Raw genomic sequence first — 258,634 nt, forward strand, 5'->3', positions numbered from 1 at the left:
TGCACTTAGTATTACCTGTTTTATGTGGTACACTTATGTGGAATTAGTGTTTCTTTTATTTGCATTTAAACTGTCCTAAAACGCAGTCAACGCTATTTTTTTTTAGTGTTTCATAGATAGGTTAATTCTGCCAGATCGTTATAGAGGACTCTTTGTAATGCTGCGGCGAATTTGGAAGGACTGCTTTTTATGGTTCATCTCAGAACTAATGTTTGTATTACTTTTTTGACAACTGAAATAATTACTATTGGCCATATTACAACTTCAGTAAGCTGAGAAGAGGAAACGGGTAACAAAATAAAATGTAAACAGAAGAACACAAGGAAAAAAGAGGAACAACAGATGATACAGTATCGATCTCAGTGAGGTGGCCAATGAGAAGCGATGGGAGATTTTAAAATATCAATAGAGAGAGCAGATGTGTTGAGATAAACTGTTCCATATTATTATATAGCGACTACAGACCCAAAATGACTTAGACTTAAATCATAGAATTGTTTTTCACTGCAGTCTCGCATTAATATTTCAACGGTGCACTATGGTTTCAGGAAAATACAGTAAAGGTTTGCAAATACTCGAGAGCTCATTTCATTAAAATTATATGAAAGTTACTTAAATGTTTTACTCAAAAGCATTCATTTGACAGTTATTGCATGCCTGTCTGTTCCAGAGAAGGAACTCTTTCTTTTGCTCTTTGTCAGAGTTTTCTATCTTTCTCCTAATCAATGTAATCTTATTTTGCATATCTGAAACGCGGACCCAAATTCTCTGCTTTTCCCACACCAACACTGGCCAATTCATCTCCAGTTATATGTACTTCAATGCAGCTAACATAAAGCATATTCTACATAAACTACTCAGGCACTGTTACGGTGATATATAGAGGTGGTAATGTAATGACTTGTAATGAAAACAAAATGTTTGAAACCACAAATTATCCATTTGTCTGCTCTGTAATCCTTTTATCACAAACACTTTTTAAAATCAGCGTTGGAAAGAAAAAAAAAAGATGATTTCCTTTTAATGAGTATTTGTTTGAAAACAATTATATAATGAGTTCTGTAGCTCTGGAGGAGGTATGTCAAGCCTGAGAGAATTAACCTGATGATGTCATAATGGCGTAAAGTATGATTTATAATAGAAAGCTTGCACTGGAAACTGACAGCAGGAATAAATGGGGGCTTTTATGATGCTTAGAGACCAATCAAAAGCTGCCTTAGCTCAATACGGCATCCAGTGTTGGTGGATCTGAAGGATTCCAGGCCTAATCTTTACTCACCTGTGCTGCATTGTGTTATATTATTATCTCACTGACTCGTGTAAAGATGGGAGCTAAATAAATGTCACATAAATCTTAAGAAAAGCTATAATAGCTAGTTCATTTATAAAGTGAGAAATGCTGGAGCCATCTGAAAATATGCTGTGATAATTTAATTATTTCTAACCAGCCAGTTCAGCATTTATAGATCTCACCTCTACTTCATTTATTTTTTCTTTGACTTCATCCAAGTGCTTGGATGCCTTTAACGTTTTATCCTCTTTATAAATTGCTAATCTGCCATAGAAATACAATCTTCATTTAAAACGAAGTTCTCAGAGGCCTCAGTAACTCTACAGTCATTATTAAATAGGCTACGTGTCTGACTTGCCTTATAGATTTTGTTCTGGTGAGAAACGTTAGTCCGGGGAAAAAGGGTTGTGTTTGATGAGCTGTCAGAGAAGGTAGAGAATAGTTGGAAGGCATAAACCGTCTGCTCCTTTTCATGTATGATGCGTGTGCCCTTGGTTACCTAGTAACTCTCTTCTCCATCTCAAATCGGCGCTCCCGAATATTCATACGGGATAGCGCCGCGCGTCCCCGCGAAGCTCGTGTTGAGCTCAAGAGTCAAGGCAAAAGCAGCAAAACGCACCAGGACTAGGAGGAGACTTCCCGCAGGAAAAAAAGGAAAGAAAGAAAGAAAGAAAGAAAGAAAATTAATCACTAAAATAAAACGTGGGAGAAATCCATTAAAATGACAGCGGGGTGAGGATAATGAGAGTCGTTATCGCTTCACAGGAAGGTCATTCCCGAAAAACATATAAGCGGTGCGCAGACTATACGGATATTTGGAGTACAGAGACTCGACTGCGAGTGAAGACCCCGAAACAGTGAAACATTATCCCGGCTTTTTATTTCCAGAAAGGCATGGGGGGATTTAGATCTCGACAAGGCAGGTGAGTCATTTCATGAGACTTGATGAGCAACTAGAGAAGGGGCAGAAAATCTAAGGCTGTCTGCGTTCTGAGTGACTTGGGGAGATGTGCAGGGGGGAAAGAGGGTATATCAGGATACTTGGATTTATTTTATACGACTTAAGCTTCTATTTTATTTGTGTGCGTGTGTGGAAAAGATTAAGAGTGGGAGCTATTTTGTAACGCAACATCGACGCAGCGCTGTACCCCGGCACGGAGGCACGTATACTTCCAAAACGCATTCGGATTTTGTGAGTTGGACGGACTACCCGGAGTCTTATTAGACGCAGGGGTTTTGGATGCTGCTAACTGTCTGCATCTTTTCCTCGCACTGTCATATGTAGCGTGTTGCGATACCAGCGCACGGCAAACGTCAATGCAGAAAATAAATGCTTGCGATAGACGTCCAGAGCACTTGTTACTTGGGCATAAAGACATCTTGTGCGCGTGATGGGCGCAAGCTCTGTGTCATTGTTCATCCTGTAGCAAGGAAAAACCCCGAAAACGCCAAATGAGTTGCGTTTATTGCAAAAACAAGAAATAAAAGGGCGGAAACTGCGAGCTCTGAACTTTAAGGTACATTTAACAAAGAATTGATGGCTTAAATAGATCAGGTTAGAAGCAGATCTAAGGTCCCTTTTTTTTTCTTTTTCTTTTTTTTTTTTTTTATAAAATATGATTGGGACCAGTTTGCACCAGGCTACCGACCTCCATCAGGATGAGCAGGATAATCTGCCACGGGGATACATGGGTATCCCCCGATTCCTATTCCCTTTTTTAATAACATTTTCTCCTAATTGGTTTGTGGATGATTAGATGAGTGGCTCAGTATAGAAGCTTCAGTGTGAGCTTAACTGGTTATTAAAGGGCATTTTTCATCTTAGAGTGACAGAGTGTGTGTGTGTGTATGTGTATATATATATATATATATATATATATACATATATAGGTTATTCTACTTGCTGCTTGACACTTATTCATTCTTTTTAACCTTTTGGCTTAATCACATTAAAAGAGATTTTTAAAGAAGCAGGAAAAAGTTATGTTTTTTCCATCTTTAATACCTATAAAAGCTGCAGAACTGAACATATTGCTTGCAAAGCAAAGAGTTTATTGTGCATAAAACAGTGTAATGATCTTGTAGGCCACACACGTCTACTTTCCCATACAGTCTGAAATTCCTGGACACATGGCTTCAGAAATATACTATAAATAAATAGTCTGGTTGTTATCAGTGGCAGTAAGAATAATTAAGAGAGAGAGAGTTGAATTCCAAAGAGAGAGGAGGAAGTGGAAATGTCAAGCAGGAGTTGTCATGGTGATTAGTTGAATAACCAATGTGTCCCTGAAACCTAAACATTTAGGAAGTGATTCAGCCTGTTATTTGGCATGCAAACCACACTGCTGATAAAAGAAGACCCTAATAGATGATAATCACACAGACACGTAGAATTTCTAGTTTTTGTTGCGTACATATTTTTTCAAAAAAAAAAGGGGGAAAAAAGGCCTTGTGAAATTCTGAGAAGGGCTCCTCGAATTCAGTTTTGATTTGCAGGAGAATGGTGTGTGTCTGTATTGTAAGTGGCGCTTCAATATCATGTGAAGAATTATGCATGCTGGTGCTGGTGCTGCTGTTTGTGAATTCTCTTTCTGACCCTTCAGTGTTTGCATTCCAGTCGAGCAAAGTGCTATTTTTTCAAGCTCCCTGCTGTTTTAATATCCATTCTTCACCCCTTTCTCAGATTTTTTTCTTTTCTTTCTGGGATGTACTTGAGCTGTGTAACAATCGTGGCAGCTTAATTTACGACAAAAACTGAGCTTTCGGGTTTCAGCCGTTGGAGAGTAATTACAGAGAACGGCGCTCTCCCAGTGTGTTCATTTGCTAGACAGATTACACTGGAAGGGGTTGGGCCATCGAGAAGCGGTCAACATGTGATCACTGATAGGCACACATGCTGACACACTCCCGTAGACACACACGTGCACACATATGCGCGTGCACACACACAAACACACAAGTGCAGCATTGAGTCCGTTGTTTACCCTGTGAGTCTCAGGGCTGCTCAAGAAAAGCTCCATGAGACTCTCTGTCTACTGCAAAGGTCAGCGAGGCTTCGTGCTGACCTAACGTGAATACACCTGAGTGTGTCTTGGCCTGACTTAACATGGATGAGCCGCTCATTGGTCTCTGGCCCGAGAGTCCTCTTGTTCCTTAGCCTTCAGTTTCTCTTTAAGCATCGCGCTCCTTATTGCTTTCTCATCCAGACACATGGGCAGAGGTGTGCAAGCACATGTGCTCTTCTGTGTATACACGGCGGTGTGTCGTCGCACATATAAGGAAGGCTGTGGAAGGTTATTTGTGTTTTCTAATATTCTTCATTGCGTTTGACGTGTTGTCTCGAAGCAGGCAGGAGCTGAATAATTTCCCAAATGGATACCTCTGACCTTCTGAAAATATGTCCTATCACTATTTATCCTGCAGCCAAGGAAAGGCCTGTCATTGTTCTAGCGCTGTTCTCACAACGTTGCAACATCGCTCAAACAAAAGGAAGAGGGGAGGTGTGATGTTTGTGAATCTAAAACAGATTAGCTTATTACCACGTTACCAAGCAAGCGGGATAATTGCCTTGGCTTGACTGCTGCTCTTGAAAATCCACAGGTAACAAATGCCTGCCCAAACAGACATAAAGTTTACAGACTTATTTTACTTCTTGAGACTCATCTAGAGAGCAGATTTAGCTTTTAGGTTATTGCTGCTTAAAATGTAAATGATTCTGAGTCGTGTGAGGTCTTAATGGTCTCTCACAATGGCTGTTTCGCAGAGACCTCTGAGAAAGAGCCCAAATCTTCAAAAACCAAGTAAAAATGTGCCTCATGATGTGTCACCCGAGCCCTTTCCCCCTGCCTTTCGCAGACATGGATGTACAGTGACTAATGCAGGAGGATCAACTTGTCTCTTCGTGTTTGCTCAGGAGGATGCGCCTTCATCATCATTAAATCACACTCGATATGACTGAATCGCTGCAAAACACCCTGATAGTTTCTCTATTAAACATTAGTCGAAACAAGCGGCGGTGCTCCGTACACTTGTGTCACACTTGTTTCAATAATGAATAAGACGTATTTGTTAAATCAGTAAAAAGATGAAAGAGTGTTTGTTAGACTAACAAAGCGGTTTTGGCCCGAGGCACAAAGATATGCCTCAAGTCTTTTGCACATAACATATTTAACTGAGATATTACATTGTTCATGGCCCAAAAAACATCTCCCCTGACTAACAGGTTTCCCTGCCAAAGACCAATGTCTGCTTAGTAAACAAGATTCTTTTGGACATCGCCATTCTAACTACAAAGCAGATGTCACACAGTATGTCTCCACTTACTGTCTGCCAGAAGTTATCTACTTATTAATTATTTATTAATTAGTCAATTTACTCTCAATAACACACAGACCAAGGACGAAGCCGACTGAGCTATAATCAGGGACAGCCGAACGTGCAGTAGAAGCAGCAGCAGCGGCAGCAGCAGCAAGGAGCTGTTTTTGATTGTATCCCCCTTTTAACTGAGACTTTTTAAAAATGCATCACATGGAGGGAGAGACAGCAGGAGCGGGGTGCGGGAGACCATCATGATATGGAAAAGCAAAGTTGTACTTTAAGCTTACGTAAGCTTATGTAAAGTTCACTTCTTTTCATTCATGTGTAACATGCAAACATAAATGACCTTTTTTTTTTTTTTTTTTGCTATGGCATACAAGAATCAATCCACTGAAGCAGTGCGTGTTTCACATTCCACTGACTTTATTTTGCAAATCCGTTGCATTTATTTGTTGACTCTGACTGCGATTTGCATGCTTGCCGCATGTGCGGTACATATAGATTTCTGGACCTTTGACTACTGAGTCATGCACGGCTTTTAAAGACTTGCCAGCTCACTTGAAATGTAAAAAATCCGTCAGCCATCGTAATATGTAAGGCCGGCCGGAAACAAACAAAGAAGTTAATCGTTCTTTCTGTGTGTCGTGAGCGACAGGGGTGAAACCCTGCCTGTTTGTTTTCGAAAAGTCACCTTAATCCTTATGATTTAAATCGCATTTTATTTTACCTAATCCGCCCTGCAAATACAGAGACAAGTGACAGGGAGTCAACACGTTTTAATCCCAGGGGATGAACGTTACTGTCCAGGTAAAGTTTAAGTGGCAGAGTGTGCCTTTCCTCTGTCAATTCCTCAGCTTCTTATCCAACTAAGCAATCACTAAGCCCCTTTCTCTCCTCATTTTCTTAACATAGAGTGAGTATTGTGTGGGTCTGGCAGTACACAGAAAGACGGGGCTGTCTAATTCATGGGGTAAATTAGTGGAGATAAGGCCTGAGTCAGTACCTCCAGCCTACCATAGATCCCCCGGGGCAGGCTCTTAAGGAGCTTAGTAAAAGCCTGTCGTATGAAGACATGACATGGAGCTGGCTAAATGGGCTACGTTGGAGTGTCTTCCATCAACCTAATATTCATATATGGGTCACTGTCGTTCAGGCTTAATCCCATTCAATTTATTCACTCTTGGTTATTAATTCAGAGTTTTTAGGAAAATATAGCAATGTGCGCAAGCTAGGTGGGGAACAAGGTGTATTAGCATTTCTTTAATGTAGTTGTGCACCAGAGTGACAGAACACTTAAGCCCACTCATAAGACCGCGTTGTGTGAGACTATGAGTTTGTGCCACCAAATCAATAATGAATGCTGGGTTGCCCGTAGTAAAAGAACAAGAAAGAGCTCCTCCAGAGTCACTGGGTCACATACACTGGGGAAACAATTAGAGGCTTCTTTGCACTTCACAGTGCTGCAGCTTGTTTTTCTCTCTCTCTCTGTCTCTCTTTTTTTTTCATCTGCACACGTTTCCCGTAATTTTTCTCTAGGGTCCGGCAGCATGTCTGTTCCGCTGTTGAGAAATTACAGACATCGGGTGCAAAGTCTTTTCCAGCCAGAACTACAAAAGGCCATGTCAGGTCCTTGTGATATATGTGGGGGCCATGTGAGGTGGAAAGCATAGTGACGGATAGGACACCAGTCTCGCGGGCGTGCGTTAACCTCATAATGCTGACAGATTACAGATTTAAATATTTTAAATCTCAAAGAGCACATGCTCTGGTGATGAAGAGAGTGGAAATGACTGCAGTAATGCAAGAGATTAATAGAGATCCGTCCTCCCTCTCCTCCCACGCACACACTCCAACACGCACAAACTTTCCGTCGCAACTGTTCAGCCGTCATAAAATTGCAGATCTCTGCTCTACAAGTTGGTTTTCAATTACAGTTGCTGTATGTTCTTTAGGATAATCTTTCCTTTATTATCTCCCTTCCTTTTGCCTTTCACCTGGACAAAAACACATACATCTGCTACTCTGGAGAACAAATATTGAAGTTTTACTTTTTTGAAATTATATTTGAGATTTAGTGAAATGTTGACATTGAGTTCAGCACCAGTGTCATGCTAATTCATCTCCTGTTAGTCCTTCCTCTCTGAAGACAATGTGGAAATCATGTAAACACATTTATTTGTGTGTGTTTTTATCTAGACACCAGACCTTTCACCTGTATTAGGATTTATTTGTATTTGTTTTGTTTTTTTGGATATTTGTTTTTTTGTTGGTTTTTAGTATTTTGGATGGCATGTACATTAGGTTAGCCACAGCTCCGAGTTGTTTGAAGCTGCTGCTGACTGAGGCGCTATCTATTTCACTTTTATTATCCATTTCACTATGCTAGCCACTGAGGAGTCTTGAGGCCAGTAGAATATTATGTGTGGGCTTTTGTTTTGTCCCTGTGCAGTTTGTAAAATACAGCAACTGATTTTTATCAAGGAAAACCCCTAAAAGTAAATACTGAACTACATTGTCTTCATTAATATGTTTCAGTAAACATTGAAATTCAAATTTAGCGCTTCTTTAACTTTAGTGTTTTCGCCCTAATCGTTTATTTTACAGACCAGAAGATCAGAGCAGGCTATAAAATTTCACGTGTAAAGTGTGTGTAATTGCAGAATGTAAACTCTTCCTCAGGTTATTAAAACCCCTCAAATCCCCCCAAAACAGTACTGAGCGCGGGTCCTTTGTGTCTTCGGTGGTGGTGGTGTCTCTGCCTGTGCTTGTGCTCGCATTTCCTCCCCATCAAGCTGACTGGAGACTGAATTGCCTGTAGGTGTGAATGTGAGTAAGTGAGTGGTTGTTTCTGTACTATCTTTTTGATGGAGGGAGTCCACTGTGTTTTGGCCTAGTTGTTGTGCAATGCAGTGTAACAGTTCAGCGAATAAATGAATAAATAACATTTATATGTAAATGAAATATCATATAAATGTAATATATAAGCATAGCTTTGAGTAAAGCCATAAAAATGCATTATAAATGCTATTGTAGTGGTACAAGCACAAGCCATTATATAAAACAGTAAGTAGTAATAAGCAAATCTAATCAGATTCTCTTAATAATGCAGTGTTATGCAGCTTTGGATAATGTTTTGTAAATTTACCTTAACGACATTGTAAACCCTCTGCCTTAATAGGATGCTACCTACTTTGGGACTGGTTTATTTTGGTGCTTACATGTAGACCTGCTCCTCGCTGTCGTCTATTTATATCTCTTGCCAGCTTGGCAATGCTTTCCGATAGCCTTTCCCTTTCAGAGAAATTCCTCTATCAAGCTCAGGGCCCATCTGTGCCCATATTTCTCCCAAAAGGAGCCATCCTCCACAATTATAGCTTTCTTCCAATGATACCATCAACATGCCATCACTCTGTGTAAGAACAGGCTCCAGGAAATTGACTTGATATTAATCTGACAAAATTACCAAGAAAGGAAATTAGACTGGGGAATTTTCTCTGGCATCGATTGTGTTTTCAATACAGGATGCACACTTTTCATGAGTCTTAAAGTTTAAATAACACAACGTTTAGCCATAAAGTAAATGAGCATAAATAAGAAAATCGTTTCTTTGACCTAATATGCTCTCCTTTGATTTGCCGCTGCTCATTACAATGATATGGATCCAGATTTACCTGAGAATCTGGGTCATTACAGAAATAGCCTCGCGACTTACTCCCCTAAGATGGCAGCTGTGATGAATTGGTGGCTGTAGGTCACTATGACAATAGTTTGAGTGAAAAAGTGAGGCTGAGGGGAGGAGCCTCATTTTGATGAGCTTCTTGGTTTGAGGTTTTTAATCTAGAAAAAAAAGACAATTTTTGTTTCTGGGGAGTATGGTGATGTGGGCGAGCACATAAGACCAGGGAGGAATCCTCGAGGCGCTCTTCTGAGCCTTTAAGTAGCACAGATTTGAGGGTTTTGCTAAAACGCCCCAAATTATGTGCTCCAAAAGCCCATAATCGCATATTATTTGCAGAAAGCTGTAAATATGTAGGTTGCTGTTTGAACCTTGACTATTAACATACTGTACTTTTCATAAGCTAAAAGTAAATAGAGCCTCATGGGCTTGTTGTCCAGTGCGAACCTGAAGAGTCGCACTTGCATTTTGTCTTTACGAGTCATTACAGCAGAGGAAGGTAGATTTGGGACAAGAGACTCCAGAGCTGTAGTTTCTCTCGTAGTTCCATTGCCCTGGGCTCACCGTGAATTTCAACCCGGTTTAAGTACAGGTGTTGAATGACATAATAGTGGTGGGCAGTTCAGTCCTGAAGCTGAAGAGTGAAATGATACCGTTGGATAGAAATGGTTCTCTGAGAGTAGCAGGAATGGAGAGGGGATCAGAGAGGATAAGAACGAGGACAGAAGGAAGAGGTGAGATTGAAAAGAAACAAGAGGAAAATAGCTAGGGTGGAGAAAAATAAGCCTGGATAAGCCTTTTGACAAGTGAGCTCTGGGCTGGAGAAAGCCAGTCAAACAAAAATCCACGTTTGTTTTATTCATGCTGCGGACAACTACAGCTTTACTATCTTTTTTTTTTTAAAAACAAAACGAAAACCCCACACTAGTACACAAACAAGCAGAATACAAATCCTAGTCAACTGTATCCTGAAGTTTTTCTTCATTACGTCTTTTTATTTGAAGATTTTTTTTTTGATTGAGGCAGATCTCCATACCATATTATTAAATCATTCAGTGTTTTCTGACACCCCAGAATTTACTGGCATTCTCATCTCATATGCTCTTTAATCACATCCTCTTTGAATCCAAACCTGCTTCACTCAAATTTTTTGCACATTTAAAATTCTACAGAAGCCTTAACTCCAAAGCAAATGATGACAATACGGATTTATTGTTGAAGTTTTTTGTTTTTTTGGGAGGGGGGGGGGGAGCCTGGCACCCACTAATATGTTAAATATTGCGATGTCCAATAGAGTTAGGGTTAAGGTTAGCTTATGCTAAAGGATAACAATCGGGCAGGGTAACGAGTTTGCATTCTCTGAGCCTCCTCTTGATTTGTATGACCGAGCTGTCTCCTAAGTCTGCTTCTGAAATAAATTATTTAAATGAAGAAGTGTGTGTGTTTTACAGTGCAAAAAGGCATCAGAGCTCTGCAAGAGTACAGATGCATTTCAGTAGGACTGCTACACATCGCTTTACTTGATTGGATGTTGAAAAAACACCAGAAAGTCATGAGCCATCCTAAACACACACGAACACGCTGCAGCTGGAGACTCCTCGGGGTTGATTCTAATGATACCCATGTGATTTATCCAGCAGATCCAAGATCAGTTTGTATATATATTTACAAAAAAAATAATAATAAACTGACCTAATAAGCCATATCTTTGCCTTTGTTTCCCCACTGTGCTTTTTGAAAGAAGAATGAATAAAGGAACCTTATCACAAAGGACGTTGGAAAAGTGACATATTTCCTCAGGGATAATTGTGCTTTGTGTCTCCGTGGCCCACTTTTCTTTTATATTGATGCTTAGCTGCACACAAATGACAAACAGCTGCATCACATGTAAAGGTCTTTCAAAATGTTCGACGCAGTGTGAGAGGAATCGTCAAATTGGGTTAAATGAGGATCCTCTGCTTCCTCTGCTTTTTAATCTGAAACTTGCACCCCGTACTCGTGCAAAAACAACAAAATGCTGCCGGAGATAAAAAAAGCAACCAAAACAGTAGCGCGCGGATATAGTAGTGAATGGCTTATAGAGGATATTTATGTAATCTGGGGGCACCAGGGCTGACTCAAACCCGACTCAGAGCTGCTGTTGCAGAGAGAGGCCCAAGGACAGTAGCACATTTTCTAAATCCCTGGTAGACACAGAAAGTTAAGACAAGCAGCGCTGCAATAAAACAAAGCCCAACCCATTTATCTGAGCATCCCACACAACCCCTGGCCCAGATTTACAGCCCTGGGCATCGAGTGCTACCAAATCTTCTGGCAGCCACCGCCTCAGATATTGATAGGAAGCGCGAGAATCCCACCAAGGAATTCTGAGCTGGAACTTCCCAAAACATGAGCAGTCCCTTAATGGTCTGGGATCACAGAGCAAAAGAGTATGATATAAAACCTTTTGCACTATAATGACATTGTAAATTGGTATAACTTGTCATTGATTTTTTTTTCTCCCTTGCTCTGAACCTGTCTAGCAACTATCTATTGCCGTGTGGCATTAAGAGTTTATGGATTGTTTGACAAAGCCAGGTCTTTGATGAGCATTCGTATCCTCCGGAGACGGAAAGCAGACGCTATTCCATTAAGAGCAAAATGCCTTTTGAAAACAAATAAAAACAGGGCCTCTCTCATCATTACATCTAAAGCGCTTAATCCTACACAGAGGAGACTCTCCCCTCTTCTGAAAACCTTTTCTTTGTATCCATCACACGTGGATTTCTTTCTTGGAGCTTGTCTGCATACCAAGTTGGCGATGCTAACCTCTGGATGTAAAAGGCAATCATGCAGCTCTTAGGTTCTGCAAGAGGTGCATCGTTTCTCTCTTTTTTTTTTAGTTCTAGAAAAGTATAGTATTGAGTTTGAAAGGTGCATTAATTGCAACAACGGGCGCTTTTGTTCCTGCAAAATTAAAGCGTTCCCTTTTTGTGCTGACAATACAAAGAAACTCTGAATAAAAGCTAGAGTAAAAGTTTCCTTATTATTTTTCACACAATTTTTGCAAAACATATATTTAAAAAAAACAACAACCCCAAAAACAAATCACCTGGCACACAAACCCACACTGAGATTTACCTACATAGAGTTTCCATTCACCAAAAGGGTAGCAGTTGTATTGGTAACAGTTGACATGCCATTTTTGGTCCTAAGGGCTCTGCTTTTAGTGTCTGTGAAAATTGCGGGAAGGCCTTGTAGTCACATGAAATTTTACAGCAGGCATGGAGGCACTCTCATTGTTGTGTTTGCTCCTCGCAGAAGCTCCAAGGCTCTTAAGCTAGAAAACAACAATGGCCCCGTTGTTCTGTCTCCTCTACATTCATCCCTGGTAAAAGGAACATAAAACTCCCTTCCCTCTGCGAGCCCCCGCTAGTTGCACTCGTATCAGCGCAGTTCAGGCACAGAGGAATAGTTTTCAAAGTGTCACCGTTTAGGGCATGGTTTGGATGTCAGCAGTGAAATGAATAAATAATGTACCCTCCAGTTTCATTTGATGTAGCGGGATCTGATCTGATATGACTTTTCATTCGAGCTAGCTAACATCCAGATGTTAGTGGATGTTAGTTTTTACCCCCCCTTAGGTTGCTAATGAAACACGGAACAGGAAAGGATGTTTAGAAAAACAGGCGAAAAATAATAATAAGAAAAAGGGTAAAAGAGAGGCAGATCAAGGCGAGTTTATTTTAGAAGAATTTGGAAATCAGTGTAGATGTGTGATCAAAGTTATGCATGGGTTCCCATACAGTATCTACAGTATGTGCTGTCATTGCTCTGGGCTTCGTTGGTGCAGAGTAGGCACAGAATAGGAAGGGAGATTCAGCATCCAGTGTGTGTTTGGTGCAGTTTTTGAGGAAGTGCAGACAACCCGAGGCCAAATTTGCCTGCAGTGTTTGGACATGGCCTACTTCTAAGCGTGCAGTCATTAATGTGGTCTTCTACTCTGCTTAAAGTGCACAAATGGGATTTTAATTCATGCCATATGCATAGTGTCTATGCTGTAGCTTCCCGTTCTGTTGAATTCAAAGATTTTATCTTAGAGTACATATGGTGAGGTCAAAATATCACTGGTTTCACTTCCTATCTTATAATACAACCTTGAGTACCCTCAGCGAGCTGCCGCATCTGAGGACGTATGTGTTCAGCCTACTCTTGTCTTATGGACTTTGTAGCACCTGTGTGTGTGTTTGAATAATGTCCTGCAGGAGACACTCTAAGTACAATGTCTAGGACTTAGGCGTCAGCAGTAACATCAGGGCAACCTCTCCTCTCCTCTGTGTGCAATGGCATGGGGATATTACAGCATTAGAAAGCATGAATTATAGCCGTGTTGTTTAGCTCAGTGTCAGGGGACAGAGACGTGTTTCCGCTATCACCATGGCATCAGTCAAAAGTTAGAAAAAAAGGAATGGAAAGATTATGAAATGCCTTTTAGGTATATCCCTCAGCATGCTGGTTTTGGAAACTCCTGATAAATTTAGGCCAATTTCACTGAATAATGGTATATTGAATTAGGATGCCACATTTGTCAGAAACTATTTTGAGCTTAAGGCAGTTCTCCTGTTTGATCTGAAGGCTGCTGTACAACCATAGAGCCAGGTACGACTGGGTATTCTGCATCACAGTGAATGGATCTGAGCATTTCCCAAAGACGGGAAGGCGGTGAGACCAACAAGTAAAATAACAAAGGATGCATTACCTAATAGAGTTGGCAGAAATGCAGAGTTCAGGGTAGTCTGATAAAGCTGGGTTACAGTACTTTTAATCAATCACTAAGAACACGAGCCAATTTAGGAAGGAGCCTGACATTCAAGCTAGGCTTTCAGACAGGATTAGAAATAGTGAATAGAGAGTAAACATATCTGCCAGGGCTAGCTGAAAGGACTGCTGTCAGGGGACAGTGTTCCCTCCTCCACGTGTGATATTGAGGCATGTCTCCTTCATCCGCACCCACCCCCAACTCCTCCAGCCAACCCTAACCTCCCTGTTTCTAAATAATAGTAACAGTAACAGTCTCATTTACCAGCTTTGCTCCAGAGATATTTTTTTCCAGTGAATTCAGATCAGTGTTAGCAACAAGACAAAGATGGTTGCCTCCGTTGTTTATGCTATCCCTTCAAGAAAAGGCACTGTCATTTAAAATGTCCCTCTGAGCTCATCATCACGTGGAGTCTCCAGACAGACTAATAATATCAAGAATATCAGGGTGAGCATGCAATGAACAGAGAAATACAGCTGCTTTTCTAAAAGACAACTGGGAGAGACACTGGTGGGAAAACAATAATAATCCAGAGCGCCTTTTAAATGTTTACCATACATTTTTGGATGCTGGAGGTTTCTGTTGACTTTTAAGTTTTATAAATTAAAATTTGATATAAAATGATTTTGATGTTGAGTTTTATGGAAGAGAAATTAGAACACTTACTGTACCTTAAAGTCCAGCATTGGCCTGTGGGCGTCAATGGGAGAAGCAGCCAGCGGCTGTGACGGTGCTGGATAAAGGGGATGCTTTAGCTATGGCAGCTGTCTGTCCACATCTCCTCTAAACTCACCCGGCTTTAGCTATAATTAAACCTATAATGCGAGGAATGACGATGTAAATGCCCAAACCATATTTACATGTAAAAATGCAGATTATTACTGGATTTAAGATAATGCCATCAGGAATTTTTGTTTCTGATGTTTTGTGGGTTTTCGTCTTCATTCATCTGTATTCAGGCTGTCTCGACGCTAAGTACATCACACCTTCTTTTGATCTTTTTTAGATTGGAAAGCATTGAAGGGAATACCAGCTTCTGAAATGTCAAAGATTTTATGTTAAATAGTTCTTCTTAATATTAAAGTACTATTAATTTCTTAAACGCCTCCTATTAATGGCTGATAGAGGCCATGTAGAGCAGTATTAGTCAGTTTGGTCTTTGTTTATGCTGAAGATGAAGGTCACCCCCTCATTAGAGCAGCAGCATCTTTTTTGATGTTGTGATATACATAGTAATCAAGTGTGGCTCACCTTGCTGTTTACTGTTGACCTTTAGTTAAAAGCACATCACTGTCGGGTTGTTTCAAAACTTAATTATGCTCCCATAAAACTCCTGGCATCATGTGCAGACCTCATTTAATCTTCTGTCATTAGGCTAAAGTAACCCTGCGGTCCCTCTGTAAATAGGACCCCCCCTCCACCACCATGTTCTCAGATCCATTATTTTTTTAGTAGTGTGGGTATATGTGCTTTGGGTTTTGCCATATCAAACACACTTGTGTACATCTCTGCTTCCAGCTTTGTATTCAGAAATTCTGCTTGTCACACAACAATACACTCTGGCGCCTCTCACTTCTCTGCAACTACCAGACATTTGCATGTCAATAACATCATTCTACCACTGTGCTTTTGGCATCTGCGAAATACTCTGCAAGGAAGCCAAGTAGTCGCAGTGTTTGAAAGGAAACATCACAATAATGTGTCGTGTGTTGCCGCTTTCATTAACATGTTATTTTCTCAAAATTCACCTTGGTTTAATTGTTCATCAATCACAATTAAGGACTCTCAGGCGTATGATTTAGGGCCGCTTAAGAAGAACAGCTAACATTTAAGTACATGTCTCCAGGGAGAAGGTGAAGCTATTTCTAAGCTGCTCTATATGCTGCAGTGGAGTCCCGTTACAGAAACAGCACGCTTGTAGAGACTCTGATGCTTTCAGATCAAAACATTTAAATTGCCGTAATTTATGTTCTCGAAGTAAGTCTTGAGTCGGACATCATATTTTACCTGAATGTGGAATATTGCTGTTTCCAAATTACCGCTGCAAATGTTAAGGTACTTAAGGCATTATTAGCTCATTAATTTAACAAGTAGCATCTGGGTCATGTCTCTGCTTCCTATATGTATAATTCTGTAAGTCGTTCGCACCGAATGATAAAGCTGATCTTTGGATTCTCAGTCAGAGCCGCGGCCTACTTACCTTAAATTACTGCTCTTATTTAGCTCATTAGGCCACGGAGAGATTCATTTTCCCAGCATACTTACAGTATATGTTCATGCAGATGCACAAAGCCACAGTGGTGCCCCAGAGGCCTTCTTCATCTTCGTCTTTTTTTGCAAAAAAAATTAATGAATTTCACATTCTTTTGGACAAGATGATCTGAATTTTTAATCTCCGTCTTGAGAAAACATAATTCAAAATGCAGTGGATGAAAGTGGTGAATTACATGCACTCAGCACAGGACTCCACTGCTTTTCTGAAAGCACTGTGGCATTATATGGTTTGCAATGTTCCTGTGTTCTTTTGTTTTTTACTTGTTATTATTTTTTATTGGAAGATGGTGGGTGTTTGGGGCATTTGGAAGAATTTCTTTTGTCTGCTCCTACTGGGAGATATCTACTAATGATTCCTATGTCAAATGTGTATTTTATGCAGTTTGTTACTTTGTTATTAAAACTGTTCTTCTTCTTTAGCCAGTCTTTTGTTGTTTTTTTTAAAGCACTCCTCAGTCTGAGTTCATTTTAATGCGTATTAGTATTTGATACTGGCACTGCAAATGGTTTTTTGTAGGGCAACGAATGAATGGTTGCTTTAACCCAGAGTAGAAGAGTCAATACTGGCCATAGGAGCTGATCCATCTAAGATTTTATAATGTGGTGCCAATGAACTAGGAACCTTGATTGCGAGAGATCAACTCTCTGTTGTAATTACCAGCCAGACCTCAATTAACTCAAAGCAAACCCTCAGTTCAAGTCTATATGTTTGTTAAGTGTTAATAGCTGCTTTAAGAAAAATGTTTCCCCACTCCCATCCACTTAGGCCAGTCTGATAAATGTGCAGAGTACTGCATATTGTTAGATGCATTACTTAAAATGACATACTTTAAGTATTCAATACAGAGTTTAAATTGGAAATAAGCCATTTATCCCCACCAATATCCCCATTAATCTCTATAACTATAATCAATCAGTGCAAATTTAAGCGTTTTCTTCTCAGGCACTAACTGCCAGGGAACTCCAGGACAAGCAGCATTTAGCCAAAAGAGTGCAGCAAAAGTAATACACAGCAGTTCACATTTGAAGCAATGGTCATAAACTTACACTTGCTTTATATACGTAGTGCCATGCCGGTACTGTTCAGGTTCCTTGCTCTTGCCTGAATTTTATTAGGAAAGAATCCCAGAAGGCTAAAAATCCATCCTCTTTTCCACTGTAAGCCAGAAATTGATGTTTGTGCTGCCATGTTATACGTGCTGTCCTCACAGTGGAGGAGATGAAGGAAGCTGTTTGAAATATCTGCTGAATTCTCCTTGGTATGCTCGAGTGGTTCCTCATGCGTTAAAGCAAGCCCAATCACATGAGTTTTCCACTTCACAGATGTAAGATGATTTGACCAACTACAGAAAACAAAACATTCAGAAAAATGTTCGTTGTAGTAAATTGGACATCCCATGGTTGCATTTCTAATGCACTGATTTACTTAGTCAAGTAGCTAAATGACTACCCACCAACCACCTAAATGAGTGATTACATTGTTTTCTACACCAAAATTATAAACACTCAACAGGAATTTTGCGATGTTCCCCTTTTCAGGTGCTCAGTGAAACAAAATCAGCCAATCAGAGGCAACTCAGTGCATTTAGGCGTATAGATATGATCAAGACAAAATCCTAAAGTTCAAACTGAGCATCAGAGTCAGGAAGAAAGGTGATTAAAGTTACTTTGAATGTGACTGTTCGTGCCAGCAGTAGATCAGCAGCTGCTAATGAGAATATGTTATGTTGTGTGATCAGCAGATCTACTGGGATTTTCCCACACAACTATCTCTAGGATTTACAGAGATTAGTAAAAAAAAGAAAGAAAAGAATATCCTGTTTTCAGAGCGAAAATGTCTTCTTGATGCCAGAGGTCAGAGGAGAATGGCCAGAGTGCATCAAGCTAGGAAGCTTGGTCTCAAAGCAGTTGGACTACAGCAGCAGAAGAGCACATTAGGTACTACACCAGTAAGCTAAGAACAGGAAACCGAGGCTACCATTGCCACAGGCCTCATAAAAGTTGGGCAAAAGAAAACTGGAAAGCATCCCCCAATAAGTCACGATTTCTGCTGCAACATTTGGATGGTAGTGTGAGAATTTGACATCCATCCTTGTATCAACAGCTTAGGCTGTGATATGATGGTATGGTGGTGGTGGTATAACGGTATTGGGATATTTTCTTGGTAACACTTTTGACCAATTAATACCAAGTGAATATCATTTAAACACCACAGCATACCTGAGTATTTTTGCTAATGATGTCCATCCCTTCATGTCCCCTGTGATCACATCTTCTAATGACTGCTTTTGGAAGCATAAAGCTCCATGTCACAAACCCCCAAACAACCGCAGACTGGCTTCCTGAAGATGACAATGAATTCGTTGTACTCAGCTGTTATCAGATCTTAACACCTTTGCGAGGTGGTGGAATGGGAGACTGGTATCATGAATGTGCACCCAGCAAATCTGCAGCAAGTCTGTGACTCGTTCATATCAATAGGGTCTAAAAATTCTGAGAAATGTTTCCAGAACTTAGGTTAAATCTATGTTATAATGAATTAAGGTTGTTCTGAAGGCAAAAGGAGATCTGAATGAGTGAGATGTGCCTTGCTAGTAAAAGGGATAGTGACGAGTATAATATGTGTTTTTAGAATAATGATAAGCATTTAAGTGTATGTTGCATATTGCTAATGAGAATATGTTATGGTGTGTGACTTTGCCTGCAACAAAGGCATCTTCAACTTATAAGATCAACCTTAATACGTAATTACACAGTTATGCAGTGAAGAGTGAAAAGCATTATATAAACAAAATCACAGGATTTTAATTATTATTGTTACGGTCAAAGACTTAACTGAGGCCACCTTCATCTTCTGCTCTTTGGTAAGCAATGCTATGAAACTGTGTTGGCAGGGTGATGGAAACTGCACACAAAAGACTTTGTCAAGAGAACAGATCTCTCCCTGCAATCGGCATCTGTGGGAGCTTGGATAATGAGTATGCCATGTGTAAAGTCTTAATGTGTTTACATACAGCTAGATTAGAGACGGACCCAATACTTGCCCCTGCGGTTTCTCAACGAATCCCTGTGGGCTTCTTGAGTGATTAGCTACTTTAAGATTTTTCAGTAGGAGTGTCTTGTGGGACTCTGTAGGGGATCAATAGGAGTTGGGATGATGAACTGTTTGGGAAAGTTACGTATATATCATTTTTTTTAAATGTAAACTCCTCCGTCCTTTCCCATCTAATTGAGATGGTTAGCTCTGATTAATATTCCTGTACCCCCACATATTGTTTCCCACATCATATTACTTACTAAACTGTATCTGACACTCAGAGGCATACACACACACACACACACACATTCAAGTGAAAGAGAGAGAGGGAATATAGATGTAAGAATGGGCTCTCTGCCTCGACTCGCAGCTTTAAAACTTCTAGATCAAATCTGTCCCTATCATTTAAGTCTCGAAGAGCAAACAGTTGTTTCAAGCACCGTCAGCAGTTAACAGAATGGCCATTATTTATTTGCTGTGCAGCCGCAGAATTCATCTCAACACATGCTCACCTGGAATCTGTCTTTATTTGGCTTGCCAAGCCGATCTTCCTGCGTTACTTTGGCTGCTCGGCTGGTAATGATAGTCATGGACACCTTTATCCAGCACTTAGGAGAAGGGGTGGAGACGCACAGCTTAGCAGGTGGCCACAGCCGCACCATTGTCGTCTCCCATTTGCTTCTTTAAAAATATGTCAGCATCACCGCGGTGATTAGCAGTCAGTATGTGCCGCATTTTTGTCCTTGATTTAGTGCCAAATCTCCTAAGTAATAATGACTGCACAACTCTGTGTCTGACGAAAAAAGGAAGAGAAGGGAAGAGTGGCCCCTTATTGCTCACTACACTGGTTCCCAGCAGGAGCCTTATGATGCCGCAGTTTGGTTTTGACATTTTGTGAATGTTGTTTCTGAAACATGCCAATCTCATTGATTTAATATGGCATGCTATTTTTGTCGAGCCCAGGAGCTTATGTAAAGAGTGTGTCTGTGAGCTAACACATGCACAGTGCATACATTCATCACTGATTTTGGTGTGTAAAGATCCCTTGCATATTTGAAACAAACATGTGTAAGCAGACCATTTAGAGAGATATGTATTTTCCACAGTATTGAAAACAAAGAGACCAGAGAGTAATCCTGTCATAAAAAGAGCTTGTCTGAAAAAGTGGCCTTAGCATCTTTTGGTAGCACAAATCAAAGGTGAAGACAATTTTAACAAGTTCAAGCTAAAGTTACCACCTGGATACTTTGGTCTGCTTTCCATTATATTGACTGTTCCTTAAAAGAACAAGAGTTTTGTCTATAAAATAGGATTAGCTCATTCAGTATAATGATTTAAATGTCCGCTCATTATTTATTTACTTATTTTGCCCATCCTTTCGTGACAATGCCAAGGTATTACAATGATTTACATAATTATCCAGGTAGCACACAACATTGCTGTTCGTTGATAGACAAGCTCTGCCTGAGTTTTTGAAAGTTTTTCAAATGGCATAGGCTCCAGCCCCCGTGCAACCCTGAATTTGATAAGTGGCAGAGGATGGATGGATGGATGGATGGATGAATGGATGGATGGATGGAAAATAGTAGCACTCTGTCTTAGATTTTTGCTCCTCCCTCTGGTTGACCATGAGCATGTTATGTCACACGGGTAATCAAATGTGCAACTCAGAGAATCTGAGTTGAATTGGCTATCTTCGATTGATGCTTTAAAACACTGACCTTCAGTGGGCTGCCCTAATCATTTTTTTGCATCGCATTACATTGTCCCTCGGTTTCCATGTAACAGCGCTGCATTTGTAATCACTGATTACACCCTCTGAGGTCGGGATGGCTCACTTCATTTGAAGTTAGATGTTCCAGAAGACTAATGCAGCTTTTGTTAATGCTTTTGTTGCAGACTAGTTACTATAATAACAGAGTGTGGCGAGTCAGATGCCCCATCTACTCAGAACTCTTATTGGTTCCTTTTTTATCAGAGTCCATTCAGCCTCTCTCTAAGGGATGTCGGAGCGTAGGAGTACATTTGGCTCAGACTTTTATTGCGATGCAGAAATCTCTCTGCTGTAGGAGAACAAAGGGTCTTCTACAGTAAGTGTGCACGGCTCTGGACTCAGACCAATATAAAGAGAAATAAAATGTGGTTTTTTTTCTCTTCTATACATGAGATCTGTACTCACATGATGCACCAGTGTGGCCATTTTGAATAATGCTAAATATGATTTGGACTGCCAGAAATTTCGCATGTCCCATTAATCAGTCACTGGAGAATTGGGGAGGAGGGTGTTTAATGGCATGTACTTGGTGGAGTGCCGTCTTGCATTAAGGGCTAATAACCTGACTTAGAGTCAGCACAGCACCCACCTACCCATCCTCCCCCCCTCCTTCCGCCTCCATCACTCCAGCTGTATTTATTACGGACTGCAAGGCCACAGTGATGAGACGATCAATATTTCTGGGATGATGAGGGAGAACTCATGCAATCGCTCTCTCTCTCTGTTTCTCCCTTGGCAGTGCTTCAGCAGGTAGAGAGATCAAAGCGGAGGACCTCTGAGATGCTGTTGGAGAAGAGACTGATGAAGTCCTCTGTGCTGTGTGTCCTCTAAACACACACACTCCATCACAGTGTCCTATGTCCTTGCTATGTCCTGATTAAAAAGTTTGACCTGATGTATTTTATCTTGACTAGAATTAGTCCCATCACTCCTATTCTCAGACGGTGTGAGAAAATCCAAACAGAAAATACTTCATTTAAAATTGCGATGGAAAATTGACTATCTGTGTCTGCAAATGTGTGAATGGATGGCCTTTATGAAGCCTCCTTTGTCAAGCATTTCTGTTTTTTCAGGGAATCAATATGTGGAGCTTTTTTGTGGCATAACTTGAAATCAAACACAAATCATGTGCAATTGAAGAAGAAACTGTTTTTGAAAAACAGCCTGACATATAGGCCTGGTCATTAGCTTTCTGTCATTAGAATTTAATAGTACTTAAATACTTAGCTTTAATGCAATGTATCCTGCCGTTATGAAGATTAGAATACTAGGAAAAATCTGTTTTAGAAGTAGTTTCATTGGTATTTATTTGACCTTGTGGTAATTTAAGAGTATAGTTTGTGGTGCTTTTGTTTTTTTTAAAGGATGTCGACATTTTATTGGTATTAATAGGCTGAATATGAATAAGGTGGAGTGATTGTTAGACATACAGCAAATTTATTTTAGTGTATCTCTAAAATATATATCTATATAGTAGGATTTTGCACAAGGCTGTTGTGTTAAATAGACAACAAATCACTTTTAAAAACAGGAAAAAATATCATCAGCAAGCTGCTGTGCATATTTACGGTATAATGCACTATTTTTTCTTCGGCGAACACAAGAGCAAACGTTAAGCTTAAATAATTTATTTAAGTGCTGTTATTTTGAGTTTAGTTGTGTTTAAGCTTTAATTACTGGAGATGCAGAGCATGGTTTCTTGGTCAAGAAAATAAGCCACAATGACCAAAACACTTAGCAGTTGGTTAGTTCTCGTCTTGAATATGGCAGCATTCCCATAACGGTGCGGTGTAAAGAGCGGAGGGAGTGTAGCGAAGGTGATTTCTTGTCTTAGTTCAAGTACATGTTATTAGATTTTACAGTAATAAACTTTTCTGTATGGTTGCAAGCAAGCTATCAAAACTATAATGTTAGACTTGTATTGTACTGTGATTTTTCTATTCTTTTACAGTTATAAGCTGTTGATATAGAAAACAATAACTGCAAAATAGCAGTTCAAATTTGATCGCTGTAGCTGCTGGTGCTTTGCTGTTAGTTAATGGGGAAATTTGTAGTTTTTATTTATCATGCTTTTGCAGGTTAGTTCTTATAGTGCTGTGTTTTAACAGTATCTGATTATGTTCAAGTGTTTCACATTAGCTCGGCCTTTGAATGCTGTGGAATTGGTTTATTGCAGGTCCATGTCTTGTGTAAAATTTACATAATAAACAAAATGTTTTATATAAAACACAAACACAAACACACACATATACATATATATACATGAGTGAAGTGAGATAGGTTTTCTGCTTCTGGTACAGGGATCCTACTGAGCAGTGACCCGACTTTGCCAGATTGGCTTTTTTTAAATTTTGAAGCCTTTTCCACCATCCCCCCCCCCCCCCCCCCCCCCCCCCCCAGCAATGAATACCTTTTAGTCCCCACACTGGATATGGATGGGTTTTTTTCGTGTATTATCATTTAACAGGGACTCTGTGTGCCACAATCTCTGAGCAGAATTGTCCAGCACACATGTTCCATTTATCCAAGTGTTATTGAAAGTGGCCTGATTTTGAGTATTTACTAAATATGTGCATGCACGTATGCATTATGTTTTTGATCTGAAGTGAGGTTTTGCATATACAACTAAGCATATAGATTTCACCGGCAGACTGTCTGCTGATCCACAGCTGCGGCGGATGGTAATAGCTGCCTAGCGATAACAGCACCTCCAGAAACGTCAGGATTGGTTTCTCTCAGCGGTTAGGTGCCCTCCAACGGCTGCTGATACATTATAAATCATTTACACAGTCATTTTGGAATGCAATATCCTCCTCTAAATGCTGGCTTTTCTTTTCTTCTCCATTGTTATTAGAGCAAACTCTGCAGTAGGCACACAAGGTTGAGAGGGACCCTAAGCCACAGAAATTGAAAATTGATCAAGCAGCGTGGGAAGGTGTTGTTACTGGTTCACCCTGGGACTGTTGATTAGCATTTGCAGCGCTGTCACTGGAGGGACCTGCTGCCTGTAGCGAACATCCTCCCCTCCCCCCTTTTGTGTTCATCCCAAAAAGTGATCTCTTGAATAAGCAAACAATGAGAATGACATTTAATTTATACCTTGTGCATAACTACTCCAAAGGGCTACGCAGTGAAAAGGCTGCCAACATTAAAAATGACATGAAATTTTTAGCGTGTTATTATGCGTGTGTGACTCCCACTGCTAGTTTTACCACTGCCTTTTGTCTAAATATTAACCGTTAATATAAACGTCAGACTGTAAAGTAGAGAATAATTACCTAATGACAGCTGATGGCTTTCACACTTCAATTGTCCTGTTAGCATTATTTGGTACATCTTGACAAGTTACCCAACACTTAATTGCAATATCCAAGTCAAAGACAGGTTCTTGATTATATGGATTGATGATTGCACTAAGAGCTCTGTCATGTTTATGTGAGCTTTTTTTTATGTCATGACTAAAAAATAAAAAAGGACTCAAAAAGTGGATAAAAATGACTGATTGAAAATGGGAGCAAACAGGTGGATTTTCAAGTAACTGTCATTAATTTTTCTGTCCTTTTTTTGTAGCACTGGTTAGAAGATCCGACGAGCAGAGGAAGGACAGTGAATAAGGACCTCGCCACAGACAGGAACTGCGCAACTTTTGACTGTCTCATCTGTAAGCTGGTGGGCTCCAGTATCCCAGCTGATGACTGTCCCTCAGGTGCCTGCACTACTGGGCTGAGTGGGAAGCCTGTGCATTTGCTGAGGGCGGTGCCCTGGCTTGTATGTTGGTCACTTGCACTTGTACTCGCTCACAAGGACCATGTGGTTTTCTCCCGGGAGAAATCGTTTCCCCTCGCAGAACTGGCACGGTGCCTATAATTGCACCAATTTCAGCGTGTCCTTGTGGGTGTTAAGTTTTTGTTGGTGCTTTGCGGCTGTGAGTGGTCAGAACTACCACCCCACTGTGAACACACAGTATGGGAAACTCAGAGGGGTGAGGGTCCCCCTGCCTAGCGAGATTCTCGGGCCGGTCGACCAGTATCTGGGGGTTCCTTACGCTGCCTCCCCCGTGGGAGAAAAACGCTTCATGCCCCCGGAGCCTCCATCTTCCTGGTCAGGAATCAAGAACGCCACCCATTTTGCTCCTGTCTGCCCTCAAAATATACACAATGCCGTGCCAGAGATAATGATGCCGATATGGTTCACTTTCAACCTGGATATAGTTACCACATACATACAAGATCAACATGAGGATTGTCTTTACCTAAACATCTATGTTCCAACAGAGGATGGTGAGTGTGTCGAGTACACAGGAAGAAACCAAACCTCTCCTCCTCTTCTTTCCTGTCTCTGCTTCCCACTTCCTTCTGTCTTCTTCTCTAAGATTTTGTGCCACCTTTGTTTTTTGCGCGAAGCATGAACCGTTGTTTAGCGCATGCTGTGTCCGTGTCCATCATACGACATCCCATCTTGACTAGATCTCTCATTTAGTCTTTTCATCAACTCTCCCCTTCCATGCCACTGTTAGAGGTTCCTCTTTTGATGACTAAATGACTTCTTAAATATGACTTATTGAGAAAAATAAATAAAGAAAAACGAAATCTAATCAGACATGAAACAGATTGGAAATACTCGGTGCACCTTCCTACCCTCACCGTCTTGATTGTTCTGGGGATATTAGCAATTAGTAGCCTGCCTCATAAGTGAATGATCTTCTGTAGGGTTGGTGAAATATTCTGTCTGGTACATGAGAGGCCTGTGGCATCAGCCTGACCTATGTAAGACCCTTTACTCTCCTTTCTACTTCCAGTTTGTCTTTCCACAAAGAGAAATGCAAAAGGAGACTTTGTGCAAAAAGGCAAACACAGATTGGGAATTTGTGAAGACTGACATTGCTAAAAGTGTTTGATTTCTATATATCTCTTTTAAACAGACCCTATTCTTTATCACTTGAAGGAGAGCCACACAGGAAAATGGGCTTGAAATGTTAAGTGCTCTGAGCGTCGCACATACAACGTCAAATATCACTTAACAGATTCGGATGTGAGCTCCAATATCTTCCAAAACCTAGCCTCTCTGCCTTCCGTGTGGTCGTAATGGGTCTTAAATAGAAGTGCATGTGAATATGGGCTTCTTGTGTCCCAGGGTGCAGCAAATTCATTCCACCATTTTGGAATATTTCTGCAGCAACACCCCAGTTACTTTTTCAAAAGGTCCTCTGTTGTTCTTGTTGTTGATGAAGACCGGGAGGGTGGGAGGAGGAGGGAAAGAGGGAGAAGACGGGTTCTAACTCAGTCTGAGTTGTTGCATGTCACATGCGATCTTTTCCAGAGCTCTCTGTTATTTTGTAGTTTTTCCATTCATTTTACAGTCAAAAGAATATCCAAGGAATGTGCCAGGAAACCCAACAAGAAAATGTGTAGAAAAGGAGGTATGTAAAAAAAAAAAAAAAAGAAAAGAAAAAGAAAGAAAAAAGAAAAACATGGAACGAAAGGGAGGAATTGAAAGAGTGAAAGAGAGAGGAGAGTGATGGGTGCATCCTTCCAAATCACCACCTATCAACTCCCAAATCAAAGTGCTAATTGGGATGAACATGGGACTTGTGACTCAGATCAACCTTGACATGAGTGTGAAAGATGAGTGAGTGGCTGTGCTGTGCTGCATGCCTGTGTGAGTAAGTGTGTGTGTGTTTAGGTTGTTGTGTTGTTTAAATGTGCGAGCTAAAGTCAAGGAGTAAAACTGCAGGTCTTCAAATAAGCGGCAGAATTTTTGTTCAGCGATAGATTGTGATGTCTACTGATAACCTGTGTTTTTTTTTTCACAACACTGTGTGGATTGTTCATGTCTAAAGTGCATTTGTTTAAAGGTAAATACAACTGTTGATTAAATCAGAAGCATAAATGCCTTTTTAAATGAATATTATTATTATTTTAAACTATCCCTGAAATGTTAATTTGCTACTACAAGGAACTTGAGTCCCGTTTCAGACAGCACTTAAGCGGCTTATTGAAAGTATTCGTCAAGCACGACACCTGAAAGCACCCCAGCATCAGCGGTTGATTTAATTTTCTACAAAAAAAGTGTAACGCCACCTCTATCTCAAATTGATTATTCCCATTGTTCAAATAAGGGGCGGTGGGGTGTTTTACTGGCACGACAGCTTTGATCTATCCGTGTAGCAAATGGCCTCACGCACAGCCACGGAAAAGCACATCACAATTTTATTAGCAGCGGCTAAAGCACAACCACTCTTGACAAAAGAGTGTTAATTTTCCCAGCTTTCCCTTAAGGCACCGGGGGCCCTTCCAGGTAGCCTTAAAGTTGTGATCCTGAGCATATCTCGCTGCACAGTAAAGATTCCGTTTCAGCTGGGAGACCTCTGCTGCTGATTTCCACGGAGACAGGAGACAGCTCTTGGCCTCACTCTGTGCCTCGTACATTCAGCTTTGGTAAACCAATTTTGTTCGAGACAGACTAGCCCTTCAGGCAGTTCTGCTTCTGAATTAGTCCCAGTTGTGGAATATACACAGAAATATCTATTTAATATTCCCCTTCCAGTTGGAATTTTTCAATTATCTTCCCCGTGTTTGGTAATGAGAAAATGGTTTATCATAAGTTTTATATGTTGGTTGTTCTGACATATTATTGTGCAGAGAGCTGACTGTTGTATAGTTCCTCTGTTGTTATAAACACAAAGTTCATCATTTTCAGTCTCCATGGAAACGCTTTATATGAGATTCACCTTTTTTTTAAACTGCTTCCACTAATCATAGCTTTTGCTGACTCACCCAAGAAAATGGAGCATAATTCATTCTTACCAGGCACACTTTGGTTTCGGTCATAATAAAATAAATAAATAAATAAATACTTCCAACAAGGACGTTTTTTTTTAAAATTGGAATTCGAAGAGGAAACAGTTCATGAGTCATGTGAATGATAATATATATTTTTAATTATTGTTTTTTAGTTCCTACTTTTGGTTAAATCCTCTCTGTAAAATTATAAGTAAATACACTATAACCAAGTGTATCTCTGTGTGTGTACACAGATATACACACACAGGGTTTTATGTTTTTGCAGTACAGACCGGTATAATGCAGTAGAGTCATACACACTGTTCATATTCAGTACCAATAACGTCTCCACTACCAATTTTCCAATCTGTAACCGTAACTGATTTTCAGAAAGAAAAATGGTGATTCTGGATGAAATGGTTGTGTGATTGTTGCCAAGCAACAGTATGCAGTTGTGACAGGAGCTGAGTAAAAGGCATGAAGCACCTTTGCTGTAGTGGTGATGCTGCCCATATGGAAAAGATATATATAAATCTTATAAAGTTTGTATCTGTCTTGTGTGAAACTTGTATGAAAAGCATACAAGAGTGAAAACACATATAAGATCCCTTGAAAAATTATATAATGAAAGTTGTATGTTTTGGATACTTACTAAAACAATGTATGAAAGTAATGAGAAAGTGGCCACTTTCAGGAGTAAATCATGTAATCCTTATATGATTTACTCCTGAAAGTGGCCACTTTCATGAGTAATCACATATAAGTTTTTACTATTTCTTTTCCATATGGGTGATCAAGTGAGAAAAGTACAAATCCCTAATCGGATGTGATCATAATAAGATTCCTGCGTGCATGAGGTAAAGTCTTCCCATACGATGACTCAGAGAGTGTTTTGCATAGTAAAACCACAGTGAAAAAAAATAATGGTTAAATAAGAGGTTATACAATTCAGTTATAAGGGATTCATTTCCAGCAAACAATAGAGAAAGCCTATCATATGGATTCTGCGCCGTTAGCGTCCTGCAGAGCATTGTGCAAGTAAAACATCTGATGCACTGATATCAAAGCTGCGGCTCATTTTCCTCCATTAAACAGAGGGAAAGCCTTTAAACCTCTCTAGCAGTGCCCTGAACAAAGATCAAAGAAAGACTCCTTAAATAAAAAAATAACATAAAGCTCAATACAGATTGCACTAGCTGTTTATTTTTTCAATACCAGCATGGTTGATTGTTAGAGAGAGCGCAGGTTTTGCAGCTAATTTTGACAGGGCTAATTCACCAGAGCGTTTCTCTTTGTTCATAAACACTCTTATGTTTGCACTGACCACAGTGTTGCTCTAGAAGAGCAAGCGAGAAAGACAGAGATGGTCTCTGCCCTCTACCACAGCACCGCACATCCAAGATGTCCGAGCAGGTAGCGTTTGAGGTCATGTGTAGGTGATCTAATGTGCAACATCAGCACCGTAGCCCACTGCTCACTCGCTCTCTCTGATGTGGCCTTACAGCACGTACCGAGAGCATGGAGCAGCGACGGTGCTGGAGACACTGGAGCCTTGGTTATATCACGCAGTCATTTTCCTGCTCTGAGTCAGAGTGAATGGAGTGAAGAGGGGGGTAATGATGTGCGGGGACACAGCTAAGCAGTATTCAGCCCCAGAGTGCTAGATTGGCTGCAGATGGGTCAATTTTGTGAGGACAAACCCGACGAGGTCAATGTTTATCTGTAAAAGAGCTTTGCATTGAGAAATTGATCGACAAACATGAAAAAAAAGACCTGTAAATTCACATGCTTTCAACGAGGTGGAGTTCTGGTTATAATACGCTCCTGCTGCGCCGTGCGCTTCTTGTTTGTATAATGCTCACATTATTTTGTACCAGGTTTTACAGCGTGTCGCTTTCATTGCTTGCAGCCTGCCTGTAAAACTCGTCCTCAGAGTCCTTCATGCTCACGTCTCTGTATAACGCTGATTCTGAGAGACACTCTGAGATCAACCTTTCCGACTCCTAAATTCATCCCTCATCATGAGTCCATTTGAGATAAGTGCAGCAAAATCTGTTGTACGTTTTGGCTTGATTTGGACCACTCAACTATCATTCCTATGTAGCCCTCACAGGCAGCAGGCTGCCATGTGTTACTCAGCTCAGCGCCAGTACTGAACAGTCCGATCGGTTGCCAAACCTGTAGATTAACTACCCCAGAAGAAACATGGTACAGTTTTTTTTCCATCTTACCAGATGACCTCCAGATGCTAGAAAGATGTGAAAACTGTATAAGAGCCCCAGTCCTGGTTAGACTGCAGCAGGGCCGCAGCAAACAGTAACACACCATGGTAATCCTGTTGGTTGGCCGACTGTGCTTGCCTCGAGGAAGGAGGGGCTGCTCCCTGAGTGCTGCCGAGAAGATCTGCACGCCAAGCAGACAGGGCGAAAACTTTCCAAGAAAACAAGAACAAATATTGGCTTGTGTGATTCGAAAACAGAGCAGATGCCCCATGTTTTTGTTTTAGAGAAAATTGCTCCTATGATCTTTTACAATTATCTATCTGGGATGTTTGATGACCCCAGTGAGGGAAGGCTGTTGCCGGCCAGCAGATGCAATCGCGCTGACTTGAGATGCAAAGCATGACCTAAGCAGGAAGTTCCTATTCAGTGGCCTCCTGCTGCTGTGCTGTCCAGCTTCCCCAGTCAATCCAAGGCTCAATATCTCTGTTCTGTTCTTTGTTTATCCCAAATTAAAAAGAAATGGTGGACACAGCCTGTGGAGTCTTAAAGCCCATTTAAAGAGGAAAAAACAATTTGTTGCATCTCCTATCTCTTGTTAAGATAGACCGAGCTTCCACAGCCCCTCGGATTTCCTCTTAAGTGTGATAAATTATTCACACGCATGTCCCTGGCCACACTGTGACATATAATGTTACACGTAAAGAATTCAGTCTTCCAAATTTGGTATCTTAAAAAATTGAGCAATACTTTCACACATATCATGCATTTGTAATTGCGCACCTGTCTGTGTGTTTGGGAGGGATAAAGAGATTAATGGTGCCTTGCGGACTTTACTTGTAAGCAAGCACCACAATGCGTTGCTATTTGTCTCCTTGAGGTGTAAGATAAATATTAAGGGGAATTTATGATTTTTAAACATTTAAAATGATCCATTGTTCACATTTACACTTGCTTGTTAGCTTGCGGTCTTCATCTTTACTGCCTTCGCAGGGCTGGAATTGCAGTGCACACGTACTCGTGTGTAGGGACGTATAGTGATATGAATATATCCAGCGATACCAGTGCCGTTATTGATTTTGCTTACGGGTGTGTTTATTAATTTCCATATTGTGTTAGGTTGCATTTATACTCAGAAACCCGCGGCCTCTGTGAAACTTGTCCCTTTCTATTATGTAGCTGTCGTCGGGCAGAAAGACAGCTTGCTGGCCTTTATTTGTTTTGGGAGTTTTTTATTTATTTATTTATTTATTTTTGTCAAATTTTTTGGAGCAGCTGAATCACAGTGTGAGTTTTGGCTGTCCTTTACAGCAGGATTACAGCCTCCTTAACCTTTTAGCTGCATTCTCCATCATTCTCTCTTATGTGTCCCTCCCAAGCTGTGCCTTCACCTCTATGTAGGAAGACAGATTGAGGGAGATGAAGACAGACAGACAGACAGACAGACAGAGAGGGAAAGAAAAAAACAACAGAAAGAGAAAAAGAGAGAAGAACAAGGGAAAACGGCCACCTGAGGATTACAGACTGAATATAACTGCTCTAAATTGTCAAGGCTGCAACATTTCACATTTCACTAAGTCCCTTTCCACATTCTGACCTTTCTGATATTTAACTCCAAGGCCCATCTATTGTCAGCGAACCTTTTTCCAGCAAAGGAAAGGCAGTTAACATTCAGCCCTTCCACGATGTATTGAGTGAATTGTGGATTCAGTCAAGAAGCCTCCAGAGTGTGAGAGCACTCTGTATCTTAATGTCTGCGTGCAAGTGCGTGGGTGTATGTGTACATACGTACGCATGCTTGGGTTTATTCATGTAAAACTATATAGCAAACTAGGCTGTCTTTATGAAATGTTTCATTTTGATTTCCTCCATGTAACGAGTAAGCCCAATCGAGTGCGATTTCGTTTGAACCCGATTTGATAAATGCGACCGGTTTCTATTTTACCTGTCAAGGAACATGAATAATAGCTGTTATTCTACATGCCTGCCTGTTTTGAAGCAATGCAGGTTTAGACACCTGAAGGCCAGCTATTCAAAAGGAAACTCGGCACTTCATTGTAGTTTTATTTTAATGGCGCACACTTTTCACTGTGGCATTGCTTCAAACATTCAAGGTCAAGTATAGGATCGCCGGCTGAGTCACTGCAGATGTCACGTATTTGCAGTCCCTGGTAAAGATCCAGCGATTGACACACACACGGGCTCACAGACAACAATTCAAAATGACGGAGCTCACTTGTCGACACCTGTGCCCGTCTTGAGGATTATTACTCAGTAACCTAATTGTTTCAGCATGTCGATAGCAAAGGCGTTCTATAATCACTGTGTTTCTATCATTTATAATTCATAGCAAGGCCTGAAGCTTTTTATTTATTATTTATTTTGTAATTAAATCTGTATTTGTTTAAAGACAAGTAGCCCAAACCAAGTGTCCCTAGAGAGGCCTTTAGGTTACATAAACCCTACAGCAAATACAGAACCCACTGCACAGACTCAACAATAAATAAGTATATATATATATGCACGTTAAAAAAAACGCAAAGCCTGAGCAGATTGAAGGGACAATACAAAACACAAAGCATGATGCAATATGAAATGAGAATTTCCATCTTTAGAAGCTACAACAAAACCTATTTGTACAAAAGAGGATTTACGGGGCACCTTACAATTACAGCCAGATGCTCCACACACTACTTAGCCCAGAACTCATTATTTATGGGGCTGATATTAGCAAATGTAATAAAATGATGGAAGCGAAACTTATTTCATTTCTTGAGAAGTCGGCGGCGATGATCTTCAGACTAATTTCAAAGAGAAAAAGCAAGCAGCCTCTGATGAGTCTAAATGTTTTTGTTCGTTTGCAAGTATTCTTGCTATTTTTGGATGCGTCTAAAATCTAACGTTTGAATAATGCAAGGTTGAGATATTTTATGTCTCAAATCTGTTCAATACAGTGCCTATTAATCTTTAGTTTAAACCCATTTATTTTTATTGAGGCCCAAGCCCCGGAAGAATTGTTTTTCATGCTGAGTATAAAACACCAGTTTCCGAACCATGCTGCTGTTAAATGACCGGATTTATGAGCGGATCACCGCCATACATTTAAAAACTTGTTTCAAGACAAGTTTTTGGTAAGTGGGTCATACTGTATATATAAAGGTGACATAATCATCGTCTACTGTTCTAAAGATAAGATTTAAAGATACCAAAAATAAGTTTATATCAGATAAATAAAAACTGGGAGGGTTATGATTAACAATACCACGATTTAATGTGTGAAACGCCTTTTTAAGATCCAGAGAAAACTGCACAGAGTTCTTCACTTTTATCAAATGATGACTTAAGTTGTTCTATAAAAAAAGCAATTAGCAGTCTCTGTGGAATAATTCAGGTGGAATCTAATGGCTGTAGATAATGGTTTGACTCTACTTTCTTCGTGGTGAGCTACAACTTTTACTGAAGATTAGAAAATACAGGTACGATACTAATTGACTATAATTGTATGTCTGATGAGCTGCTCCTGATTTATAAATTAGCATCACTCTGCCTTATTTAAAAAAAAAAAGGTCCTGATGATAATGGAATGGTTGACAAAATCCATAATAGTTTGTTTGTTTTTTTTACTTTTGTAAAGGTAGTGCACTGGTTTTAAAATAAATGAATTGATTAGAAAAGCACTTATAGTTACCAACCAACTGACCCCCAGTTTTATGTTTACTCATTGTTGGCTGTAGCTGTGTAGTATTTATTTCCTTTTATTGCTGGGTTAGGGCTATGATACTGACAATGAGTTACAGTATAAGCAGCATGTGCCTTAAATCTTGTATAACACGGGTCTCTTACACTGTAGACTTTATTAATAGAGCTATGTTCATGAATTCATTGAACTTCGCTGGACCAGGTTAAACATTTTTTATTTGATTGATTGCTATTCATTTTTAGTAATCAGTTTATTTATATAGAACTTAAAGAAAATCTGCCAAAAAATCTGATTAAAAAAATACAATAAGAACATCACCCTTAACAAGTTCCTGCCTAAAATTGTCCCATTTTACAACAATTAATATATTGTGTATAGCTTTAGGTTAACAGTTAACTTCAGTTAATTTGATGTTGTAGACAACACTTCATAAGAATTAATTTGTGCCCTGACAGATTTTGTGATTTGCATGTCATCTTTAATAATTTGATAGGGGTCAAATGTTGTAATTGACATTTGAAGTGTTGACCGATCGTTGTTATAATCACCAAAAAGAGAAAGATTTCAGATTTAAGGTTGATTGATTTGTGTAATCATTAACAACACTGTCAAAAGCAGGAGGATTTTATAAAATCATAATCCAAAAGACCACTTAAGACAAAAAAGTAATAGCTATTAAAAATTAATAGCAAGAATCAGACACTATTACAATTGTTGAATATTTATTGAGTTTCCAGTGGAGATTATTGCTCCCTCTCCTTTCCTAGTTTTCCTGTGCTTCCAGTTTGTACCCAGGGACATACATTAATAACAGCTTTGAATCAATTAGCAATGTCTTATTTAATCATGTTTAGGAAATAAACTGCAAACTCTAAAATGTCTACCAAATATTCCCTTTGGTTTATTATATATAGGTCTCATATGACTTTTACATAATTGATGAAGTTTATGTTCACTCAGTAATCTTCTCCTGCAAATACTCATTTGAGACTTTGTCCAGATCTCCTATCATGCAGGTCCCTCTTTGCGCCTTATTCTTTAGCATTTTGAGACAGCGAGTGTTCTCCATGTGGCTTCCTTTTCCCTGTTCGACAAAGCCGTTGTCACTCTCACTGTTATGTCCCCCTCATGTGACTGCATCTCCACAGTTGCACCAGCCACTGCCACCTGCCTTCAACCAGAACCAAGCCAGACCAAATTCTGTCATTGTTTTCCAAGGTCTTCAACCGTGTATATGGCTGCTGCCAACCGGGTTGACAGTTGAAAAATCCTGTGCAGCTATTACAGTCACCAGTTCTACAACAGTGAGCCATGCCAGTAATAGCACCCACTGCCTAAAGGCCCCAGCAATGCCAGCCTGCTTACTGGCATCATTACTGTAGCTTGTGTTGTCTGAATTCTTGCAAAACTACTATTTAAATAAACAGTAGCCAGAACAGTATATGAAAAAAGAACTGGAAACAGTTAGCGTTAGCTAGTATTGTCTATGTGTCCCAAGAATCCATAAAACATAGTTGGAGTTGGCTTGTTGTTCCTTCTTTGTCAAGATGGTGTCATTATGTATCTTATTTCTTTGTACGAGTAGCCAGCTAATGTCACTACAGGTTGTGAAAATGCATTTAAAAAGGCAAAAAGAGAATAAAACAACATGATGCATGCCCAACAGGTCATGCTGATTTGTAGCTGCCTGACCTGCCGGTCTCCACCAAAGCTCTATATTCTGTTCAGGCTGTTAATCTTCTTGTAGGTTTCTAGAAAGCCAACATGATAAATGTGACATTTGATAACTTAATGGTAGCTGATTTCTACAAAGGGAAGTTGACATTAGCGCTACTTGAAGCAACACATTTGCTTCAGTAAGATCACTGTGCTGGCATAACTGGGCTGCTGACACAGAGGGCTCCAAAAATATATCCTGGCGCAGAAGTTACAACATATTCAGCAACATATTCACCAAGTAGCTGACTGGAACACCAGATTAATTATTTTGTTATACGAGTCCCACATTTCTGTTATTATTTGGCTGTAGATACAGGGTAGATGGGATTTGAGAACCAATGCATTGGAATACCGTGCCTCCAAGTTTAGAAATTCCCTTTATTAATACTGATATGTTTTTTTTCTGACTGTTGTGCATTGCAAAACAATGACTTCAAACGCATGGCAGCGGCCCCCATGCTGCTCTGTTTCTACTAAGCAAGTTGATGCTCAGTAAGGAAAATGATAAAGAACATACTAGTAGATTGGATATTGGCATTATTATTAATCAAAATCTCATCAATAACAAATCGGTGTTGTTCACCAACAGTCCACTTACCTTCTGCTGTCAACGAGATGACACAAATGTTGGCATTTAAGCTTAAAGTTGGTATATTCATATCATTATCTTTGTTTATCTAAAAGTAATATAGCATGATATACAGTCTGCATTATTCATTCACCCTATAATTGAAAAATGATGGGCAGATTAAACAAAGTCGCTGTACCAACCATGGCTCCAGTTCAGAGCATAAATTTGCTCAGTAAATACCATCACGCTCAGCCTTTTACATTATGCATAACACTGTATTGCATCTATCAATTAACAATGCATGAGGTATTCAAAGAGGACAACGCATTTATTCAAATAGAGCCTGTTTAACCAGTATCGATGAGGTCCACATTGCTTCTGACTTCTGTGAGTTATAGCGTTCAAGTCCGAGTCCACCAGACTGACTGCGTTTTCGGCATGAACGTTAGAAAAAGTTTCCTAATACTGTAAACTCTCCGTTACAGCAAATAGAGGATTGAGAGGTTCACGCTTTAACATTCGCTGAGTCTCGTGGTCTGAGTGCATCCACTTTTGTCTGCTGTGCCATTACTGTTTGCAACCTCTGTGCTTACTGGGATCTTCCCTACTGATCGGGAATCTACAGCACATTTCATGGTCCCCACCTCAATTTCCTCCAAGGTCATGAGAATAAAAAAAAGGATTACATGGGCAGAGACCAAAAATTCCCCGTGAAATCATGTTCATTGCCTGCAAATTGATGTTAGAAGATGTGGCATTTGTTTCACGCAAGGCTCAAGCTTATCACTCCTGCAAAAGCATTATTCAAATAAGTCATCTTCTTCGAATAATGAATGGTTCTGTTAATTCAATGTCAATCAGCCTATTATATTTTGTTATCAATTTGTATTCATTCTGGTCTTTCACTGGAGGAAATGCCCAAGGTCAATAAAAGCATTAGGAGTTGCTGTAGTGAGTACAGAAGAGGAGCGGACCTGAACAGGCATCAAGATAACGGATCAGGGCATCACCAAAGATCTGCAAGGTTTATAAAAGAAATAGAAAAGATTAGAAAACATTTTTCTATTTTATTTATATTCCCAATATGTTTAAAAGCTTGTGAGAGGATGATTGACTACTAAATGGATGGTTTTGATGGATTGCCCTGTTGACTAATCACTGCTGATATCCTTAGACTGTGCTGCTGGTGAGCCACAAAAATGACAAGGATGTCAAATGCTTATGGGAAATGGTAGGTGAAGATATAGCTTGCAGACCCAGGGGAGTACATTTATGTACTACTGCAAAACACTGCATAAGGACAAGATATTAGCGACTCTTTTGGGCAAAGAGACAGACAGACCAATTGCATGCATTGTTAGGATTTATTCAGATCTCAGCAGCTCTGGAGAAATTGCATTTGTAGTTTAAAACGTTTCCTTTCAAAAAGCTTCCTGATTTTCCTGTGCTCAAGTATCATTTTTCTGTTATCAAGTTACAAATTAATACCAAGGAGACTTCCTAGAGTCTCCTACAGTGTTTAAATGCACAAAATCCTCCAAAAATCAACATAAAAAGAAAACAAAAACTGAATGAGTTGGTGTATCTGTTCGCTTCTCCAACAGACTAGAAAAAAGTAACTCACATAAATAGGCTTGGGTTGTTTTTCCTGATAAATTTTAAATGGATTTTCTGAAAATGTCAGTGGTGTATGACTCTGCTACAGATACACGTTATAGTAGCAGTGAAGTTGTGTTCATATATAATTCTGTAAGATAGAAATGTTTGTTTTTTTCCTCATTGTAAGGTTGTTTTTTTTTATGTTTGTAGTCCTGCAATTGTATATGCTCTCTGTGCAAAATGAAAATTGTGTGGGAATGTATTTAAATCAGCACTGTTGTAATTCGTGTGTACTTTTTGAAATGCCTCTCTTCCCATCTCTATTTTTCCAAACATGCTATTTTGAATTTCCCTGTGCCTCTCTATGTCTCTCCCTGCTTCAATAACAGGGACCCATGCAAAAAAACAGGGCGAGGATTTATCGGATAACGACGGTGATGAAGATGAAGGTATTTTCCATGGTGATCAAAGATGGTGCATGATTTTCTTACAAAAATGACACAGTTTTCTGATCATTTATGGATTTTTTGTTTTGTTTTCTTTTTTTTGTTCCAATTCCAAATGCAATCATCAAGCACCCCTGTCACATTTCAATCTGTAGAGCAATGTAGTGAAAAAGAGTGCATGTGTGTGAATGTGAGTGTACGCGAAGGCTCTTGTTCCTAAGCATCTGAATTCAGTCAGTGAAAGGAGTGTTTAGCTTTAGAGGCAGATGGGATCTAGTAACTGTCTAGATAACCAGGCTCGGGTTGAATAATTTTAATATCTCACACAGGGACTGGAGCAACTGTTATTACAAGGGGAGAGTCGGTAGTTAGAGCCCCCTTTTAAGGTGTGGCCAGTAGCTGAATTGGTGGCGATAATGACAGAGGGAAAGTGAAGCAGCAGTGTAATATCAGACTGTTCACCCGGAGTGCCGGCAGATTTAGATGAGGAGCGGCAGTTCAGGAGTGCTGCTGGAGAGGATTAGAGGCGAGAGGTGTAAAAAATGGGAAGTTGCTGCTCAGCAATCGCATTGTTCGCTTTCCATATTTATCTTGGGATATTCCTGGCTCAGGGTGGATCTCTGCTGAGATTAGAATGAGAGACGATTCTTGTGCTGCAACAGAAACGGCTTAAGTGTCTGAATCTAAATCAAACCCTTGATATCGCCCCGCCCTTGTTCTCCTTTGCCATAGTAGGGCAGGTGATGCGAGCATGATGTCGGGTATCAAGGTAAACCCCTTGTTTTATGCTCCATTTGTTTGTTCTGGACAGATTGGATCTTTGCGCATGATGTGTATATTTGATGAAAACGATTCAACTGAATCTGGAGGGAAGCTTTTTGGGACTTTAGCACATGTTAAGGACTGAACGTCACACCAAAGCGCCATGTCTTATCACTCATTTCTCTTAGATACTGAAAAAATGAGCACTGGATTGATCCTGCTTTGGGTTCTTTCCAGATATAGGGTCTCTTCTCACTCCTTGCTCAGTGGGCTGTTCTCTCAAAAAGGAGCCTCATGCTGGCCTTGATCACAGAACAGGAAGAGTTGCCATAGCACCACTCTGACACACAGGTGTTTCCTCATTCAAGCCCAGGGCGAGCTGTTGCAACCGAAGCCAAATTGCCTTCAGTCTTCAGCTCGACTGAGTGCGTATGTGCGTGCGTGTGGAAGGTTCTTCTTCCTTCAAGCAAACCCACATGTATGCAGCCCTGAGTCCGTTTAAAATTGCTGACAAGTGCCGATCCCTTTGTCTGGCAAGTCTATGCATGCGTACACAGTGGCTTGGTCTCCAAGCTGTTGTGCTAGACTAGCCTCACTGAAAATGTGACAAGTCTATTCTTTACTGAGCGCAACTAATGCTATTTACAGAGCATCACCGTAGAAGTACAAAACAGTCCCAGCAGAGCCTCTGAAACACTACTGTAACTAATGCCTGTGTGACAGAGTTGGCCATCAATCCCTAAACATGATCCAGAAGATTTTTATTGTTCCGCTGAATGTGTGGAACTGTCATGGCCCAACATATGAACACCGCTGTTCAGGGACTCCTCTTTGTTCCTCTGTAATTCCCCCCGCAGAGAGCTGATGCCTCAGGAGGAAAAGACTTTACTCCCTGAAGGAGTAAAGTGCACAAACCACAAAGTCCTTGTAAGTCCAACGCACATTTGCTCTCACAGGTAGCACTGCTATTATTACCAAAAACTGTGCCTACAGTCAAGGGATCACCAGTGAAATTTAAACATTTGCACTCAAGTTAAAGGGCAAGTAGAATCACAACACGAGCATGACTCGCACTCTCACCCGAGCTGAGCTGGTGCACATCTTATCCACACATTCTCATTCAGTTGCGAGAGCTACTGTCTTGCCTGCTTTCCCTGTCTAACCCCCTCCATCTCTCAGTCTGTTCCTCCCAGCATTACCATGTGGTCTCAGTTGGCTGTCTGTCTATCCTGGCCTAATTTGCTTCCTCCCTACAATATATCTGAACTGCCCTCCTCCCTGTTATAGCCCCTCCAGACATGTTCTCAAAGTCAAATCAAAATAAATATTGGAACAATAAAGAATTTATTTTATTGCCAAAGAAATATAACGTATGGAATCGTAATATATAAATTTACAATAAAGAGGGTGGCTAACAGCCAGTAAAAGTATTCAAATGAGACGAAGAGATAAGAGCAATGAAATATGTAGTCTGGAATATATTATACTGCACTACTATTATATTGATGTATTTCTTTCTAAGGCTCCATGTTTTTAACATATCTGCCTGTTTATCCCTTCCTGTGTCTTGCTGTCTGTCCCTTTGTGTGTCCATCTGTCTGTCTGAGTAACATTCAACCCACTGGCACCCCCAAAGTGCATTCAAATTCTGCACAACACTCCCGCCTGCAAAACAAGCATGGAGGCCAAGTTGCTGTGATTTACACCAGCCCACAATCAAGACTCAATTTTACAGACGGTGTTATTGCACTGTAAAGGGGAGTGCAAGCTTTCAATCACGTACCTGCTGTTGTTAGATAAAGGTGGGCATGTAAATAGAGTAAGCGAGTCCATGTAGGGGCTAAATCTTCCAGGTGGAACATAGCAATGGTGCTGAGGTAGAGCGCCTAGTGATAGCCTGTGAGAAGCAGCAGTCTGCTCTCCACCTATGGACTGTCTTGCGCCACTGCCGCCTCAGCCCTATCCCAATGATGAAAAATAGAACTGTGTGTTTCTGTCTTTTGGCGCTTTGAGACTTAGCTCTAATCAGAAGGAATACCTCCACCGAGAGTGTGCTCGCACACACTCAGACATGTACGCTCGCATCCATTAAATCAGTGCACACACAAACTTGCTTGCTGCCCAGCTCTAGAAGCAAACACTTATGAAGACAGCGAGCACATGCAGATACACGCAGACTTACCCCCACCCTTAGAGATGCTCGGGCTGTGCCAGAGAGCAGAGCTGAGCTCCACCTGCCTGGGTATTACCATTAATTCCATCGCACAGGCCTGACTGGATCCCTATCCAGCAAAGCCCTCAGCTCAGCTCAGGCAGCCTGGAGAGTGGCAAATCGACAGTGGGGGCAATTCACACACCATTTTCTCTATTCTGCCACTATCCTATTCTCTCTGATGTGGCAGAGAAGAGGAATCATGCCCCTTGAAGCCCATTTATGCAGAGATCTTTGGAATGCTACTGCTCAGCTTCTTTCCAAGATAAGCATTGCTGCTAATGGCTGATCCACACGGGCATCATTTGAGCCATTTCAAAGGGTAGGAGAGCCAGACTGGTACTGTCATCTTTATTTTTTTCTTTGTCCTTTCCTCTTGAGTGGCACAAAATAATTGGGAAGGCAAAACATGTAAAAACAGACTTCTTTTGAAAAAATTGTCAGGAATGGAGTGGAGAAAGGCTTTGAATTAGTTCACAGAGGCACTTTGACTCTTTCCTCATACAATGCCAGAGCAGGTCTGAAGGGTTTGTGCGCTGCAGTGTGTTTGTTCGTGGGCTGTCATCGAGCTTGCAGTGTGTTTGTACAGTTACCAGCTCTTAAACTCATGTCAAGGACAGCAGGCTTTATTGAAAGACTAAAGGGTTACGTCTCTTTCATTCTGGCAGCAAACAGCTGTCTGTGAGTCTTAGGGATGACAGCACCTCTACTGCTTTCCTCCTCTAAACTAGATCCTGGCCAGCTGTAGGGGGATTTGGCTAATAGCCTTTGTAGGTTTTTCACACTGTCTTTCTTTTCATTTAACTCAACCACTGGCTATCCCTGTGTTTCATTTCTCTATCCTCATGTATTTACACACTCTATCTACCCTGTTTCCAACATCATATTTAACACACATGCACAGCAGCCAGGAAGCAAGATGTCATCTTCACACAAAGGTCATTCCTCCCATTAAGTTTACTGTAGTCAATGTTCCTAATAGAGGCGCACACACTCACAAGCTTCTCCCTTTTACTCTATCCTATTTTCAGTTTTTTAATTTTATTTTATTTTAGTTACTTAGACATATCAGGTATGGAGAGCAATCACATAGTCTAGCGCAGAGGTGTTTTAATACATATATGACAATATCATAAATATTTTAATAATTGGAATAATTTGGTTACAGACTGTCTCACTACTGTTCACTCACTGTTAGGTCCATAAATATTTGGACAATGATTCAAAGTTGGCAATTGTTCAATCCACAATGCGATTGAAGGGCAGACTTTCATCTTTAATTCAAGGGGTTTAACAAAAATATTCAATTAATTGTTCGCATTAACTGTGATCTTTCAGGCAAAAAGGTCAAGTGGGATTGTAAGATTGTAGAAATATTTCTACGTTAAGAAATTACACCACATCTAGCCAAGTCAGGAATCCTCTCTAGGAGGTAGGTGTATCATTGTATACAACCAAGAGATGCCTTCCAGAATAAAATACAGAATAAGAGGACCAGATTAGACTTTGCCAGAAAATATCTAAAAAAAAAAAAGGAAAAAAGATAAGGTTAACTTGAGAAAGTGCAGAGAAGAAGAGAAACAGCTCATGATCTAAAGCAAAGCACATCATCTTCAAAGACAATATTATGGCAATGACATGTTTGGCTGCCACTGGAACCGGGTCACTAGTGTTTATGATGATGTGACTGCTGATGGAAGTAGCAGGATGAAGTATGCAGTTCTGCCCTCTCTGCTCAGATTCAGCCTGAGAAATGCTGCAGAAATGATCAGACAGCCCTTCACAGTGCAAATACATAATGACCCAAAGCACACTGCAAAACCCAAGAGTTTCTCAAGACAACGAAATGTGAAATTCTTCAGTGGCTAAGTCAGTAACTGGATCTCGACCCAGTACAGAGCAGCTTTTAAGTCATTGAATACAAAACTGAATGCAGAGGAACCGACAAACAAGCAGCAGCCGAAGGAGGCTGCAGTAAAGGCCTGGCAGAGCATCTTAAAAGAGGGAACGCAGCACTTGGGAGTCACTGACTACAAAGGCTCTTGATCCAAATATTAAAAACAATCCTCATATTTAAAATTATATTAGTTCATCCAATTAATTTTGAGCCTTTGAAAACAGGCGACTCTGTATAAAAACTGCTGTAATTCCTAAACAGTTAATGCAATACATTTGTTAAATCCCTTAAATTAAAGCTGATAGTCTGCACTTCAGTCACAATCTTGACTGTTTGCTTTAAAACCACAGCGGTGGTGCACAGGGTCAAAAAAGGGAAAAAAGTATCAGTAAAGGACCTGACTGTATATTGTCAGTTTCATTATTCTGCAAAAAAAGACAACAGACAATAAACAAAGTTATTGATGAAGTTGACTGATGACATTATTGATGTGGTGCTGTGATGATATTTAGGTTGCCATGTGTTTTCTTTTTCTTTTTTTTCTCAACCACAATAGTCATGAAGGGAAAAATATGACACCGTGACAGCTCGACTTCAGCCCTTCCCATCCTTGTCTTATAGCAGATTATAAAAGCCCTACTGGCTCAACATTTATTAAATTTTTCAAATTTTATAAATGTTCCTCATTTAGCTGTCTTTTCTTAGCACAAAATAGAAAATTTGTAATTTGTCTCTGTGTGTTCACTCTTTTGAGCCTCTTATCTTTCCCATTGCCTAGCCACCCGCACTAGTTCATTAACTTCGGTGTAAAGTGAATATTAGGAAACATTCAGTGACTTTCAGAATACCACCAGTGACACTGGCAATGAAACAATCCACTGTATAGTTTCTTGTAGTTGCTTTCCCTGTTTTAAAGATCCTCCCGAAATGTATCCGCGATATCCTGTTCTTAAATGCAAACATGCCAGTAATGGGCCTATCACGGGTGGACCGTGAAGCTTGACCTGACAAGAGCACTACAGTAGGCTGCGTGTCATGTCCTGCCACATCAGGACATTGTCACCTGTTCCCCCAAACCTCAGCCCTCACTTATAGCCGCTGACAGCCACCATGTTTCACCAAGTGTTGACACAGTGAATGCCACCGACACTTATCTCCACTTGCCTTTGTCCTGTCCTAGTCCGGAGTGTCAAGGCCAGTTCCGGGGCGCTTAACGTCAGATATATGACTGACTGCTTTCATTGGAGTGAGAAGCAAAAGGACAAAAAGGTGGAGGTACAGGTAGTGAGAGAAAATTAAGATTGCAGAAAAAAGGAAGGAGTGCTCCAAACCCTCCTGGTGGGTTTCGCTTGCAGCAGCAATACTAAGGGGCTCAGCTCAGGCCTGAGTTATGCCTCCCACTGACACTCCAATCAGACCAGAGCCACTGTGAGGCAACCTATGAAAGGTTGTGCCCCTCAGTTGCTTTTTAAAGCTCATGCTATATATTTTTAACTCCGGCTGCACCTACCATCCAAACGGAAAACATTTGATTTATTCATTCATTAGGCAATTTTTTTCCCCACAGTGAGGCATTTATTTGCTGTTTGTGTAATACGTGCTGGGAGTGTATGAGTGTCACTGTGTAGTAGCTGCTGCATGACACCACATCGTATTAAAATAAATGTGACAAAAGTGTACATACATTAAGTTTTTTTCTCCCCCCGCTGAGTTCATTCTTCATTGCACATCAGCTTTCATATACATTGCCATCAATCACGTTTTTTTGCCCATCTCCAAAACACAAGTTTGTTTTTGTCTTTCTGTAATATTCTGAGCTTGTTGTGCATGGAGTTCATATTGCAAATATACCAGCCTGTGCATTAATGAATAAATCTCTGTTTCTTTTCCGCCACAGCGCTGTGCTAAATTTTGATTCTAAGAATATGTGTGTTGATGTAATGATGTGTTTGCCCCCGGAGAAGCAGTGAATCAGGAAGCAGCTTTTTATTTTGAGGTAGCCACTTAGTCACCTGCTTCACTAGATTAGGCAATTAACCGTGACCAAGTAAACTCCGATCTGATTGGTTAAGAAGACTTAGTCATCGGCCCAGATGTATCCGTAAAGGATTATCATTTCTCACTGTAAACCAGAATCCGATTGGGATCTGTTGCGTACATATCTTCCTCTGACAACAGATGAGTGAGAGCTGTATATCACATCTATGTGACACCTCCCACATCAGATCAACTCAATGAATAGATTAGAACAAATGGAGCTCGAATGTTTTGTATCGCTCTCCCAAAGGGATTTAACTGTTGTCATGGAGACACGATGTGAATCAACAAAAGAGGTGACTGATAACATTGACATGACTAATCTCTTTTTTTTCTTATTTCTGCCCCCTGTTCCTTCTTCCTTTCTGCCATTCTCTTTGTATCTGTGGCCCATTTGTTTTGAATAGCTTGTGTAGGATATCGTTTTGCCTCTCTGAACCCCTCCTCCTCCTCCTCCTCCCTTCTCTGACTGTACTTTTCATGCCTTCTCACCCCATGCATCCCCTCCTCCTCTTGTCTAAGATAAGTGTGTGTACAGAGAAGTGTCAGCTATAAATCATATTTCACTGTGCAGCCTTCTCAGATACCAGCAAGATAAAGGAATCCATAAATAAGGCCACATCATATATAGTACAACTTATTGCTTTGCTTTAAAATGTAACAGGGCCATGAATAACCAAGGGAATAATGTAAAAAAAAAAAAAAAGAAACAGGCTAAGTTCTCTTATAGAGGTTTACAAAAAAAGGGTGTCTGGACAAAATGCATCTAAGTAGTTGTCTTCTGTGTTGAGCATGCTAATGTGTTGGGGTGCATAACGATGAGGAGCGCCTGCAGATCGATGCAGATTAGCCTGTTCAGGATGTGGTCTGCGATTAGCTGTTCTTGAGGATTTTGAATTTTGGCTCTCAGTCACCATAGCAACCAGAATACAATACCATCCTTTTAAATCCGAGCCCATTGCTTTCTTTCCTTTTTTTATTTCTCCTGCTCTCTTCTTAATATCCTTTCCATTTCTATCTGTATTCCTTTCCTTTCTTTTTTCCTTCCTTCCTTATAGTCTCTGTGTTTTTCTTTCTCCCTCTCTGTTCCGATGTCATCCACACTTTTTGCACTCCTGCTCCTTCTCATTCTCACCATTCTCAGGGCTTGTGGGGGGGACAAAAAGAAAGGCAGGGAGTTGGACAGAGACGGGGAGAAGGCGGGAGAAAAAACAGGGAGAGAGACAGGGGAGAGTCTGTGAGTGAAAGTGATACAAAGCAAGGGAGGGGGAAGGCAAGAAGCTGCACCGAATGCAGGGGGGAGCACGAGTGAAAATGAGAGTTTCTTGTCTTGTCTCCCAGCTCTAGCTAGCCAGTCAGTAATTCAGTCTATTCCTCAGACAGAGGCTTTTTTCATCCCTCTACCTCTGGATGTGCTTTATCTGGCTGGAGTGTCGCTCCAGCTGGGTATCAAAAACTGCTCCAGGAATAAAATAAACAGCATTTTGCCAAAAGTGAAGCAGAAATTTTAACTGCCTGCAATCCCAAGCAGGACTGTGCAAATAAATTGCGGCGGCATGATAGGCCTGTGTAAAAAGGAGGCGTGAGGTAGCATTGTGTAATTAGCCAGTGTGTTTTCCCTATCACTGTCAGGCCAGATTAGGCTTCTCTCTGCTTAGGAGATGTGTCAGAGTACCTCTCTCTTTATTCTCCCTAATGGCTTCCTGCATGTCTATATTAGGAAGTGGGTCTGCCTCCTGGTAGGCAATGCAAAACCAAATACAAGCCTAATAGTTTGGTTTATAGGAAGTAAATGACTCACCACGTTTTTAGATGAGATAGCTGATTGCTATAATAGAGCTGGACAGCAAAAAAAAAGCGTGGACAGTCATTTGTTTCTCGTACAGCTGATATGAAAAGAATAATGCTTCCAGTTCCATTATTAGGCCAGAAGACTGAATGAATACAGCTGGTATCTGGGAGGTGATCGTCAGCTTGTCTGTTTGTGACCACTATGTGCTATAACTTCTTTATCTGAATCTGCGCTGACCCTTGATCAGAGAGGATGGACGGCTTTGTGAATATGTTAATGATGGCCGCTCTTGCAGACATACGAGACACTGGGGCCAAGCCCGTGATGGTCTACATCCATGGAGGGTCCTACATGGAGGGGACAGGCAACATGATCGATGGGAGCGTGCTGGCCAGCTACGGAAATGTCATCGTTATCACTCTCAACTACCGCGTTGGAGTCCTCGGTAAGCATCCTTTCCTCTCTCTGTTTTTTTTTTATTTCCTTCACCTTATTCTTCAAGGACATTTTCTGGGGCAGCTTTGCAGGCCACCTAGCTTAGAAGTAATGAGCTCTGCTGATTGCCACATACACTCTAAATAAGGCTGAAAGAGAGAGAGAGAGAGAGAGAGAGAGAGAAAAGCAGGACTGTAAATACATGGACTGGCTTGTTGATGTAGTGCTCATGTATCAAAATCACAGTAATTGAGTGTGCTGCATAATGTGGGTTTGTTGTTGTGACGGGTTTAGAATAAATTAAGAAATTATTGAAATGAAGTAGAAAAAATGATAAGATGGGCGTGATGCTGGAAGGATAGAGGAGTGCGGAAGAGTGTGCTGGAGAGAAAGAGAGGTTCTCTCTGAGTTGCGGTTGGTTGCATTGACTCATGCAGCTGAATCCCCTTTCAGACACTTGTGCATGTGTGTGTATGTGTAAGCCTGTGTGTGTGTGAGAGAGAGAGAGTGAGAGAGGGAAGGGAGAAGCTGAGAAAGAAAGAGTGAGAGAGCAAAAAGGAGAGACAGAGAGCTCCATGGAAACAGCTGCAGCAACACAAAATGGAGTTTGTTAGTGCACTACCCGAGCTTTGTACCTTTTCCATCCATCTCTCTGACACAGTTGATTTCCCTCCTCACTTATTTTTTTTTTTTTTTACATTTAGAGTGGCCTGACTACAAACAATTTGAATATAAAATGAAATTTCCATGTTGCTGAATTTCTTTAGAATATTGCTTCCGATTTTATCGAACTTGTTGGCAGCTGTTAGCATAAAGGATATAGCTGCTTTATTCTGTGTTTCCTATTGTCAGTAAATCCCATGAAAAGACAAAAACCCATACTTCCTCAGTGCTTTCAGACTTCACTGCCCTATCAGCCCAAACCCAGTTGCTTCCAACGTACTCTGAATATTTAAAAACATTTTATTTTCAGGCACAATTTAAAACAAGCCCGAGAAACTTAGTCACCACCAGTAAAAGGGGCAAAAATGGGGTGCTGGAATGAAGTGATTGAGCAATGCAGATAAACACCAAAAGCACAGTAAAACAGCAAAATCTAAAGATCACTAACATTATACAACATTAGCAACCGTTGCCATTACACACTGAGCTGGCCTGTAGCAGAGCACGTGATTGCATTTAGCTGAGCATTTTGTGTATTAGCTTTCGGAGCTGCTGTAGCGTGTGCAGGATTAACTCACAAAAAAACAAAAACTGTCCAATGAATTATCATAATAAATGCATGCAACTCAGGAGGAAATGGCTTGGTGAATGTATTTATAGTTAGAGAATAACAATGTGCAATTATGGATTTATTTATATAAGATGTGGATATAGGCATTATTCTGCTTTATTAGCTTTTTGGCTCCAGAAGAGACTGTTTTCAGATGGTTGGGATGCTAGCCAATGCTAGCAGGCTTGGTTAGTGTTGGGTGTAACACATTCCAAATATTTTTCAGTAAGGCAATAATGTAACATTACTGTACTAAAATAAGTAATTACATTACAGTTACAATTAGGTATTACTTTCAGAAATACTCTATATTTATCTGTACACTGTGAATAGAAGGAAAAAACAAACAAATAAATATCTTTTTCTTTGTCTGCATGTTTGCGCTACAGTCAGCTGATTTCATCTCGTATACTGGGAGGAAGAAAACGGTTTAGCGATCTACAGCCTTTGAAAAATGGAAATATAGACATTACTTTTATTTTTATTACACAAAAGGACAAAAGTGCTGTTGTGAAATGCAAACTGTGTCCGGGACGGAGCCAACTGCTACACTGCTAACACAACTGTGGCTCTCGGCAAGCATCTGCACAGACAGCATGCTAACACAAAGCTAGCAAAGAGCCCATAGTAAATGGTGAATAGACTGGGTTTTGTACAGCACTTTTCTACTCTACTCAACCACTCTAAGGACTTTGTACAACCTCTCATTCACTCAGTCACACAAACATTCATACATTGAATATGTGTGTGACTTTTTCCTTCATCTAAGTGCTTTCTATCTAAAATTCACATTTAAACTGAGTGTAGCTTTAGCAACACCTGAGCTCATCGGCCAGACCCTGAATTTGAACCAATACCAAAGCCAGTGATGAGCAGTGAGGCTTGCAGCTTTTTCACCTCCATTTCCACCTGTATGTGTTTCTACAGTAGCATCACAGTGCCTTAAAAGCCTTTTTTTTTTTTACTTTGTAAGTGTTGTGTTCATATGTAAAAACTAAAAGTGAGATCATCTGTGTCCTCATTAGGATAGACATTTGCAGGATAGACTTTTAATTATGTGACAGTGCCTTTCAGGTTAGTTTATGGAGTAACACCAAAGTACAGTAACAATAACATAAAGTAACAAAGTTGAGTGCAGTATTACTTTTATGAAAAGTAATAAGTAATGTGTAATAAATTACTTTTTTGAGTAACAACCCCAATTGCACAATGTAAAAAGTCATCCTTCATACATATTTGATATATAAATTGCTGGGTGGTCCAGATAGAGGCTAATCATGTAGATTAATGTATTTCTACTTTGGTAAACAATTTGCATCACACTGGTCTCTCCAATCCACTGTGATTCTCTCCTAAAGTGATGGACAACTGGAAATGAAGGGAGATACTACTGAGTCTGTTTGAGGGCAGCTGGAGCTGTACAATTCAACTAGTGTTGACTTTTTTCTCTTGTTTAAACAACTAGCAAATAAATCATCGTCCCTAGTTCATGGTAAGTTGTGAGAATATGTTACTGTAACTTGTTTATTGGTTGCACTAGTCCTTATACCCATGACTGCTAGGGCTGAATATTCACAGGTTGACACTGAATTAATGTGGTAAGGTGAGGTGAAATGAAACTTTGCTTCACTTTTGGTGTGAACGTACATTAAACTGTATGAGTGCATATGTACATATATGGTTACAGCCATAGATACCTTTGATTAGTGCTAAGAAACATTGTCTTTCATTCTCCAAACTGAAGCACAGATCTCTTGAACACACTGTTAACATTTAAAAAGTCACATCAAGACATGCTATCAGTCAGTATATTAAAATTTTAAAAATTCCATAGCCACCTGTGTAATGGTCAGAGAATCTGATCAAGTCTCTAATAGTGATACTTTCATTCAGACTGCATAATTTAAACTGTGGAAAGAAAAAACATCTCCATCAGCAGCTCATGAGGTTGTAGCTTGGGAATGCCTATAACAGTTAACAGTCGTTGAAAAATAAACTCCTCCCAGCTCTACAACCTGTGATGAGCTGTCACATGTGATTTATTTTTCAAAAGGGCAACAGACATGTGGGATGAAAACGACTGAGCTACAGTACATCATGATTTGGGTTGTCAGGCAAATAAATTGTTAGCAGGATCAATTCATGATTGCTCGTAGTAGCCTTCATGACACTTGTTTTCAACAGTAAAAATATAGGATGTCACCGGTTTTATATATTAAAAAAAACTGTCTGCCTCACCTTGGTGCTCAAAGAATCCAACACATTAAGAGCAGGAGGGTGACTGCTTTATCCTCCAGGACATTCGGATGCTGAATCACAGAAACTGCATTCATCTTAGACTCTCTTTTTGATGGAGATCACAGAGCCACGGCCTATCGATTTTATCATCAGGATTGCTCACCTTGAATACTGTGTGTTTTCTTCTGTCATTTTTTTCCCCAAGTATCATTTTGAGCATTGTAATCAGCCTTCGGGGTGGTAAGATAGTCAGAGGACTGGCTTAGCATGCTGCCTCATGCTCCTGCCCCTGGTTAAACCTGAGCACGTAAGCCCAATACAGATTCTTGTTCATATTTCTTTCATGGCACTTCAATTATGAGTCAGATGTTTCTTCTCTCACTGCCACATTTCAGTAAATGTCATTCTACATGCGTGCACACACACCCTTATACACCACATACAAATACTCGTGAGAACCCATGAGCACATTCACACGCATACTACCGGCCACATTAAAACACACACGCATGCACACACTATGAGTGCAGGCATTGGGACAAAGCAACAGCAACCCCCACACACATATACTGATGTTGTTTGGCAGCTTGCACAAACGCACACACTCCAAAATGCAGTTCACAAAGCAGCTCTCTTGGTGAGCTCCCCAACAGCCATTCTGAGCAATGAGCGGAGAAGAAGCGATGCATGTAGTTGAGCGATAATGTCCATCACTGTAGCATGGCCTGATAATCTCCCTACGGTACGGCTTTAAACTGTTATTACCGACACACTCATATAAACCAAATAAAACCAGGGCCAGAGAGAAATCGCACCATGACAGACCAATTAACACTATGCTGTCTGCATATATTCAGCCATAAAGTACAAATTGTAATACTCAGAGTGTGAGAATTCATAATTACATGATTTTATTTCTATTTGTTTGCATTTTTATATAGAAAATGAGTGTCGTTAACAGTGTCAGCCCTAATCTACCCTAAACTGTATTAAATGGAGGGGATTAACTGCTTGTTTTGAATACAGTGAACTGCAAGCTTTAACAGCTAGATAATATATGGTCATATATGGTCATCTGACATGGGTGGGTGGGGGGAGTCTGTTCGAGCTGTGATAGGGCGAAAAGGCAGGGTACAGGTGGCCAGTGCATTGCAAGGCCAATACGTAGAGACAGGAGACCATCCTACGCCTACAGCCGTGGATTGGAGGTCTCTGAGCTGTGGGAGGAAGCCAGAGTACTCTGATAGAAAACGTGCAAACTCCACACAGAAAGGCTCCAGCCGGGCCTGTGTCTCCTCGTTGTGAGACGACTAAACCACCGCAACACCTATAAATGAAGAATAAATAAATCATTAAAACGGTAAATATTTGCTTTGTTAAAATTAAATAAAAAAAGAAAGCTGTTTTAATTAGGCTGCTTAAAGGGATGAGCGAATTAGACGAGATGATTTTTAAAGTGAAAACAGACAAGGCAACTCAAAGTACAATTTCTGACACTAATACAGCTCTCCCTCCGTCCCTAGGCAGCCTGAATAGTACATTAATAATGCAGTAAACACCTTTGAAATACACACAACAATCTGAATATTTAAATCGTTTTAGAGAGGAAAAAAATACACTTAAACTATTAGGCAACAACAGACACCACTAATGCGTCTGCTCAGAGGATTTCATTTAGACGCGGAAAAACATTTTAATAGCAAGATTTCAATAAACTGAACAGCACCAAGCAATGTTAAATGTCAGTGATGAATGTTTTATTTATCCGTTCATCGATCCATCCATTTTCTGCTGCTTATCCGGGTCCGGGTGACAGGGGCAGGCGTCTAAGCAGAGATGTCCAGATACCACATCCTGTTCCTCCGCTTGTATACGTGAGGCATTACCAAGCCAGCCAACAGACATAATCTTTCTGGCATGTCATGTGTCTCCCTCCCTCAGGGGTCTCCACCCAGGAGGGCATGCCCGAAACACCTCAACCGGGAGCTCAGAGGAGCATTGGCTCTATTCTGCTTTGAATCACTGAGCGTCTAAGACTGAGCATAGACACCTGGCTGTAAATGTGATCTTGTTGTTTTAATCATTACCGACTGTATAGCTTGTGACCATAGGAGTGACTCGGATTGCCTGGTGTCATTTTCATCTCCACAGTGGGTTCTGTCTTCCACTCAACCTGTCTGACAGTTTCCCCCTCTGCTCTGCCCCCACTTGTGAACAAGACCCGAGATAATTAATACTTTTGTTATGTTTTTTTTTCTTTAATTTCATTTTCTTTAGACCGTTTTTACTCAAATGGAGAAAAATTATTGAGAGATGCTCAGTGTGTATGAAATTTAGATTAATGCATTTGGTGTTTTCCACAAGAGCGACCACAGTGGATTAAATGTGGTTTTATGATATGCAAATAGCTGCTGAAGTGAAACAGAAAAAAAAGAGAGAGAGAAAAAGAAACTGAGACTCAGGTGAAGTACTGGAAGAAGGAAGAGATGAACATGATGGAGGAGAGATGTACAGATTCATTTCAGATACCATGATGTGCTGAATTGCCACCAAGCCCGGTCCAATTAAAGAGGAATCTTCTGAGCTTCCAGTGCTGTTCTCTCATCCCCCTGTAGCTATTAGCCCTACGCTGCTGTAATGGTAATTATTGCTTCAAAGGGTGGACCACAATACTTCTGAGGCCCCATTTTTAAACTTTTACGATTCAACCTTTTGCTGTTAAGATGAACGAGAAATAATTTCAGATTTAATCTTTAATTACACATTGACCCACGCGGTGCGATTATCGCCGGATGAGATAACGAGCGTGGAGTTTTACACCGTCTGTGCTGTCCTGTTAGGGTTCGCTTGGGTCAGAGGCTCAAGGAGCTGTGTTTGTTTACTAAAGAGGACCAGTGTTTGGATTTCTTCTCATTGATCTGTATTTGTGTGTGACAAAGAGAGAGACGTGCGCGCGTGTGCCTCAAAATGCCCACATGTATGTGTAGGTTGGTTTTCGGAGAGGGGGTGGCGCACGTGCACGTGCCTAGTTGCTGCTCCTCTCTAATGATGTGTAATGAGTCCCAGTCAGAGGGGAGTATCTTGTATCACTGCTCTTTACAAATATAATTACTCACTGGCTCTCCAGAGCATGTCAATTTCCCAGTCTGTTGGGGGTGGTGGTGGTGGGTTTGGTGTGGGGGGGCTTAATTACTAGTTTCCAAATGCATTAAAAATTAACAAAGGCCGCCTCTCTTGCCAAAACCCAAGGTGAGATTCATCCTCTCGGCCGTATGCTCTGAAAAGGAGAACGGTCAAGTACGGCGCGTACTTGCAGACGCCTTTCACCTCTGATGGGGTTTATATGCGACCTTTGATTTCTATCTTCCATATCTCTGCCATCACAGTCATTTTACTTCACAATCATCTCTGCTTTGGACTGTCACCTCTAGTGAAGTTATTTAGGCCTTCAAAAGTATAGTTTTAGATCCAATCACAATAACCTCAGCCTACAGCATGAGAGTATGTGAAAGCGCTCTCAGCACTGAGGCGGCAGTGTGGTGATTTAGCATTGATTTGCTGAATTGCCAGGGTTATTCTGTGTTTGGTAAGTGACTCTGTCTTTCTCTGTTATGTCCCTCTCCTAAACTAAAGATAGTGACTGTTGGTAATTCAGCCAGGGATTTGGGGAGCAGAGGATATTTGTGTCTGTGTGTGAACGATATTGCAGAGCAAAATATAGTCCATTGCACGAGTTTGTGTAGTCGTTTTTCATTACAGAATAACTGCTGAGCTCCACTGAGAGTTGTGAAGCACCCAGTGTGCTCATGGCCTTCTGACCCAAACACTGTACTCCGCTGGATGTTGATTCAGTAGTAATACTACACGATGTCATCTGAGCACTTCTTGTCTGTGCTATAAAAGCAGTTGCCCTTTTTTATACTCGCTGAAAGTACTTTGCAGCCACAAATGCTTCTCCAAGTGTTACATCATTTATACATTTATTATTATACTGTATAATATCCATTTGCATATAAGATACATTGCAGCAACAGGCTTTGCTGTGGTTAGCACTGTGTGCTCAGAAAAAAGAGGTCCTTGGTTGGCTGGAGCCTTTCTGCATGGAGTTTTCATGCACCAGGCTTAATCTCAAAGTCCAAAAACAGGCTTGTTAGGTTAAATGGTGATTCTAAATTGGCTGTAGATGTGGATGGCTCTCGCCGTTTGACATCCACACCTGCGCCACCAACTCAACACAGCTAAGAAAATTAATAATTGCAGGATAAGATGCATTTTATAGTTTTATTGTATTGGAAAAGAGCTCTGTTTAAAACGTTTATACAATGCCGAGCTGCTGACATTGTCGTGGGGTTTTAACAAGCGCAACGTATAATTAGTAACTGCAACTCCCTAATAAAATGTTGTGAAGTGAAAGTAAAACATACAGACAGATAGACAGCTATATTAAAGACATAAGCATAAAGACTACATTTGCATCTTGCAGAGGCTAAGATTGCATATTAGACCAATGCTGCTTCTGTGCTTCTTGGATGACTTTCCACTCAGTGTGCGGACGTGTAAAGTGATTAAGTGTAAGCAAAATAATCTGTATTTGCTTCAACAATTTTATTTTAGCTCTTTATGATTAAACAGAACCCTTATCATTATTTTTTAAACCTACTAGTTCACGTCGATTATATAATCCGTGTAGCTGCGTCTCATTTGTTACATCCCTCGTCTGGGACCCCGCCCCCTGGAAAAAAAAATCTTTCTGAGTTACTACGGAGTAAAACTCAACATGACAACCTCCTGTGTGGTTTATTGACTTAAAACAAACCCTTCCCATAACACGGGGCTCCCTCAGTACATGTTCCTAGTCTCAGTCATTTTGGTTAGCATCTGATATATGAGCTCAGCACAGAGGAGAGGAATTCTCCAACAGTAGGTGGAAGAAAAAGAGAAGGCAGAGTGAGTTCTCTTTGTCTTTTGTTATCGGGAGGAGAGCTGAGATGGATATTTACTTGTTTTCATAGCCATTTGGATGAATCCATCCAAATTAAGCAGAGAACAAAAACATTTATTCATCCTATTAATGTCAGGGAGTGAGGGATTGAAGTAATGGTTTTCATGCTCCAGTATGCAGCAGCTTGTTGATGCTGCTCTCCTACAAATCACTGCCAGGAAATTAACTCTTAAGCCGCTCTTACTAGACACACTGCTACAAACGTCTGGCTTTTGCAAGAAAGGGCCACGACGGGAGCCTATTGTTTCTCAATGTTTTTCCAGAAGTTGTTTCCTCTGTAGCTTCAAACTTGAAAAATATTGATTAAAACTAAAAGGGGATCATGCTGAGCAGGACTGAAATAATAATAAGCCCATAGAAATAATGGTGCATTTATGTAAAACGGCATTTTCACAGCAGGACCGAGATACTTCTTTGTGTGTGATGAGTTTGGAAGATACCGCAGCTCTTTTAAATGTATGATGTTATTAACCTTTTTTTTTTTAATAAATTGGTTTTTGGTTGTGAGAAGGAAAAAAATGTAATTGATTTCATTTGAAATATACATCCTAGGTTGAAGCACAGAATTGGGCTTTAATTGGTACATATTGCATGCAGGGTGTGTCATTTCCAAATGCTGCAGGCTTCCCTGATAAAAAAGATTTAGTCCACTGTTGAGGGAGGCAAACCAATCAAGGCTAATTTTGTTTTCACACACTGATGGCAGAGACGAAAAGCCAAAACCTGCAAATGAATTTCCTCACACTTTTGCCTTTGTGAGGTATTTTTTGCAGGAATGTAAAACCAGACAAACATGAAACAGCTTCAACCAGTCAAAATGTCTTTTTTTAATACACAGCAGACCGTTTTGCTCTTCAGCAGGAAAAGTGCGTGTGCAGTAGGTAGAACACAAATGAATTTATTTCATTTGGGATTTTTTTACAGGGCTGCTTTGAAAATGTTTGCATTGGAAGTCTGGCTTCCTATCGTGGCTTCCTGGGAACTATTTACAATACAGCCTTTATTTTGTAGTAGCCATTGAAATGGAAATTAAATCTATTTTCTCTCTGTCTACATTACTGATATCAGCTTCACTGTTAGCTCACCACCTTCCTGTTGTCCTGTTAAGGTGTAATAAGTTTGTAAAAATACAAATCTAAACATATTTGATTTCCTTAAAATCAACTTATTAGCAAAAGCAAAAGATGGCTTTTTTGTCTAGAAGATGTTAAGGTTGACAACAGTCATTTATCAAAAGCATTTTGGGGGAATGGCGACCTCCTGGTGAAGTTGTCAGATTACATTTAGTCATTTTTTTTGCCAAATACAAAAACTACAAAAAAAACGTTGCAAGAAGAACAGAATAATTGTTCAGCGTTACTTTGTATTGTTTTATTTTATTGTTGCTATCGACTGCACCCAGTTGGACAACCCCCATTCCTTTATTTTGTAATGATCCCAAAGGCTGTAAGCACATTCATCAAGCAGCCACTAACACCCACTGGTGCAGGGCTTGTGGAGATGATTGGCCTTTACTCTCTGTCACCTAACCTTTTAAAAACAAAAGCGTTAATTATGGCTGCTTATTAACAAATATTCACATTGTTACATGCTAGTATAGAAAGTTACCTGGCTAATGTGGTATTTTTCAGGTTCTGAAAAGCAGGTCGAGTGCTGCATAATGAATAAAAAACCAAACCTGACATTCCTACCCTTTCCGATTGATAGTATTAGAATTATTTTGTCGTGTTATTTCTGCATTGAAGTGTGAATAAGGTGGCACTTTGTTTTTTATTTTTTAGCAAAAAACTCTTTGAGTGCTAGTTTTGCAAACATGCGACTTACTCTTTTTTGTCGTACACGTGCACTCAAAAAATTAAAGGAACACTTTTTAATCAGAGTATATCATCAAGTCAATTCAACTTCTGTGATATTGATCTGGTGAGTTAAGTAGCAGAAGGGGTTGTTAATCAGTTTTAGCTGCTTTGGTGTTAATGGAATTAACAAAAACTATGACACAATCCCGAGAACAGCAATGCTTTTACAGGTGGAGTCCACTGACTTTCTCCCCTCCTCATTTTTTTCTGACTGTTTTGCATTTGGCAGGGGTCAGTGCCACTACTGGTAGCATGAGGCAAATCCTGAAGCCTACACAGGTTGTATAGGTAGTCGAACTCCTCTAGGACGGCACATCAATACGTGTCTTTGCTAGAAGGTTTGCTGTGTCTCCCAGTACAGTCTCAAAAGCATGGAGGAGATTCCAGGAGATAGCCATTTATTTTAAAAGAGCTGGACATGGCCTTGACTCATCAGCAGGACAAGTGTAAGATGATGTGGCATCGTTTTGTTTCTAACACATCATCCATCCTTTCTCAGTATCGATATCCAGCAGGATTTTTTTTTCTCCATTGATATCCAATATGTTTCAAGTTGTTCAAGGTGTTCCAATATGCATTATCATTTTCACCTCTTGCATTTTTCTTGTTATGTACTTTATTTAAGTACCAATAGTTAACTACTCATTAACTAGATTTCTAACTTTGGTAGTTCATCCTATTCAGAGATGAAAGAGGTGGTAGTATCAACAACACACATCAAAGGTTCTTCTACACAGTACGGCGTTCGTGTCTAGCATTTCTGACAAGACATCAGTTTTACATGGAGGCACAAAACATGACAGTTTCCATGTTTCACATTGTAAGACTTCTTTTCTTTCACATACAGCTGCTATCTGATAAATCTGACCACAGAAATAGTTTCTTTCTCCTTCTTCTTTTCACCTTTGGTCAGCAAGTGTTTGCCAGAGTTTTATGGGATATGACTCACTTTGAACTTTGATTCAGAACCTTCGATTTTTGTCATTTTCAAATCAGCACTCTTGTGTAAAAGGGCATTTATTATTATTAGCCCTTTATTTATCCAGGTAAAAAATCTCATTGAGATTAAAAATCTCATTTTCAAGAGAGACCTGGCATCATGGCAGGTCTCTCTGCCATGATGCCAGAGAGACCTTCATCCCAGCACAAATCGAAACAGGAACAACGCTCATTAAAGAGCTGGTGCATGATTAGCCTGCTTTCCAGAGCCTTTTATTTAAGTTGAACCAACAGGTCTGAGTCATTATAGTAGATTTGTATAAAGATGTACTACACTAGATTAACAAATACTGTGCAAACAAATGTTCTCTTACTGTTGTAACTTGAAATCAGATTCCTGATGTATTCTTAATGAGAGTTTGTCCTTTTTCTTCATCCCAGCACAAATCGAAGCAGGAACAAAGCTCATTATGTTTCATAAGCATGACATTTCGGAAAACTGTGACATTAAGAAATCAATTTCTATGGTACAGTAATGCGTTTCACTATGCAAAACAACCTTTGCTGTAGCACTTTCCAGAGATGAAAACATGTTTAGATGATTGCAGCACTCTCGCCAAAACAGTAAATATGCATTACAAAGACATCAAAGAGCTAACCCGACAATTGCTTTCATCTGGTCAAGGGGTCCTCTGTAGCATCTCATGTAAAAATGGAGCACTTCACCCAAAGATGGCAATATGAAGTGCACAGATGGAACAACAGTTCACTGGGAGAAAATGTCAACCTTGTGTCAGTCTTTGTGGTTGAGATGCTTTATTGCTGGAGGTTTGACCTTTTCTATTAGTGATGGAGCATGTTCTTCTTGAAGCTTTTATTTGCATCCTGAACACGGGTAAACATTATCCCCATTCTGTCTAGCAGCATTCAAAAATTAGAGTTTCTGCAGGCAGAGATTTGAGTGGTTTCTCAAAGACAGAAGACTAATATTTACTCACCCATTCTGACGTGACATGGTAGAGCAACAAGAGATGACATTTCCATTTCCACTTCAGCACAATCTGGCCCAACACAGAATCAGGGCCAGGGCTCCAATTTCCAGGTATCTGGATCTATCACTGCCAATTTTTTTGTTTTAAAATGATCTTTACATTTAGTGCATGTGAGTGTGAGACTCAAATAAAGAGGCAATTTATAATACATTGCACACACAATAGCAGGGGCTGTCCCTGCTTTTTCTTTCATTCTTTTTTGTTTTGTTTTTGTTTTATTTTTGTGGCAAAAGGTCATTAAATCACAAAAAATATGCATTTCAGAATTCCGTGTGAATCCCTAACCTTTCAGCTTTTCTTTCAGAACCACATGACCTTTTAATCGCCATACCTGTGAATCCCAAAATATATCCACACCATCCTGTAGTGCTTGGGGTGGCTGTCAACAAATCAGAAGATTGGTGATTCCATCCCTGGCTGCTCTAGTCTACATGTCAAATACCCTTGGGCAAGATACTAACCAAGTTGCTCTCCAGTGCGTCTACTGGAGTGTGAATGTTACACAGAAAGCACTTAAACATAGAAAAAACATGCTTGTATGAATTGGTGTGAATGACAGAAGTGTATAAAGTGCTTTGTCCTCAGGTACAGTAGAAAGGTCCTTTATAAGAACCAGTCCATTTACAAGCCTTTGACTTTGTGGGAACTGCTGGCATGTAGACTGATATATTGCTCAACAGCTGCAAAATGACCTTGGTTTCTCAAGGATATAAATTAAAGTTTGTCTCACTGAATACCATATCACCTTATATCATCATATCATGAACCATATAGTTTTAACTGATGTGTTACCGTGCTCATTCTGTCAAACTAAACCCCATAAACTCAAAAAAACAGAAGTTTCAAAGCATGTGTAAAAAAAATGTCTAGAAGCTAATAACCAGTATGTGGATTAGCGTGTACTTCTAAATAATGCAAACCACTTTGCATTTCCACAGCTGGGGTGAATTCAGTGGCAGAAAATAGCACAGTAAAAACAATGCATTCTGTATGGGATCTGCAAATTACTGCTGTGTTTCTCCGCTGAGATATTGACACAGGGTCTAAAAATCAATTAAATGAAAACAGCATATATCGTGGTATGAATTCTTTGAACAAATCTCATTCCATCACAAGATGACACCGCCACCATATATTCAATACCTGAAGGTGAATATTTGTATTTCTCAGACTTTTATAACTTTAGTCTATTCCCAACTTGTATTGGGCTCCTTGTTTATGCTTCCTGAAAGATCTATCTGTGGTGATTCATTGCTTGAATGCTTTGTTTTCCTTTATGCTCTACTCTAGGAGGGAGTATGGGGGCTCCTAATGGCAGCACAGCTTTTCTTCTTAGTGCATTTGTCCTTGAGGGATTTTTAACATCACAACCTAAAACACACAGGCACTTCTTCTTCCTCAGGGCAAAATACGCACAGGTAACTGCCTTATCGAACACAAGCCGGCATGTACACCTTCCAGATGAGCCCAGTGCAGCATGTTTGATCATTCAGAGAAGAAATAAAGTATGTGTGAAGCTAAACCTCCCTTCTCTTTCATTTGTTTCCTCCCTCTTTAGCAGTATTGTGCAATGAGGATTACAGGAATCGAAACGGGTTAACATCTGTCCATCATCTGGTTTGCCCATTGACAGAAATGATGTGTGTAAAAAGATATATATTGGTCGGGCAGGTAGAAGTACTTGCTTCTTGTCTTGTAGACACATTAATCATAGCAGCGGCCAAGTCTAACCACCAAGGTCAGCAGTCCTAGCTCATGTGGGAAATACTCCCCACAGCTTTCATCACAAAGGGCTGCTGCAGAGGGCCTAACAGAGGCAGGAGTTTGAAAAGAGTGAGGAGCAGGATGTTGAACTGACAAGGTTAAAGTAGTTGGTGAAGAACAGGGAGAATACGGCTGAATTAGTGATGACCTTGTGGGTGTGTTAAGCAAAGTGTGGCATTTGATGCTGTAGTGAAAGAGATTGCTAAGCAAAGGTAGGTGGACATTTTGGAATAATGGATTAAAGTGGGCAGTATAGCTGTTGGGAGGGTAGCAAATTAACACTGTGCCACTGGTACAGTGGGTGGAACCACCAATCAGGGGGAGGAAGGTTGAGAGGGACAGCATGTGAGCAAGGTCTAGCAACAATGCTTTTAATCACACCCCTCAAGTTGGAGTTTTCTATGATTAGAATCTGACGGAGGTGAGAATTACATCTCTTTGGGAAAAATCATGGCTGCTTGGACCTTTGAGAGAGATTACAACTGATAAAGCTGCTGTTAATTTAGAGCCAGGTATCCAGTGTAACCCACACACTTAAAAAATCCAGGGAAGGATTATAATAAGTAAATAGGTGACAATATATCCATGACAGGGTTTATTACATCAGTTAAGTTCATTCCTCCTATGAGGCCTGATTTTATAGGGTCTTATCAGGTTTTGAATGTGTGGTAACCCAGAGAGGGTTTATCAAATGTGTGGGAGGGTATTTCTGCAAACTGAAGAGAATACAGTCGTTTTCTCCTGCCATGTGAAACAGAGGTGCAGTATATTCTTAAATTCTGTAGTCAAAGCAGTGCTGGCAACAGTCCACTTCAGTCCAGTTTCTACTCCCTCACTATTTAGGAAACCTGGTTGTTATAAATTTGATCCATGAGGGATTTTCCTATATAACCTTTGCCCATCCATTCTTTTCAAACCCCGTAAAGGTGGAGATACTCTGGAAGTGCTTTCTTATTGTAATCCAGCCTACAATGATTTCTCTATGCCTTACCTGTATGAAGGCCCATTGCTTATGTAATTTGTGCCATGTTTTTATGTAGGGAGTGAGGATATACACTATACACTATTTCTGTGTCTAACAATTACATATTACACATAATAAATATCTTTTGCTTTCTGTCTTCTCTATTTAGTTTTCTCTTTCTCTCTTGTTTTTTTTTTAATAGGTAGAAAAACAGCATTGTGCTTCTATGTATGGCCTGAATGACCAATGTATGTTTAGGATGTTTTGAAATATGAGCTAATTGTGAATGTGAAAGGGATGATATCTAGTGGAGAAGACTTACTTACAGTATGCAGATCAATACAGTAGCATTAGAAGTCCTCATGTAGGCTATGCAACTAAAATCATTCAAAACACAGACCTCCATGTGCACTCCTACACTCAGTACCTGCAAAATATTACTTAGAATAAAAAGACTAGTGTAGACTTCAATTACGTATTTGCTTTAAATTCATTACATAATTATCATCAATGAAAACATGTACAAGAAGTACGCCGTTTGACTTGTTCTTTATATTTTTTTTTAATGACATCAGTACTCAAAAATGGAAAAGGCTTCATAAGTTTGCAACAACCCAGGTAACACCTGATATCCCAGCGTGACTTCACAGTGTTTCAAAGAGATGCCAGAAATGCTGGGCTTTGAAAGTCTTCAAGGGCCACCATAAATGTCCTGTGTGACCGTACAGGAACGTCCACGATAGTCAGCTCTCTGAGGTCGTCTTTGGTCTTAGCTTTGCAAAGCTTTGATGTGTAGTTGGGCTCAATGAACTTCAGCGGCAGAATTCTTTCCCAGTATGCAAAAAAGAAGTTAAATCAAGTCTCTGAAAAATGAAAAGGCACTTTTGCTTTTTCAGGTTAGATTATAGAATTTAGTAGTGATTATGGAGCCACATCCTCTCATATATTCAGCCATATACACAATTATTATAGACAATTTATTAATTACACTTTACTTTTTTTGGTTGGATCCCATTTTGCTTTGAGAACTGTCTAAATTCTTTACGGCATTGATTCAACAAGGTGCTGGAAATATTCCTTAGAGATTTTGATCTGTGTTGACTTGATAGCATCACACAGTTACTGCAGATTTGTTGACTGCACATCCATCATGTCAATGTCCTGTTCCACCACATCCCAAAGGTGCTCTACTGGATTGAGGTCTGGTGACTGCGGAGGCCATTTAAGTACAGAGAGAGTTCAAGAAACCAGTTTGACATGAACTGAACTTTGTGACATGGTGTGTTATCATGCTGAAAGCAGCCATCACTGGATATTTTCTCTTTTTCAGACCATTCTCTGTAAAACCTACAGATGGTTGTACGTAACTCTCTACTTGTAATTCAAGTAGAGAAGTCGTTTCTGAAATGCTCATACCAGCCTGCCTGGTCAACAACAAAAGCACAGTAAAAGTCACTTAAATTGCCCCCATTTTGATGTTCAATTTGAACCCCTGCAGTTTGTCTTGAGCAATGTCTACATACTTACATTTATTGAGTTGCTGCAACACGACTGGTTGAGTAAATATTTGCTCTAACGAACAGTTGAACAGCTGTACCTAACAAAGTGGCCTGTGATTCTTTTTGAGCCTAGTTATTCCCATTATCTACAGAATAAAGCTATATTTCATATTTCTGCTATACCCTCACACTACACTACATTCTGAAGACTAACAGTGGAGAAAAAAGGAGAGGACTAACTAAAGGTTCACATAACACTGAAATAACATATGTAGTGCCAGACATGGAGGAGGAGAGAGTTGATCAGTGCATGAGCTGGTTTCCAGAGCTGGTTGTTCATGTGTCAACCGTTGGCTAAAATGTAGTCTTACATCCCCTTCCCTTTTCCATTTCCTTTTTTTGTTAATGCACAGCTCCTAAAACGATATTTTGCTCATGCAAACGTGGCCACAGTCTTTCTCATGTAAAAAATGTATGTTAGTTAAGCATGTCAGATAGGAATGACTCTTCGGATAGCCAAGGTCATTATAATTTTTTGTCTAGCAGTCAGGTTGCTAATGACTCAAGTTATGAGCTGTATTTCAGTTAAGAAACTAAATATCGACAATAGTTATTTATTCTGTATGCAGCAAGCAAAACGAGTAGAGTAGGCTGGAAACAGGTTCATGTTTGGGGTTTAAGGTTAGGTGCAGCAGATTTACCAGCTCTTACACTTTGGCATATTGCACTATTACACTTTCACACTGACCATATAATCTCATGCCAAATACGAGAAGCCTTGCTGACCCTGTGAAAAAAATGTAGGTCAAATACTCTTTCTGTCTTCACAGAACAAAAGGCATTTCCAGGCATTCCACATTTCAGCACCAACACTAGTCAATAAGAGAAGACATACTTTAAATTCCTCGAAGGAGGTTCTTATGCATATGTTTTGAGTTTTGCACCATTTACATGGCTTTACAACTCTATTACTATGTTATCTGTTACATTGAAATGGGTGTAAAATATTGTAACAGGCATAGACTCAACCATAAAATAAATGTAATGTGATTCTGACTAAACTTTAACAAGACCTGCTGCAACACTCCCCAACACTCTCTGTGAATGGTATTTATGGCCAATGATCAGTGATCAATAGTCATTGATCAGTGGTTGCTGATCAATGGTCATGACAATTTGCATATTAATGATCAAGAAAACTGACCTCACAGCCCATTGTTCGGCAGTGGTGCTAGTTTGAGTTATTATTACTGTTTAAAAGGCTGGGGTAACCTGCAGTCAGCCGAGACTGAAAAAGTCACTTGGATGAGTGACAAAACATTTCTTCCACTGAAAACGCTACGTCCACATGAACACAATCAACTTTGTGGGTTCTGAAGTTTAGTTTGTTGTTTCCTAAGTTCATTAATTACCTGCAGCGCTGTATCCAAAGGCAAAGACCTGTGTGCATGTACACATGTGGCACAGCAGCGATATCTTGAGTAAATATGTATAGGTCCCATTATAAATCGTCAAATAGGATTGATTCTGATCTCAAGGAAAGTGACATTTTGTACTTTTACACCCTTCAGCTGTGGACACACACAGGGTCTTTCTCATTTACACTTAAGCTCATTTGTTACAGTAGCCATCCTCAGGTGGAGTCTTGAACTCCGTCATAGCTGTCGGGACATTATTTTACTGTAAAGGGCAAAACACAAAGATGTCACGTCAAATCAGCACTCTTCATTCATTTCCATGTAAAGCCTGTCAGTCAGGGCTTGTGATTGCATCATCACATAGCACTTCATGCCACTGTCCTATTGACAGCCTCAGTACCCCTGTTTTTTTTATGATTCAGACTTTGCTTGTACATCCAAACCCCTTTTGCAACTCTTCTCTGATCCTGTGACAGCTCCCTTCTCCTCACTTGCTGTCACTGTCTTTCATGTATGCAGAATAATGGATGAGTAGGGCCTAGCTGCTGAAGTCAAGAAATATCCTAACCAAAGCTATAGTGCTAAAAAAAATATTGTCATTATCATAACAGTAGCAAAAATGATTACCTAAAGGGGAAACTCTGCATATTTGATCTTTAGGTGAGAAATCAATTTTAAGTAGGGTGTGACCATACACACAATAACAATAACAGTGTTGAGCAATAATTCTTGAGGCTTTCTGGAGGTTTTTTTCTTTGGACATTAGCTGCTTTATCATCCATCTTCAGTCAAATTTTTGTTCCTGAAAAAATATTTTTTTTGCTAACACACTCTGACAAGCATAAAATATCTATTTTGGACCAACAAGGTGGTTCCCAAAGAGCAACTAAACAAAAAATTGGCATATCGCAGCATACTACAGTGTGTGTGTGAAAGAAATTGAAGAAACTGGACAAGTGGTGGACAAAAAAAGAAGTGGCAGCCCAGAAAAAAATATATCTACAGCAGATGAACAGTATCTGAAAGTTGTGTTCTTAAGAAATAGTAAAAAACCTAAATATACCTAATATATCTAACACACGACCTGAGAGGTGCATTTGGCCCCATCAGAGTGATGTCAGTAGAAGGATGGCTGTCAAGATGCTATGGGAAACGTAGAGAAAAGGCTGAGGTATGCCAAATTACACAAGAGCTAGACTAAAAATTAGTTTGGGTACAACAGTGAGTCTCCACAGCCATCTGTAAAACATGGTGGAAGCTCTGTCATGGTTTGGAGCAGCATTTCAGCCAGCCGGGTTTTGGAGTTCTGTCAACATTGATAGAATTAGTATCATCAGATTTAGTTCCACAATGCAGAACCATCTCAAAAGCATTTGATAGGCAGTGGTGTAAAGGCATATCTGGACAGAAGAACACACAATAGAACACATTAGTCCTGGATTGGCCTCCGCAGACCTCAACATTATTGAAGCAGTGTGGGATCATCTTGACAGATAACAGAACAAAAGGCAGCCAAGAGAAGAAAAGCTCTAAATGTCCCTCAAGAAGCCTGGAGAACTATTCCTAAAGACTACTTAAAGAAATTACAAGAAAGCTGCCTAAGAGTTTCGAGCTGTATTGAAAATAGTAGTCATACCAATTCTTGACGTTCAAGCTCATTAAATTTGTCCGAATTCAGTTTTTCCATATATTTGCACAATATAACAACATACAACTTACATATAAGTTATAATAAATTTTCCTAGCAAAATATAAAGGAATAAGGGGTTGGTTTTAAACCAGCCATTTTTTTATTGTAGATATTTTTTATTGTGTCTTATTGATTGCTGACATACTGTAGAATGGTGCTAGGGACTAAACTTGACTTCTCTCACATCTACCAGAATTCAATTGGCTTTATGTACCTTCATATTGAATGTCAAATAGCACCAGGTAACTTTGTAACAGTGAAAACACATTTTATGGTACAATCATTTGGTATTATCAGATATCAGATTATCATTGCAATAGAGTTTTTAACAGTTCGGAAAGGACCTGAGTTACACAGTTTACAGTTTCAGAGTGATTATTTAGATGAAATTATGGGACTTTATGTATATCCCCCCCACCCCCCATCCGCGCGCACACTCTCCTCCTCCCTGTTTTCCTGTTCATATACACTACAGCAGTGATCCTCAAAGTAGGCTGCCACAGAGTGCTGGCCTGCCAACTATGTCATTAATTTACTGGATAAAGTTGATTGAAGAGGTTCCAGCTATGCTTAATGTTGTATAAACGCTTTCAAATATAACTGAAGCATTTTCAAATGAAGCAGGTATTGAGTGCAGTAAGATGTATGATATCTCTGTCATATAGCCTTGGCATCAATCCTCATACCAGGATAGTGTGGTTAAGTCAGGTAATTTGAAAATAAATTGTTTCAAAGGACGATGAATTATGAGCATTTTAATGTGAATCAATTTTATCTTTACTTATTATTGTTTATTAAATGGCCCATGGCCTTATTCATTTTTAAATAGTGGCCCCTGGACAAAGCAGGTTGAGTATGCACAGTAGCCTCTGCTGGTCTGTTTGAAAGGAGTTTTTACCCAAATTACTGTCAAATTAAATTCCTTTTAAAGCCTAAACTTTGTTGTCAAAACAGCATAATTTTATATCTTGGCAATTAATTGGCTTTATTATCAGGTTTTGCTAATAATACAACAATTGTTGGCAATTTAGCAGTACTTCCAATAAAGAGATGGACTAAGAACATATCGTTATACAGAATATATAGAACATATATAGAATAAGAATATATCTATAGGTCACAGTTTGTAAAGAAAAAACAAACAGTTTATACATCACTGTGGTGACAAGAATTCTTCATTATTATAATTATAATAATTATTATTAATATTATTTGTTTTATTATTATTATTATGTCAGTAAACAGCAAGTAAAGAAAGTTGCGTATCAAGAGCGTTTTAAATGGGGGAAATGAAATTCCAGCATGACAAAGCAGCTTACAGAGGAAGGGAAGCAGCACAGATGGTTGATATCCAACAGTTCAGTTGAATTTTAGAATAAATCTGACATGGTTTGCGTGTAACTAACCAGAAAATAAAGGGAAACAAATGAAAATCACAACATGCAAAGACTCAGGTTAAACTACCAGGAACCTTTTCAGCATGCAGTATTTGTGTGTTTCATTACAGTAGAGTTTACCTGAGTAACCAGTATACAACCCCTTCATTCCCCCCATGCAAAATATTGTCATTGTAATACAGTGCAGATGCTGAACAGTTCTACCTTTTCAGTCTTTATTGTTTAATTTGATTTGTTATGTTTATCAGAGGATTAAATATGTTTTTTCAAGAGTTTGGGTTTCCAGCAAAAGCCCTTACAGGGTAATCACAGCAAACACAGCCAGTGTGATGTAATGATAAAAACTCAGATATTCAACTTTTTTTAAAAAGAAAAGAAAAGGGAAAAGAGAGTAAATCTATTAAAACTGGTGACTTGCAGGAGGATAATTCAATTGAACATTGTACAGAACTAAAAATAAATACATTAGTGCTATTAGACTTGCCTTTTCTTTTTATAGTGTCCAACCTTTACTGACTTTCAAAGACTGCGCAATCAACAGCAGGGCCTAATTGAGATTATTTTGTGGAACAGAAGGCAGCTTTGTTCCTCACAGGCGAAAGAAGTTCAAGGGATTCTTGTAAATATCATGCAGGACTGATGTGAGTGTCAGGTGCTGCCGAATGCCAGTTTTCTCATGAATAATAGCGGTGAAATGTGTTGATAAATCCTGAATGTCTTGTTGAAGTTGCATGGCTTCAGGTGTTGGCTGACATTCTCTCTGTGGAGCTGCCTGTCAAATCAATGCAGGGCTTCTGGAGAGCTGTCTCTGTCTCTTTCCATGAGGTTTTTTCAATAGCACAGCCACTGCACTTCTATATCTTGCTTTCCTTCCACAATGTGAGCGCAATACTGAAAATCCACAACCTCACCATACTGTAGAGACCCCACCCTCCATATTCTAAGATCTCATCTGTTTCTGTTTTGTTTACACAGAAATGGGCCTTGCTGTGTTTTCCCATATCAAACTGTATTAGTTTCTGTCATCGCTAACCTAACGTAGCAGGCTAATAAAAGCATCAGTGAAGTGTGCAGCACATGGCAGCCGCTCTGGGAACGGTTGCTGCAGAGAAGCAGCTCTCATGTGGATGTGGAGAATTGTGGGTCCTACCATATATTGGCCAGGAGCCCATGTGAGTTGTGACCCCATGCCACTTGTCCTTTACACTCGCTGGCTGCATGCTGGCAAGTTGACCTTTATCATTAACCCAGCCTGTCATTTGAAGTCTTTATTATTCTTGCTTCCCTTTTGGTATATTGTATATCAAGGAGCATAAAGGAGGGATGCAGAGCTAGTTAGCACATTTGCACTTGGCAGTTAGAACACTTAGTTTCTGCTGAGTACAAAAAGCACAAACAGTAAACAAGTTACGTTTCTGCTCCGTTAAAGCCATCTTCCAAGCATACTCTTGTTAATTTATGTTACTAATACACATAAGCCTGTTTATCACTGCACACACACAAACACAAATGTATTTGCTTCAGCTGAGATTGTACCAATGTACTTTCAATGCTTTGAAAAGAACAGAAAAGTGCAAATCACTTACACATTTTTTATATATTATTGAATCGTCTAACCTCTTTATACTGTTTCTTTTCAGCATCTTTTTCATTTTTCCCCCCCACTTTGAACTTTAGAGCTCAGCCAGACGAGCACATGCTGTGGCTGAGGCACTGTTGATATTCTTTGGAGGCTCATCTTCATCCACAGCAGTTTTAATCAGCTGCAATTCTAATTAAACTCAGTTTGCACTTGTAATGCTTTAAAACATGTTCAAACACTTCTGAACGGCAACTTTTTGATTGGACACATTTCTGGCACCGTCCTGTTCGCAGGTGATAAGAGCACAGTCTGCAAAGGGAGTCGGTGGGGATGTATTTTTAAAGTGCAGATTGTCTGTGTGTAATCACACCGAGTCAATCCACATCATACACCTTTCTTGTGATGCTATTCAGGAATGTTTTTACCCAGATCCCACATCCATTACATCTTTATCAACTATTTTCATTATCATCCAGCTCTGCCACTTGCCTTCACTCAACCTCATTCTGCCGCGTGCCAAGTCAGCAGTCTCCCACAAAAAGTAATCCACTGCCTTCACTGATGGCCTGTGATATCGCTCTCATCGTTTTCAGCGCTGCCGCGTCGGCTGCAGAATGTGGCAAACAGGCAGTTGACACCTCACTTCTCCTATTCCATTTGAACCGAACACTTTCACAATGAATCCTATCAAATTACCTGATTACATTATACACTCAATTACAGCATTTCGGTGCAGCTATCACCAAGGCATTTCCATTTGTGAGGCAGGTGAAATATCAACCCATGTACTTGAAGTCAAACGGTACAGCTCAGTTCTGCATACTCTTTGCATGTGTACTGGTTTGCAGTCCGGTCAAAGCCTGAACAGACCCTGCATACTGCATTACATAAAAGTTAGCCAGAGGACAAATTGCAAAATGCTTTCGCCTCAGAAAATGTTCCATCATTAAAAACAGAGCAGAGGCATGCCATTTGGATTACAAATGAAAAAATTGCAAATGCCTATTTTTTCCTCCCTCCTTTAGCCTGTCTGAATCAATTGAACAAACTGGCATGATATTTGATGGCCTGTGAGCTCCAATTATTAGAACAATATTATGGCTAGGGTAAGTCAGGGGCACTCCAGTGGAATTCCAATAGTGTTTGGGAGCTGTTTGTATTGGTGCTAGTCCTTCAGGGACTGAAGAAGGGCATACAGCTCAATAACTCAATTCTGAACAATTAGCTCCTGACATGTCTTCCAGAAAACAGATAGAGAGGACTTTAGTGGATAATATTTTCCAAACTATGGGGATTATTATTTCAAAGTCCCAAATAGCATCACAACAAAGTTGCAGCTATGATTTCAAAACATGCTTGCCTGCTGATAAGATTGGGCTTGATAAGTACGTAATTCTCCATCTCTCGACTGTTTAGGTGGCTTTTATTTTGCCGGCATCAGCAAGGATCTCATCACAAGCCCCACCGGCTTCTCGCTGTGCTGTGAAGAAAAGAAGACTGCCTGTTCTCCTGGGTCACTGATTATCAACAGCACACTTGCAACATTTTAAATGGCACCGCTCCTTATCGCTCTCAATTATAAAGTATTATAGTGTAATCGAAAGGGGCTCGTGGATCTGGAATCAGATCTCATCTAACTGGCCGCATGTGCGCCACTCCCCTCCCCTCCTCTGAGCACACCTCCTCAGCTGTGGACCCAGCAGAGTGACCTTGGACCAGGGCAAATCTTGCTGCATCGCTGCGATCTGATGTTATTAGATTGTTCGGGAGGGAGAAAGGTTGAAAAAGCATACGCAGTCCATTTTGTCTTAGTTTGGTCTATAGTGCACTTTCAAGGGGATTGGAAGAACAAATAGAGCTGTCTGTGGGTGTTTGACTTTAGTGTGCGAGAGTGCAAATGTGTGTTTGATGTTTGCACGTGTGCAAGCACTTGTGTCTGTTCAGGCACATAAAACATGACTTGCCGACAGACATCGAGGTGGCATTTCGAGTTGTCTGCTCAGGGGAGAGCTCCCATGCCTGAGGGGATCATACTCACTCAGGCTCTCCTTTGGGTCTTGATGGGCCATGCGCTGTGGTCTGATTGTGAAGAGGTTATAGCTTTGTAAAAGAAGCCCTAGAGGCCAGCTAGAACAATTAGAAATATGTGTTTCTGGGTCACTGGAACACAGTTACAAGTCTAGTAATACTATTTTATTTCAACAGCAGCAGAGGGAGAGTAAGTGGCTTTACTCGGGCTTTTGTCTGATTTCTGATGCGAAATCTCTGTGCTCAAAACACCACGCACGCTGCCACGTTTCAACGGGTTTGCACTTGCAACAATGCCATAGATTTTCAGGCTTTTACTTTATACTGTATACTCTAATCTTGCTCTCCCAAACTCAGTAGTCCTTAAATCAACAGCAAGCTGTGCTGCAAACACGGCACTGACAATACAAATGCATGAGCAGTAACCTAGCTACAAGTAATCTAAGCCTGAGGCACACATGGCCATCATCTCACATATGCTCAGTATTCAATGCACTGAACCAATGCAGGTAATATATCCTGGAAAATAGGGCTCATTATTTGATAAATATTTGATGAAATCAAAATATAGGCTCAACGAACTTCACTATACAAGAGCACGTATGTAATTTAATTCAGGGCTCCGGTAACACTACTGTGAGCTTAATACTTTCATTGGAGGTAAATTGCCACAGGCTATACCTCTCTCTCTCTCTCAGACAGCAAATCCGGTGCTTAATACAGCAGTAAACAAGTTAACAATGCTTGACAGGCATTAAAATTCATATGGATTTCTGAGAGTCAGAAATCCAATGACACAGATCATATTAGTTTTACTGTAAAAAGTGTCAGACCATGTAAGTTGCATTCAGATTTTGGGTTGCATGTCACGGATGTTCCTGACTCACGCGGGATCTGTGTAATTCTTTGACTTGAAATGTCAAGATAAACAGAAATGGGTTTACGAGACTCAGCTGACAGCAACAAACAGGAGCATGTTTACCTGTACATTTTTTCATTATTAAATATGAAAAGGAAGAGGCATTGAGTTGCTCCTGCGATCAGTCATTCAAGGCGTTATGTATGAATGAGAAAATTGGACGGTATGAATTATCTTAAGGGCTGCATCAAACAGTTTCTCTCCTGGCTCAATAAATTTGATGGGTTGCATCATACCAGTCTAACATGATCATTCACCCCCATCATTTTAGACTTGAATTATGTATCAATTATCCCCGGTATCTAGCAGGCCGGGTTATGAGTTCAGCCCTGTTTAGATTTGGTGTATCCTGGTTCAGGCATAGGAGGCAATATACGCACCTCCTGAGGTTGCTCCCGTTTTCATGCAGGATTATAAAACGCTGACTGCATGCTTTTGCAGCCTGCATTTGCAGCTTCGCATAAATTCCCATTTACATTTACTAACAATACCACTGTTTCCTAAATTATAATGGTAATACTAGCAATTGGTTGAGAATAAATAGTTTTGAGGGAAGGGTGGGGGAGCCCTTAAGCCTTTAAAGGAAAAAGGAAGGCCCTGTGTTTTTAAGATATAAAGCTAACACATTTTTCTGTGCAAACAAGTCAAGGTCCAATGCCATTTGCTGGTGGCACTAGTGCTCTAATGCCCATTTCCCCCCATGTTTTAGGAGGCTAAATTAGCCTCCTCTGGAGCCAATTTACTTGAATTAAGGCACTTAGAAAGGTCATACTTACATTTCATTTGAAGTTAATAGACATTGCAATAAGAGTGCTTTTCTGTATTTGCCTACATCACCAGCAGACATTTTCAGATTTAATAAGACCGATATTCTGTCATTATTCTTGATCCCTCATCATGCAGGAGTTTTACAGGTGACTAGTGCCAAAACCTCAGGTATCCGATATCTTAATGGCATTTTCCCCAATTAAACCAGCAATCCACAGTATGTTTGGCCACTGAACTACCTTGTTAAGTTAAATAATGATTGAATTTCATGGGTAATTATGAAAACTGCTCACAAGCGGGACTAATGCTTCTGCTGGTTTAATTAGAACAGGAGCCTGCCACTCAAGGATGTTCCCCGTGCCAGTCCCAAGGACAGTGGCTCAGGCTGGGGGAGATAAGGCTCAGTATGCTACAGACTTACCGCTACAGCACATGCTGCTACAGGTAGCAAGGCCGCAGAATTTCCATCCACAGGTAGGGATGTTACCAGCAGTGAGCAACAACACAAAGCGTGTTCCAGTTTTCCAAGGAAAGAGATAGGAGAAGCCGTTAATCACCTGTTTCCCAACGTGGGAGTAGCTCTCCTGTCAGAGACAAGAGGAGAGTGTTGCCATCAGCATATGTCTTCATAGTACAACACAGAGCATTACCAAATATTACAGTGCATTATCAATGGAATAGCCAGTTTGTCGACCAAAGTAAATGTGGGCTTGTAGAAACAGGATGATTAGATCAACAGAATTGGCTTCATTTCTGTGCAGCTGCTAGCTGTCAAAGAGCCAGAGGGCTACAGGGGCATTGACTGAAACAAGATGTCTTGCTAATAAGATTCAGAATCCTTTCTTCCAGGTGTCTGTTTTCCCTTGCATTAATGGCATTGTTTTTGAGCCTATAATCCACCCTTGTAACCTCTTGGCAAACTGCCCCTCGAGAACGCAAAGTTAACAAGTAAATTAAAGTAAAATTTTATTTATATAGCACCTTTCAAGATAAAATCACAAAGTGCTTTACAAAGGCAGAAAACAGACATTAAAAACTAAAACAAAACAAAAGCAACCAAAAGCAAGTTTAAACAGATACGTTTTTAACTGCTTTTTACAAAACAACAAAGTGTATTAACTCAAAGATAGAGAGTGGGAGCTCCACGACATGCAGCAATGCCCACTCAGGCTAAGGCCAGACTGAGGAGAGGTGTCATTGGTCTTGATGACCCAGAAACACCACAATGCAATCTGTATAATGAGTGGTTTCCCTCCTGAGATGGCTTGTCATTCCATTCATACGTCGTAGCTCGATACATCCTCGCCAGCTCCACTAAGCGCTCTCAAGCGTGAGGAGACAGTGGGGGTGACATAAACACAGAAAGGCATAACTAAAGTGTTCACCAGGGAGAAGGGATATATGCAGTGTATATTGAATTAAATGCACAGTGGCATTTATTCCATTTACTTAATAATAATATTACAAATACGTGGTAAAATACAAGATTGTGGCATTTAGTTATATAAAGTGTTTTTTTATGTTAATACAATTTCATCAGCACATTGTCAGAAAGTGGTTAGACTCATTTATGCCCCTGGTGCACAGCAAATGTCTGAGCTGTTGTTTACATATGTCTGTTTTGAGAAGTATGAGCATGTGCCCTAGATAAGCCCATAGGCTTAGGCAGCATGCAGCCACCACTCAAACATATGAACTCATAAACGTCTGCTATCAAATAACAAAAGAAACTCAATTAAGAGAAGCGATCTGGCAGGGATTTCATCAAATTAGGTGACTGACGAGCTTGGTCATCTGGAGTATATAGCATTTTTCATCTAATATCACTTGCAGACGTCTTGGAATACGGAGTAAGTTTAGCTGATAGAGGGGACGAGAAGAGCAGAGCCGCCACGGAGGAGGTCGTGTTCGAGCACAGTGACAATTTCTTCCGACAACGTCCCATCTGATTTTTGCTTCGTCAGCATCCTCTTTAGAGCAGGGATGTCGTATTTAATCAAATTACCTGCAGGAGCTGCTCCTCCTTTTATTAATTTATTGGCAGGGTGGGTAAAGGAGCTCCTTCTGGATGAGTGTGTTTTTGCTCTTTGAAACGTGAACCAGAGGAGGCTGAGCTAACAGGACCTGACAGTGGCAACCGCCCTAGCACTCGGCTGTGAGAGGACCAGTCGGCTCTTTCACTCAAGCCTCATTAGGGATACAGTGAGAATAGTCATCTGAGGCTCAGAGACAGGAGCTGGGTCTGGTGCTGCTGCCCTTCAGAGAAAAAAAAATGGATCAGGCTCAACTGTAGATGTCAAGAGTTTGAGGCTCAGGAGCTGTTATGTTAAACGATGGTGAGGATAGTGGGCTCTTATCCAATCACATCTCCTTGGAACACAAGATGCTGATTTAGCGCCGTCGATGAACGATCTGTGATATATTTGTAGTTTAATCACATAACTGTAAGGTTAAAAACCCTAATCTAATTCTCCATCAAAGCCGATTCTGCCAATGAAGATAAAAAGCAGACGGTTAACAAAACGCAGCGAAGGCACAGACAGCGAAATTAACAAGACTGGAAGCTGCTCTTGTCTCCATCCTTCCCCCTCTTCCACACCGCTTTTGCTCTGCGCTTTGGCCTTCGGGCTCTCAGGTGTACAGTGCATCTGGCCAGCCTATAGGGTGTATGGAACAAAGCCACAGTGACATTTTATCTGACGGTAGCTCCTGTGGGGCCTGAGCCATGCTGCCAAACTGTCAGGCAGATTTCAGCACGATGAGGAGGGGGAAGAAAGCCAAACAAACAGAGCACTGGCACAATCTCCCATCGCCAAGCAGCGCAGACGAGCACAGAGAGACGTCCCTGGGGATCGCAGGAGGCCGAGATGAAAGCGAAAGCGAGATCTAACCTTTTTGTTGTTGATGGAACCTAGTTCTTTAGTGCTGCTAGATTAAAAGCAAGAACTGCGAAGTGAAATGAAAAAGGAATCACTTCAGCTGTTCGAACACGGAGACCCTTAGTGGAGACAGGACTTCCATATCAATTGAAACGAAGAAAATAGAGTAAATATTGTCGTCCTTTGTGGGACATGGATACAAGTGTGTTTTGTACAGTGCGTGCCCTCTGTGGTACATACAACAGGCACGTAACGACCACACTCCCTCCTGTAGTAGAATTATGGTAATCACACACAGTATTTCAAAAGCTTTTCATCTATTTTTCATTTCTCGCTGTTCTCGGGGTGAAAGAACAGGCATATTTCATCAACAAAGCAGTACATGAAGCCAAGCAAGACTAGCACCCTCACAAGGTGGAAAGTTATAAATTCTGCATATGCACAAAACCAGTGGTTTCAGATTCTATGATACAGAACTGCTAATATGGATATATCTCATTTGCTCAGTGCTGGTGAACATTTTGTTATCAAAACCACATTATCACACATTCAGTAGGTGACAGTCTAGTGCTGGATATTCTTCTTCTGCTGGTCTAATAAAAAAAACGGTGCCCTTGGTTACAGTTCAGAAAAAAGCTGCAGCACTGACCCATATTTGTTTATTAAAGGTGCTTTGCTATCTCTCTGCAGCATCCATTTTTGGGGAACCTTGAGGGGGGGATTGGCTTTAATACACTAAATGCTCATGTTGACAGTGCCTAATTAAAAATGTGGCACAATGAAGCCACCGCCCTCACTCTTAGATATAGGGTTGGTATTAACCTCCTGCTGCTTCGTGAGCAGATAAAGAGATATTGATGTTAAGCTGGAACTTGAGCTGAAGCCCCAGGAGTCTGTGATCAAATCCCCAACTTAACGCTCCACTGTGCACTGCGTAGCCTACTTCACCTTCACATGGCCCATCATGCCCCAGCTTATACCAAAGTGATCCTTTCTCACCATTCTCCCGGCATGAAAAGGAGGCTCACAGTAGAAAGAGATGGAGATCAGATGAAGAAGAAGAAAGTAAGAAGGAGAATGATAATTGAGAGGTACTTGGCACTTCCAGGAATGTCCGCGGCATTGTGAATTCCTCCAGTGTCAAAGTTCACGCAAGATGGGCAGGAGCTAATTACAAGGCTTGCTGCTTCTGGGGCTAGCAGCATCAGACCTTTGAAAACAGGGCCCAAAACTTCCCTTTAAAGTGACAGACACTTTAAAATCAGCCTTAGTCCATTACTTAGTGGTGTCAAGCTTTTAAGAACAAGCCAATAAGCAGCTAGTGGGAAGGTTAGACCTTTATACCTGAACTCAGTTTGTCAGCAGTGCTGCTCACTGCACTGGCTGGTACAGATCTTGTACCTTTTTCTACATCAGAGAGTAAGTGCATGCTATTACCATTGGCCAGAGCCGCTGCTCACATTGCCATCATTTCGGCACTTCATCAAATTGATATTGTGGGAAAACACACGGGCAGTGCCCAGTCTTTAGTTCATAAACACACCCAGACTCTCTGCCAGTTTCCACTGGCTAGTGTGCTGGCCATAGACCTAGTCAGTGCTTTTGGCTGATAATATGAATGGTAATGAGTGACTGGCTGTTGGGATTGAAAGCAAAAGCGCTGTCATAATTGAGTTAGATTAATTAAAGGAGCTCCACTGTATTCTTACAGATCAGTGCATCTTGTTAGAGGGCTGTGGGTTGAGGCGCTCGAGGGGGTGTGTTTTTGGCTAAAGTGTATGTGTTTGTGCATGTGTAACCTGCAGATTGTGGGTTAGGAAGGTTGTTGTGTGAGGAACTAATTGAAATGAGAGGCGATGTGCAAGTCTCTGCCAACATGGCCAGTCCATTTGTCAGGGTGACATCACTGCACTCACACCCCATCCATCTCGGTGCAGCACCACAGAACCATGCTTCTCACCGTGATTAATATCCATACCTCCCTCACTGCGCTGCATAACCCCACCACCGTACTCACACAACACCCCACCACAGCTCCACACATGCACATCCACAAGCAAACAAATACTGACACACACACACACACTGTTGGAAGCCCTTCTCTGCACTCACCTGCACTCACTGCCATGGCGCTCCCATTTACTCTGTAATACACACATGGCTGGAGCCCAGAGACAACCCAGATATGCACACATAACCTTCCCAGTTGTCTCAAACAAAAAAATGTCCTTGTAGTTTTCAGTGGGTTTGAGTTGGTTGGTTTGGATGTATATATGTATATATATTAGTTTGGTTTTTTTGGTTTTTTTGTTTTTTTGTGTGTGTGATAAGACCGTTTTCTCCAGTTTGAGATGATTTGAGCTTTGTGACATGGCACATTACCCTGCTAGAAGCACCCACCAGAAGATGGGTGCACTGTTGTCGTAAAGGGATAGGGATTGCAACGCGGCAATGCACAGGTAGGTTGTGGTATGTAAATGATGGTCACTTAGTAAGAGGCCAAGAAAATATCCACCACTGCCAGAACCATAAAATGCAGGATGGATCCATGTTTTCATGCTCCATGTCATCCCAAAACCTGATCCTACAATCATAATGTGGCACCTGACATTAAAATTCAGCCGTCCAGGCAATGTTTTTCCAGTCTTCTGTTGTCCAGTTTTGGTGAGCCTGTGTTAATTGTAGCCACAGTTCCCAGTTCTTAGCTGGCAGGTATCTGGCTTGTTCTTCGGCTGTTGGCAAACAATCAGAGGCATTTTCTGCATACATTTTTTCAGTTACTGTTGCCTTCCTATCAGCTCAAAGTTTTCTGTACATTCTCATCTGATCTCCAGCATCAACAAAGCATTTGTCCCCAAAGAACTATCACTCAGGCGTCTTTTTTCTTTCTAGACAATTGTAGAGATGGTTGCTTACATCAGCAGCTTCTGAAATATTCACAACAGCCTGTCTTTCACCAACAACCACCAGCAATCAAATTCAAAGTCACTTAAATCATCTTTCTTCCCAATTTTGATGCTCAGTTTCAGCAGACCATCTCTAAATGCATAAATATATTGATTAGATATTTGCGTTAATGAGTAGTTAAACTAGTAACTAGTGACACTGAATTTACCTCTTGCTTTGTACATTTAAGTTGACTGATTGTCTTTAATCAACTCAGTTATTAAGCCACCTATTTATGTGCTTTGTAGTTTTCTTGGATTTCCCACATATGAGCTGTGTGTCTGTTTTTGGATGTCGCCCTTTTGCCTGCTCCTACTGGATTGTTTGTCATGCTGCTTGCCTTCCTGATCGTGTGGTGGTTAGAAGCATCACCTCACAGCAAGAAGATCCTGCATTCAATACCAGTCTGGGGCTTTTCTGTGTGGAGTGTGCATGTTCTCCCCGACTTCTTTCTCGGTACTCCGGCATCCTTCCACAGAAGAAACATGCATGGGGTTAGATTAATTGGTGATTCCAAATTGGCCATGGCTGTGAGCGTGAATGATTGTCTGTCTCTCTGTGTTAGCCCTGCAATAGATTGGCGACCTGTCCAGGGTGTACTCCGTCTCTCACACTATGACAGATGGGGTAGGCTTCACACCCCCCCCCCCCCCCCCAATGACCCTGAAATGTAAGATGGATGAATGGATTTTTGGACCTTATTCTGCCTATGTGCGTCCTGCACTTGGGTCATTCTCCTGTGGTGACTGTGAAAGCATTATTTTTAAAAAAAAAGCTGTCATATGTAATACAGTAGGAAATGATTTGTCATCTCAGATTGGCTTTATACTATATGCCATGATTCCATTTCACTTTATCACTGCTGTCTTTGACAAGCTTAAAGGATAAAGCCAGTGATATTCTATATTTCTGCTATTGCCAATAATACCTTACTACATCCCTCAATACTTTTTGACCATCTGTGATTCTTTTCCCAAGCCTGATTTTTACTACTAAAGGTAGTTTTATACCAGAATTTATTGATACAATATATAGAAGAGAAGCGCCTTAAGACAACTGTTGTTGTTTTTTGGCTCTATATAAATAAAGTTGAATTTACTTGAACATGGAAAATCTGTTACCATTTATTTTAATAATAGAACATATTTAGAATCATTTAACCACAGTAAAAAGTTATATGGCACACATGATCTCTGATTCTGCACATTTCTAGATCACCAATTATACTTAATCACTTTTGTGACACTGACCATGTTACGTCCTTGGTGAAAGAGAAAAACACACAAACACATTTCAGTGTGATTTAATCTGCTCATTAGAGGCTTGTCTCAGTAAATGATTTTGTAGCCATTGTAGCATGGAACATGGCATCAGAACCAAGTGGAAGTGTCAGAAGTCAGAGTCATACCTTGTCCAAAGGTTATGAAGGGCGAAAGAAACAGCACAGAAGCTGGATCAGGTGTATCCAAGGTACAAAAGAGAGACTAAAAGTGACCATACATGAAGCTAGAACATCAACGTAAGCAGAGTTAAAGGAAATAAAAGCACATCAATCTCCAATTAGTTGTGTAAAGAAGTCTATGTAGTTTTCTCTGAGGATGAGTACCAGTCTGTCAACCAGCCTTGGAAAGGCAAACTAAGCCAAACACTTGGATGGGCTAAGACCTACCAGCACAGTGGTAACTGTAAAATGGCTTTTTGCTGGAATCAAAAAGTCAGACATGTAGTGACATCATAAAAAAAAAGCACTTTGGAAGATTTTCAAATCATGCTGGGGCAATGTGGGTTGTCAGGTTTTACACGAATTTGTTGAGGCTCTGCCAGCTCGAGTGCATGCTGTCGCTAAAGCACAAGGAAGGCAGGGCAAATATTCAAAGATAGTCTGTAATTAAATTTATGGAGAACATATGTAGATTTATGTAGATTGCATGTTATATGATTTATGTAGATTATATTATATTAATTTAGGGAAATTATGAACCATTTTCATCTGTAAGGGAAAAAATTGTATTCAATTCATAACAAACACAAAAAAAACAAATATATTCTAGAGCGACGTAAGAATTTTGGTCTCCAGTCTGCTTTTTCTTTTCTTTTTTTTTTAAATCCAAATTTTGTTCATAAAATAGCTAGACTCGGAAGATTTAAGCAAATACTAGAGTGTATTTGTTGAGGACAATTTTCATTCTTGGTTTTGTTAGGCTATAGAGTATTCATGGTAGCACAATGAATTCCATCAGTCTCTGAATAAACTACAAGTTTATTGTAATGGAGGAACATATCATCCAATCATGTGGTTCTGACCAACAATAGAGGTTCTAGTAAGTAGGGACGAGCTTTATTAGGCTTTGGCTCCACAGGTAGTGCTTGAGAAGGATAATACATTGTTATATACAGTGGGGCAAAAAAGTATTTAGTCAGCCACCGATTGTGCAAGTTCCCCCACTTAAAATGATGACAGAGGTCAGTAATTTGCACCAGAGGTACACTTCAACTGTGAGAGACAGAATGTGAAAAAAAAATCCATGAATCCACATGGTAGGATTTGTAAAGAATTTATTCGTAAATTAGGGTGGAAAATAAGTATTTGGTCAATAACAAAAATACAACTCAATACTTTGTAACATAACCTTTGTTGGCAATAACAGAGGTCAAACGTTTACTATAGGTCTTTACCAGGTTTGCACACACAGTAGCTGGTATTTTGGCCCATTCCTCCATGCAGATCTTCTCGAGAGCAGTGATGTTTTGGGGCTGTCGCGGAGCAACACGGACTTTCAACTCCCGCCACAGATTTTCTATGGGGTTGAGGTCTGGAGACTGGCTAGGCCACTCCAGGACTTTCAAATGCTTCTTACGGAGCCACTCCTTTGTTGCCCGGGCGGTGTGTTTTGGATCATTGTCATGTTGGAAGACCCAGCCTCGTTTCATCTTCAAAGTTCTCACTGATGGAAGGAGGTTTTGGCTCAAAATCTCACGATACATGGCCCCATTCATTCTGTCCTTAACACGGATCAGTCGTCCTGTCCCCTTGGCAGAAAAACAGCCCCATAGCATGATGTTTCCACCCCCATGCTTCACAGTAGGTATGGTGTTCTTGGGATGCAACTCAGTATTCTTCTTCCTCCAAACACAACGAGTTGAGTTTATACCAAAAAGTTCTACTTTGGTTTCATCTGACCACATGACATTCTCCCAATCCTCTGCTGTATCATCCATGTGCTCTCTGGCAAACTTCAGACGGGCCTGGACATGCACTGGCTTCAGCAGCGGAACACGTCTGGCACTGCGGGATTTGATTCTCTGCCGTTGTAGTGTGTTACTGATGGGGACCTTTGTTACTTTGGTCCCAGCTCTCTGCAGGTCATTCACCAGGTCCCCCCGTGTGGTTCTGGGATCTTTGCTCACCGTTCTCATGATCATTTTGACCCCACGGGATGAGATCTTGCGTGGAGCCCCAGATCGAGGGAGATTATCAGTGGTCTTGTATGTCTTCCATTTTCTGATGATTGCTCCCACAGTTGATTTTTTCACACCAAGCTGCTTGCCTATTGTAGATTCACTCTTCCCAGTCTGGTGCAGGTCTACAATACTTTTCCTGGTGTCCTTCGAAAGCTCTTTGGTCTTGGCCATGGCGGAGTTTGGAGTCTGACTGTTTGAGGCTGTGGACAGGTGTCTTTTATACAGATGATGAGTTCAAACAGGTGCCATTCATACAGGTAACGAGTGGGGGACAGAAAAGCTTCTTAAAGAAGACGTTACAGGTCTGTGAGAGCCAGAGATTTTCCTTGTTTGAGGTGACCAAATACTTATTTTCCACCCTAATTTACGAATAAATTCTTTACAAATCCTACCATGTGAATTCATGGAATTTTTTTTCACATTCTGTCTCTCACAGTTGCAGTGTACCTCTGGTGCAAATTACTGACCTCTGTCATCATTTTAAGTGGGGGAACTTGCACAATCGGTGGCTGACTAAATACTTTTTTGCCCCACTGTATACTTTTTCTCTTTTCAGGACATTTTTTGAGAACAAGAAAACATATATTATCAGCATTCTTCTGCTTTACAATTCTGATTTGTACAGTCAAACAGGTGTAACATGCAAATTTTCTTACTGCACACAATGAGCACAAACAGCACATTTCTGTAAAATTATTGCTTCTTGTGAGCTTTGAGGCAGTTTCAAATTAGAACACAGCCCCACTGGCAAGAGCGCTGCATTGTGTTGCCAACCATATTGTACCCATCTGAAGACAAACACAAAAAAATCACTCATTCAGCACACACACCACAGTGCTAAACCTCTGGAAAACAGATGTTCGTTCAAATTTGCTGCGATAGATTTACAACTCAAGTTGGCAGGTTTCAATAAATGAACAAATACTTGAAGGCAGGATTTACAGTGTCGCAAATGGAAGCTGTAAAATTGGCCGCTGGGGCTTGTTTCTCAACTTTTTCAGGGGTAGGGTCAACCAAAACTAAGCTCGTTATGGCCAGCTATCAGAGCTACTCCAACCTGAGGAGAAGTGGAGTTAGGCTTTGAAGATGCTCTAAATGATGACCTTTTTCTCCTACCCTGCTCCACTGATGTGCTTTGATAAGCTGGGCTCTGATCTCTTCTGTGGTATCACTGCATCACTGCATCACTGCACACTGCGCCGTCCTCCCCGAGCTGGCTTGCGCTAAACTTTCTCACCACGCCCTCAAATTACATCACCCAGGCTTGATGTCATTTTTCACACCATGCCTTTGAACTTGTTCAGCCACAGGCCAAAAAAGTGAGGCAGAGCACCCTGACGATGTCTTGTTTTGAACAAAGGATTATGATTATACTAAGAGTGCATTTAAAAAAAAACATTAGACATTAGTAAAAGAAAATGATTGTGCAAATGTGAAATATATCCAGACGACGCGTGCTCCTCCAAGTAGAACCAAAGTGCTGCTTAACCTCACAGTTGTGGCTCTCAAACACTACTCTCTCCCTCTCCCCTTGTGGAAGCATGCAAGCACGCCTCCGCACCAGCTGTGAGATGCAAAGCTCCCCTTTGTGTAAAAGCCTTTTGCTGTCTTTGAGAAGCCTCTGTCCATGCTATTATGTGAAAAGAACGACAATAAGAGACACGGCAAAGAGAAAAGGTGATGGGTTGGGGGAGGCAGAATGGAGAAAGACACTGAGAGGAGGGGTGGACAGGAAACTGAGCCAGCGAAAGGGAAGGATGGCGAAGGGGAGATCGGGAGAGAAGCAACGAAACTGACAGCCCCAATAGTCGATGTATGATTGATGGAGTGGTGCTCGGATGCCAGGGGTCATACATATGCAAACTGCTCATTTGTAGTTGCTGCCAGAGCTGCTGTTCACTAGAGCCCTTGAACAGTGTCGTCTGACCACTGGGACACATCGCACAATCAGATTAAGCAGCCCCCGAAATCACATGCAGGACGACCAGCAGCTGCCACGTGCACCACCGATTTTGACTTACAGTATCTGTTTTTCATCCCCCGCCTGCCATAACAGGCCCTCGTCTGTCTGTAAGAGATCTGGGTTTTAGGGGCTCAGATATGTGTCAGATGAGCTCTGGTGTCTGTGCGGCATGGATTTTCCCTCTTGACATTTTGTTGTAGGTTTTTGTTTTGTTTTGTTTTTTTCTTATTGCTTTGTTGCACACAGACCACATTTTCCATGTGAGTGGCTCAGTCTGTATGTAGTAGCACAGTATGCATAATAATCTACCAGAGGTGGGACCAAGTCATTGTTTTGCAAGTCTCAAGTAAGTCTCAAGTCTTTATCCTCAAGTCTCAAGTCAAGTCTCAAGTAATGTCAGGCAAGTCAGAGTCGAGTCTCAAGTCACTGGTGTAAAAGTCCGAGTCAAGTCACAAGTCTGAAACTTTGAATTTCAAGTCCTTTCGAGTCTTTAAAAAAAACAAACGAAAAAATAATGTTGCAGTTATGCTAAATGTAAATATTAGACCATGTAATTTTAAAATCTGTGTTTTTCTCAACACATACAAAATAGTGAACTTAGAAAATATACACAAATTGTGAAATTGCACCTCTTTAAAATGCAGCTCAATTAAACCTAGCTCCAAGAATAATTTTCACCGACAGTTCTGAGATAAGCTGCATGTTATTCTTGGATGCGGTTGTAGGACCAGCTTTAAAATCGCATGACAAAAATATCATACACATTAAAAAAAACTGTATCACCAACGTAGCCTGGAAAACATTTGCTAGTTAGATGAAGTCAGCGATCTCATCTTAGCATATTTATATGCATATTAATAATCATACGGTTCTTGGAGTGAGTGCATACACTCATGAAGTTTAGTAACTTCCGGTCACTGCAACAAGCCCAGGTACAGTTTACCGACGGATGGGTGCAGGACCTTGAAATGCACCGTGTAGAACGAAAGACCATCGTACGTATCATAAGTTTACCAGTCTCACAAATCGTCTTCATAAATACACATTCGTTAACCGTTTATTAATAGGACCTTTGAGCTCAACGGTAATTAATTAGTAGTGGAAATAATTTCTGGTAGCATCACAGAAATGTAGCAGTGACAATAATATTGTATGCTGTAATCGTACTGGGCAATTAGTGATACAAAAAACCTGTTTTATCCTGTGAATAAAAGTATATGTTTTTGTCAGTGTACCATAATAACAGAAGCGAAACGCAATATTGTGTCAGGACAATTCACTATTTATGCACAATAAATAAAGGAGCATAGCGCGACAATTTCTGTTCAGCGCCAGACTTGCTTGTAACCTATATCACCAATTATGTTAAGAAAAATGACGCATTAACTACAACAGCAGACTGACCTTTGTGTAAATGTTTGGAGCAGATTAACCTGTGAGCTGGAGGGTTCTGGGACGTTATATTTGGTCTTTGAATGGCTGCAATCCAGGCCATCCGTCGCCTCTTTGTTACTTCGGAAACATGGCTCGAACAATTTCTCTTCAACGACGTAATCCGATAACAACCGATCTCTTTACCCGTCGGCTTCCCGTGGCTGTCATGCGACCGGCTATTGCAGTTAATAATACAACAGCTTCTTGACATTTTTGTGTTTCTTTTTATCGCTGTATAACTGATTTTAATTGAAAGCCTGCGTGCGCTAGTACCGCTTGCCACGAGTTCCCAGAATCCTTTGCGGTTCTACCCGTGAATGACGTCACATTTTCAATCTCCATATAATATGCATGTTAAATTTTATATTTGGGGTAAAATATCAAGTCTTTTCAAGTAAACCGGTTCAAGTCCAATTCAAGTCCCAAGTCATTGGTGTAAAAGTCCAAGTCAAGTCACAAGTCTTAGAACATTTTTTCAAGTCAAGTCTAAAGTCATAAAATTAATGACTCGAGTCTGACTCGAGTCCAAGTCATGTGACTCGAGTCCACACCTCTGTAATCTACCTCTAGCAGCGTCCAGCCGACACCCGGCATCTACTGCGTCCGGGAATCTTTGTGCAGCTGAGACTAATGCTAAGCCAAAGCAATTAGGTTTCTTATAATCATCTGCGTGTTGACGTTTTGGGAAAAGACCTGCAGTATACTGACTGTGTTATGATTTGGTTTGAGCTTGCAAAGTGTCAAGGGCTAGGGCCTCGAACATCAGACGGCTTTGTTGCCATGTGAAGCGTTGTGATTTTTAAAATTAATTATTAATTTGCGATGAGGCCAGGACAGAATCGGGGTGGCATGCAGGGGATGGGGGCTTATGCATAAATTCTTTTAACCATTTTCTGGTTTAATTCTGTGCTCATGTTATATTCATTAATATGGAATAAGTAATTTATTGGAGTGACAATCAGAAAATATGTGATTTTCCCACAAGTTTTTATTTCTGTCCACCGCAGAAGCTGTGATGTGGCGTGGATCACAGAGTCTTCTGTGTTCAGCCATAAAGAGGCTTTCTTGTGCTTTTCCGCATTTCACTCTTTCGCTCGCCCTGTTTCTATAGCTCTCTCGCTCTCCTTTTCTCAGATCAGACTGTGCTCCAGCCACGCTATTGGGCACCGAGCTGTAAACAGGAGCGGCACACTGATCCGAGTCACCTTCATTCAGGCCCATGCCCCAGTCGCCTCACACACCATTTCTTTTTTTTCCTCCCTCTTTTTGAAACTCGTCAGTGTTTTGAATCCACACTCCCAAAAAACTGGTAAAAATGTCATGGGTACAGCTCCCTGTGCGGAGGATGGACCGCTGGGTATGCCCCTTGCTCATCGTGAGCCTGACACATAGGCCCTTTATGTGGCTGTGAGGAGGGTGGCCCCTTCCATCCTCTGCTTCTCATCCACACCCCAGAGGCTCTCATTCAACCCAGGCCTGGCTGGGGGGAAGTTGAAGCTCTTTTGTATTGGGGGGGAGGGGGATTCTTAGTGGGGGCTGTCAAGGCTGTGACTGTGTGCGCCTTTATTTCCCCAGAAAAGAGATGGGGTGGAGGGGGTAGAGATAGAGGGAGAGGGCAAGAGGGAGGCCGGAGAGGGAGGAGTGGTTCCAAAGGAGAGTTTGGACACAGAAGGCCTTGTTAACCGGCTCCCTCAAAGAGAGAGAGGATGAGACATAGAAAAGAAAGACGGAAAAGGCAAAGTAACACCAAGCATGAATTTTTTTTTTTTTTAAAGCCAAAAAACCGTTTCCCTCTGTTACGTCACTGTGTTATTCCCATTTTACTCTACCCTTCCCTATCTGTTCCCTCCATCTGTCCCCATGTAAGCTCAATCTTCAGCTCAACAAGCTTTTGCCCTCCCCCTCACCTCTTCTCAACCTCGTCCATTAGTTTACGCACATTCTATTATCTGGGAGAGCGGGCTAAAAGAGATGTCTGGGGTCAGAGCGATCATTATCATCACCCCTTGCTGCTACACTTGTGAGTTATAGCCCACCATACTGGAAACAGACATTTAAATCATAATCAATAAAGCAATATCAATGCTGAGAAGCATGGCAAAAGGAAATCAGGCTCCAGGCTCTGGAGGAAACACATACTCTGAGACTGAGACGGTGGCACGCACATATTGATGAAACATGATCAAGCCAAATGAAAAAAAACACACACACAATATGTGACGTCACGCTTTGCACTTTTTTTCTAATGCTCAACTAATGCACATTGTGGCTGGTGTGCAAAAATGTGTGAAAGTGGAGCGAGCGCGTCATCATGAGGGGACGATGACGTGCCGTAACCGCTATCCGACTCTCTGGTCACGTTAAGGTAACTAGGGAAGCAATGGTACTTGCAGGGGTAGCCGTACAAGACGCACACAGTGTTTCGTCCAGCAGGGACAATGCGAGGAGACAGGTGTGACCTGACCCAGCTGTGACCGGACCACGTTCTTCGTTGCCGTTGCAGCTGAGATCATGACTGAGTCTCTGTCTCTTTGCTGCCACGAGGAGAAAATGCCAGTTGCCCGCGTACAGAAAAAGTGAACCACATCACTGTCAGGGAAGAATAGGTTTGGGACATGATACAAAAACTCATCATGTAATCAGTCAGTATAAATTACAGTTCTAACACACAGAGAAAGGCTACACAATCACTGTTATTAACTTGCACAGTTTGTGGTGAATAAGATACTCTCGTGCAAATATAATGCATAATCCAGCTGAACTGCGCAGACTTGTTGGATTCCATATTTAGAAATCTTTGTTTCACCCACAAAGACCATTTGAAGTTACTATTATTATTATTATTAGATGTGGTTCTTTTATAACTTCTTTTCTCACCAGATGTTATTGAAAACATTATGGATTTGCTTTATATGATTTAAGAATAGCAACTTAAATAACGCTTATTTTGATGATTTCTTTTCTCCGCTCAAGCCAACACGTCCCGCTGAGGCTCTCGAGCTTGACGTAGGAGATGAGTATTGTTTTTGAGGTGGCTTTTTTAATGTTTTAAGAGAAAAACAAAGCATTAAGTAAATCACACATTATCATAGGGATTGGGTTTTGAGCATTGCCTCACTTACTGAGTGAAGTGAAAATACCCCACAGCAAATCTATAGTTTGTTACAGAGCTCGCAGCAGGCAAGAATAAAAATGTAGCAGGGAAAATTAAATGAGTACAAATGATGTGTTTAATAATTAATAATTTATTTGTTTACACAGATCAACTAGAACTATTTAGTATTTAATGATGATTTCACGTTTGCTAAATTAACTGGACTGGGACACTGTAATTGCGTATACAGTTTGGTTGAAAGTTAATCGTTGACATCATTTAAAAGATCATTTGCATATTGATTTGAATTTGGGTAACTAACAAAGATGGATATTGTTTGATACTGTATTACAGTTTAGAATTAAATGCTCTTTGCAAAGCACCTAATGTTTAAATGTTTTTTTTTTTTGTTAAAAATCAAATGGAAGTCAGGTTGAGTAGTGCAGTCAAGCACATTGCCAGCTTGATCAAACACTTCAGGAGCATTGAGCTTCAGTCCAGAATCCCAAGGTCCTGTGTAGGTGTGAGCTGTGAAACGAGAGTGCAATGCACATCATGGTTTATGTGCAGCCAAAGCCCACGCAGTGCTGATCAGACAGGGATCATCTGCTATATCTGGAATCTATAACCCTGTCGCTGGTGCTTAAGGGGAAATTTGGAGAGCTCAAACCAGAACCAAAGTGAAGCTATACAGTGTGTTATGTGTCATTGAAGTAAGCTTACTTTTTAGTAATTTTTTTGTAATCATAGAGGAGACTGAGGTGTTTTATAGGTCATCAACTCCAAATATGTACAAAATGGCACATCCATAGTAAAAAGTCTGCAATGTAAAAATAGCAATAGGCATGCATAAAAACAATTACTTTGCTATCTTAATTGCTTTCCAAAGAAAATACTTTCTGTCACCTTTCCAATTAAAACATAACCAGGAGCTATATTAGATGTATTTTTAAATGGTGCCTGCAGCATGTCTTGCTGTCTAAGATATTGGATTCCACCTCTACATTTTAATGACCAGTTTTATTTATGCAGAGGAATCAACACGGCTAAACAAGAAGCCACAAAAGACCATAGCATGAAACTGTGTTTTGTTTTTCTTTTTTAAACTGTGCCAGCTGAGGATTCAGCTCTAATGATTTACATCTTGTTATTTAGCAATGCCGCATATTACAATGCCACATGGATAGTGTTTACAGTATCTTTTCAATTAGCCTAACAGTTGTACAGAGTCCGTTTTCACATGCCAGTCTCCTGACATTTCTTAACCCAACTGACATACACTTGGTGAAGTGTGAACCATTTTGCAAATGAGGGTTATTCTGGGAGAGTCACGTCTCTCCTCCCTCTCTCTCCCTCTTGCTCTCCTCCATGCACCCTCGAGAAGGTTGTAAAAGCTGTTGTCCTTTAGTGATGACGGAAAGCGAGGAGGAGCCGCGAGAGAAAAAGAAAAGGAAAAGCTCTTCAATTGGAGCCCCGATTTCTCCTCTCTCCGTCTGCGTCTGTCTCTTTCACTCTCACTCTGCATGTGGCCTGCTGCTCTGTCATCCTCAGGGATGCATCTGAAGGAGACCATCTGTTGATCCATTTGTCTCCTGCTTTGCTTCCTGTGCCACTGCCTCTCTCCAATCGATGATCAGGCCTGGCCTTTCCCCTGCCCACCCTCTTTGTGTCTGCCAACAGGCCCTCAGGGCGAGGCGGGTTTGCTGTTCGGGTTGAGATAGGAGATTGTGCCCGGATTCAGACAAAGAGAAATGATAAGCAGTGGAGAACATGCTGGGTTTTTGTACACAGACTGCTCACAATGAACAAGCTAATGACCACAGAGAAAGCTACTTTCTAATCAGTGCTCATCTAAAGTGAGCATTGTTATGCTGACCTGAGTCAAAAAAATGTAATTCTTTTTTATGCGTTGCTAATATCAAAACCGTAATCTTCTTTCGCTTTGACAGTTTATCCTTACACGGATAGACGACAGACCACGAAATAGATGTTAGGAACAATGCCGAGATGCCGAAGGACCACCGGAGGCTTCCAAACATTCACCACCAACACATTCATTGCTTGTGAAGTGTTTGGCAGCGTTGCTGCTAAAGAGAGTGGGGTGCTGGTTTCCACACATCACCCATCTGTCACCTCACATGCATGCTCATGGGTTTGACGGACACCGACTCCACCGTGGGGACTTTGGGGATTGCTTGCCCTTGATCTTCTCCCGTGACTCTCCATTAACCATCAGTCGGCAGAGCTCAGGCCCTGGAGAGCAACTGGGAAAGGGTGGCGTGTTAACACAAGCGCTGATGTAGCCAAGAGAAATTCATTGTCCAAATCTAGCAGATTACTGACATGGAGGAAAATGTACATAAATAGTGCTGGATGTAAATGTTTTGACTGTAAGTTCGTTGGACTATGGAGCAGGAGAGAGAATGGTAATGACAGGATAAAACTCAGAACACGTGTGCAGTGTGTGCGTTCCATACTGCTTATTTTTGCAGCATTTGAAGCTTTTTTTTTTCCTCTTTCTCTGTCCGCAGAGTTTTCATAGATTTGCAAGGTTTTCATCACGGCTGCTCAATATTGTTGATGATGGGTGTTTACCCAGGGAGACATGGCATTGATTTCCAATAAAGTGCAGATGGCATGCGGTCACACACACTCCTATTTTACCAAGAGCCATCCAATAAGTCATGATTTCACAACCGCAGTAACCTGGTGTTGTGGTTCTTCTGACAAAACCGGGGTGGGGTGTCCGTCATTGTGGAAAACCTTTAGTGGCTAACAACTTTATGCCTGGGATTCATTTGACTTGCTTTCACTGCATGGCTTTTTAATTTCTTCTTTTTGTGTTGCAGGCTTCCTCAGCACAGGTGACCAGGCAGCTAAAGGGAACTATGGGCTCTTGGACCAAATCCAGGCTTTGAGATGGATCAGTGAGAACATCGGCTTCTTCGGAGGAGATTCCAATCGCATCACAGTGTTTGGTTCTGGGATCGGAGCTTCTTGTGTCAGCCTGCTCACGCTCTCCCATCACTCTGAAGGTACAGTGGGGCAGAGGCGCCGGTGTGGTGGGGCTGTGTGTGATATAGCTGTTCAGCTTGTGCCTGCTGGTGTGCAGGCTTCTTGATATTATCTAGGCATGCAGGTAGTGAGTTACAGCGAGTAATCTAATCGAGTTCACTGTGCAGCATAAGAAATGTTTTAAGATGAAACAAGTTTGCATTCAAATGAATGTGATTTTCAGTCCAGAAATGGAAACTTCACGGTGGATTTCAAGCCACATGTGGGCTTTGACATATTCTGCCGGTTTGTTAGTATTCTTCCCTGTACCAAAAAATGGGTGTAGTGTGACACTGGAAGCAAGACACTGTATGTTAAGGAGAGCTTTTCAAGGTAGCCACGTCGTGCTAAATGGTGCACACTTGCAAGTTTTCTTTTTTAAAAAAACAAAATCACAATGTTTAGCTGCTACTTTAATGTCACCTCATGATGATTTACTGCTCATGTTGGACTTGTCTTTAATGCAACATGCAAGCTTGACTTGGACATGAAATAAACATCCCTCATACTAATCCTCCTCTAATGCATCACTAAATTCAAATAGAGCATTACAGGTAAGTAATTGCTGGAGGCCCAAATGCATAATACTGAAAGTGAAATTATTACATGTTTTTGTGCAAACATTTAAAAGTCATTACTGTAAGGGACCGCATCCTCAATTAGATTTGACATCATGGATGGATGCATGGATCTGAGGTTGCAGTTTGGGGAAGGCCTTCATAAGGACTGGCTGCAGCTCCCAAGCTGGGCTGGGGGAGGTAGGGTGAGGTACAAAAATGAGAATGAATTGCCGGTGGTGTAGGAAGGGTCATTTAAGGCATTATGGGTAGTTGTGGCTCAGCAAGTAGAGCAGATCGTCTACTAATTGGAAGGTCATTGCACAGTTTTGTGGCTACTCCAGTATGCATGTTGAAGTATCCTTGGGAATGATACTGAACTTTGAGTTTCCCCAGATCCATCCATTGCAATGTGAGTATTAGACAAACTATATATATAAGTACCAGTTCATTTACCATATAGTCAAAGCACTTGAAGGGGAGTGTATGAGGTGCTGTCCAGCTCCTAAAATTCAGATAAATTAACTCTTAATTGACCACAGTTGTGTGAATGCGACAGGCTGCAGTCCGCAAAGCGATGTTATATTTTTTTATATGTTATTTTCCAACTGAGAGATTTTTACATTTAGCCAGGCTCATGTAGCCTCATTGCAAACATGTTAACAAGCCACAAACATGTTGCTTTGGACACAGATGGCTGGAGGTGTAACACTGGGCTGTTACTGTACATTACATGGAAATAAACCACATCAAAGAAACCACTCTTGCAGTAGATAGAGGCCTGGTCCCAGACAGTGTTGTGGCCACAAAGCTATTAAGCGATACACCCCCATCACTACACACACCAGCTCAAACACACACACAGAAGCACACACTATTCAAGAACAGAGTGAAATCTCTCTTCTTGGATTTTTGATTAGTGGACCAACCAGGGTGAGTTTGAAAGAGGTCATTTGATCGTCTCTTCCTTGGAACCCCATTACAGTGCCAAGGATTTGTGATATGTTTTGCATTCTCCAATTTGCATTAAAGTGTTACTAATTGCCTTGATTTCCTCCGATGACTGATGACTGCTTTTGAATTGAATTTTTACCATAAATGCCTTTTTTTTATTCATACTTCATAATGCTACGCTCCATGTAGCATGTTATTATACTGCCAGAGAAACCATCTCCTCCCAGTAAATTGGATATTACCGGCTCTGTTTTTTCCCCTGAATGGAAATGTATGCCCCACTGATGGGATAAGAAAAAAGAAAAAGCCAGTAAAACTTGAGCGATCCTAGCAAATTGAAACAGGAAGCCTTCTATCACGCCAGGACTCTTGCTGTGAATGTTACCAATGGCAATCAGATTTCACACAGACTCTCTGGGAGCACAGATTGTTGTAATTATATAAAGTTTAGGACTGGAGTGGGCTGCTGGATGTGACAGGAAATACAAGTGAAGAAATGTCTTTTTGCACCTGCTTTCACAGCCTCCACTGTACACCACCCCGCCCCTCCTTCGGTCTTAAGCGTCGAAGCGAAAACTGGTAAGATGCTGTTGTTGCCAAGGCAACGTCACAAACAAGAAAGGAATCAAAGTGTCCGGGTCTACAAAGTGTTGAAAATTAAGGATAAAAATATATAATCAACTGAATTACAAACTGTGACACAAGAACACCTGGTTTCAGGTGGCCTCTGGTAATGGACTTGTGTAATGATTTTCTATCCGTGTCAGCAGACTGTTGCATCTCTGATAGAGCCTCTTATATTGAGCTTCCTACTTTGCAGTCTGAATGAAAATTAAGTCAGAAACACCACTCACGGTGCATCACAGCCCCTGAATTTATACTCCAACTTGCTTGCATGTAAACCCTTTTCCACTAGAGAAGTAGTATTTTCATAGTAGTGGTACATGTGGTATTATGGAATAAGATTTGCATCCCTACATACACAAACATTTCCCTTCCTGTTCTGCTCAGATGCACGATAATGAAGCCCAGGTGAAAAAATAAAAAAAGAGGAAATCAATGATGGCACACTGTACTGAAGCTCCCTGGTGTGTTGGTGTATTTAATGACAGTATTCCCACTCTTACGGTACAAAGTCTGTCATCACCGCCTGCAGTGCATAGACTTTCCATCTAACCGAGACTCTTTTCATGCCTGTTGGTGGCAGAGTGACAACTTATTTTAGATGCTCCATGCTCCTCCTGAAGCTTATTTAATAAGCTGAATTCTCCTATATCATCCTGGCCCTCTGGCCTCTCTCTTTGATTGCCTGCTCCGCTGGCCTGGCCTTGGTGGCGTTTTCGTGTGGGTGTGCCGAGGGCTCCAGTCACAGGGTACATCCATCACGGAGTTTTCCCCTCCTGGCCCGTGTGGAGGCTGGTCTGGATGCCTTCTCGCGAGGGCTAGCTTTTTTAGACCATGGTGCCTGCCCTGCCTCGTCCTACATCCAATCTCATCCTTACTTCACCCATCTGTCTCCTTGCCTACACAGTCAGTAAAAGCATGCACGGGACATGCTCTTTTTCACCATGTGCCAGTGCGTCTCTCTCCCTTGTCTCCCTCTCTAGGTTTCTGCTCCCTAGTCTGCAGCATGTGTGGTGTGTTGCTATTAATAAGATGGCTGCCTTGTCTGGTATGTGGCAAGCAATCTTGCTGCACATCTGAGACTTTGGAAGCAGAATGGTCATTAAAAGCGCAGTCTCTCTCGGCGGGAGAGTGTTTTTGACCAGCTTATTAAATGTAGCTCAACAGTTGTGTTCCCACTGAGGAAAATCTCTGTCCCCATCTTCTTTTTTTCTCCATCTTCAAAAAGAAAATGGCTAAAGAAGTTCAAAAGAAAGGACATTAGCAAGTCCCATGTATTATCTATCTGGCATCGCACAGGCGCTAATTAAACATGCAGATTTGGCTTTTTCCCCTATCTCCTAATAATCGTTATGATTTCAAAATTGAGATGGCTTTTCTGTGCATGAGCAGAATACCAAGTGCCCAGTGACTCAGACATGTGCATTTGTACATATATCTCTAGAGATTCAAAGAAGTGTTGCTCAATTCAAAACCCAAAGGAAATATACTATGCCATTCACACTCAGTGTCAGTGTGCATCTCATCCCCGCACATATGTCAGCACAGGCGTGTCCATTCACAGCTCACACATGAGGGAAGGGCTAGGTGTAGAGGCGCTGAAGGTCGTTTGGTTTCTTTTTTCTTTTTTTTCCTTCCTCCCTCTCTTCCAGTAAGCAATCAGGATAAAAGCTCCACTTCTAAGGAAGTGCTCCCGTTTTAATGGAATGTTCTGGACATTAAAGACAGCTAGTGAGGAGGATCCTTCATGCCAATGTCAGCTTTCATTTTTATTAAGACTTCTGGGTTATTGAGAACCATAAATACACATGTTAAATGCCTGGGTTTTATTACAGAAGTGCAAGGAGTACAAATGCATTTTAATGCAAGACGCCTCCTCGCAAATACTTAAACCCCATGAACCATGAGGGCAAGGGAGCAGGTACTTTGTTTTCAGGAGAGGGCATAGGTTTGAATCTATTTAGTGGGAAGAACAGGAGAGGATTTGATTAAGTGATAGAATGTGTGATTGGATCTGGAGAAACTGAAGATCAGAGCGACAGATTGTTTTTGCTTTTTTTTTAAAAAAATCTTAAATATGAACTTTATTACAGGCCACTGATGTTGTTTTAAATTTGCGAGTGTCTAGTGTTTCTAGTGTCATTCTTTCAAAATGTGTTTTGGAAGACACTTACAGAGCATGTTTAGCCAGGTAGGTAAGATACAGCCACAAAGCTTCAAGAGTATAACTGAGATTCAAGCAAAGGTTGATTTTGAACATGGATTTAGCCCTTCTCGTTTCATGGGATTTGATAGATCCACAAGGTATTTTATGGCATTTACTACCATCGGGGACTGTGGCCCTGAAATCATCGCACAAACAAAACCTTTATCAATTATTTATTAATGCTGTTAAGGGGGATTCTTTAACCCAAATCCTAACAAACTAAATATGAAAGGAAAGATTAAAAGAGAGTCCAAAGGATTAAAATCAACAAGTGAAAACCAAGTAAAACAAATAGCAGGCTTGTTAGAGCCATGAGTCATACAGTGATGGATATTACAACATAAGTATGCACTTACACAGAAGGCTAACTAAAGCATTCAGTCTTTGTTTATAGTAAGATGTTGTACAAAAATAGCTGATTGTAGTGTTAACCTGCTGGCGTTAGCTTGCCAATGATTGTAATTTAAAGAAATATTAGGCTTAGCGTTCTTACACCACGACAGTGGCCCCTGCTCATTCTAAAATGGGCGAGCATTGCTCAATCTGCAGCTTAAAGAAAATATCAGCACACCAGAACGAAGACAAGATGGAAGGAAGCTCATTAGCATGCACGAAATACCAGACCTAGTGTCGAAGAATGGCAGTTTCTACATGCACGGTACAGAAATAAACACTCAAAAAGTACAAGCAGGAACCTGCAATAGGTCAAAAATACACAGCCTGACATGTACTTGTTCTTTAAAGCAGCCACACTCCAACTTCTGCGCCACTTTACTCCCCTTTGCCTATGAGAGTATTAATTTAGCCTTCCAGTGGGCGGCTCATTGGTGTCACAACATAATAATGCGGAGGTGATAATCAGGTAACACTTATTATTCTTCAGCAAGAAGAAATCATAAAAAAACAGTAAAAACTCAGAGATGATTAACAAAAGATGATTTTTTTTTTTTCATGTTCAGCTCTGGCTAACATATAAGATAAGATAAGAAAGATAACTCTTTATTGTCATTGCACAGTCATCCATAGTACAATAGTACAATGAAATTGGAAAGCTGTACGTCGGCACTTCATATAACACAACACGACATGATACGACACATCACAACGCAACACAAACAACACAACACAGTATATTAACTTAGTAATAAAAAAGAAGAAGAAGTGTATTTGAATTCCACACTGTTATTATTGCACATTAATTGTTATTGCATCTTGTTATAAATATAAATATTATTATTGTTACTGTTTTTACCGTTGTTACCTCCCCCCCAAAAAAGTCCAGGTAGGTAGCCAGTCAGGTCAGCTATTTGCATTGATTAGGACTATTGCCCTGTTGTAAAAGCTGTCCTTGAGTCTATTTGTTCGGGACCTCAGCAGCCTGAACCTCCTGCCAGATGGCAGCAGCTTAAACACCCGCTGTCCTGGGTGTGTACCGTCCCGTAGGATGCTGCGTGCCCTCTTGAGACAGCAAGTGCTGTACAGGTCCTTCAGGGAGGGAAGAGGATGTCCAAGGATTTTTTGGGCCATAATGATGACTCCCTGGAGTGCCTTTCTGTGTGCTGTGGTGCAGCTGGAGAACCACACACCGATGCAATGTGTCAGCACACTTTCAATGGAGCAGCGGTAGAAGACGGTCAGCAGCTAGTGGTGTGGAGCTTTGGGGAGCGGGGCGATTGTGGCCTATGAGTTGGGTGTTCGTCTTGTAATTGGAAGGTTGCCGGTTCGAGCCCCGGCTCGGACAGTGTCGGTCATTATGTCCATGGGCAAGACACTTCAACTACCGCCTACTGGTGATGGCCAGAGGGGCCGATGGCGCGATATGGCAGCCTCGCCTCTGTCAGTCTGCCCCAGGGCAGCTGTGGCTACAACTGTAGCTTGCCTTCACCAGTGTATGAATGTGAGAGTGAATGAATAGTGGTATTGTAAAGCGCTTTGAGGGGTCCCGAAAAGCGCTATATAAATGCAATCCATTATTATTATTATTATTATTGTAGCAATGGCATCTTCAGTTGATCTGTTAGCTCTGTATGCAAACTGGAGCGGGTCGAGTGTGGGTGGCAGGCAGGACACGATGTGACGTCGGACCAGTTTCTCGAAGCACTTCATTATAACAGGTGTTAGAGCAACTGGTCGGTAGTCGTTGAGGCTGCTAATGTTAGTACGCTTTGGCAGTGGGACAATTGTGGCTGACTTTAGGCACGGCAGGATGCAGGACTGGGACAGTGAAGTGTTGAAGATCTTAGTGAAGACCCCAGCCAGCTGGTCTGCACACTCTTTTAGGACCTTTGCGGTTACCCCATCTGGTCCGGCGGCCTTCCTGGGGTTCACTGCCCTCAGTGTGCGCCTCACCTCATATTCCTGCACCATGAGGCTTGGGCTGCTGCTGCTGTCCGATGTTTTTGCTGCTGCCGCCTCTGGTCCCTTCACCTCAAAGCATGCGAAGAAGTGGTTCAGCTCCTCCTCAAGCGCCGCGTTACCCTCAGTCAACGTGGTATTGCAAGGTTTGTAGTTGGTTAAGTGCTGAACTCCCTGCCATACCTGTCATGAGTTGTTGTTGCTGAAGTGGTCTTCGATCCTTCTCTTGTACGCTGCCTTGGCTTCTCTGATGCCTCTTTTCAACTCAGATTCTGGTTGGAATACACCAGGAGACGTTTGTCCACAGTGACACTGTTGACACAGAAGTTAATATATGAGAGCACTGATGTTGTGTGCTCTTCAAGGTCCTGATGTTCGAACACGCTCCAGTCCGTGTTTTCAGGGGTTGCTCTGTAGCCTTTTTGGATGTTGCTGTAGGCTTTATCCAGTGTGTGTTTTCCCCCTCATTGCACATTTAATATGCTGTTCAAATACTGACCTTAAATCAGCATGGTTGAAGTCCCCAGCTATAATGTGCACTGCACATTAACATATGTGATGTGTTACAGTTTCAAGCCTGGTGGGTGTGTACGGGCAAGGCTGTGTGTGTGTGATCCAAGAGCTCACTGGTGTCATGGCTTGTGCGATCCTGTTAATTTATGTATTCCATACATTATAACTTTGTAGATTTTCATTCTGTTTTACACTGGACTTTGAATCTCTCTCAGCTTGAGAAGATTCAAATTTTGAAGGTCAATGTAGGGACTGATTCTGACTGATTCCAAAGCAAAAACAGGGGAGAAAATAAAGATGCCATCTATTTGAACTCAAATAAATCTGCCTGTTTTAACTCAGTGCTTGTGTTGGCATGTGCACCCAACCTCTGCTCTGATAAGCATTTATGATGCACACGCAGGCTTGTAGTTGTCCTTAGAGTAAAGAACACAAACACTGTTGTTCTATGCATGCTTGGAATTGCAAGGGTGTGTTGAGCCTTGAAAACTTGTGCTCTTATTCACTGGTGCATCTTGAGATACAACACGTAATTTAAGGCTAATATATATGCTGCTTTAAATTACCCTGTCTTAGAGAGTGAAGAAGGAGGCCAACAGGCTGCATGAAGTGTTGCAGTGAATCACTTCTTTAACTGTAATGTTGGTCTACGTCTGGCTATGACCTTTGAAAAATAACACGTGTGGGTTTTCTTTCTGAAACAAGACTCATGGGACGTTCTCCTTGCGGAATGGCCTACAGGCCTGCTAATGTCCCTGCACTGAGCTCTTGCTGTACAGATCTAGAGGTGCAATCCATCTACGTTCTTGGCCCACTTCATTTGTGTGGGTTCACCCATCCTTTCCCTGTCTGGTTTAAGTGACAAATAAAGGTACCTCGCAAGAGCTGGAATTTGCCTCAGAGTCGCCAGGAAAGATAGCAGCATAACCGCATCCCTGGGATGTTATTCATACACCATGCAGCTGCCATTGTTGTGCAAATGCATCCAGCTTGAGAAAATTCAGGGACAATTGTCAAACTTGAATAGACCCCATTTCTAAGGTGTCAAAAGCATTCAGCGACTCGGCACTGTAAAGTTACCTGGGTGTTTGGGGCAACAGAATGCCTCTATCTCGAGGTTTGATTTGGCTGTTTGCTGAAGGGTGTCTGTGCATTTCAGGGTGTGAAAAAGACCTATGCGAGATGAGAGAATGGGGACGCGCCTTGTCAGGTGCTGTATTCTTCCACCTCGATTGACAAGAGCGATAATTAAACCAGGGGGATGCCATCTCTGCGGAGCAAGAATGCTTGTATTTATTTACGCTGACTACTCAGCTTTGTTGTCTGCCACATACCGTCGCCTTCATTGTGTGGAAAAAGCAAACTGCTTTTAACAAGTGGTCTTTGTGACATTTTTCAGTCACTCTTCGACTTTGTATAGTGAAGCAAAATTGCCTAATTTTTTCCTAAACAAAGACTGAGGATTACCCACCAAATAAAAGGTATTACACTCTTTTTGAAACTGAAAGAAATTGTAAATAGCCTAATTCAAGCAGCAAATTGGCTTTTTTTTTCTTCCAAAGCTCCGCAGAAGGAAATTGAAATCAAAGTTGTGCTTAGCAGAAGGGGAAAAAAAGGAAAAGCGCCCCACTAGAGTAATGTGAGGTGGGAGGGGTGTTATGAGGGGAAAGAAGCCTTTGAGGTCAGATAGCCAGTTTGAGGTGAACACTCTAGAAAATAATATCCAGTCGGACTGTCCATCAGAGTGTGGCAGCTTTACCTATCCCTCACCAGGAGAGAGCCGAGGAATGAAGAATTGACAAATGGTCCTAAAATGGAGAAAGCAGTTTATTCAAGTGCTCCAGACATTAGTCTGTCTCAGCTTGCAGCAGTTCTTTGAGCCTATAAAGCATGGAGTTATAGGTGTTAAAGAGACAAGCAGCAGGTCAGAGTAAGAAGCAGTGGATAATTGAGTACTTTAGTAAATCCATGCCTCCATCAACCAAGGTAATACCTCAGAGCATTGCATATACCTGCAGCCCAGGACCCACAACTGGTACGATAGACCTCAGCAGCTTGAGAGACTCGTGGCACACACGGGCTGTCTGAGCAGCATTCTTCAAGATAATACAAGGAGACCCATCTGGTGATGTATTGCCGAGATTACTTTTGGGATCTAATCGCAGCTGATGAACGAGGTCACTACAGAATATGTCATCTGTTTATGACCTGCAGTCCCCGGTGAAGACGCTGGCGAGTCATTAGTTCAGGTAGATGTAATCTATGAATCATTCTTGATAAATCATTGTCAAGGGCGCATTCAAACAGCTCCTAATAGACAGTGACAGCAGTGGTGAGGGGAATGGTGGCACAGCTCCTCGCTGTGCCCTTACTGTTCTTTGATCCTCTTAGGCTTTGGATCAATCATACCAATAGCTGCATCATATTGCTCCCAGACTGTCTGGTCTGCTTCCTCTCTTTATTGGTCTAATGACTTGATGGAGGTTTCTTTCCGTCTGTCTGTCTGTCTATTTCCTCGCTGCACTCATCCCCACTCTAGCACCTTCATCTCCGAGGCATTTTCTCGAGCTCCTTTTCCTTGTTCTCAAAGCAGTTTCTTTCTTTCTCTGTTGCGCGCCCTCCCCCGTGTCTCTTCTCGTCTTCTCACCATGTCTCCCTCTCTCTGCCTCAGTCTTTCTCTGGCACCAGTGTAAAGCATCCATTATAGAGCGATGCATGGGTGTCTGTGTGAGTGGGAGAGAGGGACTTGGCACTCCTCCTGCCCCACCTGCAGAGGAAGCACTGACAGCTGAGCACTGGGGGCTCATCGTTCCCCCTCCTCCTCCGCCCATCTCCACATCTCCACTGACCTCCCTCCTCCTCTCACACCTTCTCCCTCGCTTTCTCTCTCTATCTCTCTTTGGTCGCTGTTGTTCAACACAAACCGGCCCAATTTCTGACGCTCACTATCTTCCCTTTACGCCATTTTCACATTTCATTATGTCCATCTAGTTTATTTCTTTCCTCTCCTTATGTCTTCCTATTTTGTTGCCCTCTTTCCTGCTTGTTAAAATTAGTTTTTTGCTCTTTCTTTCTTTTCTTTTTTTTGTTATACCCATGATTGTTTGTACTCATTCATTAGGCATTCTGCACCAGGCAAAAAAGGCCGGTGAAACGTGTTAATAAATACATGGTTGTTTCTGTGTTTGTCTGCCAGATGAACAACTACAGTGTAATTAGCTGAACTTTCCCCTTTAGCGATGACCCCGAGCACTCCGTGTTTGCTTGTTGTAGCTGACAGCTCACCTCCACGGCTAGCTGGGTCAGTCCTTCGGTGGCTGTGCATCTGTTTTCTCGGCTGAGGGAAAGAAAAAGCGCTCAGTGTCTCTGCATGAATAACAGATGGATACTGTGGAGCTGCTTTTAAAGCACGCCATGCTTGAAAGCGCCATCGCGTTTCTCGTCAATTTCACAGGTTTTCATACCATGTGATTTATGTGTGTACATCCTCCGCTGGCGGAAAAAGGGAGCCTTACCAGGTGTTTCCGAGTGCTTTTCGGTGATGTTTTTCAAACTCCTACATTATTTTCAAATAGGAAATGTATGATTTTACTCTCACTCCATTCTCCTCTAACTACTCCATCCATACAAAGAGAAAAATACTTGCCTGCTTCATGATTATAGGCATCCAGAAACATATGCATCGTTCTGTTTACATTTACCCTACTTGGTACAGTTTGTGCTTACAGACAAGATGGTTTGAAGGGAAATTTGTTTTTTCAGTGTGCGATAAGAAATGTCGCATAGGAAAAAACATCAGTCCAATTACTTTGCAGTTGGGCCGAGCTCGTGGGATTTTCTCGCTGAGAGCCCATCACAGTGTGATGCAGACAATGATATTCGTGTATACCATCTGGATTCCTACCAGTGACATAATGTGCTGTAATTTACACCTCAGCTCTTCACTGTGCGTGTGTGAGGCTGTGACGTGCAGTCGCAAGCTGTAGCTCCGCATTTGAGTCGTTCAGTTCCGGGCAGTGCAAATGTATTAGCTGTAAAAATTTGCATAGTCTGAGCACAATAAAATCCCCAATGAGACGAACTTCAGCAATCATGCTGACAAGCAGAAACCCCTACTGTAAAGGGCCAACATTGTGCAAACTGACAAAAAGACTAAATCTTTAGCTCTCAGGCCCACAAGGCTGTAATAGATTTTTTGCTTAGAGAGGTAACATAAGCTATAGATCCTTTTCAGTGGTAAAAGAGAGTGACTCACCAAATCGAATGCAACTGTTACAGAACAACATTGCCAATTTGCTATTTCACAACTTGAAGACAGTTTCTCTCTCCTGAACAGGAACTTCTATCTCAGGTTACAGTGATCACCTTTGGTTTGTATTTGAACCGAGAGATTACCTGTTACAGGTTTTAGAGACAAATGCTTTGAGAAGAAAAGTTCACTTTTTACCTTTATACCATCCACATGCTACAAATAAAGTATCATCTTAACAACAGGTAATGGCTTCTGCATGCTTTTAACAAAGATGTGGAGCCCACCCACCAGCTGACCTCCTATACCATAATGATTGAGCAATCATAAGAGTATAATTCGGTGCACTCTACAAATTGCTCCCTTCGTGCCACAGATATAGGACTTCAAAACGGAGGAGAACCCGATTTATTTTTTTGCCCTTTGCCACAACTGCCTCAAATAAAATAGTATGCTGAAGTTCACTGCAGTATCTTTGCGCTCATGTAATTCACTGGTGTGTGATGTAAAGTTATCGATGTGCATGTTGCCCTGTATCTATATGTGTCTACACTGCTCCTGGCTCCTCTAGCTCATCTTTCTGGGAGACAGAACATGCACAGGTTGTCAATACAAATGTCTCATCCTGGGACAATGGGTCTATCTTTTTACTAAATCTCTGGCTGTGTGAAAAGGAAGAAAAATAAGAATCAGCTCTGGGTTTACCCCTGGAAATTTGTGTACTGATACATAGAAATCTCACAATCTTTGCACATGATTTATCAATACACAACATTTGCAGCATTGACAGTATAACCAGGTTAGAACGCTGCAGCTACAATTCAATGGTTAGAAGGAAAAGGCTCTCCTGAGCCACGTTAAACTGCTCATGTGTAGAATTTGAAAACTTCTGACTTTAGCAACCATCAAACGCGTAACTGTTTTTATATTTGGGGGGATATATTGGGGTTTTAGGACCTGTGTGAAAAGTTTCACAGTATTTAAGTAGTCTTTAGCTCTGCAAGCTTCATGAAGGATATTCCAAAGCTCTTCTTTGGATGATGCCGTTTGTTACATTCTCTGTAAAGATGATCCCACACACCGCTTCAATATTTTTTTTCTTATTTTCTTAAGGCCTTGACTTTCAGAAGTTGTACATGGTTTTTCAGACCTACAACTTCTCCTGTTACCCTCTATTTGTCTGGTTTCCTCACATTTTTAAGGACATGCTGCACACCATGCTGAGATGTGCCAGGTTTTTGGATACTAGCTCTTTGGAAATCACCTTGTTGGTTCAAAAGTACAATTTTATACCTGTCAAACTGTGTTATCTTTGACATTTTTTAGAGATTCGGCTAAAGAAATGGGAACAAATTATGTGTCTTTGCAACAAGGTGGTAAGAAATTGCCTTAGGGTTCTTGTTGTGTGTAGACAAAACACTGGTTCATCCCTTGAGTTAAAAGGGGTCTTTTTATGCTTGACTGATTCATAGGTCAGTGTTAAGTGTGTTGTAAGGGAATTCCCAGTGAAAAAACACTCCTCACCTGAGTATTGCTTTTGAACGCAGCATTAACCCTGACTCATCTTCTAGCTCTCTGATCAGAGCTTGATTACAAGTGGCATCTTAACCACTGTTAAGTCTCTCTTTGCTTTTTGGTCTCATTCTGCTTGTAGGTATTTAGAAAATGCATTCAATGTGTTAAACTAACTGTCAAAACATGTGTAGTAACTCTCTTTCTGTTATAGTCTTCCTGATCCTAATGTTTGTGGACTAGCTTTGTTATCTCCTTTGGTGGCTTTTTGGCTGCCCAGAGCCTGACAGTGGTGAAAAGGATCACAGCATTAAATCTCTAGTTTGGACTACAGTAAGGCAGATAACAGCCAATTTTCTCCTTTGTAGTGATCTCCCCTGCTACTCTGTTGTCTTTTGTATGTTAGCTTGATTGCATATTTCAATATATTAACCACAGAAGTGTTTTGTATTTGAACTGAGTTGCCTCATTTGGTATTGGGTTTCTGTAGAGTTCATCTGTTTTTGTTTAGTTTTAACTTTCAGTCAGCCTTCACAGTTAGCCTTTGGTGAGGTCCCCTCCCAAGACTTGTGCCTGTGAGTAAAAGCACTGCGGCACAAATACAAAGAATACGATTTCAGTTTGCAGTGAAGCACATCTGTTCAGTAGTAAGTTGCACCCCTGGGCACTCCTTAGTGTAAATTGTCTCCCCAAGGTAGCTGCATTAATTTGCTTGTTTTGCTGGGCTGATATTTTAACTATTTTAGTATTGTGATTGTAGCTCTTGTGTTTTTGAAATGGTTAAGATAATACTTTATTATCCATCTATTTTCTTCCACTTGTCCAATTTAGGCTGCGCTTGCACAAATCCCAGCTACTATCAGGTGAAAGGCAGGTACACCCTGGACAGGTTGTCAGTGTATTGCAGGGCTAATAAAGAGAGACAAAACCAATTGCACCTATGGGCAATATGGAATCTCCAGTTAACCTAACCCCACTACTTGCATGTCTTTAGACACAAATAGAACACACAAACACAGAAAACACATAGAAATCGATTGGCTAGATGAAGGATTGCAACCCAGAATCTTTGTGCTGTAAGGCAAAGGTGCTAACCACCGCACCATCGTACTACCCACTTATACTTCTAATTCTATGGGTTTTATTAAACTTTTGTTTGCTGCAGATCCAGTCTTATTTTTGATTACTTGACTTAATTATCAAATAAACGATTGAAATGAACCTGTTACATCGAGGCCTTGCCACTACCAAGTGATATGATCAGATTAAGATTTCCAAGGTGGCTGGTCTACTTCCTCTTGTAACTACCTCCTGCCATAAGTGGCTTCACAAGCAAACAAAAAAACAAACAAACACAAAAACATTCACCTAAAAATAGTCGGATACAAGGGCTGGACTGAAAATCAGTAACAAGTGAAAAAGCATTCAGTGTCCAAAAGAAAAATCTGAAAGACATCCAGAAAGCCTGGAGCACTATAGCTCAAGACCACTTTGAAAGCACAAAAATTAAATGAGCCATGACTCAAGACTTTTGCACAGTAATGTGTACTGATGTCAAAATTTTCCACACATAAAGTTTTTATATTTCATATCATTGCACCGGTTCATGGATTTGTTTTGATCCAATAGTTTTGGGTTTAAAAAAAAAGAACTGTTTATACAATAACAAGAAAACAGGTGTTGCCTCAACTTGATTATGCCTCCTCGAGTGTTTTTCAAAGCTCGAGGTTGTGGTGGATCAGGAACCAGTGAGCCTCCAGTTCATTAAATTAAAAACAAGAACAGCGATGTACGAGTCAAAGAAAACTCGCGCGAAATCCAGCTAAGGTAACAAAGTCAGATTAAATAAAACACTAAAAGGAACCCTTACGCCTCAGAGCTGTTCGTGATGTGGTGTTTAATATTCAACAGAGTGGCAGAAGTAACCGTGTGAACAACGACCAGAAAAGAAATTGCACTGAACTCCTATTTTCTCACCCACAGTAAGCGCACCTGGCTAATTGCTTCAAAATCTAAGCAGACTTTTAGAATCCTGACACTTCCTGCCCAAGCTTTGATGCAGTTGCACATTCAAAACAGCACTTCATTTAAGCATGCCAGCAGGCTTTGACAGCTAAAGTGACTGCTCAACAAAGCAAACAAGAATACCTGCAAAGTAAATCTTAACTGTGTATCCTTTTGAAGGTGACCCAGGCTTTCAGTACATAATCAAGCCTTTGACAGACTGAACATTTAAGTAAAACAAATAGTGTTTTTTTTGTTAGCCAGACATAATGCTGCATCATATTTTATAATATGAAAAATAGTCAGCACCCCTGAATCATTTCTCCTTGTTTAAGTGAAGGCTGTTTGGAGAGCGCGCATCCTCTGCAGTGGTTCGGATGTTGACAAACCTATATGGCGTGCCACTAATCTTGATCGATGCCCACCACTGTGAACACTGCTCACACTGTAGAGGATAATGAAATGTAACAGTGCAACATTTCACAAAAATCATCCCTGTGATTGGTTTATTATCTGATATGAAATGCTTCATAGCTTCGGACATTTTCCAGCCAGAAAAACACAAAGTCGGTGTTTGGTTACCAAATACAGAGCAGGACGGAGTGCTCATAAAATTGTCTGAGCTTGCTCGCCCAATGTGCTATTCTTAGGGTTCCCCTTAGAGCCACTATCTAATTGGAGCCCGAGTTGTCCTATCGGTGAAGCTATCCTCGACATAGACTTTATAGGAGGATTGTGAGTGACTGAGAGTCCCTGACTGAATGTCTGTGGCTGTTCTCCTGCATGTCACGGGACTCCTGTTCATCGGTGAGGGCTTCATTAGCCGAAGATGGGAGGTGGCAGCAGAGATAGAACAGCTGTTTAGCTAACCGCTTGCATTGTTAGCCAGCCTTCTCCGTATGCCTAACTGCCTAAATCCGTCCCCTAGCTGCTAATAGAATGCTCATTAGGAGGAGGAGAGGGAGACTCTATATGAAACAGAGTCACTTTACTACAGTCCTACCAGCTTTTGCTACTCCTCCTCTCCCTCTGGTCTCTATTAAAGAGATGTACAAAATAATCCTTCCCGGCATAGATCAACTATTATTCCAACTTGCTTTGCCCCCCTCTCTCTCTCCGACCCAAGCCCACAGGGAAAATGTTTGGAGCACGGGCACCTGCGCTTTCTCTGGAGACAGCCACCAGCATCTACGATGCCAGGAAAATGCTCCTCACTTGTAGATAAAGAAAGATACAAGATTTCAAAATCTCAGAGGACGTGCAGATGATACCTTCTGCAGAGAAAAGTGGGCAGTTTGGTGTGTCTGTGTTTTTTGTTTTTTCCAATTCCCCCCCCCCCCCCCCCCCCAAAAAAAAGTAGTACGGTGTTAAATTATTCAAGGACTGTAGATTGTATTGCTGTAATTTGTCAGAGACCCAAACGCACAAGTCTATTTCTCTGTGTCAAAACTGATGAAGCTGGCAAGGAGGATGGAAAGCTGTGACATCAGAGATGGCACTGTGAATATCTGATGGCATTCACTGGAACAGCTACAGATCAGAGCCAAAAACACTGCACCCACTCTTACAGCCAAAACACATCCCTGGCTAAAAAAGACTGCCTCATGTTTGATTAAAATTCAAACAGGAAAACATGTTACCATGGAAGTACTTCATTGAATTAACACAAGCCAGTCAGTAACAGTTTCCATGCAGAAATGCAGACAAACAAAGTGCACAGCTTCATGGTGAGAAGCTGACAGGAATCAGTGTGTGGTAGAACAGATATGCTCCCAGCTATTTACAGTAAATGACAGCAAGTGCAGACTCTGTTGTCACTTTGAAATCTCAGGAAGTGTACACAGAATAAGTAATTCTTTCCCTGGCAAGTAATAAAACCATGTTGGACAAACATAAGACAATTGCTGACATGAGACAATTAAAGTGCAAAAAGTTGAGAATAAAACAATGTATGTGCACTTATGAATCTTAAGTATTTTAAAGTTTGAGAACACAGCATTTTTCATTAATTCACTTAAGTACATTCATCTGTCAGATTTGCTAAATGCAAATATATCTGTGTAGCCCTTTAGTCTTAAACCGAGCACATCTATCAAAGTGATAAACATTCAGTATGTGCGATATTCTACAAATACACACTGTGATCAGGAGTTTTATTCATACTGCCTTTATGGCACTTAAAAATGAAGTAATTTAAATCTAATTTAGTAAACATGAAACACTACTGCTTGCTGTTTCGACCAAAAAACAAAACAAAAAAACTCTAGCTCCAATTAATACATTTTAACAGTCAGCAGATGGTGTTTGCTCAGTGGCCGTTGTCACTTTATCCAAGGATCCATGGATAGACCATGTAATTTGCTGAGGAGTGTCAAACAAATAGTTGGTGGGCCTTAAATAAATTATTGTGAAAATCAAACATATTTTGATAAATATAGTAATACAATATAGAGACTTATATACATATACATTTCTGGTCAAAAGAACACACCTTCATATATGTATTGTATTCATACAGATATATATACACATGTTCATTTGGACACTGACCAACCTCTGCATTAGCTATACCTGTTTAATTGCTCATTAACATGAATACGTCTAATCAGCCAATCACGAGGCAGCAACTCAATGCTTTTAGGCATGTCGATATGGTCGAGATGACCTGCTGAAGTTCAAACCGGGCATGAGAATGATGAAGAAAAGTGTTTCCTGTTCCTGTTGGAATAACATGTTATTACTATATAATCCATATTCTTATTATCTAGCAAGGGAATCCTCAGGGAATCCATGTTTGTAAGCCTTTAGCTAGTTAAACCTCATCGATTCTGACCAATCAGCACAAGTGTTAGGTAGTGTGAGAGTTGTTGTTCAAAACCAACAATGGTGGCTCCTCAAGCGATAGCATAGATGCTACTGTGGCATCTGTTATATCAAACAGTTTTTAGTGAAAAAATAAAATTAAGGCTTTTTTTGCCCAATAAAAAAGTTGTTTTCCTTGTTGTATATCTAGCTGGATAATATTGATTATTTGGGGAAGGTATGAAGAAATAACCATGCTGACACTCGTGCATAAAGCTGCATGATGGATGTGCAAGGATTCACACTGCTAGAGAACCACGTAACCTGTTGATGAGCGACATCACTCGATGCACATTCATTTGCACTGACCATATATAGTTGAATGTGGGTGTTTAGATGATGGGATATGAAGCTCATCCACCCTATTTCCAGGTGGACTGCGATTTATAACGGGTACACTGACTGCAGGTGTGCGTACATATTCCTTTGTGTGCATGCACAATTTTAGCATCAAGCCTACGCACTGATTTATAAACGAGGCCCCAGACCCGCTTGTCATTTCTTTAGGTGGTGATGAAAGCTGACAATGACATATTCTATAGTAATGGCAATAGGCTTACCGATGCCACTCTGAATGTGCGCTGGAAAAGAATGTCTGTGGGTGCGATATGTGTCAAGTGTTGTGACGTTAGTTGCTGTTGAATATGTGTTTGCTTGACATTGAGAAAGTGAAGCATGCCAGTATGCGGCCTAACTGATAGACTAGCACACTCTGTCTCATTCACACACACCCGTGCGCACTCATAACTCATCTCTGCAGACTCGCATCAGTACTGCACAAACATGCTCAAAAAGTGGGGTGGACATTTTTAGCACACAGCTCATACACACAATCTGGTTTTGGCAGGTCCAAACCCGTGGGACTGACTGTCATTAAAGGTTGTCCTGTGTAAATACTGCACCCCCCTCCCCCGATCTCTGTGCTCACCTCACCACAGCTACACACACAGACACACACACATACACACACTCCATGTGTTCATGTAAGACCACATACTTTCCCTCTCCGGGCGGATTCATGTGGCTACAGCTGTGTGCCTGATGGCACTGGCAGCACGAGGCACAACAGAGAGAAGAGAATACAGGCGAGGATATGAAAACTGAAAAGCATTTTAGCACCAAGAAAGAGGACAGAAACACGACAAAGATAACCGCGCATGCTCTCACATGACCATTATATTTTCTTTTTTTTTTTGTTTGTTATCTTCTCTCGTCTCCTCTTGCCTCTTGACTGTGAAAGACTGATAATCTGAAGCTGATCGCTGAGGTGGAACGGCAACTATTGAATGGGCACACAGCACACAGCGGCATGACAAAAGTTAACCAGAATGCAGATGTATGTATATGCTATATATGCATACAACATAAGTGAAGAGAGTGATGCCTCTGTGTACGGGCTTTCTCACACACGCACACACACATACAAAAGAGGAGTGAATGAAGTGACCAGGGAAGAGACTCACAGCTTTTTGCCCTTGTGCCGAGACCTCGGCCTGTCACTCTGTGTTTTACTCCCTGCAGCCCGACTCCACTGTAAACAGCCACCACAATATTTGGTATTGAGGTGGTGAAGAAACTGCCCACCACTTCCCATTTGGCCTTTTCAGAGTTTGACAGAGAAGACTGGAGGTAAAAATACTCTACTTTCTCCCCTGCCAAAATTGAAAATGGTTGGAGTGCTGCTCTGAAAGGGGAATGTATATAGTCCTTGTTATTAGACCGTCCCGGATTGAAATGAGGTTGACTCCATGCCAGACATTGAGATGTTTTCTGTCATTCGTTCCCCCCCCCCCCCCCCCCCCCCCCCATCTGAAATTCAATATGATACATTAGTGTTCCAAATGGAGGCAGCGCAATAGATATTAATTACTTGTCCATTACAGTTTGTGACACTATCAATCTGTTATCAGCTGGCTCCACCAATGACTGAAATTAACTGTCACATTTCAATATCAGGAAAGTCATCTCCATGCTTTATTGCCTCCATTACAATCTTCAGTTCTTAAATGGTATCCTTAAGAGATCAGAAAGTAACCAGGATTTTTTGGCAAGCACCGACACAGAAGGTGTGTGTGTGAGTGTGTCGCTGTGTTTGTCTTTTGCAAACTTTGTAAATATCAAAGTAAATGTCGGCAGCAGTATCGAACAAGGAATACAATGAGCACGAATGTGCTGCGGTCGTGGGGAAATAATGGGAGCGCTGCCATATCATGATCTCCACAAGTTCATGTATATTTGATAGGGTCTACCAGATGTGGCCTTGGATATGTATCAGCAAGCAATCTCTCTCACTCAGCTCGCAGAAATTAGATTTCATCTCAGGCTCCAAAATCTAATACACAGGCTTATATTTACTCACAGTTGCAGAGCATCATAACCGAATATGACCTCACAAAGAGGTGGCAGAGCTGCACAAAATACGGTTAAATGGAAATACTTACAGTAAATTATTTCAAGTGCCAGCGATGCTGCTTAGCTGTCAACTAGCTGAGAAAATAAAACTGCCCAAATGAAGAAACAAACTTATTTAAGGTTTTTTATGGCTTCAGTAAAATAAAAAATCAAATAGTTCAAGCACTGGTTTGACAAATCTGCATTAGTAGCAAAGCCGTTTCAGTTGGAAATCTCAGGTATGTTGCGATCTCAAACTGCTGAGAAATTACATTTTCCAAATCACAAATCACACTGCAATCATTTCAAAGCCTTCTTATCCGAGCTTTTGGAGCAAGCGCGTATTCGAGATGAAATGGTTGCATGAGTCACCCGATACATTAAGATGCTTGTGTCTTCCTCACAATGAATGCAAAGTCACAGTTAGCATGCTGAGTGCTATTTCCTATGCAGAGAGTCTCTGCCTTGCCTTGAATACTCTCCGGGGACAGTAGCACACACTGAGGAACTTTAAGAGTCTTATCACCCCCCACACACACTCACACACACCCCTATCCTCCTGTTATCCTCCCATGACCTCCCTCTTCTTCCCCGTCCTCTGTTCTTTGTCTGTGACACAATGAGAATAGATGTCGGCGGCTCGGTTCATCCATACGTCGGCCTGTTTGTCTTGCTGCGATATGTTTTTCAGTTTGGACGGCAGAGAGAAGGGGTGAAAAAAAACAAGGCATTTCAGATTGATGAACACTTTGGTCAACACATTTTTAATCTCTATTACTAAAGTCAACATCTCAGCAACTCTGTGTATTTTTCTAATCAAAATAAAAACATTTGAATGGATTGATCGAGATTAGTTTTGAGGAGGTTCGATGCTCAGTCGCTGGTTGCTGAGTTCAGATAGGCTGCACAAATAGCTCTTAATTGTTCGGATTTCCAGTTGACTTGATTTGTTTGAGTAGATTTTTCTGGGAGCCTCTGCTGCCGATGGAACTTTTCCAAACCATTTTTACAGCAGAACATGTCATAACCCAATTGTCTCAACGTCCACTTACAGTAAGTGGCCGTGGTGGCTAAAGAGTCTGCCACGGTAATTGACTCAATGGGAATTTACAGTATGAAGCATGAGGCAGGGAAGGCAGGCATAGTGCTCTCCAGGGATAGGCTGTTGTCACACTGTTGCTATCTCTTCACTGCACACAGTAGGCAGGCTACTGATGGGCACACATGGTAGTGTGTGTTTATGTGTGTGTGTGAACAAACCCAGCTGCCCTCTTCAGAGCAGGTAATTCCACATTCAGGTGCTGAGATCAGGTCCCATCCCAGACTCAGCGTCGCTCTCTATCTTTAATGTGTGCACAAGAATGAGGTTGAGGAGAAGGAGACGCATATCCCTCCCATATTTGGCCGCTGTTTGCATGGAGTGCCGCCTTGAATTAAACAAAGCTTTTGTGGCTTCTGGCTGCAGGGCTGCTGGCACGACGGGCAGAGCAGGGAACAGTGGTGTCAGACGTTGCGAGAGAGGAACACAGAGTGACACAGGCACAGCTAGAAGAATATGTTTACCCTGTTGGAACCCGTGCCCGCCCTGGCACGTTCATGCATGGTACAATAGTTAATCAGCTCAGATTCTGCTGCTGGTGTGAGCACTGACCCTTAAAGGCATCTGTAATGGAGGGAGTCTTTCTAATAGGAAGAGCACTGTAATTTCGAGAGTGGAGCAGGAATTACAACACGTCCAGGGGAGGTTTTTTTTTTCCAGTGTGTCCTCTGGTTCTGGTTCATTTATGCTGTTTTAGATTAAAAGAGTTGTTGATGTTCTTGGTCAGAGAAAAAAGGTTGCTGCCTACGAGGCAGTTTTTAATGAGTTTCCTGAATTGTTGAATGTGCCCGTGTATGTGTGTGTGTGTGTGTGTGTGTGTGTGCATTAGTATTTATGTGGGTGTTTTGCATAGTGTATATATAATAAACATCGCCTTTAGGTATTTTCTACGTAAGCCGGAGTAGGATTGGACTTCCCTGGAGAGACAAATGATGCTTTGAGGACGCACATGTGCATGCTTGGCCATCAGCTCTGTGCGCATGAACATTGTTTGCCTTTGTTTGTAAGCTACAATCAGATCAGGGACGTCGTCTATTCGAAACAAGACTCAAAGGCTTGCAAGCAAGCAATCTGCTGTTTTGGAAGTCTGTGAAAAGGCACAGTAAGCTTCCACCCACCAACTGCTTTTAGCTGGGTTGTGCGTATCCATCTCAGTTTCACCTCCCATACCCCTACAGCTCACAGCTAATTTTTTTTTTTTCCATAAGACTTTGACCGGGGCTCTCTTTCTCTCTCCCTGTCACTCTTCCTTTACTTCTCTGCCTCCCCCAGGGGGGTTGTACGCCCCTTGTGATAATTTGTCTGTCACAAATGCAACTGCGCCCTCTCCGTGGCTTTCCTTGGCCCAAAAATGAGTTTCAGCCGTCCCATCTGGCTGTCATTGGCAAGATGTCGCCAAGAATAGAAGCTTCCCATCCTTTCACATTTCATGGCTGAATTGTCGTATTTGTGTGTGACTTATATCTTTGACCCACCCATGCTAGACATATTTTACATCTGATTTGTACTAGCTTCCTTGAAGTCAGTGCTCTCTTTGTTTCCAGCTGTCACTGCTGGCTGCATATATAAAAATGAACCAAGCTTTGGGGCTGCTATACAATGCAGATGGGGTGTAAAATATGGTGCATATATTTAGAAACAACAGGAGTCAGATGTTTTTTACTGGCGCTACGCAGCAGCCACTTGCACAATTCTCTCGTGAAAAACCGGTTTCCGTGGGAGCTAAAAGCACTAATCATTTCCTCTCAGCACACTGATCTGAAATCTATTTGTGGAAGCAGTAAGAGAGAAGAGAGAGGAAATCAGAAAACATCTTTAACAACTTGTCTCATCTAATGAGATTAGCAGAGCCGCTTACACAGTCATGACATGGAGATACACACAGATAACCCTGTAATAACTCATTATTCTTCACATTTCCACATCGACGCCTTGTCAAGGCTCGCTGACAGTGCACGTTGTTGTGTGTACACAGCTATCAGGCCAATCTTAGCACTGCAGCAGTGAGGAGTGAGCGTGGCGAAAAATCGCCTAAAAAAAGCAACTGCACAAAGCGAGCTAGCATTAGAAGGACAGAGAGATAGCTTTCTCTGCTTTTCAGAGGCTGCAGCATTAGTGACACATGCATGAGTGCAAATGGAGAAAAAAAATCACAGCGCCGGCTCTCTGTCTCTCTTGGTGTAGCAGAGTGTCTGAGAGGGGAAAGAAGTAATGAAATCAGTTCGATGTGTGTGCATGCATACTGTAGGTGAGCAGTGCTGGGAATGCACTGGTAGCATCCAAACAGGAAGCAGCTGAACGAGCAAGTGCATGAAAAGGGCAGATTGTTTAAGTATGCATAAAGTCAATAATAAAAACTGTGGAATGATTGCCTCCTTTCTAAACTGAAACTCTCTGTGTCGCATAGAAAGATCTCCATTCATGTTTTATACATATTCTATTTCTTGCATAGTGAATCCCAAAACGAAAAAAAAACAAGCCTGCATGCACCCTTTGATTTTTTTTTTTCATCCATCAAACACGTTTCCACGTGCTTTTCTGGCTTCTAGCCACCACGGTAGAGAGCTTTAAAGCTCTTCTAACCTTCGTTTAAGTGTTACAAATGCTATTATCATCCAGTAGTAAGTGTAGTAAGTGTAGTAAGTGTTGCGGGTACCTTTATATTTGTATTTCTCTCTCTGTGAGTGGACGTCATAACTGGCTCACGTATGATGCTCGAATAAATGGCAGCGTCATCCTGCTGAAAATGTCAGATCCAATTTGTCACATCGGGCAGTGCAGCGCAGAAGCAACAAAAAGTTCAGACAATCACAAAGATGTATGCAGAGTAATCTGCTTTATTCTGAATGACAACGCACACTAATCTGGAATGTCCTGGTGTAGTAAACTCCGCCCACACCGATCCTCGGCTAAATTAAATTCTGAGAATTAGTCCACAAATACTGTTTGACTCAGGTGTGGCGTGCACGCCATGTGATTAGCAGCCAGATTGATGAGTTCAAGGAGGAGTCGTGGCCCTGTTGTGCTGTCCGTGCAGACAGGGGGGAGGTCAGCGTGTGTGATGATGAGGCCTGGAGTGTGAGGTATTGACCAGTGGATGTCGTGTCGTGATTAGTAGGAGATATCATACTCACTGGGCTCAGATACACATCGATCCTTAAACCTAGGTACAGCCTGTCAGCGGGGTCATTTTTACCCTCCTTTCCTCTCCTCCTTTCGCCTCCTCCCCCTTTGCCTCACGCTGTTTCACATTTTCTCGCCTCTCCTTCACTAATACCTTCATCTTTGCCCAGCCTTCCTCTTCTCTCTGCCCCCCCCCCCTCCTCTGTTCTGCTTCCCCATTCCCTCCCTCTTCCATCCATCCACCCTCATGGATCAAACTCTTTATCTGGCCTAAGCCACAGCCTGGAGGCAAGCAGGCAGTCTCTACAGAGGCTGGAGGAGAAGACCAACAGCTTCAAACAACATTATATAGAGCTGGCATGAAGCATGTCTCACACTGATAGATGAAAACGCTGGCCCCTCAGCCACTGTCTCTTTATGGGCATGATGAAACATGGACATAGGGCAGTCCTCCTGTGTTAAAGCCTGCTCTTCACTTAAGTGTTGCTACAAGGCCACCTGGGATTTAAGCCAGGCTAAAGTTTGCTACAAATTAGGAAACAGTGTACGTCTGTATTATGATCGGTAACAAAAAAGAAAAAAACTGTCAGTTTCTGGGAGGACGATACATTTTCTTTGGCAGCTATCCTGTTGGATCATCTGTTATGAAACAGGTCCAGAGTAAATCTAGTTTAGAGGGAAAAAGAATTGAAGCTACTGTAGGTACTAGTAACAGTTGTAGCTCTGACGCTAAATAAATTGTGCATGCAATCAATCATAAGTGGGCTATTTTATGTCTTTTTTCATTTTTAATGTTTAAGCAAGCAGGTACTACAAATAACAAATCACCTAGATAAAAAATAATAATAATAATAATAAAAAAAATGCATGTTTCTTTCTGATCTGTAATACTATTTACATATCTAGATTGTCTTTGGTGTTAGTTGCCCAGTTTTGGGTCTATAGATTTCTCTTAAAAATAAAGTAGCTAGATAGAACTTGCCTTGTTGTCCATCCATTCTCTTCTGCTTACCCTTACCCAGGTCACAAGGGGGCTGTAGCCAGCTACCATAGTGTGAGAGGTGGAGTACTCCCTAAACAGATCTCCAGTCTGTCGCAGGGCTAACACAGAGAGACAGAAAACCATTCGCTCTCACATCCACACCTATAAGCAAATTAGAATCACCAATTCACCTAACGCTACTAACTGCATGTCTTTGGATTGTGGGAGGAAGCCAGAATACACGGAGAGGACCCACGCAAACACCGGGAGAGCATGCAAACTCCTTATCGCCTTATTATGTTAGTGGAAAAACACAGCACCAAACACATGTTTTTTGAAGATTCCTTTACATAAATGATGACACAATTATTTGTTTTAAATTCCAAAAATCTTGGTGCATTTTTTGTTTATGCAAGAGGTATGTTCTTTACACCGGTCTCCATCCAAGAGTCAAAGGATGTGTGCACCTACTGCAGCTCAGCCTGGAGGTGAAGCCATTAACGTTTACATCATGTCTCACTGTCATGAGCACAAGTCTCTCATTGATGGTAGTTCCTTGCCTCCCTTTCCACAGTAAATGGGTGAGGAGCTGTGTCTTGGTAGGAAATAGGAAAGGAATGATTCATGGATACATGCTCACATAAGGCTTGTGGAATTTTTTGACTGACCTCATCATGACATCTGGAAAGAGAAGCTTTCAAATGAATTTGTTGGTGGTCTAAGACTAAGGCCACCTCACCCCAAACAATCTAGATGGATAAATCCACCTTGTCCGTAACAGCTTTTAAAGTCATGTAAATGTTTCGTATATGCCACTTTTCTACTCTAGCACTCAACGTGCCTGATTCACAAACACGTTTTTCCAAGTCTGAGTGCTTTAAATTCACTCCTGTTGCACTTAGAGCAACAGTTCAATATCTTCAGAGATACTTTGGCATGCAGACTGGAGCAGCTAGGGATTGAACCACCAACCTCCCAAAGCCCTACCGTACCTCCTGAGACTCAGCCACCCAAAGTAGAGCACTGGAAGAAAAAATGAATCACTGACCTATACTGTAAAATGCAAGTTAGCCAGTCCAAACTTTCAAAGTTGTTCCCTGCTTTTTTTGTCACGCCAAACAATCTAAAGCAGCACTACATGCCAGAGAAAAAATATGGACATTCAGTTTGGGCTGAACTGTCCCTTTAAAAAATGTCCTTGCAGCCTAAGGGAATGCAGAAAGTATTTTCAAAGACGCTGCTGTCCTAAAAGTCATTTTGCTCGGATGTTGATTCTGTCAGTGTCATTTTGAAGTTGACAAGTTTAGTGTTGGGTGGAAATTTTAATGGAACAGAAAAAACAATGTAGGTGTTGTTTCGGGGCTGCCATACCGATGTGAAATTACCCATGGACTAATGCATGATCAGACCAGAGGCACTTGTGTTTAAGTGGATGCTGCCTGTAAGCTGTAGCCATGGAGACAACAGCTTTAACTGCAACCGGCCAAGGATAGATAATTTGACAGATTTTATGGTCTCCCACCTGGCTTTAAATATTTCACATGCGAATATTTGCATTAAGTTCACTTCATTTATTCCCGTAGTTAATTTAAAAAAAAAAAAAAAGGAAAAAAAAAGACACTAACACTGTGGATTCCTGGAAGAAGATAACAACACTACCGACTGAGTGAAATGCAGCAAGAGAGGCAGAACAACACTTACTGTGTCCAACTACTGTGCTAGCCTAGTTTGGCTGTAGACGGAGAGAAATGCTTTCAACAGAGGGGGGGCTCTGCAAAGTCCACGGGTCTGTGGAGATTTGCTTACAGTGATGAGATGGTGGAGGTAAGATGGCTCAGAGGATTCAAGCTCCGCTGAACGCAAGCTTATGTCTAATAATCAGCAGGGAAGGACTCAGCGTGGTCCCTCAGAAAAGGAGACTGCGTGAATGCAACAGAGAGGGAGGAAAACCAGAGCAGGGGATGGATTGAAGCAAGCAAAAAAAAACAAGTTGTTAGCGAGGAGAAAAAGGAGCGAGAAATACATGTCCCCATGGCTACGTTATTTCTCCCCTGCGATGGCTTTTATGTGTTGGAGAAGAGTTTTGATAACATTTTGCTGCCTTGCATATTTTTGTCCATAATAGCTTTGAAAGTCGTGTAGGAATATTGGAAGGAAAAATGAATCGCTGACCTATGAAATGAGACCTAGCCGGTCCAAACTTACGAAGGTGTTCTTTGTTTTTTTCTTTTCCTTGTTGTTTGTGCGGATGGCATTTGGAGCGGTTCTGTGGGATGGATTTTGCCGTTAAAAACATCACGGCACCGCAGACTGATGAAACTCACCACTGACGCTTGAGTGCATTTTGCCAGCTGTTCCAGATTACAGAGTACAGTCATTTATCGCACTAACTGGCACCAGCATAGCATCCTTGTCCATTAACACAGACTGAACTCTCACACATGCCCGTAGCTGCCGCATAATACATCACAGTGATCCAAAGTACAACCACGTCATGCTACTCTCTCCACTGATGCAGGATTTGCTCATTAGTATCAGCACGTTATCCATATTGTTATTGTCAAAACAATGTTTAAACTTGTCTGAGCCTGTGGGTGTGTTTTAGTGTGTGTGGCTCTCCAACCGATGCGATGGTCATCATTGGCCCCAAGGTCAAGCTCTTTCTTTCTTATCATCAGTGAATTATCTCCACAAGGCACTCCACCAATACGGGGCCTGAACTACACGCCTGTTTAACGGGAGTCTAGCGAGGATGAAGTGTAGGGGGGGGGGGGGGGGGGGGGCAACGCGGTCGAGGTCAGAAAACCACAGCACAGAGGCGGCTGCGGGGCGACACAACAGCATTTTAGCAGGGGCCCAATGAGTGATTACCTTGCAGCTCCAGTCATAATTCAGCGTGACCTCAATCTGCCAGCAATGCTATAGTTTGATGGATCTGCTCACAGTTTGGGTGTCGGGTCCTCGCATGTCAAACACAGGCAGATAATAATCAGGCTATCTGTTGCTTTTACAAAATAAAACTTGGTGGATATTAATGCTGCGCGTGCGTTCGTGCACTTTCTGTTTAATTCACCCGGATGGCGCGTAAGGAATCACTGCCTCCGCAGGTGTCAGAGTAGATACTAGAGACAAAACGGTGTCACAAATGGTTAATTCCCATCATGATGATGCCTGTCAACGGTTGCTCTATCCATCGACAGGCCCATCTCTTTGCTTTATCAATCAAAGTCAGCAAAAACATGCGTGGATGCACGTACACACACATGCAAACGCACAAGTGTGCTCTCACATATGCAGACATCCTCGTCCCAGTGTGGATAATTAGTGGATTCCCTCAGTGGGTGATAAAGCCTGTGCACTTCTCTCCTCTCTCTTTGACCTTCCCCAGTGAGCTTCCGACCACAGTGGGGCTCATCACACACAGCTCTAATACATATTTATCGGCCCAGTGACAGCTCTTGAGTGCTGGATTTATATGTTTCCTGACAAAACAATAGTAAAACCTTATTCATTCGTCCTTCTTTTCATCAACCAAAGCAGGAGATAAATCCAGGAGTGTCAACCTGGCTGTAGCTTCCTCAGCAGCTGGCCATCTGTTGGTTGGTTGGGGTGTATCTGGACATGGGACCCAGCCAAGGTACACTCAAGCAGCTCTCTCCAATTACTGCAAACGGATTTGATATACGTATGTCTGTCAAATCGCCTTGGCAATCACAGGAACCTGTGCACTGGCAAACGTTTTCCTACAGCAACTTCTGATCAAAGACATTCAAAAAGTGGCTGTGGTATTGCTGGCGGCATTGGGATTCAGGACAGACTTCCTGCACCATGACTGGCTCTATTTGAACAGCGCAATCAGAGTTGAGATGTGAAGAGAGGCAATACCACTAAAGAGTGAGGGGAGGGGAAGGCGAGTGGAGAGGAGAGGAGGAGGAAGAAGAGGAGGGAGGGATGGCAGGATTAAGCCCCAGCCCACCCCCTACCCTCTCTCAGCCTCCAAGCGGCCATCTTTCATCTTGCGACTGCCCCTCTAATGCTTTCAAGTGGGCGAAGCCCTCGACATCTGCTTCCGCTCCGTGGGACACAGCACAGGCCACCGTCCTGCGGAGATGCACAACCACAGCTCAGTTCAAGGGGCACTGTGAGGCCAGCGCCACTGAAGGCGGAAGGTCTTATCCACGTAGACAGAAAAACAAAGACATCAAAAATGACAGTGTGGCACGGGGGATTAAGTCAAAAACTTATATTCAGACAAGTAGAAAAATAGAATAGATCAGCTCTTGAAATAAACATTAAAATGCATCATATACTAGTGAACAGACTCACAACAGAAACGCTTTACAGTTCACTCACCCAGACACATTAATTCTACTTACTACTTGAGAACAAATAAATGTAAATAGTTCTGTAAATAAACACTCCGTCTTCGCCGAGAAGAAATAAACCCCCTGCCGCCTCTGATTAAGACTACCAAAGTGATATATCTGGCACTTAAGTCTGCTGTTTACCTCATAAACACAAAGATTTCAGCACAGCCACCCACACTGACGCTGAAAAATCACAAACTGAGTCTGCGTGCCTGTATGTTTCTCTGCTAGTCTTTTTGGCTTCAGTGTGGGATGTCTAATGACATTTTTTTTAATGCATGCCATTTCAGGAGTATTTCTTCCGCTGTGGCTTTCAATATCATGAGTTCACTGGAATTCCTTGACTCCGGCAATGATAGCGCCATGAGCAATAAAGCGGCATGGTCAAGTGGTAGGAGCTTTGCCTCTGATTTTCTCTGAGATCAGTAAAATAGCACTTGTGATTTTCGAAAACCATATCTGGAGTGCAGATGAGTGGTGCTGTCGAGGACAGGGCGCTGCCGGTGATATGAGGGAGGCCTAACTGACACTAGGTGTGTGGAGGGGGGTGCATGTCGTTTTACCTTCACTCTTCTCAAATTTTCCAATTATTTCTAAGGAAATTATGTTTGTTGTTTTGGATTTGTTCCTTGATGAACAGTCATTTCAGATTTCCTTCATACATCAGTGCAGCTAAAATGTAATTTAATTTGCAAGAGCTCCCCGTGAGACTGTAAATGCGTTCGCCTTGATTTCTGAACCACCTCCACCCCCTTTTCAAAACCCACACACAAGAAACAAACTTCCATGTAGATTCGTATAATGCGTGATCTGTTGACTCTTGTTTCAACATGTGTCTATTTCTGCAGCGCACAAGCAGGTGAGACCTTTTCTGTGCAGTCTGGTCTTCTTTCATTGCTTGCCACCGCAGTGTGTTCTAGTGCCAGTTTAAAAATTTGCAGCTACTTCTGCAAATGCAGTGAGCGGGAGTCAGGGTTTTTTTTTATTATTATTATTTATAGAAATCCACCCACCCACTATGTTGAATTTAGTGGTCTTCCACATGGAAAAAATGTGAAAGACTTCAATTTTGCTATGTGAAAAAAACTGACATATAACTGATGCAGGGGTGCTATGCATATATAATGAGCGCAAAAAGTCTGTGTGTAATTGCTTCACCCAGTTTAAGCTACCTTGAAAAGAACGTTATCACCAGGAGGGGATGGGAAACAGGGTTCATATATTCTTAAATCAAACTGTGGTGCATGTGCATGAGGGAATTCGGCGTTAATATATTTTACGGTATAGACTTGTTTGGCAGCTTTGATTCATTTTCCGAGAGGGCACGTAGAGATGGATAGGGGAAGAGAGGATGACAGACAGAGCGCTGATTCTTTCCCATGTCTGCGAGCTGTCGGCGAGACCAGGCCATCTGCACATTCATTATCACGGCAGTGATTCCATTATTGTTCTGCATGGCAACAAGGACTTTTTCTGTCTCTCCTTTGTTATTCTTATCAACTGTGTAGCAGACAGCCCCCTTTTGATCATGGCAGCAACGAAATTAACTGCTATCATGTAGTATAGTGCATAACTGAATTATCCTTCAGAATAACAACAGTAAACATCATCTTGTCTCTTCTTGTGTCCTTGTGCAGGTCTGTTCCACAGAGCCATCATTCAGAGCGGCTCAGCCCTCTCCAGCTGGGCAGTGAACTATCAGCCGGTCAAGTATACGCGTCTCCTGGCAGAGAAGGTGGGCTGTAATGTGCTGGACACATCAGACATGGTGGACTGTCTGAGGAAGAAGAGCTCCAGGGAGCTGGTGGAGCAGGACATACAGCCTGCAAGGTACCACGTGGCCTTTGGACCTGTAATTGATGGTGATGTTATTCCCGACGACCCTGAGATCCTAATGGAGCAAGGAGAGTTTCTCAACTATGATATTATGCTGGGGGTCAACCAGGGTGAAGGGCTCCGGTTTGTGGAGAACGTGGTGGATTCAGAGGACGGCGTATCTGGAAATGACTTTGATTTTTCTGTGTCCGATTTTGTGGACAGTCTTTACGGGTACCCGGAAGGCAAGGACACACTTAGGGAAACCATTAAGTTCATGTATACAGACTGGGCAGACAGGGACAATCCTGAGACCAGACGAAAAACGCTGGTGGCTTTATTTACTGACCACCAGTGGGTCGAGCCGTCGGTGGTTACGGCTGATCTCCACGCTCGCTATGGCTCGCCCACCTACTTCTACGCCTTTTACCATCACTGCCAGAGCTTGATGAAGCCCGCCTGGTCTGATGCCGCCCATGGCGATGAGGTGCCCTATGTTTTTGGAATTCCTATGATTGGTCCCACTGACCTTTTTCCCTGCAACTTCTCCAAGAACGATGTCATGCTGAGTGCTGTGGTCATGACCTACTGGACCAACTTTGCCAAGACTGGGTGAGCACTTTTTAGTTTTCCATCAGAGGGAAGCTACCATTGCCATTTAAATTACAAACGTATTCATAATGGTAGCAGCTTGATATTGATGTATGCCTATGTGCTCAAGTAGTCAATTTCCTGTTTGCTCATTTTCTACTCAGCAAAAGCACACTGTAAAGATAAAAGGATCAGTCATTTAATCAATTAGCTGTTATTTAAGTTATTTTCAGTTATTTTAATTGTTAAGCCTTTTTTTGTAAGAAAACAATGCAAAACACTTGTTGGATCAAGACGTGAATATGTTTTCTTTTGTATTGCTGTGACTGTTTGCTGGATAAAGCAGGACATTTAAATCGTACAAATATATTAGTAATTGATCAAAAATATGTTGCAGTCCTAGTATACAGTAACTTACATTTTTACCTGAAGCTTTACTCTCTAAAATTGAAGACTGAGGTTTTACCCCGAGGGTTACAGAGTGTTATCTTAACTTAAGGCCAGCTCAGTAAGATGTTCTGGGCGAACCGATGGACTGATGGATGCATGCATGGATGCATGTTGATAGTTTATGTGTGGGTTTTCTTGTGCTCGCTCTTCCTCCGGTAGCTTATTTCTACCACTCCATAGACCGTCTTAAGAGCATAAACTCACCAGCACAATCTGTAGTAGTTGTGCAGTGGTAAGAAACCATAACGTTAGCTTCATAGCATAAGTGCCTAAGTCATTGACTTAGTCAAATGACTTAGGCAATTATGCTATGAAGCTAACGATAAGGAACATGAACAGATAGCTACAAATGCAGAAGCTCATTTAACAGTGGGTAGACTGGATATATTAATCTCTGATCTCAGATCAGGCAGGTGTTTGTGTTGTGTTTCCTCCTGCAGAAACACAGTGCTTCTCCACATTCCCCCTGGTTTGTGTTTTCTAACAACTGTACTTTTACATTTGTTAAACTAGTGCGCATGCAATTATGAACTTGCTAAGTTATTAATAGAAGGTTACAGATTTTTTTTAAAAAAATCCTATTTCAGTTCTATTAATAGCACTTCTGTGCCGCAAAAAATGAGCTGCAGGAGAAAGGAAGCTCTACAATAGATAGTATAGGGCAGAAAAGGCATTTTTCAAGAGAGACATTTTTTCTGAGGTATTTTTTGCCCCGACTTCCTGGGTCTCAGTCTGAAAACCTGAGACATATTGAATGTGAGGACGATTAAATGTTCCTGCAGAATGTGTGCTGTGCTATTCGTGCTTGGCTGCCTGTTTGGGTGCATGGCTGCCTGCCCTTCTGTATACTTGCGTCCATATGTGTGTGTACTGTGGCTGCGTGTGTGCGTGTTTGGCTGGAAATACTATCTATGCTCTATTATACCGGGGACCAAAAGACACAAAGACTTATCAGGGAGGCATATCAAACTCTTGCCCTCAGCGGTATTGATTCCCTAAGCCTGGGCCCAGTCAATCACTCGTGCCCTGGGTGTCTCTTGCTCCCCACTATGCTCAATTTCCCCACCACCCATCACAAAACCGGACCATTTTGTATGACTACTAGTAATCATTTCTAACAACTTAAATTTAATTTGACAATCCCTGTTCCTAGAGGGGTATTGATCCCATCCTGAATGGGATGCCATCAGAAATCTTGTTCTGTTTTTTTATCTGTCTCTACATCATCTGCCGTCCAATCAGGTGGCATTTACATCCAATCGTCTGGCTGATAGGACCTTGAGCTGCTAATGGCTGACTAGTGCAGATGGAATGATGTCGGAAAGCACTGAAGTCCATCAGTGATGCCCGGACAGCTGTCTCCTCTGCCTGGCAGCCATTTTGTGTCAACACACACAAAGCTGCATTTGTAGATGCGCACAGATTGATTTTCGTTTTTCTTTTTCTTTTTTTTTTAACTTGTCATTTCAAGAAAGTGATCTGGTCTCATGAGAGGAGACAATGTGTTTAATCTAAATGACAAACAGAAGTTTGAGGTCTCGAGTTAACAATGCATGGTGCTTATGTCTCTGATCTTGGATCTTGTGATGTCACCAAAATTAATTCTGATGAAGGATGACAGCATGTCTGCCATGCCTATATCCAGTCAGACTCAACACAGCGCCGTGGGCAGTGAGCCTGCTGTAACCCTAACCTAGCCTTCACCCTGGCATGCGCCAAGAGTAGAAAAAGCAAACTGCACTTTACAACTGACCCCATGTCAGTTTTGTAGATTTCCATGTCACTGATTGATTGAGATTAGGGGCAGAGCAGCGAGAGGATAAACCGGTTCTAGATCTGTGTTCACCATGTTATGGGTATCTGTCCTGTGGTGTGTCGCCTTGGCCTGTCTCCAGATAGAAAGATTACAGGCAAACCACAATTAGGCACTCAGATGGTAAAGAGCCCAGGATTAGATGCCAGCAGAATAAAAACTCACCGTGCTGCTTTAAAGGGTAATTTTACCCAGGCCTATGTAAAGGAATCTACCATAAACTCTTAAAGGAGGGGGGGAATTGAGGATTTAAGATATTTCCCACAGACTCTGAAGTTCGTGCCTCTCATTTAGACCACGTGAGGGGATATCACTCTCTTCTAACACCACCCAACGCAATCTGGCTCAGGAGGACGTATTTTTAATTAAGACCCAACTGAATTGGCTTCGCCTTCATGGCTCGTCCAACAGCCATCTCGCCTGTATCTGCAGAGTAGCTCTCGCTCCCCTTCCAGATGTTCATAATGAACTGACCCAGATTGCACTTCCTGCCCCTGTCTCTAAATCGGCTGTAAGAACATGTGTGACACGATGTCGAAACACTTGGGCTGCATGTCAACAGTGGGTATCATAGCAGCATTCCCCCCAAAGCTCTTCCTGTCCCTGGCTCTCTTGTGTCATCTTTACAGGGCAAATCCCTTCCCATGCCCTTTTTTTTTTCCTCCATCAGCATCAGTGAAGCATAAAAGCATACAGAGTGCACACTGTCAAATCTTCTTAGTGTGTGTGCGCACATGTGTGCGGGTGTGATTGTGAGAGCGAGAGTGTGCGTTTACACTATGGGGCCGTTCTTTCCCAAGAGTCAGAGATGTTTCCGAAGCGCAGGGATTTGCTCAGCTCTGAGGGGTTTTTTTCTGGCTGCAACATTTGTTTTACTATTGACTAGCAAAAATTGGCCTGGGCTTGCCACAACAACTTCATCTGAACTGTATTGTCAAAACTTTGGTTTTCTTTTTTTTTCGCGCACAAGTCTACTGCGACTGATGCGAGCACAGCAGCGACACAACTTTACACAAAAAAGAAAGAAAGAAAGAAAGAAAGAAAGAAAGAAAGAAAGAAAGAAAGAAAGAAAGAAAGAAAGAAAGAAAGAAAGAAAGAAAGAAAGAAACTTTGGCAGAAGTCTTCAGAAAAAGACAGGATGATGAAAGGCCTGGAAAAGATCAATCATTATATATCATTAGTGCTAGAAATTTGTTGGTCCATCTTTATACTTGTTTTTATCCTGCTGGCTTGTGCTCATTTCCCCAGTTCTGTGTCTGAGCTCTGCCACATGCAGTGCTGGGTATAGCTAGGTAGTTAGAGAGCAGAGCGCTGTCACGTGTTGTTGTTTTTTTTTTTAATTCTCCTCCACAGATCCCCCATTCCTCTCTCACTCTCTCTCTCATTATTCTATACAGTCATGTATTACGATCACAGTGTGAGCTAAAATATGCACCATTGATTGGTTTGGTGACAAAGGCTGCCAACTAAACAAATGTAGACAGAAGTAACTACACTGTGTGTCTGTGGTACAGTGTTACAGCCAGCACTCTGATTTACAACACTGCTGGTTGATTTTTCTTTTGTTTTCCTCCTACTTGTCAATCGAACACTCCTCTTCTGTAGGATTAACAACACACATACATCAGCTGTTTCTCCTGTCTGACCTCATTCACGCAAAGCTTCAGCCTTTTTTTCCTTTTTTTTACCCCAGCTGTCTAGTAGTTACATCATTCAACTCTGATCTCCCTCTTTGTCCTTCGTCTGGATTATCCCTGGTTCTCTTCAGTTTCCTTCGTTAGGCCCAACCGACTAAACCTGCACCGGGAGTACTGAATGCTTGGCATTGTCGAAAAGCTCAGCCCCCAACAGCAACCTACCTACTCCATTAAATAGGCACTCACTTGATAGGAGATTTGTAGCCAATATCCTGATTTGCATTAGAGAAGGTAAGGAAGTGGTGTGGCTTGTTAAGGGGCCGGGATGCCATTGATCGGTGTCCATGCTGTGCAGTGAATGTAATGAGAGGAGGGCCGCAGGGGAGGAGAAGAGGAAGTAGATCTGCATGTATGCGTCTGCGAATAAGTGGTTGTCAGGTTAAAACATGAATAATATTCTTAAACGTATTCATGTAAAATGATCTTCAGACGTAGCTTAAAGCTCCTGATTGTTCAAAAAAAAAAAGGACAAAGTGAAAGTAGGGAAAGTTTCGTGAGAGCCAGGAGAAGCGTTTTTTTTTTTTCTTCGCTGCCACTCATCTAATCAAACAAATCAATGGCATCTATAACAGGGAGCGGCCCCAGAGCTGTGTCCTCCAACACTTCTGCCCACCCCAAAGTCACAGCGCCTCGCCCCGCATCACTTAGCCTGCTGAACCGAAGGCTGCCATTAAATATGAACCTCGCATCACTCAGCCCCATGTCCCACCGTGCAACCACATGAAGGGCAAAAGAGCACAGGCTGATAATTTGCCTGTTCAGCGCTGAGGATGCCCCCCTCCAGCCCATCCCATACACTGAACCAAGACAAAGTCTACAAACAGAATGAGACTGAGTGTATTTCTTCAAAATTTCAAGCACAGTGTCGGGGGAAAAGATCTGGTAACCTTCTCATGGAGTGAAAATTACAATTAGTTCCTTACTTTGCGTCACCTGGTAAGGAGATAAACAACTGCAGGGGATGAATTTGTTACGCAACAATGACAACAATACCAAAGAAAGCTTTTTTTTCTGCAGCCTAGCAAAATGAGCATCAGTGCCGTTAAATTAATGCATGCTTCTTGGTATATTATATATATATATATATATACATACATATATATATATATATATATATATATATATATATATATATATATATATATACATATATATATATACATATATATATATATATATATATAAATTGAGAAGCTACACTCAGCTCAGGATTCAGAGACCTTGAGTGCAGTGAAAATAGATTCTTGTCTTCCGCCTTAGGGCACGTAAACGTGTCTTTTCAGATTTGGTGATGGCTAGGTCTATGATCATTCAAGCGCTTCAAATTACATCAGGATGAAAAGGGGAAGGAGGTACACCGGGAATGAAAAAAGACAGAAAATGATATTCATTCTCTCCCCTTATCTACCTTTTACATCAGCGCTTGCAGATAGAGCTCGGAATAAGTAATGAGCTCCGGTCCCATTCTGCCACATGTGTAGGCAGAGCCGAGAGTCGTGTCTGTCATCCAGGTGGCACGGCTTCTTATAGCAGAACTGCTTAACACTTTTAATATCAGCCGGGAGAGGCCCATTGTCCTCACCACAGAGCGTGAACAGCTTTGTGAAATGTGACATGTCTTGTGTTTAAGTGCTTCACTTGTTCAGTCCAAGAGGTTATTGTACCATAATGTGGCCCAAATCCAGTACAATCACACACACACAGATGTGCACATGCAGGCACGCAGGCTGACAGTCGCGAGATGAAATCCAAATTCTCCATCAATCATAAATAAGAGCACATGGGAACACTTAAATACGCTTGACAGGCCAAGGTTAGCAGGGGTCAGCAGGTCACTGAGATTGGTGGTGGCGGGAGGTTGTGACGAGGAGATGAAGGCGATAGTTTATACTACCACGGCCATATGAACACATCAGAGGAAATCTGAAAGGCCATTAAAACGCCTGCTTTTATGGGTGTAATAATCCCTCTCCTCTGCCTGGGAGTCCAGCCACAGCTTCAGTGGCCATCCCCAGATTAGGTGGGAGGTTTGACAGGAAGCAGGCTATCAGCTAATGCAGGGGAGCTCTGACAGCACCAACAGGACCACAAACATCACATTATGCCAGGGCTCTTCATGCAAGTCACACTAGGCATTCGCCACAGAGCTGAACGCATGCGGTGAGACGGGACAACAGTGCACTTTGCAGAGTTTTGTACCCAGACTGATGTTATGTTTAAAAGTGAAAAGAGCTGGTGATCACAAGATTTGGCTTTAATCTGAGTTTATCCAGACACTTCAAATGAATAGCTACACACCCTCCCATTTAATATCAGCTTGCCAGAAGTGTTTGAACAGGTTAAAATTGTTTTTTAATATATGTTTTAATTTTTTTAACGACAGTGAAAATTCACTGGCGTAACTTCTAATTAGCATCCGAATTAGACACTGGAACTCCTTTAAAGTGTCTTTTTTATTTATTTTTATTAATTGGCCTCTGGGCCTGAGGCCCGGTCCTCTCTGGCACAGCTGGCTGCCGGCAGAACCCGTTGGCACGTTACTGCAACCCCCTCTGGCCTCTGCTCCATGGCTGCTGGGTGACCTCTTGTTTGGAGCTCTCCTCAGCTCTTCCCAGGAGGGTGGCACGGTTGCCCCCCTGGTGGTCCTCCTTGGGTCCTCGTATTCTGGGGCCTCTGGATGTCTGGGGCCTGGATCTCCTCCATACCTGCTTCATGCCCTGGGGGATGGGGCTATGGCTCCCCACACTCCCTAGCAGATTGTTACATGGAGAAACCTTTTGAATACAAGCGTGCTGATGCACACAGGTGTACACACGGGTGTTCACAGACACAAACTACACCTTTCTTGGCTGCTACCTCAAAGCACATTGTGCGCTGTTGATCTTGCGTACTGCTCAATAACATGTAATATTTAGTATCTACTGTTATCTACTGTTAGCTAGTTTATTGTGATGGTGTTGTATTTATTATGTTGCTCTTTTTTGTTTGTTTTCTCTTCTGTTTTTTCTTATCTCCATACGTGATCAAGGTGTTTTGTTTTTTTTTCTTTTTTTTTCTCCCCCCCTTTCTTACCATCTCTTCTCCCCTCTATTTTTCTTTCTCTCCCTCTTTCTTTCATTCTTTCTCCCTGTCCTATCCCCCAATCATGTCTGTCCCATCTGTAACAACCGAAATAAAATAAAATAAATACATAATTATAATAAAGGTCAATCAAATGGACCAATATAGCAAGGCCATGATGATCCAATTGGTAAAGTAAATCCGCTTGGCATCTTTCTTGGCCTTGAGACAACAATTCTGATGGCTAAAGATCCAAACAGGACAGGCAAAAAAAAAACCCAAAGTGTCTTTATTATCTTTACATGTTAAGCACAGTATCTGCTGAAGCATCATACTATTTTTTCCATGCATACATGCTAAACAAAGATTAAAAAAACACTTCCCAACAAAACCTGGCACCTTCATTCTTGCTGAATATATTAAAGCCTATTGTGTTGGATTTTACAGTAGACCTGTTATAAGATGAGCATGCAGTTCAGACAGGTTGGCACCTGTAGAGACTTTAACAAATGATTACAGCACTATTTTACCACAGATGGAGAGCACAGCAGCACAGCACTCAAGAAACAGTCAATCTGACAACGGCGCACAGCAGCACCCACTGATACAAATCGAACAGGGTAACCTAGTTGCCCTCGCTACACTGACTAGTAAAGCTTGAGTTCAGATCACTCCCTGTGACTCTGCAGCTCAGGGCAGCACTTCAAAGCCACACAGGAGCCCAAAGTTGAGCAGCAGTGGTAGAAATTGTTCAAAGGAATGTAGCCTGTTTACTATTGACTTTGCAACAATTACCCAAGCATATGTGTGTGTAATTAGATAAGGCAGCCAGTTGTTCTCTAATGCGGCAAATCAAATTAACTAAAGATGCCACATTGATTTCTTTGTGTTCCCTAAATTATTCATCTACACTTGCACTGAACCAGCCAGCCAGCCACCAAAGAGCTTTTCTAACTCCTCTGCACCACCACTCCCTTGCACTCCCCACATGCACATGCTGATTGTTTTGTGAGATCTGTCAGAGGACAGTTGCAATATTTGTGCCATCACCATTCAGCAAATTGACCTTCCAGAAAAGAGAGTATTTATGGTGTTATGGAAATAAAGAATTCCCATTAAATGCAGCAGTGTCGATATCCATCGTTCTTGTCGATGCGCATGCACGTGTGTAAGATAGAGGGCGAGAGCCTGTGCTTGCATGGGTGTGTGCACACTGGTGCACTCTTGCAAGAATTCATGCAGCACGCAGGCTGCAGACAGCTACGTCTGAGGCGGCTCCATTGACATCCTGTTCTCTGGCATGTTGCGCACGGGGAGATCAATATGACCTTACCTCCACCACCTACTCCTTTGAAACTTAATTACTGATATTCAGCTACAAAGTCATCATAGTCTGCCTGTCAATATTCATCGGGGATCATTACGGGCCTAATAAAAGAGGTTATTTACGGGCCGCTCTGCTGACACCAGCCGTGGTCGAAGGAATTCAGCTCCAGCCGTCTCAATTTGCTCTACCTCTCTCGGTCTTTTTTTCTCGTTCTCCTTCTCTATCTCTCTCTCTCACTTCTCCCAGAAGCACTGACCTGAAAAAGAAAAATTGACAGCAGAAAAACGAACAGGAGAGAGGATGGAGGTTGAATTCTTCTGGCATGGCTGTTAATTCTCTTAGCCATGTTTGGTGGTTTTTCAGCCAGTGCCAAAAAAAAAAGAAAGAACAGGAAAAAAACACAACACTGTAGCCACTATATCCCTAAATCCCCGGCTAAATTTTAACTTTGCTTGCCACTGACATTGCAGTCAGATCCACAAAGGGATATTTCATGATATTTAGAGAAATGTCACACTGCTCCTTGCCTCCTTGCAACAGCGCAAGTTTTAACATCACCGCTCCAACATCAATTATTGGGTTTTCGTGGCTACAGGACAATTCTTTCATCACTACCAGAAGCAATATTCTGGGTCACAGAACTCCCACTTCTGACATTGTACGGCAACAAAGAGTTGTGTGATTGTCGGAGATTGCTATATGTTAATTTGTTCAATAAATCAATAGCTTCACTGTAATTGAAATGGCTGGTCATTTGAGGCAGCATGTTGAAAACCGAAAAGTGGAACAGTGAACTCTGTAGATCACAGGAGGTACTGCATCCAGAAGAAGCTCTTTCCTTTTTGTCTGTCATGCTCAGTCTCATAAACATCCATTCGCTCTCATGCATGCAAACATCCTGATATCCATGCATGCACACATATATATGGACACACAGGGCTAAGCAGTTCCTTTAGTATCTTGATTAATATGGTCCACTTTACATCAGCACATTGGATGCCAATGCACACTGTGCCGCCTTCCCTAAGCAATTAGCGAAACGGCTCCACCAGCGTTGGATTATCAACAACAAGATGCCTCCTGACGCGAGCCCTAAAGCCTGCTGACTTATTCATATGTGTTTACTTTAAAAGGCTTTGCCCTGTTTTTTGTAGGTGGGCTGCCTTAGAAATGAAATAAGAACAACATCTGGAGAGAGAAGAGAAGGGGAGGGGGGTTATGCTCAAAGAGGTGTCCAAAAGCAGAAAGACATTTGGGAAAATATAATATGAAATCGTTCTCAACTCATTCATTAAGAAGAAAGCATATATATATACACAACAGCATGCACACGCAAATCCTATATAACCAGGAGGATTTGGCTGGTCGATGCGAGTTTGTGCTTTTGCTGTTGTGGATTTCACTGAGCAAAATCAATGAATTCTCCACTAGCTGAACCCCTTTCACGCCAAAATATGAGCTGTGAATCACATGCTTGTATTTTTAGTTTTTTTGGACGTTTCCTATCCCACATGAATGTCAGAGCTTGAATAATTTAATGTACTCTTAGAATCACATTTAACAGTCTCTCTTTCTTGTCTCCAGGGATCCCAACAAACCAGTTCCCCAAGATACCAAGTTCATCCACACCAAGGCCAATCGCTTCGAAGAGGTGGCCTGGTCCAAATACAACCCCCAGGATCAGCTTTACCTGCATATTGGCCTGAAGCCACGTGTGCGCGATCACTACCGTGCCACCAAAGTGGCCTTCTGGAAACACCTAGTGCCCCATTTGTACAACCTCCACGATATGTTCCACTACACCTCCACCACCACCAAAGTGCCGCCCCCAGAGACCACGCAGAACACACTGTCCACCAAAAAGCCCAATGGGAAAAACTGGCCATTCAACACCAAGAGGCCACCTATGTCCCCGGCCTACAACAGTGAGGACAAAGACTCCTGGGGCGATGATGAGGAGACAGGGCCGCTGGTTGTAGAGAACCCTCGGGATTATTCTACAGAGCTCAGCGTCACTATCGCTGTTGGGGCCTCGCTGCTGTTCCTCAACGTCCTGGCCTTCGCAGCCCTCTACTACCGCAAGGACAAGCGGCGGCAGGACTCCGGCCACGGGCAGCCCAGCCCGCAGCGGCAGACCACATCCAACGACATTGGCCACCACGCGCCGGAGGAGGAGATCATGTCATTGCAGATGAACCAGACGCACCATGAGTGTGAGGCTGGGAACAGCAATGAGGGGGCACTGCGCCTGGCCTCGCTGCCCGACTACACGCTCACACTCCGGCGCTCTCCGGACGACATCCCCCTGATGACCCCCAACACCATCACCATGATCCCCAATTCCTTGGTAGGCATGCCCAACCTGCACCCCTACAACACCTTCACAACTGGCTTCAACTCCACCGGCCTGCCTCACTCTCACTCAACCACCCGCGTATAGCTTTAAGGAGGCATGGGGCAGCCGGCGAGAAACGGGGAGGGGAGGAAGAGGCGGCGGTGCAGGGGTGGAAGAGGAGGAGCAGTCCGGATGAACGAATGGAGGAGAGGATTGTGTTTTATAAATATCACAGGGAGGGGGAGGGCCATGAGGGGGGGTGGGAGAGGAGGGGAAGGGCATCAGTCAGATTAAAACGTGAGGAGATTTAACACGACTTTTACTACGAGGAGAGTTGCTGAGAGCTCTCCGTGGATGTCAAGTTGTGCAGAGCTGCCAAAATCAAACTGCTTCCCTTCTCCCGACCAGGAGAGAAGGGGGGTTGCGGGGTCTTTCTGCAGTGTTTTTTTCTAAAATAATCATTTTAAAAGCCTTTTTAAGCAGACTGAGGAGATATCAACAGTTTTTTTTTTCTTGAATTCATAACAAAAAAAAACAAAAAACAAAGAGTAGTGCTTTTTATTTCCCATCCCTTTTCCTCCTGCGGGAGACACGTCTAGAACAATGGCCTCTACGTCGATATTCACGAAATGTTTTTAATTGCTTCTTTGTTTTGTTTTACGTTTCAATGCCTTACAAAAAGCTTGTTGTTGTTGGGTTTTTTTGTCATTATTTCTATTCCCCGAGACTATTCCATGTGGGGTGTGTTGCAAACAGTTGAGACTCAAAGATGAGAGACTGAATCCAGGATGGGAATCTAGAGGATATGCAGATGTAGAGATTTTTAAAATCCATTTTGGGCAACTCATTCTTTTTCTTTTTTTTTTCTGTTGCGTATCAACACAACAGCCACCCAAATGGTGTTTTTTCCTTTTCTTTTTTTTCAAGCTCATATAGAAATGATTTGTCTGGGACAGCTCTTGCCGAGAGATGAGAAGGCAGAGATAAACACTATGTTACTGTGATTGTTTCGTTAAGAGAAAAGTGCATCTTTTACAGCCAATTTATCTGTTCAAGCTATCCGATATTATCTCCACGAGGTGTGCACGTGCACATGCTGCTTAGAGCACCTGTGTGTTTGTGTGCATGTGAACATGATTTCTCATTCCTTTGCGTGCAAGCGCGGTCAGGAGCGTGAGATAAAGGAAGAGACACATTGTCGGAACTTGCAAGCTCAAGAGTTGCGAGAGAGCGAGAACGGGTGTGTGCGCGTGTGAGAACGAAAGTGTGCGAGCGAGTGAGTGTGTGTGTGTGTGTGTGTGTGTGGGTCCGTGCACCTTTTTTTTGTTTGTAGGTTATATTGTGTGGTTATGGGTGGGGGGACGGGGTGTTGGGGGCTGAGTACCTTCCCATGTTGTTGATTTCGGTTCATCCACCAGTAGTGTTTCTGCTGCGTCTCTGGGTGTCTGTCTTTGCAAAATAGCACTTTTGTTATTTTTAAAGTTATATATGTCTAATTTTTTGCTTAAAGATTACAAAATAAATCTATTATTTTATGTGTAAGAGAAAAAAAATAGCTAAAGATTCAACTGAACTAACTGACATGATTCCATTGACTTTGTAAGAGTTCCTCTTCGAAAGCAGACAGTGGCCTGTTTGCACTGAATAAACCTACATCAGTGCACACTTGTATTTCTTTGAATATATATATATAAATATGGGCATACATACATGTATGTATAGGGCTTCTATGAAGATATATTTCCCACTTAAAAAAAACAACAACAAATATTTAAAACTCTCTTTAGACTGAAAAGCACCAACGCAATTAGTTTCTTTGTACTGTTGTGATTTGAAACATACCAAGCCAAGACCTCTCCAGGTGTCTTTGTAGGAGCTCTATATGTATATTTATGTATAAAATATTTAATATTTATTTATGTATTCCAGATGCATACATGCTGATTGTGCCATGTGCCAAATTAAAACTTTAAAAAATGAACAATATAAAGTTTCACTAAACTTTTTTTCCCTCTCTTGATCAAAGTTCTTTTCCTTCCTATTATGACTTTTTATTATTTCCATTTTGAATGAGTTAAAAAAGAAATAGTCTTGCAGCAAGTGCAAGGCTCCCCCCCCCCCCCCCCCCCCCCCCCCCAGGACTTCCTCTCTACCTCCCCTCTTCCTCTTTCCCCTCCTCCCCCTCCTCCTGCCTCTCTCCTTTTCTCTCACTGAAACCTTTGAGAAAAACAGGCTAACAGCTTGGGGCCTATCTGCGTGCATAACCCCAGATTTTACTGTAATTCATGCAAAGTAGTGCTGCAGCAATGGGAGATTGTGAAAAGATTGCCTTGATGTACTCACAGTGCATCCTATTATGTGTTATTCTCGGAGTGAAAACTGGAGTTATTGATTCTGTGAGTAAAACTGACAATTTTCATTAAGTATCTTGGCGTCACACAGATTGTCTCCCGAGTTACAGTGAAATGCAGTAATGCGACCCAACTAGTGATCCAAGATCAGCGCTGCAATTTTCAGAGACTTCATGCACACAGACTTCACCATTTTTATGAAGTATTCCATTACAGCTTCCTCTGGTATTTAATGATTGGAGGTGTAGCAGAGTCTGGTCAGCTTATCACCGATCCTGCCAGTAGCAGAAAGAGAGAAATGGGTTATTTGAGGGAAATTGCTCTGAGACTGATCTATACGAGTCATCTTGTTTTTTGCTCATCTTGCTTTATTTGGGAATCACCTACTAATCAGCCGCTCGCTTCAACTGAACCACATCTTCTAAGAAAGGAACAAGCAGCTGGTTTCTACCTGGAGCGCTCTTGTGCACACAGAAAACACTTTATAAGGCGTCCATAACTATAAACTGGACAATGCAGTCACCAAACATTGTGGCATTGATTTATAGGCTGCATATCAAAAGATGGAAGTGGCTTCCAGACCTAAAAAGTAACAATAATGCAGATCTATCTTAAACCTGTATTCTTTCTACTGACCAGGATTAGGGGGCGATTCCTCTGCTGGCAAAAAAGAAGTGAAATTATAGAAATAGAAATATATAAGAAAAATGACTCTTCTGCTTACTTGAACTTTGACCTAATTAAACAGTCCCTAGGTTCAAGTAATGCTGAATATTAGATGAGGTTGATCTTGTAACTGCCATTATTTAAGAATCAATTAGAAAGCAAGGCACGGTTTAGGTTTTGCCTACTTTGAGATTTCCATGGTGCTACATTATGAGCATGCTGCATTTCTCAATAATATTCGTCAATCCTTTGGAGCACCCAGTTTCAAGAAACTGCCAAAGTCCTCCTCTTAATATAACTTTACTAACAAACTGGTGTGTCCTTTTCAATATACAGTCTTTGCATTGATTACACTTTGTTGAGCGAAGCTGTTTTTCAAATATTTCTGATTGTGAAATATGTGCACTCCTTTATTACTGAAGTCCATAAAGGGTTGATTCATTCAGTCATTTAAAAACATCTTCAAACTTTTATGAGAACTTATATTTCTGCTGCGCACTCAATATAATATATAGTATACTTCAATATAATAAAAGTAAGTTAAATTTTGTTTGTGGGGCTCTAGGCAGGAAAATAAGTGTGTTTTGAATATAATAAAAACAAAAATGTGAGATCTAGTTACTGAAACACTGCTTACGAAATCCACAAAAGACACTCTTTGGACTGGAATTTTTAGGGAGCATTTCTTTGACAGAATGTTCACAGTGAGCTCTGTTGAGTATTCCAGCATCACATTTTGTCAGTTTTCCATTGCTGTAGTCATTATCTTTAGATTGCATCAGCTCATGTGTGACCCACACTTACAACTTGGCTAACTATATCACTATATTGGTTATAAATACTATAGATTCTTAGAGGGCAGTAGCTGAACCACTGATTGGGCATAACAATATGAGCATAACAATATATCACTGACACTGAATAACAGTGATTTTCTCTTCATCACAGAACCTGTTTATTTGTGGGACATACTAGGGAGAAAGTGAACATTGCGTCCTCAAAGTTGATGTGTTAGAAGCAGGAAAAATGGGACAAATTATGAAGGCTAGGCAACTGGGTCAGAGCATCTCTAAAACTGCAGTTCTTGTTAGGTGTTCCCAGACTTCAGTGGACAGTGTCGGTCAAAAGTGGTCCAAGAAAGGAACAGTGGCGAACCAGCGACTGGGTCATGATTGGCCAAGGCTCACTGATTACTGCACTTATCTGGGGAACACCTGGCACAAGGACTTATTATGGGAAAAAGGCAACCCAGTAGAGGCGGTGTGATGCCCTGGACAATGTTCTGCTGGGAAACCTTGGGTCCTGCCATTCATCCAGGTGGTATGTTGACACGTACCACCTGCCTGAGCATTGTTGCAGACCATGTACACCCTTTCATGGAAATAGTATTCCCTGATGCCTGTGGCAGGATAATACTCCCTGCCACAAAGCAAAAATGGTGTAGAAATTGTTTTAGTAAAGCAATGTGTTTGAGGTGTTGACTTGGCTTCCAAATTCTCCAATCAAGTATCTGTGGGATGTGCTGCACAAACAAATCTGATCCATATGGAGGCCCCACCTCACTGCTTGCAGGACTTAAGGATCTGTTGCTAACATGTTGGTGCCAGATACCCCAGCACACCTTTAGGCGTCTAGTGGAGTCCATGCCTTGATGGCTCACGGCATTTTGGGAATCAAAAAGGGGGACCAACACAATATTAGGCAGATGGTCATAATCTTATTTCTGATCAGTGTATTTTTTTCTGTTGTATCACATCAATTTTGTCCTGGTTAAACATTCAAAGAGTCTGTGAGCACACAGTGGGGAATAAAAAATCATACAAATAAAAACAAAGGAAACAAAAAAGCCTAATTGTTATGCTAAACATCGGCATCTATTGGAAGATCGTCCCCAGTCATCACATAACTGTGCAGCTCTCCTCCGTGTTTCAGCATATTTCAAGTTTCACAATAATAAGCTATTTTGGATCACTTCCGCTGCACTGATCGCTAAATTTGAAAAGAGGATAACTACTGGACAGGTAGCCAGAAATATCCCTGTAAAGCTCTGCCTCTGCTGAATGCATGAATAAGCAGCTGTTTGCTAACAAGTTTACAACAAGCTCATGAAAATTTTACAGGAAACGTACTTTGAGCCTGGAAGTTATTTTGCCATTTGGGTAGGGTTGCCAACCGTCCCTTAAAATACGGAATCGTCCCGTATTTCGAAACAAAAGTACACGTCCCGTATTGAGCTAATAAGGGACGCACTTTGTCCCGTAATACAGTGAGAATCAAAAGTAGTCTATAAATGTTTATGGAATTAACACTTTGTTTGAAAACATAATTCCCAGCCCCTCTCCTGCTTTGTGACCAATGAGCTGACAGCACACTTATGACAATTCGAGTATGACAATTCAGATTACCGCTCATCTCATTGGTCGAGGAAAGGTCGCTTGCGGAGAAAATACCGGAAGACAACAGATGACCACAACAAGAAGCATGGTCAACAGGGGAACAAACGCCGACTCTGCGGTGCAAGTCTCGGATGACAGTACACCTAAAGCTGGGCAGACACTGTGCGATTTTTTCAGTCACGTTATTCAGCTCCTGCTCAAACTGCACGATCGACTCACAGGGGTTAGAAGTTTGTAGGTCACGATGCAGGTCTCACACTATACGGCCCGATGCTCTGATGCGACCTGAGTGCTCACACTGTGCCTCCATAACATGAAGGTTATAACAGAAAATCTGTCGCTCGCTCTCTCTGTCTTTCACTCACACAGACACACCACTACCATCAACTTTGCTAAATTGCTAATGAAAAACATTGATCAGGCAGCTGTGATTGAGCAGCAGTGTAAATCCAACTATTTTCACGGTTGTTGTGGTCGTGATAATTTTGTGATGCCACATCGAAAAGGCTCGGATGAGCTTTCCAAAGTTCTACAAGTTGTGCCTCCATCACTTGTGTCCAGATCACAGGCTGCACAGCCGTGCTGCGCCGTCTTTTTCACCAACGTTTACGTTTGCGCGTGAGCAGTGTGAGCGCCTGTGGTGACACCCTCACGAGCGATTGATGATCGGGAGCTGGTCGTGAGGTGTTAATCACTTCTCGTTACCCCACGTATACTACACGACGCACGATGAAGGCCAAAATCGGTCCGATCACTCAAAAATCGGCTCAAAATGGGCCAAAAACTGCACAGTGTAAGCCCAGCATTAGAGCAGCAATGTTTGTTCCCCTCAGAGAAAGGGAAGAATGGGAAAAGGAAAACACCTGGCTGGAAAACGTTAATATGGGCATGTGCAGTGAATATCAGCGCTATGTGGCCAGAAGTGTGATAATATAATTTATTTTGTGTAATAAACAACTGCAAGAATAGATGATTACAACAAATAGATGACTAATACATAAAAGTAATACATAGATGAATAATGATGATGAGTTAAGATGCGTAATCATGGGAACAAGCGGGTTTACAAACAGGAGCAGCTGATTAGCATTAGAAAAGCTGAAATAATACCTCAACTGAAGCCAATTGTACTAAATGCACTAAATGTGCACTGTTACAAGAATATTTTTCTTTCTATTGTTTTCTATTATTTTAAGTTAAGCAGGACAGAGTGCTTTTAAAGAAAGATTTACTTATATTCTCAAAAGTTAAGCATGACAGGCTTCTGTTTAAGAAAGAGACCTGTTTTACTGTGTTAATGTTGTCATTTTGAGCTAAAAATAAATGGCTAAATGATCATTTGTTTCACATGTGTTCATATCACAAAGAATAGAATATGCATCTACTTAAATCAACTTCAAGTCAAATGGTTAAAAAAATAATTTCACACACAAAAAAAGAGCTAGAAAATTCACCACACTGGGAAGGGTGAAGACAACTGGGTCGCCCGGCCCTGGCCACGAGGTGTCCCTTATTTATTTTTCAGGGAGTTGGCAACCCTACATTTGGGTGAACAGCACCGTTATGAATCAAAGCGGATTCTTCTCTTCTCTGATTCATGTGCAGTGGTGTGAGGTCGGTGTCCACTGGCCCCAACACACACACACACACACACACACACACACACACATAGAGTGACACAGAATTAAAATTGAGTGGTGGAGCTGAGAGTGAACTATCAAAGGGAAGAAATGTCATGGGAGGGCAACTTGTTTTTTGCCATGTAATTTTCCCATATGCTGTTAAAGCAGAGCAGATGTCACTGAGTATTGGCAGGGGCAGACCTAGTGGCCTCAGGGACACAGTTTGGGATACATGGCCCTGTGAAGAGCCACATAATTAAGTCACGGACCAAAGGAGGAAGACCATGGAAACTGCGGCAGGAGGAAAAACGGGGTCAAACTTCCTCTGCACTCAGTAACCTGAAGGCTTGATGAAATTAGTCCAAACTTCCTATGACACGAATCGCACGAGGGGGAAAAAGGGAATGGATGGCTCAGTGGGGGGGGGGCGGTTATGAGTGAGACGCGTTTCCACGACCGAGATTTGTTTGCAGTTCAGCGAGTGTGCTTCGAAAGTGACATCATTCAAGGAATGGCTAGAATACCCCGATGGGGGTTGTGACTGCCTCGACAGCAGCGAAGACAAACCCAGCCTAGGAAATGGATGTGCCAAATTACACAGTCCCACCCGCTGGGAGAGAGCTGCAGGTGTGTGCAGTTGTGGGTGTCTTTGTGTTTGCGTGAAGATATTGAGAATTTTATTTCTACCACAGAGAGCACGTTGTTACCTATATTTCCTCTCACCTTCTTCCTCACCTTCATCTCTCTGCTCTCAAGCCTCGTTCATCTTTTTCCCCATCTCTCTTTTTCTTTTGTGCTCAAATGTTGTTGGGGTTTTTTCTGCTCCCCTCATGTAAAATATATCTGGGCAGCTCTCCCTCTGTCTCGCACATATATGACGCGCCCATTTTCTCTTTCTCCAGCTTTGTAAGTGCCATAATCTGGGCTACTCATTTCCACTCATTTAGAATCTAATTTTCTTGAGTTACTGTGTTTCTCTGCTGACTACGAAGCTAATGAACATTACTTATTGAGAAGCAGACTCGAGTCAGTCAGTGAACCAAAACTCTTGCACTTTGAATTTAAATAGCCTGTTTTTCTCCAAAAGGGATATCATAATGTGTTTTGTCAAAACATCAATAATCTATTATTTCCATGTGAAAAATGCAATCTTGAAAAAAAAAATGTTTTGTACCCATACTGCATAGACAAATCTGTGGCATTTTTTTTTCAGGTTCACCTAATGAGGAGTTTCATGCGAAGGCAGATATTATAACACAATGTATCACTGGAAACGAGGACTGTAATCAACAAAAGCGATGGGCTTTGAGTCCAGATACATCTCTGATAAATCTATGTTATCTCAGTGTTATTGTACAGATTACTAAAGATGCCCTGTTACTTCTATGTTTATGTCCATAGAATGTATTTATAATCATGGAAACTGGAGTAATCAAAAATAAAATATCTATTCTTTATGTATCTTATTGTGATTCTCGTGAATATAGAACATCACATTCATTTTCAGAAGACTTGAAGTCAAGAGGTTTGGGTGTTTTGTGTGTGTTTGTACATACCCGCCAGACACTTTGATTATGTACACTTTGCTAATACTAAATTGGACCCCCTTTTTTCTTCTTCAATATTTGTGGCACAGATTCAACAAGGTGCTGGAAACTTTCCTCAGAGATTTTGGTCCATATTGATGTGATAGAATCACAGAGTTGCTGCAGCTCTGTCATCTGCACAGCCGTGAAATGAGAATCTGACATTCCCCCACATCCCAAAGGTGCTCTATTGGATTGAGATCGGATGACCCTCGAGGCTATTTGAGTACAGATGATCTGAGCTTTGTGACACAGTGGGTTATCTTCCTGCAAGCAGGCATCAGAAGATGGGTACACTGTGGTCATAACCGAAACAGTACTCTGATCATCTCTGTAGGTGTTTAAATTACTAAGGGACCAAGAAAATATGCCCCACACCATTACACCACCAGCAGGGCCCTGAAATGTTAATAAAAGGCAGGATGGGCCCATGCTTTTCTGTGGTTTATACAGCAAATTCTGACTATTCCATCCCAAGTTGTAGCAGAAATCAAGATACATCAGACGACTGTTGCGCAATTGTTGTGAATTTACATGAATTGCAACCTCAGTTTTCTGGTCTTAATCAGAGTGGCACCCAGTGTGGTCTTCTGCTGGTTTAGTCCATCTGCTTCTAGGTCTGACATGTTGTGCATTTAGAGGTGATCCTCTACATGCCAAGTTTTGTGTCAGCTTGAAGCAGTCTGGCCATTCTCCCCTGATCTATGGCATCAGCAAGACATTTACATCCAGAGAAGAGTTGCTCACTGGATATTTTCTGCATTTCACACCATACTCTGTAAACCCTAAAGGTGGTTGTGAGGAAAATCTCAGTAGATGAGCAGTTTCTGAATACTCAGACCACCCCATCTGGCACCAACAACCATGTAACTTCTATCCAAGTAATTTAAATCCCCTTTCTTTCCCATTCTTGACCATGCCTGCATGCCCAAACGCATCAATACTCGATTAGATACTTGTGTTCACGAGCAGTTGAACGGGTGTACCTAATATAGTGGCCACAAAGTATGAATCAAACAAAAATATTTATGGAGAAAGCACCACAGTCCTAGACAATATACCTGACTACTATGTTCCTTCAAAAATCACACACTTTTTGCATCCATTAACAAGGCTGGCATGTTTTATCTTTGGTATAATTAACAACAAATTCCACAAGCAGACCAAAACCAAACAAGGAATTTATCCCACTAACAAGCACTGTCTTTGCATTCACAGCCAAATGAAGCATACGTTTCTGTGCCATTGAACTCACTGTTGTCCAGAAACTGTGAAAAACATGGAGCCAAAAGCCAGAATGGTGTGCTCAGTGATGTATTCAGTAATTACAATGAGGACAAACAGTAAAGCTTTCTTTCTTTAGCTCATCCGAGTAGCAGAGGAGACACGTTCCCCTTGCATCCTCTGTGATGCCTTCTCGACACGGAGCTGCTGTCGAGGCAAAATACAGCGGCAGAGCTGTCAAAATAGGGAGAATATCACCCGGTAGTATGCATGCTTTATGTGATTTAAGTGGTTTTTATGCAGTGATGGAGTTGTGTGGCACAGACCATAAGCTACAAGCCGAGTCTGCACAGACAGCACTTGTTAGCCAGATAAATTCATTGATGTCTTTGGTTTTATGGGATTAGCTGGTAAAAAATAAAATAAAATAACACCAGCATTTTAAATGCAGCTTTGGTCGCAATAAACTGTGGCATCAGTGCAAGAATAGAACAAGCCCAAGTGTAATGTAGTATTCAAGAGTTAAAGGAGCCAGTGTGCTTTTATGGAGGTCCAGTGAACAACAGTAGTATCCTATAGTTCATCTAGCACAGGCATTCCCACCTGGCTCCAACCTAAAGCTACCTGTCGACTACATAATGATCTGCCCTCTGTAAGATAGATGGCCTGGAGATACCACTGACACCGCTGAGACTAAAGCCCGCACACTCCCAGTATGTGGGGAAAGTAACAACAGCAGGCAACAAGCACATTTTAAGCCTCAGCAGAGGATCCATCCTGCAAAAAACCTGTTACTGTGGAGTTCCCACTTGACATCTAATTTTTCCTACTAGTTGGTCTACTTGTGACTGGGAAAAGTTTCCTTCCTGCTCTAACTGCACTCATCACTCATATTCAGAGCTTTTTTTTTTTCTTTTTCTTTTTTCTTGCAAGGTCGTTCGTCACCAACTGGAGCAACACTAGCTGCTATCGCTCTGTTGCATCAGCTGGAGTTCACCATCAGATGGCAGTCCACTAATGCCTTTCTCAGATGTGGGTTACTGGTGGCAGTGGAAAGGTTGCGTCAGTGGACTTATGGTGTCAGAACTCGCCAGCCTGTGTTGCTTCGGTGCAGACTACAGAGGACTCCCACAGGACTTCCCGAAAGTATCTTATCACTTAGATCACATTACAATGACTTTCAGTAGCAACAATTTGATCTTTAGTTCTAATCCAGGCTACCAGGCATTTCACAGATCTTTCAGATCAAATGCACCGTGAGCTTGACTTTAGTGTGTGAGCTCAGTCCAAGAAAATCTGCACCATTTTTTTTTTCATGAAATACTGGAAACACCCTTTGAAGTTAAGCCTATTTTTGCCCCGAGAGGCAGAGAGCCTCATTTATCAGTGAAAGCCTAAATATTAGCCTTGTGTAGTGAAATAGACGTTTGCTTCTTTTTTCTTTTTTTTTATCAAAAAAGATAGATATATAGTTAATACTTAATCATGTAGCTTATAAGACATCTGACCTTAAAAAACATTTGCAAAATCCTTTTTGGTTCTTTTAGTTTAGGAGTTGGGAATCCATCATATTTCAAACTTGTCCATTCGTCTACTGTTTGTACATAATATAAATAAGATAAACACTGCCTACTTTATGGTCAGATGTCAGATGAATGATTAGAACGAAGCCACAAAAATGATCTATGCAATGGAAACACCACAGAATACAGCAACAAGGCAGTCTGGTCCCTAGAGGACCTCTGAAGTCTTCTCTTGGATACTAAAAAATTCCACACGTTCGTTTCTGTCCACTCCAGGAACGGTTAATACACACTGGAAGCATCTTCACAGCTGCAAAGATGCCCCGAGACCTCCTTGTATGACTGACAGCTTACCAGCTTGCTACTTTACGATACAGTTTTTTTGCCCACTAGGTAGCCCATGGCATTTGCTAAAGCTATGTTCGCTGTCACGACTCACTTCCATTCACACATCCACATCTTCTCACAGCTTGGTTTTGCTCCCTTTTCCCACCAGTGTTTTGATTTATGGATTGAGCTTAAATTGGACATTAGTTAAGACAGAAATGATTTCCATTACGCACGAATGAAACTCGAATGATGTTTTAGCTCATTGTTTGGTAATGCCTGCTTTTCTGTAATGAATTCAAGTAAACTGACTGCCTGAGTTGAAAGAGGAACAGTGAAGTGGCGTCAAGAAATCCCCAGTCAGCAGTGATGTAATGGCTCATTGGAGGCCAGGAACACTGTGTGAATCGCATTCCTCGGGAATGAACTCCTTTAAAAGGAATCACACTGGTTTCCTGTTCCATGGTCTACAATGAGACGGACGTCAGAGAGCAAAACAGGAAATGACATGGATGAAAGCAGAGATTTACTGTACGTGACGGAAACCACTCAAATCCAAACACACCATTAAACTGTTTCCACCTCTCCCAGCAATACGCCTGATAAGCACAGGGATTTTTAACCTAAATGAGTTGGGTATTGCATTGTTATTTCATAGTAAGTTTACAATTTTATTATTATTATTATTATTATTATTATTATTATTATTATTATTATTATTATTATTATTATTATTAAGAAAAACTCCACAGAAATTTTTTAAACACTCTTCAGTTGACTGGAGGTTTACACGTTGTTCTGGCTCTGCTTGGGAACAGATGCTGATGTTTAGTGGGCGTGATGTATACGGCGCCCATCACTGTAGTAAGCCAGCATTAGGTTGTACTAAGCAAAATACATCTGATGCTCATGGGATTGTTAGCAAACAAAATGAATATTACTATGGGAACATTCAAATATCAACATGTTTGTGGCAATAAATCCAAAGTTTGGGAATTTCAACCAGAAAAAAACACAAGCTTCAACCAGGTGATCTTTATGTCCTGAGAACTAGGAACATCATCTTTCCAACTCTTCACTCACCATCGTCACCCTCCAGTTAGCTAATTCATGGTCTTAGTTTTCACCTAAAATAATGTAACTGCGATTTTTTTAGTGAGCCCAACAATTTTTATATGTTCAGGTGTGGGGCTGGAAAACCCATGCAGAAGTACGAGGAACAGAAAATGAACTTTTAATGAATTCCTGTAACACCCTGTGGGATATTACAAGAATGCAAAGCTGGGGAACATCTTTTTAGGCTCCAGTGTTGAGCTATACAGAGCTGAGGAAAAGGAACATAGGAGGCTGTTATGTTACCTTTATGCAGTCAAAGTGGAAATTGCTATGCCAGTCACTGTCGTAGAGAAAAAAATAGTCCTGCTGCAGGTCAGTGTTTACTTTCATTGAGCCAAAAATGATTTTAAGGCATTTATGGCTTACACATAAATATCTCACACGACTTTAAAGTGATGCTATTTTAGAGATTGTTTATGCCTGTAGTCAAAGGTTTGGGCATCCTCAGGCAAACTGCTTGTTTTCTTGATTTTTGAAGTGAAAAGAAATAAATACAACCTGTGCAGCAAACATGCATTAAAAATGAGTCTTTCTTCAAATGTTTGCACACAGCCACTTATAATTTCTTCGAAATACAAAAGCTGAAAAAAAGGAATCATGACTGTGGGAATTTTAAATTATATTTTAAGCCTACTGGTGTAGCTTTGCATGATTCACAGTTTAAAATAGTCCTTATTTATCTTATACTGGGATTTGTAGCCTATTAATTTATCTACAGTCTGATGTAAGCCTCTCCCTGAGAGCTTCTCTCCCATTAAGACTGCACCCACTTTAAGTCAACTTTGTTCTGATTGCCATTGCAATTAGATGCTTTGTGGTGCTCACAGAAAGAGATGTGAACCTGAGATGAGCAAATTAGGGATGTCTGCTCTTACTGACATGATACAAATCCAAAGGTAGAAAAGGCTTTTGGAAACCAAGCAGTCTAAAGTCTGAGAGCTTTTTACTTACAGTGATTATTTCCACATAGACTGACCTCATTATTTTAAACTTTGGCTATGCTTAATGAATGAATGAATGAATGAATGAATGAATATTCTTTATTGTCATTGTCACAGGTACAATGAAATTGAAAGATGTCTCTGGTCAGTGCAACATCACAAAAGATAAATACTTAAAAACTATAATTAAATACTTAAAAACTATAATGATAGGATATAAAAGATAGAAATACATATAAAATACAGTATTCTCATACCGTAGATACACCCAAGCAATCCAGGCCTAAGGCCCCATACAGACACTCAACATACGACCTAGTTGATATATCACTCAAACAATCAATCACTCAATCAATTTGTTAGCGCATCCAACAAAACATGTCTGAAAGCATTCCAACATCAAGGGCACAAATGACAACAGGGGCAATGAAAGTCATCTACTTTTAGTAGCATTGAGACATGATATTGCAATTGGGTAGAAACTGTGTTTGCCCATATGGAAAAGATATATATAAATCTTATAAAGTTTTTACCTGTCTTGTATGAAACTTGTATGAAAAGCATACAGGAGTGAAAACACATATAAGATCCCTTGAAAAATTATATGATGAAACTTGTATGTTTTATATACTTACTAAAAAAAATATATGAAAGTAATGAGAAAGTGGCCACTTTCATGAGTAAATCATGTAAGCCTTATATGATTTATATATGATTTACTCATGCAAGTGGCCACTTTCATGAGCAAATCATATATGTTTTTACTATTTCTTTTCCATATGGGTGAATCTGTTAGTCCTTGTGTATGTTGTTCTATACCGTTTACCTGAAGGCAGCAGTTCGAACATGGAGTGTCCAGGGTGTGAGGTGTCCTTTATGATGTTATGGGCTCTTTTGAGGCAGCGGGAACTGTGTAGGTCTTTCAGTTTGAGGAGAGGGCAGCCGATTGTCCTTTGGGCAGCGTTGATTACTCCCTGGAGTGCTTTCCTCTGAGCCACTGTGCAGCTAGCGTACCATATGCCTATGCAGTACGTTAGTATGCTTTCGATGGAGGCTCTGTAGAAAGACACCAGCAGTCTCTGTGTGATGTTGTTCTTCCTAAGCACTCTCAGAAAGTACAGTCTCTGTTGTGTCTTTTTCAGTAGCTCAGAGGTATTCACACTCCAGGATAGGTTTCCCTCTATGCTGACTCCCAAGAAGCGGAAGTCTGCCACCCTCTCCACACAGTCGTCGCTGATGATTAGTGGTTGGATTTCTGTCTTGTGTCTTCTGTAGTCAATTATGAGTTCTTTGGTCTTTTTCGTGTTTAGGAGAAGGTTGTTATCCTTGCACCATGAAGACAGCCGCTCCACCTCATCTCTGTAGGCAGACTCATCTCCCCCAGATATGAGCCCCACCACAGTAGTGTCATCTGCGAACTTTACAATGGCGTTGCTCTGGTGGGCGGGGGTGCAGTCGTGTGTATAAAGCGAGTAGAGCAGTGGACTAAGCACGCAGCCCTGTGGCGACCCAGTGCTTAGATTTAGGGCTGGAGATGTGTAACATCCCACTCTCACTCTCTGTCTGCGGTCGGTGAGGAAGCTATTGATCCACTTACAGGTGCTGTGAGGAAGCCCTAGGTCTTTTAGCTTGGCGTCCAGTTTGTATGGAAGAATGGTGTTAAATGCCGAGCTATAATCCACAAAGAGCATACGCACATAGCTTCCTTGCCTCTCCAGATGTGTTAATGCTACATTGAGTGCTGTTGCTATGGCGTCCTCTGTCGATCGGTTTGCTCTGTAGGCAAACTGGTGTGGGTCAAGGCTGCTGGGTAGGGCTGCTGTAATGTGGTAACGCACAAGTTTCTCAAAGCACTTCATCACCACCGGGGTTAGTGCCACTGGTCTATAGTCATTTAGGCTAGAGATATGAGATTTCTTGGGCAAGGGTATTATGGTGGAGGTCTTGAGGCAGGGTGGGACGTTTGACTGTTCAAGGGATTGGTTAAAAATCCTGGTGAAAATATAGGCAAGCTGGTCTGCGCAGTCTCTCAGCACACGTCCTGGTACGCCATCTGGGCCGGCTGCCTTCCTCGGGTTAACAGCCCGCAGGGTGCGCCTCACTTCATGCTCCTCCAGAGTGATGATGGTACTGCTGCTGTGGGCTGTATGGTGTAGCTGTTCCTCTGGGGCATAGGGTGCAGTGACCTCAAAGCGTGTGAAGAAGATGTTCAGCTCCTCCGCCAATGCTGGGTCACCTTCAGCCATACCTGATTTGGACTTGTAGTTTGTCAGCTGCTGGACACCCTGCCACACCAGCCGGCTGTTCTTACTCTCCAGGTGGTTCTCGATCTTCTTCCTATAGTCCGCCTTGGCCTTCTTAATGCCTTTTTTCAGGTTGGCTCTAGCCCTGCTGTAGCTCTCCCTGCTTCCGGACCTGAAGGCGCTGTTCCTCTCTTTTAACAGCTGCTGGACTTCCCGGGTCATCCATGGCTTTTGGTTGGTGTAAACCCGGATCTGCTTGTCTACTGTGACAGTGTCTATACAGTGTTTGATGTAACAGAGGACACTGTTTGTGAACATTTCCAGGTCTTGATGTTGGAAGATATTCCAGTTGGTTCTGTCAAAGCAGTCCTGTAGCTGTTGAGAAGCGCCCTCTGGCCATGTTGTTATAGTTTTAGTGATGGTCGACGCAGTTTTCCTGATTGGGGCATATGCAGGAATTAGGAGCAGGGATAAATGGTCAGATTGGCCCAGATGTGGTAAGGGTCTTGCCCTGTAGCCCTTCTTGATGTTGGAAGGGCTACAGGGATAGTGGGCATCCACCACTATCCATGCATCAATCCATCCTTCGGCTTCTCCACAGTTATATCTATATTGTAAAGCATACCACCAAGTCCTGCTTTTGTGAGCTCTGCAGGAATAACAAAGTGCTCTGAGTCCTTGATCTGGGCTCAGAGAGCAGCCTCAGTTATGTAAGACCCAGTCAGACTTTTACAATTCATTGTGTGTGTGTGTGTGTGTGTGTGTGTGTGTGCGTGTGTGTGTGTGTGTGTGTGTGTGTGTGTGTGTGTGTGTGTGTGTGTGTGTGTGTGTGTGTGTTGGGTGGTTGAGCAAGCTAATTCCTTGGGAGAGCGTTGTTAGCCTGGACCATTTGGGGGACTCTCAGGGGAAAGGCGTTGCTCCGGTCTCTCATCAGGCAGATGACAGAAGACTGCGTGCTCTGCATGCTGCACTCATCTCAGCCACGATGGCCTCGCTGCACAGGCCATATCTCTGCTTCATTTACTCATTGTCTGATAATAACAAGTGTCTCCTTTCTGCTGCACTCAATTACGTCTTCATTAGCTTGCTAACTAGTTTAAAACAAGTATTGTGTGTAGCGGTTTTAAGTCTTTGTGACATTTATTACAAGGATACCTGAGTATATGGGTGAGGGTCGTAAAGGGGACAGCGTGATTTTTATTACGTCTTCATTTCTCAGGACTATTCATTGTCTCATCATAGCATCAATTCATTCTAATTTACCAGCTAATGAACTCAGTTCATTCATCATTTAGTCTGTCTGTTATCTAAACAACGACTGGCTGACATATTGACCTCTTACTTCGCTGTGCTGCCAATCAAGCGCCGAGCTCATAGTAATGAGCGCATAAACAATAACGAGGAGGCGTTCCCAAAAGCCAAACTGATATATTACATCAGATCCCACTGAAGAGCAATCTAATAAAAATCATGCCGCATAATTAGCTGCTGGTGACTTTTCATGTAGCCTGCGTGGATTAGTGTGGCAGCAGTGTCACAGCAGCAAGAATCAGAGCGGGATGGAGGACCTGAAACATCACATTAGAATGACAAAGTGGGAAGCGGTGCCGGTGAAATTCCTTTCACTCTTGCTTGCACTTCACCATTGTGTTTCCTGCATTCTTGCTGTTCCTCACCTTCATTTAAAATAAACAGGATGTGCCCATCGCTTGCGAGGGAACTTCCATCATGTGGAAGCCAGCTTTGTAACTATCCTGAGCAGCTGTGGCCTCAATCAGTCAGTCTGGCCTTTCTCTTAAGTGGAACAGACAACACAGTAGAAGCCGGATACTCCACGCTTACCCCTCTGTATTTCCTTACTCTTTGAGCAGTCTCAATTTTTCTTTTAGGTTCCCATTATTCCTCTTATCTTTACAGTAGCATCACATTTGAAGCTCATTTGCTCTCGCCACTACACTCTTGTCTCTTCCTCCTTCACCTTTTGAGGTGAAGCGGCTCTCGTCCCAGTCAGCACGGTTAAATAGTTGGCCACAGTTCAAAGCGGGAACTTGTCTTTGTCTTCTAATGAGACATAATCAGACCAAGAACAGTAACTTAAGTGTCCAGCCTTTCCTCTTTTGGACTCTGTCACTGACATGCTGTCAAACAAATAGGCCCACCCAAGGAGTCTATCTATAATATATCACCACCAGGGCCGGTGATTATATCAGCTATAGCTGCCTAGAGATTCCTAATGACAAAACAATGGCAGTCTGAATAACTTCTACCCTGACAACTATGTTTTTCAGCAAGCAGGTGTGTGATTGCAATAAGCAGACTCTAAATTTTTCAGGCTGCTTTTTCAATTCCTCATTCAGAATCATTTGAAACTCCGCTTTGACATGTTACCATAGGCTAAAAATACATTTGCATAGATCAGCTGGGTTACAGTGCCTCTGTCCCTCATTGTAAAATTACAAGTCGCAAAGAGTGACAACTTTACAAGCACAACAGTCACCTCACCCTCATGTGTTTCTGTGGCGCTCTGACAGACTGGAGGAGACACCTGCACATGCATGTCACTAGCAACACCTACACGCCCGTGAAATGACAGCAGAGTATAGAAAAAACCGCGATGGGAAAGTCTGCATTTCAGTCAAAACGCAGCGGTTTCCTGCCTTCAGTTCAAAGATTAGATTTGTGTTAGGAGTAAGTACACAGTCTAAATGAGCATTGCTTTTCTCAGCAGCACTGACGCACTTCCTTTTTAAGCCTGTGTCTGAGCTAAATTTGTGGTTTTCCTGTGCTGGTTGCTGAAGTGAAACTCAAAGAATAATCAGAACAGACACAGAGGAAGCAACTGCAAAAATAAAGAAAAACATTTGAGGGTCTTATGAGACATGAAGTGTGACAATGGCAGAAGTCAGTTTAGAGAGAAAGAAGATGTGGGCACATTGAGTGTTAGTTGTGAACACTGTCAGGAGGTTTTGGGTGTTTTGCTGTTTTTTTTTAAGAAAAGTGACAACCGCTCAGACTTGTGTGGCAAATCATATGTGGCTAGTAAGGCCAGAGTCTCTGCACAGAGTGAATATGTTTTTAAAAAATGGCAACATATTAGCCCTGCAACCAACCTGTGGAGGGTGTACCCCACTTATCGCCCTATGGTAGCTGGGATAGGCTCCAGCTCCCGTGCAACACTAATAAGGATAATTGGAAGGAAGGATGGATAGAAAACATCAAATTCATTACAAATCTCTTTTTATTTTTACATGCATTCATCTGTATATACATTATATATTATTAAAACAAAACAAATATCATAAAGACCTGTACACCAGAAATGCCCTTCTAATTAAAATTAGTTTGAAATTAGCCTAAAACTTTTGTGCCGTCTAAGATTTTGATCCAGACAAAGCTCAGCTTTCTTCAAAACTACACAGCCGTGAGGATTTAGAGCCCTTTCCAGGCATTGCACTTATGGGATTTTTTTTTAAAATGTGGGATAAACATGCTTTCTATACTCTAGGCAGTGTTTTTGTTGTGTTTCTTCTTTCTTTTTTGTCACATGCCCAAACAGATGGAAGCTTTGTCTCATTTTAAGAATATGTCACACATCCTGGATCTGATGCTGCAGGCGGACGTTGTCTTTGCTGGCTGGACGCAGCATCGCCGGGGGTCTGTGGGAGTTCTTGCATTTTCGGAATGGACTGCCCTTTTAATTTCGGATGTTAACCTTTTCCCCCGGAGCGGCGAGGGGACCATTTGCTCCATCAGATCTGCTCTGGTGTATATCTCTCTTTCTGCTCAGCAGTAGCCAGTCATGTCGCCCCCAGCCTATTCCCTATTCCCTATCCCCCCCCCCCAGTATTGTACGTAGCTCACTTTTGCTCTCTGTTCACATCTCTGCAAAAAGAAAGAAGAAGAAAAAGCACAGGCATGTGAACAAACACATCAATATGCAGTGACTAAGTGAGCCTTGTAGAGATACACGGGGAGTTACTATTAATTTGTAACGTTAATTCGCTTTGTGTCGAGACCACTGATAGCAGTGGATTTATGCTTTGCTCCCTGTTGCTTGTGTGCATGCTCTGGGTGATGCGTGTGTGTTTAGGGGCCTCTGGAACACCACTGCTTTACCGCTGATAGCAGGATCATGACGCTCATGTAGTCAAGTATGCCATTATCACTAAAGCGCGTGTAGATAGTCCACCTGAGTCCTCAGACATGATATTTACACATAAAGGGTGCTCAGAGATAAACAGCAGGGGGTACAGTACACTGTAGAAACAAGCTGGATACTGCTACACAGTCCAAAACACCAAAACATACGCCACGCTCATGTCGGCGCGTCTCTGCCACTGTAACATACTCCAACCTGCTGGCTTGTCGACTCAGTACAAAAGAAGTCAAGAAAAGATTGGATGATAGAGGGTGTAATTTTCTTAAATACGCACCAGCAAGTTCCCGGTCCAACATGTCGATAAAACTCTCAAGATCCCTTGTGTCTCCCAGCTTGGCTGCAGAAAGAGGACAGAAAGAAATGGAATTTGAGAAAGAAACTATAAGAAAAATAGAGCTGCAATGGAACATTTTTGTAGAGAAAGGCAGCTCAGTTCAGTGGTAGCCTATTTCCTTTGGACCAAACGCTGAAGTTATCTAAGTCTCGGCATTACATAAAGTTTGAACTGAACACGCAAACTGAGATAAAGCTGATTTTAAGAGCTCCAAAAAGAGCCTTGGCAGCCTCGTTCCCACCAGGATCTCTCTGTTGTAAGCTTTTTCTGTGTAAAGCCAAACAAAATTGATGAAAAAATATGACTGACTCTTTCTGGTCACCTGATGTTTAACTTTAACAGTAGTCTGTGGATGCAACTGCAACAGCACTCATTAATCCACATGCGCACGCAGCCAAGAGCCGGTCTCATCACTGCATATAACAGCACAAATGACTCCACCCAGGAGCTTTGAAAGAAGAGCGCTGAGACGTCACAGCCACAGTGGAAGTTGCTTTGTTGTGTAAACCAAGACAGATTCCAGGGCATTGCAGATGCTTTCTGTGTAGCTCTTATAAAGTGATAGTGATCGCTGTAAGAACTGAGGCTATCTAGATGGAGATGAGCTGATAGAAGGCTCCAGTACCTTTTGATGCCAGCGTTATTCCTGCTGTGTGGAGCTCCTCCTCACTGGTATTCAAACTGTTCCCCATAGATGGTTCACTGCCTGGGGGAAGAGAGGGAAGCAATGAGGGAGTAAAAGGAGATAACAAGCACTAAGGGCAGTCCTTGCAAATGATCAGTGACAATGACAAAACTCTAACATAATGCAGGAGTTGCACGTAATGATGATAACATGCGATAAAAAAAATTAAAAGGTAAGTGTTCGGCGCTAGTGACTCCCATGTGTCGGCCTTTGAAAGCAGTTTGCCTGTTGAATGGTTAGGGGGGCAAAATACTTTCAATAATGACGACACATGGGAGCAGGGGGGGGGGGAACTGTTTCTTCTTTTATCTTATAACCGTCGACAAATGCAGAACAAAGGGGGGAAAGACAATTACACAAGATGGGATATCCGTAATTGCAGCTCATTCCAGTATACAGCTATTGTCACGAGCACAAACAGCCACTTTAATGGAAGTGTGTAGGGATGTGTCCTCTTGTACCACTAATTTCATGCAAATTAAATGTGTCAAGCTGCAGTTGTTTGGGCTGATAAAGGGGCTCAACTGGAGTCCACGGGGATTCCAAACAATGTCACTCACCAGCATGATGCACTAAATAATTACTTTCCTTCCCCCACACTTTGTACATTAGGCAGATATTATCTTAATCACTTCTCTAACGTATTCTTTTTTTCTTTTTCTTTTTTTGAATAACTTACTGTAATCTGAGTCCTCGACTCCACTGTCTTCACTCAGCCCTGTGAGAGTTTTGGCCTCGTGCAATGCTTTCTGGTAAGCATGCGGTCTGCTTTGAGAAGGGGCCTTCAGCTCCTCCACCACATCCTGGAACTCCTGGAGCAACTCACCAAGCTCCAAGTCCAAGTCTGTGGAAAATGTGACAGCAGTTGGAAAGAAATCTTCAAGATGGACTCAGCTTATTTCAGCAGTAAAAGAAAATAGTAGAAACACTGAAATAAATATTTTTAAAGACTTGATTAAATATGGGGACCTGAGAATGTTTTAAAGGGCGTTTCAAAGATACCAAATTCCTAAACCTAAGAAATATACATTAAAAAAAAAAAGGAAAATCTAAAAACTACCAGCTGAAGTTTATGTCAGCGTGCTGCATCAGATAACTGGACATGTTCCCATATGGCATATAAAACAGTAGACGGACAGTAAAACACCTGGTCTGCAAAGTGTGATTAAAAATATATTTATATATATTACATCATAAATCAGAGTTGTACGCTCTCGGCTACTATAAAAACTTTTTTAGCGCCGGCACCATTATTTTAAAAATGGGTGTTGCATAAACGCAGTTTAGGTTTTCTAACATTTTATTAGGCTCACATAAATATCTCAAAGTTAAAATTCCTTATGGAACACTAAAATTAAAACAACTTTGGTGTGTTTGGTAGATACGTAAATACGTATGATTACAAAAAAGTACAACTACAAAAAGGATTAGGAATTTAAAATAAGTGTCACAGCGAGATGATTTTTAAATCTTCCTATAAAGCTTTTCTATCTTTTACATATATTTGTGTTTTTTTTATCTGTTTAGTAAATTTAATAAAAGGCTGGGAAAGCGTGCTCTATGATCCATCACTGAAATAAATTCAAATTATTGTCTCAAGCAGGCGTTGGACTCACCCATGGTACTGTCTGAGGACATAGCGGGACGTGAAAGAAAAGCGCCACGAAGCTGCTGTGTGTCTGGGTTCAGAGCGGTTTGATGCTGACAGTACTACTGTACTTTTATTCTAAAGCCTTCCACACCCGCTCTGTGAGAGGGCCTGCCCAGCCAATCATGTCACAGATTAAAAACCTCAGAGGTCGAGGGGACTGTAAGTGGAAATGGGGAGGGGGCGGAAAGTAAAAAAACGAGGTTGTTACGCAAGTGAAAGAGAGTGGGACTGGAATAACCCATTAAATGCTGTAAGCGGGGCTGTGGGAAAAAATATCCGTTGGGGTTTTAGATGAAGACAGAAAAGAGGGGTGTCAAATCTTTGAGTTATTCCGTTTTGGGTAGGCGGCGTAATGCGGGGGTTTGGGTTTTATGTACATTAATATTATATTATTATTTTCCCGATATAATTTCCTGGCTGTGACACAAGTAATCTTAAACACAGGACACTTTGATAGGAAAGAGAAGTGTCGCACACGCTCCAAAACAAAACTCGGAACAACAAATTTTATTCTTCTTTCACACGTACACTACTCTGCTCTGTCTGTAGGGGGCCTTAGAGAGCAAGCCTATGGGTCATGCAGTACTTTGGAACTGTCAGGGAAACTTAGAAGCCCTGCTGTGAAGCAATACCACACAAATAAATGCTGCATAACCAGTCTTGTTCTTTGATATCTTGAGATCTCAAGTAAATGTATCTTGCTTTCATGACTACGGGTCAAATTTCACCAACCGTTTACTGTCACTTAACAGCGTGATGATTAACCCTAAAGAAAATAAGCATTTTCTTTTTTCTTGTTTTTTTTTCTTTGCTTTGCGTACCGGTTTGTTTGTTTGTTTTGTTTGTTTGTTTGTCTTGTTTTTTGGCACATGAAAAAAGCATACCAGAGGTTACATACTGCACTCTCAAATGTACTTTTATTGTAACTGAGGAGTCATTGTTTCTTATGACAGTTTACATCTACGTGCACTTTAAATCTATGCACGAGCATGTGGACATATATTTATATATATTCATAAATGTGTTTGTGTGCAGGCTTGCGTGCGTGCAGTTGTAAGTAATTTTAAGCAACAGTGCATTCGTAGTTCCAGCTTAATGCACATGAATTCAGCTCAGCCAGGTAAACCTGTTGTTCCTCCATCTTCCCATGTGGCAGCCTGACAGGAAGGTAAGTTTTGTAGGAGGAGCATAATTATGCCTTCAGCAGTTTTATTTTGCTGCCTCAGTCCTTAGCATTCACTTGCTGCTGGGAACTTGGCTAACATGTGTGAGGGCGATGGGCCATGGGACTCCTGATAATATGAATTGTGCCGGACTACTGCAGGTAAGAGCCAGCTGAGTTTATCTCTTTTGATGGTATCTGCACTGTATTAGCATTTCTAATTGAGTCATATATTGCAGCAACACACGAATGTGCTCGGTGTATTGTACGGCATCATGTTCTAAAGAGGTGTTAAATTGTATGACCCTTTATTCATTTTTAATAAAGAATGTCTGCTTTGATATTTTCCTTTTATTTAAATTCTCTGTGTTATTTGTTTACAAGAGCACTTGGTTGGAGATAAGTGAGAGGGAGGCATCGAATTACCTTATTGTGCAGCTGCTTGCTTTTAAAAGAGCTCACTGAGGCATGAAGTTTAAATTTTATCACCACGTTGAAAACTTTTAAATAACTTATATCATAAGTTTTAAATAGAATAGTGTAACTCTACAAAGACTACTGCTCACTGGTTTTTTTGTTTTCTGTCTTTGTCAGAAGCTGCTGATTGTGGTTCACATCAGGCAGATCATATGTAGTTCTCTCCTGTTTTCCGTCCCAGAGGAACTGGAGCCTGACACTCTGGTTGGATCACTTAGTAAAAACTTTTCTCCTCCATATCAGCTCCTGCCCCACAAGTACCTGAGGATGGACATAAACACGGGGAATTTCTATACCACTGAGTTAAAGATGGATCGCGAGGCCATCTGCCCCGCAGAGAAAAAAGCTGAGGAATGTGTTACTTTATACAATGCCATCGTGGGGCCCTCAAAAGACCTTATACAGTTTTCTGTGATCATAGAGGACATCAATGACAATGCGCCGCATTTTGAAAATAACAAAATACACCTTGGGGTGCCCGAGGATACAACCGTGGGGACCAGTTTCCTGCTAGATACTCAGGCTCTGGACAGTGACACCGGTCCTAATGGAGAGGTGCAGTACCACCTAAAAGGCTCTGATGGAGCTTTCGGTTTAAAAATCGAAGAAGACAGCTCTTTAATTATGTTGGTTGTAGAAAGAGCCCTGGATAGGGAAACTCGGGACCTGTTTCAGATGCAGCTAGTGGCCACAGACTGTGGTGTAGACCCTTTAAGTGTGTCTGCAGATTTAATAGTCACAGTGACAGATGTCAACGACAACTGTCCAGCCTTTAGCTCTGATAGCCCACACAGTGTCACCATCCCAGGAGACTCTCGGAAGAACACAGTGGTCACTCAGGTTAGAGCCACAGATCCAGATTTTGGACCAAATGGTGATATCGTTTACTCCCTCAGTCCCAAAGTCTCTGAGCAGGTCAAGACGCTCTTTAGCCTCAACAGTCTCACCGGGTCCATCAGCCTTACACGGGACCTTGAGAGCGACAACTCAGAGGAGCTCGTGTTGAAAGTGTTAGCCAGCGGCCATCACTGCCCTCCAGCAGACACTCAGGTAACCATATCCGTGCTCCCCAAGGCGAACCAAGAGCTGACGATCAAGATCGGGTTCATAGCGGAGCATCAAAACCAGACTATGGTGTTACAAGAGAACCAGCACCCCACTGCCTTAGCCGTTTTAGAGCTCGAGGGTGACAGCATCTTTAAAGACTTATTTCTTGCCATTGAAGGTGAAGTGCCTTTCACTTTGAGCCCACAGAATGGCAAGTATCTGCTTTCCACATCAAAGCCCTTAGACTATGAGATGGATCGTGAACATCATATTTCCGTGGTAGCACGCGTGAGATCAGCTGAGGGATCTGTGATCGTTCCTTCTAGACGTGTAGTCACAGTGCTGGTGGCAGACATCAACGACAATGCGCCATATTTTGTACAGCCTCACTACGAACTCCAAGTGGAAGAAAACAATCAGCCAGGAATGTCACTGCTTCAGATCTCGGCTTCAGATTTAGACAGCGGAGAAAACGGCATGGTGACATACAGGCTTGAAAACTACAATCCAACCATGTTTAGCATTGATTCTGTAACAGGTCAACTCTCTCTGCTGGTTCCTCTAGACAGGGAGCAACAGAATGTACACAGACTCACTGTGTTTGCTCGGGACAGCGGCTCTCCTCCCTTGGAATCCATGGCCACTGTATCCATTCACGTTCGTGACCAGAATGACAATCCACCTGTTTTTCTTACCCCTCACTTCATCTTTTTCATTCCTGAGAATGTTCCAACATTATCCCAGGTGGGGAAGGTGGAGGTGAAAGACCCAGATAAAGGGGAGAATGGGACAACAGAATTGTATGTTGTAAACAGCAGTGCACCTTTTGTTGTGGATAACACCCAGGGGATGCTACGCACCACTAGGAACTTGGACCGCGAGACAGAAGACCGCTATGAACTCTACCTGCTGGCCAGTGATCACGGCCAGACAGTTGCTTTGACTTCCACTGCCAGAGTGACCATCTTTGTGGAAGACATCAATGACAACCAGCCAAAAGTGATCCTTCCCGGCAGCAACTCCTCATGCCTAACTGTCTCTCCAGGTGCCCTGGCAGGTGCCACGGTAGGAAAGATCTATGCCATCGATGAGGACTCTGGACTGAATTCAGAGATTACTTACTCAGCTACAGCACCGGAGCTTTTGCAAAACAGAAGTCCCTTTCAGATCGATTCAAGGTCAGGGAACATCACCTTAAGCCAACAGCTCCTTCATACAGACCTGGGAATGCATCACCTGTTCATTGTGGTCAGAGATGGGGGTAAACCAGTTCCACTTTATACCACTGTCTGGATGAATTTGTTGGTCAATGACAGCACAGAGCCTTGCCACTTGGACCGGGTGCCCACCTGGACAGGGACACTAAACTTGGTTCAATCCCCTTCAAAGGAACCGATCTGTGACGTGGAGACAGCCAGATTTTCAAAAGTGATTCTGTTAATAGGCCTGGGTATGATGCTGGTGTCCACATGTTTGTTTGTGGCCACAGTTATTTGCTGCCTAAAACAGAGGAGTAGAAGTCTGAAAATGAACAAGAGAGCATACACTGAGGCGAATGAGATTCCACTCAGGCTCAAAGACAAATATTACTCTGATTAATAACAGCAAGCAATGTGTAAAGCTCACAGTCTCAAAGATAAAAATGTCCTGTGAATTAAATGTATTCTGTGTATTTGTCAAGGGCTTCTTGCATTGTAATAAGTCATTGATTCAGTGTGATGCACGGTGTATTCAAACATGTCGACTGCAAAACTGACAGGTTCTGTAGAAATAAAGTTGATCCATTTTCTGATAATGGAACGAGCATATACACGTTGACCTGATAAGTGAAATATGTCAAGCCATCCACAAAAACGTATTCCCTGACAATTCTCTGAAAAAAAACAACTAAATTCAACTGTATTTCACAGATTTATTCCATAGCAGGCCATCGGTAAGCTACCAGCATTACAGACATTATCTTTAAGGATTATTGCCCATGACCCCTGCGGGTAGAAAGATTGAAGTAATGGTCTGTTAGGTTGATTGGTCCTTTCTCAGATTTCTGACTGAGTGATGGAGAGTTTAATGTATTTAGACACACAAAAGGGTTTAATGTTCCTCGGTTGGGGAAGTGATGAAAGTCTCTCAAGAAGTAACTCTGAGATGAGCTCAGGAGGCAGAGGGTGGCCACAGACAGGTGAGAGGCGGCAGAGGGAAGGCACAAAAACATCTCAAGTAACCGCCTCACACCTGTTACTTGATAGCACTGCTTTTCACCCACAGAGCTGGATCGCACCAACAAGGCAGAAAAAACCCCAAACCTACCGTACTGCACCCAGTAACCTGACAGGCTTGTTGTTTTGATAACAGATGTTTGGAGTGAAATCACACCGTGTTCAAAGACACAATTACAAAAGACACTTGCTCTTGTGTTTTACTGATGCATTTGCATGCTGGAGAACAATTGAAATATCAAACCAGGTTAAGTGATGCATAAAGTATGAATGAGTCAGGCTGAAACGTGTTTGCAAATCTGTCAACACACAGTCGAGCACAGAGGGCAGGGTAATTGTTTCAGCTTTCTCAAACGAAAAAGCTCCCCCACCTTTTAAAATCATCTTTACAGTATCATAAACCATTAAGAAATCCTTTGAAGCTACACCTGCGTTAGAGGGAAGAAGGGAAGCAGAGCCTGTAAAACACAATGTACAACAACCTGGTTAGTGGGGAACAAGGCTTGTATAACATGAGTGGTGCCTCTCTGAGGATTTCAGAGCTGGCGGCTCAAAAAATAAATAATCTATTAACACTTCGGTGTGAGATTTACTATATCAAATGAGAAGAAACAAAGACTGCTACATAAAAATTACAGACTAACAGCAGATCTTTACATAAAAAAACATGTAGAAATGTATATTAAAGTATATTTATTTTTATTTTATGGGGGGGGGGGGGGGTTGTTTGTTTTTTTTTTGTTTTGTTTTGGGTTTTTTTTACATAATTTATTGATTGTTATTGGCCAATTTTTAGCCCCAACTACAGTCCACTGGGGGACGAAACTAAACCCAAACCCTTACAATGCTGTTGCAGGGCAACGCCTGCCATCTACTGGGCGCAAATGAAGCAAAATAGGGTTAATTTTGTTTTTACATTTCTGGTATTAGGCCAGAGGGAGGAGATGAATCAGAGCACAGTCTCTCACTGCGACACAGTCAGGTGCCCTGGGATCAGGAATGTTTCCTTGATGTGCACAAAAAGGACATTTTTATCTTAATCATGTTCCCTTTTTCTGCTTCTTATGCTGAACATTTGATGGATGGCTATATAGCACAAAAGAGAGCTGTCGTGACAGATAAGTGATTGCATATTACAAAACGAAAGGGACTCATTGAAACTCTATCTTGTTAGGTAAGATCGCTAAAAAATAAACACTTCTCATAAGTGTGCACATGTTTATAGTTTTCCTTTCGCTGGAACATTCCAAAAGAGGTAAAAAAAAAAAAACTAAAAAAAAACAGTGACACCGTTTATTTGGGTTGCTGGGATGCCACTTCAGTCACGGTAAAGTGTATCTCACTGCAAACAGATGATATCTGTCAATTTCCTGTAAGAATATCACCTGAACGCTCAAAGGGCAACACCATGATAGCCAGTGTTATCTCAATCAGAGGTCGTAGACCAGGGGTGCCCAATCCCGGTCCTCGAGAGCTACCGTCCTGCAGCTTTTAGATGCATCCTTGTTCCCACACACCTGAATCAAATGAATGGCTTGTTATCAGGCCTTTGCCAAACATGATGGCATGCTGAAGAGATCAAACCATTTGATTCAGCTGTGTTGGAGTAGGGATGCATCTAAAAGCTGCAGGACGGTAGCTCTCGAGGACCGGGATTGGGCACCCCTGTCGTAGACCGTCTGAAACAACAAGCTCGACTCAACATGATGTACGACTCATTCCTCATTTGCCTGGACATGTTGGCATTTTGACTTTTAAGACAAAAAGGTCTTAGCTAACCACTGTTTGTCCCCACACACACGAGAAGAAGAAAAATCTATTCTTCTCTGTGAGCACGTCTGTATGCAAATGAGCGTCAACAATGAACTTAGTAAATGTCCGCAAGTTTAAGGACCCCCGGCCTCCTCATCATTTCTGCTCCTTGAAGTTCATTGAAAAGCGACATTGTTTCTTTAAGGTTGCACTCGCAGTCATCGGCGGGTCTGTCCATTGTTGGGGGGAACAAAACAGCGAGTTGAGATTGATATACGGGGGCCGGAGACAAGTTGCGCATATCATCAGCGGACCAGCTGCAGTTCGGGCAGCGAGACAGTAGCCGACAAGTCCTTGAACGCATCTTTCCAGACATGGGTAAGAAACTTCACACAGACTAGAGTCTACCTTTATTAGCTTGTAGTATGTTCTTATTATCACTTCTTTTCTTGATTGTATGCGATTGTTCTGGGAGGGAGGGGAGCAGTGAGAGGGCATCAGAAGTTATTAAAGTGGGGGCTCTCTTTTTTTGTCAGTGTAGAGGTCGGCTTCTTACCGGCTGATATTGTGAGATTTATTTCATGCTTGAGATGGCAGGGCTACTTTTCAGACGAGCCTTGTCGCATTTGCTTTCGCTCGCAATCCTTCTCAATTTTTATAGAGGCGATTTGGCCCCAGCTTTTGCATTTTCAAGACTATTCCTGCAGGGCTTGTCTTTTCATTTGGGTCACAATCAAAGAGCCAGAGAGGGCCGCAGTGATTCGTAATTGGCTAATTGGCACAAGGTGCATCTGAAGGCCGGCCTGATTGACTGACTGAGGTTAGTGTTAAAACTTATGGATTATGCTGATACAATGTGTGTGTATATTCTCTAAAAAAAAAAAAAAATCTATCTATATGTACTGTATATAATTTATTGTGTAGCTATGTTATTCACAATTTCTTGTCAAACTCTGTGTTCTGTGCACAAACCCTCGCTATGTGAATCGCATGCAATCAGTTTGCATGTCTGGTCATGCACAGACACCCAACAAAGCTATGCGTTTGCTTAAAGAGCCATCTATTTGCCCCTCCGGCCATCTGTGTTTACTGCAATGGTACCAGCTACAGTCTGCCTGCTTCTATTGTGCATGTCTGTGTGGATGCATGTACACATTTACACAGTTCCATTGTTTGTTTCTAGGTTTGCTTTTTCCATCCTCTTCCAGCACTGGCAGCTCCCCACTATCATTTTCTTGTTCCTGTGTCTTCTTAGTAGGAAGTCTGGTGAATATGCTTGTGTGTGTGCCCGCAAAGCACAGAGGTGCCTCTGGCCTTTGTTTGCTTGACATTGGTGGCCCTTGTACCCCCATGATGGTGTGGCACAAAGACTGTTGTCTCTCCAGTCACAAAAGCAGCCACTCTTTCTGTTTCGCTTTGCCTTCTCCTCAGCGTCCTCCCTCTTTTCTCACACTCTCCATCCTGGCTGGTGAATGGGTGTGAGATGGGGTCAGAGTCGACACGTCCCCATGCCCGTGGCCCTTGGCATCCATTCAAACAGCACATGACTAGTGGGGGGAATGCACAGACTTAATAAGCGAACTTGTGTGTTTACAGCTGCAGCTTGATCAATGCTGACGTTTTATCTTTAAAAGGTTGCTTTGGCTGGCTTTGTTTTTCCTTATTGTATTTTTTACCCCTAGTATTATGTAGGTAGGTTTTTGGGTTGTCAAATTTCATGATTCTTATCTCTGGGGTTTTCTGTCGCCACCAAGTTCAGCTGTATTTTATGCCAAATGCTGTGTTCGTGCTATGAAATCAGATGATAACCTTTTTGTCTACTCCCAATTATGAAAATTGACAGAAGCCCTATATTTTTAATTATCAAGGGTAACATGAAATAGTTTGTATAGAAAGGATCTGCTGTTGGATATTTGGGGCACGAATCACACAAAGTTAACTCTGAGTTGCACGTGTTTAGATTGAAAGAACGATCAATAAACTGTTCTGCAGTTTTAAGCAGCACAAACAAACACAAAAAACTATTTAGCTTGTCTGTGCTGGGGTGGAAGCAACAATCTCATAAAGGGATGTCTTAAAACCAGAACAAATGCAATCAAAACTATCTGCATGGCACAAATCGGAGTTCAGTGACAGTAATTTTAGTTGAACAGATCATTTTAAAAGTTGCGGCACAATTTAATTTTCATTAGCTTGAAAGAGTGAAAACATATTTCCTGTCCTTGGGAGAAAAAAACCATGCAGTATATTCTTTAATATTTCGTACGTTTTAATGGTGTACTATGTCTTTCCGCTGTTCATAATATGCTTTGTTTTCCATGGCGCTGCATGTCGACTAATAGGTTGCTATGAGTGCTGTATGCGGTGTTTGGGTGGGGTGCCGTACTGTTCCCTTGTTGCCACACTTCTCTGCTTCTCTGGCATTGCCCTCTTCTGTGGTTGTGGGCACCAGGCACTCACAGAGACAGAGAGGCTCATCGAGACATACTTTGCACGTAACCTTCAGGACTACATAACCCTAGCCTACATGTAAGTCGTCCTATATTTCCATCATCGAAGCGTGATCAAACCTGATCTTCAGACTTCTCATGATTTCGTCTGTATTTTGAAGGTTTAACCCTTTTAACCTCTTAACATTTTCTTTTTCCTTTGCCACTCTCAGCATTCAATATTTCCAGTATGTCATCTATGGTTTGGCCTCCTTTTTCTTCCTCTACTGCATTGTGCTTTTGGCCGAGGGCTTCTACACTACGAGCGCTGCAAGGCAAACCTTTGGAGAGTTCAGGAGCACCATGTGCGGCCGCTGCCTCAGCTCCTCGGTGAGAGGGCCCTGAGTGGGAAAAGTAAAAAGGATTGGACAGATTGGATAGGATTTAATACATATATCACTCCCTGGTGGGTGGTGAGCTGAAAAATCTTAAAGCTCCTAAAGAAGAAAAAATCTTAAGGGACATGCAAAGATAAGCATACAGTGAGTGTTTGAGTGGTCTAAGACTTGAGTAGTTGGAAGAGGAGGCAAAAAGGGAGATAAGTAGAACTAACCTGAAAAACAAGCGTGGCTATTAAGTGAGTCACGCCTCATAAAAACACTCTGAGATTGTGTGCATCCATTTAATATGATAATGCACCCTAATCTGTGGCCTGCTCTCTCCTTGTGCAGTTTATAGTGATGACGTATGTGCTCGCTGTGCTGTGGCTGCTGGTGTTTGCCTTCTCGGCATTGCCAGTCTACTTCTTCTACAACATGGATGCTACCTGCCACACTATTGATATTCTGACTGAGACCCCAGCAAGTATCAACCAGCTTTGTGTTGATGCGAGACAGTACGGTAAGAGGAACTCCCATCGCAGTCAGTGTTGGGCCTCCTCATGCAAAATCCATTCACATAAGGCAAACCTGTTAACACACGGCATATTTATCTTACTGTAAACAAATCTCTTGAAACGGCCATTTCCAGTGATGATTTCTTGCCAAAGAATTGGGAAAATTAAATCCTGATTATGGTTTCTGCTATAACCTCCACTGTTCAAAAACTCTTTAGCACGCTCGAGGTCAACAGCCATTCCCACAGCTGTCTGAGGCTTAACCTAAGGACATAATGCAAACAATATAACAATTAATACAGAGACAAAGCAGCTGGAGGGGAAACGGTTATGAGGCTATTACTGTGGCAAAACTATTTGTGCGTGTAGTTTTGCTACAGTAATGGCCTCATAAACAGTAGGCCACACACCTTGTGTTGACACTATTAGCATGCTAATGTAGTTAGCTGAGGTGCTTGCAAATATATTGTTGCTCGTGGTCAGTGGTGGGAAAACTCAACTGCCAAAAGAGGCATTTTTGAGAAGTTTTTGACCCCCAAAAGTTTATATGGTGTGACAAAACTTATTTGATCTTTTAACACATGTGAAATGATTAGTTGGCATTTTGCATTTTTGAAACTGGAACAAAGAAAAAGTCTACACCTGTACTAGTTGGAGAATACGTGCATTTCATTCATCAGTCAGTGTTTTTGTAAATGAATCAAATTAAAATCGGTCTACTTTGATGATAAAACATTTTGCATCATAGTAAAAAAAAAAAAAAAGGGGGGGGGGCAGTTTGAGTTTAATTCCGGTTAAAGTCCTTGCTGAGATCAGGCTTACCAGTAAGCCAGCAGCATTAGTGGTGAAAGCTCTAAATTCTCTTTTTCCTCTGTGGATTTACTTTATTTGGATTTGAATGCATAAAACTATATGGACTCAGAACTACTTATTTATGTATACAGCCATACAAGCCACTGCAGTCCGACTTCAGCAAATTTGAGAGGATAAGGTGCCATGTGATAGTCAAACACTGTGATGTACATTTTAGGTACCAAATTATTAAAACTTGACCTTAAATTCTGTGTTTATAATTGGAGATATTTTTTTTTTTTATAATCAAGAATTGCCTAAAGCTATGATTTGAAAAAAAAATTACTATTGCTCATTTCCATTTTTCACTGGAGCCACTTAAAATAGCCCGACGAGCCCAATGCAGCTCTAGAAGGGTTCATGAACCCTGCTCATGCCTTTCTGAATTATCCACACTCAACTTTAGTACAAGTTGCATGGTGTCAAAATACATTGCCTAACTTGTAGATACATTCATTTGGATGTGTGACTCAGTGGCGACAGCTTTTACTGCACACTGGCATTTCGTGTTAGATTCGTAGTTTTTCCTGTTCTTCTTCCTGACGCCTCACATCTTGTACTTGAGTCTCCCTGAAGGCCTAGCTCTTATAAAGTTTATGTACTAGGAGGCATTTTCATGCCATCCAGAGCTGGTTGAGACTTGTCTGCTGCCTTGATTGCGCTCTCTATGGCACCTTTTATTTAGTTTGGTAACATTTGTGAATGATTAGCAGTAAATGCAAAAAGTGCTCCTGAGGTCATTGGGATCTCATTAGTTTTGCAGCAGTTCTGTCATATATCATAGTGCTGATCAAATTAAAATCTCAGCAAGGCAAAGACACTGGAGGGAAAAGTCAGACGAAATCCAGAGGGGAACATCAATCTCTGTAAGCTACAGAGTTTCGTGGCAGCTCGCATGCCACTTAAAGACATTTTTCCTAAAATCCCCCAGAACGTCAGCTTTCATTCATGCTCCGTGGGCTATGTTTTGTACAGAATTTCATAGCAATCCACCTAATGGCTGTCAAGATATCAGTCCAGACTAAAAGTGTCAGCAGACCCACAGCACAACGCTGCCATCCCTGGAGCCCCAGAGTGTGGCTAAAACACATTTGCCACACAATGAGGCACACTGTTGCACTGAGTGATTTGTTCTTTCATTACACTGTCCTGAGGGTTAAACACTCGCTAACACATCAAATGTGCGTATTAATCTGCAGCTGAAAATAGTCCCCAACATACACACACACAAACTCTTCTGTTTGGTGGAAGTTTAATAAATTTTAACATGCCTGGCTCTGTGGTTTGATTTGAGCGCCGCAGACCGTGAAAGTCAAAAAAGATTTAGAATGAACAAATTAATTGATTTGTTGTGGACCTTTAATGTAATTTTACAGGCAGCAAGAACAAAATATAATAATTCTATCTTTTTATGTGCAATTGAGTGTTATATTTGAGTACATAAGTTTATTTTTTTCAACAGGACTCTTGCCATGGAATGCAGTACCAGGGAAAGCTTGTGGTATGACCCTGTCCAGTGTCTGCAAGACAAGAGAAGTGAGTACGATAATATGAAACAACTCGAGGTCTGCTGTCATGTTGTACAATTTGACTGACATAACACAAATACAACATGTTGTATTCACTAACAATAATCTCCCCCTACTAGTACCGCATGACCTACGACCTCTACATCGCTGCCTTTGCCGGCGCTGGCATCACGCTCCTGGCTCTGGTGAGTGATTATGCTGAGGTTGAGGCCAGTCTGGCTGCAGTGTGGTAATATAACACTGGTGTTATGGCTCATGTGACTTAGTGACGCTCAGAGTGTAGGCGACAAGGCATCTCAGGCATCCATGACTGATGACCTCTGTACTGTTGCTCTCTGTTCCTCTTTGTCAGCTGATGCAAACATCATAATAATGCTGTAATGTCTGGTGTTCCAGCCATGCAAGCAAATTGTGCAGCCATTATACTCACATGCTTCATTACAGAAGCTGTTATGTTCGTTTTATTTTCTGATTCCTCTTGTTTCTCTTTGTCTTTTCATAGCTGACCTATACTATGTCAACCACCTATAACTTTGCCGTTCTGCGGTATCTGGGGAGAAAGGGCATAGGTGCACGGTGTTAGGACCCAGCTTCCTGTCTTTTCTGGCTTCACCACGAACATGGGCGTTTAAATCGATGGCAACTCTTCTTTTTTATGTGATGTGCACACTACTACGTCTGCTCCTGGATAAATTTTTTTCTAAACTTGTTATATTTTTACTTTTCTTATTATAAGGAAGTTTTTTTTTTTTTAATGGTTTTATGTTTTTTTTGTGGGTGTAATTTCTGCTTTGAAATCGTACTTTCATTTTTTCTGATGTTTTTCAATCTGTGCCAAAATATTTGTGAATTATTGCTCTTGTTACTTGCCAAGTTCAATGTTTGAAATGAATTTCTGCCTCCCGCTGTACTCACAAATAACACAACTTTAACAAATTACCATATGTATTAAATGACCACTAAATTAGAAGATGTGCAGGTAGTTTGCAGCTGTTAATAAGAATTGGGGATTAGAGGTTACTATGGCTACCAACCATCACATCTGGCTGCCATGGTAGCAGACAAGCATGCACTTGCGGTCTTATGCTGACCTCCCGGACTTTTCTCACGGGCCGGAGAAAAGCTCCAACAATGGAGTCATGTCTTTCTTAAAAGCTAACCAATAAGAAGCCAGTTCTGGGGCCACCTGCACCATTACTCTCTGCCAGGGGTTATATTGCATGTCAAGGGACAGGGTCCTCTGGACAAAGAGAGGGTCAGACCTCTCCAGAGCCACAATGTAGCTCTTCTGGGACAGCAACAACACACACATACAACTCATCCACATGCTGCTGCATGGACCCCACCCCCAACACCAACACCATGTAAAATGGATTCATGGTAAAGGGACAAAGGGGAATTTTATTTTGAATAGTTTCTTATTGACAAAGGGACAATTTGTTTTTGTTTAGATCTAGTGAGGTCTGAAATTGTTTCTCATAATGTTGAGATGGCAGAAGCACTAGGTGCTAATACTTGAAGTAACCTCATAATATAAGCCCAAAACCACTTTGTTGAGGTGTGATACCCCCTGCTGGTAATGAATGGCTGAGGTACTTAAATAGAAAAAGGACAGGTTTGTTTTGTGTCTAATTCTTTAGGGATTTTGTTGTAGTTATTGTATAACACTTGTTTTTCACTTAATGTAGCTTTTTTTTTTTTAAACATCTGGATATTCCTAACAAAACCTTTTGAATCCTAAAAAGTAGACTTAGTGGAAGCTTAGCATAGCTTCTAATATTGGATGTGTCATGTTGCAGCAGTTTCATTTTCATATGTCAGTAATATTTAATTTAAAAAGAAGAAGAATGCTTTGAACTGTTTGTACACATGGCCTCTGAAAACATTTGTTTGTAGACTTTATGAAACCTCAGTGTCTGGTGTATTATCAGAATGTGAAGCTGATGGTTCATCCTTGGCTTTTTGCCACATTAGGAGGCCAAGGTATTTTGTAAGGTGTTTTGTATTCTCTCCTCGTGTGTCCACAGGTGCACTGTTCCCTTCACTTGGCTGTGTACCAAGTCTACCTGAAGATGCTACGACACAGGGCAAAAAATGAGGAGAGAGGTTACGACCTGTATAGGAGACTGCAGAGGGACAGAGGAGGGATACTGCGCTCTCCGTACTCTGAGAACAACCTGTCTGACACCTTGTGAAAGGACATTTTGTAGTAGTTTTGGTAACAAGCTTTCTGCAATAACTGTAACACCAGAGCGTGTCAACAAATGACACTGTTTTGTAGATTGTTCCACTTTAATAATATTGTAGAGGCATATTTCAACAGTTGGGGCATGATACAAAAGCAGGGGGTTTTTTTCTTAACCAAGCATTACAACTTCGTATTTATCCTTATTTCAACACAATGTGCTGCATGTGAATAATTTCTATAGATTATGTACTTTTTCCTTAAAATGTACTTTTGAAGGCAAATGTGAAGATTTCCTTTCCTGCCTCAATCTAATTTGACAGTATGCAGCGGATCCTTCTAATGAAGGGAAAATAAAAATGTAGCACATGGTTTGATTTTTGTTTATAATGGAGAGGAACACCATTCACCATCAGGTTCCCACACATAGTCATTCAGTGACACTCAAGGATTTGATGCAATTTAAATACGGCACAGTTTGGGGTTAAATCTGAAGCTGTTTTTCATTTGGGATGTTGCTCCAAAATCCAGATGCTTCATTTTAACCTTTAAACGTTACAGATATCTGCTTTAAAAAGTGAAGTAGCTACTGCTAAAAGGGAACCAGTAGTACAGAGATGCATTTTAGTGACCTGTTAAGAGATTAAAAACAGGTTTAGGTATTGTTTTTAAAACTTTAATAACACACTCAAGGATTTTCAAGCAACATGTACCAAAAGAAAAATAGGGTCTTTATTTGGTAGTTTGCATGATTTATTTGTAGCCAAGTACTGGAGCACATTCGTGACAGGCTTCTACTCAGCAGTGCAATAAGAAGGGAAGTTTTTCATTACAGTAACACAGAATCAAGATGAACACACTTAAGTTTCACACAGCTTAACTCGTACTCCTTGGCTGAGCACTGAAGGGGGAACGGATGTTAGGTGTTGTTTTGTACATCATTATAAAATGAATACAATTTACACAAGGACAAGCCCACAAAAAATTAAAAATCAGCTTTTACATTCAATATTACAGCAACATTAAAAAAAAAATACTGACATTAGGCAGGACTGCAGTGACACAGGAGATGGTATCGTGATACTGAAGGTTATAAATATTGGATTCTCAGGCATGTCAGACTTCAGGTAAACGCTGAGATGAGCTACATTGTTGAAACAGGATTAAACTGGAATCGTATTATAAGACATCAGCCTTTTGTCTCATTACAGAAACATTAACACTGATAATAAGCAGAAAGCCCTCATTTTTGCTTTGAATTAATGTAGACTACCAGCCTGATATTAAAAGCCCTACTCACTTCACAGTTAAAAACAAAACAAAAATACCAGTACTCAAACACACAATCAATTGCATGAGCTGTTGTAAGCCTACATTTCCAAAAAAGCACATAATAGGAGAATATGACAGTACCTGATTAGATTTGGTGCACTTTGAAAGTGAACCTCTTGTAATGTTCGCATTAGTCTGCACGCTCACAGAAATATGATTCAATTTTGACTCGGAAGGCAAACACTGTGAGCCCACTCTGACGGACGACACAAGACCGCCAACGTTACAGAAACCGTTACGAGAACACAGGGGCCATAATGAGAACTTTATGCATCCCATAAAAAGAAATATTTTATCCGATTCGTGCAACTGAATTTGTTGCTTGAGAAGATGCAGTTTCAAGATCAAAATAATAACAATACATTTAAATGTTAAATTACATTCTTCAAAATGAATTTAAGCTATATTATTGTTTTAAAACAAGTTTTTTTTAAAAGCAAATCCCTCAGGCAGACAACAGTAAAACAATGGGGAAGAAAAGTCAACAGTATCTGTAGAAAGTACCAAAACAACCCAGCTGAAAACAAGTAAATATCACTAAGTATCAGAATATGAGGTTGTACATTTCACTAAATACTGTTTAATGGATATGGAAGGACTCAATCCATGTGGTCAAACTACCACATTCAGCTGAGACGTATAATAATTGAACTGACAGCAAAAAGTGTATGTTGTATATTGGTGAAGTACAGGAGCCCATCAGAATAGGCAAAGCTACAATACGGGAATCTTAAGGCCTACTGAACAATTCACAAGGCAGGCACAGGATTACAAAGGTGCCATTAATATTTATAAACCTCTCTACTCATCAGAACTTTAATCTGTACCTGATCAAACATTGAAGCCCAATTTTGTTAGATAAAAATGTAAAACTACAAAAAGAAATATAACACTTTGAAGGATGGGAATGTGCTTCACACAAAAAATAAACACTATCACCAGTAGTACTACTTCTGATTCTGGACCAACCCCCCCCCCCCGGCCTTAGTAAACATGTACATAAATTACAAGAAGTAAAAACAATAATGTCTGATTCCCTGACACATCCAGCTACAATGCAGTGGAAGAAAAATATAATTAACAGAATAAGGGTACCACAATTGTTCGCACCGTTGCTCAAATTTGAAACAGCAAAATTAAAGCTTACAATTCCCTTGCTACTGAAGACAAACAAGGTCATCTTCCTTTTGAGTGCAGCAATCATTTAAATAACCCGTACTTTCAATGCTGTTATCTCACTGATGTGGGGACTTCTGAAGCTCAATATTTGCCTGTACTGGGAACACTGTCATTCACAGACACAGTCAGTGTCAGGAAAATACATTAGCTCTCCAACAACTGCCGACACATCTCATAAAATGAGACTTTTTCATGAACAGAAAATGGAGCAGTGACTAGAGCTACTGTGTGTTAAGCTGCATTTCCACCTGAGCCTCTCTTATAACAAAAAGCTTCCTATAGACTATCATTAGTCTCCATTTCCTCTGCAGTGAAAGATCCATAGAGAAGCTGGACATATTAAAAAGTGCTGGCTGTTTTTTTGTTGTTTGTTTTTTTAACATGTCAGACTATTGAAATATATAGTAACCATGTTACACTGGCTGCCTCTGTCCATCTCAGTTATGTAGGTCTTTGTGCACACACACACAGAAAAAAACGGAGCGGTCACAGTCAACGAGATGAAGCCTGGACAAAGTCTGGCATAGGCCTCTTCCCTCGGGGTGGTTTAGGGGTGAGAGCATTTCTAATCAGAAAAACTTCACCAACAATGCTTCTTCTGTTTATTTACTCTAGTTACTTTATTTACCCCAAACACAGAACTTATTTGGGCAGGATGTCAGCTATATTAACAGCTGTCAGGGCAGATTTTGCAAGTCATTTTAGATTTTTTTTTCCCATCTATTTTTTACTTAAGCCATTCTTGACCAATTTACTAGTTGACAGTCCCCTTGCTCTTATTTTGAAATATTAGTTGGCGTTAACCAGCTAGCCCCAGCCCTTCCAGTCCTATTTTCTGCCTTTCAGCAGGCTGACCAGAATTTCTCATCTCATGGACTCAGAATCCACAGTCTTGGACTCCATTTTTGTAGGTTTGTTTTTTCTGCTCTGTAGATGTGACCACTAACCACGTGACCACTAACCACAAGACCACTAACAAACATCTGCAGCAGGTAGAGAGCAGCTCACATGTCACTACAGCTGAGAAGAGCAAAGACAATCATCTCCAAATGCAATTCAAGGAGGTGGATGTTTGTATCTGGACAATTCTGAAGCATGAACGACTCAGAAATCAACAATCGCTACAGCACGGTGTCGTGACATTATGTGTGGCGATATTGTATAAATACAGGCACATACAAGGGGACTTGAGTCAACTGGCTGCCAGCTGGATGTATTCTGGTTACATTCCTATAGAACGGGAACGGGTTGCTGAGCACAAATGTGAATTTCTTTCTATCTATACAGCAACAGAGATTTGAGATTTTAAACAATTCACCACGGTTCATTTCTTGTATTATCAGAAATAGATTGCATGTAATTGTCAAGTTGACCCCATTCAATCGCAGACTGATAATAGACTGACCCTGTCTTGTGGCAACATTTACCGCAGGTTTTAGTGACAGTGTTGGTGTGCTTGACGGTCTCATTTTGTATCAAAAAAAATAAATGGAGTTAGATAATGTTATCTTATTGGATAGAACTGTTACAAACATTTACTCTGAGGATGAAATTTGCAGTTTAAAAAAGGAAATAAATGGTTCAAATGTTTAAAAAATGATAAACGCTAAAAAAATAAATAAATAAAATAAAAAAATCACAGTAATATCTTATCGGAAGTAAAATACTGTAATAATAATATATTGTGGGGTGTCTGGTAGTACCCATCTAGTGGACAGATAGCTGAATATATCCGTTATTTATTTCTCCCAAAATATTTGAAAATTAAAAGAGTCAGAGGGGCACATTATATGAGACGCTATTTAATTTCATTTAAAAATGTGTGGGTGTGCATAATTTCTGGGCACATTTACAAAGGCACCCCTGGTACCACCACAATTACAATCCAATTCTGAGCAAAACACTGCACTCTCTAGCTTACTCAACCACAACTGCTCTCTTCATATATATTTTTTTAGATAAACCAGGCAGACAAACCAAGTCTGAGTATTGTGCTTAACAACAGTAATCTCTGATATAAGCCTTAAAGTAAGCAAAATAAGCAACTGCAACAACTTGAAGTAAGATGACTAAGATGGACTGGCTGAATGCTACAAGTTTAGTGCTGCAAACATTATTACCACTGTTCCTAAACCAAGGGAAAACACTGTTGCACAAACAAGAGCTTTTTGGAGGTAAACATTTCCCAGAGAATTTAATCTTTAGACCTTTGTCCCTTTGATGGAAACATACAGAGTCCTTTCAAAGGCTCCTAGTCCCTTAGGAAAGTTCCTATGGTGGAAACACAGCTTTACAGAGCAAAAAAAGGAGTGCTCTTCAAAGGTGGATTGGTATATTCTTTGTTCAAATGCATTAATTCCAAATTATATTATTTTGATTAAAGTTAATCCCTTAAATGCACTAGATGCTATAGTCCCTGCACAAGCTGGAAACAATGGTTTGTACCATACTACTGGCAGCACAGCTTGTAAGTGTGCCGGTACCTTTGTAGGAGCAATAATTCAACATTCTAGAAACCAGCTAAATCCTTGATACGCCTCCTCAGAGCAGGTGTATCCTATTCATATTATCTTCAGGGAATACTGCACTCAGTACCTTGTACCAACAGTACACGTACCATAAACAATATATGACTGGCTCTTAAAACTATCACAGGCAAGTTTCAGCCAGAGGGATTAAAACAGGGTGGATTCACACCTATCCAATCAGCAACAAGATCTTCGGGAGGTTTTGCGGTTTCCATGGAGATCAATAGTACTACTCAAGAGCGCATGATCAATCTGGTCCTCAGCAGCCAGAACCTCCCTGACAGCTGCCTCAAACGCAGCGGTGACATTAGTGTCATCTTTAGCACTGGTCTCAAAGTAAGGGCAGCAGCCGTTCTCTTCACACCAGGCCCGCGCTTCATCCTCCCCAACCTCCCTCTGCTCCATGTCTATCTTGTTGCCCAGTACCACAAAAGGGAACCGCTCGGGGTCTTTGACGTCAGAGTAGTACATGAACTCCTTCTTCCAGCTGCCCAGGTTCTGAAAGCTCTGCAGGTTGTTCACGGCAAATGTGAGCAGGCAGCAGTCGGCGCCTCGGTAGAAAGGTGTACGTAGTGACTTGAAGCGCTCCTGACCGGCTGTGTCCCATATTTGAAGAGTGACAAGGCGTCCATCCACTTCCAAGTCCCGATTAAGGAACTCCACGCCGATGGTGTGGAAAGACTGGGAGTCAAACCGGTCTGTGACATAGCGGTTCATCAAGGAGGACTTGCCCACTCCACCATCTCCCAGTAGGATTACCTTGAGCAGCAGGTTCTTCCCACTCATCATGCCACCCACCCAACTAGGCCTCCTCACAGGGCTAAAGTCCTCCCCACTTGGTGGTAAACTGGGGTGAACCTAACCTAGAAACAGGAAGGGTGAAAACGAGATGTGGAAATTACTGCTGGTCATTGGGATGAAACATAATGACTTCTCAGAAAACATTTAAAAGCCAAAGCAGTCTGTGGGTTTGTGTCCGCTGATGATTCAGAGTAGGTAATTAGAGGAACAGTCAGCAGCCACAGGATAACTGTTATAACTTGGAAGTAAACCTTTCTGCGTAATTAAAACCACATGACAGAAGTGTAATGGTTGACTAGCTTCAGGGACAAAATGACGGGGTGAAGGACCGAGATGTCTTCCAAAGGTCTCTGGCGTAGAAAAATACAGGGTAGCAGACAGCCCTGCTGTTTACGACATGAAACTATAATACTGGCTAGTCCACACATTATGCACTACAGTGAACAGATGCCAACTACAGATTAGGAAGTAAAAATTAAACATTAAAGAAAACGGGGGGTTTTTTGTAGTACATCATGAGGAAAACCCCGACACCACAACCGGCTGACCATAAATCCACTCTACAGCACCACCACTGCACCTGCGCAAACCACAAATATGTACCAGCTTGCCAAACTGTGGCTATTGGAAAACAAAAACTCTCGCTGAACTCTCTTGTCGATGCTGTTTGTGAAACTGTCCGCAGAAGTGCTTCAGAGAAGAAGTTAAATGGGAACCGAAACAGGTAAGACTTCTAAATCACGCCATGCGAGACAGTAAAGCGGTTGTAATGTATACCGGCTTAGCAACCCTCCCATCAAACTAGCAAGCTAGCCGACTAGTCTGATGCCTTGTTGACATTCCATCCCGGTCAGGCTAACCGTTAGCTCTAATTTATATGCGGCTCAGAAGAGTTTTAAAAAGCGACGCTGTTACCAGTAGCGACTATTGCAGTGGGCTGGTGTTTTCAAAACTGAATGCATATCGTAGAAACATTTATTTCTACTTACCCTGCTTCTGGTAGGTAATATTGCGTGGCTGTCCCGCTACCCTACATCTGACTGAGATTCAGTGTCGTGACGTGCGCGCCCCATCGCGGACCTGCACGTGCACACCGCCCAAGCAAAGCGGGGTCCTAAAGCCCGTAAAATGAGCGGATACCCCAAATGATAAACAAACGGAAGTAAAAACTTAATCAAGCATTGCATTAATACACTAAATGCTAGTAATCTTAGTAGGCATCTTAGTAAAAAACATCATTTATATGCTTTGCTTTTTGTAAAACTGTGGGTTTGAAAATGAATGGATAACAACAATAATGATATTTTAGCGTTAGCCAAATAATTTTGGAAATTATCAGTACTGTTAATTTAGGGCATCTGTGACATAAATCGTACATTGGGTCGTGGGTAATCGTTTTGCTAAGAACTGTAAGTTTGTAACATTTTGCATTTGAGTTCAGTCTGAATAAAAGCTGGATTTATGAAAAATGTGCAAGAATTTTAGTAAATCTTACTATTTGCTTTGTCTCTTTCTACTTTGTTGTCCAAGCATAATTTACTTATTACCGATTTACTGATTATTTTCCAACCCATTTAAACCCAGAGCTGGACTTAATTTCCCTTCTCTAACAGTGGTTTAGTGACAACTATTCATTCTCTGAGATAACTAACCATCCTTCTTTTGACACATCTACTTGATGTGATGAAGTGGCCTTTCTGTCTCTCAGTAAACAAAACCAGATGCTCTGACCTGACAGTTGAGCTGATGTGGTTTTCACTTCAGGTCTGCTAAATGTTACTCTGGATGCATTTCATGGCACTGACCTCACAGGGGTGGCCCCCTCTGCTAATCTCTGTGTAACCATGATGTGAAACTGACTTCTGGCACTTTTTACTTACACAAAAATCTGAGAACTGAGTTCTATTGTGAGACTGATATTATTTTTGAAGATCAGATTATACAAACTCTTCAACTGCTCATTCCACTGTTGAAGTCTAAATATCTACCGTAGACTTTAAAGTTCCACGCTTGACCTGTGAAAACTGAAAACTGGATCATGATTGGTTCCCCGCCTCATTCCAAAGTCACAAAGTCATCTTTTAAGTATGAGTTTTAAACTCTGGCCTAATTTAATTTAACTTACATTAAACATTAATTTGATTTACATTAAATTTAACCGATATTAATTTAACTTACATTAAATCAAGTCAACCGAAAAACCATCCAATACTGGACACACAAAGCTGCCTCCTCATTTGGAGCAAGCTAATGGCTCAGTCACACGAGCCATTAGCTCATGAATTTCTCAGTGAAATTTCTCCCTTTAGCAGAAACTACGAACACATCCTGCAGTAACAAGCTTTATGCAAACGTTCTTCTGCACAGTCAAGCTCAAACCTCAAAAATGTAAAAGTAATAAAAATGCTTTTTTAAATGGGAAACATCAGATTTACACTAACATCCAAATCAAGATCTGCCAGTGTTGCACTGTAGTTAACAGCAGTAAAGGCGAACTCTTTTCTACTCAGCAAGACTGATGGCAATAAGCTGGCAATCTGTCTGCATTTATAAATTAGACAACAGTTATTAGCAAACCTTTGACAACCTCTCTCGGAGTTGGTCCAGGTCAGACTGTGACTGTTGCAGAAAGGTTGTCTCCTACCAGGTGACCTATGCAATCGTCTTGTGATCAAAAGTGGTCGTGAGAGTGCAACACCCTCAAGCTCTATGTAGCCATTTAGTTACCACAATCTCCAATTGGTTGCAGAATGTGACAAAAATTCAATACAATCACCAGGCAGCCACCATAGATGCAAGGAGATTACTGTCCCTTCCTTGTGACTGAGCCTTTACCTTACTCTGAATTAGGAGATAGCTTTGCAAGAAGTGTACCCACTGTGGCATGATTTTTCAGCTGAGCCGATTTAATGCAAGTTTCCTCAGATAATCTTATTTTAAGACATAAAGGACGTGTTATTAATTCTGCTAATGTTGTTTGCTTTTAGAATGACTTTTGTATTTGCTTAAAGTTCATAGAAATCTCTAGGGTTTTTTTATCTTAAAACATATACTCTATGTTTTTATGTATGATTTGCTGTGTTTGTTGTGGCAAAATCCGTTAAGTATCAAAAGATTCTGAACTGAACCTGTCTGACCCAATCTTACTCCCGGGCTGTAGGTGGCGCTAGAGTGAGATATTTTTGAGACCTAGAGAAGAAGAAAATCAGGACTCTACAAAAAAAAAAAAAAGAAGTCAGCTGTTAACTGATGTTTGGGGCATCTTGTTAGCACTGCTCATCAAAGCGAGCTTACGTGAAAAGTAGCGCTAGATGTTTTATTTTGTAAGCTAAGAAAAAAAGCCCCTTTCACGTGTTTCCCGCGGAGATGATGGTAGGAAACAGTGTGAATATTCCGATGTTTCTCCATGCTCTGAAAACACTGGCTCTGTAGAGTAAGTCGCTGGATTGTTTGCGTAGCGGATCGCATTTATACAACCGCATTTATAAAGAAAAACAATCATACTGCTGTCCCTACACAGTAATGTGGTGTTTATTTTGAATTTGTGTGTCTTTGTTCAATTCACCCCTGCAGATGGCGGGTAGGAGCAGACTACTGCCCTTTGCTTGTCTGGGGTTTTTCGGGGTCCTGTGCTGGGTCTGGGTCTCCTTTGCCTCCTTTCCAGATGACCAGGTGCTTCCCCTGGAGGCCTTGGATGCACTAGACCGAGGAGCCTTTCAGCCTCAGAGTGCTCTCTCAGAGATGGAGTTTTCCTCCGTGGTTTCATACAGAGGACCAGGGAACCGCGACCGTCGCAGTAACAAGGAGCTGCCCATTCTCCTCTGGTGGAGCGGTGGGCTGTTCCCACATTTTCCAGGCGACACTGAGCGCATTGACTGTGCCACGTCCTCCTGTCTGGTCACGAGCAATCGTAAGGTACCCGAGATACTTACCCTCCTAAAACACCTTTCATGAATCTCCTGCCTTGGACAGGAGGAAGATGCATGTACACATTAATAATAATTAGCTTCTCGGGTTGCTCTGCAACTAATCTTGGGTTTGATCTTGAAAGGTGCAGCTGTACAAACGGACAACATCTATCATCTTTTATGGGACAGACTTCCGGGCATATGAGGCGCCTCTCCCTCGTCTCCGCCACCAAACCTGGGCACTGTTCCACGAAGAGTCACCTATGAATAACTATGTCCTCTCTCATGGGCCGGGAATCCGGCTGTTCAATTACACCGCTACGTTTCGCAGGGAGTCAGACTACCCCTTGACCCTTCAGTGGCTTCCTTCTCTGGAGTACTTGCTGGAGCCTGTCGCTGTGTCCTTGGAAGAGAAGAACCGCCTGAGGAGGGAGGGTCTGGCTCCAGTGCTCTACATGCAGTCTCACTGTGATGTACCATCAGACAGAGACAGATATGTAAAGGAGCTCATGAAGTACATAAAGGTAAAGTGCAGAATAATTCAGCTGTGTAATAACCACAGTCAAAGAGATTATGGTCCTGTGTTTTTTGTTTTGTTTTTTTTAATGAAAGATATAGCGGTCCGTTACCCCTAATGTTTTTTTTCTGCTTTACACAAATGCCGAGATTCTTTCTCAGTGGTAAATATATCTTCTTATTTTATTACGCACTGCACAGCAGATAAAAATCACTAATCTTTGTGCTTCCAATTGCAATAGCAAATGTGTAAATGTTTTGTATAGAAAATACTCAGTGGAACAGCCAAATCTGTCATTGTGTAATAATTAATCTGTTCCCAGATATGCCCTAACTGTGTCTCCCATCTTTCCAAACATTATCTCTGTGTAGATCGATTCTTATGGGAAATGCTTGAACAACAAACCCCTACCAGAATATCTGGAGGACACAGCCACTGCTACCGGTGAAGAACCAAAATTCATGAATTTTGTGGCGCGCTACAAGTTCCACCTGGCTCTGGAGAATGGCCTGTGTCCAGATTACATGACTGAAAAGCTGTGGCGGCCTCTACACCAGGGGTGCGTTCCCATTTATCGAGGTGCCTCCGCGGTGGCGGACTGGATGCCCAACGACCGCTCGGTGATCATCATAGATGACTTCCCCTCACCCCAAGCTCTTGCCGACTTCCTCATACATCTGGACGAGAATGACGATGAATATGCTAAATATTTAAAGTTCAAGAACCCCAGCCGCATCACTAATACTCGTTTGCTAGAGTCACTGAAGACCCGCGAGTGGGGGGTGAATGACATGAGTAAACCCAACTACCTGAATGGATTTGAATGTTATGTATGTGACCAGGAGAATGCTCGATTAGCTGCAGAGCATGCACATAAAAAGGCCCCTAAGACAAATCAACCACCTCGGCCTAAAATGGCTAATAACTCTCACATGGGTTGCCCGCTCCCCAGTCCGGGATATGGAGACGTCAAAGACTTACCTTCAGATGATGGGTGAGTTTGTCTTTAAATGAACAACAGCACCAGGTGTGAACACAATTTATTTTATTTTTTTTCCCTGCACTGAAATGTGAACAATGTCCTGCGGGGAGTGAAATCGGTCTGTTTTAATAGTCTAATTAAAATATCCTCTGTGATGAGCCTAATCTGTTTGTTTATCTGTCTGCAGATGGTTGCAAATATGGCCTCAGGATTACTGGCAGAGCCTCGACCAAGCAGAGGGGCTGGAGTCTCTGATAAGACACAACGAGTCAGACCCTTCTCTGCTGTGGAAGCACATCCAAAGCATTGCTGTGAGCAGAGCCAAAGGAAAACACTGACACAGGCCTTGAAACAAACAGAGGATGGAGTCCGTCCAGGATTATAGGAGTGCCCCAGATTATGTATTCCCCCCTCTTGTTTAAATGAGGGAACGAAGTACACATTGCTCATAGTTTTGCACCCAAGCCAACCCCACCCCCTTTTTACCCATGTGAGTAGTTTAGTTATCCTGAAACAAATTTTGCTATTTTGTTGAGCTGACATTAAACTTTGCCTTCATCCCACGCTCAGTAATGGGGAAAATAACATTCTAGACTTTTATAAGCGAATATTTTCCAACCGGTTTTATCACCGTAGCTGAGTTTCCATTATATTGCCCATAGTTAGTATTAACTACTTGGAGGACCATTGTCCCAAATGGGCACACTCTCATGGGATGCGCCTTTTCATTAGACTGGGGCAGAGCCAAAGACTTGTCCTCTGTACTGTGGGAGCTCTGCCTAACTGTGTGTGAAGACCATCAAGACGGTAGCCAAATGACTGCATCAGCTTCTTTACAGTTACTCAGCAGGTAGCTGATGGCTATTAGCTAAAATCCCATTTAGATGCAAAGCTATTGTGACTATGCAAGGAAAATATTATTTTGCCAAGCAGAGGAGAGGTGCAAATGTAAATTTAGTACAACCTCGCATTGGGATGTTACCAGAGTTCTCAGGATCAGCTCAGCTTGGAAAAACTCTGATTTTTATGTTAGAATATCACCTTGTCTGACAATTTTCTGTTACATCATTTAGGATCATGTGCAATAACTACCAATCATTCTTTTCTGAAACACTCTTGACTCATGTATCTGGTAGCAAACTACTTTTATATGACATGGATACACCAGGATTATAGAAATTGTTTTATTTTGCTAACAAAGCATCATACATGCAAACACTATTTTGTATCAAGAAGAGCAAAAATTAAGTAAACATTTTGTAACCAAGTTCTTTTTTTTTTTATTTCCTATTGTTGCTAAATTCTTGTATCCCTCTCACCAGTATTAATCTGTTCACATCCGTGTGTGATGTTGGACAGACGTATCCTTCATAGTAAACCGAAGCAGATAAAGCTTTCACCACCATCAAAACACAACGCAAGGTTTTAAAATATGTCATTATCAAGTTTAAGAAATCATACTCGCCGGTCACTTTAAGCTACATTAATCAGGAGTTCAAACAAATGCAGTGCAAACTTTGAAAAAAAGAGCAGTTCTCGCTTTGTGCGCGAATTAACATGACAGAAAGGAGAGAGAGAGGAGGTCTGCGAAGCTCTTGATGATCAGATGGCCCTGTAGCAGGTCTCGCAGTGGACTTTCCCACCGTGCAGGAACATACTGTGGAGAAGGTCTCCCATGGGTTTCTTACACATATCACACTGAAAGATAAGAAAACCTCGTGATAACGCCTTGATGAGAAATGTTTGCAGGAAAACGATTTGAGCCACAAAAACGTAATTATCTGGTTAAACTTGCCTGGACTGGCAATAACAACAAATATGATTATTATTATTTAGGAAAAAAATTATTCATTGTATCTGACTAAATTACCTTGAAGCAGGAAGGATGGCAGTTGATGTTGAGGTGCTCAATGGTAATCTTGGCATCATTTCCCACCTGCTCTCCGCAGTATGTACAGGTAGATGACGGTGGGATCCTGGAGTAGCTGATTGAGAAAAGATAAGTTGATCACTGAATCAGGAACAGGTACAGTGCACTGAAGCTCAGTCTGGTTGAATAACAAGATATTTGGAGTCCTATGTGAGGGAAATTAATAAGTGTAAATAATCCTTGCTCAGCCGCTTAATGAGCAGGCTTGGTGGAATTTCTGCCCTTCTGCTTGCACGTATCTAGTTTTGTCAGTAGCGGAAATAACAAAGTGGGGGAGAAAGAGCTGCGGCTTATAGCTGTGGTTGCGGCTTTAAAACGCGTTTAGGGAATAGTCTTGTTTATGGAGGTGCCGTAGGGATAACCAAGAGGCTACACATGCTCAGCACTCGAAATATGTAACTGAAATATGTCAAATAGTGTAAACGGTAAAACAAATGCTAGTAGTTGCGATAGAGATACTAAAAGAAGGTGGTGAAATGTAAGCACCATGGCAACCCCCACAGACTCACATGTTAAAATAATAAAAAGGAAAAAAACAAAACGTGTTTACAACCTGGTACAAAAAATGTTTGTCTTTTTTATCTCCTTGAAAACTGCAGGTGCTCAGTCATAACTGCTATCTGTCTTCGAAGCAGAATCTCAGCTGATTCATGTCACTGAATTTCTCAACTGTGTCTACAGAATCTCTGTTTTTTGGAGCATTTTTTAGTCTGCCAAAATTGGATAAAATATGGCTTGCTTTGTGATTAACTGTACCAAACAGCAAGCCAACCAAGAAGCCTGTGCTCAAGTTGTTTTTCATTTGTTGTGTTTTTTAATTAGGTGAATTTCTAATACTCTTTTATTTTTGTCAGAGCTTATTAGCAGGTATCCAGAATTGTAAAATAGAGTTTATGGCTCCAACCTGCCAAACAGGCTATCGAAATACTGTCAATTTTGAATACAGGAAATAAAATGTAGCCAAAATGCCAAACAAGCATTTTAGCCCTTGCATGCTGTTTGAAGCCAACTTGACTTAATGTGACAGCAGTAAAAATACCTAAATATCATTCTCCATCTATTCTCCTCTGCTTATCCTTGTCATAGTTGCAGGGGGGCAGGAGCCTAGCCCAGTGTATGTATGTATGTGTACACATATATATATATATATATATATATATATATATATATATATATATATATATATATACATACATACATACATACATACATACATACATACATACATACATTTGTGTATATATAGTTCAAACTTTGATAGAGAGACGTCTAGGTCTGGTTCAAAAGTGAATGTGCAGTATTTTCCTGCCATAGGCTAAAATGTTGCTCTGTAAGATTTATTCCTGAAACATGTTCAGATTTATAAACAGTGATTCCAGCTGAAGTACTTGAACTGTGAGAACTGAAAATGGACACAGTAGCAGCAGGTTAAACTTACACAGCTAAAAGGGTTTGAAGTGTAATTAAGAAGGAGTTTTGAGAAACCCATGAATACAGTTTAAATGACGTTAGTGGGGGGAAAAGCTGAACTGCCATTTAAAGAGCAAGAAGTGAAAGCAGTTAAAGTATTGAGAGAGAGGCAGAGCTCAGATTGTGTTATTACCTGGAGTAAAGAGATGGGCTGCTGTAAGAATAGCTGGTGGAGCTTGAAGTCAGGTAATCTGACCTACTATTGGAAACAAGATCAATGAGTAAATCATCATGAGGGCAGTGCTTTAAAGCAGTATTTTATATCAATATGGCAGTTGACTGTAAATAATTTATTGGCCCCACCTATTGAGCGTGTCTCTGGGGTTCTGCGTTGCATTGACATACTCCTTCACAAACACAAACGGCCTTAAAGGAGAGGCAAAAGGTGGGTTAATACACATAGCTAAAATATATACACAATTGTGGTCAGAGGTTTGCATATACTCATCATGGGTATGAATTTCATGATGATTTTTTTTTTCAAGGGTGGAATGATTGCATGACATACATCTTTAATGTCTTGAAAAAAATTGGATACACAACATAAAGATTTTAATAAGTAGTCCTAAAGCTTCAATGCCTTTTAACTTGACAAGCCAAAGCTCGCTAACTTCTCATTAGTGAACATGACTGACTGGTAGTTTCTCTTTGCCAGCATAAAAAGGATTTGTTTTAATAATACTCATTGGACTGACAAATACTCAGATGTTCACTGAGTTCCTTGGACTTTTCCATTGTTCCAAGAAGGAGAATTGTAGATTCACATAAGTTGAGAGCGTCTTTGGAAGCCATTTCTAAACAACCGCAGATTCCAGGTTTATCAGTTCAATCACCACTTTGCCAAAATCCAGAAGAAGACTCAAACTATCACAAATTGCTCCTGCTCCAAAATCGACATTTTCAAACTTGAGTGAAATTTGCGGTTGTCCTCATGAACAGATCAAATGCTTTTAGGAGAAAAAGATTTATGGCCAGACAAGACAAAGATTGAGTTATTTGGCCATAATGATGAGAGGTATATTTGGAGGAGTCAAAGGTGAGGCTTTCAAACCTAAGAACACTGTCAAGCATGATGGTGGTAGCATCATGCTCTGGGCTGGTTTGCTGCTAGTGGTACTGGTACACTGCACAAAGTGATTGGAATAATAAAGGAGGACTACCTCCAAATTCTTCACCTTTACATCCAACCAACAGCTAGATGGATTTAATGTGGACACAACTGGCTGTTACAACAGGACAATGATCCCAAACACACATCAAAACTGGTTTTGAATGGATAAGGCAGGCTAATATTATGGAATAAGCTTCCCAAAGCCTTGACCTCAGTCCTATTGAAAATTTGTGGAATAGGATTAAAAGCTGGGTCCTTGGTAGCAAACAATTTAAAATAACTCCAATTCTTTCAAGAAGAGCGGTCACATATCCAGCCAGAATTATTCCAGAAGATTGTTCATGTCTACCGAAAGCATCTGAGTGTAACTGGCTAAGGAACATTTAACCAAATATTAGTGGACGTGTATGTACATATGTCTGAGCCTGTGTATGTATACTTTTCAACAGTTCAAAGAAATAATTTAAAGCCCCAAATTATCTTGACGTTTACACCTGCCATGAGTGTATTCAGGATTTTGACCACAATTACATATGCTGTCAATCCAAATTAAATTTATAGTTTGTACAGTCACTCACTTTTTGGTTTCAGGTTCTGGGGTTTTGACTCTCTGCTCCTCTTCTCTTATGGTCCTGGAATAGGTATCAAAACTGGAGACATGCAACGTGCAGCAACATTAGTCTCATCTTTTACTCAATGATGGCATTACAGTGATGGGTTATAGAGAAAGACCCCACATCTGTCAAACGCAGCCCAGGAGATAATCACTTCTGCCACTGCTTGTTAATGACAGGCTGGTTAACGGGCTGTGATTTGACAAAAGGACATCTCTAATACACATCATTATTCTGACATCTGGAGGCTGATAATTAGAGGGAAGGAAATGAGGGCAAATTGAAAGACAATGGAAGAGCAGATCTTGTCATTCAACTTCAGTAATAGAGTTGAAATGGAAATCTGTCTAACCGGGTGTCATGATGGAGTTACGGGTAACTTTCACGGATAACTTTCAGTTGCTAACCATTTTCAGTTACGCCTACTAAAAATGGCTGCGTTACAAAGAGACAAAAGCAGATCCAGAAGGTGAAAGCGTAACACAAACCCACACGTGCTAAATATTCGATGGCGTGCATTTGTTTTTAGATACATTTCATAAAATAACCATTTATTCCACTCGTTGAAGAACAGGTAAATGTAAGTTTCATGCAACACCGCACCATTGCTCAAATTTCTAGAGGCATGAAAGGATTTAAAAAGAAAAAAAAGGGCAAGCCAGTGTTGTTACGAAAGTGAGAAAATCAACAGACGAGAGAGAAAATAACCCTCTGCATTACGCTGTCTGACTTTACAAGATCATAAACTTACCGATCCATGGAGGGCTCAGGCTCACTGCGTATCTCCCTGGAAAGTAAAGAAAACAGTGTTAGACTTTTATAGTAGGCTGAAGCAGTCAATAAGCTGGACGCAATCCAGTAAGCGAGACCGCTGCATTTTTAAAAAAATGTGTATGAAACTGATCTTTCTGGCTCACAGCTCCACTAGGGTCACGGTTTATTGACCAGCTGTGGTCTGCTTTATATAGTACTGCACCACTGCCTGATCTGAGGCCCTCCTCCCAAGCAGTGTGATTGTAACCTCCACTTATACATCTTCTCATGCTCTTAACCTGAGCCCTTCTAATCTCTACAGTTTTCAATCTCAATACGCAAAAAAACTCTTTTCCCTACCTGATGGTAGTGATGGTTGTGACCGTTTGTGTATCCTCAGTGCTACAAAAGAGACAAAATTCCTGCATTATAATGAGTTTGTACAGGTAAAGATAAGACAATATTAAAGTTTTAAAAGAAAAAAAAAAGAACAAGCTGAAAAAGTTAATTATTCTCCGACTGAGCCGGGAGGATGTTTCATCTTGTGTTCAGCTTTCTTTCAATTAAATGCTTGACAGCCACTGAATTTTAAGGTGCTATAATCACATCCTACTAAAATAGTTTCCAAAAGGTGCTTTAATGTGCATTTAATGAGCTCAACCATACCGAAGATACCTTCCCTGCTCCTCTTCTTGCTTCTCTTCTTCTTCTTCGTCGTCGTCGTCCTCCTCCTCTTCTGTGGGGATGGTATAGACAGTCGGTGATGTCCATCGGTCCCACGGAGAGTCATTCTCAAGGGACCTTGAAAACAAACAAACAAAGACATAGCAGCATTGGAAGATGGCCGGTTCACATGATGTTTATTCTTCCAAAGACAAAAAAGGTAGAGGGGGGAGTGGGGGGGGGGGGGGGGGGGGGTGTTTACCTCAGTTGTGAGGGAAAGTTGTAACAAATATATGTCTGACCTATTTTCATCAGCGCCAGTGCACAATGTCTTCCGACTCGGTGAGCAAGGCGCTGCAAGAGTCTCGCTACTTCACCGCGGTGAAAAGGGAGGAGGTTACAGAAATAAAAAGGAGCCAATATCCAAGATCACTTACTTCCTCTCAAACATGATGACTGTCTGTTGATCTTCAGCTTGGCCTTCTGCTTCTGGTTGCGCTTCTTGGCTGAGAGGGGAGAGACATTGAAAGGCTTTTAACACGCAATGGACACGGATGGGTGAAAGTAGATGAATGAAGCACAGAGTGTATAGTGTGGGGGTGCAAAAGTACATCAAAGCATGTCATCACCTCTCCTCTGTGTTCGACTCCTGGACTGTGTTGGTTTCCCATGACCGCTGAGTGCTGATGTTAAAACAGCCAAAGTGGGGAGAGATAGCAAGAGGGAGAGGGGGAAAGGATTTGGGAATTGTGACAGATGAAGCACATCAGACAACGCTCAAGCAGGAAGGTTTGAGAAAAAGATTTCTGTGGGTCTGCACTTTCCCTTCCACTCCCATTTCTCAATCATAGATTCGTCACAGAAGTATGCAGCTGAGTTGGTTCAATACCTTGTTTTGTCAGTGTTGAAAGGGATGATGTCATCTGCAAGGGACCGCAAGGCATTACTGCCCATACTGTCAGACACACAAGAGAGAAAGCCATCAGCATGGCTCACTCACGAGTATTTCTTTCTTTCATTCTTTTTCTTACATTTGCAGTTTAGTTTCCTATAATGAATCATTTCAGGGGCAACTTTGTTTCAGGTGCCAGAGAACGTTTCTACAGATTTCCCAATGGCAGGCAATCTCCCTTTCCTCACAGTTCCAGTGTAATTGGTGTGTAACTGTATGAATGGGTGCATAAAAAACTCATTGTGGAGGACTTTGTAGAACCCCCTAATGCTAAAAATGTCCCCAATACTCACAATATTAATTTTTCTTAAGCTGAAACATGTAAGCAATAACAAACTTATTTTGTTTCTGAGCTCTTTTCCATTAAAGCAGGTAATGCACTAAAATTAAAATTAAAACAGAAAACAAATAAGTAAATCAGCTTGAGCATGTCAATAGATCCAGACTCCTGGTGCTTCTTGCATCACATCTACTGATTATGAATAACAATTCTCGCATTAGCTTACAAACTAAAGCAGTTGTAGTAATGAGGAAACCGTGTGCTAACATCGGCGCCACAAACAGAGGTTACAGTATCGAAAAAGGGAATTTGCATTATCATTCCCGTACCTGTTGATGGAACTATCAGAGAGGGGCTGGCGCAGGTCAGAGGAGCTGGAATAGAGAAAAGTGTCTCATAATCAGAAACTGCTGAATTATGCATGCTGAGATGCTATCTGTCTTGCAGGAAAACAGTCATAGCTCCAAACCAATATGATTACCTGTTAGGGGATGTGGTCCCTATCGGATATGGATCAAATGGATCAGCCGAGCTGAAAAACAATTTCACACTGATTTCACTCTCAATTGTCAGCGTTGCCCATCTTGTGTCGAAGGAATTCTGATCACATTGACTCATAATGGAAAGATTTAATGCAGTTTGAATGGTAAATAGAAACACGGAGGGACGTGGGGCAAAACTCAATAAAAATCAGAATCAGGATGTTGCTGACAAATGGAAACACTATTCCACTGCTGAACAGCAAAATCTGCGGACTTCAGGATTTCTTCACCTAAGATTAACCCTTGAACAATTACACCAACCCGGTCATTTATATTACCGAGCTTGAGTGAAACCGTGTGTTATTATTTACTATTTTTAAGCACACTGGTTTGCATGTGACATGTGACAGTAAATAAACTACCTTGATTTAGTGACTACGGTTGTCACTGTTGTCACACGTGAGCTCCAGGGATCCGCATTGTCCTCTTCACTGCACAGCGGTGAGATAGAAGTAAGGAGGGCGGTACGGATGAATGGCATGATGGGAAGAGAAGAGAGGGCAAGTAAAGGTTAGTGTGGTTGTTCTCATACACTATTTAAAATGTCTGTCCTTTAGTAAAGCTCAAGATGCACTGAATTATTTAGCAATCACAAAAACCATCTGAATAAAGCACAGACTATAGCTTTGTATGCTGTCATGCTTTTTTAGGTAATGATCACAGTTTGGTCATTATAGTGACTCTGTGTCTCTGTGGGGTTTGCTGGCAGCATAGCTGCAGGCAGACTTGTTATAAATCATTACAAGCCGTGTGTATGGAATGCATTTCTTGGAAGGAACAGTTCTGCATAGATAGATAATTGTTTAAGAGCAGCCTGTCATCTCCCGCTACCTTTGTGTTTCTTTGGCTGTCTTGTCTGTCTGCTTCTCCTCCTCTTGCTGCATGCTGAGGCTGGTGGAGACAAAACAAAGCAGCAATACTAATCAGTACAGAGCATTCCCTTCTATTTCCAGTCGTGCTGCTTATGAAAGCTGGCTTTCCCTTTCAAAGTCAGTCGTTTCAGGAATTTGAGACTTTGGTTCTATTTAACGTGGAGCAGGAGGTTAAAATAGAAAATGCCAAACGGGAGCGGAGCCCTGCTTTGTGGATCAAACTGAAGGAGGGTTTATCAAAGTCTTTCAACTCAGCAAGCCGGGATCTTATTAATAATAAGGATGCATAAGCAAGGAGGGTGAGATGGGAGGAGAAGCCGGTCTGTCTCTTTCTCACCTGTGTGCCTCTGTGCCTCTTACAATGACATCATTTGCCAGAAGATCCAGAGTGCCGCTGGTCTTCACTGGGTTTGGCTTACTAAAGACATGAAACAGAAAATTGAAATATGGGGGAGAGTTCTCTTGAAACTCTACATCCAACTCTGGAAAGGTAAGCTGAGGTGGTATTTTGGTTTGCTACTGACAAGGAAGTTATTTTTACTCTTTTTTTTCTTAGGAGAAAGAATTCTTCCTCTACCTGTCCATTCCACCAAGCAGATCCTGACTCCAGCGTCCTGGGCTGGGGGGAACAGGTTCTGCTGGCTCCTCTGGACTGCAGATGTAGAAAGAGGAGAGGAAGAGGAAGCAGAGAAGTTGATGAACAAAGGGGGATTTACGATTCAGTGGAGATTTCAGAGCTAGAACAGGCCAGTTGAGGTAAAGGACGGGCAGATTATAAGAAGCCCAACAGTGCCACCTTGTGAGAGCTATTCAAATATTTGCCACCGTGACAACTTTTTAATTGCGCAATTGTAACAATGTATTTTTAACAAACCCATCACTGAAACCCAGGAGATCGTCTGTTATTGGTTCACAGTTGTTGAGCTCTGAATCTGGCTTCTGTTCAGCACTGCAGTACAGGAGAGGAAAAGATATATTAGTGCACCTGCTTTGGCAAGAAAGCATATATCTCTATATCAAATGTTTAAGTGCCACACTTAATCAGGCATAATTAGAGACACCCCTTGGTATCAGGCTTTTTGAGCGCCTGAAAATGAGATGTGCATTATTTTGTAATTACTTTGAAGTGAGCTCAGTGGCAGTTAGCCCTCATCAGTTTTCTTGCCAACACTGCTATGACAATAATGAGGAAGTTGTTGGTTTTATACCTGTTCTCTGTGGGGTGATCGTCCGCAGAGTCTCCTTTTTGGTTTGCCAGGGCTTCCTCATCATTCTTAAAGCTACTGAGGAAAAAGAAAAAAAAACAAAAGCTCTTATTATCAGATGGCATATTGTTGAGGCTGTGGGAACTAATGTGTCACTGCATTTCTGGTTTCTCCGGCTTTCATCTTTCTCTTCTGGAAGTACCTGGATGAACTGGTGTCGAAAGAAATCAGAGTGTTGGACAGAGCAGGGAGCGTGTCAGCAGCGGAGCTGTGAAACAAGATGGACAACAAACACATCACATTCCAGAGCAGCTTTGAATTACACATGTGAAAGAATGAGAGCAAACACACCTAAACAAAGAAAACCACTTAAACCACTGAAAGCATATTTTCATAACAACCATAGCTTTGCTTACAAATCATGCTCGAGGCTCATTATATACGTAGGTAGTTTTATGTTATATTGCTGGAGTGGTAGAAGCAGTATTAAGAGCTTTTACTTAAGAAAATAAAAGTAAAATTACATCCGGAGAAATATTTCCAGCTAAAACAGCTTTAAATACTCCAAAGTAAAACTACTCCAGGCAGATGAATGGTCCCTGTGAGGTTTTTATTGCTGTACTCTACATTACTGGAGCACTAGAAAGGACACATTAATGTGCAAGGAGAATTTTACTCTTGGAGCTGGTCTAAGTGGAAGTAATTTAGCTTCCGTTTCTAATGTTTCTTAGTGTGATCTTTAACAATCCACTGAATAAAATTATACTATGTTGATCTTTGTCTGTAAAATACCAAACCAAATGCCATATAAAGCAAATAGTAAGTTAATAGGTTATATAAGCTTAAATAAATTGTTATGCGCAATTATAGATCAACACAGTTACATTAAAGTGCAAATTCATTCAAGAGCTAGTAACATAACACCTGAGTTTATTCCATTCCACCTGTTGATGCTACAAAATGTGCCAGGACTGAATGGAAATCTGACCTTGGTTTTGGAGGCAATTTAGTCTGTGGCTCTGGTTCCATTTTGGGTTCAGGTTTTGTGTTCAGTCCAGATTCTGTTACAGCAGGCACTGGGACAGGTGACTTGGTGACAGTGGAGGTTGGGACAGAGGACACTTTAACATCTGATTTTTCAGGGGTTGAAGCCACATCAGGGGACACAGGAGCAGGCGACTTGGTGACAGTAGAGGTCGGGACAGGAGACACTTTGACATCTGATTTTTCAGGAGTTGAAGTCACATCCGGGGACACAGGTGCAGGTGACTTGGTGACAGTGGAGGTTGGGACAGTGGAGGTCGGGACAGGAGACACGTTGACATCCGATTTTTCAGGAGTTGAAGTCACATCAGGGGACACAGGTGCAGGTGATTTGGTGACAGTGGAGGTTGGGACAGTGGAGTTCGGGACAGGAGACACGTTGACATCCGATTTTTCAGGAGTTGAAGTCACATCAGGGGACACAGGTGCAGGTGATTTGGTGACAGTGGAGGTTGGGACAGTGGAGGTCGGGACAGGAGACACGTTGACATCCAATTTTTCAGGAGTTGAAGTCACATCCGGGGACACAGGTGCAGGTGACTTGGTGACAGTGGAGGTTGGGACAGTGGAGGTCGGGACAGGAGACACGTTGACATCCGATTTTTCAGGAGTTGAAGTCACATCAGGGGACACAGGTGCAGGTGATTTGGTGACAGTGGAGGTTGGGACAGTGGAGGTCGGGACAGGAGACACTTTGACATCTGATTTTTCAGGAGTTGAAGTCGCATCCGGGGACACAGGTGCAGGTGACTTGGTGACAGTGGAGGTTGGGACAGTGGAGGTCGGGACAGGAGACACGTTGACATCCGATTTTTCAGGAGTTGAAGTCACATCAGGGGACACAGGTGCAGGTGATTTGGTGACAGTGGAGGTTGGGACAGTGGAGGTCGGGACAGGAGACACGTTGACATCTGATTTTTCAGGAGTTGAAGTCACATCAGGGGACACAGGTGCAGGTGATTTGGTGACAGTGGAGGTTGGGACAGTGGAGGTCGGGACAGGAGACACTTTGACATCTGATTTTTCAGGAGTTGAAGTCACATCCGGGGACACAGGTGCAGGTGACTTGGTGACAGTGGAGGTCGGGACAGTGGAGGTTGGGACAGTGGAGGTCGGGACAGGAGACACGTTGACATCCAATTTTTCAGGAGTTGAAGTCACATCGGGGGACACAGGTGCAGGTGATTTGGTGACAGTGGAGGTTGGGACAGTGGAGGTCGGGACAGGAGACACTTTGACATCTGATTTTTCAGGAGTTGAAGTCACATCCGGGGACATAGGTGCAGGTGACTTGGTGACAGTGGAGGTCGGGACGGTGGAGGTCGGGACAGTGGAGGTCGGGACAGTGGAGGTCGGGACAGGAGACACGTTGACATCTGATTTTTCAGGAGTTGAAGTCACATCAGGGGACACAGGTGCAGGTGACTTGGTGACAGTGGAGGTCGGGACATTGGAGGTCGGAACAGTGGAGGTCGGGACAGGAGACACTTTGACATCTGATTTTTCAGGAGTCGAAGTCACATCCGGGGACACAGGTGCAGGTGACTTGGTGACAGTGGAGGTCGGGACAGTGGAGGTCGGAACAGTGGAGGTCGGGACAGTGGAGGTCGGGACAGTGGAGGTCGGGACAGGAGACACTTTGACATCTGATTTTTCAGGAGTTGAAGTCACATCAGGGGACACAGGTGCAGGTGATTTGGTGACAGTGGAGGTCGGGACAGGAGACACTTTGACATCTGATTTTTCAGGAGTTGAAGTCACATCCGGGGACACAGGTGCAGGTGACTTGGTGACAGTGGAGGTCGGGACAGGAGACACTTTGACATCTGATTTGTCAGGAGTTGAAGACACATCAGGGGACACAGGTGCAGGTGACTTGGTGACAGTGGAGGTCGGGACAGTGGAGGTCGGGACAGAAGACACTTTGACATCTGATTTTTCAGGAGTTGAAGTCACATCCGTGGACACAGGTGCAGGTGACTTGGTGACAGTTGAGGTTGGGACGGTGGAGGTCGGAACAGTGGAGGTCGGGACAGTGGAGGTCGGGACAGGAGACACTTTGAAATCTGATTTTTCAGGAGTTGAAGTCACATCCGGGGACACAGGTGCAGGTGATTTGGTGACAGTGGAGGTTGGGACAGTGGAGGTCGGGACAGTGGAGGTTGTGACAGTGGAGGTCGGGACAGGAGACACTTTGACATCCAATTTTTCAGGAGTTGAAGTCACATCCGGGGACACAGGTGCAGGTGATTTGGTGACAGTGGAGGTCGGGACAGTGGAGGTCGGGACAGGAGACACTTTGAAATCTGATTTTTCAGGAGTTGAAGTCACATCCGGGGACACAGGTGCAGGTGATTTGGTGACAGTGGAGGTCGGGACAGTGGAGGTTGTGACAGTGGAGGTCGGGACAGGAGACACTTTGACATCTGATTTTTCAGGAGTTGAAGTCACATCGGGGGACACAGGTGCAGGTGACTTGGTGACAGTGGAGGTCGGGACAGGAGACGTTGCAGTGGTCGACTCAGGGGACTTTTGATTAGATGATATTGGGGGTTTTGATGGTGGCGAAAGATCAACCAGAGGCGTTTTAGTCTGCCCAGACTCTTTGGGTTGTGGCTCTTTAGAGGCTACTTGAAGACAATCTTTGATTAGTTCAGGGAGGGGAGCAGCCACCTTGGTGTCAAAAGTTGGCTGTTCTTGTGTAACAGACACTTGAGGGGTCTCTTCTTTTGCAGGCTCTGGGGTGGCCTTCTTCTCCAACTTTGGAGCAACCGGCTCATTAACACTCACAGCAGCAGCTGTCTTAGTGCTGGTGTCAGCACTGTAAACCACAGAGATAATGAATCAAACTCAAATCACGTGTTGCACTGGAAATAGAAACATGGTGCGGGATTTACATTTTCTGAGGTTCGGGCGCAGGCTTGGATGCAACAGATGTGACAGGAACAACAGGGGATGGCAGCACAGTGCTGGCAGGTGCAGGAGTCTCAGAAGGCTCATCATCATCAGTAATCTCCACCCTGCACATTTTTAGTCAACCACATGATGGCACAAGTAGAAATGCATGCAAGTGTAGAGCACATATTTCACATATCTTTTCTTTTTGCCTCTAGGAAAAAGGGCTTACCTTGTAGCCACAAATGCTGGACTGCTATTGCTGAGCGATGTGTCAGGCGTTTCTTGAGACCTTAGAGTTTTGAACACAAAGCCTGTGTGAATGCCTCCGTAAGTGCTCAGCAAGGCACGTCAATAAAAAGAATTTCCCACTGCATGGGAAGTTTTAAACATATGCACTGTTCTTTTATGAAAGCATTACAGAAACATGCTGTATCTCAAGATAAGCATTAGAATAGTGGCATGAGAAAATACGTACTCGTATTTCTTTGCAGCTGAAAGCACGTAAGACCGTTGCCTGGCTGCAGATTTCGTCAGAACATTACTGGCTTTCTCCGTCCTGCAGAATGAATCAGAATAATGTTAATGTAATCTCTTTCCCGGGTGTCTAACTTCAGGACGCAAGGAGAGTCTTACCGCTTCTCCAGCTCCTCGAGGCTAAGCTGGCCCTCCTGTTTCTCTGCAGCAGACCGCACAGTGTGGGGGGCTCTGAGGAACAGAAGCACAAACATGCACCTTGTGAAAAGACTCTCATCCAGCTGCCAGCAGTTAAACTGGGAATCTGAATTTACGTTTGCTCACATTTTCTTGTAGGTCTCTGAAGGCTTTTTGTTGAATTGCGGTGTTTTGCTGCAATAAAACCAGATAATAAGTAATGGAGGAAAGGTCAAACTGCTTGTTGAAGCTGTGTGGTTCAGCTGCTCTTACCTAAAGCCGTTAGATGGTGAGGATGGAGGAGGCTTGTCCACTTTAGTGAAAACACCCCTGAAGAAAAAGAAAGAAAGTCCTGAACAAGCCCTTATTTCTTTATACAGTTTGTGTGTGTGTGTGTGTGTGTGTGTGTGTGTGTGTGTGTGTGTGTGTGTGTGTGTGTGTGTGTGTGTGTGTGTGTGTGTGTGTTTCTTTTTAAGTGTTCACTGTGATGGTGACTGAGACTCCACTTTGGCTGACTAAAATCTCTGTTTTATAAATATATATGTTTTTATATGCTTTGTGGTAAACGTATTTTATAACCCAGATGGTGGTGCTCAGAATATCAGAAGCCTTTCTCTTACCTGATAAGGTATCCGGATGTTGGCTGCCTAAACTCAAAACAGAGACTTGTTATCAGCACAGTCATGTTTCAAAGAACTGCAGATAAGCCTATGACATTAAAAACCTGGGTTTACCTCTCCGTGTCAGACTTGGTTGGTGGCGGAGTAGAATTTGTTGGCGAAGACACTGGACTGGTGTCAGCAGGGGCTCCGCTCAGACGGCTGGCTTTAACTTCTGCTATCCTGCAATGGAATTTGGTTTTATCTTATTTTCATTTATTTCCTATGTGACAGAGTAGATGATAACGGGATGATGGGTATCGTGCTTAAACAGGGGTGTTTACCATGGTTTCTCCTCTTGCGTTTCATCCTTAGAGTCATTGCTGCGTTGCAACCAGCTGGCGTCTCCCCTCAGCCTTGTCCGGACTTTGGTGGTACGCAGCACGGACGCTCTGTCTCCCTCTGAGATACAAACATGTGCATATCACACACCCGCACACAAGCTCACATTTGAGATATGATACACACTATATGCTGCATCATAATGACAGCTTAGTAATTGTCTGCTTGATAGCTTCTAAGATATACAGTCCCCCTTTGAGCCAGAAGACACTATATCATCAACCACTTGTAGTTTGCCTTAAATCAGGGTAATAAGTGAATTTATAGCCAAGAGCCCGGCACAGATGCATAATACTCCCAGCTTTTATTGGAGGAAACACATCATCTCACATTAAAATCAAAATCTGCTCACCTTTTGACATGCTTGTTTCACGGGGTTCTCGCTCTCTTCTTTTTTCTCTTTTCTTTGCAGGCCACTAAATTATAGATAATTCAGAGAGATGATTGGCATCTTGTAAAAATTAGGCGTATGATGTGAGCAGCGAGTTGCAACTTTGTTCCCACACTATGTCCCCTCCCATTGAGAAACATGTGCTGTGTCAAACATTCCTCAGTTTCATCCTTAAAACATGCAGACGATCCTGTCTGTCCACTTTCCAAAATATGCAGCGATTGACCAAATATGAATGGACGCAGATAGGCATTCTGTGTATCTGACACTCTGTAACAATATAAACTGGCCCACATAAGATTAACCTGATTACACAAATATCGCTTTCTATTCGCTCATTTCCAAATGAACTGAGCCCCAGCTATTTAGGATCAGAAAACAGAAACGAGTTGCTCAGAGGCAAGCCTACGTCCTCAGGGGAACTTCAGTAGAAAGGGGAAAATACTAATGAAACAATCACAAGTGTACCCTTATCTGAAAGTAGACACAGAGTAGAGCTTATGCAAAACTGTGGAGTATTGTTAAAGTCAGAATGCAAATATCACTTTTTAAAAAAAGTCCTTCCTTAGGCTGTGAATTCATTCCCTTTGGAGTAAGTCGGCGCAATATCTCTTGAGGATTTTCCTGAATATTGGTGACAAAACAAACTGAGGGCTCAGAGACCATATTTATCTTCGGTTTAGCACATCAGTCTATAAGAGATAAATGATTAATGAAAGCCAATAGCATTTTAAAGCAAGCCCCGAGCACGATAGGAAGCAATCATGGCAAAGAAACATCCAGAAAATGAGAGGGCAGGACACTCATAATGAACACTTTCAACAAACAGTTTATATAACCCAACCAATCCGATCACTCTGACACTTTTAAAATACACAAAATATCATGTCATGAATAAGTGAACACCAGAGTTCCTACCTGCTGTCACTTTATATCCAGCACAGGAAGATTTGTTGAGGATCTGTGTCCTAGTGAGTGTGGTTGGTGTGAACAGAGGAAAAGTCTTTCTCTGTCTAACAGGTGTCTCAGCCCGACGTATTAGCCAACAGGTACAGGCGTGAGCACTAACAAGCCCAGCCAGTCAAGGGAGGTAAATATGGGGTGGAGCAGCGTGTGTTTGTCTATCTACTTGTGTGTGTGTGTGTGTGTGCGTAAAAGAGGTTGCTAAGAATTAATTTCTGTTTACTACATCTGGGCTTTGTTCATGGATGACAGCAGCACATACCTGTCGCACAGGTGGCTGGCAATCAATGCTTAGAACCAGCAAGGCATAGGGGCAACGACAAGGTGCACTGCATGGCAAACATAAACGAAGTGACACACAGCAACATCTCCTTTGGGAAACACTCGTCTCATGCTCACTGGGTAGGACAGCCCAGGAAGCACAAGCATTAAAACAAGAACAAGAACACAGCACAGAGCCGAGATAATGAAGAGAAACAGCGGTCGTCAGAAAAAATAGAACACAAGCTTGGAACATTCTTAATTTTATTCTTAAAGCAAAGGTGTTTTATACTTTCACGTGTGTTTCTGTGAAGGAAAAATCATGAATGCTGGCGTGAACATTGAATTTCTTATATAAGCTCTGGTAAAGGTCATTTATGGATTATCCTGTGCTTTGCAATACGCAGGATATCCTAGGAAGAAAAACAAATGAAAGCCCATTGTAAACAAACTGTTTGCTCAATCCGAGCGACTATATCCATGTTTGTGTAAGAGAAAGTCAAGGATGTGCCTGCAATTGTCGAGCAATTTTTTTCTCCTACAAATGGCAAAAGAACACTTTCTGAGCATTTGGCCACAGTTTCAACTTTCTGAAACCACACTGTGCCTTAGAAAAAGCACAAAAACCCCATAAACAGTCTGTGTACATATTTACGAGGCCGTTTCAAAATCACAGAAAGGGTGTAGATAGGTTTCACAACACGTCACAGAAAGTAGGTGGAAGAGGAAATTGGCAACTCTGAATGTGCAAGTGTCGCTCTGGCAAGCACACTTGCAAGTGTAAATGCTAACGTGTATTATTCACCTGGATCTCTCTCCCTTGTTCCCTTGTAGAAGAAACCAGTCAGACGGCCTTGCCCAGTGGCTCTGACTCTAGCAAGTGAATCATTAGGGTGCTGCTGCTCAGAATTAAAATGAGAATGCAAAGTATCTGAACATAACCCCCACCTTATTCTCACCACACGAAGACAAGGAATGACAGAAATGCTGAACAGGGAAAAGACAAACTTAAGTAATGTAACCAATGCATTTAACGCAGTGAAGCACGTCAGTGTCGACGACTTCATTGGTATCTCAACTTTCTCATTTCCATGTAGGAGATGGATGTGTAAATATTAAGATTATAGCTGTGTTTTAGTATTACCCAGCCCATCATTGTTTTTAATGGCAGTGCTTGAATAACACAGAGTCTCCCTGACTCATCAAAGCACACGCCATGCTTATGACACCCAGCACCTAACAGCTGAGTGACTGGAACCTGTGGATGTTAATCTAGTTCACATGATGTCATATCAGAATTTTATTAGACTGATGTGCATGCATTTACCTGTGCACTGAAACCACTACTGGTGGCTGCGTTTATTTCTCCTCTTATATCAGAAATGGTGCACTCACATTCTGCTAATTTTCTCCTCAGGATGTCGTCCCCGTGGACAACAACACAAGATACCGACCCAAGGAAGTATTTTGGTACAGAGGTTAGCAGAGGTTTGTTCTCTCATTGTGCAGGAACAAGATCCTGGGTTTGAATCCACTGCCTGGCCATGACCTTTTTGTGTGGAGTTGGCGGATTCTCTGTGGGTACTACGGCTTCCTCCCATGTAGGTCCAAAGACCTACACATTAAGCACTATGGTGATTTAAAATTGGTTGTAGGTGTAAGTGTGAATCACTCTATTAGACATTTAACAAACAGGTACGTCCAGTGCATTCCCCATCCCTCACCCTATGACAGCTGAGATGTTCCAGCCCAAACCGGATGAAGACATGAATGGTTGGATATTCATAGGGAATATGAACAGTCCCAAAAAAGTAAAAAAAAAAAAAAATATCATAATGATGTGAGAGTGTTGTTTAAACAGTAGTTCCCCTTGGGGAGGTCTGGAGTTATAGCAGACTGCAGAGACTAAATAAAAATAACAGATGGCTCTGCCCTGCAGGCAAGGTGTGGGCAACTTTGTAAAAGTGCTGCCAGGTAAGCAAAGAGCAGATAATAAACCTGCACTAACTACCACAACTACAAAAAAAAAAAAAACAACAACAAAGAAATCCCCTTGGCTTCAACACATTGTGTAATAAAGAGAGACCCAAATGTATTGGCTGTCAAAATCCTGATTTCTGTCGTGACGCCAAACAAGCTAGGACTTGTTTTTTCTGTAATGTCCCACACTGCAGATGCATTTCTAACCAATTAGTGTTTCAATGAAATTCTGTATCGGTTTATGGCTGAAGGATGCGTCTGAGAGCCTTGTTTGCGTGGGCATGTTTGCAGTGACGGTGCAGTCAATTCTCTTAGAAAAGTTTTCCACATACTTCTGGAACCTGACTGCAGGGATTTGTCCCCTTTCAGCTACGAGATGATCAGCGAGGTCAACCACTGATGTTAGGCAATAAGACCTGGTTTACAATCAGCCAGTTAAGCTATCCCAGAGGTATGTGACAGGGTTGAAGTCAGGGCTCTGTGAAGGCCATTCAAGTTCTTTTCACTCCAAACTCTGAAAAACATTTCCTAAGAAAACCTCACGTTGTGCATGAGGGCATTGTCAAGTTTAATCAGCAAAGGACTTTCTGCCCAGACAGTTGGAACAAATATGTAAGCACAAGACTGTCTACAGTATTGCTGAAGATTTCACTTAACAGCATGTCAGAAACTTGTGCAACGTCTGTTCCAGGCCAAACATTCACATAATCATATATTACACACATGTAAATATATATATATGTTCTATCAAGAGCATGTGGAGGAATGTATAAAGGCATTTTGAAAACTCAAGAGCAGCATCTCAGTGTTTACAAGTACAAAGAACAGAAGACAACAAAAATCAGCTGTGATCACTGTACTGGCATTAAGAGTGGATGTACTCTGCAGTTTGTGTATGATCAGACTGCAATAAGGGCACCAATACCAGCACCATCTGCTGCCATCTACTGGTGGAATGCTACATGAAAAATAAAAAAGGCATACAAATGCTTCACATGGTGAAGTTTATCTATCACTAGTGACTTCCATCATTTTCCATTTAGTATTACCACATCACATTATTCTCATTATGAGTTTAATTGTATAAATGCCCAGAGCTCTACATGTCTCAGCAGTCTCTAATTCCAGCCACCTGTCAAGCCTCGCATCTGAGATGAGGATAGCTCTCTACGGTGCGTGCAATCGCATCCTTCAGGCTGACCACCGGTGTGTAGCCCAGGTCTTCTTTGGCACGTTTACAGTTGTAGTAGTGGTGGGTTCCAGCCAGAGCCACTCTCATCGGTGTAAAAGTTGGCTTGAAAGATATTAAAGGACTCAATAGTACGGACAGCAGCCAGAGGAGAAGCGCCAGTCCGTACACCAAACTGTAAGGCAGGTGGTAGCGGGGAGGAGGATATCCAAGACCCACCAATACTTGAGACATGAAGTCCCAAAAGCGAATTGGCTCATCGTTGGTTATGTGATATGGCTGGAAGACAAATGGAGAAAAATTAAAGTAAATTAACTGATCGAAAAGCATGTTAACCACTTGGTGCCACCACTGCTGTGGATTTTATTTTAACTCACCTTCCCACATATGGGGGAGTCTGCTCTCAGCCGTTCAGCAGCCAGAATGTGTCCATGAACTACATTCTCCACAAAGGTGAAATCTACCAGATTGGTTCCATCACTGAAGGAGACAAAAACTAATTATTTAACTGAAAACCATCAAGACATCCTTTTTGAAAATAAGTACTAGGATCTAATAATTAGTGGTAGTAGCACGCTTTCATGCTGCTTTCACAGGAATTACAATGTTAAGTAGCTGTTGTCAGATGCTGCTAATCACATGAACAGTTGATCATCAGCAAGTGCGAGCACTGCTATGAAAGCAAACGTTTGAGCGCTTTATTGGCATTGAGCAGTCAGGTGTGTGGTAACACAATGCCACAATTCTCCCAGGAGTGAACAACTCAGCAAATTCACCCCAAGATCAGATTGAGTAATATTCAGAAAACTGCCCAAAAGCTACATCTCAGACTGTACATGTGTAAGTTGGCGTGTTAAAAGTTAAAGTTCATGACAGTACAATTCATAAAAAACTGAAAAAGTACAGCCCATTTGTAAGGACTGCCAGGAGAAAGCCTCTTCTGTCATAAAAGAACACGGCAGCACAGCATAGGTTGGCATAATTACATCTGAACAAACCACAAGAGTTCTCGAACAATTTCCTTTGGATGGACCAAACCAAAGTTGAGATGTTTGACCAGAATACACAGTGCCACATTTGACAAAACCCAAACACATCATATTAGCATAAACATGGTAATGGAGGGAATCATGATTTTGGCTCGTTTTGCAGTCACGGGACCCGGACACCTTGCAGTCAACGAGTCGACCATGAAAAGTATTCTAAAGTCAAATGTAAGAACATTCATCCGACAGCTAAAATTCTGGCAAAACTGGGTTACGCAACAGGACAATGATCCCAAACACAGCTGAATGGCTGAAAAAGAACAGAATCAGTATGTTGCAATGAACCAGTCAAAGTCCACACCCCTTCCTGGCTGAAATACCATAGAAGGCCTTAAACAGAGTTGTGGGTAAACATCAATGAACTGAAGCAATGTTGTAAAAAGGAGTGGGCCAAAATTCCTCCACTTTTATGTGAGAGATTGATAACGTCATACAGAAAGCAATTCAAGTTTGTTTTGTTTTTCACATGGCTGTGTGGGCTGAGCCACTATCTCAAGGCTGCTTTCAGCTTCGTATTTCAGAAACACCAATACTTCACTGATAACTTAACTTGTTTATTAGAAGAGAATGTTAAAATCCTTGATTCAACTCGGTATTGTTTCACCATCAAAACCCACTCAAGACCAAAGAAAGCCTCGCTTTCAAATCCTACAACTCCATGTTGTCACTTTCTGTCAAATGCTGTGAGTCCAGCCTTCCACACCACAAACAACACATCACAGTGTTTTATGCTGAAGGCAGTACATGCAGATGCAGCAGCTGCTGGCTCCCTCAAAAATATATTGGGGGGTGTTTTTCTTGTCTTTTTGCTGACGCAGGCTTTACTCTGAGCTCTTATGACACACGTGCACTGATGTCGTCAAAGAAGCATAGGAATTGGACTAAAATCAGCAGACCTTCAGATCATCAGCAGTGATTGTTGCTGAACTGATTATCATTTAGTCTTATCAGTTTGTTAGTTGTGTTTTATCATATTCAAGCTGTTTCTATTAAGTGAGTGATTATTAAATTTTTAAAATGCTATGACTCACCCAATGATGAATTTCATTTTGCCCCTGCGAGCCGTGTCCACCAGGATGGGAACCAGCTGTGGATCTCGAGGACCAAAGATGCCGTGAGGCCGAATTGCAACTGTGAGGAAGCCCTTTTGCTTGTCACAAGCCTTGAGGACCAGCTAAACACAAAAAACAGAATAGGATACAGCTGCAAAAAAGTGTCTGCAACTTCCAGACTTCAGCTCTAAGCCCCTACAGGCCTCACTTTTCTCAGACAACCCACAGAATAGCAAATGGACAAGAAACAAGAATTAAGGAATAAAAATTTGGAGGGAAATAAATGTAACATTTGGACTCTCTCTGCACTAATACGCATTAAAAACAAAAACAAATTTAGCTTTTGAACCTCATCATTTAGATGTCAGGTATCATAGGCTGTGCACCCAAGCCAAAAACCTGTTTTTCCATAAGGCAGCTGTTCTAGCGGTGACTAGATCTGAATTCTTTGAATTGGCTCTGATGGTTCAAGAACAGTTTTTAACCTAACTTACGTTAATATAGAAACCATTAACTCGAACGTTAAAATGTTACCAGATTAAATATTGGATCTTAACAAAATAATGCAACAAGATCATGTGGAGAATGCATGTATATATGCATTTAAAAGCAAAAGAAGTAGGCTAGTAGGAATTTTTATTTGTTCGCATGTTAATAATAATAATAATAATAATAATAATAATAAATAATAGATTGCATTTATATAGCACTTTTCGAGACCCTCAAAGCGCTTAACAATTCCACTATTCATTCACATTCACACACTGGTGGAGGCAAGCTACAGTTCCCTGTGGGCTTGCATGGGCTTCCTCTGGGTAGTCTGGCTTCCCCCCCACAGTCCAAAGACATGCAGGTTAGGTTCAACACGCTCCAAAGCCCTATTGGTGACTCTAAACTGGCTGTAGGTGTGAATGGTTGTCTGTCTTCAGGTGTTAATCCTGTGATAGATTGGCAGCCGGTCCAGGGTGTACCCCACCTTTCGCCCTATGACAGCTAGAATAGGCTCCAGCCCCCTGTGACCGTGAATTGGATAAGTGGAAGAAGATGGATGGAAAAAGAGGTATACTATTAGATGGCTCAAATGTGGCCCTCCATTGTATAACAACTGAGTAATGAAGATAGGAAGATATGTCAGATGGAACAAATAATATGTTGAGAATTCAAAAAAAGATCTATTCATCATAATATTGCTGAGATGAGTCAGTTTACAGATTGGAAACAATACACAAATCTGTGTATTTATGCATTCATGCACAATCCACTGTGAGGTCTTTGTTTCTCGTTTTTCTCTCTTCCTTATGCCGTTATATTTGTCTTAAATTATCCATTTTATTTTAATATATTTAATAACATTTGCATCTCCATAATCTGCATAATTACTCCAGCTGTTCTGTTCAGCCATTATCAAGATGAGGGTTTTTTTTTCTATGTATCTAACTGTACAGATACAAACAGTCTAGATGAGGCTTAAAAATGTGACAATAGAAAACAAGAGGCTAAATTATACTTGTAAATGCATTCAAATGAAATGCAAATGAAGAGTTTATTATTTCTCCTGTTCTCTCTAAAATGTATGACTGACTGCATCAAAAAGTGGAAATTAGAGCCTTCATTTCACTCCTATTTTGGTTTAAAATAACAAATAAAAATTTCTCTCTTGCCTTTGGGCTACAGTGCCAACTACAGGGCCTTGCCAGTCACACCAACAAACTCGAATACACCCTCCTACGTTCCTGCCTACCTTCTCCTGCTCAATTTTGGTCTTTGTGTAGTAGTCAATGGGCTTCTTGGCATACGGCAGATCCTCTCTCCCGTTCTTAACGTCAGTCCCCTCAAACACCACGCTGGCACTGCTGGTCAGGACCAACCTCTGGCAAAGAAAAAAACAAAACAAAACTGCACATTAAAGACACTTTGTCTTCTCTTATTCTCTAAAGAGTGAACTTTAGGCACCTAAATGCTCTCCCTCACCTGTACTCCAGACTCTATACAGGTCTGGATAACAGTCTGTGTGCCCTGGATGTTGACCCTCTCAAACAGAGCACGGTCGTCACTGGCAGGCGATGGAGAGGCACAGTGAAAGACCAAGGACACATCCTTCAGAGCTGCCAGCAGAGCCTGGAGCAGAACAAAGCAGACACCTGGTGAAATTTGGTTTGCATTTGTTTGTCCTGGGGAAGGAGTTTTGTTATCTGGTGCAAGAATGAATTAGAAAATTGCACTTAAAGAAATCTTTACTCTTTAAACTGACCCGATAAGCAAAAATTTAAGGCCTTTTAACCCGATTATCACCCAATATTTTGTGGTCTAGCCATTTTTTTTTTCTTTTTTGACCTTTGAGCCCTCAGAGATCTGAAAGAGCAGCCTCACTTGTTTGTCGCACAGGTCTCCCTGGTAGAAGGTGACGCCGGGCAGCTCGTAGCTCTGACGGATGTCAAACACAGAAACAGAGTAGCCTCGGTCCAGCAGCTTCTCCACCAGGTGTCTGCCCAAGAAACCGGACCCCCCGATGACCGCACACCGTTTACTACTCTGTATCAAAACAAGCGGGGGGCGATTACTGACAAGCACAAGTGAATATAAAATATCAAAGCACAACTGGGCTGATAATGATGTTTTAACTCACCGGTCGCACACGTGTAGCCATGGGAAACCAATGAGAAGTGACCAACACGTAAGTAAACCGTGGTGGGTCTCAGGCAGCGTGGGAAAAAGTTTTGCGTGGAGAAAATCGATGCTCAGCGCAGACAAGATAAATGTGACGACTTTTCGTACAAGAAGCATGCGACACTGTTTCCTGTGTCATATACCCGAGCCCAAGGAAACCGCGCACGACCCACCTGAAATGTTCAATCAGCTGAGAGAGAACCGCTCTCTCATTGGTCAAGTCACGAAGCTGACCCTTGCGAAAAGCCAGTAGTATTTGGGATACGTCAAAGAACGCCACCACATTGACCAATCAGGGGGCAGAAGCTTATTTCAGCCGTCCGCCAGCTCAAAAACCACGCCCCTTGAAAATCTAACTTCAAGGAGCCAGCTTGAAAATCGTGATGTTTGATACTTAGTAGCCCAACAATCAACATCTTTTCTGCAGTATATCCGCTATCTCTCCTCTGCACATGTCCAAACCATCTCAGCCTTACTTCAAACATTTTGTTCTACAAGCCACTCAAACAGAGCTTACACAACTGCCAAAAATGAAAGTACTGCAAGCAGAGTGAAGGCTTTATAATGTGAGGCGTGTTGGCATATACAACCAGTAGCGGTTTTTGATAGGGGCGACACGGGCAGTCCTCGGTGCGCCTGCTCGCTGCTGAAGTCAAAGTAAACTTTATTGTCATCTATGCTACATACAGTCCAGTATATAGAGAGACAATACGACGAGGCTCCAGTTACAGCAGTGCAAGTAAACAAACAATAAATATAAGAAGAGTAAGAAAATAAATATACACTTTAGGACCAGGAGTAAAGGGATCAATAACAATTTAAAATGTATAATTTACAGTTTGATGATTTAAAGTCTCACACACAACCCATCGAAAAGGGAGGGGGGGCGGCTGCTTCCAAATAGAGCACATTTCATTCATAATGATGTAAATCCAAGCCCATTATGTATTCATGATTTGAATCCTGGGTTGTGCGAAATCCCAGAAATTCACCCTAGACAAAGCCAGTCTGTGAACTAAGGTGTAGGTCTATTAGGTTATGTTGTGGTGATCCTTGGGTTGGGGGATTTGTGTTCATACTGGAGTGCAAAATTAAAACCAATGGAAGATGGACAAGAAAAGTTCAAAGTCATCAGGTGCTCAGCTTAGAAAAAAGAGAAAAGAAGAGGAGGAGAAACGAGCAAAAGATACAGGAAAGCAGATGTGTCATTGGATAATGGCAGGTCATCCTGAAACAATCAGAATCAGAATCAGAATACTTTATTAATCCCTAAGGAAATAATGTGGATTACGGTTGCTCCAAAAATAAATCGTAAAACTCCAGAGGGAGTGTTCGCCCAGGGCGCCAAACAGGCTAGGACCGCCACTGTATACAACAGTGATAAAAATGAAGAATAGAAAAAATGACGCTAAAGAAAAAAATATATAAAACTGAGATCGTGCAAAAGAGCATGAATAAATAATATGCACACAGTGAGTCTGAGAAACAACAGCAAGAAGGTATAATACAGACTCGTGTTTGTGTGAGTTTTGCAGAGAGCAGCGGAATTGATTTCTTGAAGCGTTCTTTATGGCAGCAGGGTTCAGAAAGTCTGAGGGAGAATGAGGTCTGCTGGGTCTGCTGGGTGGAATGAAGCAGGGATGATGGATTGTGCGTGACTGAGAGCAGCTATATCAGTGAACCTCTGCTCCTCACTTACTCCAGCGCATCCAGATTCAGGCCAATGATGCTTCCAGCCTCGTGGATTAATTTGTTGATCCTGCAGGCATCTCTGGCACAGATCTCCACCATCTCGGTGCATATATTACAAGATCTGTGCTTAAGCATAAATAACTTGCTCACATATGATGCAAATATCACAGAGTGTAGAAAAGTGTGTAGAAAAAATTAAATAAATAGATATATAAATAAAATAAGAAGAGCCTTCTAATTGCAGTATTAAACTCCATATAACTTGGACTAATAACTTCTCGTTTCATGTTCTTCTTTATTGATTCTGGAGAAGATTATGCTTTTTCCACGTCGTGCTAACCCTTATTATTATTATTATCATTGTGCATTATTGTGAGCAATGATGAGTTTATATAAGACTGTATTATATTGTGTTGTATATAAGCGTTTTATTTTACTTTTATATTTTTAATTTATGTTCTTTAGTGTGCACTGGGGGCCGTGGATGCATTGCAATTTCAAATTCCTGTCTATGATCTGTACTTATGGTTTTTGACAATAAAGCTGACTTTGACTTGATTTATTGTCTCATCAGACTGTGTTAGACTCTCAGTGTGTTTCTGAATCCCTAGCACGGAGGAAATTAAACTGATTACCACGAGGAATCACACCATTTACATAATGAAATGACATCATATCTATTTAGGTATGACTTCTCAGATCTCCACATTATTTCCAAGCAGCTTCTATCCGTAGCACACCTTCTGCGCTGCTGTGAATGTTGTTACCGTAAAGCACCCCGTGATTTTCACCAACCAATCAGCTTTTTTCCCGACTGTTGCGTTTGATTTCTACTTCTCGTTGTGCCTCCGTGCATCCTTTCTCTAACTCCTCCACGTCCAGGAACCACTGGTTGTCCGCTGGCACAAAAGGTAAACAAATCAAACATCCGCTTCGTGACACAAGCTGGTTCGCCTGCGCTTTTCTTTTTTCATCCACATTTTAGCAGGTAGGCTGTTACAGCGAAATAAGAACGATGCTTTACTGTATAACATATTTCTCCCAGACTAGGTGTCATTAAAGCAGTGATGTAAACTGGAAACCGCTTTATTGTCTTCCCCTTCCCAAAATGACAGCGTCACAGCCCAGACGAAAACAGTGATTGGCCTAAAAGATCTGCAGCCAGATTTGCCAGGTACACATAGAGCAACTGATGGTGAGTGAACATATTTCATTATTTAGAAATTACGTAATTCCGTGTTCGTTTGTGGCATCTGACTGGTATAACTTGTAAACCGGCAGTGGTTAGGTATGGGGGAAAACACGTTTTGAATACAATACTTTATATTTTTTCCTCCTGTGTCCCCACCACCAGGCAACCGTTGCCAAGAGACCATCCCTGCAGGGTCCGGTGCCCCCTCCTCGCAAGAAGACAGCCCCCAAGCCAGAGCTGACGGAGGTACAGAAGCAGGAGATCCGGGAGGCCTTTGAGCTGTTTGACACTGATGGCTCTGGATACATCGATGTGAAGGAGCTTAAGGTAAAATATCTCATGCCCTGATGTCTACATGTACAGTTAGCTGCATATATAGTTATTTGGCACACTCATCATTTAGTGCTTTATTTAGCCAAACTTATTTAAGTTAAACTGAAATGATGACTATCGACCCAAAGTAAAGACTTTGTTCACTATTTTGAAAGGGCTTAAATATATAAGGGGATAAAATAAGTTCATTTTTTAAAATGTTTTTCTGCTGGTAAATACTCATTCTCATTGCACAGTGATGGACTCTGTTTGGAAGCAACCTTACAATCTTCTATTTGAAGTTTTTTTTTTTACCTTTTTTTAAGACCGGCTAAAGACCAGATTAATTGTTATTATGTCCCACTGATACGATACATAATTTATCCTGCCGCTGCTAAGGAAGGATAATTACCTATGTATGCTTTGAATATCTGCGTTTCTTACTCTGTGTCAGGTTGCCATGAGAGCTCTGGGATTTGAACCAAAAAAAGAGGAGATCAAGAAGATGATAGGTGAAGTTGATAAGGATGGCACAGGAAAGATCTCCTTTGCAGACTTCCTCATTGTCATGACGCAGAAAATGGTAGACATGTGTTGCATTGCTTTTAATTCTATGTTACTAAAGAGTTGTATTGTCCGGAGTAAAGTACTCTCCCTCTTCTCTAATTTTAGGCTGAAAAGGACTCTAAGGAGGAGATCTTAAAAGCTTTCCGGCTGTTTGATGACGACGAGACGGGCAAGATATCATTCAAGAATCTGAAGAGGGTAGCCAAAGAGCTTGGGGAGAACCTGACAGATGAAGAGCTGCAGGTGAGGCTCTACATCATGGCATAAAAGAGCTAATAATAAAATATCAAAAGCATATTACTGTATCTAGCTGGTGGGTTGTGTTGACAAAGCCAAAGGCTGTGAAGGCAGTTTAGAATAATGTCAACACAGCATTTGCTCATGAATGCTATCAAGCCAGCTTGTTTTGCTTTCTCCATCTCTCAGTTCTTCTTTTCATTTCCTCGTGTTTTGTGTGTTTCTGCAGGAAATGATAGATGAAGCGGACAGGGATGGAGATGGGGAAGTGAACCAGCAGGAGTTCCTGCGCATTATGAAAAAAACCTGCCTGTACTGAAGCAAATGAAAGGCATTAAGGTTGGGTGGACCAGGCTGGATCAGTGAGGGTGTTTTGCTGCTCATCCATTTATCCAGAAAACAAAACCTTATTATCATTGTATAGTGCCATAATTTTTTTTTTAAATCAGTCAAGACATTTAAGCTTCAAAAACTACAATCATTACAAAACCTTTAAAGACTTGGACAAAAAGTCTAGCAAAATGCCAAACCACCCTTCTTTCAGTTACATGACAACATACTGCCAAAACTGTAAGAGTACACCCTCTTACCTGTTAGAATGCTGCATTCATTTATGAAGGATATATATTGATAATATTATAGAGGTTATTCATCGTGCCTGCACCAATACAGTGACACGTAGTACATTCCAGCGCTTTGTGTGATACTTTGTGCATTATGTTAGCAGTGTCTGTTCACTCTCGTATACTGGTGACTCCCATTACCGTCTCATGTTTCGGCTCTTTTATACTGGTTTTCCTGGGAAAATTTGCAATGCAGTGAAGGTGTTTGTTAACCACTGACGACTGGAGAGCGCTCTGTCTCATCTCCGTGCTGCCTGTGGATTTGTGCCTGTGCCTCTTAAAGGGGTAATTCTCACAATCAGGGAAGCTGCCTCTTAGCACACCATCATCTTGGATCCCACACCTACAGGCCATTACACACCAAGTGCATTTTAAAAAAAGTGACATAAAATTTAGAATTTTTTTCTGTTCCAAACTTTTGCGGAAAATTCGTCCTCAAAACCAACATCAAGCGATGATGAGTCGGTCCTGGGAAGTTCTGGGTTCATCCAAGCTGTATCACGACTGCTTCCGGACATATTTCATGATGTCAGTGGGGCAGTTTGAGCTCTTGTTGGCAGAGTTGGGAACACATTCGTGTTCAGAGAGCCGACTGACCCAGAGCAGTGTCTGAGGTAAAATACTGTTATCTAACTATTTGTATATTCAGTACTGTGCATGATTCAAGGTACAGCACACTTCTTGCCAAGTGAAAAAATCGAGCTTGTTTCAAACATATAAATGACTGCATTAAGAATAGGTGACTCTCATAAAATATTTTTAACCAACAAAATATTCGCACAGATTTTATGCGTCCGGTGTGTAAAGCCTTAAGGCTGTGTAAAATAAAACATGGATGTAGCCTTGTGAAACCTTGTTTAGAAGCTTTCACTTGAACAATTTGCCCATTTCATTTTTTTTTTTAAATAACTCTTTCACCCATAAAGATGACCTTTGAATGCCTCCCCGTACCTTTAATGACCACTTTGACAACTCTGTATTTATCAATAAAGGTGTGGTTTGACCACCTTTAGTGCTCAAATAGTTTCCAAGGGTAGTTGCATTTGCAGACACCCCCCTCACTAAATTCTGACCAACACACAGTCATTTTGTTGTACAAAAACAACAGTCAGTTTAGAAAACAGCTTCAAGGGTTACTCTTAGTAGGCTTTTAACAGGTAACAGGCAACGCTGAGTTTAACTCTTAAAGAGTTAAACTCAGCATTACCTGGGTGTGACTGTGAAAGCAACAACACTGCTTGACCATATAGTAGTGAGTTGTCAACCAATAGGTATACCTGCACTAATACAGTTTTAAAAAAGAAGAATCAAAATGGCATCATGCTGATGTGAAACATGTGTCTGAGACCCTTATTTAGTGAAGAAGCTGTGTACTTAGCTTATAGGTCAAATAAGTACTACAGCAGTTTGTTTAAAGACCTTTGGAACTACAAGAGCTGCCCCTAGTGGCCTGTGAAGGAAATGCAGGCTTAAGTCAGTTTGCATTGGCTTCACTTTCCAGGTCCAGAAGCTGCGTCCTTGTTTTTTTTATGTACAGTTTTTGGTCACATTGTCTTAAAGGGATTGTTAATATATTTTCTGTCATGCTTTTGTGCGTATTTTATCATCAATATTCCTGAATGTTTTACATAATGTCTTGTGAATTGAATTATATAAACAGCACAACAGTATTTCAGTTAAAATTAAACCCATTGAAGCAATTTGTCCTCGTGTCCTGTTTATTTTTACTTTTATTTTTAAATGAGCATTGCTCATTTGAGTGGCTCGACTTTGGATTTATCTCCAATTTTTTTAAGTTGCATCATAAAACCTTGAATGTATTTTTTTCTGATGCTATTAAACACAGATACTATGCGGTCTTCTGCTGCTGTAGCCATTCTGCTTCAAGGTTTGACAGGTTCTGTGCTCTTCTGCATATCTTGGTTGTAATGAGTGATTATTTGAGTCACTGTTGCCTGAAGTTCTGACAGCTTGAAGCAGTCTGGCCAGTCTGACCTTCAGGAGGCCACCTTGACTATGCTTCAGTGTATTGGGTTGCTGCAATTTGTCTGAGTACTTAGATGCGATCTTTAATAAGCAGCTGAACAGATAACCAATCAAGTGGCCAGTGAGCATATATGCAGACTGGTTGTGCGTTAAGCCCAAGTAACACCTATCCCTATCCAAAACAGTATGTTGTCATGTGGCCTCCAAACAAAATACATAAAATAAACAGGTGATGTTCTCCAGAGTAAATGACAGTAGAAAATGGTGTATATTGTGAGTCACTAACAAACAGTGAACTGTACAAATATAGAATTTACAAACCAATGACAAGGCCTGATTAGTAGCGCCCAAGATCAAAAACTGGGTCACAGAAAAATCTTCCCCACATCCTAAAATAACTGCTTTGATTGTCCTGATGAGTTGCTGAAAAAGCATTGATTATGATGATTTAGCTCAAATGTTTGTGAGAATAATATCTAAGAAGGGTTTGGTTAATTAAAAAAAATCCAAAATCAAAATGTGCAGACCTACCTGGAGATTATTGCAGAGGAGAAGGTGTATGAGGAGCAAGAACCGAGTGTGTCTGAGGAGTGATGGGGAGCGCGGGATGACAATGAGCAGAGGAACACTGAGCATTGTGTTCAGGCTGTAGCTAGCGCACGTGCTGACCATCTTAAAGAATTAAACTTTATTTGAAGACTTGAAGGTGCAAAACCAACAAACAAACGAAAAAAAACCGCACCAGCACAGCATTAAAAGGCTCATATCAGACATTTACCATGGTACTGTCACTTATTAAGTATGACATTGTTTGATGCTATCATCTACACAAGCACACAATCAGAAACATTTACTTTCTATTCAATCAGTTTTTCCAGTTACAGCAACTCTAATGATCAACAGACAAACAAAAAAAAAACATTGAGAATCATAGCTGCTCAATAATGTAAGACTATCTGACTGAGATATTTCATAGGCTGCCTGTGTAAAGGACACATACTGGCTCAGCTTTGACTCAGTTTAGTCTTCGAGGCAAAGTCTGCACTAAGTTTCCGCATCACCTCTGCATGACTCTGTCCTGCTAGCTCCTGTCGTACACTCGAGTAATTTTCCTTGACAAAGTTGGCAAAAGGCGTGGGAGCACGTGGCTTAGAAGGCGTCAACAAGACAAGCTGACCAGTGCAGAGGGCGCACACAAATCTCTGCGTGTCCAGTGACTTGGAATGACGGCCGATCCTATATGGAATCACAGTAAAAAAAAAAAAAAAAAGAGACATTAATCAGGCTGAAATGAGCTCAAACGCTCTGGAAACACACAGTGACTCATAAAATGGAGTAAGTGGTTTTGGTTTACATACGTGTTCTTGCAGCGAGTGCACTGGTACTGGAATTTGTACTTGATGTCATAGCTGTGGCAGCGCGTGACCATCGGCAGCTCCGGATGTGCCAGTGTTGCTTTGCGAGCATAGAGCTTCCAGAAGTTTCCATGCCCGTCCCTTACACCGTTAATCAGCCATGTTGCAGCATGACACATTTCATGTATCAGTGTGTCCCTGAGACGATCTAGCAGGGAAGCACAAAGACAATGTTGTCATACAAAACGAGGTACCTCGTATATATGCGCACGCACATATTCAGGAACAACAGCACAGTAAGAGATTCTAAAGCTCCACAAGGTCGCAGCTTCCCTGACAAGCAAATAATTCTAGGGGACCTTAGTAAGCCATTACCTGCAGAGTCACAGACTTTCTCTGACAGTTCTATGCGGGCGTAGCGGTTTCCTCCACCCTTTTCCTGCCCTGTAACGCAGTAGCCAGCTGTTTTACGCATCTTCTTATTCCAGGTCACTGACATATTCGCAGGGAGCTAAAAAGAAAGAAAGTTAGAAATAAATGAAAACAAAAACTCACCCTGTTAGCAAAGACATTAAACAATGCAATGTATAAATATTTCGTTCTTTACGCAGAGCGTTTCATCATATTTAATTTACAATAATAATAATATAAAAAGAATACTGGAGTTTTAAATTGTACATCAATATTGAAAGAACTGCATGGGAGATTCCGGCCTTTGCTCACAGTTCATATCTTCATTCTTGAAACTCATTAGTGAGCATTTTATCATTTAGCACAACAGCTATCCTACACAAAACAACCAGAGAGCTTTGCAGCTTCAATATGTGACCCATCCTTGACTTGTTTATGTCTAACAACATAACACACAATATATTACAGATGGTGGTTCTACTATGGCTGCCAATAGACTTTAGGCAACCAGTGAAAGCAAGGGGTATTTCACAAAGTCTGGAGATTTTCTTTTACGTCACGTGCATCAAATTAAATATTCCTCAACTTCAAATGGAAAACAGTCTAGTAAACAATGACTCTTCATTACCTTACTCTCAAACACTGTGGTTTTGTACAGGTGGTAGAGTTTACTTGTGAGTGCCTCTTTGTTCTGCTTAAAGCTGCCCACATAGCTGGAGCTGGGATTTGTGAGCGACTGCAGGAAGCAGCCCGGGGTCTTACACAGCACATTCCTAGAGGGAAGCAAACAGAGCAAAATGAAGACAAACGTTCGTGTATAAAAGGAAAAGGCTCACTATCTGGTGCCCAATTAGTGCATCCACTAGACGCACTTGCTGGTTGGACCGTGTCTCGGCTCGCTCTGACTGACGGCTGGCTTCAAGAGCGATGATTTTCCAGGTGTCTTCACACCTAATGATTTAGAGCCTGGTGTTTGGGATACAGAAGGAACTGAGACTGTCCCAGCAGGCTCCTTATTGCTCTCTAAATTTAATTGGAAAAAGGAGAGCAAGAGATATGAGCATGACAAAAAAAAACAAAAGACTGTCAGATTCAAACATTCAGAATTAAGCAGTTACCGTACCTTTGCTGTTGTTCGGTAGGAATGAATTCCCTATGAAATTGTTTTTCTTTTTCAGTCTCTCCAGCAGGGATGTGAACTCCTCCTCAGAACTGCTTGAATCATCCAGCTTGGAAGGCATTGAAAAAGTGCGCTTGGGAGAGATCACTAATGTTTTAGCTCCGTTTGAAGGACGACACAAAGGAGACAGAGCAGGAGGAGAGGGGAGTGACGGCGAAGTTTCATCGTCATTGCACAGAGGAGGAGTATTCTCACTGGTCTTTGGAAGTGACTTGGGCCTCGTGTGACGGGTTCTCCAAGTGCTCTTCAGCACAATATTATCATCATCCTCATCATCGCTGACAAAGACAGGTGAATTATACAGAGACAGGGGTCGCCTTGTTTGAGGCTGGGATGTTGGAGTATTGGTCTTCTTAGGAACTACAAAAAAATTTGAGACAAAAATAAATAAATTAACAGACTTTTACATATGCATCTGACACATATTTAAAAAAGCAGCAACAGGGAAATTAGAAAAAACAAGACGCCTGATACATCAACAAAAGCTTTGTATACAACCAGAAAATAATTTGCAAAGTGAAGAACAATCCTCTCCCGGTTTGTAAACCACACAGCAAGTGAACACTGTCACGTAGGCATAAACAACTAGGTGTGACTGATTGATAATCTAGGCCGTAGATCAGTCAGGTGCAACTTCCCAAGATGAGATTTTAGCTCATTTCCCCATTAATGAATTAAATCAATATCACTGTTATATTAGAAGCAACACAACAGGCTGCCTTGCTGATGCAACTCCAAAGGGATTTGTTTCTCCTCCCGGGATCAAATGGTAGGTAAATGTGAAGGCTGTGTCATTTATTGTTGCATGTGACATCTCCCGACATTATTTGGGATCATGCTGGAAGTGAGGAACAACAGCAAAATTACCTTTGAAAGATGATTTTGGCTCAACAAAGTCATCATCTGATGAGTAGTCGTCAACTATAAAATTATGGAGGCTGTGAAATTAACCCAGGGGGAAAATGTTTAGCAGTAAATAACATTTACTTCTGACGGGAAATAAAAGTGGTGGATAAAAATTCATCGGACTCACCTGTCCTCACTGCCACTTTTAGATGTCTTCTTGGGTTTGGTATTGGGAGTTTTTGCCCGCTGAAGAACTTCAATGAGCAAAGATAAAATATCCAAAAATTGTATTGGTGGGATATATAGACAAAATCTAACCAGAAGAATGACATTAGCACTTACATGTTTCAAAAGCAGTATTGTCATCATCTGAGCTCACCACAATGTTTGAACTGAAAATAATAAAAGTGCTTTTTAAATACTTTAGTTATATCATAATATAGTCATTAGTGTGAAATGATAAATCAGATAGAAAATCTAGATCAGAAAAAGACAAAATGCTTCATGAAAACATTTTCATACCTGCCTGTCTTTGCAGGACTGCGTGGCTTGTGTGAAGTGGCTTTAGCTTGGGGTGTGGCTTTTTCCATAAGAACTAAGGCATTAAAGGGTAATAGGAAAAAAATTAAATCCATACATGAAACCAAAGTCACACCTTTAAGCATTGTACATTAATAAAAAAATTTTTTTTAAAAAGCCCAAACACTTACACCTGTCAAATTCATCGTCACTCGATTCGCTCAACGCAGAGTTTCTCCACTTACTTGCTGATCCATGACCACTTGTGCCAGCATGACGACTCTTACCAATTTTACTCATCAACTGCAAACAGAAGCAACAACAATAATAATGTTTATTTATTTATTCATTTTCAATCATTTACTTCATGGTGATACCATCACTTTTAAATGCAAATCAACAAAATCAACCCCTGCCATAGTGGGTCTCCAAAAAAATAAATAAATAAAATCTGTATATTTAACAAAATTATTTTCTTAGACATTAATAAAGTGCTACCTGAGTACCAACATTTTGACATTAGACTATCAATTGATATTTTTCTTTTTGTTTTGGTTACCATATTTGCTCAATCCAGCATACAAGTTGAATGAAAATAGCATTTTTGTAACTAAGAATGTTTCTAGAGGCTTCAATTGACATTGTGAAATACAACTGTACTCCATTCAAAAATCATTTTTTATACAAATATTTATTTAAACAACCAGCCATCACACAGTTTTGATGCACCTGCCCCAAATTACAGATCGTGATGCCATGACATTTATTATTTGACCAAATTCATTGAAGTTTGAGTTTGTCTTTAATAGTTTTGAGATATTCATGCTGAAACAATTCCTCAGATGTAAAAGTGCGGAACAAATATTGTCGACCTAGGTTGACGGACTATTTAAAAAATGTATCTCTTAAAAGGTATCTGATATATGAAGCTAAAAGGGAGACGATCGATCATCTCTCCTCTGTCTCAAACGCTGTACTTGAGAGCTATTCTCTGTTCCAGCAACCCAGGCTAATAGTGCCAGTGTTTTTTATCAGTTTTTAATGAAGTCCGCGATAATTTAGGGGTTTAAAAAAAGTATGCAGCAAACCTTCTTTTCCGTTTCCTCCAGTCCTCCCTCATCCATCCACCCCATTCTTTTAGCCACTTTGTGAAAAGACTTGGACGTAGCATCGTTCATAGTTTCCTTCAAGTCTGCAATAGCACACAATAGCACGAGCCATTTAAAGTTTGCTCCAGCGCTAACATCAAGCTGGTTTTTTATAACATCATAAAACCACAGAGTGCTGCTAATTGATAGTTTTTACCAAACATTTTTCATTTAACCAATTAATTTTTCTGGTTGGAACAAAATATATCTATATGGTTGAGGGGTTACAGCCTTTAGCTGAGCAGCGTTAGCGTTACCGTTAGCAACGGGGTCTCTAGCGTTAATCAACTAACATTAACAAGAGCTAGCTGGTTCATTTTCCCCCATTAGCACACACTGAATTACCGACTTATAAAACAAACAAACGAACCCGACAATATTTGTTATTTCATTACCAATTGCGCTTCTGTTATAAGAGAATAAGAGTGGCTGAGAGAATAGGGAAGCAACTACGAAGTTAAATTCAAATCTTGTGCTCCATTGCACCGGAAGTTGTCACCGTGATATTGGACCAATCGTAGCGCGTTCGGAGTGGCACTGAACCATCTTGTCCACACCTACGTTTGCAGGAAAATAATCAGGTAGACAAATTTCACAGGAAGATAAAGTTCAATTCAGTTTTTAATGCAATTCTACTTTTAATAGAAAAAATAATCTGTCAAATTGATGTTTAAATTACTGTGGTAGAAATTAATTACAGCAAGTCGTTATACGTCACCCAAACCAACTAGTCACACTGTCTAACTAGACTTGTCATGGCTAACAAAACTTAAATTAATCTATGTGCACATTTGTTATATCTCATCTTACCAGATAATATGAAAGTCTTCTATTACCTGTATCACTTGACTTGGTTGGCTGTCATGCATCAGTCTGACAAGGAATCGCCATGGCTTTTAGTAGCTCCAGACGTACCAACTATGCATTTATATATTGAATATTTTTATTATCTATGATTTATGACAGTCTTATTGGACAGCCACATGTCCTACAGTCAGTCTGTGAATTCATCATCTATGTATTCTAGATTAGAATGTTGGTCAACTATGAATTTTAACATTCACTCCACAGATCATGCACAAGTATGCAGATTATATAACTACTGACACAAGTTAGCAAAGCAAATGGCATTTAAAGGAGATCCATACTTGAACTCCAATGACAATGAGAAAAAGCATTGGTAACTTATATTAAGTGCATGTAACATAAATATCCAGAGGAAATTGTTCAATTGTTACCACTAATGTTAAATAAAAACATGGGGGGGGAATAAAATAAAAAAATAAAAGTCAGCCATTTGGTTTTTCACTGAATTTCTTCTTCCACCTGGTTGTGGGACTGGTATACTTGTGAATGCAGGACTTGTTATTTATTTATTTTTTTTATTTTTTTAAAACACTTCCATAAACGCCAATATTGTTTGAAGATTTCGGCACAGGAAATTTGTTTTCATTTTGTCAGCAGACTCCAATGGACCCAGAAAGGCACAGCTGAATACAAGTACATAAATCTGCCAAGTTTAACAAGGTGCTGTGAGCTGCTGACCGCACACTGATGAGGATTTAAGAAACAAAGGGGGTAGGGTTTCAGTTTTTCACCGGCTTTACCATCGAGTACAAAACACCATACAAAGTGATTGCCATCTCAATATTTATTATATATAGTGCCTCATGGCATCGTTGACAGCATAAAGGTAAACAGACAATTAAAAAAAAAAAAGAAGAAAAAAAGAAAATTTGCTTAGAAATACTTACCCGCCTGCTTCAGGTTTGTGTGATTTTAAAAAACAAACAAAAAAAACAAAAAAAAAAAAAAATGTATAAGGTATGTAATCTAAAATTACATTTAGGTCTTCCCCGCTGACTTAACAGGAGTTGCTTTTTCTAGATTTGTCCAGTCTTATGAACATGTTGAGAACTGATAATAGTCCTGATAATAAATAGTCCTTGTAATAAACAGTCCTTGCTTAATGAAGTTGGCATTCAGAAGTTCTCATTTTGTCATGTTTTCAGAAACTTAGAACACCTACTTCTGCAGGTATGTGAGAGGCGCTTTTAAAAAAAAAAAAAACTAAAGAGTTGCAGCAATTTATATTTTATAATTGCATGTTAAAGCTGATGAAACATGTCAGGTACAATTTCCATGGTGCAACAATGTCATTTTTAAAACACACAACACTCTTAATCCATTTATAAATAGATCAACAAGTAATGACAGCTGGAAATTCTCTCCACAAGCTGCACTTAGTCCCATATGCACAATGACAGAAGAAAGTAAATCCATCGATCCAAGTACCAAAAAAGGGAAAGAGGGGAGGAAAAAAAAAAAAAAAAGGAAGCCAGGCATTCACAATCCTTTCATGCTCACCAAATACCTATACTGTGTTTTAGGACAAGAGTCTCAGAAGAGTTGCCTGAATGTCTCAGGATCAATCTGGCTCAGTAGATGCAGATGTGAGAGGCAACGATCAGTGTAAATGGGATATAAATGTGAACATGTGTAGGCTCCTTGAAAACAAGAGTCCCATTAATAGCAAAGGAGAGTGATACAGACAAAAGTTCGACAAGGGGCTGGAGTGGAAACGGACCATTCAAACTATGGTGCTGATGGGGGTTTAAAATGGCTGGGGGAAAGGGGAAAATAATTCTGCATGCTTCCAGTTCAAGCATTTTCACTAGCCTCTACTGCCTGGTGTTTGACCAAGTGATCTGGCTTGTTGCCATTACTGTGGTGCTCCCACATCTGCAGATAGAGCCTCTCCAGGTCCATTGTGTACTGCTTGGTGTTGAAAAGAGGGCTGCAAATTCTCTGCTTCCAAACACGCGCTCGGACCATCTTCAGGCTATAGGAGGAGGGCGAGTAATCAGAGTTCGCAGGTGACAAAGGATGTTTTAAAAATAAATAAAATTAAGTGTTTAGGATAAACATCTACTTACTATTCCATGTCGGAGCCCAGTTTGACTGCTATGTCCTCATAGTCCTGGCGGCTTTGAGCTATTAGATCAGGGCAGCCCAGACAGTTGAGTTGTGAGGCAGCCACACGGGATGCAAGAGTCTCACCTACAGTGGTGTCAATATTTTAAAAGAAAACAGGTTTCAATTAACATTCTCCTCATGGTCATGTTTTTATATTTTTTAAAATCTGTTAATTATTCAACTTGTGTTATGGCAACAATTGGTAGTAGGGCTGCCACAATTAGTCGACTAGTCACAATTATGTCGACTATCAAAATAGTCGACGACTGATGTGATAGTCGACGTGTCGTTTGAAGCTTTGTAAGATCCCAAAAGATGCAGGAATAAGTAGTAGGATTTAAGAGTGTAATAACAGAATGAAACTAAAGATGGCAGCACTGCATGTACAAGGAAAACCCCGAAGAAGTAGCTTTGTCCTAGAATTAGAGCAGCCCGGCTCAATTTCCAACAGTGGCGGCAGCTAGTTAGTTTTAATATTACTCTTATTCTTTCTAGGTCACAAAATAAACGTTTAACATTTTCAGGCGAGAATGTAGCTGTGCAAACCTCAAATATCTGCTCAGTTTATCAAGACACCACATATTTTGAAAAGCGCTCTGATGTCCGTTACCCACTAGCTCGATAGCTAGCCGGGGGCAAAGCTCACCAGAGCCGGTGAGAACCCCTGACTCCGGGCAAATAGTTTTCAAACCCACCGCCGTCTTTCGCTACTCAGGTTAAACATATATAAGTCACTTAGATAACTTAAAAATGTTACTGTTTGGCTTTTTTTAGTATTTTATTTGTTCCTGAGTAAATCGGTTTGGCTGAGATTAAAGTTATAGTTTTTACACAGCTGAATAAACGTCAAGCAGACAACTGATTATCAGAAGTGTAACATGCTCGAGAATATACTCCGGTGTCCCGTTATATTTTAGATAGCAAGGAGTTTATTAAACTTCACCGAAACAATCTGCAAATTTCATTACAATTTAATAAACTATCATCTTGTCTTTATTTTTAGTTAGCACATACCTTAAACACTTAAAGCTGTAAGCTAATGATAGTTATAAGAGCAGATGCATGCTGGTGCACCAAGCTGTACGTTTACGTCCAATGGATGCATGATCTGATTAGTCGACTAATCGCAAAAATAATACGTGACTAATCGACTATCAAAATAATCGTTTGTGGCAGCCCTAATTGGTAGCCAAGCCTATTCCTGAAAACTCTGCTCACCAGGCATAGTAACCATGGGTGTTCCAGCCCAGAGAACATCCATGCCTGTGGTATGACCGTTGCACAGAGGAGTGTCTAGGCACACATCAGCAAGCTGGCCCCTTCTCACATGCTCCTCCTTGGGGGCCACAGGAGAAAAAATGATCCGAGAGCCTGGCAGACCCATGTTCTGAGCATACTGCTGGATGTTGGGCTCACCAACTGCAGGGAAGCGAAGAAGCCACAATACGCTGTTGGGCACGCGCTTTAGGATCTGCAACAAGACAAATGTTAAGAGATTGATTATTTATTTTTATACACACGCACGTATATATGTGTACACACGCACGTATATATGTGTACACACACACACACACACACTTTGAAACGCCCTTAAACAGAATTTCTTAGTTAAAGGAACTCCAGTTCATTAATAATAAGGACAGTCCAAACTTACATTGACCCACATCTGGAGAGTAGGTGGATCAATCTTGTAGAGCTGGTTGAAGTTGCAGTAGACAATGGAGTCCTCTGGGAGACCATACTGAGAACGGGTTGTTACAACAATCGTGCGTGGCACCTCCTCCCCAGTTGCAGCTTTGTTACTGATCTAAACATGAGGAATGAAAATATTGCGGCCTTAACGCTTACATTTGTTTTAAAGTGTTTTGTTTTAAAGTCCCTCCTAAATGAGGGAACATTGACTAAAATACTTCTGTAAAAAGAAGCAGCATGTGACAATATATGGGAACGTGACCAGGGTGTCCAGACAGTGTGTTTAAATGAAGCAAAAGTGGCCAAAGTGTGTACGTCTAATAGTGACTCTTACCTGTGTGGTGGCTAGGCCATTGCTGACAGTGAAGCCATTGATTGTGACCTGGATTTGGCCTTGATTGATCATGTTGATGATTGCTTCAGCTGCTGTGTTCATGGGAATTACAGGCATGGACAGGGCTCCATTTGTGTCACAAGTAGATTCCTGGTTGTTGTCACACTTCATCTGGTCGATTAAAAAATAAATAAAACATGTTCATCAATAATCAGAATTATTGTTTCAGATTAAACATCTGTTTTAATAAAGTTTCTGGATATTTTTCCTTACTCACCTTTATCACTTTGACATCGGGCAGACTGTCCAAGAAGGCCTTCAGATCAATACCATTAAGAACGATGCGGTTGTCAAAGATGTGCCCGTTAGACTTGAAATCAATCACTGCCTTTTTCTGTTGGTCAAAAATAAATAAAGTTACAACAACAGTGAAAGTAAAATTTTAGGAAAACAAGACAGCTCATAGAATCAATCTGCAGCATTGTAAGGCTGGACAAACCTTGAGGTGAGGGAACATGTTGGCATGGTCTCCAATGAAGAAGGTATTGGGCATGTAGGCAAGTTTCTCTGAGTACTGCTCAGCCACTTCTGTAGGCGATGTCTCCTTGTCTGTGATGATGTAGTCCATGAAGGGAGCTCCGCTGGTTCCAGGGTAACCTAGCCACATAGCCTATTGAATAGGTAGAAATTGTTAGCTGTGCGTTTTCACGGTCAGTATATTGCACAAGCAGAAATATAGCTATCCCCTAGACAGGCTAACAATTTACATGTAAGGCTTACCTGAACAGGGGCAGGGCGGAGGGCGAAGAGCTCATTTCTTGCTCCCTTGGTGTATCCATTCATATTCACTAGAATGTTGATTCCATCCTGGTGAATACGATCAGCTGCCTTGCCATTGCAAGGTATCTGGAGACAAAAATTACAGTTTATGTAAATGGCTAGAGTTCCTGACATTGCATCTGACAGCACAATGGTTGAAATGACTTCCAAGTTAAAAATAGAAATGCTCAAGGTTGATGTGTTATAAATAGAAAGATACTGTTGAGGAAACAACATGTTACGAGTTACCTGTGAGAGGTCTGTGAAATGATGAGCTTCAGCGACCACTTTCACACGGAAATTGGTACTATCATCAGGGCTGAGTGCATAGCAAAACACCTTTAGGGTAAGGAAAACAAAATTAAGACTTTAGTCAACACTGTGTCAATACATTGCAGAGTGTAATAAGCACCGTTTTTTTTAAACCATAAAAACCAATTCAGAGTTGAAATTACCTCAAATTTTTCAGGATTGTGCATTCCAGGAATGGACTGCATCAGGTGGGAGGTTGGATGGTTGCCAAAGTCAGAGCTTACATATCCAATGCGCAGACGTCCACCGCTAGCTTTCAGATCCTTGGGATGCTCGTAAGCCGGTTTGTGCAGTGCATTAATCTGTGGAGTAAGTAATGTTATAAGAATACGTGTACAGTAGGACAGTAAAGTCTACATGGCAGATGTTTGACTGACAACATAAAAATTTGTTTGCCCAAAAATCATTTCTTACCCCCTATACCTTCATCACTCCAAGCGACCCACTCACCACCAGCTTCTCTACTTCTTTATACCCAGTACCTTGCCCACCCCCCTTACCTTCCCCATACCCTGCAGGCACTTCCATCACCAGCCACCTTCCACCCTCCCAAAATATATATTAAAGCTTTACTTGCTTTGATCATTTTGTCTACCTTGTCCAGGCAAAGGTTTCCGTGGCGCTCAGCAATGGCCTTGCGGAAGCTGTGAGAGAGCGGATACAGCATGCTGTGGTGTGGGTGCACTGAGGGCAAGCGGTTCTTCTCCAGTTGGTCTGCCACAATGCTCACAAGCTTTTTCATCCGCTCATCATAATCTGTCCAGTCACACACAATCTGAAAAAGTGGGGGGCAAAAACAACAACAAAAAGTAGTCAGAAAATTTGTTTTGATAACAGCAGAAGTAAAAAAAATAAAAAATAGAAATATGCAGTATAACAGCAGATGAACACCTGTAGGCAGTGTGCCAAGTTGCAGTAAGCATCAGGGAAGTCAGGCTTCAGTTTCAAGGCTGTGCGATAAGATGCAATAGCCTCTGGGATGTTTCCAGAATCCTAAAAATAAAATAAATACAAACATAAAAATTAAAACTCCAAAAGGCATACTCAACTAACAAACGGGTGCTAACTCAGGTATCCATTGCTCAATTTTTAATTAGGTTTGTGTGAAAATACATCTTTAAATTTACTAATTTAATGTGAAAAGCAACATCAGAAGCAACCTGGAGGTGGATAATCTAATAGTGAAGTGCTATATCTATCTATCATCTAGAGAGAGCATATGAAGAGTAAAATTAAGAAATATTCCTACCTTATGGATTGAGGCTAAATTGCTGTGAGCATCAGCAAAGGCGGGGTTGATCTGGATGGCACGAGTATAACACTGCAGAGCTCCCTGAACATCTTGCATTTCTTTTAGTGTATTCCCCATGTTTGAGTAGGCATCAGCAAATGTGGGGCTGATTCTAAAATTCAAACAGACCACATAACAAAATTACTCAGCTGTCAGGTCTTTTTACACAAAAGTAAATAATCATAGGAGTGTCACAGGAGAGAAATTAATGGATTTAATTTTTCACTCATATCTGGCAACACTCAGGTGGCTTCACAGTATACTTACTGCTCTATTTTCATGTACAAACTTTAAGTTATTTAGCAGCAGTTATTAAGATAGCAGCTTTTTCGGTAAATGTTGCCAACGGGACTTTTAGGAATGCTACAAATCAAACATCCATTTAAAGTTAGTAGATCAGTAACATGTCTGAACTAAGACAGCTATTCTCACTTTAGAAAAGTGACAGGAGTGATTAAACATGAGCCCAACAAAGAAAAAGAAAGCTAATTTCAGGCATAAACTCAAAGTCCACAGTTGCCTCCAGCATTCATTTACAAACCTGATTGCCTCTTTGTAGTGCATGAGGGCTTCCTGCAGTTTTCCCTGCTGCTGCAACACACTGGCCAAGTTAGAGTGAGCTGCTGCAAACTCTGGGAACACCTGATGAATAAAGTTTGAATAAGTATCACCACATGATCATTTTTACTGTAAAAGTGAATATTTCAAATCTGTTAATCTTGACAATGTTAAACCCACCTCTAAGGCTTTTCTGTAGAGCTGAACAGCTTCCTCGATGTAGCCCTGCTCACGCTTGATATTGGCCAAGTTGTTAAGGGAGTCGGCATGAGTTGGACACAAACGCAAAGCTGTGTTGTAGCACTCTTCGGCTTCAGACACCTGTTAGGGAAAATAGAACTCAGTCAGTAAAAACTCAGCAAGTGTTTAATGACCTCAGAGGTACTCAAGATTCGAGACAAAAAACACATTACATTTCCTTTCTCCTTTAGAGCGTTTGCCAAATTGCAGTAGGCATCAGGAAAGTGGGGCTGCAATTCAATAGCACGGCGGTAGGTGTCAATAGCAAGGTCAATGAGGCCCTGCTCATAGTAGACACAGGCCAGATTTCCATGGACAACAGCATGATTGGGGCTCAGACTCAGGGCTCTCAAGTATCCAGCCACAGCTCTGGAAGATGTGAATAAAAGTTATGAATATTCTGCAAACATTTAAAATGAAATGATGTATGCTACAACCTAAAAACAAAAAACCCACAAGCAGATGCAAAAATCTGTCATGATTTAGACTCACCTGTCAAAGATGCGGGCCTCCTTCAAAACATTGCCTAAATTGATGTATGCATCAAGGAAATTTGGATCCAGTGTCACTGCCTAAAAACCAAGGAAAAAGACTTTATATTTGATACTGTTAAGGTGTCTCATAATATAGTTTGATTAATGTTACAAAAAACTATGCAACTGACCTTTTCAAAATGGTGTATGGCCAGCCATATCTCTCCCTGGGCATTGAACACACAGCCCAAGTTGCTCCAAGCCACGGCAAAGTTGGGCTGAGTCTCAATGGCTTTCAGGTAACAAGCCTTCAATGGGTTTAAAATAACCACAGGAAAGGAGAAGAGGTAGAATGGGAGAGGTATAGTGCATAGAAGGGGGGGGGGGGGGAAGGGTTTGATAAAAAAATAATTAAAAAAAAAAGAGATTGAGAATAAAAGCAAAAGAGAAAACAAAAAGCAAGAGAAAGCAAAATTAGTGACCATTCTCCATGATGGCAAAAAGTGAGTCTACAGCATGGGCTCGCCTGCGCACAAGTCTGCCGCGCAAAGCTGCAATGCTTTTTCCTACGCTGCGCGGATCCAACCGACACCCACACATAGGCCCTCATCCTCCAGTTATGACCACATCCTTACCAAATGTAGTGGTTACTAGAACCAGTAAAATCTGCTGTCTGCCCACCCTAATAACAATTTTTATTAAAATTTAAAGTACCAACAAATAAACTGCATGAAATCTCTATTTGATGTTAGCAAGGCATCTCACAACCTGGGATGCTGGGCATTTTGTGCAGGTGAAAGTCCCTGTAATGCATGCGCAAGAAACACGAGCGCGCTGCGTGGGTCACCACGCCTGTGCACCATATTATGCTCTTTGCATGACCTTGCTCCTGGCAAAGGTTCTTATTGCGCCGCTACGCTTGCTGAATGGCCACGTGAAACAGCTGCAGACCAACAACCCCTGACAGAACACTTGCAACACCAGACTGGCACACACTCGGCACCCACAAAATGGCTCTGAATACAGAGAAAGGCAGTGGTTAAATGCTAAGATAATTACACTGCCATTTGTCACAAAACGTTGTCTTTGGTTTTGTCATAAGCCAATTACACTTGAAATTTAGGGGCACTTGGCAACCAGGCTGGTTGCAAGAGGGGGGAGGTCCACAACTAACAGGCCAAAGGGAATGAAGGGTATGGGGGAGCCGCACGCTTGCGCTTTCCGCCTTTTTGGTTGCTTGGAAGATATCGCTGCGCAGCCCCTGCGTTACTGCAGACTCACAGCGCACTATCTGCATGATCATCAGAACGCTGCAACTCCAAATAAAGAAGGGAAATCAAAACAAAACAGGAAAAAAATAACCAAAATGTAAGAGTTAGAGGGTTCTTACTTGTTTTTCATGATTAATGCTTCCAAAACCAAGTTTCTTTTTTTACATAATATAAAGTTGGGTAATTAGTATAGCATATTTTAAGAAATGCTTACTGTAATGCTCTACTATTATTATTACTACTACTATTATTATTTTTTACTTTTTTCTTTTGCTCTTCAAAAGGAAGCCACAAGACAGAGGAGCTCAAGCATGAAGTAAGGTGGTTTTTCTTTTGTTGGCAGTTACAAACCCGTTACCATATTTTTGGACTTTGTCAGAGTGGTGGTCGCAGCTGGCTGGAAGAAGAGGAGAGGACTGAGGCTGCCCTAGTGTTCCTTTCCGCCAGGCACCTACGCAGGAATAGTGTCACCCACCTGAAACCTTCTAAATAACAATATCAGTTGTGGAAAAACCAAAAGAGACAAAAATCAGAAAACAAGATCGTTAGTAAAAGTTCTCAAACAATACATTTTTTTTTAAATATGGAAATAAAAATAAAAAAGCACTTTTGTCCAAATAACAAACAAAAACTATAATACTAGCCTTAGTTTTCATTCATGCAAATGAATGTTTCATTTCAAAGAAAACAAAAGGAATGCTTTAGGGGTAACTGGGAGGGAAGAAAGGCTTTGATCTGTGCAGTACCAGGGAAAGTCAAGCTTCCAGTAAATTCTCAATTCAGTTTTTACAATCACAGAACAGGAGGGCAGTTACTGGCTTGATCTTGCCCAAATGAACTGATCCCATTTCTTTGGGAATAATATTACATATTTGAAGAAAAAAGGGAAGAAGTATTAATCATGGCTTTTCTTTTTTTGCATTTTCATGAAATATTTATAGAACTTTGATTTCTTTATCCTGGCCTGCTTTCTTGAGTCCTGGCCAATGGAGAAAAGTCTGTGGTTTAATTATTTGTATCTAGAAGCCTCCACAGCTCTGAAATAAAGAGGTCATCGCTGTTGCGCGTGCTTCTGTCTTTCTAACCCAGCATCTGACGCAGGCGGTGGAGTACCGATGGTAAGCTGTCTGCCTGACAGCATTTGTGCCACTTTAAGGCATGTGAGAATGACTGCTCTTAAATCCATATGTTCAGTTAACAATTTAAAAGCAGTGGATATCTGAAGAGATAACCAGCTGGATAAAATCCATCAAGTGGATCCAAAAATTGATGTATATGTGCGGAAAGGCACTGTTGGGAATGTGCTCAAGCACTGATTAAATCAAACTGAAGGGTCAGGAAGACAGCTTTGAGCGCGCCCACTCCACCAATCCTCAGCAAGCGCGCGGGGGGGCGGAGCGACAGAGCTGGGGAGCTTGTGACTCCCTGATGCTCCTCCCCACTCCTTTACCCCCCTCTAGCACGAAATAAGATGGCCTGTAACCAGCAAGACAACTCCATAATCACAAATTTAACCCAATTCAGGTAACCCCCCCCCCCCCCCCCCCAAGAATATAGATACATTTAAAAGTGATAAATTGAAGTGTAGCACCCCCAAACTGACAGCAAACTGAGAAGAACCTGTCATAAGGGCACTTGAAAGAAAAACAATACAGGAGTATAGTAGTTAGGTTAGAAACCATCTTATCTTTTGCACTGCAAAGATAAACTAACTTTTCATCAGTTCATAATTTCTTCAAAGACCGAGCCAGCGTTTTTCCTCCAAAGTCAACTTTATGGAAATGCATGGGGCCGAGGTTAGTTCAGCTGTGTGAATTTTGAAACTCCAGCCTTTCTTCCTGAAAGGGAAAGGGACTGATCTCTGATAAGAGGTCTGTGTAAAGCAAAGGACATTGGGACTAAAAGTGATATAGGGTAGAGACGAATGTAATGTGTACACTAAAAAAATCTTTTTTTTTTTTTAAATGTAAGCTGTCTAAAAAAAAAAAAACAACAAAAAAACAAAACAGTATGTGTATTGCTTTGTTTTTTTTTTAAAGAAATTCAGAAAACCTGATTTCCACATATGGGTGTTAACCCATTACAGTCCAGTACTTCAAAAAGGTTTAAAATAAGGGGATAAGAAGCTAACTGCAACTCTGAAAAATGAGGAGATGCTTCCATTTTCTGTCCTTCACATAAGTGGGTTGAATAGTAAGACTGCTTTAAAAATGTCAAAGCGGAGAAAAAAAAAAAACCATCTATGGTCTTAGTGAGTGACACTAAAAACAAAATTGATGGACAAGGAGGAAAAAAGAAAGAAAGAAAAAAAGATCTACAACAAAAATACAAACGCCACATCTAAGTATACGCCAACGCGCTGTAACATACCTTGGCCTCTTCCAAACGCCCGAGGGCTTTAAGCAAATTCCCCAAGTCACTGCGCACACAATATAGATCCTGTGAAGATGGAAAAAAAATTTAAAAAAAAATTCTATAAACAGCCTATTTGTGGCCATTCCAACTAAATAAATGTATAGGGCATTGACACATACAATTTAGAAAAAAATATAAATTAACTCACTGGGTTGTATTGTAATGCGGAGACATAAGCCTGCACGGCTCCCTCCATATCTCCTGCGGCCACCAGAGCTGCAGCCAAGTTGATGTACCCGTCAATAAAATCTGGCTTGAGTCTCAGAGCATGGCGATAATGCTCTATTGCCTCCTGCAGCTGCCCACGCTCCTTGTACACATTCCCCAGGTTGGAGTAGGCCTCAGCCAACATTGGGTTCTGCTTGATGGCCAAGGTACTGAAATGAGCAGACCTGCAAGGAAAGATTATGCACAAACTATTACACTCCAGAGCTGACACAGTTGGTTCAAACTGCTGTGTAGAAACAACAGCAAGGCCCAAGATGTTAAAGAACAGAAAATTAGTTTAAGATGCATTGTCAAATATGATGAAAATCCCAAATATCAAGACACATTAACATGAGCCTCAGCACCTGAGCAAAACTTTTTATTCAAATGTCTACTATGCAAACATGCAGGCAGTACAGCCCAAAATAAGTTATGATGAAAATACCACGAAGATGATCACCATATTCAATTTGATCCTGTGAGCTGTCATGGAACATTTTTACTAACCAACAGTTTTTGGGGTAAACAACAAAAGCATACAAGTTTAGCATTTGTATTATGGTTAAATACCAAATTCAACAGCATTACAAGGCTGTAATGATACTGGCATTGTCCACATTTAAGGATTTGAAATGAGTGAAAAAGCCTTTAGATCATATTACTTGAAAGACCCAAGCACCTGAAAAGAAAGGTTACACTCCAACCACCAGAAATGCACAAAACCCAAGTTAAACCACATAACAGGATTTGCACAAGACAGCCCAGCTGCTCCACAGGACTCCCCAGTGTGTGCACTCAAAGCCAAGACGACCCATTTTCCTCTGCTACTGCTCACATGCCCAGTGTGCTTTTCCACCCCCCCAACACCTCACCTGTCGAGTCTTCGGCACTGGAAGTGGATGGAGGACAGGAGCAACAGCACGCCTGTGTTATCAGGCTCCTGCCTCCACAGCTGCATGCAGTGGCGCTCAGCTGCCTCAAAATCCCCTGACTGATACTCCCGGTGCGCCAGCTCAGCCAACCCTTGGAAGGAAAGCATACGTTTTGTTGGTTCTGGAGCACCAACATAAGCCAAGGAGGGGGAAAACGACACGTTAGAGGTGATGGAAAAAATTAAAATCAGACAAATGATAACAGAATTTTTTTAAAGAGGAAAATAAGACAAATGCTTTAATTTAAGAAGAGTGACTAACACAATTTGAACTCAAAATAAAAGGGGGGGGGGGACTCATGATACACATTTGGGGATTTTACATCTTATTGTGTGGGTAGGAGTCACAATAAAGTCTAACAAATAAAAAAAATGGAGGAAAATAATGTGTGTGATGGGAAAACAGGCAAGCAGATGGATGAAACAGGTGTGAGAGGTTCTGGCAAAAACTTCCATAACACATTTTGGATGTTTAGTAATTTATCATATCAAATATGTACTTTTATGAAACACCAGATTACTTTATTGTAACTTACTCTAATACAATTTTTATGTGTGTGTGTGTGTGTGTGTGTGTGTGTGTATCTGAAGCGGTAGTGAACACATCAGAACGCTCTGCTCCAACAAAACAAACTAGTTATTCAAAGGTGGGGCTGAGAAAACAAAGCCGCATCATATAGCTAAACTTTTACTGCAGGGCTAATAATGCAGTAGATCCGGTTTGCTCAAGCGGTCATGACACTTACGTAACATTACTTGTGGAAAGAGTATAGCTTAAAATGCTTAAACCACCAGTCAATGCGCGAAAATACCGGGTTTCAGAACCGTTCTGGTATCAGTATCGCCGATAACCTTTGGGATAATGCTACCATTAGCCTAAAGGCTATCTGTGCTAAGCGGTAGACATAGGCCAGACTTCAGTAGCAAGGCCCCCCGATAACAAATTTCAAAGACATCTTCAAGCCCCTTTGTGCTGACTTAGCTTTCACAGCGACCCTTAAACATGAAATCAATGAAACAAAAATGGTATACCCCGAGCAAACCGCTAAAGCACCTTCGTGGAATGCTTATTCGTCTGCGTTAAAGTGTGACTAGTAGACAATTTGCGGCTACTTCGACGCAAACCTGTGCTAAAAGCTAAATTACGCTAATGTTAGCTTTAGGGCTTTTATTGTCGCGATACGAGGTAGAAATTTGAGCCCGCGTTGCTATTACTAACATGTTCTTCCACGTTGGACAAAAGACAAATTTAATAAATAAAAACAGGGTTAAAATAGTTTACCTATTTTCTTTTTTTAAGGTCTATTTGTTAGATACTAGCTCGATCGCATCTAGGGGGGAAAAACCTACACAAGGACACAGTCTTTGAAGCTTGCCTTGTTGCCTTCTGTGTAGAATTACTTGCATAAAAACAGCAAACCTGTGCTGTCGGCCACGTTTCCCACTGAGCTCGCCATCTCCTCGGTCTTCGAGTCTTGCACGGTGGTCGTCAATGTGTCCTCTAGCAGATAACAATCTCAGAGAAAAAAAAATTGCGACAAGCAGAAAACACGTTGCCCCAATAGCTATGCAGAGTTAGCTAAACTAATGTCCTAACGTATGTTTCTTTTTCCCCTAAAGCGACAAATGTAGATCTCGCAGTGGTTAGTATCAGCTGGCTAATACCCAATCAATTGTCTTGCTGTTAAGAGCTCGTTTTTAAGCTAACATGTTACGTGCTGTTGGTTTAATGGCTCTTGCTAGCTTCCCCTTCCCAACAAAGCAGCAGTGGATCATAAAATGGCGAGATGGGTGGAACTCGTTTTTGAGATAAACTAGATCCGTTCACCGCCGTTACCGAGACACGTGTGTAAAACTGTAATAAATATCGCACGTAGCGATGTAAAAATATTTCAGAAGATTTGTGATTACATTTTTCTCCTTTTATCGCGTGTTATTTCTTTATTTACTAAAGTTTTAAAAAAAACATATTAGGAACGATGCTGCGCGGAAGAACACATTGGTGCAGTGAGACGGAGTGCAAACGGAAAAAGCCAGCAGAGAACCGGTTTTAAGATTCACGAGGCAGATCGTCTGTGGATTGTAACGTGTTACCACAGCCACACGAGAATAATGTGAGACACCGACATTAAATAACAGTGGGTGGATTCTGTTTAAGTTATGCAATGCACAGCTGGAGATCTACGCGGCTCTGCTATGCAGATAAAACAGGCGCAAAAACTGAAGTGGTAGTGATGTTAACTAATATACAATTCAAGAACTAGTTGTCACAGATCATTCAGATCACCAAGCAAAGTTTAATATTAAACACAGATTAATGAGATAAATTATGATTTATAAATCCCAATTTGTGAAAAAGTAATTGCCCTCGAACCTGTTTTTAATGCAGACTTTGACTAAGCCACTAAAATATCTTTATTTTGCTTCTGTTTTTGTTTTTCCTGTTTTTTAAGTCATTTAGAAGTGGACTTGGTGTGTTTTGTATCATTGTACCACTCATAATCCAAACAGGCTTGGGCTTCAGGGCATGAAGTGCTAGCCAGACATTTTCCTTCAGGATTTTCTGGTAGAGAGCAGAATTCAAAGTTCCATCAATTACGGTAAGTCGTCCGGGTCCTGCAGCAGCAAAGTTGATTACCTCACTTTGCCCCACCTGGGGCACACAACAACAGCCTATCCTTAAATGACTGTGTTAGCCCATGTCTATCCTAGGTGGAAAACCCAAGTGGGCCCTACGTGTGTTTCCCATTTTGGACCAAGTTAAGTGTTTCCCATGTTTGACCCAGCAAGGACCTACTATATGTTTCCACTTGGTTTTTCCCATATGGTTTTGATGTGAGAAACCCAAGTGGGTCCCATATATACTAAACAATCCTGAGCCCACATAAAATATAAGCCCATATTAACTTAACATAACCCATATGGGGCCCACATAGACATGTTTTCAGGGTCTGACTTGTATTTGCCCATGTGTGGTCCATATAGTTTGACCAGGTGGGCCCCACCTGTGTCATCAGTGCTAAAAATTTATATTGATTACCTCACTTTGCCCCGTATGGCGCCCACATAGACATGTTTTTAGGTTCTGACTTGCATTTGCCCATGTGTAACCCATATAGTTTGACCAGGTGGGCCCCACCTTTGTCATCGATACTAAAACATATATTGATTACCTCACTTTGCCCCACCTGGGGCACACAACAACAGCCTATCCTTAAATGACTGTGTTAGCCCATGTCTATCCTAGGTGGAAAACCCAAGTGGGCCCTACGTGTGTTTCCCATTTTGGACCAAGTTAAGTGTTTCCCATGTTTGGACCTACTAAAAGTGCCCACTTGGGATTGCCCATATGGGTTTAATGTGAAAAACCCAAGTAGGCCCCATACAAAAAGCCCAGTTTGAGCCCATGCCCACATGATACCCATCCAGCCCACGCAAAAACCAGGTGGGGCCCATATATACATGTTGGCTGGGGCAGCCTCAGACCATCACACTACCACCACGGTGTTTGACTGCTGGTGTGATGCTCTATTTGACCAAATACTGTGTTAGTTTTATGCCAGATATAACGGGACTCAAACGTTCCCAAATGTTCATTGTTTGTCTTCTCAGTCCGAAGACTATTTTCCTTAAATTCCTAAATATATCATCAAGATGTTTTGTGAGACGAGCCTTTGTGTTCTTTTTGGTCAGCGGTGGTTTTCTCCTTGAACTCTCCCAACTCTCTTTCTTATTGTTGACTCATAAACTCTGACCTTAACTGAGACGTGTGAAGCCTGCGGTTCTTTAATGTTGATTTGGGGTTTTTTGTAACTTCCTGGCTGAGTCATCGTTGCTGTCTTGGAGTAATTTTGGTAGGCCGGCAACTCCTGCAAAGGTTTACCTCTGTTCCATTTTTTCTCTATTTGTGGATAATGGCTCTCACTGTGAGTCACTGGAGTCGCATTGCCTGAGAAATCGCTTTCCAGACCTTTCCAGACCTTTCCAGACTGATAAATGTCAGTGACTGTTCCTTATCTGTTTTCGAGTTTCTTTAAATCGTTCCATGATGCGTTACTTTTCAAGATCTTTTAGCGAACTTCACTTCTGAGATAGGTTCTATTTAAGTGATTTCTTGATTCAACAGGCCAGTAATGAGACCTGGGTGTGGCAGGAGAAACTGACCTTACTATTTTTGATAAATGTGGTTAATCACACTTAGTTCATCATGGGGAGGAAGGTAGATAACTTTTTCCACTAATGAATTTCTTTATTCTATTTACCAGGTTAACTTTGCCTTATGTTAAAATTTGTTTGATGATCTGAAACGTGATTGTGAGAAATATGTAAAAACCTAAGAAATCAGGAAGGGGGGAAATACTTTACACTGTACAACTGTGCATACTTTAATGAGCAGATCAGCTGAAAATGTAGAAAAATTTAAGGAATGGAAAATAATTTCCACATATTCCAGATATTTGTTAGGGACAATGGTGAGCCATATAATTTCTTTAATGTTTGGGATTGTTTCATTGTGGGACAAAGAGGGGTGGGGGTGTACAGGGTTTTTTGGGTTTTTTTTCGTTCCATCTATTTCTAAATTCAATACAATAAATTAATAAATTCAAGACTCCCCAACACAATAGGTGCAGTTTTAGCATAAATTTTGAATTAATTAAGATAGAAATTGGTTTTCAAAAACCTTTCTCAGCATAGGCAGTCAGCTTGGCTGTATGCTATGCAGCTTTTAGGTGCAACTATTCTGCAGGATTCATAATCACCAACAGAGGGCAACCTTTGTAAACCCATATCTCAGATTCAGCTCTTGAGCCTTGCAGACTGGTCTAAGACACTGTGCTTTAGATCTTTTATTTCCTCAAGTCCAGAACATGTGTCTGTAGTTGGAAATGTGACTTAATCCACTACTAAGACGTTCTACCTCTTTTCACAAAACTGCAAGAATCCTTTCTATGGTTTTAAAGCTTTACATCAACCAGCATCAGAATTTAGTGACTATTTTATATTCAAACTAAGTGGTTATGTACAACAACTCTTTGAGTGACATATTTAATGCTACCTTTTCCAATTAAATGTGAGGGATTAATATGCCATTTATGCTAGAAGATGTTAAAAAGGGGGGCTGCACCCCAGTTTTTTCCCATAGCCTCTCTATGGGAAAGCAGCTGACATCACTGCCCATGTTGGTTTTGCTCTGTGTGCTCAAAGCATGCACAGGACGCCTGGTTTGTGTGCTCTTCTTCACTTTCCTCTGCTTTGCTCTCACTCTTCACACCGCTTCGCCGGCCTCTTGTGCACAGGATGATGTCATGGGTACCGTGTGTCTACGGCGATTGAATGTGACATGCTTTATCTTTGTGCAGGCTACGGTCACAAGGAAGGCAGTCAGTGTGAACGCATCTTCCCCTGCCGAAAGGGTCAGTGACAGCTCCGCACAACAGACCCTGCTTTCACACAAGCTATTTTAGGAAGCATCCGAGAGCAAGGGGTCTGATCACACGTCAGTTTGGATATGGCGATATCAAAATCACAGAAAAGCCGGGAGATATTTAGAGTCTGTTGTGCTGCTAAAATACCAGCCCAGAAAATTCTGCCACCAATTGAGTGGCCTAAATTATTTCAGCCCATTTATTTTCGGATAAGATCCAGTACAAGCTGATGACCCACATTATTAGCAGTGTTTTGGAATGCTTTCCTCTGGTGTTATTTGTTTATTTGTTGAATATTTTTGTTGCATTCAGTTATTCGTAGCTAAACGGGTACCTATTATGCTCATATCGACTCTATATTTTTCTATATAGCCGTATACTTGCTTGTAGCAAGTATACGGCTAATGTCAGTCCCAATCCTGGATAAATCAGGAGGAAGGGTGTTTGCCATAAAATGAAAAATGAAGGCAGGTGTGTAGAGGTGAGACTAGGGACTTTAAATACAGGGGAAATGGCTGGTAAGTGGAAAGAGAGCTGGCTGATATGATGGAGATGGCAAAGACAGAGTAGAGAGATGAAGTTGAGACAGTTGGGATTTGCAGAGGTGAGATTGTGGTTAAAGGGAACAAAGGATGGCAAAAGGCAGGAGGAAAAGACGAAGAATATAGAGAGGATTCATGGATGTAGTGAAGGAGCGTGTGCAGAGGGCTGGTATGTCAAAGGAGAATGCTGGGGATAGGATGAGATTGATGGAGATGATTATTTGTGGGGAACCCTAAAGGGAGCAGCTCAAAGAAGAAGAGCGTTGTTGAGGCATTATAATTCAAAACTCATATATTCTATTTACACTGACGATAAGTGTTAGTTCACAAAGAAGTTGAATTTTACTTTAAAATGATTACATTTTATGAGGAACATTCTGACTATAATGAGCAAGCTGCAAAAACCCCCAAAAACAAATCTGCATCAAGGCAAATAAATGTCCCATCTGCATCTGCTAAACTTGCCTTTGATTACAAACTACAACGAGCAAGAAAGGAAACAGAGCCAGACAGAAGTCCTGAATTCACACAGAACACAAATATCAGGGAAAAACCAAATGGCTGCACAAGATTGCTAATAAAAAAAACATTCATCCATCCATCCATCCATTGACCAGCAGAAAGATGTAATCTCTCCAATGTGTCCTGCCCTGGGGCCTCCTTCTAGTGGGACATAGCTGAAACACCTCACCCAGGAAGCGACCAGGAGTCACACTTGCCAGATGTTCGAAACAACTTAACTCCTTTTGATTTGGAGGAGTAGCGGCTCTACTGAACTCCTCACCCCATCTCTACACGTAGAAATTCTGTCCGCAGAAACCATCAAAGGAATCTGTGACAAATGTGACCAACACGCACTGTGAATGAGCCAAACTTATTGCCACCAATGAAAAGCAGGCTCCTGCAGCAGTTGCACAGAGACAGATGGCTTGTAGCAATGGCGAGCACCACATAATCCTAAAGGACATCCCAAAGGTATCTCAGAGGGATGCGATTGAATGCCTTCTACAAGTCCACAAACCACATGAAGAGTGGTTGGACAAACTCCCACACATCCTCAAATATCCTTGAAGGGATCAAAAGCTGGTCCAGTGTTCCTCAACCAGGACAAAAACCACACTGTTTCTGATGTAACCAGGTTCGAATAACGGACAAACTTTCCTCTCCAGTGCCTAACATAGGCCTTCCCAAGGAGGCCGAAGAGTGTAATAGTAAAACAGAATACGATTTTTTTCAATGGCAAAGAGGAAGCCAAGCACAAATTATCTTTTATTGGTTAGATGGCCTGAGGCACTAGACATATTTGTCACTATCATCTTTCTATCTGTAAGACAGACAGAAGAAAGACACAGAACAAAATGCTGGCACAGTAAAATAAAGTTCAATCGCTTTCACATATGTAAAGGTTTATTTTGAAATGACTCATTCTTATTCCCTGTTTTGTCCGAGTCGAATTTCCAAAGAAGTGAAATGGGCTTAGAAAAACAGCAAACTTTAGCAGATAGGCAGGCAGATATAGGACTTCAAGCTGTTCGTATGGTTAATCATCAGGTAGTGGTAGTTTGATTCATGTTCACAGCCTTTAGTTAAGGCACCTTTTGGTGCAGACTGATGTTTTACAGGCATACATCTTGCGGTTTGAAGCTGTGTCTCAACAAAACAAGAATGCACAAAAATCCACTGCTGTGGCCTGTTTGTTTCTGTTTCAAGTTAGGTTTAATACTCATCGCTTTCTCATTTTTAGATCAAAAGTTAGTTAGCACGTGTGGAAAACTGCAAACAGGCATCTCTCAGATGTGTCTCTTTGTGGTTAGAGGGGGAAAAAAGAGCACAAACGGCAGATCATACTCATTTAAGTCACACGCCAACACTTATAAGTACTTTTATATAGTGATTTTAGAAGTTAACCCTGTCTGTGTCTGCATCCAGAGAACAGAAATGGGACAGGTTAGAGCCGGTGCTTGCTGTGAAGGTGTCGGGACCTGCCTGATGCCTCCTGTAAATCTCTGCAGTCATCACCTGTTGTCCCTCTGACTCTCTGACCGCTCTCGTTTCACACTGCCAGCTCATCTTTCCCCGTGTCCCTCCTTCCTCTTTTCTCTGTGAGGAGCAGAGTGACAGCGTGGAGAACACAGCGGCTCTTTTCATGACAGCAGCTGTCAGTCTATTCTATCGATAACACTGGCTGACAGACAACCTTCTTCAGCCCTGTTTTTATTCCCCCTCTGGGAATCTCTAACACTGACAACAGCAGCCGTGCTAATGCAGATTCTCATTTCTCTACACAACTTGCACATCTCCTGCATTTTGTAGGACTAATAATAACAATATTTTAAAATGGCTAATGAGTGAATATGTGACTTTTCCAGGGTTTAGCTACCATGAAAAGTGTCTTTTGATGGAATACTCGACTGATCCAGGCGTTGCCAGATCTAATTTAGGTCCACCTGAGGGTGCACTGAGTGGCATGCAATCCCAGAGACGAAATGTCTGGGGTGGGGAAGGATTAGAGGAGACTCCCCCTGGCTAGCTGCAGTCCTGGACTATCTGAAAGGCTCTCCTGTACACATGGGGTTGATTGTACAGCTGGTTTTCTGATATTTTTTATTCTCTCTATCATTTAGTAACCAGTGTAGCAACTTTAGATCAAACAGTTGGAGATGGTGCTCTGCACTGTTTTACGCACTCGACTTTTATGAGCTTGTTAAGACTTTGTGAGTCAATTACATCTACTTCTTATGTTTTATTGTTTTGTTTTATGCTCTTTAATTAGTTTTTGTTTGTTTATTTCTCGCAATTACAGTTTTTCTCGATTGCTAAAACACATTTCTTGAAACTATGCCTCATATTCTCACAACAGTAAACACAAATCCATAACATCTCACTCAATTTCCCAAACATCCTATTTCCAGGTCAAAATGAAGCTCTACACTCAAAACTATTCACTCTTGCTGAAAAACCAAACTTTGCCCTCAGACATCAAACACAAGCCCTCAAAAACACACACACTACAACAGAGTTTTGCACACTGGTACAATTAATTCAAAACAATAGTTCCAAAACAATTAGGTTGCTTATGGTTCTCCCCTTCAAAAACCTTTTCACATGATAAACACAAAAGACGCAACCAATGTATGTACAGTGGCACATTTTTATTCATGTACTATACAGTACAACACACACCAAAAAACATTATTCCACCTCAGCATCTTGTCTTTGGTCTGGGTCAGGCCAGAGAATCTCATCCACATCACAGGCTATATTGGCCCTAGCCAGGCAGCGGGGGTAAAATCCTCTTGCATGCCTGATCCACCCCTGGCATGCATCTACTGATATGTCTAGGCAGGCTTCTTCCATGGCCTGAAGGAGGTGAACACGGACATAAGGTTCTCGGTCATACACTTTCCACCGCCATGCCGAAAATAACTCCTCTATCGGGTTTAGAAAGGGAGAGTATGCAGGCAGAAAGATATTAGAAAACCTTGGGTTATTGGTAAACCAGTCACGAACCAGAGCAGCGCGATGGAAGCTGACGTTATCCCACACAACAACGTAGTGAGGCTGCTCTGGCTGTGCTGGTTCCCTGTAGTCCAGCTGGAACATATGTTGTCTTAAACCATCAAGAAAAGCAAGGAGAAGCATAGTGTTATAGGGTCCTAGTACGGCATGGCGGTGGAGTACCCCTCGTTGGCTGATGGCTGCGCACATAGTGACATTCCCCCCACGCTGACCAGGGACATTTACAATAGCCCGATGGCCAATTATGTTCCTCCCCCTTTTCCTTCTTTTGGTCAGGTTAAAACCTGCCTCATCCACAAAGATTATTTCATGGGGAACAGGCCGTCCTTCAATCTCAAAGATTCTCTGAAAAACACATAACACAGTAGAGTCAATCGGTACCCTGAACCACAGTTCAAGAGTGCTGAAATGGCAGCATAAACTGCCATGCTGTGATGGTACACAATACTTTATACAGTATCAAAACTCATACCTGAACATATTCCACACGTTGGTTCTTCACTCTGTCAGAGTTTCGTTCGAAAGGGACTCGGTATGCCTGTTTCATCCGGAATTGATTCTTTCGGAGGATGCGGTCAATTGTGGAGAGGCTGATGGCATTTATGCCTCGAAAAAGATGATCATCCTCAATCACTCTCCTTTGAATCTCTCGCAGGCGGATTACATTATTTGCAATTACCATGTTTACAAGTTCCCTCTCTTGCTCCTCCGACAAAAGCCTTAACCTGCCTCCACCAGGTGGTCGTCTCTGTGTCCTACAAAAATAGAAGCACTCATTACTGTAACTGTCACACATTCGAAGGTTCTGATTGGTGTGTGATAAATTTTGACTCCTAGTGTTTCCACCTGGTTAATTGTGTGCTAATTGAGCTCAAGCTATGCTGACTTAAGTTAACATTATTGAATGCTAGTGCTTTCTAAATGACTACATGGTGTAAGCACTGAAAAATGTAGGGATTTGTGTGTAGAGTTTTGCAGTAACAGTTCACCAAATTTGACTCATGTGTCAAAGCAGGGAATAGTGTTTATAGTTCAGGGAAATGGGTGAGCTTTTTGAAAAATAGCGTTACGGTTTTGAAATTTTAGTTTAAAAGCCTGGTTATAGTGTTTAAGCAATCGAGAAAAACTGTAATGACCGAGAAGGAATCTCTGCTGCACAAAACTCCAAACACACCCTTTACTCTTTCTTGAACTCTTTCCTCATTTCCACTGAAAACACTTGTCACGGCCTATCCCTTTGTTTGTTTAAGAGCAAATGGGAACTTAGATCCAACAAAAAAAATAAAAAACACACAAATAAGCTGTCAGAGTCTAATCGTATAATTACTGAGTGTACAGTCCCTAACAGTGTCACAAGTTGGCAGATTAAGATACTCATAAATCTTCAGTTTTTCCACCAAATAAAGCAATAATCTGGCTACGTGGTGGGTCGACCTGGCAGTTGGTTTCTCTCCAGACTTATGATAGTTTTGTATTTTGTTGATTCAGTTTGGTTTTTATTCTTTGAAAGTGTTTGGTTTTAGTTCAACTTTTATTCCTTTCTATGTTAGTTTTAGTCTTTTTAATCGTTATTGTGTGCAGAGCATGTGTCAGAGGCAAGGTTTAGGAATATCAGTACAATAAAAACACAAAACTTTTTGAAAGCAGTCGACTTAAAGACATCCAGAGTCTCAATAAAGATGTTCATTCATTTTTTCCTTTTCAGACGTCTACTTTTTATTTAAATTTTAAATTAAATTAAATTAAAATCAGCTTGTAGTTTCTAACTTAGTTTTAGCGAACTATAATAACCTTGTTTCTCTCTCTCAGTTCTTCTGGACCTTTCCAATGGGTTTTCCTCTTCACTGGCAGTTACAGCATAATTGACTTGTAGCCAGCCTCGAGCAAATAGGACATGTGCTGAGCTCCGTTCTCACGCAAAAGTCATCCACTTTGTTAAAATCTTTTATCTCGAAAAATGGATCATCCATCAGTAATTCACCTCCCCTGTTCTAACCCCGTTCAACCCGTTGGTTGTGTAATAGGCTCTACCTTGTGAGTCAGTGATGGTGAGGGGAAACACTTTGTCTGGAAAGAGGGTCACCGCCTGCGAGTAGAAATCAGCCTCTCGACATGCTTTGGGACAATACGCTACTGTTCGCCCTAAAAATCAAAAGATCGAAACTTTCTGACTTCATTTAAGCAGCTTAAGAGGAAGCCCACTGTTTTCCAGCTGGACTTGTTGCACCTGTTTGCACTGCATTGTGCGTTTGTACTCTGCTGTGCCCATCATATGATGGTCTTCCAGTGTGTGTGAGAACTCCTCCATCTTACTGATGCTGTTCCAAGTTATGTAACTGCACACTGTGCCACAATAACGGATTAGACCAGGTTTGAGAAGATAAGCTGCATAATAATAATAAGAAGTTGTGGCACAAGGCTGGTTTTCAGTGATTATGTTCTTATCTCAACATCACAGTTTGCAGCTCCCAGCAGTATTTCATTGGGAAAGTAGTTTAGTCTGCAGTTATCTTCTCATTTGGAGTCGTATAATTGTTTTTCTTCAGTGTGGTGATTCAGTAGTTCCTCTCAATTGTACAATTATTTGTTCATGCATTTGTTTCAGTGCTTCTAATCCTAGCCCACCTCTGTCTTTTCCCACCCTGAGCTTTTCCTCTCTAGATATCCTGTTTATGTGAAACACACAGTCGTAGAATTATTGCGGAAACCATGCACAGACTTATTTCGAGCCACATTGCCAGCTTGATTGGAGTGCCACTTTTTGAATAGTTTGCAAATATTGTCATTCTAACCTAACATCTTTCAGTGTTAGGTCTTTACAAATGCCAGGGTTTTATAAGGCAATTGCTTTTTCTTTTTAATGCAGTGGGATTTACTTTCTTTATGCATTTGCAAACGCAACAAGCACCAAGTATTTCTTTGTGTGTATGCGGCATAGGTCGGAAAAGGGTTGGACCGCTGCAACAGCTGTGGAAGGAACAGGGAAAGAGTCTGGAGGAAAAGGCGTAACTGCAGCCTGTCGACTGCTGCTTCCACTGCCCCTGCCATGGAACACAATAAAACATGTGCTGAAGACAATTTCACACTTGCTCACCCTGTAAACACATGCGCACATACATAAACACAGAGACCGTAATGATAAAGAGCATTTTCATTATGCTGACCGCTTTCTGTAAAATGCCACGCCACAGCAGAAAACAACACTTCAAATCTTGGACTGGGAGTGACCCGTGCGTTTACCTTGAAAACTAAGTGAAGGTGATGATTAAAGACTGAGCAGGTGTTGTTCATAAAATATAGAGCTTTTTGGCATTGAAGATTTGCACTGATCACACCCTGCTGTGACTTTGAATTGACACACTCAGTACCTGCTGACAGCGATTATTTCATTATCTACTCAAAGTTACACACCCTCAAGTGCTGCGTTAAAAAAATCATACATGATTGGACAAGCCAAAATCTTCTACGAGTCATCCAGTAAAATCAATTTTATACTTTCATTATTCACATGCAACGTGAAACATTTTAGGAAAAGCATCTGTACCAGTCATTCTACTGAGCAGAGAAACTTTAGAGAAACACAGCTGTTGTGACAAAGGCCACCAACAGAGCAGAGAGTGGTGAAATCTACTGTTTGTGTGCAAGGCCAGCACAATGAATTTGCACACTTTGGTTACCCTAACATCCACAGAAAAGGGGTAATTTACTTGCAAGACAAATATATTTACTTTTGATTTATTAGCAAGCTGTTCAGATTCAGAGGATTACATCCTGTGTTATCTCTCGCCAAACAATTACAGGAATCGTGTTTGTTACTTGCTGACTGTGTGAATGAAAAGTGAAAATACTGAGGATTTAAAACTGGTTCTGAGTTTGGGCGCTTTGTAATTTGCACAGTCAAACTGACCTAAAGTTATATACATTGTATTAAAATAGCACTTAAATAGTGCTAAAATACCACTTTTACTATTACTAGCTTGAGTGATCTTTAACCTTTCAGCACAGCTTTCAAACCTTCCCTGGAGACCGCTCCTAGAAGGTGGGTCCAGCCAGGAGGAAACTGGGGTGAAATGTCAGGGCTTGCTGATGCAGAAGCAAAGGTCACTGAGGAAATGGATAGCGTGGTGACCTCTGACACCGTAGCCACTAAGTTGCAGACTCCAAGTCTTTAACTGCCAATCCAGTTAACATTACTCACCACATCTAGTTTATTGCATCTTCATCTACAATTTAAACGTACTCAATAAACTTCTGGAGAAATGCTTTGTCTTTCATTTTGTAATGTTCTGTCTGCTGTGTTGTGTTGTAGCATATAGAAATTACATTTCTTTTATTCTTTCCTTCTTTAATAACATCAATTTTTCATTTAAGAGTTGCCCCACCAGTAAGTAAACCAACCATAATGACAATGACATTTTCCACTGTGCTTACACTGGTTTAAAAGGCACGAATCTCTATTATAAGAGAGGCCTGCACAATAGTAGTGCTTAATGGGCTCACCTTAATGCAAACCTTATTAATATTATGCTTTACATCTGTGTTTTTCCACATCAAAATAAAGTATAGCATGTATATCTGCCATTGCTTTCTTGGACCTGTCCCCTGCTTATCCCACTCCCCTGGCCAAGACCCTCATGCCCCATGTATCAAGCCTTAAATCCAATCCACGTCATTTTTTGGTGTTAGTTAATAAACCTTTGTTAAACCCTTTACTCTGCCTCCGCCTTGGGTTTGAATTTTGGTGTTCGGCCTCCAGCCGTTTTGTGACACCTGGGTACCTTGTGGTCATTGAAAAAACTGTTTCAAACGTGAGGTTATCTGCCTGACAGCTAAAGTTTGGAAGAAATTGTCACGCAACAGGACAATGATTCCTAGCACAGCAAAGTTACTGAAAAAGGAAACAAAAGATCAAGGTGCTGAAATGGCTTAATCAAAGCCAGACTTCAGCCTGACTGAAATGCTATAGTTGGCACTTAAGAGAATACCCACAAACCTCCATCAACTGAAGCAATGTTGTCATGAAGAGTGATAAAGTCATACATAAAAATTAAAGCTATTGCTGTAGTTGGTTCTACCTGTTACTGAATAATGGGTTGTACTGATTAGACCGGGGTAGGGAACTCCAGGCCTCGAGTGCTGGTGTCCTGCAGGTTTTAGATGTGTCCTTGATCCAACACAGCTGATTCAAATGGCTAAATTACCTCCGCAACATGTCTTGAAGTTCCCCAGAGGCCTGGGAATGAACTAATCATTTGATTCAGGTGTGTTGATGCAGGGTGATATCTAAAACCTACAGGACACCGGCCCTCAAGGCCAGGAGTTGCCTACCCCTGGATTAGACTGATTGAAAAGACAGATGTAGGTACTGTGCTGTAAATGATTGGTTTCTGAAAACTTGTTTCAGCTCACTTTCAACATATTTGCCATGACAAGACATAGTGACAGCTTTCAGCAGATTGTGTGTCAGATGTGGGATTTCCTGTTTGAATCCAAAACATTCAGTGCAGAAAGTAATGCAGATGCTTGTTTTTATTGTCTCTGTTCTCATATTGTTGTTGAGGCTGTGAAAGTTCAACACTGGAAGAGAGCCCGGCACCCACAAGGGGGGGAGTCAACAAGAAATGGGTTTTGGCTCGGAATCAGCTAATAAGTGAGCATGTTTATTCCAGATAAAGGCCATTATTTTTCTGCTCAAAGTAAGAGAAACACAACCAAATAAAGTCTGAAGGATGTCGGCTGTTCCAGCAACTCAAAATGAGAATTTAATATGTCAACAACAGCTTGGAAAATCTGATAACAAATTTTGACCCAAATGCTTACTTGCTTTGAAGTGTGGCAATTTTCAGTCCAAAACAAAATAGAGAGAGACACTTAGCTTTAGGGACAATGGAGAGCGTAGCTGTTGTTATGTTTGCAGTCTGGTTGGGTGACTTTCATGTCTGGCTGTACAAGAACAGTGTGAATAAAGACTTTTAGGGTTGGGTGTCTATAACCACAGAAACAAACCATTTGCTAATCCATACAGAGTGAGAAGGGCACCAAAGGTGTGTGAATCCAGATAAAACATTCTTGTGCAGAGAAAACAGTATTTCTTAACCCTTGAAATAAATGCTAGTTATTAATAATTTTGCATGTGCCTTATATTTAATGATAGTTTTCACTATTATTGCTTGGCCTGTGGTTACTGTTGTTACACCACTATTTTTGATATGATTAATATGGAGAGAGAGAGGAAAAGAAGAAAAAAAGAAATGACGTAGTGACATAACCAGCAATTCAGACACCCAGGCTTATGTACAATGTGCGCAGGCCTGTTTTTTTTTTTTTTTTAGCATGACCTTAGTTTGGAGCAAATCCCCTTTGTGTGATGTACAATGCAGAAACCAACTAGCTCATAATTATCATTGCTTGGTTAAGACCTGCCCGGTGCACCTGGGAAATTGGAGTGGAGCGTGGACAACAGGATGAACGAGTGTGCGTACGTCATTTAAATGTATGTGACAGTGCAATTTTTCAGCTCGATTTCCCAAATCACACAACAACAATTACAAAAAACATTACGTCACCAGTGCATTTCTTTTAAACAACAACACTGCACAACAGGCTACAGTGCCGTTAGCTTTAATGAATACCCTTAGCTTATCTGTTATTTTTATGGCATCACTGTGTTATTATATCGCCTGCAGTACTGGCAATACTCCCCCCCCCTCCCCAAGTGCACCTGGTGGGAAAATTGGCCAAGAATTAAAGCTGAGACTCAAACACGTCATTTCGATTCCTCGTTTAAGCCTTTCCTCTATACAGCTCACTTTGATCGGAGAAAGTTAAAGTCCTCCGTGTTTCTCCGTGTGAGAGCCAGTCTGACCCTGAAAAACAACACGGTGGTCGATTTCTTTTGAAGAGCACTGAAAAGGCCACTGTTTACACAGACAGCCTCTTGTGCTAAATAGGAGAATGCATGTAAAATATTTCTGAAAGGCATGAGGGCAGGACTCATCGCCATGTTGGCAAGACAAGAAGTTAATGTGGGTAACCCTTTGACCCTTTAGCGCCTAAAAAAAGCAATTAAATATTGATTTTGCATATGAGTTTTTATTTGTGTCATATTTGCTACATCTGGCTTTTTTTTTAGTTTATTCAGGTTTTTCAGGGGGGAAAAATTACATTGATGATGCAGAAATTTCAAAAATCAAAAAATTTCAAGTATGATCTTGTTTGTTATTTATTCCTATTGTCCTACTATTTATACTTTATTCTTGCACAGTTGGTGTGGAGCACCCACAGTTTCATTGTACATGTATACTGACAGTAAAGGGCTATTCTGTTCTATTCTATACACTAAGCATTAAGGGGCTAACACTGCAAACCAAAAATCTACCTGAAAACAAAAGTAATTAAATAGTGAGCTAGGCCTAAAAGCAGTCTTCCCTCAAACTACCTCTGAATGTATATCTACCTGATTTAGGCTTCTATGCCGTAACATCTGACATAACCACAAACCCCTCTGAACCCTCTGCTGTCCACGTAACCTGACATGCACCTCCTGAGAAATGGAACTATAAGTTGGGTTGACGCAGCCCACAACAACTGAATGACGTGGAGGGTTATGCCACAGGGTTAAAAGGGGTTTCCAGTGGATTTCCTGCAGAGGTCTAAATCAGGCATTAGAAGTTCTTACACTGTGTATGTTGTTTCTGCAGACACATAGAGTAGGTCAGTGATGATCAACCAGTTAGGTAGTTTAAGTATGAGGGCGTGTTTGTGAGATCTGTGAGGGCTCACCAAACTGCACTTCAAAGCAATTTCCATGTCAGTCACTGTTCAGAGAGCACACACATTAAAAGAGCCACTTCATGCCCAGATCTGTGCCCAGGCTACAGCCCTGACATGCCATATAAGTGGCACCCTCCTCTACTTTGATGCTTATATTGTCACTGTGCTCTACTGTATGGAAGTAATCAGGCGTGCTTTGTTCATGCTTGATTACAAGAAGTGGACATTATCGCTGCCATGTCTGAGATGGGACTCCTCACCGAGTTACTGGAGCTGAATGAGATCAGGCTGTGATACACAGAATTAACTGTGGGGCTCTCAATGAGGACAAAAACAGTGATGATGCCAAGACCAAGCTAAGAGGGATGTTTTACATGGACAGATTTGCTATGAGTGGAGTGTAACGTGTAGAGGCCCTGAAAAAGGCTATCTGACAACAAGCTTGAGCTCCATTCAAGTGCAATGTGAACATGGTCCAGACTTTTCTAACACAAAGAAAAAAAAAAAGTTGTGACTGGAGCTAAGCCAAAGAGAAGAATCAAGCTGTCTCTAAATTTATTGCCTCACTCTCCTCCTCTATACCTTTTGCTCAGGCCACAGTTGGAAGACCATTAGGAAAGCACTCTAGTGAATCCCCCGGCCGAATGAGGGAGGCGTTAAATAACAGCCTTGCCATCATTGTTCACGTAAGTGTGTGTCTGTCTAGATTGCAGTGTCTCTTGTAGCTCTATGGACTCTTCAAAGCCCCCAGGCTGTTCAAAGATGAGTTGTTTCCATGTCATACTTTGGTTAAACTATATCATTAAAAAAGGTTCCTCTTTGCTACGTTTCACTGCTCTCACCATAAACAGACACAACATCTCCTGTTGATTCTTTACAATCTTTACTACCAACAGACAGGTGTGACCAGAAACAACAGGATGACAGGGTTCAACACCTCCACTCCCCACTGATTTCCTCTCACATGCCAGCTCTGGATTCAGCCACACCCAGAGAGTCCAGGGACACTATCCCCAGCGAGCCTGCTGGTGTGTAGCATACACTCTGTTTATGTCTGCTGGGTCGATATGGGCCTGCACTCAAGTTTTAACCCCTGAATACCTTCGGTGGGTTAATCGCTTTAACCACAGAGTGCTCTTCTACACAGACAGCTATAGTTAACCCCAAACAGCTTCTGATAACCTCTGAACCTAACCTGCGACCTCTAACCTTAACCTGAGGGCTCTTCAAACAAGACATTGGCCTCTAGGGATTCAACACACATATTTTAATGTATTCCTTCTTTTACCCCCCTCTGCTTTGCTTCATCCTTTTTCTATATCTTGTTTAGGCCGAGCCCGGGATAATCCTTTGAGTCTTTCTTACTTCGGAGGCCCCGCTCTGAGTTTTCACAACACAGAGGGAGGCCTCAGCGGTGTACACGTGAGCGATACATGGATCTGTTTTTCTAACCTTTTTTCTGGGGTGGGCAATACGTCTCTTGTGTACATAGCAGTGATTTACAGCTGATAACTTCAACTGATTTTCAATCATTTCTGGCATTCTCTCACTTTTTTTCAGAGGCACATACTCACTGCAGTATTTTCCCGTAAGGATGAGGACGGTGCTTCAGCCAGACACCGAAATCAAACAACAGCTAATATTCTTTGCTATTTTTAGTAGCAAATGTAATGTATCAAGGAAGTATCAAAGGCTGCTATATTGTATATGTGGAAAAACAAGTGTTCATCATTATGGAAAATGCTTTTGGATCATTTTGAATCTCCATGACACACTGCATCAACCTTTACATGCACAAGACTTGCCACCAAGGATATTCACTTTGTCATTTGTTAGAGGTGGTTCACTATTTTCTGAACAAGTAGCAGTTTTGGTTCTTTGTCATATTGAAAAATGAACGTTCATATTTCACAGCCGTGCAAAAGCCAAAGCTGTCCACTCTTAAAATGAATGTGGCCCTCATGGCTTGGTATTTCCCTGTGGATCCTCAGGTTTTGACAATTTATGTTTACAATCCACTGCAGTGAGAAGTGTGCGAGCAGTATATAGGAATGAGTTTTATGTGGTTTGGTGTGTAAGCCGTTGTTTGTTAAAGACAGAGAGGCCTTTCTGTTGACATGTTGTTCAAGCCTTTGACTGGAGAATACGTTAAAGTGAACCACTTTCACATTTTCTAAAGCAGTGAAGTCAAGTATAGAGTGCACACAAACACAACAATACAAACTGAGCTGTTTGAATTGGGATAATATTGGAGGCAGTTCGAAAAGGGTGTGGAGGGTGTTATGTTTGAGTGAGTAACAATGGATGTTATGTAACTGCAAAAACAGTGAGTTTTCAGCAAAGAGGCCGTGCATTTCCAGATACTTACCCAATAGTAAATTTCAATGTAAAATGTTACTGTTCCACTCTTCACTCATGCTGTTTAGATTCCCCTGTACCTTCTTCAAAGCCATTAGATCTCTTTCCGCAAGTTGAGTGGCTAATGAAGGCTCAAAGATGGTGATAAGAGGTAATAGTAGGCAATAATACTAATTGGTGGTAATCGCAGTGCTTCTAAAGTGGTATATCTGTGTGAGTAAACAGAGGGCTGGTTCTTTTCAATGAGCTCAGCCAGAGTGCTCTCTCTTCCTCACAACACAGCCTAGCAACAGTCTGTCCTTCCATTTTACTGGGTTTTGACCAAATAACTCAGTTGGCCATCGCCACTGCATTGGTCACTCATCCCTTTGTTTGCTCTCTTTTCTACTGCTGCCAAACATGCCAGATCTCCATGTGTTGGAGAGGGAGAGAGGAAGGAAGGGAGAGAGAGTTTGCACGTGATTTCCAAAGAGCAGAATAACCCTATGCTGCCTGCACATTAATCTGAATCACATTAAGTTTATTGTGTTCCTCCCCACTAATGCGTTTGAGACCGTCTTGTTTTTTTCAAGAGCACAATTAACTAAGACTGAACATGATAATGGTAGATTTTGCCAGGGTTAAAATGACCAGATGAGCCAGGCCTTCATGTCAGAGAGAACTTAATCCTATCAACAATTCTTGAAGGAATAGTTGGAAATTTTGGCAACTTGCAAGTTTTGTCCATGGGTTGCATCACGCCGATGAGTTATTAAGATATAACAGAAATTGCTAGAATTATTCTTTGTACATAGATTTCTCAGATGGGAGGTTAGTGTAATCAGCCACAAAGACAGCCCTAGCATTTATTTAATGTAATTTAAAAGAAAAAAAATGCATAAAAATGGTTGAGCCAGTCCAGTGGTCAACTTAGCAGCATGAGGCATAGTTGCTTCAGTCAGTCTGAGTGGGCAAATTTCAATGGAAAAATTCTAATTATGCCCTAGAACTGCCACAAAGGGGAGAAATTAGCAATGAAGAAAAACAATGTACTTTTTCTGGTATAACGTTTTTCTTTTTAGGATGAGGATATGGGGATAGACAGCCCATCATCTTTAATGGCCACCAGGGGGCGACATCTGCGATAGCAAAAAAGACTTTAGTCCTTTAGAAGTCCACAGGAAAACTGCCCTCTGCCCTAAGCCCTGTAGACACTTATTGGATGAGTTAATGGGCTCAGTCGCACATTTCGGGTTATGCTGAATAAAACATTAAATACATTTTGTAAAATTTAGTCAATGTCAGGTTCAAAAACGCGAATTACTCGGTGTATGATCACTGGCTAACAACGCAGCATAAGGCTAGAAACAGAAAAACGGGGGCAATAGCTAATCTACCTCTGTCTGAAAATAGGAAAATCTGCCCCCAATCTCCTCTAAATCACCTCTTAAGCCGACTTATTAAACTTTGTTTGTTTAATCTGTACAATAAATACACACACTGCTGTTTTATTATTCAAGCTCATTTCTGATTTGTTTCCTGGTGGAAGGGACCCAGAATTGCACTAATCAGGTGCACAAAGCACCTCAATTCAAGCTCACTTCAGATATCTGAGCTCTTGAACCAGTGTGTGCTCCAGACCTTGCACAGAAAGAGAATGATATCAGGGTGGGATAGAACTTATAATCTATCCGGAAAGCAACTCAGTGAGTTCCCTGAAATGATGAGCAATTTCTTTAAGCGAGAGCACAATTAGCATTCCACTCATTAAACCTCCCCCTTTTATGACGTGTGCCCCAAATGTCCAGTCACTCACACAACAGCTCCAGGCTCCAAAGGTTCCCCCCACAACACAAGAAACTGGGCCTTGGCTCAGCAGTTCTGGGGCCCAAGGGTCCCTTATTTTACTAACAACTCCGGCACTGCAGGAAAAGGCAGGACGCATTGTTATGCAACAATTTAGACAGGATGAATAGGCTTCAGTACAGGCCCAGTGAATGCCATTTGAAATGATGGGAACAGAGTAGCAGCTAGGTTAATCCCAGAGGGAGTCCCCCTGGGACCTGGCCCTCATAGCTCCTCCATGTTTTCTTTTCAGCTTTTAAATGCGTTGGTTAAATGTCTTTTAGAGACAGTGAAGAAGCAGAAAGTAGGAGGCTGGGTTGTGCGGGTTCAGCAGCAAAGCAGACTGGTTAATCCCTGCAACCCCAATACAAGATCCAGCCAAACTCTTGGGGTTCATCCTCTCCTCTCCTCCTGCATGGCCGCCCTCAGGGACCAAGCCAACAGCCCCAGTTTCTCTTAATGGGTGACATCACTGGTTGGCACAGAGAGACGGGGTGGGGGGAATAATTAGGTTTAGATAGTTGAAGTGACTGTCTGTGTGTATGTCTGTGTACATGCATGGTTTGTGCATGTGTGGTGATGTAGAAGAGAATTTGCCAGGCTTTACTCCACATCAAGCACGTACACACTACAACTGATACTCCAATGGAAACCAAAGGAAAGAATGTAGAATTTGTCTGAATGTTGGGTGGTTTTTGCAAACAAAGGCAAAGTAAAAGCTCATGCATGAACAAACAAAACACAGTGATTTAGTCTTCTAAAAATACAACAACAACTACTACTACTACTACTTCTAATAATAATAATGATAATTAGAGTCAGAGCACTGTGTTTGTTGAGTTTGGAGTTAACTGTGATGGTGGTGGATGAAGAGCAGGGGGCCCTGCTTTGAAACTCACTATAGACTCCATACATGACCACCCCGGCAAAACTCATCCGTTCATTGCCCTTCATGCTATATACACAGCCTACTTAAGGCGAAGTCTTTGTTTGTCCGACGCGCTTTGTCAACCTCTATTTAGTGGCTTCTTTACGACAGACTCAGCCCTTTGAATATTAACTGTGTGATCACTCTTGCCACACAAGCAGCTGCTCGGGACCCCCTATCACTGCACCCCAACTCCCCTGCACTCTGCTGCGGGGCTTTGACCACAGCTTAGTGTATCCAGACTCTTGCAGGTATCTCATGAAACCAGTTAGGGAGAAATTTATTTTCCATTCCTTCAATGACATTTATGAAGCGCTTGACTTGTTTTATACATGAGAAGACTGTAAAGCAGCGATCAAATATAAAGGTCTTACTACATCTCGTAAAAAACAGAAAGAGGGATAAGAAGAAAAGAAGGGGAAGAAAAGGACTGATTTGTCTATGTCGCTGTATGTCACCGTGCCATTGTGAACTGTTAGTGGAGTGCGACTGTATTTCTGACTAGCGCAATGACCATAGCAGCTGAGGCAGGAAGGCAACGGAGGGTGGGAGAGTCTGTCCGAGTGTTTTTTCAGGCCAATAATCCCCTTTATTGAGTCTCAGGAAATCCTAATTGGAGTCGGAAGTGGCTCTAGTGGCCAGATGTGCAAAGACTAACAAAGTTGACCCTCCCACCCCCATATACACCCCAAGGACATCTGACCACAAGCACCTTAGTCTCCCCTTCCATTCCACTCTGCTGAGTTTAATTTAAATACACACACAGGCACATCTAAAAGCCTCGTTCTACCTAATGCTAAAAATGCAGCAAAAGTACATAGCCAGTGTGCACAATCTAACAAAGGGAATTACGGGGTTCAGTCACACCTCTTGTCTGTTAGTCAGTTCATAGCAGTTTCTGCAAAATCAGTCTACAGAGTAAAACACAGATGTGTTTGCTTTGGCAAAAAGAGGAAAACTTTAAAAAAAAGAAAGTGAAAGCTTCCACAGATCTCTCGTCATTGCATGCTTTTCTTTCCCCACAAGCTTGACTCACACAGCCTCTTTTCTTTCTGTCTCCATGATGTTTGTATCATTGTCTA

The 258,634-nt window shown here is 41.5% G+C and overlaps 12 protein-coding genes across 24 annotated transcripts; 5 read left to right on the forward strand and 7 right to left on the reverse strand.

The window, feature by feature from the left end:
• The first annotated feature begins 1,865 nt into the window (after window positions 1–1,865).
• nlgn3a (neuroligin 3a) lies at window positions 1,866–135,663 on the forward strand. 4 transcript variants are annotated; one of them, XM_080900280.1, is made up of 7 exons: window positions 24,933–25,447; window positions 26,527–26,586; window positions 38,147–38,206; window positions 47,199–47,348; window positions 92,355–92,540; window positions 123,995–124,784; window positions 134,695–135,663. In XM_080900280.1, the coding sequence occupies exons 1-7, from the start codon at window positions 24,976–24,978 to the stop codon at window positions 135,548–135,550; spliced, it is 2,574 nt and encodes an 857-aa protein (XP_080756406.1). In that variant the 5' UTR covers window positions 24,933–24,975; the 3' UTR covers window positions 135,551–135,663. The 4 variants fall into 4 exon arrangements, with proteins under 4 accessions (XP_080756403.1, XP_080756404.1, XP_080756406.1 ...); XM_080900277.1 differs by lacking the exons at window positions 26,527–26,586; window positions 38,147–38,206 and adding an exon at window positions 1,866–2,214 and having other exon boundaries at window positions 24,738–25,447; XM_080900279.1 differs by lacking the exon at window positions 24,933–25,447 and having other exon boundaries at window positions 26,422–26,586.
• A 19,596-nt stretch (window positions 135,664–155,259) lies between these two features.
• Window positions 155,260–158,347, reverse strand: LOC308408834 (regulator of cell cycle RGCC). The gene is made up of 5 exons (XM_080901242.1): window positions 158,235–158,347; window positions 157,298–157,462; window positions 156,559–156,639; window positions 155,874–155,936; window positions 155,260–155,322 (listed from the first exon to the last, which is right to left on the reverse strand). The coding sequence occupies exons 1-5, from the start codon at window positions 158,254–158,256 to the stop codon at window positions 155,315–155,317; spliced, it is 339 nt and encodes a 112-aa protein (XP_080757368.1). The 5' UTR covers window positions 158,257–158,347; the 3' UTR covers window positions 155,260–155,314.
• Window positions 158,348–159,310: 963 nt separating this feature from the next.
• Window positions 159,311–163,677, forward strand: pcdh20l (protocadherin 20-like). 2 transcript variants are annotated; one of them, XM_080900990.1, is made up of 2 exons: window positions 159,311–159,593; window positions 160,026–163,675. In XM_080900990.1, exons 1-2 carry the CDS (start codon window positions 159,546–159,548, stop codon window positions 162,552–162,554), a joined length of 2,577 nt encoding a protein of 858 aa, XP_080757116.1. In that variant the 5' UTR covers window positions 159,311–159,545; the 3' UTR covers window positions 162,555–163,675. The 2 variants fall into 2 exon arrangements, with proteins under 2 accessions (XP_080757116.1, XP_080757117.1); XM_080900991.1 differs by having other exon boundaries at window positions 159,529–159,593; window positions 160,029–163,677.
• A 1,250-nt stretch (window positions 163,678–164,927) lies between these two features.
• Window positions 164,928–173,185, forward strand: plp1a (proteolipid protein 1a). Of its 2 annotated transcripts, none has more exons than XM_080900667.1 (7): window positions 164,928–165,301; window positions 167,266–167,452; window positions 167,586–167,742; window positions 168,084–168,252; window positions 170,562–170,635; window positions 170,748–170,813; window positions 172,656–173,185. In XM_080900667.1, exons 1-7 carry the CDS (start codon window positions 165,298–165,300, stop codon window positions 172,821–172,823), a joined length of 825 nt encoding a protein of 274 aa, XP_080756793.1. In that variant the 5' UTR covers window positions 164,928–165,297; the 3' UTR covers window positions 172,824–173,185. The 2 variants fall into 2 exon arrangements, with proteins under 2 accessions (XP_080756793.1, XP_080756792.1); XM_080900666.1 differs by having other exon boundaries at window positions 165,025–165,301; window positions 171,131–172,698.
• Window positions 173,186–176,418: 3,233 nt separating this feature from the next.
• rab9b (RAB9B, member RAS oncogene family) lies at window positions 176,419–179,746 on the reverse strand. The gene is made up of 2 exons (XM_080900671.1): window positions 179,643–179,746; window positions 176,419–178,715 (listed from the first exon to the last, which is right to left on the reverse strand). Exon 2 carries the CDS (start codon window positions 178,639–178,641, stop codon window positions 178,030–178,032), a length of 612 nt encoding a protein of 203 aa, XP_080756797.1. The 5' UTR covers window positions 178,642–178,715; window positions 179,643–179,746; the 3' UTR covers window positions 176,419–178,029.
• Window positions 179,747–181,854: 2,108 nt separating this feature from the next.
• On the forward strand, window positions 181,855–185,713 carry pofut4 (protein O-fucosyltransferase 4). Of its 3 annotated transcripts, none has more exons than XM_080900741.1 (5): window positions 181,855–182,025; window positions 182,227–182,568; window positions 182,711–183,085; window positions 183,450–184,072; window positions 184,248–185,713. In XM_080900741.1, exons 1-5 carry the CDS (start codon window positions 182,020–182,022, stop codon window positions 184,396–184,398), a joined length of 1,497 nt encoding a protein of 498 aa, XP_080756867.1. In that variant the 5' UTR covers window positions 181,855–182,019; the 3' UTR covers window positions 184,399–185,713. The 3 variants fall into 3 exon arrangements, with proteins under 3 accessions (XP_080756867.1, XP_080756866.1, XP_080756865.1); XM_080900740.1 differs by having other exon boundaries at window positions 181,858–182,086; window positions 182,705–183,085; window positions 184,248–185,327; XM_080900739.1 differs by having other exon boundaries at window positions 181,858–182,025; window positions 182,705–183,085; window positions 184,248–185,327.
• On the reverse strand, window positions 185,229–201,512 carry znf185 (zinc finger protein 185 with LIM domain). 3 transcript variants are annotated; one of them, XM_080900737.1, is made up of 32 exons: window positions 201,356–201,512; window positions 200,399–200,462; window positions 199,989–200,106; window positions 199,780–199,887; window positions 199,666–199,692; window positions 199,319–199,375; window positions 199,193–199,240; window positions 199,028–199,099; window positions 198,870–198,950; window positions 198,624–198,683; window positions 198,394–198,516; window positions 195,441–198,317; window positions 194,655–194,720; window positions 194,456–194,527; window positions 194,122–194,196; window positions 193,825–193,899; window positions 193,585–193,665; window positions 193,207–193,266; window positions 192,738–192,806; window positions 192,315–192,365; window positions 192,163–192,207; window positions 191,491–191,556; window positions 191,231–191,284; window positions 191,039–191,107; window positions 190,605–190,739; window positions 190,299–190,340; window positions 189,937–189,972; window positions 189,150–189,221; window positions 187,764–187,826; window positions 187,594–187,659; window positions 185,931–186,045; window positions 185,229–185,758 (listed from the first exon to the last, which is right to left on the reverse strand). In XM_080900737.1, exons 2-32 carry the CDS (start codon window positions 200,406–200,408, stop codon window positions 185,663–185,665), a joined length of 4,989 nt encoding a protein of 1,662 aa, XP_080756863.1. In that variant the 5' UTR covers window positions 200,409–200,462; window positions 201,356–201,512; the 3' UTR covers window positions 185,229–185,662. The 3 variants fall into 3 exon arrangements, with proteins under 3 accessions (XP_080756863.1, XP_080756862.1, XP_080756861.1); XM_080900736.1 differs by having other exon boundaries at window positions 187,594–187,656; window positions 194,456–194,530; XM_080900735.1 differs by having other exon boundaries at window positions 194,456–194,530.
• Window positions 201,513–203,616: 2,104 nt separating this feature from the next.
• On the reverse strand, window positions 203,617–209,775 carry nsdhl (NAD(P) dependent 3-beta-hydroxysteroid dehydrogenase NSDHL). Its single transcript, XM_080900851.1, has 7 exons — window positions 209,555–209,775; window positions 209,299–209,460; window positions 208,900–209,046; window positions 208,670–208,798; window positions 206,908–207,050; window positions 205,208–205,310; window positions 203,617–205,109 (listed from the first exon to the last, which is right to left on the reverse strand). Exons 1-7 carry the CDS (start codon window positions 209,573–209,575, stop codon window positions 204,777–204,779), a joined length of 1,038 nt encoding a protein of 345 aa, XP_080756977.1. The 5' UTR covers window positions 209,576–209,775; the 3' UTR covers window positions 203,617–204,776.
• A 2,440-nt stretch (window positions 209,776–212,215) lies between these two features.
• cetn2 (centrin, EF-hand protein, 2) lies at window positions 212,216–215,909 on the forward strand. The gene is made up of 6 exons (XM_080901600.1): window positions 212,216–212,275; window positions 212,403–212,482; window positions 212,642–212,806; window positions 213,246–213,374; window positions 213,464–213,601; window positions 213,825–215,909. The coding sequence occupies exons 2-6, from the start codon at window positions 212,480–212,482 to the stop codon at window positions 213,912–213,914; spliced, it is 525 nt and encodes a 174-aa protein (XP_080757726.1). The 5' UTR covers window positions 212,216–212,275; window positions 212,403–212,479; the 3' UTR covers window positions 213,915–215,909.
• Window positions 215,910–216,074: 165 nt separating this feature from the next.
• On the reverse strand, window positions 216,075–216,876 carry LOC308409309 (uncharacterized protein; the record flags this gene model as incomplete). Its single annotated transcript, XM_080901947.1, has 2 exons — window positions 216,075–216,627; window positions 216,736–216,876. The coding sequence occupies 2 exons, from the start codon at window positions 216,874–216,876 to the stop codon at window positions 216,397–216,399; spliced, it is 372 nt and encodes a 123-aa protein (XP_080758073.1). The 3' UTR covers window positions 216,075–216,396.
• gcna (germ cell nuclear acidic peptidase) lies at window positions 216,874–222,184 on the reverse strand. Of its 2 annotated transcripts, none has more exons than XM_080901945.1 (13): window positions 222,059–222,184; window positions 221,604–221,707; window positions 220,707–220,818; window positions 220,519–220,591; window positions 220,339–220,388; window positions 220,184–220,250; window positions 220,018–220,088; window positions 219,094–219,510; window positions 218,843–218,993; window positions 218,599–218,743; window positions 217,935–218,070; window positions 217,563–217,767; window positions 216,874–217,440 (listed from the first exon to the last, which is right to left on the reverse strand). In XM_080901945.1, exons 2-13 carry the CDS (start codon window positions 221,691–221,693, stop codon window positions 217,209–217,211), a joined length of 1,749 nt encoding a protein of 582 aa, XP_080758071.1. In that variant the 5' UTR covers window positions 221,694–221,707; window positions 222,059–222,184; the 3' UTR covers window positions 216,874–217,208. The 2 variants fall into 2 exon arrangements, with proteins under 2 accessions (XP_080758071.1, XP_080758072.1); XM_080901946.1 differs by having other exon boundaries at window positions 222,034–222,124.
• A 1,772-nt stretch (window positions 222,185–223,956) lies between these two features.
• LOC308408710 (UDP-N-acetylglucosamine--peptide N-acetylglucosaminyltransferase 110 kDa subunit) lies at window positions 223,957–236,951 on the reverse strand. 3 transcript variants are annotated; one of them, XM_080901096.1, is made up of 22 exons: window positions 236,603–236,951; window positions 235,124–235,304; window positions 234,193–234,436; window positions 234,000–234,068; window positions 230,550–230,666; window positions 230,378–230,457; window positions 230,059–230,254; window positions 229,826–229,966; window positions 229,629–229,729; window positions 229,046–229,199; window positions 228,688–228,789; window positions 228,392–228,571; window positions 227,940–228,098; window positions 227,734–227,823; window positions 227,446–227,571; window positions 227,165–227,335; window positions 226,943–227,059; window positions 226,666–226,836; window positions 226,294–226,446; window positions 225,858–226,110; window positions 224,600–224,735; window positions 223,957–224,505 (listed from the first exon to the last, which is right to left on the reverse strand). In XM_080901096.1, the coding sequence occupies exons 1-22, from the start codon at window positions 236,637–236,639 to the stop codon at window positions 224,325–224,327; spliced, it is 3,159 nt and encodes a 1,052-aa protein (XP_080757222.1). In that variant the 5' UTR covers window positions 236,640–236,951; the 3' UTR covers window positions 223,957–224,324. The 3 variants fall into 3 exon arrangements, with proteins under 3 accessions (XP_080757222.1, XP_080757224.1, XP_080757223.1); XM_080901098.1 differs by having other exon boundaries at window positions 223,958–224,505; window positions 224,600–224,723; window positions 235,124–235,274; XM_080901097.1 differs by having other exon boundaries at window positions 223,958–224,505; window positions 224,600–224,723.
• Window positions 236,952–258,634: the final 21,683 nt, after the last annotated feature.

This window comes from Rhamphochromis sp. 'chilingali', assembly GCF_963969265.1.
Source record: "Rhamphochromis sp. 'chilingali' genome assembly, chromosome: 13".
Classification (NCBI taxonomy): Eukaryota; Metazoa; Chordata; class Actinopteri; order Cichliformes; family Cichlidae; genus Rhamphochromis; species Rhamphochromis sp. 'chilingali'.

Bases quoted from the DNA above. Each gene is read 5' to 3' on its own strand.
- nlgn3a (XM_080900280.1), top strand. From the start codon at position 24,976: ATGTGGTTTTCTCCCGGGAGAAATCGTTTCCCCTCGCAGAACTGGCAC. The intron at 26,587-38,146 runs GTATGTAAAAAA...CTTCAATAACAG, and splicing joins GAAAATGTGTAGAAAAGGAG to GGACCCATGCAAAAAAACAG. The intron at 92,541-123,994 runs GTACAGTGGGGC...GTCCTTGTGCAG, and splicing joins GCTCTCCCATCACTCTGAAG to GTCTGTTCCACAGAGCCATC.
- LOC308408834 (XM_080901242.1), bottom strand. From the start codon at position 158,256: ATGTCCTCAGACAGTACCATGG. The intron at 156,640-157,297 runs GTAAGTTATTCA...CTCTTCCCCCAG, and splicing joins AGTCGAGGACTCAGATTACA to GCAGTGAACCATCTATGGGG. The intron at 155,937-156,558 runs GTACTGGAGCCT...CTCTTTCTGCAG, and splicing joins AATAACGCTGGCATCAAAAG to CCAAGCTGGGAGACACAAGG.
- pcdh20l (XM_080900990.1), top strand. From the start codon at position 159,546: ATGGGCCATGGGACTCCTGATAATATGAATTGTGCCGGACTACTGCAG. The intron at 159,594-160,025 runs GTAAGAGCCAGC...TGTCTTTGTCAG, and splicing joins ATTGTGCCGGACTACTGCAG to AAGCTGCTGATTGTGGTTCA.
- plp1a (XM_080900667.1), top strand. The intron at 167,453-167,585 runs GTAAGTCGTCCT...TGCCACTCTCAG, and splicing joins TACATAACCCTAGCCTACAT to CATTCAATATTTCCAGTATG. The intron at 170,636-170,747 runs GTGAGTACGATA...TCCCCCTACTAG, and splicing joins GTGTCTGCAAGACAAGAGAA to TACCGCATGACCTACGACCT.
- rab9b (XM_080900671.1), bottom strand. From the start codon at position 178,641: ATGATGAGTGGGAAGAACCTGCTGCTCAAGGTAATCCTACTGGGAGAT.
- pofut4 (XM_080900739.1), top strand. The intron at 182,569-182,704 runs GTACCCGAGATA...TGATCTTGAAAG, and splicing joins TGGTCACGAGCAATCGTAAG to GTGCAGCTGTACAAACGGAC. The intron at 183,086-183,449 runs GTAAAGTGCAGA...ATCTCTGTGTAG, and splicing joins AGCTCATGAAGTACATAAAG to ATCGATTCTTATGGGAAATG.
- znf185 (XM_080900735.1), bottom strand. The intron at 191,557-192,162 runs GTACGGGAATGA...TGTGTCTGACAG, and splicing joins TCTGATAGTTCCATCAACAG to TATGGGCAGTAATGCCTTGC. The intron at 189,973-190,298 runs GTAGGGAAAAGA...TTTACTTTCCAG, and splicing joins ACAACCATCACTACCATCAG to GGAGATACGCAGTGAGCCTG.
- nsdhl (XM_080900851.1), bottom strand. From the start codon at position 209,575: ATGGCTACACGTGTGCGACCG. The intron at 209,461-209,554 runs GTGAGTTAAAAC...GTTTTGATACAG, and splicing joins TGGCTACACGTGTGCGACCG to AGTAGTAAACGGTGTGCGGT. The intron at 207,051-208,669 runs GTAGGCAGGAAC...TTTTGTGTTTAG, and splicing joins CCAAAATTGAGCAGGAGAAG to CTGGTCCTCAAGGCTTGTGA.
- cetn2 (XM_080901600.1), top strand. The intron at 213,375-213,463 runs GTAGACATGTGT...CTCTAATTTTAG, and splicing joins TTGTCATGACGCAGAAAATG to GCTGAAAAGGACTCTAAGGA. The intron at 213,602-213,824 runs GTGAGGCTCTAC...GTGTTTCTGCAG, and splicing joins TGACAGATGAAGAGCTGCAG to GAAATGATAGATGAAGCGGA.
- gcna (XM_080901945.1), bottom strand. From the start codon at position 221,693: ATGAACGATGCTACGTCCAAGTCTTTTCACAAAGTGGCTAAAAGAATG. The intron at 220,389-220,518 runs GTATGAAAATGT...TATTATTTTCAG, and splicing joins AGTCCTGCAAAGACAGGCAG to TTCAAACATTGTGGTGAGCT. The intron at 220,089-220,183 runs GTGAGTCCGATG...TTAATTTCACAG, and splicing joins AAAAGTGGCAGTGAGGACAG to CCTCCATAATTTTATAGTTG.
- LOC308408710 (XM_080901096.1), bottom strand. From the start codon at position 236,639: ATGGCGAGCTCAGTGGGAAACGTGGCCGACAGCACAG. The intron at 230,458-230,549 runs GTCAGTTGCATA...CTTGGTTTTTAG, and splicing joins CCATACACCATTTTGAAAAG to GCAGTGACACTGGATCCAAA. The intron at 226,837-226,942 runs GTGAGTAAGGAA...TTAATCGACCAG, and splicing joins CCGATGTCAAAGTGATAAAG to ATGAAGTGTGACAACAACCA.